General features: G+C 39.6%; 1 protein-coding gene across 1 annotated transcript; it reads right to left on the bottom strand.

The window, feature by feature from the left end:
• Window positions 1–64,572: 64,572 nt before the first annotated feature.
• On the bottom strand, window positions 64,573–247,949 carry pcdh9 (protocadherin 9). Its single transcript, XM_076077613.1, has 3 exons — window positions 243,833–247,949; window positions 118,443–118,644; window positions 64,573–64,943 (listed from the first exon to the last, which is right to left on the bottom strand). The coding sequence occupies exons 1-3, from the start codon at window positions 246,866–246,868 to the stop codon at window positions 64,573–64,575; spliced, it is 3,609 nt and encodes a 1,202-aa protein (XP_075933728.1). The 5' UTR covers window positions 246,869–247,949.
• Window positions 247,950–288,358: the final 40,409 nt, after the last annotated feature.

Here is a 288,358-nt window from a genome sequence, read left to right as displayed (position 1 = left end):
TTACAGTGAGACTGCTATTGAATTGTCACGATTTGGCCTAAAATGTGTTTTACATTTATTGTTGCCATTAGTGTGTGCATTGAGATAAATATGGATCTTGATAGCTGTCTGTCAGTAAATCCACTTGACAAGGAACAGTGATGTCCCGTAACAGTCATCACCTTTCATTTTGTTTGATGTATGATTTTAAACTATGCCCTTTTTGCATGCCTGAGTCCATTTTTACATGAAATAATATGAAACAATAATGTGACAATGACAAATGAAGGTGTAGTGTCTTCCATGCAGTGTCTTCAAAGTTTGCCTTTGTTCATGTGAAAATTAAACAGTAACATGGCATTTATTTATGCTGCGCCTTTATCAAAACACACGGTGCAGGTGCATGTTAACTGACTCTGCCCTGTCTGGCACCTGAGAAGATAAATTACAGTGAAACTGTCCCCATATATTTTGGGATATAATGAGGGGAATGTGATCATTTATTTGTTGTTTCAAACTTTAAAAACAAACACCTATAACTTTTTTTTGCATCCATCTTACATCTAAGATTGATGGAGATTCCACTCACATCTGTTCTCAGTTTTTGGCTGAAAATAGGAATATTAAGCCAAGCAGCATGAGACTATTTCTGAACAGAAATCCTGATTTCAGAGATATACAAACTTTAGCATCCTATTTTTCTTTTTAACTACACTCACTCAACTATTCCAGCACTGTGTGTGTACTGTATTGATTTGGCAGAGGAGCCTGGCTGCCTTTACATCCTTGTAAGCTTGTATCTCTGAATTTTTAAGATGTAACAAAAACTTTTACTCACAGGAAAATTTATATAGCTGACCATTTGCAAAAATCCACCACCTTTACATTTTCTATTAAATATGAAACACAGAATGCAAGAAATAAAGTATTTATTTCCGTCATGATGGACTACCAAACTGTGATGTGCTGTGTGAAAGTATAAATGAGCAGTAAAGTATAAATACTATTTTGCAACCTAGATATAGTACTTGCAGAGTGATAGTATTAGTGGTTGCTCTTCTTTACTGTGTTTACATACTCTTTCCAAACCCCTCCCTCTCCATATGGGACTTCATGTACATGCAAAATTAATGCTGTACCAACAGAAAATGGCTGCTCCAAAAAGGCATGACCTACTTCCCACATTTAGCCCCAAAGGAACTGTCTTTGGAAAAACATTAGAGAGGGATATTTAGCCAACAGGGCTGCTCTTTTAAGCCTCAGCTGAACATGGCTTTTAATCGCATCCTGATTCCGTCTCCTCTTTTTCCAGACAGTCAGTGGACATTTGACAACTGAAGTTCTCTGTAAAGTTAAACAAAACCAGGTGGAGGCTTTATGAATGGAGAAACTAAAATAACATAATTTCCATGATTATTCTATTAGATTTTAATATGATCAAATCAACAAAAATAGAGGGATGGTGTAAAAAAATCGTTAAAAACATATCTTCAGGAACTAACTGCTGAGTCACATGCAAAAAAAAAAAAACATCTTACTGAGAAATATTGTTTGGATAATCTCTTTTAAAGTGTGTGAATACAAACACTGATTTTTTTAGAAATGGGACACAACATATGCTTCGCACTAACAGTTTATTTTGTCAACATTAAACTGTGGCAAGCCCCAACAAAGATAAATACAAAGACAAAATCATTATTTGAGTCACAGCCCTAGAAAAGCTGAAGAGAGTGGGATTCCCTGACTCTGACATAGCATACTCTGCAGTAGGTATAGTGGGTGACTTCTGACATGTACTGCAAACAAGAAGTGGTTTGGTACAGTGTTGTGTGTGCTCTAAAAATATGGAGGGGGAAAATACAGAGGATACACTCCAGATCTATGAAAAACCTCTGTATTCAAGGTTTTATTCTACATCAGCAAAGCGAGACCCACACACTTGGAATTATGGGACTGAAAGGTGACATTTAGAAATATTTGCTGTACAAGCAACAATATACAGGGAAATTGTGAGGAAAAGGGTGACAATGTGCAAATATTTCGGGTTATGTGGACAGTGCAAAGAAAGGGGGGGTAGTTGATTTAATTGACAGATCTATAAAACTGAGTTTCTCCACAAAGAATCGCACAAAAGGCTCACTTTAAATCTGTTTACCAGATATGTGTTCATTAGTTTCTTGAAAAAACGTCATTCAGCATGAAAAAAACATTTAAAAAAATCACTAATCGACCTCAGAAATCTTCGTCGACAAAGAGCAAAATGATTAGTCAACTAATCGACTAACAAGGAGCAGCCCTACATACAACACAGCAGACTTGTAAAGAAAACCAATGGTATAAAAAATGGGATTTACTATTCATATATACGCTGCAAAGCTGTCTGCAGTGGACATTTGGAGTAATCAAGTAGATGAACTTCACAATTCAACCCCTTCCACAAAAAAATGCTCAACCTTAGCCTCTCCAGCTCGCCTCCTCTGCCTTTCCTCTATAAGCTACTGTGTGAACAAGGCTGAAATTCAACCTAAAATTCCTGCAGGCTATGTTTTAGCCCTAAACTCCAGCCTGTGCTCTTGTACTTTTGGGCACTTAGCACTTCCTTCCCTGAGGCAACATAGTCATCACTCCATTTGGCCGAAAGAACCCCATCATCCCCATATACCCCTGCCTAAATGGCATTTGTTTCTCCCCGATCTTGCTCTTCCACATAAAAATCATTTTTAGTGTGCTACACATGAAATAAAATTATTAATTTGTTTTGTCAATATCTGTTGTGCACATTCATCCTGTTTTGTATCTGCTTCAGCCATTGTCTTTGCCTATTCCATTTCATAGTCGCAGGGTCTTGCAGCCTATTCATTGAAAACCCTGATCAGGTCACCCATCACAGAGCTAACGGATAAACAATCATTCACAGTCATACCTTTGGGCAATTTAGAGTCTCCAGCCGACTGTGTGTCTGGAATGTGAGAACAAAACAACTTACAACAAAGTAAAACTCCAAATAACGAAATCTAAAACATACAAACATGGGCGCTGTGAGGCAACAGTGTGAGCACGGCGCCGCTGTGCCACTGCTGGGAAATTCATTACCAATTTATGCCAACATATATAAACTAAACATGTGTAGCACAGCTTCAGTCTAACAGTCACATTTTGTGCTAAATGTGAGAAGACCAATACACGTTTTCATTTGAAAAGCTAAAAGAAAATGAACAGAAAAACATGATACTGAACCGAATGAGGTGAGTGACGACATGAAGCAATATGTTTAACATATATATATAATTTATGAATCCATCTGTGCACTTACAGGCTTGCATGCATAATTCTAAATGAACACACTAATTCACTTTCGTGTGTCTGATGAGTATATTCCTGTGTGGATGAAGGTGCAGTGACTGCTACCAAAGTGAAAGCAAAGGCTGCTAGAGGGAATATTAAGGCACCTATGATGAATGAGCTGACTGCAGTTTACAACATGTAAACATGCACTACCCACTTGCCACATCTCCAATCCATTAGCTATCCTCCGACTCTGAGTTAAAGCTGTTTGTTTGTTTTGTTCCCCTCTCCTCCATTTGTTCCCTTGCTTGCCTGCAACCCTCCAAGAATCACTACCTTTTCCGTTTTCCAATTTCAGCCGCTTCCTCTGGAGCGAAGTTTGATGAATGTCGCTCACATTACGGTGACCTCTTAGATAACCCCTCCTTTCTTTCCCAAGAAAATTCATCAGGCAGAGTCGGCCAGCCCCAGGGATGTGGGATTCGGCACTCAAGGTGAGTGTTTGTCACAGAGGCCTCAGATGGCTAGATATTGGTGAGGAGTGAGAAGGACAGAGATGTGCAGTTTCTAGAGCTCTTATAGCCTTACAGACTGAGACGAGATATAGACGCCCTCTATAAATACATCATCAGAAAGCTGCACTAATCGATATATTATATTCCCAAATGTCAAAAATGACTACATATGTATGTTATATAAAAGGTGTCGCTTGCGGAAACAAAACCACAGACAATTGTCATGCAACCCTTCAGTTCCCCAAAACTCTAATGGGGTTTTTATCCTGTTTCGGCTCATTGTTATGGTTTTACAGACTCCACTGTTCTGGTTCAGTCTTACCGCTCTCATCAACGCTGTTTCCAGCTAACCAGTACCAATTGGCTGACATAGAAAGTCAACAACTAGCTGGTGAACTTAATCAAACATTTAGTAGCTATGTAAATTGCCAGATACTTGCTTATGGAATCGGTAGATACTAAAGCTAAAAGGAATGAATATTGGAATCACATTTGCCCTACAACTCCATAGAATGGTCATGTTGCCTCGATTGCATGTACAGGATCTCATTTTTGCCATGACCTGGTGCTAGCACTTTTGTATAATTACTTTTGAGTTACTGTGTGTGTGGGAGGGTGTGTACGTCTGTGGAAATCTGGAGTCTAAGCAGACATTTTCTAGCACTGTGTGCAGTACCCAGTTGGCAGACAAATGCACAAAAACCCAAGAAAGAGTGAACTGCTGCCTTGAAACAGTACAAATGAATGCCAACAATGTGTATTTACCAGCAGTCAGGCAAGGCCCTACACAACACACACATCAGTGATCTTCATTTGTGACACACGACATGATGAAAACATGTACTTGTTGTTTTCTGCACATCTCTTCCCATCTGATATAATAATAACAATAATAAAATACATTTGGTGCACAGCGCAGTATCTGCTTCAGCCATGCGACTTCATATCTCACCTCTACATGAGGGTTACTTGAAACACCAAAACAACAGGTGGGAGCAGTGACACACCAGCAACAGGATCAGCAACCACCTCATCACCTTAGTGGGTCAATCCCTTCCACAATCCACTGAATCCATTCTTGAACCCAGGGAGAAATTAAAGAACTCCGCCGTGGGGCCTATTTTTGGTGAACTTGAAGTCCAAGTGGTGTGAAAAGGAATAGGGGAGTCGGAAGAAACATCTCCTTTTTATTGCACATTAACAATTCGACATTCATTCATGATGTGGTCAGAATTTAATGATGGTCATTTCATAAAGTTTAGATAATGGTCTAATATCCAAATAACATTAATATTTAAAGCAGGTGTTTAACAAGCTATGGACCATGTGGGGAAAAAAGGATATTGAAAAGTATGCTTCATCCAAGGAAAGTTTTACGTTGGGCAGTTTATGGTCCTCTACATTTCCTTCTCACACCATGCTTTCACAGATTTGCATTTACTCTGGTTTGTATAGTGCAATAAACCAGACTGATTGAAGCAATTGAATATCATTGTGAGGACATAAAATGCACACTTAGTTACAAGACTGATGCTGTTGTTGGACAAGCTGTACTGTAGCTTAACTGTTGGACTGATGACCACAGTCACGGTGCAATAGATGAACACTGTCGGCTTAACAAAAACAAAAGTTGTATATTTCTTTACTTTACTGCAAAATGGATGTGTCACGTGTTTGAGGAAAAAGAAACATTCACCAAGTACAACATATTTTTGATCCGTTCAATCCAATAGACATGCTGTTATTCAACAACATTTTTTTATCGGGATACAAATCCACAACTTGCGTGACTTTGTGTGTCAATTAATCAAGTATTAATTAAAGATGATGCCAATATCTAGATGGCAGTTGGCTATGTTCAAAATGTCTTTAATGTATTGAATGGCCTTTTTGTAATGAACATTGAATATATTCTTTGGTTGAGGGCAAATTTATGTATCTGCTAGTGTGCTGTGGGAGTGCATCCAGCATACATAGGGCACACCAAACTGCAAACTGTGAAAGTCCAGCTGAAGCAGCATTTGTTGATTGAAATTATCCAGATGCAAGATAGTGTAATGTTGCAAAAATACTTTTCTATTGCTGGGTTGAAATGAGAACAATGCATGGGAGTTTGAACGTTGTAATTTATTCCTGCAAGTGGTGAAATTATGAAGTTACTGTATCCATTGTTTGAAGAACATATAACATTTCTTACAGACCCCTTCACATTTACACCTGCTATTTAGAAGCAGATTTCTTTCAAAAAATCAACCCATAGTAACTATGTGAACTTGGGTAGAATATAGCTGAATACATAATCAACCCCACTTCTGATTTATCCACGCATCCTTTGTGCAAACCTCCTTTAAAATACATGTGCTAGAGAGAAAGTGCACATCCTGTTGGCATCAGGGTCTTAGAAAGCGCTCCTTTCAAATCGCATAAAGATAAAGATTCTTCATATAAACCTCATTAATAATTAAACAAGATTAGGAGGGACAGCAATGCTGCTGACACTGAGGTGAGAAGATGAGCTTTGTTGGCATAGCTGGGCCGGCCATGCATGCTTTAAGTGCATATTTGTGGACGTGAGTGGGCCACTGGTAAACTCAGAGGAGCTGCTCTGCACTGCTCTCAGACGGAAGTTACAGCTGATAATGCTGCCCTTGCCGACAGCGTCATCGTGGGAAGCGTAGCACCCGTCCTCCGGTTCCCACTCAGGTAAACACTGGTAGCTCTGTCAGCACTTTCACGGCTGTTAGCACTCAGCCCTGTTAGCATCGTTAGCTGTGAGCCACCGTCTCATCGTCGCCATGTTGTGGGCCGTTGACCGGCAATTGAAATGCTCCCAATCCCGTATCTTCCACCTTTTGTTGGACAAACTGAAATGACCTAATAGTGGGGCTTCATTAAATGTGCAGTGATCACCATCAGTTATCAGAGTTCATCTTCAAGAGGGACATACATTTGTGTACCCAATTTTATCGATCTAACAGTTGTTGAATTTTACTCAAATCTACAAATCGGTGTTCGAAAAAATGAATTCAGTCATTAGGATTCATCATCTGGGAAACATGGCTATCTGAATCAAATTCCATTGCAATCTATTCAAAAGTTGTTGACACCAATCATTAATATTTCTACCATAGAGTGTCAGTGGTGTTAGGTGCATCATGTGAACATCAATCTTTATCTCTTGCCTCTCTAACCTGTAACGTTTTTGAAATGTTGAAGTGCTTTATGTTTTTACTGACCATGCATGACCCCATTCCAATTAAAGGAGCTGTGTAATAGGCTAAAATAAATACCCCAGTGCAAAATTGAATGGATTTATGTAAAAGTAATTTCATTGCATTTCACTCTTCATATTAAATGATAACTCTAACCTGTCCAGTTCTATTTTTACCACCATTCTTTGAAATATCTAATCTCAGTTTTGTGTTTGCCACAAGAAACGCTACTACTCTTTGCTCTCATGCTTTAAAAAAATCCAAATAAATTGTCCTTCTTACCAACACACACATACTGCAAAGCTCATTCTTCACTCTCAGCTGCTCATATCTAGTGGCAGCATTGAGTTTTCCCCAAGTGTTTGGCCAGACGTTACAGCAAATATTTTGTTCTATAATAATCTATCATAACTAATGAGTTGTTAAATATTTCTGTATTCCTGTGTCTCCCACAAATGTAGAGGATGTTACAGTTGATTCAAGTGTGATGACACTCAAGAAATGGGGACAGAAGTAAGTTCACATGAGAATCAAGTTACTAACTTCAATTGATCTAAATCCAAATCCCATAGATGTTTTTTCTTATCTGTACCATAGTAACTTAAAAATAAAGACAGACAATGAATAGTCCAAGAGGTGAATGAAAATTATATATATATGAAAAAACAGTAAACTCTTTCACATTTAGGGCAGTCACAAAACTATAACAACCAATAATAAAGTATGTAGAATTATGCAGCCTCTTGTTGTTGTTTATTGAGTAAGAAAATGTATGAAGCATCCATCTCTAAATTATGCTTTTTGCATGTGATCTCATTTTGCCTTTCATAATTGATGTCTCCTTCCCTTTATTCGTTAGTTTGCTCCCCCCCCCCCATATCTCTGAACTTCAAGTTAAAATATGTTGCTTTTTAACCGAGGCCTTGGCAGAGAGAGCACCATTCTGTTCCGCATGGTGTTATTCTTCACCCCCTCCCTGTCCATCATTTTCATATATCACTCCAGTTATTGCAGCCTGTTACACATGGAAAAAAACAAGTATGAGACATTTGGGAAATCCAGTCGATTTTTAGACATATGGTACCCATCCTTGCTTATCTGTGCTGTCGGTCTGCAGGCGTTTTATTTGTTTATTTAGCTATTTAATTAATTCACTTAATTCCTTAACTAAAAATCCACACTTTGTGCCATCTCTCTCTAGTGGCACAGTACACACATGCATACAAATGTATGCAGGTGTATGTTTGTGTGTATGGGCATATTTATAACATTCAAACACATGCTAGTTTAGTGATGAGCTCATGAAAAGGAACAATTAAGCCCTAGCCCTAGAAAAAAATGCTTAAAATAACAAAAGAAATCAGGAATATGTCCTTAACCATATATGCATATTTCTAGTCTCGCTTGAAAGGTAAGAAGATAAGGAATATGAATACATTGTAGGTAAACATAATTCTACCACTCCAGACTAAATGGAGATGCCATGAAGGAAAAAAAATATCCTTGCTTTGTATTTAATCTCAATTTCAAAGGCAATATCACCATTATATCCAAGATCTATGTATAACTGAATCTCTTTTACTACTCTGCCAAGGTTGATTAGATATGAATATAAATTTGATGGAAATATTTCCAAGATAAACACAGGTGGTCTCCATGGTTTTGCATTGTTTACTGTTTACAACTTGACTTTTTACTGGGATTTACTTCCCAACACTATGTACAGTATTTCCAGATAAAGCCATGTTAAAAATAACATAAATCCCCAAAAACATTGAATTATGAATAACCACGATGAATAATCAATATCCTATATATATATAACCACGATGAATAATCAATATTCATGAATAATTAAAGATCTCCATGTTAAACAGACAGATAAAAGGAGAATGCCATGGTCCACAGTGCTCTATGAGGTGTCCACAGATTCATCTCAGCTAGCTGAATAGAATGACACAAGGCTTTTTGGTGAGAATGATTTGATACAGCTGCCAGGGACTTGAACTACAAAGCAGGATTTGGGGTTAGCAAAGTAACTTTAGGGTTAACCCTGTGATTTCAGTCCAGTGGTTCACTTCTTACTGGGGTAGACCGCCATTGTTACTTATGCTGCACACCGTACCTGCCTCGGAGAAGGTTAACAGATCAACAAAACGTACCAGCAACTGATCAATCAAAGCTCGGTGCACGGATCGTGGAATAATATTGCGGAAATATGAAGACGTTAAAGTCATAATCCAGGCAAATGGCACGACAGCTTAAACTGCCAAAAACAGAAAGGACAGCTGCCAAAAAATACATCTACTGTGTGACTGCGTAAATGAATAGGCTAAATGCTGTAGGGCATTTTAAATTAACAATTTGAGTGATCTTTCTCTACATTTTCATGATGAATGGCAAATGAAAATGCATGACATTCTGTAACTCAACCGTTTTCCTTTTTAGTAGCATGCCCTGCTGGAGTTGTAGGGAAATTAAAGTAAGACTGTGGGTATGTTTAGATACACATTGCCCTAGTTTTAGTACTCTTGGTTGGTTACTTGTTAAAATATTAAAATACCATTAAAAGATTGCCTATTAGAAAAAAAAAAAATGCTCATCAAAGTTCTACACAAACAGGCGAAAATGCCTCTTGCACTCTTGTGTGTTATAAAGCAAATCACTAATGAAGATATGGATTCATCAATGAAAACTGAAATGAAAAGCTTTCAACTCATCATGTTTGGAGCACATACCTCATATGACTTGTTTAACACTAGATGCAACAGAAAAAAAGAGTAAAAAACTGTAAGAAAATATTGACTCCCATAAAGTGATCTCTAATATTTTGTCATATTCTGCTTCGTCTATGCTGAAAGAAACAGTGTCAGAATTGGTATAAGAAGTGCTTGCCTTGCCAATGATTACAAACTATTTACATTGACATGGAAAATGATAATAATTATATGCTGGAAACAATTAGATTAGCATAATAATTGCATGATAGGAAACCTTTTAGTAAAATATAACTTCACCGACCGAGATAGATCACTATTATAAAGAAGCAAACAGTTTTTAGAGACACATTTGAAAGTTTACCCACATAAACCATCTTATGGCTCCTCTTCAAGTGCTGCTATCACACATTTTGGGATATTCGCTCTAACTTAATGTCTGTGCTCTTACATACTCCTGGATTATCCCATGTCAAGGGAGGTTTAAAAAAGTGTTCATCAATTTCCCTAAGCTGTAGAGACAGTATTGTGTGCGTCTGACTTCCTGTCAGCAGTGTTTTTTGTCAGTGCAGTGCAGTCAGGAAAAGCTTGTTTCGTGTGTCATTCACCCGAGCCGTGCCATGCTGTGCTGTGAATGTGTGAAGTTAGCCCTGTTAGAGACTGTTACCACTAACAGCGATGAGAGAAATGTCTTGGTAGCATAAGTCGGTATGCAGCTGCCTTATTATTGAGAATTATTGAAAAACAACAACAAAACAATAAATACACAATATAAAGAAGGTAAGGAAGTTCATAATTCAATGATGCAAGACGCATAAAAAGCTCTTTTGACATAACACTAATGAGGCACGGTTGCATTCATGCAGAGAAAGGTGGTCTCCTTGCATTTCTAGTGGAAAAAGCAAGTGCTGAAAAGGCATTTATTAAAAAACATTTTAAATTGCAAAACAGCCTGGAAGCAAACACATGCTGTTTGACAGTAATACCAAACAGCAAAGTTCTACCAAATTGCACAGATACATACACACCATGCAGCTATGATAAACACTGGAATATTATTTAGTCATTCGGTAAATGGCTGTTTCATAGCTCTGGTTCAAGCACTTTTAATATTTACAAAAGCTACACCAGTGTGTTGTTATCATGAACTGCAGTGGCATCTGTCTGGTTGGAGAACAGCTGAGTTTGTTTAGTGTAGAAAATACAATATTACTTCGACCAAAATGTATGTTGCATAAAATAAGTTTTTCTACCAGTTTGTTGTATTATGTGTTCTTTAAACCACCACTGGTGGGTATTCGGATAAAAAAAGCAAGTTGATGATTTGATTTTGGATGGTTTTTGAACTGTAGGAGGCAGTCACCCCAAAACAAACACAGAAACCCAACCATATTATATCACGGTAGCAGGAATTCTATGGTTTTAGGGTTTAATTACTCACCTTGTTCCAGTGATATAGATGTTTGCTTTAGGGTGTTTCAGTACGCTGTGAAATAACTGTTGGGTGTGGATTAAAGTGCAACAGAACATAGCTCTGACACCTAACCAAACCCATCTGTGATGCTTGGCAATCTAAATGTTCTATTATAGACAGCACAGAAAAGCTGCCTTTCAATGGTGTTAAGTTATTGTTCAGATTTTAGCAAACACACACTTCTAAGACAAAAATAGAAAGTGGGAAAGCAGAGTTTGACACAAAGCAATGTGTGTATTAACTTCACTTATCATGACTTGGCATGCCATATGCTTTTATTCGTCCATATTTTATATTCTATGAATTTATCTATTTTTTTAGCTCAACGCAGCTTAAAAGAGCATGGCTGGGGTCAGTGGTAACATAAAAAGGTTACTTGATGGAGCTATGCATTTTCCTGATGATAACATTTCTGTGCATTAGCATGACAACATTATATACGACCAGGAAGACAGGTTTACTTGCTAGTGCATTTGGCCATAAGAAATGCCCACTGTCACAGCAGCTGTTATAGATGTGTGCAGTGCTCCTTTAGGCCAATTAGTGCCAAGCATACAAATAGTTTAGCCCCTAATGGATAAGATCGTCCAGTCGCATCCATTTCAGAAATCCAATTCTGTATTGCATATGTGGGACAGACCACATCATGGCTGATCCATAGCTCTTTCCTTGAGTTCATGACGGGCAGGAACAGTATGGCTGTCATGACTGACATGGCATCAGCAGATATTATGGATATACAAGTATACTGGCAGTTAAAACCAGTAGTTGGTCATGTGTTTGTCTGTGTGTCAATGTGTGCCAAGATTTGTGAGTGGGCGGGCATATGCAGAGAAGTCAAATTTCCATCTTACGATATGAGTACATACTAGTGTGAATACATACAGTATATTGTCTCCATCTGTGTATTGCTCCTGAAAAAGGCTCATTAGGTCCCCATCTGGTGGATCCAGTAAATGCTACAACCCAAGCTGCTGCAAGGCCAATTGAGCAGTCAAATTATGGAGCCTTTTTGAAAATTCATTATCAACAGATTTATTTTAAATCAGCCCTTCATACTCATTCTCACCCCTATTTCTAGACATAATGCAGTATTTAGAAATACACATACAAGTATATACATATATTCTACAAAACACAGCTTCAATGTCAGCTTGGATTAAATATGGAATATTAGGGCATTTACACTTATCTGTAGTGGTTTTAATTTACCCACAGTGTTGTATAAAGCAGAGAAGAAGACCGATTAGAGGAGACACAACATGGGCCCCCTCTCACAGGTAGCCACTGCACTGTCATCTCTTGTTACAGACTGCCATCCACAAGATAATGATGAAACTTAAAAAGTTACAGCATTTAGTACTATATCATCATACAGTGCGTAAAATAAAGCTTGTGATTCAGGATAGTGTAATATAAATGCATGGGGCACAGGCACCCGGCACTCTCATAACTGTGAATGAGCCTGGACATCCCTCACAATGGAACACACAGTTTCTCATTACACGGCTTTAGTAACAGATGGGAGGGTGAAAGTGTAATCCATGGTTAATACTAAACAAAGGCAGGCTGTCTGGGGGACATTTTCACATCTGAGTGGAAGCTTAGATGCTAATGTAATGCTAATTTAAACAAGGCTTCATTACATTATTATTAGTTGTTAGGTTTGGGATATGAAGGGCAAAGAGACATAAACTGTACATAGATAAACAAAAGTGTATGAGTTGCTCTTGTAACCATTGCAGTCTAGATGCATCGCAGTTCTATCGAGTTAGTTTAAGCCCAATTGCTTTCATTTCCCACCTTCCAAAGCTAACAGCAGCATGTGCTTACTCACACTATAGGGGCACATTTTACGTACGTACCCAATAAATCGATACAAAAATAAATGTAACTACCACAAAAGGAGTAACGTCTCTCAAATTTCCAGGACAAAGAGTAATGGCTGTTGTTTCAGGCCATTGCCAGAATGTTATTGTCAATGTTACATATAGCCTGCAACAGATATGAAGAAACAGGATATATAACAAAATGTCGATAATTGGATGAATGGATTTTGAATTAAGTTGAATATGTGAAAGGTTACCAATCCATTCTTTCCATCCATTTCCCTAAACTAACACAAACATCATCTAGCTCATCCAAGGTGATCCTCGCCACTTCTGAGTGTGCCCCATGGTTTCCTTCCTGTTGGACTTTCCTAACTCGACATGCCTAAACCACCTCGGCTGGCTCCTCTCGATGTGAAGAATCAACAATTCTACACTAAGCTCCCTCTAGATGCCTGATCTCCTCACTGTATCTCTCAGGGTAAGCCTAGCCACGCAGCAAAGCAAACTCATTTTAGACACTTGTACTTGCCATAGATGGTTTGGAGTATAGAGATACTGTCCAGTCAAGAAGAACGACAGCATCAGGAATTTCAGTGAGTGCCCCAAAACGACATGTGTTTATGTTGACTAAGCCACTCTAGCGGCCGTACTTATCATGACCAACGTTCACCAATTTTAGCCTAACCTTAACTGAGTAGGCTCAAAATATTTTAATCCACACCATAATCTTTCCCTAAACCTAACCAAAATGTGCCTGATCCTAACCAAACCTTAAGTATATCATTGCCACATCATAAAACAGATTTTTATTTTTCAACAGTGATTTTTTTTAACAGTTTTGAAAGGCACAAAAAAAACTCAGATTGTTTTCCTGTTCATAAGGATGTCAGAAAACAAAATAAAAGGCTAGTTTGTGTCTGGGACCTACACTGCTGTTGGTGCCACACAAGCCAACAGTGACTGCTGAGTATACATGAACATATTGGAGATGATAAGCACAGAGGAAATAACATCGTTTATTCAAGTTGTTGATATACCTGCAGATTAGCTTCAATGCCTCTCTAGAAACTTCAATTGATAGGAAGAAATTAAAATGTAGCTTAAATACACTTTTTACGTCTCTGTCTTAGTTGTATTTTGTGAAGAATAGCTCCTGCACAGCATGCTAGACCTACAGTAGGAGGGGGCAAACATTATCTGCTGTACTAAACAGATGCTCAGAGGACATGGATTCTTAATTCACTCCCAGCTGTGTATCAGCAGAGCGAAGAAGCAGAACTGCTGGGATCAAAAAACAAAACAGAAATGTTGGCCCTAGGAATGCTAAATTAGTGATCAAAATAATTAGTCTACTCCCTCTGCAAGCAAAATGAAAGTCTCTCTGGCTGTGTCTCAATTCAGGGTCTGCATCCTTCGGAGGACCCAGCCTTCGCGGTCTACGTGGGCCACGTCCTTTGAGGACCGCATAGGCCAGACCGTGCGGTCTACGAAATGAGACGGCCTACGCCACAGAGGACTTCCTGTTTGCGTCAACAGCTGTTCCCGCCCCGCCCCGCCCCCCTCTTGCTGCTCCCGTCCCTAAAATCCCTGCTCAGCAGGATTATAAATATATATACATATAAATACATTAAACTAAAACCTATTCAGTATATATACTGGAAAGGTTTTAGTTTAGTGTTTTAATCAGTTTTTTATCATATATTCAATAATTAATTCATAGATCTTTTTCATAATATTGTTTTTCTATATTAATAATCAGTTAATTAAATCAGTTACTAATAACAAATTTTCAATCAGTTATAGTTCTGGTAATTAAATTAATTTATCAATAACTTTATTACATTTCATTCACACATACATATATATTTACATGTACATATATATATAGCAATCCTAAGGCAGAGGAAATCAATCAAGACAGTTAATATTAACAGCAGCAAAACAAATGTCAGCAAACGTGTTTATTAACTCTCAGTAACACACGTGCATATACTTTATATTTTTAAATAAGTTGATGAAAAGAGAAACATTTATCAATAATGTTCACACAGGGATGCAAACTTCGAAGATTGCCACATTTTACACAGCAGAATATATACATATTCACATATAAATCATTTACATGGATGTCTTATGTAAATTTAAATAAATAAAATAAAAAGGTGACAGTCACAACTGTAATCTCTGTGACAGCAACATGAACACATGAGAATGATCTACTGGTTGTGTTATTAGTGAAGGCTTTGTACAGGATGAGAGCTCATGTAACTGTAACCGTAACTGTACAGGATGGTCAAATGGACTAATGTCTTAATTCAAAGCTACGGCTGCTGAATGTTTGTCCATCGTTCTCCCCTCAGCTCCTGGCTCTCTGTAACAAAACATGAACAGAATCAGCAAAATACTCAAATTCAGTGTATTCGTGTAGTTAATCTCAACGTTTGAAACGTTACCGGACTTAAAGTGATATTTCAGGTTCACAACCTGTCTACCTGAGCTCACGTTGGTCCGTTTATGTACATGATATGAAGTATAAATCATCTGTAAAATCATCACAAACTCAGTAAGATATTATTCAACCTCTGAGGTTTGAAAGTGAAGTTATTAAAAGTTACTTTACAAGGCTTACTACGGTCGGATGCAGGCAGCCGAGCTGCCGGTAATAGCGCACCGGCACGCAATGCATCTTGGGATATGCTGGGCCGCGAAGCATGCATCAGATGTGTCCTCCAAATCTCCGACGAGAAGGCTGCATTCGTCGGCTGCATTGAAGGACTCTTCAACAAAAATGCAAAATGGGACAGCACGAGTCGCAGCGCTGTGACGCAACCGGTCTACGAATGCAGCCTCCGAAGGATGCAGCCCCTGAATTGAGACACAGCCTCTGTGTATTGCAGCCCAGTGTGTGTGACAGGAAATAACACTAGTTCATTGAGAAACGCAAATAAAAGGCCAGTCAAGTTATTTTCATTTCAATGTTTTACACATTACTGTGAGCATATTATTGAAAAAGTTGAACAATACTTATAAGAATAAAAGTAATTTAAGAGGAATATTTAAAAACGAGTGCTGAATCACATTTTTGGATCCTTGGGATCTCTTGACTTCTGCACCTTTTTGAGATAAACAGCACAGTTGGTGAATGTGTTATTTTACAACAAAGGTCAGGGACTTCTCATGGCTGTTAGAGTAAGATGAGTTGCATTCAAATATAATATTTCAATAAAAACTAACCAAAGGCTGATTTTGTACGTGGTCACACTTTTCTGGGACCTTCTAGTGAAACGGGTTCTATTGTTGACACCACAAAAGCTGCAAAGATATGAGGCAGCGTTTGCAGGTTCTCTGTCTATTTGTACAGCTCATGGTTGGCTGGGAAGTTAAGCTAGTTGACAGACTCACATTGCTTTTCAATCATCCCTTGCCTGAGTATTCATATTCAATTGTAAATATTGACGTGTCCATCCCGTAAAGTTCAGTCTATCAAAGGTGCCCATTGATTCAGCTATTTTAAGAACATGAACATGGCAACTACCATGAGGCTACTGATTTAATATTTAATTTGTTATGACCCCCTTCTAAGCCATGCACACCTGTCTGTTTTCATATTTGATCCTCAGTCTTTTCCAAGCCTTCACTGCATGCAGCCTTCACCTTGGCCATTGAAACAATTTGGGCTCAACAGTGAGATTGCAGGCCAAAATAATGGATTTGCATACAGTCAGGGTGTTTTACAAGTTTATTTCAAGCTGATCTTGATGACATCACAGATAAACATCAGCTAGACCAAGAAAACCCCCCAAAATTTGAATTCTTAGGTGCATGGCTATTGCCCTTTACAACACGGAGGACTAAAATAAACAACTTCTTAAAAGCTTGTAGAGAGAAACAAGAGTTTACCAGTAGGCCAAGCCACTTTGACTGTGTTACTAGGGGTCAGAACATCACTTGTTGAGCTTTTAAGAAATACTGTGCCACTCGTAAATGATTCATGTGAAACCACATTGCCTTGAAAAATATGCATACACGTTATCTTTGCTGCCGTATGCTGTTAGATTATTGCGATTCCCAGCATGGTTTTCCACTGCTTTTACCTTTGTGTGGGTGGTGGTGCATACTGAGAAGTTAATAGAGCCTTCTTATCCAACCCCAGGAAATGCAGACCTTGTAATTGCCCTGCCAGTACCATTGTAAACGCATAAAATAGCTTTTCTATTGTGAAAATGTGAGAAAAACATCATGTTTAATAATGTTGAGGGTAACTAGTAGTGCAAAGGAAAAGTGTGTAAATGATTTAGACCCTGTTGACCGAAAGGATTCAAACACTATTGTACACAACCTTCTACTGTAAACAATCTTAATTAAAGAAAAGTATCACAATTAAAGACACTAGTAGACAAACCTTAATATGAGGTAGCACTATTAGACAATATTTTTTACTCAAATCACTTATGGAAGGCAAGCATACTTAGCGTACCTAAGCCTGTTACCACTAACATTACCTGGCTAACACAGCTGTCGCTTTGTCTACCGTTTCAGTCAAGTATCAAGTATAACCTTTCATGTAACTACAAAGGTGTCCTTCTTCATGTGTGATTCCATCTATCACTGTCACAATGGCTCAGTTTGGTGAGTTTATTACTATAACCCCTTGAGTTCCCATTATTCTGCAATGTGTAAGCTTACCATTGTTATTTGCCTTGCGCCTTCTTGTGTCTTTGATTTTGAAACCGCCTCCTGCAGTCTCTTTTGTTCTTCTTCATTTCCCTTTAAATGTATTATTTGAATTCAAGTTACATGTGATGATCATAACTGCACTGTAAAATAAAAAGGCTCACATGTTAATATGGTAATTATGGTAAAAACGTTTTTTTTTTCTACTATCTTTGGTAAAATTGATGACTTGTCACAAATTGTCCCTGTGATGTGCTTCTTTGCTGAATTAGATCTGCCAATCTGTTGCCATCCTACTCCTCCTCCACGCCTTCGTCCCCTCACATGGGTGCCATTGGCAGTCAGCAGTGATGCAGAGGATAGCCATCATAGTGATGAGTGCACAGCACTTTGATGGAAAGAAGTGAAGTCCTTATTAACTGGACTTTTATGTCAGTGTCATCCTGCACTCATCTAATGCTTATTTTCACCGTGCCCTTGAATCAGCAAAACAAGATGTTTTTTTTTTGCCTTTACTTTCTCTAATATCATGCCAATCTAATTTGGCAAAAATGCCATGTTTTTTATTTTTTGTTTTCAGTTTCCATATTTTCTCCTTTTTGTACTACGGTAGTGTAGACATGATCATTTTTCTTCTTTGATGGATAATGTTCAATTGCAACAGAGGTCTTATACTGAAATGTACATTTTTCACAGAGCAGGAAAACCTGCATGAATGGATGCCATTTCTATTCTGGAACATAATATACATATATATAAACCATCACTGCAGGTCTTGAAATAAGTTCTCAATCAGTGCTCTTAGACCCAGTGAAATAAAAAAGGAATTGTGTCCCTGTGTAAAGTGCTCCTTTATCTCTTGTTATATGCCAATTATATTTAAGAAAATCTGAATCAGAGTATTTTTACATCAAAATCCCCCTCAAATCCCTTCCTTTTCTCATCCGTAAAACAATTTCAAATATGTGACGACTCATCCTGCACTCAGCGGCGTTTGTACCGATTATCCAGTCAAATGAGACTTTGGGTGACTAGCTGGTCACACCGGTCATATAAAACCGCACTTCACCATTTGTGAAGATTTTTAATCAGCTCTGTGTCACTGCAGTGCGGGCAGTACATGCAGACGTCCGACCAAAATTACAGCTGGAGTTATGCCAGTGCGTGAGCGGGGAGATGGGCCGACAGTCCTGGGAAGCTCCGTTACGCTCTAAACTCTAGGTCTGTGCACTTTTTTGCAGTTCAACAAACGTGAAGGATTTGATTTCATTCCGTCTTGTAACTGAACATCACTCAAATATTCTGTTTCACTGTGAAATACATCGCAGTTCAGAAGATAAAGACGCTCTTACTTCCATTTCATTGGGACTTTAAGGGCTACCTTGTCCTGCTGCAGGTCTTACTAGCTAAATTCTAATTTAGGCAAGGCAAAGCAAGACAAGTTTATTTGTATAGCACATTTCAACAACAGGGTAATTCAAAGTGCTTCACAAAAAACCATTAAAAGCATCAAAACATAAGGTAAAAGAAAAGGAGATTTAAAAACAATTAAGAACATTCATTGAAACATTAAAAACAGTCATTACAACACTAAAAAGCAGTGTAAGAAATAAAATACAGTAGTAAAATGCAGAAATGCAGGAAATTGATTAATATCATTGAATCTGGTTCAATTAAAGGCAGCAGCAAACAGAAAAGTCTTCAATCTTGATTTAAAGGAGCTGAGGGTCTCAGCAGACCTGCAGCTTTCTGGGACTTTGTTCCAGATATGTGGAGCAGAAAAACTGAACACTGCTTCTCCATGTTTAGTTCTGACTCTGGGAACAGAAAGTAGACCGGTCCCAGACGACCTAAGGGGTCGGGATGGTTCATGAGGTAGCAGCAGATCAGAGATGTATTTTGGCCCTAAACCATTCAGTGCTTTGTAAACCAACAGCAGGATTTTAAAGTCAATTCTTTGTTGGACAGGAAGCCAGTGCAAAGACCTCAGGTAACTTAGGTAACAGACAAGCTCGGCATTGGCTGTCAGACTGATGACAGATACATTCCCTAAAAGTAATAGATATACGTAACTGCAGAGGTTGTTGTGGTCTGTTAAGGAGAAACTCAGGCCAGCAGCTGTGTTCAGAGTACTGTTATCTCAAATTACTTAAAAGATAGGTGCACAATTTTTCATGTTGCAAAAATTGCAACCGGTTTTGTTTGTTATCAATCTTTTTGTACAGGCCCTCGAGAGATCAATTCCTAAACCAATTTCAATGTAACTGCAATTTAATGCCGGTGTTGGATTGGGCTCTAATATGATTAACATTGACATTCACAGGGAATATTTACTGTTTTGTTTTATTGGGCTTAGCAAAAGTTCAATTAGGGACGCTACTTCATTAATTCTGCCTCTGTGCCTCACCTCTTGGTTCTATCCATTAAAATGTATTCCTGCTTTTCTTATTATCATTTTGAAATAAAAAAGGCAACTCTTTCCTGAATTCATCCGATCAATTAAGCTTAAAACGTCCACACCTCACTTACCCATATGGGGACAAATTGTGGATTTAGAGTTATAAGGTTGTATTTGACAATTTAGTAATTAGTAATGCATACAACACTCTTTATTCTTACTTATCATTCAGTCCCTATAATTTAAAATGTTCCATCTCAAAAGCCAACCCTTCCCTTGGTTCTATGAGGTTGCATTTGTGATCCATTTAGTATTTAAAATACACATAAGATGGCAAATCAGGTTCCTTCTACTGTATCATTTTATGAAATAGTTAGAATGCAATATTATTCTTATAAGATACATCACAATACCTTGTAGTATGTCATTAATAAATTCATGCGATAATTAATTATTCATTTATTTATTTTCTATTAACAATGCTTCATACATTTTTACCTTCAGCTCCACAGTAAGTTATTGTAACAGACTGGATAAAATAAAGTACAAGAAAAAGAGTGGAAGATTATGAGTAGGTCACTTTCAGATAAGACATGAAAGACAGGGAATGATTAATTTTTGTTCCATTGCACTGTAATCTAAAGTTGAAAGAGGCGGATGGTCTACCTTCAGAATCTACTCAGTCTTAATTCTCTTTAGAAAATTTCAGTTGACCCCTCTTTGACCTTTGGGTTTGCAATTATTTTTGTGCTTGTATCCTTCATGCACACACCTGGTAATGTACATGAGATGACCTTGGAACCTCAGGGAGAATGACTTTCAATATGGCTCTCTAATGATACTGCTCTCTGTATAACTATAAAATAGTAATCACTGTTAATGTATTCTTGAAGGGTAAATTATTTCACTGCTGATCATTTAAACAATATAATGACACACATGTGTCCTTCCTGCATGTATCTTTATGTTTGCATCTGTATCCTGACCTGACACAGTTTCTTAATGTATAGGCTTTCTTTCACTGTCACTTGGGGAAACATTAATATCAAAGGGCTTGCAGATCGCAGTCACGGGACAAAGCCGGTTGCAGTGGGGAACATTAAATAAGGGTCTTCTCTCCAATAAATGCTTCTAGATCAATGTGTTCCATGTCACCTTATAAATAGTGTTCGCATTTTGCTACTCAAAATTGCACATCTCATCCTCAGGTTGACAGCAGCTGATCTCGAAGTGTTGTTTTTCAGAGAGATCCACTGCTTATTTGAGGCGGGTGTGTATTGAATCTATCAACCTTTAAAAGTTAACAAGTTGTCTGGGGAAATGCCATTTGTACCAGTTCAATAGGAAATGTCAGACTCTGATAAAATGGTGAAGCCTTATACGTATTGAGGATCTGCACAGAAGTAAGAGTGAATCGGAAGGCTCTGTGACATAGATGTTAAGAACTGCTCTTCCGTGTTTGCCGGGCTTTCAGTAACAAAATTGGAGGATGGAAATAACATCAATAGTCATCTTAATGCTAATATGAAGCTTCGCTGTTCCACCTGCTTAGACTGACTGACTCTTTGTTCCAAACATAGTGGCTGCTTTAGTGCTGTCTACAGTGAAACTATCACTGCTAATGAGAAAGGCATTGGTGTGAGCTTAATATTTTCTTCACGACTAGTCTTTTCAATCAATGATTCTAGGGCTCAGATCCGTCTATAGGAGGAGTGAGCAACTCATCTTTCCTGTTAACATGACAGTGAGGCACACGAGGTTTAGTTTATGATACTTACATGTTTCATTCAGTAGGATAATCTTCACAAATTAACGAAATTATTTGGATTTTGAAGTGTGAACTCAATCTTAAAAAGCTAACGGTAGGCTATGAACAAACTACACCACGGTCACTTAAGTGAGAGTATACAAAACCAGGCTGTGAAGGCGGACTAGCCACTTGTTAGCAAAGCTAAATTTCAAAATTCACAAAAGGGATATGACGTTGTTTATATCGCAGAACAAAACGTTACAATATCTTAAGCTTGTTTACCACAGACCTTATTTCAGGCATCTTACCAAAACCCCATTTGACCCATAGAGTTTGAAACGAGGGAGCCGTTGTAAAATGCTAACTAATTTCCGGGGGTTTAGGAATCATTCCTGCACCACATAATACCACTTGTCAACTGAGCGGTTCTGAAATACCCCATGAGGTGTTTAGTTGTCAGAGATAACAGGTTAACAGGTTCTTACATACATGTTTTTCTTGTGTGTCAGTTGAGATATGAGACATGACATGTTATTGATCCGGTAGAGTACAGAATTATTCTTTTTATTTGTAAATACTATTGAATGTTTATTTACAATAAGGATACAAAAGATGTATTGAAGGACATTTTTTTCCCTCCTGTTTCATGCAAACATTGCATGCATGCGCGCAGTCTTAAATTTGAGTTTGGACAAGATGATGTATTGAACATCAGCAAGATAAAACTATAAAGCTCATATTTGTACAGTGAATGAATTGTTCCCAAATTCTCCAAATCTTTCCACACATTTTAGAAAAAGATTGATCCAACTGTTTCATCCCACCGAGTGTGTGAAGATAAATAAATAAATAAATACAACTTGAGAATTACCTTTCAGGCTTTCTGTCCGACACACACACACACACACACACACACACACACACACACACACACACACACACCAAGATACCAACTTCCCTCCTATTTCCTTTCCTCATTTTTTCTCTCGACCTTGATCCATTGACTCTGCAGGTCACCAAGCCCACAGGTCACAATGACAGAATCCCCAATGAGCAGATTTGTTACCATTCTGTGGTCGGATCACTGTTGTCCAGTGGGATCTGGTTTGGAAGTTGATATGCAACTGGGATTATTCAGGATCTCTGGCTCCATGCCATGTCCCTGAGTTTCCTTTTCTCTTCACAGACATAAGACTTTTGTTTTCATCTCTTCTCTTACAGACAGACTTGTTCCTATTCTTCACTGTGTGCAATATATAAACAAGTAAACAAAACCAAAACATTTAATCAACACCAAAGGCAATTTTTTGCTCTCCATTAGAATCTTCTTCACAGAAACCCACAGAATTTATGAACAAAACGTCAGTAGTTTTTTGAAGCTGCTACTCAACATTGCAGATAAGCTCTACAACTTTAAAGAGTATTTGAAAACTGACAATGGTTAATGTGAGTTATAAAGGCAGAATACTTTAGCCTATAATACGTCCATAAACCAAAAACTGCTAACACAAATGAAGAATGTCAGTCTTTATCCTTTGCAGGAAAGACATGTTCATTTACATAAGTTCATAAGAGGCTTATTTTGTGGGCTCTGAAAACTTTATTCAGCACATTAATCATGTCCCTGTTGTTCACTGTTCATTGAGATATGCCTATCTTGATCATTATTTTACCTAAAGTTGTGTCATCGTTTTATAATGGAAGCTTCTTGATCATTTATTCTAAGGGGTAAACATTTTTGAAGAGAAGACAAACGGCTAATATAAATCACCCTTGGTGCGCCATCTGCCTCTGAGAGTCGGTCACTAAAACTATACGATTTTGCTCTGCACATGTCACCGCAAGACACAGCTTTAGAAATAGTATGAGCCTCATTGGCATTTAGCTGTTGTGTGAAAGAATTGCTTTGCCAAGCCTGAGATCCTTTGTTCTAATGCCACTAAGTCAGTTAATCACAGCCATTTTCTTTCCACGCACACTGGCAGGCCTGGTTCATAAAAAAATGCTAAATTGGTGTCTGTCACAAAGAAAGTAGTAGATGGTAGGTCAAAAAGTAATTTAGACCTGGAAATTACACATTTAGTATTGTGTCATGTTGGCTTATTGTTTGAGGCACCACTGTAGAACCTACTGTATCTCCTGCATAAAGAATCGGCTGCTCTGCTGAGTCTCATTAATCACTTGCAGCTTAACTTAATTGTGTAACCATATTCGGTCACTGAGATTAATGTTTAAATGACACTTTTCTTGTCTTTTACATTTTTTATGAGAGCATTATATCTCGTGTTTAACTGCAAAGTACCATTTGATTGAATTTATCATAAAGAACTATATTTGAATCAGAGGGAGACGGCGCTGACTTGGAAAATAAATTATCCTTAATTGACGAATTGCATTGCCTCAATTAGTCTTCTACGAAATTTGTCTTTGTAATGTGTAGCTTTCTAGATATAAATGTTCTTGCCTCGGCTATTTTCAGCCCTATTTCAGCTTTGTCTTGGAATATGAACATTTTAATATTCATGTGTTAATAGGGGGCATTACAACTCAAATTAATCATAACAGGTCAAAATCATTCAGATCAATGTAGATCAGACACTCTGCTGTCAGAGAACTTAGGTCTGAGTGCTTTGCATTTCCCCAGTCCATTTATTATTATCATGCCTACAGAAATTGACCTCCTTAACACTATGATGCTCGTGCCTATTGTTATTATTTATGTTCAAATTACTTAATGAGGTTTTATGCAAAGTACATTTCACAGAGATACATAGACAACATCATGTAATGCACTTTAGGGTCAACAAATGGTGATCTGTGTTGCAAATTTGCTACTCAGCCAAAGTTCTTTGGCCCCAGTCTTAATATTTCACTTACATACTCATTTAGACATGTTTCAGAAATCTACGGTAGACATGACATGACCCTACCATCTAATAATCAATACCCCCCTTGTGAAAACCAGTCATGTTGCTATGTTCCTTGTTCTGCGTCATGAGTGATGCCAAGTCCTACTGTGTGCCTGGTGCTGAATCTAGGGTTTTATAAACTCACTGTACCAGATGAACACCTGATGAAAAATAAAACCAATTTATTTTAATCAGACAGAACCATATGTGTTGATTTGTGTCTCATTTAATAATAATAAGATTATTAGCAACAGTTTCTTTGGAAACATGACACACCAAAGGCAAAATACAGCTTAAACACATTCTTTAAGTTCTGGTTTATCACAGGAGTTGAAGGTTTACCTGTGGATGCTGCACAGCCCATAACCTGAACTGACACTGGCAAGAACAAAATTAGAATCTGCAAAACAGACTTTTGGATGTGCAGTGTATATATTTTGAGAGCATGCCTCAGCAGAGACAATCATGAACACCTGTAATGCAGTCCTAACTATGAAAAGCAATACAACCTTTTTATAGTTCATAATGATCTTGCTAAGACAGTGTCGGAGAGAGATAATTTAAGTCGATGGTTTGTGCACTGTTTAATCTAAGGTAACAGATTTTTTTATAGCAGGTAACAGCAGTTTTCCTGATCTTGCAACAGTATTCCAGTTTACACAACGGCTGCTCATAATGCAAGTTAGAAATTAAGGTCTAACACATGAACTTTTAAATTATAACCACTTCCTGCTCAATGCAATACATTTTGAAACACATATGATTGTAATAAGATAATTCATATCTAAATGTATGAACAATCGAGCAGTTTGTATGTTTTTCTTCCTGGAGTTGGCAAACAGTGCTCAGTGATGTTTATTTCTTGATTACATTAGAATATATTGTAAAGTAAATAGTATTTGTCTCTCACTACTGACAATTATAACCTAAATTGAAATAAAATACACATATATGTGCTAACAGTCAAATACCATCTCCCACGCAGGAAGCATCCACAGGAATTTAAAAAAATGATGTGGATACATGCAAGAGAAGACTGTTTCTATTATCAGCTACCTCGTAAGTAGTTTTTTTGTCTGATGGTTGTGAATTATAACATTATCCACATCAACAACAAAAAAATGCAATGCTAGTTCCTAGCAATTGAACGTCACAAAACTTGGAGCTCATATTAACCTAAAGCTAGCTGATAAGCTAATGCTATTGTGTTAATGTTAACTCATTTGGATGACGAGTGGAGGAAAATTAAAGGCAGCTTTGCTCTACACTGAGAAATATGCTTATTCTTGCCCTCACCATATTCTCTAACCCCCAAACTGGGACCCTTAAGTGTATCGTATGTTCCTGCATGCCCACATGTACGCACTATGCATGCTTCAGAGGCGTTTACATCAGGATGGGGGACAATTATTTCAGCGCCAGCTATTTCCTGAACTAAATGGCACAGACGTCTTTGTGGTCTCTGAATAACTATAGGGTATAACTTAAAAATGACTTCCCATCCTGAGATGCCCATTTCAGATGGCTGTCACCTGCATTTGTCTTGCAGGAGTATATGCAATGGTGGACGGCGGACAAATCAACTTTGAATTCATAATTTGTGGGACAGAACATGATAAACGTCCAATTACATGCTGAAAACAAGAATTATATTACTTTTATTTTGGTGAAAACAGGAACAATTTGGGAGAAGATGTTGAAAATCGGCACGCTTTAGTGTTACACGTATTTCTCGGTACTCTGCACAACCAGCCTTAAAACTTGACAAACGTGGACAAACCGGGAGTTTTGTGCTGTCCAGGCTCCAGCTTCATGTACAGACATTGCAGTGGTATTGATCTTCTCATCTATCTCTCGGCAAAAAGAATATTCTATATTTAAAATGCATTTTGTGATGTTAACTCTTTTTGTTAGCCATTCAAATAAAGCATTATTTGTAATTGATGTGGAAACACCAAAAAACGTGCATCCCCTATTCTAACCATAAACTACACACACTTGTGACACTGCCCTTTATTTAAATATACAAATATAATTTGACTTTCACTCTCGGTAGTGGTTATGCAAGCCAGTTTAAGTCATTTGCATCATTACTCTCCACCCTGATGAAAGACTGTGTTGAATTCAGTGTTACTATCAAATCATTGTTCTTAGTACAGCAAATGTGGGATAATTTTCTCTGTCCCAGAGGTGAACACTGCCAGCATTTGGTCCCTTTTCTCATTTTTCACAGTAATGCAACATTCCCCAGAAACAAAAGTGGAGGGATTTAAAAAGAACATCTACAAATTATTTGTCTGCAGGCATTAGGCTACATGATGTTAAAAATGTATGAATTTATCTGAGGAACAGAAATGGCAGGACACAGCATGCTGTAAATATTACACAAAGGATTGTTGCTTTGGTATTTATTTCTGTAAAAAGAGAGCTGCTTTTCACAGCATGCACCTGCCCAGCATACGTAGACATGCAGAATGAATATGAGTTTGTCCTCTTACCAATTAAAATACAAATGTATGAACTTAATTAAACACTTTCCACGTTCAGATTCAGGGCTAATGTGAACACTGAAAATCCACCAAATTATACCATTTGTTCTGGTCACAATAAATAACTGTCATCATAGCATGTTGAAATAAAGTTCATAAAGATACAGGCACAGAATTTCAAGAGCCATACGTCTTATTTTTGGTGTCTGTTTGAATGTACAATACAAATCAACCCATTAAACCCTTAAGCTCACATTCTACAATGAATCTTCTAGTTGTTTGACAGGCTATTTTTAGTACTTTTGAATAGACATCCTTTCAACATTTTAGCAAGCAGCAGCTAGTACTAATTAAATGTACACATTTCTTGACAGTTGTCACAGCAGAGAATATTTTGACTTGATTATGCAATTGTTAATAACAACGCACAATTAAGGTGTGAACAATTGAAAAATATCTGAAGATTTTGTGTCTATGTTGGATTGTGAGATGTACTGCATTTTCTGTTCAGAATAGACTTATCAAGACTAAAGTTTGCTATTCTGTTGACAGCTGTTATACACTATTCATATTTTCACAATACACTATTCACATGGAAACCTTCAGATGGGACAAGGGTCCTACATGGTTGGAATTACAAACAAAACATACCTAAAATAGGGGCCTTTGTGGAACTGTCTGAAGTCATGCACAGAGAATGTAGCAGGAGATGTGTGACATGGTCCATTTTGTTACATTTTCAGTTGATACAAACACCAAATCAAAATGCCCCTACTTCTCAACAAGGAATTTGCAAAAGTGTATTCAGGATAATAATAATTACGGAGCCAGGGGAATAATATTCTGGGACAACAACTCAGAATTTCCAAGATTTAAATCTTAATTTATGAGAAAAAACTTGCATATTCTGAGATTAAAGTAGCAAATTTACATGAAGAAACTCAAATCTGCGAGATTATAAAGTCAGAAATTTACAAGAAAAAAAATCATGATACAAAATCATGAAAAAATTGTTGTTTTTAAGGAACCACATCTCTTCAATTTGCAAGTAACTATTTCTATTTTATTTTTGAACCTACAATGGCCCTAATTTGCCATTGTAGGATTTAGATCCTTTAAGTGAAAGCATGTGTTCATTTTAAAATGAAGCTCTAGTGTAAATTCAGTCAGGAAGACTATACTTTTTTATGCCTAGACCCGTAGTTTATTTCTCATACATCCAGCCATACACTCCTCATGCATGCTCACTTATAATTTCTTTGCTGTCATTATTTGGGGCTGTCAATCATGATATCAACTGTTCTGATTCTTCTATCCAATTGCACAGCGACACAATTACGCCGTTAGCCTATCATCTTGCTGCAGTCTCTTTTTAAATATATTTTTTCTCTAACTTTTGTAAGTTCATGTTGCTGTTACGCGGCCCTCCACCTCCCCATCTCTGCCCAGTCTTTGCAGATCCATCAGCTTCATCAACTCATCATCCTATCAGCCTCATCAGCCGCCACCACCACCAGTGTCTGGACTCCACGGGGGGATTTATCTTGCTGCTGCTCAGAGCAGACGCTCCTCGATTACAAATCTCCCTGTAGAGCCCAAGTGCCAAAGACTCTATCATCACTTATCATCTGTTTATAATAAACAATTATCATTTCTTCTTCTGACTTCACTCTCCTGATTGAATTCCAGATTGTTGTAAATGAGTTACAGATAAGATCCAAGTCAAAGTGATAATCATTTCTCTCCAACCTACGGCCATTAGGTCACAGTGCTGCCTCTTGACTGTTTGAACTGCATTCTTTTGGCAGACCACAGAGTTCATAAAAAAGTTATACCCCCCTCTGGCTGATGAAATGTCTTTCATCTTTCAAAGTTACACAAGTTGTTATTTTCGAGATACTTTCATCAAGCACCAAAATACCCAATAACAAAGACATTATCATCAAATCAACCGGACTATGTACTATATATTTTGCAGGTCATTCACATGTTTTAGGCTGTGCATAGGCTATTGATGTTATGTTGCTTTTACAAAACTTCCAGTGGACTCACATGGTAAATACTTGGCTTGGTACAAACATGTTAGCAGTTGTTTATCAAGGGGCCTCATATCTAACAGCACCCGGTGGGATCTTGACCCCAAGGGTAGGAAAGCATGAGCTAGGGCTTTAGACGAGAAATAAAACGGCATAGCAGATTTCCAAAGGCAAACTAAGCAGTTCTCGTAGATATGAGTGCACCATGTCCTCCGAATGTGAAAGAGCGAGTGCAGCGCAGCTGAGATTCGAAGATGGTACAATTGCCCTCAGCAAGTATTGCTGCATCAACTCTTCCTTCAAAACTTGAAAGGCCTGCTGGTCCTCTCTCATGTCTTCTGTCATCACTGTAGTCCACACTGGCAGGGGTCCATCTCTACATCCATGTCATTAGCTCAGCCCTCAGCATGGGGCTTCTCTTCTCTTCTGACCAGCAGTACATAGAGAAGGAAAGGTGGGAGGTAAGTGCCTATTCCCATATCTTTGTTTAACTTTGAAAGGTCAATCATTGAATTATGAAATTTACTTATTCCCTAGAAAATTAGATTGTACTTCTTAATACACACACGCGCACACACACACACACACACACACACACACACACACACTGTGTAATGCAATAATATAAATTACACATAATTGGGAGCAAAATATTTATTTAAGTCTGTACTCAACTAGTAGGCTACTGACAAATGCCTCTAAGATCAGACTGATTGACCTAGTTTTGCACTAAATGAAGCTCATTCCTCTAATTTTACCTCTAATCTCTTGGTTCTAAATGGATCATTTGAAAAAAAAAAAAAAGTTACAATTGATGAAAATGATTTCCGAGCATTAATGACCTATACTAAAATTACACTTTTAATTAAACCTGCACTCAGAATAGAGTGCACTCTACATTTAGCATAAGTGTAATGACTAAACTATTTAACCAATTCTGAATAATTATGGACATTATAGCCGAAAAAGACAGGAAATAAACTTTCATTTAAAGTAAGCTTTGGTGCTGGATGTCATATTAGAAAAACGTTGTCTGAGCTAGAGAGCGGTATAGTGTCCACCATACATTTGGGGTTGCGGTATTACAGTAATATCCAAATTAACTTACTGACGTCAATCGTTGAGTACTTCCAAAATGTCATTGATATTACAATCAGTTTATATAGCTGTAATGGTGTTAAACATTTATAGCCATTTGCTCATGTCAACTTTGCATTTTCCCAATAACAGTCCCCTTTGAGGCAATAGATGTAAACATTGTTATGCTTACAAGTCAGCCTTTTTCAGATCCCAATAGTTTGTTCTTACTTCTGTCAGTGCTGTAACGAGACAATCATGGAAAAAGTTAAAGAACAGTTATATAATGTGGCATCGCACAAGGATTTGTCTCAGCTGACTGAGTACAAGACTCATTGTTCCTTTTTCAACATTAGCATAATCTCCCGAGATCCATCTGACCCAATGTATTGCCCTCTTATAGTACAGTTCTGATAAATGACTGTGTGCTTTGATGGTTCAGATTATTGAGTATTTCAATTGGTATTTTTCTCACTCTAATGTAGGGTAAATAGTGCTTAAAATACATTTGTTTCATACCTGAGAATAATGGAGTAATTCAAACCAAGTCCATTGAGCTACCGTCCAACTCCCACCTCTCTCTCCCTCTCTAAGATTGTGAAACAAAAATGTCAAAAATGTGCAAATATTTTACCTCATTTACATATGGTGTACCTTGATGCTAGACACAGACTGTCTTCACAGCATTTCAATTTCATAAGTGTACTGGGTGGCAGCAGACTTCTGCAAGCTGCTTTGTCTTTCCCACCATATGGCATCATGACAGTGTTTTCCTCACTAATTAGTCTTTAACACATATGCCAAGTCCAAATGACTGTAATGCAGGGCTGCACTGAGGATCCTTGTTGCATCAGAAATTAGTTGCCATATATAGTATCAACAAGGGACAACATTTAGCTTTAGTTGTAGGTACTGTACTGCTCAAATATTGAGTCATTTTACATATACATTTGAATCCATATATTACTGGCAGTAACTAATTGAATCAGTGATGGATGTAAGCCAGCACCTTCAAAGATCTGTGCTGCATGTGCCAAAGATCCTTTAAGAAAGATGGTTGGCAGACCACATAAATCAGTCTCTCTGCAGAGAAACACATTGCACACTTGAGTTATAGAACTTATTCCAAGAACACACACAATGGACTTGAACGGCAAATCATTCAACCGACAAAATATGTTTCTGATTTGACACCCTTGGGTCGGTGTCATTGGGCAGCTACCATACAGCCCCCAGAGAGCAGTTGCCTTGCTCAAGGGCACCTCTGCAATGCCCAGGAGGCAATAAGGCACCTCTCCAACTTCCAGTCCACACTCAATACTTGGTCCTTGCTGGAACTTGATCCAGTTCCCAAGCCAATCCCTACGGACTGTGCGACTGCAGCCCCGGCTCCTCCTCTCTACTTGTCCAAATATCCTCGGTGTGAGTCAACACATCGCTCCAAATGATCAGGCCAGAGCCTTCCATGGCAGCATGTGTGTATGGGTGAATGAGAGGAAGAATTGTTATGTGCTTGGTCCGCTAAAGTTGAAAAGTGCAGTCCACTATCCATTTAGAACCTGTTCTCATTCCCAGGATATCTAAAATAGACGCTTTGTCACACCACTTGGCTTCTCATGCCGACGCACAAGGGAACGTTTTTGCTTTTGTATGAGATGCATGTATAAGGCTTTCAATTAACCACAATGTAAACCCATCTGTTTCCTTATTAGATGCTCAGAGAAAATGCTGAGGGATTGAGATGACGTCGTATAAAGATCAAAAAAAACAAAAACATAGAGGGTGGGTCAAACAAATACAGGACTTTCTGGTAGGAGAATGGTGTTGAGGTCCTAAAATATTGTTGAGTTATTTTGAAGTTACATGTGACATGTTTTTATGTTAAATGGTTTACGTTTTGCTTGGTTGAGGGACTTATTTTAAGCCCAACCATGGTGCTTTTCTCAACTTATCTAAGTGGTTTTGTTGCCTAAACCCAAGTTGTTTGAATATACAATTTTAAAAAAACGGCTTGACTAAGGTAAGAAAACAATTGGTAGGAGGTCTTCTTTTGTTTGCAATACTATTTTCAGATAATATTGTGACTTTTAACTTTTAGTATATTCTGGCTTTGAGGTCATTTAAATGCAGATCAGAATATATCAGTCCAATACGAAAGCTCCGTATGACATATAACTAGAGTTATTCAAAGGCAAAAGTCTAAACTTAATCAAGTTAATGATAGTGTAAGGAAACACCCTCTTACATACTGTAGCCTAGTCATTCATGTAATAAAAACTGTTGTGAATTTTTACTTCATTTCTGTCATTCAATGTAAACAGCATGTGAACTGTTCTCTTGGATAATTCATGTTGGCTTCTCCTTTTCAGAGCAGATGTGCAGGACACGCTGACGACATCAGAGGCCTTTAAAAGCGAAAAAAGAAGACCATCTACTCTTGACCAGGGTACTAAATTGAATTAAAAGCAAGGGAACCTACCGACAAAGTCATCTTGTTCCTCAAAAGACATTCACAGAACAGTGCTTAGATTGCTTCTCATTTTGAGTCCCATTTTCTCTGCACCACATTGTGCAGCTTTGTCTTATTGTTCTCCGTGTTACACTTTCCAGTACTTGAAAATAGTCTGAGCACTCACATACTCAGCAACAAATTGCTGAAATGGAGATCTCTTTCCTGTCAAAAGCAGTCTTTCATACCATATCCTTCCGAATAAAATTAACATAATGGTCGTGTTAGGGAAGAGCACAGGCTTACCAGACTCATGTCCCAGTCACAAAACATCCCATGTTAACTGGTTGGTTGTTAAGGGTGTCTTTTTTTCCCAGCATACGATAAGTGGAAATATGTTGCATGCTGACTGACCTGGATGAGGCATCTTTCACTTCAGATATCTCACTCTTGGCACTAGCAAGAGAAAGTAACTAACTGTTAACCCCCCGAAAATGTCAAGCTGAATCCAAGCTTATCGGTTTAGTTTTAAGACTGTTTGCTAACAAATGAGTAATTGGGTATATTGGCCTTGTCATAAAAAATAATAATTGATGAAAAAATGAAAAATAATTAAATTAAATCTTGGTGCCGAATAATCATGGCTGCTAAGAACATGACACCATACGGTACCTGTAGTTTCTCTCTTTCGGTGAACGCAACCAGCACAGGTGTCCAGGACTGTCAGAAAATATTGAGCCAAACAGATTTGTTAAGTGACATGAAAGTACTGAGAGGCCCATGTAAATAAAACCAGGTTGATGTGGCCTTCCTGGATGAACTTTTGCTATAAAGCTTCATTACTTTCAGCCATTGAGCAGATACATTAGAAAAGGCACATGGCGCACATGTCTCTGTGCAAAATATTACTCTGGAACAACAGACCTGCATTTAATGACCTGACTAGATTAATCTTTGTTTTTGACAACGGCACAGTCTCATCTGTGGTTTTTACATTTCAATTTCCCTTGATATCAGGTAGCTTTGAATAAAACTGTACAAGTAAAGGAAAAGAAAGCAGGAATATATAAATCATTGCTGATAATATAGTCAAGACCTATTCAAGAATGCAAACAAATTTCCTGTTTCCTTTGTGTTTGATCAAGCACACTATCACCGAGAACAGAAGAGGAGGTAAGAAAGTGCACAACTCAACCAATGGATCTCCCAGCCGCTGTTGTTTTTGACCATAACATGCAGACTGTGATGCCTGGAAGGGATTTACAGGCTTAAAGAACAGAGAACAGTCAGAGGAAAAAAGTAAAAAAAAAATACATAAAGGAATCACATCTACATCTGCCATCAGTTTGGCTTTACACATGCCCTATCTGTAACAACACTTATGGTTCCCTGACTGTACTGTGAGTAGTTAAAAAAATCTCACTTTGAGGCAGGTGGAAGGGTTGAAAAGGGGGTGTGAGGCAGACATACCGCAAAGGCCAAGGGAATCCAAGGAGGAAATTGTGTATTGACCATTGAAGTGAAAAAAGAACCTGTATGAAATTGTAAGGCTTTTTTCAAAAACAAAAATAGGGTATACATCTATACATAAGAGATCTAATGATATTTTGTAAAACCAATAAATGCCAATAATATAATACCAATAATGATAATAATAACAATACTAATAATATTAACAATGTTAATAATAACAAGCATACTATTCAGAATATGTATTATTATTATTATTATTATTATTATTATGTTAGTACTGCAAGTCAAAGTTAAACCATGAAGTCAAACTGTGAACTCTGATTGACAACAAAGTTTTCAATCCAGTCACCAGGTTTAAAATAAACGTAACACAAAGTGGCCGTGTTGGCATGTGGCACAATACTGTACATATGGTAGAGGCCTTACATACACTTGAGTGTAACCTTTAGGATATGGCCATCCTGAATCTGTAATTTGTCCCCCAACACTTCTGGCAAGGTTGCATCCATGTGGTCAGGTGTGCAGGGGCTTGACCGGTCGATGTTGAGCTTCCTTGCACACTAAGGAGTCTGGCACTCAGGTCAGCGGTAATGGCCGCAGCCAGATGGTACCTATCCACTGGGGACGAAGGACACAGACATGCTGGTCACAGTTTAACTTTGGAGGTTGCATATTCTAGCATTATTTAATGCTTGATTACATGCATCATTTATCACAATTATGTCTTGATAAAAGTTTGATGCAAAACACAACAAAGGCATGCTGAATATTCAAACTTTGCCCTCTCCTGTCTAATCAAGCCCAACGAGCGGAGCAAGGGAGAGACAGAAAGAGAGAATTTAACAGCAGCGTATAACATTTTGATAAACTGATAACATTTTTCAAAGTACAGCAAGATGCAAGTACACACTAAATATGAAAGAATACATAAGGCTTAAAGAAAAAAAAGAGCTATAGAAGATGCATATCCTTTTGAAGCTCAGTAGATAGATTAGTATTGTGTATTTACTGCTGCTGAAATAGGAGCTATTGTTCTACAGTAATAAAAAAGTGACTACCAAATTGTATTGTGGCCCAAACACTATGCTGGACATGACTGTAATAAAACTGACTTCCCTTCGGCAACATTTGCAGTTTCATCGAAATCTCATGTTTGAATTTACAGTAAAATATGATTCTGGAGTTGTTTTTTATTATTTTTGTGGCCTTTTGCCTTTATTGGGCAGTTTTGACAGAGTGACAGGAAACACAAGGACAGAGACAGAGGGAGGAGAAGATAGTGTGACAAAGGTCTCCAGTTGCACTCAAACAGGAAACATTGAGATTTTAATGGTATGCATTTCACGCCATTGGTTCACCAGGAATCGGTTTCAGACTGACAGTGAATTAAAGATCCTGACACAAATGTGACAACTTAGGAGAAGTAATGAAATAAAAGGTTGACACTAAGGGTCATGTTTACTAAGCCTTCTGTGCCTCATTTCAGCATGAGCTATGCATGTTATTTATCAAACAGACACACCAGCCTGGGAGATGACTTTGCTTGCCCTGTGTAGTGCTCCGTGTGCTTTTCTTGTTCCTGTTCTACATTTCATTGTTGGACTTGCGTTGCATCCCTCCACACCGTCATTAATCAGTCACTGAATTTTCAGAATCACAATTTTTACTTTAAGTTGTTTATGGGTCAAAGTTCCAGCGCAAACACCATGAAACATACAGTCCAAGCTAAACAGCACCTTTCATGTGCTGCAAGGCAATTGTGGCCATGCATTTCTGAGAGCAATGACTACTTAATGGCAGGAGTGCTTTAGCCCATACTACACCTTGACCTTCTACCTCTTGTACTGAACCGAAAACAATAAATCCTCCGAAGGTGAGCACCCTTTCTCAAAGGTAAATTAAAATCACGATGATATACTTTAAATACCTGCAAAATGATCTCTCTTGCTTCTTTTTTAATATATATATAATGCAGAGTATAAGATAATAGACCCAATGGATGTCAAACTGTAAGAATACTAGACTCGGCTTTGCAAGCACCAGGGGACTGATCTGTTTGAGGATGCATCCACATTTTTGATTGGATTATGTAAAATAAAAATTGAATTCTAAATCCATTTGACTGAGACTCTGTGAAGGCTGTCCAGGGACGGAGACATCATTATGAATATTAATTGTTAATAATTCTCCTTCTCCTCAGGGTAACTCGTATTTCAGGACAGTGGAAGTTGATTTAGAGAAAAAAAAAAAAGAGAATGATGGATATGGAGAGAAAGACGGAGAGCACAGAAAATAAGTGAGAGGGGAGAAGTGCATCAATATCTTTCCTGACACCAGCAGATTGTCTTTAACTTGTCAGGAAACTCACTGTTGTATAGATTGCTTAGTGTCTTGAGGCATTAACATGAAATCCAGATTAGTGTCACACCATCAGCTTTTGAATATTTGTACTCAGTATTTCATTTAATACCAACACAGTAAGAAGAAGTGTCATACATTTCCTGAACATTTCGTAAGCATGGCTGTCTATATTAAAACTCGAAGGAAACTTCTTCACCACCTTAATTTCAGTTATTGCGGTTTATGATCGGATCAACCATTTCATCTTTAGACTATTGTTTGAATGTATGTGCACAGCTCTGTTTGAGATGTGCAGCTTGCTGCTAGGATTCAGAACTTTCACAATGTTATGTTTTACTTTATTTAGGTTTTAGATTTGAATAGAGTGAATGTCAGGTCCCTTTACAGCCAAAACATAAAAAATCTCATCATATTACCTACGGCCTTAAATGGTAACTAGATAAAGTTAAAATTGATACTTCTATCTCCCATTTAGCATGGAAACTGGCAGATGTGCCAAAGATAACCAATTATTATTGAATAATATTACTGATGAGATTTGAAAAAAATGCCAAATCTAATGTGATATAAAATAAAATTAAAATAAAAAGGGTCATCATATTATGCACAACAACACAGAATAGTTTTGGTTTCCCTCAGTTTGAATTTCCATGCAATCACTTTCAAGAAAGAGTCACAGTGTTGCAATAGTGAGAAAACTTAACAATCCGCCTCATTTCCTGTCAAACATCACTGTAAAATGCTCAATAATGCCAAACAGACGGGCCTAACAAGACCACAGCCTTCTACAAGTGAAATGATCTCCCTTGACTGTTTCCAGGAAATTGTTTCCTGCATCGTCTTCAATCATCCGTGTGCAGAGCAGATGAACATTATGGAGGAATGAACAGAGAGGCATTTATCTACACTGAATAGCAGCTCTTTGAGAACTCACCATTATCTACAAAACACGCTCAAGAAGTCAATCTGAACAGCACTTCGGCCTTATTGGTCAGAGTTTCCAGGAATATCTCAAACTAATTTTTAATTTGTGAATCATTCGACAACTTTTGGAATATAGCATATATAGCATATAGCAGTGGCGGCTGGTGGAACATTTTCTAGGTAGGGCCATCCAATCAATTTCAGCAAACATCCCAGTATGATTTAATGCAAAAAATGAAGGTATCAAACACGCATTACTACTTTGCAGTTAAATGTTTAACATTTATTCCAACACGAAAAAAAGCAGTAAATAACACTTTGATAAACACGTCAGGACGTCATATTTTTGTCACCTCACAGGGAATTCAGTATAATATATATATATATATATATATATATATATATATACAGTATATATATGAAGCTCAATTTAACAACACAAATATCTGGTATAATAGTGCAATAATATAGTATTATTGAGTAAACATATTGTAAAACACACATTTCTATAATCAAATCTAAAACAATGGTAACTCAAACACAGGGATGAGATAAAAGTGGTGTATATAATCTTAGTAAATACAGCATATTGCATGGGTAGATGGTCCCCTCTTCACTGCTGGTGTGTGGAGAGAGGCTTAGATCCCACGCCATGTCCCTTGCCTTACCATACCTTAAATAGTTGTTAGAAAACAATTTGTCCCAATCAGCAGTTCAAGCTTATGCTGCATTTTCATTCTGCCATGAAGGCTACGGATAGAAATTGTTTTTTGCTCAACCCTTTGTGAAGCACCTTTTAAAGGGAGTCAGACATCAATAATCTGTCGTGCATGCTCTATTCTCTCGGTTTTACGTTCATTAATATTTTCTTCCCTTAATTTGTTCTTACTCTTTGAGCAAATTTAGAACTGCCTCAGACCATGCATATGCAAAAAAGATGATTGCCCCGCTGTCTTTTTAAATGTAAACACACCTTTTCACAAAATGACATATTAAATCCACATTCATTAAAAAAAAAGCTTTAATAGACAACAATATCTAAAACCATTAGTTAACCAATGCATTGGCCAAAAATATAAATTAACTATAAAATTCAGGGACTTTCATCCTCATCAATTATTATCATGAATGAAATATATTGTATATTGTGAATCTTTTTTTGAGGTTTTCAAATGAAGCTTCAAATGTCTGTTGCCATATTTTATGATGCCATCACGTTAAAAAGATATGTTTCGATGTTAATGTGGTATATGAATAAAACCTTTGGTGTCGTTAGATTGCTTCTACACTGCCCCATTAATACAATAACAGTTTTTTGACCTTGGTGAAAATGTTGTTTTTGAAAGGTTAAACGCCAACAAATATGGATTAAAGCAGAATATATTGTTAGAAAGAAATATGTCAGGCTTAAATCTATCTTTCCTCTTTAGATTTTGACTTTTGGTTTTTACAATGCTGTTGAGTTATTGGATATGTTGGGATCACACGATTCGGAAACACACAGCCATCACTGAAATATAATTCTATAGTATACTACAAATAATATTAGTGTAGCCTAATCTTTATCTGCAACTGTGAAAAAATACAGAAAAAACAGAATGAATAGACATGCAAAAAAGCAGCAGGGCAGCATTCTAATGTTGATTTAGAATTGGAATGTCAGGCTTCAAACTATTTGGTACACCCGTAAAAAAAATTATGAATTATACAATAAATTCTGGGCAAAAATTGTTGCTGGATGTCATCACTTTCACCTCATTTTTCCAACTTTTGGATGTCTGTCCAATAATTGCGGTGGGTCTCTTATCTCGGGCTCACAGATCAGTGGTCCTTGCCTTCCGTCTCCTGTTTTCTTATTTTTCCTCTGATCTGTTATTCTTTTTTACACATAAACTTTAATATCAAACCTTTTTTTTTTTTTTTTTACCCGGGCCGTATCTCAGGTGACTTAACATTCACCGCCTCACAGCCCAAGCTCCCGTGGAAAACTTTGCCTTTTCTGGCCTCATTTTGGACACTACTCAATTCCTTCAGTCATTTTTTTTTTTTTTCCACAGCTTTCGCCAAGATAAACCTCGAGGCAAAGTGTTTCCTTATATAGAGAAATAGAGGAGTGGCAGTATGCTGTGGTGAAGAGCCGGCCCACTTAATATAAAAAGTTATTATATTATGATAACATTTTTTGTAGTGTGTTAATGAAAAAAAAAGAGAAATCTTCTTGTCCCTTTTAAAGCATTGGAACCATCCAGTTCTACATGACACATGTTGAGTGCTTAATTTAAAGCAAATGGACTTTGTCTGGGTGGCACAGTGGTGTAGTGGTTAGAACTGCCCCTCACAGCAGGCTGACCTTTCTGTCTGGAGTTTGCATATTCTCCCTGTGTCAGCATGGGTTTTGTCTGGGTTCTCAGGCTTCCTCCCACAGTCCAAAGATATGCAGCTTTAACTATTTATGATGGGAAGTTGATTTGAACTAAAAAGAGAAAATATCAGATGTGTGTCGTTCCCAATGTAAGAATATAGGGAAAACTATTTTTGGGCCCAATGGCATCACGTGACGGATCCAGTCCAGCATTCCACCTGGGGTAACTCCAGAATCTACGCCAGCTGAAGAAATGCTTGGGAGCAGAAATATGGTGAACAATGAACTATGATGGCACTTGAGGGGGAGCCCTTGCAGAGCACAAGGGTGCAACAGAAATCTTCACGACTGCTCATGCGCACAGGGATAATAATATATAATATCAACAGCTCTTAGAGGGCTACGCCTATACTAGAATCTGGCATGGAAATACGTAACTGACAAGATTCAGTTTTTTGAAAGGTGCAGTAACATTTAAATACGAATATGTGTATATCATAGTATAAGATGTATAGTGAAAACAAAATGTCATGAAAAATGTCAACGAAGTCATTGTATGCCATAAAGGGTCATAAAAAGTCATAGTAGAGTATGTGATAAAAAGCCTTTAAAAATTCAAAGTATAGTATGTCATAACAAATGACACTAAAAGTCATATTATAGTGGTTCCCGAGTTGGCATTTATGTATGAGGACTTATTGATCTTTATATCACATTTAACTGTTTGTTTGCCATTTTAGATCCATACTCTAAAGCAGGGGTCTTCAACATTTTTCAGGCCAAGGACCCCCAAACTCAGAGAGATGGAGCAGGGACCCCCGATTATATATATTGTATAAAATTGTGTTTTATATTAAATGGGCCTAGTATCGTGTATACCTCTTTATTGTACATTCAATACTAAGCTATTCAAATAATACACAGGTTCATATATTCATGTTTTTATTTTAAACATGTGCAAGGTACAGTGAGTAGGGTGGCCGTGCAACTGCCATTTATAAACATACCTTGTCAGCTGATACCAATGCCAACATCAACATTGTCTGTCAATTGCATGATAATCATGCATACAAGCTATTCAAATTGATGTTTTCATTCTAAACATTAATGTGGAAACGAAAAATGAGTGATGGCCTATTAGTGCCACTTCCATGCATAAAGATACCTGTTATCTTGCATACAATACTGAACTATTAAAATAATGGACACATTCATGTTTAGAGAAAAACTAAAAAAAATTAAAATAATTAAATAAAATTTAAATTGTCTAATCAACCAAACATTTCGCGGACCCCCTGCAGTACCTCCGCAGCCCCTAGGGTCCGCGGACCTCCTGTTGAAGACCTCTGCTCTAAAGCATTTACTCTTTGGGTTTTCAGTATTTCACTTAATTTTCATTAAACATATCCAAATTTTAGAAAAAGCTCAAGTGCGTTTTGCATTCAACGGTTAAACATATTTAGGGGGAAACAGAAAAAAACCTAATAAAATGTAAAGGCAAACTGACAACCTTCTGCATCCAGACTGGCCTTAAGTATGGAAAATATTTATATTATAAATATAAAAATGTCTTGATATGGAACAGCAAGATGAGCCCGCGGCAAGTTATGTGAGGGGGTGTAATTGCTGCATTCCTGTAGAGAACAGTCCCGATACAGTATTAGGAGTCAAAAGCCTAAAAAACTTTAGACCAAATATATTAAATTTGAAAGGAGCACATGTGGATTTCTTACAAATGCAATCACAATTAAAGTAAAGCTGTATCACGATGCTCTGAATATGTCACATATTTAATTTGTCTTTTATCTTTATAAGGACTCAATACAACAAAATGAAGAAGAAAAACACAAGACGACTTCATCAACCTACACAAATAGATTTGTACTTCATTCTCTGAAACTGTGTCAAATGAGTGGGACACACAAAAAAACGCAGGACCTTGAGAGACTATAATAATTAGAACATGGTTTATCAATTGGAGGATCTTCCGCCACCCATGCATCTCATCTCTACAGCACTTCAGTTCTAACCTTGAACTAAAAACTGTTTATAAAAGAAAGTTCTACAGAAAATTTAAACTTTAACATCTTAACCAAGTCACCTTCTTTTTCTGTATCTACTCAAGTTGTGTATCTTGGCTATATGACGTTTAATTAGTGCTCAATAGATTTGTAGTGAATTACCAATGGTATTGTTATTCATGAGTTAATGAACATCAGTTTCTATGAAGGTTTCATATAAGATGTGGATAGTTTATCTAAAATGAACGTTAACAATAATGAAATTATATAATAGATTTTTCACTCAACATGCTTTTTTTTCTCTATTTTAAGGACAAGCAAGGCTACTCAGAAATGTCATTTGTCATGTAGCTGGTACTGGAAGTGTGTTAGGACACATTTATTCCACAGTACACATGCATGTTGCACTGACCTGCTTCCCACAATGTTAAAAATCCTTTCAAAATGTAAAATTGCAAAAATGTAATTGAGAAGTGGTTGGGTGGTCAAAAAAGGAATAATCCAAAAATAGGGATGCACTTCAAAAATATCTTGCTCCATGCTGTAAAATACACATTTTGGGACTTTGTCATGTTGTTTCGGCCTTTTGGCCCTTATTGTGATGTATTTATTTTCGGCTTCTTGTGGTTAATTTCTTCTTATTCTTGGTTGTTTGTTAATAATTTAGGGTTTGGAATGGGTCAAACCAACTAGACCATCTCAAGATAAATCTTTGGATATCTTGGATAAGTAATCTTTAAATGTTACTCATTATCTCTCACCTGTTAATCCAAAATATCCAATTTGGAAACACAGAAATTCGTGTATAAAAGGGTCAGGCCAGGTATTCATTTTCAATTGAAACCCTGATGAAGACCTTTCATGGTCAAAATCACTTTTTGAAATGTCATGACCATTGACGGAATGAAGGCTTTGTATTAAACTTCACATACTACAAAATAAGTCACCCCCATCCTGATGTGAGAACAACAACTTAAATGGTGTTTTAAAATGTTAATTGCAATGATCTATTGAGCAATGAGCTGATATGTTTCTTAATGTTTTACCAGGGAAAATAGCGCCTACGGCTCGACAGTTTGCATATTTTTCGTCAGTATTTGTGGTAAAAGGGTATAAAAGGCCTAATCTTATTTCATTTTCTATGCCTCAAGTAGCCACCCGAAAGTATAATAAATCAATAGCATTTCCATGAATACTAATTGTGGTTGCAGGGAAAGTTCGTGTAGCAGATAGGTGGGAGTTTGATCAGGTCTGAAGAACCAGCCAGCCGAGGCCTCTACTTCTCCTCCCGTGCCCAACAGAGGCTGACTCCTACCCCTTTGAAGTTGAGGTGCAAAATCAATTGAACACGTCTGGGAGTAAATTAACTTGTTTGGAGCTTGATTTCCAACAGCTGAAAACTATAGCTACCAAGTTATTTATGAGAACAGGTGGGACATTCTCTTTCCTCCTTCTAAGGATATGTATTTCATTGCTGGGCACTGGATGAACCCCTTAGCCTCCGTAGCATTATGGAATCTGAAATTGGTGTGTCTGTTTTTATTTTTCTTCAGGCCAGGTAATCTGTCTTTTAACAAAGAATTAAACTTGAAATAGAAATATTGTTCCAAGTAAGCTTGTTTTTGCTAAAAAGCAGCTGAACAAGATTACATGCTGCACTTTAACCCATTTGAAAATTGTGTACTTCTAAAGAAGATTTCATCAGACCTAACTGAGGTCCTTATTTAACATTGTATGCTAAGGTAAACTGACTAGTTGATGCAGTTTTACTTATAACTATACCACCAACAATATGGTATTCATCGTATTAAAAATAGTTTAAACAGTTACCAGTTACCAGTCAATTAGGCAAAACTGCTCTGGGCTATTTCTAAAACTATTTAAAAATTAAAGTACATACTCTTTTCTCTGACAAATCTTAAAATGTATTTGAATGGTCTTACTTTTCAACAAGCCATCATCAATGCTTGTTATGTCTTCTCTGCTTGTTTTAGCCTTGATGTGTTTTTGATCAAAGCAAGACGTCTACTGGACTGCTGCCCTTGGGCCACTCCCAAGTGAATAACTAACCTTTTACATTAATTTAGAGGCAGAAGAAGGATACATGTAGTTCTCTCTGAAAAATAAATTGCTATCATAGAGGTACATTAACATGAAATTAAAATACATATGATATGCATCTATTTCTACAACCATTTATCCATCCACATGACTTCTACAAACCTATAAAATAAAAGTTTGTGATACAAGCAGTGCTTGCGATGAATTTACATTTTAATATACCATCTTTGTCAATTGTGGGCAATATTGTAGCAACTATGTTAAATGTTTAAAAATAATCAGTGATCCATTCAAAGCATTTAGCAATTATTCAAAATGAACATCACACCTTGAATGTTACATTGAAAATTAGTCATTTTAATTATGAGAGGTGTGTGACAAAGTAGGTGAGAACACACCATTTGTCCCCATATTACACTGATCTATCCATCTTGCACTTGTGGTCAAGGGAGACATGTTGTATCGCCGTAGCCAGATTAGTGACCAGTTAGTCATACCCCAGAGTTTAAGGCCCACAATCCTTAACCTGAGGCACTCTATCCCGTGGGCAGGACACTTGGGACAGGCAAAAACATTTGCGAGAATGGTTACCCGTTTCTATTGGCCCCAGCAGTATGCTGACACAGTAAAATGTTGCCAGTCTTGTCCACAGTGTCAGTTAACTGCTCCAGGCAAGAATGGAGATAGGGCTCCCCTCATCAGCATGCCCATCATTGATGCACCCTTTTCACGCATTGCCATGGACATTGTAGGCCCACTAGAAAGGAGTAATGCAGGCCACAAGTACATACTGGTAGTCTGTGATTATGCCACAAGATATCCTGAAGCCTTCCCTTGAAGAATATCAAGGCTTGCCAGATTGTCAACTGCCTCATTCAGCTGTTTTTCAGAGCCGGAATCCCAAAGGAGATCATCACAGAGCAAGGCACCAACTTCACCTCAAGCCTACTAAAAGAGGTGTACAGCATGCTGGGAATTCAGGGTGTAAAGACCAGTCCCTACCATCCACAAACAGATGGCCTCGTGGAGCGCTTTAAAAACCTGTTACCACTCCGACGGCCCGCCCGCAGCCGTCGGAGTGGTAACTGTACAGCTGTGTTATGTACACAACTGCTATTTATAGGTAGGCACTGATGCGACATCTCTTTGGAAAGGTAAGATTCTTGTAATTCGATTTATGCAAACCATTTCAAGATACAATCACAACAGCAGGTACAATAAACGCCTCTGTCAGACCACCAACCCACAAACAAACATTCACAAAATCGAGGCAACTCAACGATGAAGCTTTATAGAAGTCATCACCTCGATAATATTCCAACAAAAACGGTCTTGTTACATTGCCAAAGGTCCAGACGATCCAATTCAGTAAAATATTTTGTCCAAAACACATTATTACATCCATAAATACCCACAGACTGATGTTGCATCATTTCAAATTAGCCGGCAGATATGCCTAACTATGTATTTTCGAACGTAACTTCAGTTTGCATGTAAACACTGACGCTCTCTGGATCTCAAAATGGCGGCTGCAGTCTGACGTTTCAATTGACACCTCATTTGACCTATTAGGAGCTTCCATGTATGACTGTGTGAATGACTCAGGGTCAGACTGGGACTGGTGGCTGCCATCCTTACTGTTTGCATACAGAGAGGTCCCACAAGCATCTACAGGGTTTTCACCTTTCCAGCTGCTATATGGACATTCAGTGAGGGGTCTAATGGATTTCTTGAAGGATGCCTGGGAGGGTCCTATGCCACAACAGCAGTGCAGTGAGCTCTTGTATGTACTGAAGATGAGAGACAAACGACCAATTTCAGGAGATTGCCAATGGTAATCTGGCTCAAGCACCGCAGCGACAGAAGAGTTATAAGGCTTCTAAGAGGAGAGATTTCCAGGAGGGCTAGAAAGTTATCTTACTCCTTGCCAATTGGCAGGGGCCATACAAGATTACAAAAAAGGCTGGCCTTGTTACGTATGAACTCTTTACCAGACCGTCGGAAAAAGCATCAAGTCTTTCATGTAAACCTTCTGAAAGAGTGGGTAGACCAACCAGAGCAGTCTTTAACCATGTGGGCACACACAGTTGTTGATGAGGAAGAACTTCAGGAGCAGTATTTTCCCACTTCAACTGAGACTCCAGTGTTTCCAGATCTGAGTCATCTCACGGCAGAAAAACGCTGGGAACTACAGGCCCACATGCAAAAAGAGCTCTTCAGTCTCAAGCCAGGTTGTACAAACCTAATTGACCATCAAATTTGTCTGCATTCACCAGAACAGCGGCCAATCAGGGACACCACCTGCCGCATTCCAGCCAGACTTGTTCCAGGTCTGAAGCAAGAAGTGGAGGAGATGCTGGCTACAGGAATCATCGAGCCTTCTCGTAGTGAGTGGTGTAGCCCTGTGGTGTTGGTTCCAAAGAAGGATGACCCTAAGCTGAGATTCTGTGTTAACTTTTCAAAGTTCATAAATGCTGTGTCTGATTTTGATTCCTATCCAATGCCAAGGGTTGATGAACTGATTGAGCGCTTGGGAAATGCCAACTTCCTAACAACCTTTGACCTGTGTAAAGGGTACTGGCAAGTGCCCTTAACTGAATCTTCGAAGGACTTAACAACATTCAGGGTTCCCAGCGGTCTGTTCAGATTCAGAATGATGCCCTTTGGTTTACACAGCGCACCAGCAACATTTCAAAGATTGGTTGATACAGTTTTGAGAGGAGCGGAGGACTACGCAGCAGCCTACATTGATGACATTGTTATCTTCAGCCGGACCTGGGAGGAGCATGTGCAACATCTTGCTAATGTCTTTAAACACATCCACAGTGCTGGTCTGGTCATTAATGCCAAGAAGCGTCAGCCAGAGGTCCAGCACCTTGGTTATGTGATTGGAGGTGGAGGCATCTGTCCTCAGGTAGGAAAGGTTGAGGCGATTGCAGCTTCACAACCACCTAACACAAAGAGGAGGCTACGATCATTCTTGGGGTTAGTAGGTTGGTATCGCAGACTTATCCCGAACTTTTCATCAAGATCTGCAGTACTAACTGACATGACAAGAAAATCCAGCCCAATAAAGGTTAAATGGACTCAAAAAAGTGAGAATGCTTTCAAGGACTTGAAAAACTGTGTGTGTCAAGAACCAATTTTGCAGTGTCCAGATTTCACTCTTCCCTTTACTGTCCAGACAGATGCTTCTGGAGTAGATCTCGGAGCAGTGTTTTTGCAAGGGCAGGATGGAAACCAGTTGCCTGTGCAGTACATTAGCCGGAAACTCTTCCCAAGGGAAATGAAGTACTCAACAGTGGAAAGGAAGCTCTAGCTATTAAATGGGCATTGGCCACCTTGAAATACTACCTGATTGGCAAAGAGTTTGTTCTTGAGTCTGACCATCGTGCACTGCAGTGGATTCACAAAATGAAAGACACTAATGCATTTCCAGATGGTACTCGTCTCTCCAGCCTCATCGTTTTCAGATCCAGTATAAACCAGAACAGAAGAATGTCATCGCTGACTTCCTCTCCCGTGACTCTGAGGAGTAACGTCGTAAGGAGGGGTGACAAAGTGGGTGAGAACACACCATTTGTTCCCATATTACACTGATCTATTAATCTAACCATGCTTGTCAATTGTTTGTTTAGCCACAGTTCATATAAACATTGGTTAAAGTAAAACACGGACAGGTATTAAATTAGTTCATCTTGATTAATTCAGTTTTGCGTTTCATTAGTTGCTTTGTTACTTACCATACCCACCATGTGTTCTAGAGGCTAAAAGGGGAGGCACCCAACCATTTCCTCTATTTATATACTGGAAGATGTCAGCAGTGATGTCATAGGGTCAGACCAAGTACGGGGGGAGTAGAGTATGTATAGGTATGTTTGTAGGTTAGTTGTGATCTGTTTTACATTGTTGAGAGTGTATAGCAAATTGTAAACTATATAAAATTGTTGGCTACCTAAAGGGGCGCTGTAAGGTATAGCTTTTGTCTGTTAACTATTGGAGTCAGTAATTGGTGTCACCTGCACTCATGGTAGGAACTAGATCCTGCTGATAGAAGGCTCTATATAAGGAGAAGACTTTGACTGTTACGGGGGAAGAAAGGAACATCACTGTGTAGCTGTGTGCACGTAATTAACTTACTTTATGATGAGTTGAGTTTTATTCAGTTAAGCTAAGTTAACCGTTTATTTGTTTTTGTTTGTATATATGTTTGGTTACACGCATAGCAGGGCACTTTTGTAAATAAAACACCTTTTTGTTATCTGGACGAAGTCTCTCGTGTCTGCCTCCTACCACTTCAGAAGCCACTCTGGTCAGGCTTCACCACAAGGTGTATCACTGTGTTTACCTCTGAGCTTATTTGTGCACTTTCAGGATTCTTTCATAGGAAATATATTAATTGTCAACAACATGCATCCGGACTTCCTTCTGTATCACTAGAACCTTGACACTCTTCTTACACAACCTCAAACGAAGTGATAATTGACTACTGTTATTTAGTCAGAAAAAGGCAAATGAAACAGCAGCCCAAGAAAAGAGAAATAAAAAAAAGTAACGTGATTAGGGGAAAAGGAATCAGTAAGACGGAAGAAAGTCTAAGCTCTTCAACTGGCGCTCCTTTGCATATAAATGAGAGATTAGGCAGAAACTATATCTTACTGCCCGTTAGAATACGTATGCCTAATTACAATATATTCATAAAGTGAGAGTGTAATTTCCACAAAGGAGATTACAAACGAGGCACAAGGTCAGGAAAAGCCCTTTCTGTTCTCTGCATACCATTAAAATGATGATGCTTATGCTGCACAGAAAATGACTCATGCTCATTGGTCCTTCTCAGAGATTATCTTTTTTTCAGACTACGTATAAAGATAGGATAAAAGGACGAGGAGTAAGTATTAATGTGTTATACCTTAATAATGTTAATGAAACCATGCAAAGAAGGGACATAGTTCTTTTGGGCTCCGTAAACCCGTTCCTGGTTGAGCAGCGACTGATGACCATGATTTATCTGAATTATAATAATCTCAAAGCTTAGAAAAATCAACAGTTCTGGAAGTTCTGAATCTCCCAGTCCTTCAATAAGACTTATTCCTATACCTATAATTGAAACGCAATCAGATTTATTCTGTTTATTCTTTTTGCAGTAGTCATTAAAAGAACCTCTCAACTGCACTGTCCTTTGAGCAATTATAAATTGAAGCCAGTGGTTACAGATGCATAATTTTAGGTTGTAATTATAGGTTCTGAACATTTGTGACATCCAAACTAGTTTTTTTCTGTCTTTTGTATGCAACAAAAGCTGGTGTCAGTAGGTAAAATTGAAAAACATCTGAGAAACTCTACTCAGTGAGGAAAATATGCTGGACAATTTTTCCTGCTCGGTACTACTATTTCACAAGTAATGGCAATGAGACATGGATCAATATGTTATAAAAATCACATTGCTTCCTGTCATCTGAAAAGGAAGACACATTTGCTCATTCATTTAGCTCGTGTAGAATTGAATGGATTTTTTTATACCATGCCCTTGAGTTATATTTAGCTATGTAAAACAGTAAGTGCCAATCAAACTGCATGGCAAAACAATTGTCGTATTTAACATACACAAACATTATCTGCATGTAATGCAATGACTTGCACATTCAGACACACTCATATGAATAAGCGTTTTACAGTAATCAATTCCATGATTAAATGCTGTGGCTCCCCCAGTATTGCATCTTAATTCATCAATCTCCTCCAAATAAAATGCCACTGAGGAAGTCACTGAAAAATCCTTGTCCAATTATTAGCATGTGAATGACTAAAAGCTCTTATTTCTGGTAATGCTCAACTGCAGTCTTTTCATTTGAATTTTAATGGAAATCGCTTATCTCAGTCCTGTCTTTCAGGTGTTCAAAAGACCTTGCGTAAAGTAAAATAATCCCCAAAGCCAGCACAATTACAGCTAATTCCATTTTAATTCAGTCAAAAGGTGATAAGACAGGGCACATTTCAAATGTCGGCAGGTGATAAAAAATGACATTTTGTTTTCAATTATGGGGTCTGAGTCTGAAGGGGAGATCTTGATGGGAGCTTCATAGCTTTTAAAGTACTATCTGTGTACCTTCAGAGTACTTACAGTGTCAAAATATCAATTCTCAAATTCAGAAGTGCTGTTTCAACAGGTTGCTTTCTGTATGTGTATATAACATTATGGTTTTACTGTTATTATTATTTCAAGTTTAACAATTGATTTAGATGAGCAAGCTTTCTTCATACACGTTCCCTTAAAGCTATTGTGATTACATTTCCGTCTCTCTTTCTTGGGCCAAATTCAAAAGACATAATTTACCAATGTTATATTGGAGATGCTGGATAAAAGCTAAATAATTTAATTAATATAACAAAGATAAGTACAACCTGCTTTGTAAGATTATGGTACAGCTTTATGCACTTAAAGATTTCAACTCCAAGGTTGATGAAACAATTTCTGCTACAAGGATACAAATGTACTTTCTTATTAATAAAATGATTGACAATGTTCAAGGATTGGTCACCGTGACTTATTGCAATTCAACAGGATCTCTCAAGATCCACGGCACTCTGAAATCATTCCTCTGTGGCTCTCCCATACCCTTTTTAGTAACAATGACATCAAGAAAAATGCTTAATATCTGGCCAGGGATACCAGATGACAATGAGCCTTCTTGGCAAACTATGGCCCATTGTACGTTTATTGTTTTATTTGCTAGTTGTTTTCCAATAAATTAGCATATGACTGAAACATATTAGGAATACATTTATATGAAATATGCCCGACATGAATACACAAGGACTAAGCATAAATCTTTAAAATAAAATGCATCTCCATACGCGCATTTGGCATAACATTGCTGATATAAATTTTGTAACTGGCTAAGCATTTTGAGTAGCAGGTTTATTTCAGATAAGAAAGTTGTGATTGTATCATAATGGTACATTCTAACAGCATGAAGAGGAATATTTGGGGATTAAAACACAGAGGGCCTCATGTTCACATTTCTGCACTGTGTATTGAGGTCTCTCCAATATTTATTTCTTTACTTTCTTATCACCATTTTATTGTAATTTGGAAATGTGGCAAAATGTCCTGACTGCAAGTAACATCCTCCTGTATTCAAATGTTTTGAAGTAAATGGTCTGTCATGCATTATAATCAAAATAAAGACCTATTATCCAGGAGTTGATGCTCATGCCTTCATGATCAGACTTTTGCATCACATATCAAGTTAACTATGAACATCCAAAAACAACTAAAATCCAATTATTCATTCGGCGAGTATAGGGTCTCGGTCATTGCAAGGTACCACAGGGAAGGCAATCCCAGGCGCGAAACAAACTGGTTTGCAACCTGTTCCAACAGACTGTATTTAAAAACAGCTGGTGTTGACAAGAATCGTTTTGAGATTGCCTTGGTGGACAGGTATGGGTCCTGTGCTGGCACATTGGTTTCTCTTTTCGTGTGTACAGATTTACTACAGACTACAGAGGTTAATCAACAATCCCACTCTGCTCTCTCTTTCATCTCTCCAGATGAGACCAGAGCTCTGAACAGAGCTCTGGTCTCATCTGGAGGGAATATTGGCAGAGTGTTTGTTCCTTGATTGGCTTTGGGGGAGCGATCCATACAGATGTGTCTGTTGTGCCAATGTGGATCAGATTTCTTGAAGGGCCAAGACAGACTGAAGCCATCAGATCTTTCTCTAAATGACCTTTGGGTCCAGGGAATGGGTTTCCCAAATAGTAGAGTAGTCAGTCATTGATCCTCACCAAGGTATTAACTCTTAATGAAACAGCCGGGGCATATCAATGGTTTCATGAACTGTCTGGTTTTAATATTTTTCTTTCTCTTGATGTAGCAACAGAGGTATTAATCTTAACAGCAATAGATGCTGGGACAGATAATAAATCACATACTGTGTGCTGTTAACTGTTGGCCAAATAAATAAAAAGATAAATACTTTGCATTTGAACAAGAGCAGTTTCAGTCAGGAACACTCTCGTCATAGATTTTAACCATTTATTGCAACAAATGGAAATACAGTTAAACTTGGCGCTGATGGCTCCGCTCCTTTAATGCTCCCCGGATTAGCCAGCAGCTACCAAGCCAACACGGGGAGCACCAAGCATCAACCCCCAAGGGTTTACAGGAATGAGCCAGAAGTACATTTTTTAAATACATTTCAACCATTTGCCATGAAAGATGAACTCTGAACTAAAAAAGGGTGGAGGCTGGGGATGAGGAGGCAAAGCTTTGCCAGCATTACGGTCTGTAACAGCGTAGGTATAGAATGAATCAGTGAGGAGGGAGTCATATTTAAATAAACCTCCTTAAAGTGAGAGTGGGCTGTGATTGGTGTGTGGCCGATTGGAAGCTATGATTCAATTGGCTGGCTGTCAGCTGGTTACAGCTGGGGGCGTATGACTTCCGTGTCCTGCATGACGCTATTCTCCATGAAGTATAATAAAATAAAAACCAAAGAACAAAAAATATGACACAATCAAAGGCAAGAAAAAATATATTAAGATGACTTCATGAAGGTTTTTCTGAATTCAATGCCAGTAATAATGAACTGAAAGCACAGTTACCCTTTAGCCTCAGTTTGGTCGTAATAACCAACAAAATAAACTTTTTGGTGTTTGTGACTTAAGGTTCTTAAAAGTATTTAATGGAGACAAAAATTCAGACATACATTACAATCAGAATCATAACAAGTACAATTCAATTAACTTCAAAGGTGAATGATTTCACTAATAGTCAGTGTAAAGAGGCCAATGTCACAGTGGTAAAAGATAAATTTGATGTTAAAAGATGTATAAAAACAAAAACAATCATGATTGAACCAGCATTTATCCAGCATTTTCAGCGGGACAGGATAAAAGAAAAAAAGAAAACCAACTACCCCACCTTGGTTTTGGGAGACCCCTCACTCTGCCCTCTTTGGCTGCTCATCTTCCATATCTGGTGCAGTAGTCATCTCACCCAACCACACCATTAGTCTGTCACCACTTCCAGTCTAGAAAAGGATTGGCTTTGAAAAATGTTAAACTTAGTGTATCTGATGTTATAGTTCATGCCCCACTGGCAGAAGGAACAACCAACATACATGCACAAAACAGAAAATATGTGAAAAGAAAATACGACACACAAGATATCTAAAGAATGCAAATACACAAAAGTAACCACAGCAAAGAATACACTATGACATGCATTCGCACAGACCTGGGGAGAACATGCAAACTATACACAGGGAATAGTGCTCACTACTGATACACTGTGCTGCCATTGTGTATATGTATAGGAAGAGAGAGAGAGAGAGAGAGACAGATGATGCATGTGAGCCCAGTCTTCTCATCTTTTGTTTTGTGGGAGAAGATCCTAAGAAACAAGAGGTTCATAACAAGAGGGGATGTATGTTTTGGTTATACTCACCACTTTCACATTTATTCAAATATGGCAGCAGTGAGCGTCAAACGAAATGAAAAACAAAAGTTTCGGTAGTTTGAGCAAATGCTTAAAAACAACATATACTTACGTTCAAGTAAAAAAAGCCCTGTAGTGGCCATATGATCTTTGTCTATTGTCAGTCAGGAGCAAATGAGAAAGCAGTGTGACGCTGTGAAAGAGCCATATAGTCCAAAGACAAAGGATCTTTCTCAATTTCCGATTTTGTGCCTCCTTGATTCCTCGTTCCTCCAGTGGTGGGTATAATTCTCAAGGGTGACATATAAAGGACATGTGACACACAGCTGCAGCAATCAGTGATAAATTCAGATAAAATCTAAGTTGAACACGTAGTGATATTGAGCAGAGCAGCCTGGAGTGAGGGAGTAGAGGGATTGTAGGTAACAATATTGTAACCCTAGTTCCAAATCCACAGGTGGAGCCCTCTACTGGACTATATAGGTAATACTCTCCTCCAATTACAAGAATGAATTTGCCCACTGAAAATTTGAGATTAGCTGGTGAATCAGGATGCGCCGACCCAAATACGTGCAGATCCCACTCTATTTAAGGCAGCACACCCTGCTGCTAAACTATCCTATACCTTCTTAGACAAGCGGTATAGGATCGACATGGCCTGCTTGGTAGAGGGCACCGCCTGTGCTTATAAAACTAACTTCGTTCTAACTCACACAGACTTCATTCTCTACTTGACCTGAAAGTATGCTCCTTTAGGTCGATGGCTGTGAACCAATCACGCCGCTGAACCAGTTCCAGGAACCCCTTGATGGTGAACAAATGGACTATCTTGCGGACAAAGCACCTATTTAGGATGCAAAGATCCAACACAGGTCTGAAATTTACGAACTTCTTGGGACCCAGGAAGTATAAAACCTAATTTCTGTCCGTCGTGAGTGGGGACAACAGATATAGCCTGTTTCTGTAACAGGTCTTGGATTTCTACTGTGAGATACTCCACCTCCTTCTGATAGGATAGATTCACCTTCTTGACGCCCATGAACAGAGGAAGAACGCTGTAGAGCTGGAGAAATAACCCAGTCCCAGGATCCTGTCCATCCACCCCATTAACACGCAGTTGCATCACCACTCCTTGTAAAACGGCACTAGAGAACAAACAAACAGCTGTGGGGCAGCCACAAAAGTTGTGGTTTCCTGTCTCAGACATCTGAGCCGCCAAACCTTCTATAAATGGAAGGCTGGCCCATGGGAGACCGACATGGAAAAATCCGAGCCAGAGATTAGGTCCCTGAATGCTTTACTGCTTGGATGGCTTGAGAAGCTGCAGCAGACATCACAGGACTGCTTCAATTCCCTTAAGTTTCCCTTGCGGAGATCGCTGAGGGAAAACATAGAAAGGGCCGAGGCAAAGATGAGGTTCATGAATGCATCAGCCTGCCTTTAAACATAGCAGCTGACATCTTGGCAATGGGTTTCCCTCCTGGCTCCCTGTGTGGAGATAGATGATGCAGGAACAAACGTGTGTACTCCCCTCCCTCCAAAGTTAACAAACTTGGAAGTTATCACACTGCTGCTGGAGCAGGCCGGACAGTGACTGCTGAACATCGCTCTCTGCGTGATCCATGCCAAGACACTCGAAGCAGCCGTCGTGAAGGTTTGTCCCAGGGGTAAGGCCGTGACGAGGTTCATGAAGCAGCAACTCCATCCGCAGAGGTAGGGAGTCAGTGTGCAAACCGCCTTTCACTGAAGAGAAAAGGGATAGCTTGGCAGTGGGGTGTGCTGCCTTACATACCGTGGGGTCCACATGTATTTGGGTAGGCATGTCCTGATTGGCCGGCTACGCTTATGCAAATTTTCAGTGAGCGAATGTATGCTTGTGATTTGAGGACAGTATTACCCATAGAGTCCAGTAGAGGGCTGAGTCTGTGTGAGTTAGAATGAACCCCATCAGTGAGAGGTGGACATTATCGCTCACATGGCCAGGTCCAATGTGTTCCAGGCCATGTGGATTTTTGATGGTTTCATTGACGTTTTTTCTCCCCCTGAACCTCTGGAAACCCTCATCAGAATCATCATGTGCACACAAACTTGTCGGGTGCTAGGGGGCTATGGCTATCCTAGGAGGAGCTACAGCAGCCCCAAGTCCTTTCCTGGCGACACCGATGCTGCACTTTAGCACAGCGATGCTTTGAGTTGAATCCTACTTCACGCTAATTTCAACATGCTCACAATAATAACATGCTGCAATGTTTAACAGGGTCACCATCTTAGTTATGGCACATGCCATTCATGTATTTCCCATATTAAAATGAAAAACCACTAGTACAGCCTCACAGAGCCACTCTAGCTCTTGTTTACATTATTTGTGACAGTGGTTCTTAAAGCTTTTTCATAAGAAGCCCTCTGTATTCACTCACTGTTTTGACCTACAACATTTCACCGTGACCTCTGGGAATGTAATAACTCAAATGATTCAGATTTGTGGTATAAGTTCATAGTAAGAGCAGCTGGCTTAGGTACAATTTCTCCTGACAGACTCTTAATCTGTCATAGTTATTGCTGTGGGTATTGCATGACAGTTCATGTTCTCTCATCATCTTCTCCGTTGACCTTCATGTTCCATTTGGTCATCCTCCTCTTCCTCAGGGCATGTAATATTATTATATTGTTCTGCTGTTTATTTAAATGGAGACAATTAAGTTCAGAGCTTTGGACAAAGATGCATAGGCCTCAGCTTAATCTCTGACAGTGTCTCGGAGGCTTACTTTTTATTCGCTCAGATATCTGTAAAGGTTGTGCTGTCAGCTCTGTACAAGACAATGTACCTATATCTAAAGAACATTACTGCAACCATTCCTCTTTATCCTGACTTTGTGACACATCTATCATATATGGTTTATCCAGAATAGGCTTAGACTACTGGAATAATTTTAATACATGTATGTGCTCTCCTTTACAGAATAATAAGACAATAAACCTGTCGTCAAAATGTGTCAATATGCATTGAAACTTTGTAGATATCTGCTCGGTCTCTTGATCTATTTTTGTGGGCTTTATGTTTTTATCGATATGGCTTTAGATGTGGGATACACTTTTGTCAAATTAATTTCAAGACAGTTTGGTGCATATGGCTGTTAAATATATCTACAGTGACTTGTGGAGCTAGACTTATTCTCAGGGTTTGACTTAATCAGTGTCTGAATAATTTGCTTATAATTTGCGCAATAATCTATATTTAAATCTCTGTAAATTGCTATTAGTCTTATTCAAGCACTCTGAATTTCTATGCCTAATTTTGCCACATGTGTCACATTGTAACGCAGGACAGCTATCTACTATGTCGCTGAAGGGGATAATTACTTCTGTATTTGGTCGAGAAAGACAACTTGGATAATATAGCTTCAGGTTGCACAACTCTTACCTTCTTTTCACTGCAGTCTACAGAGAAAATGTCTCATTTTAAAACTCCTTTGTAACTGGTTTTAGATCTTGGCCTACCACAGAGCTCCTCTTCCAGTGAGCCAAACAGGAATCCCTCCTGGCTGAAGATATTTAGGCTCACAAGGCCACAGGGTCTGTAAAACTGGTTGAGATCCAGACTGAATTCTCCTACATTCAAGAGATGAAATGAAACTATCTGAAGTCTTGGAGCAGACTAACTACTTCAATATATGTAGATGGTGGTGTTTCTGTCGACTGTATCTTTGTGGAGAGTTGTCTCTTCTTCTGTCTGAAGTGCATGCCTTCTCTGTGACTGATTCCCCACTGAACATTCATTCTGTTCCACTTTGTGCACAGAGGCTTTCCAAAGAAAAATATTCTCAAAGCCATATAAAAAGGAAACGCGATTGGGAACCTTTTTTCTTGGTTGTGGCGTGACACTAATTTACTTCCCCTCACACTTCCAAGGCAATTAGCTTTGAAGCTTCTCAGAAACTTTTCTTGCCTAAGTCGATAGCTAGCATGGCAAATAAGAATTTAAGCAGGTCCATTGGGCGACAGCTGATAAATATATCAAATGAGGTTACAGTTAGAAAGAAAACCTAAAAGAATAAAGAAATATAATTACTTCACCAGTTATGCCGGGTGCCTGGCCCTTCATTACTGGCCAGTAGCGGCATGCAAAGATTTTTCCACTATACAGTGCCATCAAAACTCCCCACAATCGAATGAAAAAAAGTTGTGTCCGAGGGATATACCGCGGCTTTCTGCTAACAATCGTGCAATGCATTACATTTTATACATGTGAAAATCAACAGTCTTGCAATTCTCAAATCTCAATTTACTTCTCACTATAGAGTGAGTATACCATGACGGTAGTAAATGAGTTAAAGATGAAGTGATTTAACACACTTTTAGGCGCTTTAAGACATTGTTGGTGTGACTACCCTTTCAAGTGAAGCTCCTAGCTCTACAAGCATCTCTACTTCTGCCAAAAATGTAACAGTTATATTGAGATTTCCCCCCTGGGTCTCGCAGCCTCCCATCAGTCACCTTGCCTGCTGTGCCTTTACCAGGTACCTACCGAAACATTTATTGTATTATTTCAGCACCTAATCAAAGCTCATAATGAAGGTTACGATAATGTAAACCTTTTTCTACGTGGAAAGACGGAGCCCTCTACGGGACTCTATGGGTACTACTCTCCTGCAATCATGAGGCACCCATTGGCCAACTGAAAGTTTGCATAAGTGTAGCCAGCCAATCAGGACATGGCTTTACAAATCTGTGGGGACCCCGCAGTATATAAAGCAGCACACCCTGCTGCTAAGCTATACCTTTTCTCTTCAGCTAACACCAATGTGCCCACTGAGGGTTACAATATTGTAACTTTTGTTCAAACACAGGCTCTGCTCTCTACTGGACTCTCTACTGGAGGGTATAGTGAGTGGAGCCACATAATATTAACCCAATAACACTGAACCTTAGTTTAGTTACTGCAGCCCACCAACGCAACTGAATTGGGTAGAGCCACAGCCTAACACTGCAGGTGTCAAAAGACAAGCAGCAGACATCCTGCACATCAAACTTCTTGGTACATCAAGGAGTACCGGTATGTAGGTGTATCATGCCCAGAGGGAGGTTCAGGTGCAACACAACGGACCAACACGCCATTATTTTCACCAGTCATTCCTGCGAGCACAGTCCATGAAAATGAGCCTGTCAATGTCCAAGAGATAGAACCTTATGAACTGACAGGGTGTCGACCACGGATACGCCACACGTGTCCTCGACCCTCACCCCACCAAACAAGGCCACTGACACTGCCATGCTGTGTGGAATATGAGTGGACTACAGTGGCAAGACACACCATCTGCAAAGTGCAAAAACAGCTGTAAAGTGTGTCTGATGGGGACAGTTTGTTAAAAAAAAATAGAATGCCAAAGCACGAACTGGACAAAGCACATGTAACTTTGCCTCCCTGTTCCGCATGAGGTGGAAGACAAAAAGCATCCAGCTATATAACCTTGGAACTGAAAGAACGCCTTAAGTTATTGGTAACAAAGGAGGGACTTGGTCTGAGGGTAGCCCCAGTACGCTCACCACGCCGTAGCAAGATATTGGGGTGAATCTACAGGACAGTTAGTTCACACACTAGTCTTAGCTGAGGTCATTGCAAGCAGCAAAGTTGTCTTGAATGACAACTTCTTCAGAGAGGAGTGCTCCAGAGGCTCAATGGGACCCTTCACCAAGGCCTTGAGCATTAATCACAGTTCCGACAATCGGGAGGAGGCACGCATCACAGAGCAATGCCTTTTGACCCCATGCAAGAACTGCTTCGCGAGAGGGTGTCCAAAGACAAGACAGCCCTCTATCCACCAAACACTGCAAAGCAGCATCAAGGCGTAAAGCAGCTTTTTCAGCAATGGCATGTGAGCAAATGCATCCATCCCCAGTGGTGGATCATCCTGCTGTGCCAGGGACAACCATAGCGAGCAGTGGGTGTTGCATCGGTTAGTGAACAGATCCACTTGTGTATCATGGGTCTGAAGTGTTGGAGGACTGGGAACACTGCCTGTAGTTCGAGGAGTCTGATGTTTTGGTCCCCCGCTGGAGGCCTCACACCACCAACAACTTGCCCAAGGCAGGTCCCCCCCTACCCAGGCAGGGAGGTTTCTGTGAGGAGGTCCCTCCCAGCCTTCAATGATTGTTGTGTGGACTCCCAGTAGTGTACATCATTCTCTACTGAGGTAATGGTAACCAGGCACTGGTTTGCGCTTGCTAGCGAAGGCTGGCAAACCATCTTAGCACCATCGTATGGCCAGCCGCCATGAACCCTAGCGCCTGCATGCCGGTCAACGGCGTTACCGTCGCACCACGCTGCAGCCTGCAACAGGTTGTTTGTCTGTGTTCTGACAGAGATGCCCCCAGTCTGCAAACGTGGAGCACAACACCCAGATACTCCACCTGTAGGTGTGGCAGCTCACCGCTCTTCTTCCAAGATCAATTGGACCATGTGGAATATTCGATGGACTTGACGATGAGGTTGTAATAAAAAGAAGACTGTGGTGGCGGGCGTGGGTGGCTCAGCTGTGGAGGGGACGGAGTGTGGGAGTGGTTCAGGGAACGGTGCCGGGAAGAGACTTAATTAGGCGCAGCTGAAACTGATCCTGATTAAGTCTCTTACAGCTGTACTTAATCAACAGTAGCGACGGAGGCGAGAGGGACAGCTCGGGACGAGCACAGAGAGACACGGAACGGACAGAACGGGAGAGGACGGGAAACCTCCCGCGGCGTGTGCTCGGAGGCAAGGCCGGAGAGCACACGGCCAAGCTAGGCCGATTCCGTACAAATAAAGAACATTGCAAACCGTCATTTAACCGTGTGCTGGCGTCATTGTGCTCAACAGACCCACCGTGTAGCAGGGAGCCTGTTACAAAGACCCTTATGCCACAGTTGCAAAATGGCTGCAGTGCCATGTCCACACATCCGCTGAAGGTGTGGGCATCAGGGAATAGGTGAACGGCAGCCTGTTATACTTGTAGGCTTTCTCACGTTTCCCCTGTGTTTAGGGGCCACCTTGACATGAAATGATGCATCCTTTAAGTCAATCGCCTGGCTGAACCAGTTCCATTAACCACTTGATGGTTAGCATATGGAACATTCTTGCAGGCAATACATTGGTTAAAAACCTCTTGAACACTAGCCCTATTTTTAGGTCTCTGCTCGAAAATTGCATACTCATACTAAAGAGAGTGTATTTCTGCAACTACAAGGTCTATTTTAATAATTTTTTGATTGTATAATACAGGTAACACTAGTCAGATGTGCTGATATGTGTAAATATTGTGTATATGTTACTGGTTAATAACAAATACACATATGGCACAGCTCAAATTGAAAAAGTTTCAGTTTCGCCTGAAAAAAAGCACTTGTGTCTAAAATATTACTTGAAATAAGGCCTACAAATGTTAATGGCAGAGCCAAAGTCATAGCACAACAGGTTTTACAGTCTCTAAAACTGATTTGACTTCGATTGAGTGAAGCAAGCCAGCATAAACCAAGCAAAGGCATGCAAAATTCTCATTTTTGGAAGCAGCAGTTGCATTGCTGTATTCTAATTTTATATACTATATAACTAAATATTAACTATATATTCACTTGTCTTATCTTAAGAGTGTTCAATAATCCTAATAAAGCAGTTTGACACCATTTTCAATAATGTTGAGCAGTTATGATGTGTCATATCTGTCATTCATAACAATAAATGGCTCATAATAAGTGTCTATGTGACACTGGTAAGGCCTGTGATCGGCCGATTTACAAGTGTGAGACCATTTTAGATGTGGGATAGTCCAACGGGAGCCATGCGGGGGTGTTTGAGAATCTCAGTGTCTCTTTACTGACTAAAAATCGCAAAATGCAGGGCAAACCCCCCTCTCTACATGGATTGGTCCACCTCACAGAATCGGCTGCCATTTTGCCATTCATTCCGCCAGCGCATTGATACCAGTCACAGTCATGCAGCACAGGATGGAGGACACATGAGCGCCGAAATCCGTTGGAATAAATCCGTTTTACATCGCCAAAACCGTCAAAACGTAAGTTTTTTTACCCAATTTATTTTCTCGTGACCAGTGGCTGATGTTAGCATGTATACCCATAACCTTTGAACGGTTTGAAAGAGAGTAATTTCGACGCCGCTGCTCGTTTCCGGGTCGAATCACGAGCCTGCTAGATGTGCTCATCCGCCATGTGCGATCCGTGCTTCGTGATGAGAGATCATCCAAAGAGCACAGTTCGTCGATTTTTGGCCAAAATTGTTGCAAATCTTCTAGATATCTTCCAGATATGATCTTAGTTCATGTACAATTGTGTTTTGCAGTGTGTAAAATGGCTCCCATGGTTGTTTCGCCCAGAATTTCTTTGTTACACAGGTATTTTTTATTATTTTATTCCTTTCGCAAAAGTGAATTGTACACATGTACACCACCCCCCCGCCCCCCTCTAGCCCCCTTTAAAGGGGGCTCTCGTGTACAAGAGGTTTTAAGGACTTACAGTTCCAAAATGGGTCCGAACTCTCTCCTTTTAGGAACCAGGAGGTACGCAGACTAAAACTTTCAATCGGTCTTGAGTGGGGAGGACAGACATATCCCTTTTCTGCAACAGGGCCTAAATCTCTTCTGAGAGGTAATCTATCTCCTCCTAGCAGACACTGATGAGATATTGTCATCATCGTCATCTGCAGAAGAAGTCAGTGTCTCAGCAGGGATGACTGGAGGCAGCGGCAGAGAGTTAGCAGTCGGGGCGGGACCTCGACGTCAGAGGTCTCAAGCTCAGGTTGCTCGAATAGCAGCCAAGCATCACATTGAAGCGTTGGAAGTAATCCCACCACTGCCGGCGTTTAATCTTAGCCAGTGGAGGTGAGCAGTGAGTGGGCACCCCACCATTCGCTTGAAGAGAAAAAGGATGGCAGACAGTGGTGACAGCTGCCATATATACTGTAGGGTCCACATGTATTCGGGTGACCCTCCTGGTTGGCCAGCTTTGTGTATGCAGATTTTCAGTGGGCGATTGCGTGCTTGTGAATGGAGACTACCCTAGTCTAGTAGAGGGTGGATGCTGTGTGGATGAGTTAGAACCATAGTGATACCATCAGTGAATTGAGAGCTGTCTTTGGATGGCTCCAGACATTTTCCATGGCAACCCCCTCCCAAAATTTCACCATACCCGTATTTCCTCAGACAGGATTTTCTTTTGGTAGGGACACGGTAATGCTGTGTTCATGTGATGGTGAAGGACATGGGTCTAATCTAATGATGACAATCTGGCTGTTGCAAGAACAACAAATAACTCAAAAAATTAGGAACAGCTCAGTTGTACCTCATGAGTGTCCTCTGCACTAGAAATGAATTGACTTATTTTACAACAAGAAATTGTACCAAATTATTGAGAAACATTGGTTGGCAAGCATCTACACAAAACAGACACAGAACTCCGGAGGTGATCATCCTGCACACAAATTAAGCATACACATAATTAAAACATTTATTGCAGTAGCTGTATACCTGTAGAGTATTAACAAGGATTAACTGTTTCAGTATCTGTGATGTCAAACACCCTCACAACTGACAAACATACTGCGATAAGCAAATCACTCCATCCCACTTAACTTCTTTATATTGTGACATAAATATGAAAATGCTTTACAAACTGAATGTCTCCTTAATACACAAATCAACTCTATTCCAATAAAATAAAATGACAGAAAAATTATCAAGTTAATTTTTAAAAGCTATATCTTTTAGCATGCTATTCCATTGTGTAATTTGCCTTCCATGCTGTGGAATAAAACAAACTTTTTCAGACAGTGGAATGACAGATGATCTTTCATGGTTGACCCATTATCTGCACATGCCTTTGCGTTTTTATTCAGTACCAAACACTTGATTATGTACTTTAATATCTGTGTGACGTGTAATTTGGCAAACATCCAATGCATAAGGCATTTCTTTATCACACAGGATAGTCTTTGTAGCCAACATGTTCTCATCTTTTAAATAATGCAATTCAGTGTTTGAAGAAACATCATGAAGGCACAGTGATTACATTGTTTTAATAACCTGTGTTTTCTTAAGTATGGAAAATAATAGTCTGTGTGAAATTATATATGTATATACATATGCCAATAAATTGCAGGTAATACTGAGGGATTGCACTCAGTTAAATCACAATTTGAATAAAATCTATACAATAATAAGATCAACGTTAGATAAAACATTTAGCCATTTACAAATATATTGCTATTTAATTGTACTGAACACTTTCAAAATCAGTTTATAGAGGAGAGCTTTCAAAGCTTTTCATTTTTATAATGCACATATTGAGCACTGACATCCTTCATACAAAATGTTTTAAAAAAAAAAAGGTTTGCCTGTGGTTTTGCAGTACTTGACAAAAATCTTTATGAAACATGGGCAACATTGAGTATATTACGGGATGGAAAAATGTTTCAAAATTAACCATCAGGTTTTAAATAATTAGGTAAATGTTTAGTTGTTGTACATTATGCCAAATTATAGATCTTTGTCCATTTGAAATCCCAAATGGTTGACAAGCCATGATGACGACAGCCACGAACTGTCCTATTCACTGTGGTTATTACATGTACATGATAGTGGTTAATAAGTCTTATTTACAAACTCACAGACAATGACAGAATAAACAAGTGTCCACTAACAGTGTTATTAGAACACTTTCTGAAATGTAATTCCATTTTCTTTGATTGTGTTGATTAATATAGTCCTGAAAGACTCAATAACAACCACACCACAAATATGTGTATATACTGGTCAACCATGGTAGTTTTTTTGTTATTATTTTCTCCATTTTACGCATGTCCTTCCTCCACTTGTCCAAATCACACATGAAGTGGACAGAAAATGTGAAGTTGAAGAAATCCATGGAGGTTCAAAAAAAAATTGGTTTCCTCAAGAGCCATAATAAAGTTGGATTGTAGAGAACAGAGCATAAGCACTATAGTTTTGTTGCCTACATAGTATATGTGGCTATCACACTGCAGAAGCATCAACTTAAGTGGGAAGAGATGAAACAAGAAAGAAAACAATAACAAAACAGGAGAGGAGCTCAGGTGGACATCTCACAGCACAGAAGCAAAGTCCATCTTATAGCTGCTGGTCCTTCGGGCTGTCTGGGCAGGAGGCTGGCTGGCAGGACTTCAGACTCACCAGCGGAATATCAGCCATGCCACTGCTGGTGAAGTGTCCCTCTCCGCTCCCAAACTGCTTCCTGTCACCGAAATGCTCTGACCGCCCACTCTCATTTTTCCAGGTTCTGGTTAGAGTATGTCCATTGAGAAGTTTTTCCTTGGGACCCCACTCCCTCTGAGAGCCAAAGCTAGACACGGGTGACTTGGGCTGCTGGTATGTTCCCAATGTCGGGGGCATCCAGCAGTTGTCTGAATGTCCCAGGACTAGGCATTCCTGTGTGCACATCTCTGTAGCTTCCACTAAGCCACGAGGTCCCAGGGGGCCATCTAAAGGAGAAAAATAAAAGATAAAAAGAACAGGTAAAAATATATTGAGATCAACCATAATACTTGCATCATTACCATTTTGTTACAGTCCTGATCAAAATACGACTTAAACTGATCGTCACCCACAGGGGATAATTCTTCATACAGGATTATATGAAAGAAAAATATCAATCATTATTAATGTTATGTACCTGTAGAGTACATTTAAATCATTCTTAAAAAATAATATACTTTATTACTGCTAGTATTTCATTTGTTCCTTGTTCAATTGATCCTACAATCTATCTATATCTGTTATTGGTGTTGTGTGTCTGCACTGAAAGCACTCAGTTAAGGTTAAGGACAAATTGGTGTCATGGTTAAAACATTTGCTGCAGACGAGTGGGACATGTATACTTTATATTTAACACTTTATAAGACACACCTGTTACCTGCCCGTTAATGAAAATATCTAATCAGGCAAAATTATGGCAGCAACTCAATGCATAAAAGTATGCAGACATGGTCAAGAGGTTCGGAAGTTAAGAATGGGAAAGAAACTTGACTTCGACTGGAATGATTGTTGGGGCCAGACGGGATAGTGTGAGTATCTTAAAACTGCTGAGCTCCTGGTATTTCCGAGCACAGCAGTCTCTACAGTTTTCAGAGGATGGTGTGAAAAACAACATCCTGTGAAAACACCTTGTTAATAAGAGAGGTCAGAGGAGAATGGCCAGACTGGTTGAATCTGACAAGAAGGCAACAGTAACTCAAATAACCATACTTTACAACAGTGCTATGCATGAGAGCATCTCTGAACACACAACACATCGAACCTTGAAGAAGATGGGCTACAGAAGCAGAAGAAAACAACGGGTTCCATTCCTTTCAGCTAAGAACAAGAATCAGTTCAGTAAAGAACTGTAAAACACTGTGCGTTTTCTCTAGATTTGGCAACTTTTCAAAGCCCTTTCGAGACATTTAAATAAAGCTGTAGTTTGAAAAATAAATGAGCATGCTTTCTGGAGCTGGAGAGCATCGGGGGCTATAAATCTTGAGGAGGATGAAAGGATGGATGAGTTCTCTTTGAGCACTGTCAATTGAATCCATAGAAACATTTACAGCGCCTACATAATACATTTTAAATAGACGGATGTGCAGCCTAAGGTGCTACGCTGCAATGATGTCATCTTATATTCTCTCAGTAATTAGGCTACCCCAACAAGCTGACTTTCACCTCTTCTATCATTTAATGTCGAACATTTAAATACATTAAGAGAAAATGTGACACTGTAAGTGAATACAGTTGTGTGTAAAGTGTATAAAACACACAATGAAAGCTTTGTCGGTATCAATATACACTGTATGGGGATCTATGATTTTGACCAACTTAATGTCAATAATCAGTTGTTCCAGAGTCTGCAGGCCACAATAGCACATGCTCCCCATTCCTATCTTCAGTGGAAATGTTCCTAACCCCTTTCCCTTAAACCTGAGAAAGACAAAAAAAAACACTGAAGGTCAATCTGCATCACAATAAATCATCAGCAGGACATGGTTCTCTAACTCTTTGCTACTATCTGGCTACTCGTCTGATGAACATCCATCACCTTTCAGACATGAAAAATCAAAAAAGTCAGTGTTTCAGGTTGTATTTTTTAAAATCTCATTTGATAAAAAGGAATACATAATGCATGAAATATAATGCGCTCTAATATTTGAAGGATTCTTCTCCTTTGAGTTTGGTTTATTCTCCTTTTTAAAAAAAAAACCCCCAATTCTGTCTGTATTTGTAATTCAAGCTTCAAAGGGTAAATAATTCATCTGTTTTTGTCCTAAAAAAGAAAATGATAACTATTTGTCCTAATTTGTCCCTTTGCTTCACAAAAAGCTAATTGGCTGGTGGCTAAGTTGTGTAATATTTCAAAGGGCTTTTTTCAAACTTCTGCCTGGACCTGTTTTTCTCCTTGTTAGTTGAAACTTACTCAGACAATTTGAAATGTAATGTTATTACAGGAGCAGAGAGTATTGGAGACATCTTATGCCTGTTTATATCGAGTCGTTATGTTCAACTTAATACCCTATGGATTTAATACTACCTACATTTAAAAAAATGTTTGCAAATATATTAAAATTGACATTGACATTATGAAATAAATGAAAGAAAATCTGCGTATTAATGTCTTCTTAAGCTCCATTAAATTACATTTTTGCCAAAAAAAGACAAAAAACCTTACTGGAATGTGAAAGGCCTGTTGATGCTGAACCCACCGAGAATTGTTTATCAATTTTGCAGGTTTAACTACAATCAAGCCTAACTGTATATGCTGTGGTTTGGCAATCTTTATGGTTATAAACCCAGTCAAACACTTCTATAATGTGTCTACAACCACAATGTGTTGTTTTTAGTTGTATTTTGTTTTTTTTAACCACACTCCACCATAAGGATCAATAATAAGAAATAAGACAATTTTACCTGACCATAAAAAAATAACGCTAGCTTAAATGTAAGAAAGTGATTTGAATGATATAGTTAACTTTTTTTTCTAATTAAACAAATCCAAAGAATTGTTGACACTTTTGCAAACTATAAATTGGAGTTAATAGAGTTAAGTTGATACTCCTCTCAATGCGTCTCAATGAAAGATTAACAATATAAGCCTAAAAAGGTGATATTGATTGCAGGGCTGCTGTATTGGATACTCTATATGTGTTAGCAATTAAAAGTGTGTTCATGAGGAGAATAATTATTTTTTGTTCCTATGCTTCTTCATATATTCTGACCCAAAACAAGATAATAAAAAATTGTATATTACCTATTGGCTCATTTGCTATATTTTGTTTACATGTTTCAGACAATATGTTTTATTATAATTCTAGTTTAATGAGAATGTGTCCTCGTGTTCCCCTAAGCTGTGCTACTCAAACAATGGGATCTGGATCTGGCTTTGACAGCACATTTAGATTTATGATTTGAAGAAAGCCTGGACCCCGGAGAGAGAGACAATCACTCTTCTTCATGAATGTGGTGTCCATCACAATAACAGGAACTCATAACTGGCACGTGAGGAGTCTAACCAAGACACACATTATCATGGTTGCAAGGAGAACCACAGAGAGCAATAATACATGGTTCCCGGGAGACAGTAAGATGAATTCCTCAAATGAGATTGTAGATGAGTGGCTGTTACGGGCGAGAGACGTAAGAGAGGAAAAGGACTGTGCACATGTAGATGGTATGCAGTGTTGCGCAGAGGAGCAATTTACAGTGCCGCCATTTATGTGACTTTTTGCTGTTTTTGTATTGTTCGGCAAATGATTATAATGAAGTCATGATAATGAGGATGTCACCAATGTAATTTCATCCTCCTTTGTAATCATCGGGTGCTTGAAAATAATTATAGAAATGGAGCAACAAAAACCCTGACTGATTTGTTAATCTCAATATATGCGTTCGTGATATTAACAGTTTGTGTATTGATTACAGCAGAGTTAGGTGACTGAATTGTCCATATTTCTTTTTTTTTTGTAACAAAAGCAGAGACAGACATTTATCAAGGGCACTTTGTGCTTTGCTATTCCCCTTGTGCAACAAACATGACCATTTGCATGTAGATTGGTACAATCAGTGGGCAGCAGAGGATAATTTGAATCAGCCATTTTCTCTTCTAATCTGTGCATGCCTGTTGTTTGAGACACAGCCTGATTGAACAACCAATTGAGGCATAGAGCTAGTAGGTTTAGAAAAAAAACTATACAAATCCAACAGTATGTATACTGTATAATATAGACCAGCGTTTCCCAACCAGGGATACTTGTACCTCAGGGGGTACTTCTGCTTTTGTATCTGAGATACTTATCCACATATTTGTGTTCAAGAGGAAAATAAACAGATACAAATAGCATTACAAATTGGTGTATATAGTGTCATGTTTGATTAAATAAAAATAAGCCACAATTGGCTAACCCCTCGTCTGGACTGCAAGTGTATGAGACGTGTTTATCACTCACACATCTCACTCAACAGATCATTTCATCTCATTTTAAACTATGCAGACGTCTGCACCAGCTCTGTTCAGATGCGCAAAACCTTAAAGACCACGAGTGCGTAAAAACTCTTGAGGATGTAAACGGGCAGTCAACATGGCTAAATATGAAGTATAAATGACTGGAACACCCACCTTCTGCCATTATAAGTGGTAGTAGTTCAAATGCAAACTTGACTATAAGTTATCCAATAAAATATATTTAGGGGATATTCAAAATAAAACATTGTTCCTGTGCAGTCAAAGATCTGGACCTATTTCTTGAAATGTGTCATTGGAGCACAATAAAGCACATTTGTACTTCAGCAATATATCTAGGGGAAGGATATCTCCTCTCCTTTAACAACCCAAAAAAAAAGCAGACAATTATTTTGTTCCCTTCATAAAAAAGTACTGTGGTATATCACTCTCCAGAAACTCCACACCTGCTTATTCAAAACTCACTCAGCAGTCAAAATATTTCAAACAAAGCCAAAACACAACACTGCACATTACTGGTGCCTCGATATCTCTTTACTGGCTCCCTATTGATGCAGGGAGAGCCCTACAGTTTACAGTGAACAGGAATATGTTGGTCCATTTAATTGAAAGGACACTGTAAGAGGTAGAACCTCCTCCCATCAGCCCTCCTCACTTTGGAACAGACTTCCTGGAAGAGTCCAGATTGAGTATTTGTTAACTACTTTAAGCACAGTCTGTAATCTTCCTAGATTCCTGCCTTATTAGTCGTTGTCTTTACTTTGTTTACTTTTTTGTAGTTTGCCATTGACTTATTAATTCTCTTGTGGCATGGCCTCATGTCCAGTACTTTAATATTCACATAGAGACAACTCTTTATTTCCATCTTGTTTTCCTGCATAGCTCTTGGTGATAATCCTTACTGTGAATAGACCTCTGTGATTTCATCTGATTTAACTTGACAGAGATTGACCATCAAGGTTTATTAGCAGCGTATTCTATTGTATTTTGTCCAAGAATATGCTTGTAATCAGTGACATCTCTGTAATCAGTGACATCTCATACACACTGTATACATTCAGGTTTCCATGGAAAGTGACATAGCTATACATGCTAATAGCGTAATCAATAATCAGTCTTTGCTGAAAACCGTGCGACTTGGAAAAGGCCAGAGGGGTCAAGTGACATCCTGCTACTCTTGCTGAAACTTCGAAGAGCTGTGGACAGATGATAAGCACCAGCACACCATGACACTACAACTGCAGATAAGAGGCCGCTGGGTATGTACTCCGTTGTACTGCAGCTCGACAAACACGCAGTACATCTGAAATAGATCCCGTACGGCCCAGTGAAATGTAGAAATGTAACTCTTTCTTTACTTTTGCAAATAGCTTATAAATGTATATGCTCCTTTAAAAAAAAAAAGGCAAATACACTTGAATTTTAGCCAAGTCAGTAGCTCTAATGTACATGAGCTTTCATGTGAATTTTATCTTGTAAGATTTAAGCAACGAAGAGGCACCTGATTCAGCTGCATGCTGTTGGAAGATGTTTTAAACAAGCACCAAAGCATTGCTGTGAACATGTTTTTTTTCTTTTTTTATCCCTATGATCTGTCTGAAAAGACTGTATTTATGCATTTTGCCATTATGTCAGACGGACAGACAGACAGACAGATTTCATTGAAATTATTTTAGTAATGGTGAGACACATAATCTTATTTGCATTGATGTCCACTGACAAATAATCAACATATCTCAAGTCCACAGCATCAGCATGCATAATCAGCTAATTTTCAAAGTCACAGCTTTTCCACATAGATAAAGCTTTAATTGTAGCATCAAGTTCCCTTAATTCACACAAAATGGCTTTCACATTGTTTAGTGCTACTTTGTCTGTGCATAGCTCGTTGCTCATGGTTACTATGCTCAAGAAGTCAAGTTTCTCTCTGCATACACACACACACACACACACACCACACACACAAGCAAATAGCCGGTGGCTGATGTTTGGTGCAGAGCCCCTGAGTGCTTTAAATAACATTGAGGCACAGGTGTTGAGGAATGCAAGGGATTCACAACCGTGTCAGATGGTGCTTACTTTTGCTTACAGCTCTGTGCAAATGCTGCAGATGTCCACAAAGACAGATAACTTACAGACAAAGAAACCATTAGATTGCCTCCTGATAAGGACTCATTAGGATGTGCTGGGGGCTGGTCTGTTTAATTCTGCAGAAGCTGTTGAATAAATGTGAGCCACGAGCAATCGCTGCTTAACGATGGACACTTTGACCAAACAGTATTCACATGTCTCTCATTCAATCCTCCTACTCAGCATCAACAGATCACAGAGGTTACGGAGGAGGAGAGAATCATCCTCATTTTTGGCCAGAGGTTGTTTGCAACTATAAGGGAGTATTCTTGTTTTAGTCTGCCGGCTATTGCTAATGAGATAACGTTTGGCTAATTAATTGGATGCACACTATCAGTGCTGATGTGCCAGTCCACCACCAACAACCTACAGCCTTCAGAATGGCAAGGGGGAACGGGTGGAGAGGGAGTGAGAGTGATTGAGTGTGGGGGAATTAGTGTCCATAGGGCTTGTTTATTTATCCATGCTGTTAAGCATGCCCAGATGTTGTTATTTGGGGATGAATGAGGCTTTGTTTTGGTCCAACATGGAGGCTGAAATTGCCGTACCACTGTCTCCAGCTGCTGCTCGAAAACACACAAGATACGTCTGGCAGATTAACTCTTTAAATCTGCTGTAGGTTTTCTCTGTGACCCGTCTTTCAACACAAAACATACATACAGACATATACCACTGATCCATCACTGTATACGCCAGTGGTTCTCAAACTGTGGGGCGTGGCGGTATTGCAGGTGGGGCGCAGGGGGAAATGCAGAATTTTTTTATTTCAAGAACTGTATTCATACCTGCAAACTTGTCGCTTTTCGGCGAAATTCGCCGTTTTCAATCAAAATATATCATCGTGTAGATCCGTAGAGCTTTTTTTTGGGGGGGGGTCAACTGGCCAGCCAGCGTTTCTCAGATTGGAGCGAGATAAGGAGAAAAGGTGATGTCGTGATCTTCACAATAAAACCTCTTTGATATGACGTGTCGAGTCTTGGCCAATCAGCGTTAAGATGTCTACAGCGTCTTCATTTCCCTCCCTTAAAGTTTAAGTTACGTTATGTTCCGTTACCGTTCAGACTTGCTGGGTTAAGTTAACGTCCACTGCATGCAAAACTTTATCGACTGTTAACGTTCGTCATTATCACGATTTAGGAGGAAAAAACGTAACGTGATGAAACATGCAGCCCCCCCGTGTTCCGGTTCAGTTCACGCGGTCACTCATTAACGTTAAACCTGAACACCGGCACATCTGGTTGCAGGTTGTTTGTTTTAACTCAAAGTAGAATGAGGATGATACTGATGAGATGATGAGGTCAAAGAGCTCCAGGGAGAGGGGGCTGGTTGTGTAGCGCAGCTTGACGCAGGGCTGAGCTGTGAGTGGAGCTGGGCCTGGATAAAGGTGGAGGTCTAAACAGACGTGAGGAGCTTCCTGCTGTCACAGTATTTTAAATACATTGATAAGGCAGGGTATGCTGAATGCAGCCTCTGCTCCAAGGAGATAAAGTACAGCAACAAGGGCTCACATGTCCTCTCATCACACTGCCAGACATTGTTCACTGTGATGACCACAGCCAGTGTACTAACAGTCCCAACAGTCCCACGTGCAGCTATTATTATCACAGCTATTATTTTACTTTTAGAATGCTACATTTTAAAGCTCATCTTTAAAATAAAATGCTCCTGATATGTGTGACGCATATCTGCACTCATTTTGTTTTGTTTTTCACAGGTTGCAGTTTATTGTGAATATCTTAGAAAGATATTCACAATAAGCTATTTTTTGCCAAATATTAGTTATTTTTTGCACAGATATAACTTTATTTGCATTGTTCTAACGAAGTGATTGCACATTGTATTTGTTTTTGTCTGATGGAGCAATCTGGCTTACTTGAAAGTGATTACAATTTTCTTTATTCTATTATTTGAAAAAGCACAGATGGAGGAGTCACAAAATGTTATTTCAATAAAAGTTCAACATGGACCATTTTGTTACAATTTTGTTGGGGCGGTGGGGCATGAACATTTTTCTTCCTCCAAAGTGGGGCATGACAGAAAAAGTTTGAGAACCACTGGTATACGCCAAGGCATAAAATGATATACAGCATTATAAACATAGCCTGTATTCATAAAGATATGCCTCATACTAAGAGCAAATATATTGCAAATGGCTTTGGGAAACATGTGAGTGGTATGGTGGTTGGTGTCCAACAAAGCATAGAATTACAGCTCCATACAGCTTTGCAGCTAATTTGAAAACAGGTCCTGTGATCTACAGTAAAGGCTATCTGGGGTTGGATAAATGTGATAGTGAGCAGAGCAGAACAGAGCAACATGCTGGATGCATCCTCAGGAGAATACTAGTCTGGCTGATGGATCCTTTCTAGTGCTCCCTTTGAGGCCAGGCAGCAGCTTCTCATGAGAGGAGATGAAGGACAGGAGGCAGTCAAAATAGAAAAAGAAGACAAAGCTTGAGAATGGAAGAGAAGGGTGTTTAGATATATAGAACAGAGGAGCAGGAAAGATGGAAGAGAAGAAAAGAAAAGTGAAGGTGAGGAACAGTAAGAAAAACAAAAGCACAAAGCCTGTCAAAGAAATGCCTTCATTTACATAATTTCCATGATCCCTGATAAATATTATTGGTTTAGACCTCACTTAAAACTATTCTCAGATCAATTTGTAATTCAAATATTCAGCTCAAGGTACTCTGTATTGGACCCACACATTTGTCCTGTTTACAGCATAGTGCGTGAGGGAATAAGTGGGCTACTGATGCTGGTGAGCTGGAAATGAAGCTTAAGAAATGTTTTGGCATTTTCAGTGATTTTATTCATCAAAAAGTCAGCCGATTGGTTTCGTTAGAAAAATGTGCACTGGACAATGCACATACCACATACTGTACATACATATATGTACTCTACATGTATGCTATATTTATTTACTGAAGGTCATTAGAATGTAGTAGAAATTGAACATACACGCCTCTCATTATTCAGTTCTTTGTGGAAGCAACCATGTTCACTTCTCTAATACTTGCCAAGCACTAATGGGTTTCAGGGTTGACATCATTATGTATGATTTGAAAAGCGTTCATGGTCTGTTGCCTAAATACCCTACAGCGCTTTAAAATTGCATGTGGTCTGACAGCCCAGGCTACCAATCTACAATCACAATTTTTAATCTTCTGATAGACATCAGATCATTTGGTGAATAGTATTCACATGAGACTCAATTAATTCTTTCCTCATTCTCTTTCCCCTATGTTACAGTCTTGAGTCAGTAGCCACTATGTGATAGTAAGGAGCCAGTCTGATAAGTGATTCCCTTTTGTTTTTTAGGTGGGGAGAAGCTATAAAAACCCAACTAATCCAAAACCATATTTCCCTTTATCCCTGATGCTCTCCTCACTCCGTGTTTCCCTCAAAACTCCACTGCACCACTCTAGGGTTTAACTGCATCCTCTTTAAGTGGAATATTCTATCAAAGTTGTTGAATTTTAGCAAAGTAACATTCAAAATTAAACAGTTGTTTTAGGAGTCAATATATTTCTTTCTGACCTCATTTTAAAGCTAACTTGATGTTTCGTCTATATGGAATAGTGATGATTATTCCTTTAAAGTGTTGTTGCTATTTTGTAGCTCCAAGATATATAACTCAACGACAACGAGACTGTATTCTCAAAAGCATTGCCTAATGCATATTCAATGTTAGACTAAACTTTCAATAAAGATGTTAAGATAATATGGTATGAATCATATACTATGAGTTCTCCACTGCATTCAAAACCATCCGGCCTCTCATACTTAGGGAAGAAGCTTAAGTTTGCCATGAATCAGATATTGTGGACAGACCATAGAATCTGAAAAGCACAGCGTCAGACATGCTGCAGAGTAACAGCCCAGTGGCGCATCAAAAGACTCTGACCTTTCCTGCTCATCTTCTACTGTACGCCGCAAATTTAATTTGCAGTTCTGGGTCATGCCACCTCCAGAATTTCAGGTGACTCCTGCTTTTTAGATTGCAGCAGTGAGGAGGAGTGGATGAGACTGGAGAGTTTTGTCAGTTGGAGCAAGGACAACCATCAACTTAACAGCCTGACGAGAAAAAAGTTTATAATTCGAGAGGTACCAATCACGTTTTTTGTATTAGTATTTTACATGATACGTCTGCATTGTACACATTTAGTGAAATTAAATTGAAATGTCTGAGTTAATTTACAAATATATCTGCCATCATAGCTTTCCTTTGAGGGTCTTCAAACATATGTTGTTTTATGTCCTATGGTACTTTGTAAAATATCTCTGGATAGATCAGTGTCATTTTCTAGCAAAAAGGTTAGGAAACATTTGGACAGACTTACATGAACTAGGTAAACACTAAAGTTCAAATGCAATTTAACCAACAGCGGCACTTTAGAAGTGCGGCGCTCCTAACAAAGGTTGCTGAAAGGCTGACACACGCTGACATACACGCTGACTCAAAAACGTTGTGCATTAAGAAATTGTCAAGTGTTTTAATTGGGCTCAATGGGGAGATTTTGACAGCTGCAGTACTTAAAACAAACAAACAAAGGAACCAAAATGGATCGGACTTCACTTAGCCCAGACCTATCCATCACAAATGCCTGGATCAATCCCAATCCCAGGTATCGGATACCGACATACCACCTTATGATGGATTTTTTAAATTTCTTAGAGAGCAACGAGAAACTTACACAGTGTCAGTTAGCACAATGAAAAAATGGTATTGCTGCAGTTGCAAAACAAACTGAACTGCAATGATAACATGGAGGAATTCGACCAAATCTCCGATGCAACAGACCAGATATCCTCAATCAATTTGGGGAGACCAGAACAAGTTCTTTGTTATGGCCTGCTAGACTAAAAGTTGCAGAACTTAAGCTCGGTTAACAATAAGAAAAAGTGCTTTCTGGCCTGGAGGCACCAGCAAAAGAGATGATGAGGACTAAACTAAACTCCATTGTAGAACACACCTTCCACCCCTTGGGGTGAGATGATGCTACAGTACAAACATATTCACTCTTTGTCTCAGCATCCAAACTTAAGCCTACAGCTATTAGACTGTACAATGCTCTGTGACCAAGCAACTCAAACCTAAGCCAACTACGGGGGAAGTGGGGCAGGACATCTGAACTGCACTGCAGAAACTGAACAAGTCACCAGTGACTGCTCGCTACATTTGTATTCACCAGCAAGCATTTTAACTTTTGCTGTAATCTTTTCTTCCAGACATGTTTCTGCATATTCCTGCAGATTATCTGCATCAGTTGGTACAAAACGCAATTTCACTGAAGCTATGCTACCTTTGATATCTTACCATTTGGATAATACAGTGGGATTGTGAAAATAAGGCACATGCCTACATATGGTAACTCTGTACTTCAGTATTTGTAAAGAGGACAGCTAGAAATACAAATCACCAAAGTCTATACATTTGATATGGTATATTGTTGCTTACAAATTCATATAGAACATACCTTTATCAGGCATAAACTGGATATGGCTTTTTGTAGACTTAACCACCATACAATTAAACATTGGTATATAAAATAATGTTCATTTGATGTTACAAAAAGAATAATCTAAGTCTGTTAGTAGACAGTGCTGCCATCTGAAACAAGTAACATATCTGACATTCAGACCTTCAGTTTGATAGTCACCTGTGCTGCCATGGCCATGTTTCTATCATCCATCCATTGTCACTGTCCATCCATTTAACCATTTTTGGTTGACACAAATTAGTCATTCAATAAAGCTATGTATATAACTCATATAACTGCTAAAGTGTGGGATACCAAAGAAAAATGTGTACAGTTTGTATGTTCATTGTGCATTGGGTGATAAAGGAAGGCAGATACCAAAAGTGTGCATGCATTGGAGCAGTGTCTGTAATTATAGTTTCAAATAAAGTCATTATTGAACATTTCTGAAATGTATGATTGAAAGGCCAAATACATTATTGAAGCAGAGAGATTAAGCCAGCAGTGTTACAGTTCCCATGTCGAAGAAGGACTAGAGATAAGCATATCACGAGTACTATTATTCCATTATTCTGATTCCTTGATCAATGGCAGAGTCAGTGGGACAACTTTATTTACTAAAACACAATGTCAACACAATATCAATATAATAATCACACAATGTACTATACATGTCCTTTATGGCAAAATAGGGATGACAATACAGGTTTTCAAAACACATTTTGAATTGCTGTTTTACACAGCTCAGTGCAAGTGCTCAGTCCCCATGACAACAATAGCCATGTAAAAATGATTTCTTCTCCCTCTCTAATCTTCCACTGCATTAGACTCAGCCACTGACCTTGTAATCTAATTTCTGCCCTAAATTAGTGAGTATGCCTGCTCATCTCGAATATATTTCTGGTCAAAGACCTTAAGTGATACTATATGTGGTGACTAATTCAGTTTTCATAATTGGCCCATATACAATTTTCTGGTTGAAATAATGAATTGTATATTATTTATATTATTGTTTTGCTCGACCTCCATGTTAAGACCTGGTCAAAGGGCTGCACTGACAGGCAATGCCAGAAATGTGGTTGAAAAATGAATGAATGAAAAGTCCACAAGCGCTTGCGTAGAACACACACGCATGCACCCAGACGACATTCACTAACAGTCTCTATGTTGACATTTGAGATATGAGGAATAGATTTCAAATTCAATACAAGGGTACAATCTGTTAATCATTGTGAGCTTGCTGTGGCTGTTAAGGTGAAAGTAATTTAACAGATACAGATAATGATCATGTTGACTTCATAATACAGTAACACTACACCATGACCACAATTCACTTTGCCCTATATACACAAGACACCAGGTAATTCAACCATCAAATGCAAGAAAAAAATGAATTCAAGCATCAATGCTGCTTAGTGGTCCAGTCCAATTGCTTGACGCTGTGCCATATTACACTGTGTTCATGTTTTTATTTGTGATTATGTTCTTTGTTGTATGCAGCGAGTATTGATTTTAATCTGGAAGGAATGACAAGATAAGAAATAGCTGCTTGTACTGAAGTGCATTGATGAGTACGTATTACTCAATGTTAGATGTGTACTGGAAATGATAACATATCAATAAAAGATATAACAGACATGGACTTATTTTGTTTGGCAGCTGGTAAACATGGACTGATTCAAAATAATCAATATTTAGGAATGTATGTATGTATAACTTTTTTTTAAAACCACTTATTGTTGCAGTCAGAAGTTAAGCCGAGTGAGTGGATTGTAAACTTTAAAACTGAAATGAAGACCTTCCCTTTTAAACGTCAAACTAACATATTTGTTAAATATTCTGTTTTATAATGTTAAATTTAGATGCAGAGCATTAAGTGTCTTGCATAGTGAGGGTATACTGGAAGTGTATGCCACCTCTTAATTTAGAGTAGTGATTGAGTTACTCACTTAAAATTGTTGAGTGCAACTTCTTTTCTGCATGAGCAAAGTACATCTGCGATAAATGCAATGACAGCTAAATTAAGAATGTTATAATTAAAGCAGGCAAAATATTAATATTGAACATATTTGCAAAATCTCTGTATTGAATATTTTGTAAATGTTGAAATATTGTATTATTGTGGTTACGGTTTTGGTTACGGTCAGAACATTGAGAAAAAGCCAACTAAAGCCACCAAAGATAAGGTCATGGGGTCATGGACATCGTGTGATAATAAATATTACAAATATCAACACTGACCTCCAGTAGAAGATGCGCCATGAATCTGAGACTGAGATGTCCCAGTAATCAGTAATACACCTTCACAACCTTACTTTGCCCTGTGCTATATATGATTACTTTGCTTTTTTATTGGTACTAAATGTAAAATTGGCACCAAAGAAATTGCTGTTGCGAAATAGCTACATATGAATACAATTTGTAAGAGACAAGGTTGACTCTTTATGGCTTGCCACAATGCATGTAGTTGGGCCTACTATAGACTATGGTGTATTTTCATTGCACATAGATATTGTACCACAATAACACGTACGTATGCCCTCTCATATCACATCTCTGATGAAGCTTACTAATCAATGATTGCTATATGAACTGTTTTGTATTCCAGTTAAAATGGTTATATTTTACAAGACACACACTCTTTTGTGTTATCATACATTTATTTTTAAGCAATTAACCAGTAATATTAATTAATAATTAATAAGCATTATTAGGCAGCCTATGCTAAAAATATGTATGACTCGAACATCATCTTATCATTTTTTGGGAATAGCTGGATGTAGTTTCTTGTAAATTTTGAATGAATGTGCCCTGTTGTCTACACAGCCTTCTTCTGGAGTCACTCGACACAGCTCAACAAAGACTCAGAGTGCAGAGTCTGAATTAGCATCAAGGAGGGGTAAATGGCCTGTAGCAGAAAGCAACACCAGTGTAACAGATACAGTGCTAGATATTCATAACATTATTTGGAGTACTTTCCAGGTATGTGCTCTTCCAGTAAAACTCACACACGCAGTCAAGCACATTTCATTAACATAAAGAGGAAGGGGACGCAGCAGGTGTTACTTGCAGAGGTACAAGAAAAGGGGTAAAAGGAATAAAAAAAATAAAAAAGAGTGAGATAGTGAAAAAGAGCAAAAAAACTGAGAGGCTGATAAGTTCTACAGTGAATTAGTGACAGAGAGACATGTGTGTTGATCATTACCTTGGGCCTGAAGGAATTCGATAATAAAACAGAACCTTGTTAATCCCCCGAGAGCTCTGTAATTGCAATGTTGAGGTACATCTCCTCTCTGTTAATAATTGTAATTTCAGAGCATGCTCTGCCCACATATACATTTATTCATAATTACCTGAGGGAATGGATAGTGCTGCACTGTCTATTAAAATTGCCCTGATTTAAAGGTATGCATAAAAAATTAAAGCCAGCAACTATTGATTTGGTAAAAAAAGAAATTCAGCTTTTTTTTTTTCTTTCTGTTTTAAGGTCATGGATATGTTGTATGGATTATCCATACATTCCTATTCCATACTCTTTACATAATGTCCAGTGAAAGTGTAAATTCTCACACTACACAGCACAGCTTCACTGTGTGTAGTTCGCAACCATGTCTACATGTTAAGTGACCGAAAGTGTCAAAATTGGGATGTGACAGAAAAATTAGCACCTCCTCATTGACACTAAGAACCGTCTGCGGCAGTGTTAAGCTGTTGACAGAAAATGTTAATTACAAATATAGGGTCACTGGATCACATGGATTGGTGAGAAAGCAGTGTACTCAGTAAATCACAGAATATGTGCAGGGTATAATAGAGAAATCCATGTTAAATTGATGCCACTTTCAATGCACAATCCACTTATATCCCCACATATCCACCTTCTTCAAAGCGTCATTCACACTCACACACATCACAATATGGGGATATGCTAAATCTACACTAATTAGATTGTTATGTAATGAGGGAAATGTGAGTGATTGTATAGTTTACAGATTCACCAGATCATTAAAAGAAAATGTGTCAGTCACATATTTTGTTCTGAACATATACATGTTCTGGCTATAAATAAAAAATAAATAAAAAAATAAAAACACCAACATGAAGGAAATGAAAACCTGACAATGACAATGTAAAATGTGAGCCATATGCATAAATCTGCTTTGTGAGATGGTGGGTGCACTGGGAGGAAGTGGAGGTCAGGCCCTGGCAGAGACCCCTGTTGGGTGCAGGTGGCGAATAACTTCTGTCTGCCAAGTAATTAAGTGTCCATCACATCCTTGCAGGAGGGCTGTGCAACCCAAAAGCCTATTCCAATGTCCATCTGTGAGAAGGACTGGAGCTACAATATGGCCCTACACATGATCAGTGTATCTATAACAACACATGGAAATTATCAAACAATCTGCAGAGCTGTAAATAAAAATGTGTGCCTTGATGTAACATTTAGAATTATCAAGTGAATGATTAAAGGAATTAAGAATAATAACTATACATACATATATTATGTCGTAGTCATATTAGAAATCAAATCAAGGAGGTGGGCAAACAGCTGATTTTACTTTATGCAATATAAAAAAAACAACCTTGCTTTCCCTAGGCTTCTGACTGTAATTAGTGAGTAATTATACAGTAGTGAGCAACAGTATGTGCTTGTGCTTGATCAATGTCACAACAACACTGTTTTCTTGGTTATATTTCAGACTAAATGGCTGTGTATTGTTTTTTTACTTTGACGAGACTGCATGACTCTGACAAAACCCTTTTAGGATGCTCCATGAGTTTTGGCAATTGCCATAAACAACCTTCACATTTTCACCTTTAGTAATAGAAGAACTAATCAAAAGCGATCATTAAGTGTGTTAGACATTAGCATGGATTGAATTGATATGGTTTCTGACCTTTGATGAGGTTACTCGAGGCAAAATGTTGAAAGGAAAAGAAAATAATTTGATATGTAATGCCGATCTATTACAATTCACACACCGGCTGTAAACCTAGATATAGGCTTTGAAATGTGGCTTCTGTTGCATGGAAAGCATGTCTCAGTCTTGGCTTAAACCACGTTTATCATGATGGCTTTGTTACAGGCGAAGCAGTGACATACTCATGTGACATCCGGCTGTAGTACAACCTTTTTTTTGACTGGCTAGGTGTTGATATGTGCAGTTACTCAGTCTTAATGTCGGAACATGTGTGAAACTAATTTGTTGTTTTTGAAGATGGCAGCAATTAATCTCTCAAATGACCTGGCTAGATTAAATGAGAAGAAAGAGTGGATGCTAGGAAAATAAATGCCAGCATTAGGGAAGAAATTACAAGATGACCTTACTGAACAATGATTTATGGATTCCCTCGTCAAGCAATTACAGCAGGTGATACCTTTGAAATTTCAAACCACGGAAATTAAATTTGCTCCTTTGCAAACTGTGCACTTGTCAAGGACATTTGAACTGTTACCTACATGGGAAGGCTCCTCTGCAGTCATCCCTCTTCCCTTGGCAAATCACTCAGCTTTAAGAGTGATAGGGTCTATACGGGGGTGGACAAAATAATGAAAACATCTGGCAACACATGAATATCAAATGCCTAAAAAGCAGTAGAGCAGAAGGACTTAGATTTCAGAGACGCTAGAAAAGTGATTATCCCTTAAACGATTGCAAGTTTTTAATATACCAACCTTCAATACATGTTTTGGACAAATAGGAAAGATTAACCTGAGAAAGCAAAGCCAGCAAAATAAACTGATATTCACCAAAAAAGATATAGATATGGTAGATTGTGAAATAAGATCAGTAAAAAAAGATGAAATATTTATTAGAACGCCCACTTATCACAATGTTTTGTTTCTTATTTCTCAGAAGTCTGTTTCATTCTTTTTACCCCAAATTAGGCATCTGTGTGTAAACGTCAGCCAACGAGAACCATGTCACAAATACCAAACAAACGGTTTAATGTAATTATTTCATATCTAAGGCTTTGATGCTAAACTGTGCTAATTTACAGTACTTATTTTTCATTTTCAAATTTCACTATAATGACCTCATATTTGTGTGCCTGCTTTTGTAAACCAGAAAAGTTTAAGCCCATTTGGAAGTGTAAGGCTTTTTTCAATTCTGTCATTTCTGTTATTAAGGCACTTGCACAATAACAGTATAATTCATTGTGCTTTCAGTGTATGCTCGCTTTCCCATTTCACTTGTTTTGATAAAGAAGAAAGATCATAACAACCTTGCTATTTTGAATCCTGTTTGAAAGAAACAAATCAATCAAACTAATCTCAATGTTCCCTCATTGGCTCTCTGAGGGAGTGATGATAAGAGAATATTTTTATTATGCTGCCTTGTGTAAATGCAGAGCATCGAGGTGCTCGTAAATCCTTACACTTGTGCCTGTACCACCATGACTCTCCCCTGCCACTCCTGTTGTAAAGGCTCTTTCAAGCATGCAACTGCAGAACATGGAACACGAAGATGAAAGCAGAGTTGCACACCACTCAGGAGCACATGTCTCAGCCCCTCCATATGTCACCAAAAACATGAAAGTGCAAGGCAGACGAACATGGGCTTTCATTAACCTAATACTGAGCGGAGAAGGGTTAAAATGATCTGTATACTGATAATATGATCGGGATCATCAGCATTGCACATTTTTTGTTCTATTATACTGACATTTGAAAAGCTGGTCCTTTGCTATTATCCAAAACCAGCTGGTGGCAAGAACAGCAGATCTAGAAAATTGCATTTGTATGCAGTTTCATCTTCCTGGCTTTCTACCTAACAAACAGTATAATGAAGGCAGCTGTTTTGAACCTGGTCAGCCCCATCAGGTTGGCAATTATACCAATTGCGCTACTGTATAAAATCCCCACACCATCCTGTAGGCTAACTCCTCGCACTGGAAGGAAGTGGTGTTTACACTGGTGTTAGCTTTCGGTTTGAAATCATATGAAGGGGCTTGGAGTTGCTCTATCCACCCCAAGACTAGCCACAGCACCCACCCAGCACCCGCCAAAAAATGATGTGGTTTATTTAGAGGATAAAAGTCACAGAATGCATCAGAAATCCACAGTGCCTGGAGCATATTGGATCTGACCATATGAGCAGTGGAGCAGTGAGAATTTGCTCCCCTCGCTGACGGGGCTGTCTGTTACCTCCATTCCCCGCTCAAAGCTGCTCCAGGTCGCTCCTCTCAATATATTCTCTTCTTTACCCCACCGCTAAAATCACTCAGCACTCACTTCCAAAAGAATGAACAAGCTGCATAGTATTTTAATGAGGGCTGTACCGAATATATATTTTTTGTTTCATTTAACCGAAGCTTCAAATGTCTGTCGTTATATTTTATTATGAAATCAACCTAACAAAATAAACAGAACAAAGGTCTAAATTTGAATAAAGTGATTCATCGGATTAAATGAGCTAGTCTTTTTTATTAAATCAAGTTTATTAATGAATATAGCCCGTTAGTTTCATTTGATTGCTGCTAGACCGCCCTGTTAATAGGCTTACAGGTGCGTCGTTTATGAGCTGTGAGTAGAAGAGCAAACAGTTTTTTGGCCACACAGAAAATGTTGGGTTAGAAAGGCTGAACGCCAACCAACATGGATTGAAGCTGAATATTCTGCTCGATAAAAACATATTACACATCTATCCTTTTCCAATTATCGTTGACTTTTGGACTTTACAACGCTCTGGAGGTTTTGGAAATAGTCTCTCGTTGAACACCGCAGTCGGTGCAATGCAATGTCTATCAAGGATATGGAACGTAAAACTGTTGATTAGTTGAGGTGTTGATACCAGGAAGCAGTTTCCTGAGTTTGATCTCAGAATGTGAGAATGAAATGCTAAAACCAGCATCTTTTGCTTTCTGCTGGTGTGCAAGCCCTGTCTGTGGCATAATTGTGTGAAATGTTATGTTACGGTGTGTTTAAGTAGGCAGGCTTGTGAACCTTAGATCTATATCCCTCGAGTTGAATATCTCACCTTGTGTTAAAAGAAAATTACATTGTAACTATCGCGGAGATGGCGATGTGCATATACGTGTGTCTGTGTGTGTGTGTGTGTGTGTGCGCGCATGTGTACGTGTGATATGGGTGTTGAAGACATTTAGTCAATGGAAAAAGTCGACTGTTGCTGGACACTGGCTCTTGTAGCTAAGCAGTATCCAGTTTCTAAATACCTAAAAGATGTTGAATTATAATGGTATGCAATATTACATTTCTGCAATGACATACTAATACATTGTTGGGAGCAAGGTAGCAAATATATTTATAATATTTATTTACTTCCCTGCACTATTCCTTATATTCTGTATTTTCTCAGCAATCATCTTGATTCAGAGGAAAAATAGATTGTTTAAGGTGTACTTCCTAAAACTATACAGACGAAATATATACTGGCAACACTGTTATTTTATCAAAACAAATAACAGCGAGAAAGCAGTTAACAATTGAAGTACCGAGGAATAGCTAGTAAATTGTAAAAGGCACTCTGTCAAAACCTATTCCTCCTGCAGTCCTCTCAGTCATTGGACATTTGATGAGAAGCTTTGTCTGTTCCCCTCTCAATGTCAAAAAATCAGCCGGCACTCTTGACTCTCTGATGGGGTCAAAGACCCCTGCCGCTGTGAGAGGGTGACCGTGTTGAGTCGAGGACACGCCCTGTCATCACACGTAGAAACACAAACACACATTTCCTGAGACTCAATTGAAACAGTATGAGCCAGTGTTAAGCGCATTCAAAAATGAAATGAAATGAAATTATTAAATTATTAAATTAAATCTACACAAGCAAGTGATAGAAGCCAGACATGTGTTGTCATTGCTGTGTTTGTCTGCAGTTCCTATTTTTATTCTACATGTGGATCCTGTGACTCATTAAATAATGCAAATCGGAATTCACTGACAAAGGAGCGATATGAAAGGAAAGACATGTATGGGGCACGAGCAAAAACGTTGCCAGCGGCCTCATCATTTCATTTCCTTTAGCCCATCTATAAATGGCATGCATTTTAATCCTTTTAATTATGGATCCTCGCTACAATTACCTCAAATTAAATTACTTTGCAAACCTCTGAAGGATACATAGCTAACTGAGAAGAAGAGGATCATTCTGCCAGGGATTTAACCTCAGTTTCTCTGTGACACATTGAGCTATCACCCCCACTTCCTAAATCCAACTCCATATGGAACAGAAATATTGAAAATGCCTAAAAGCCCATACTGTACCCATTCTAGAACCCAATCAGCCCTCAAACTCCTCCAAATCCCCTCTTTCCCAGTCCTACTCTATTCATGGGGCTATAGAGATTACAGAGAAGAACCCTGCCTGGCAGGCATGCCACACTTAAATAATCTCTGGGTGAAATCCCAGTGTTAATGTGGGGTTTCTGGATCATGGCACTGCAGTGCGTTGCGGCGCTCTGTGGCAGGCTGGTCGCAGATGACGGGCATGCACCAGGAGACAGCGGATGTACGGAGAGAGGGGTAGACAACTAGGATGAAAGCAGGGAGAGTAAGAAGAGTGATGAGAAGAGAGGGAGGGGAATGGAGAATAGGAGGAGCGTGAAGAAAGAGAATACAACAATATGGCGTGCAGATGAAAAGGAGAGGCAGAGGAGACATAGAGGGAATAGAGAGGATGAGAGAGATACCACTGTGGAGGCGAGATAGTCCCCTGAGTGGGCCACAAGAAGCCTGCCAAGGTCTAAATGACATTACTCTGCACGTTATATACTTCATGGCCTTGGGTGGGTCTCCCATGTGCCAAGAGATGCAGAAAGCCCTGACTGCTTTTCTTACCCTTCACTACAGCTGACCCATAAACACACTCATCTCACACTTGAAGCATGGCATCAAACCAAGTACACGGAAAATGAATTAATTACTTGATGTTTCAATTGCAGCGCAATAATTGCTTTAGTCCACAGGATAACCAAGAAAGTGAGAAGATAACATATGCCAGTGAAGACGACAGCGTAATTACAGGATTAGTGTAGGTTGTAAAGACTTCATCTTTCACAGATACACATGGATTGGTGGTGGGGGGGAGGGCAATCTTTCTCAAGGAAGACGATGCTCTTTTTTAACAACAGCACACTGGCAAATGATCGTTGCTGCAGGAGAGCTCTGATTGCATGTACGCCTTGCAAAATATCTGTGCATGCTCATGAATCCTACACAATATAATAATCAAAAGAATAACAGAAAAAAAGCCCTTAAGCTCAGCGCTCGACCTCTACCAACCACTCTCCATCCTTGGTGGTGCCCCTTGACATTACTTCATCACCTGGCCTTGATTCTTCCTCTTCTGCCTCTCGAGTGGAATGAACTTCCCACTCAAGTCAGGACAGAAAGAGTTACTCATCAAGAGCAAAAACTTGTCTGTTCAAAAGATACTTCACACCCAGCTTTTGCCCCCTGAATGACACATGACTGTGATATCCTCATCCTCAACCTGCCTACAGGTGCTCTCAAAACCTTAAAGCAAGAACTAAAAAGCCATTTTCTTCTAACACATAAGCACTGTACTGGAAAGTGAATATTTCAATTCAAATGTATTCAGCATTCAGTTATTGTCGGGGCATTATTGCGGTGACCTGTGAATGGCTTGATGGTGCTTGAGATGATTTTGATTCATGCAGCCTTCTGCTTAAAAAAGTACAAAAATGTAAAAAAAAGACATATTTTTCTCCTGCCAAATGATTGAGAGGTCAAGTATTAAAATTCAGTCTTAAATGCTTTTTAACTACTGTGGACGATGAGTTTGATGAAGGGTAAAGAATGTCACTGGTAGAATGTCCTGACCAGCTAAATGCAGGAGTAATTAATTGAAAATAGAAGAACATGAGGTTGTGTCAAGGCCTTTGACATGTCTAATTGCCTTTATTTAAAAACTTGACCTCTCGGCCCAAAGAAAATACATTAGAAGGTGAAGCATGCTGAATATCCAACAATGAATGTCAAGAGTTTGTAAAGAAAACAAGGTTCTGTGTGTTTTCAAGATGTGGAGGGGCTAGCGTGGACTGCTGTGTGTGTGGAAGCAGTGGGGAGGGGGGAACAATTGGTACCAGTTAATTAGCGCACACAAGGGGGCATCAGGAGAGCCCCGTCTAAATCCTCCTCTTCATCTCATGCCACCACAACAAGGCCTGCTAGATTAACCTGCCCGTATCATCATTTCAGCCAATGGGGCCATCAATGCACAACAGTGCAGGACAAATTCTATTAAAGCAGGAGAATACACATTTAAGGCAGGATTATTAGCCTCGAACAACATGAGGGGGGCTTGATATCCAATGTTCCTGTATTTCTAGTGATATTACAAGTAGTTATTTTTCTCGTCTTTTAATCTTCAAATAAACCGCATCCTTTTCCTCACATTGATCAACGGCCTTTTGGGATGTAAAGAGGACACACAGTATAAGATATAAGCATAAGCTGTATTTGTTTTTTTACACACTCCATCTTTTTCCTTCATACTATTTTGACCCAAGGGTCTTTCTACTGTCTAAGGGTTATGCATCCAAACACTGCTGCCATTTCAGGCCCTTTACCTCAGCTCCAAAACATCGGATGTGGTTTGTTGCCACAATGCAATACCCTGCATTCATATTTCAATGCTTTTTCTTTTTTTTTCATTTTCAAAATCATGCCAGTGTTGTAAAAGTATTGTGTTGTCTTAAACTGTTTTCTATCTGAATGGGGACGGGGACAGTTAAATAAAAAGAAAATGAAAAATACATTTTTTTTTTTTTTTTTACAGTACTCACAGTAAAAGTTACTCAAGGTTGCTTTCAGACAAAACGTTGCATGTATTCTGTTTGTTGTAAGTTAATGAGGATGGGTAAGTTGATTGAAATACAGATTTAGTCAGTAACCAAATGTGATTAGACTCAACTCAACGTAATGCAACTCATATTTTCTAAAACATATTGTACAAACATTACACAAAGCCAATGTTTAAATAATAATAATAAGTTAGTTAGTTAATATGTTTAACTCTCCTGGACATGCTGATACAATTTCATTGGATCTCATGACATGTCCAAGGTGTGAGATACATTTAATTAACTCCTCCATGTCAGCATGACAAATTATCTTAAAGTGATAATTATCATAATTCCTTAAAATTAAAATGGGCTATTTTACCATATTAGCTCTGGGGGATAAATTGCATCTTAGCTGTTTGCACTTTTCATTATAATGTGATTAAACTGACTAACCTAAAATTAAGCAGGAGTTGCCCACTTCTCCTCTTAAACTGCAGAGCCCCCCAACTACTTTTGTGTTACCTTGCAATCAGTTTTGTGTTTTGTATTGAGGGGTGACTGTAGCTCAGTAGAGCAGGTCTTCCTTTAACTACAATGTTGGCACTCCGACCCCCAGCTCTTTTTGTCTACACGTGTCCTTGAGAAAGAGACTGAACCCCAAGTTTCTCCCCGGGGCACATTGCTTCTAAAAATGCTTCGGATGGGTTAAATTGCATTTCTCAGTGTGTTGGTCCAGCCCATTTAAACAGTAATACACTGCCAGTTGAGGGACGCGCTTTGCAGTTAGAACAAAAAGAAGAGATGATGTCACTTTACATTATTCGTTTATCGCTCATTACTTCTTTCAAAAGGCCGAGCTCCGAAGCCACTGGCTGTGAGAACAGCTGCTGCTCTACTTGGCTGTGGTGGTTGAGCCTGTGGTTGTGAATATCCAAGATTCTATGGATATGACTACAGTAGCGGCACTGTGACTGCTCTTTACTGCTCCTGTTAACATTAGCCAAGAGAGCATCATTAAGCCTTATCAGATTTGATAGAAGAGGTTATTCTATCAGCTATGACAGATTTGTTACCAATACACCACAGGAGCTCAGGAATACAGTCGCTTCAATGCAATGCTCAGCACAGCCATCTCAACTCACTGCACACACACAACAACTACATGTAGTCAGAGTTACATCCATTACAAACTAATGTGTCGCAGCCATAATCATAACAACCAAAGCACAGCAATGGCTACAGCAACAAAACACAATGACAGCGTCTGCAAAAGCTATGTTTTTCCACGGCTATAGTCATGGTCACAGCTACAGCCTATCTCAATAAGCCTCAGAAGCAGCCGGTGAGAGAGCTAGCTTCACTAGCACACTCTATGGCCACAACCAGCAGTGGTCTACTACATAATACATAAAGTGAGCAACCCGTGCTCACTACCAATGCGTCAAATACTGCTTGGTCATTGCTCCTCAGCGTCTCATATAGACGCACCGGGCATGCAACTGTTTGAGTCCCATGCAAAACTAAGGGTGCTTTAACACCTAACCCGTACACGTAGAACATACATATACACATCAGAAGCACTAAAGTGCTGAATACATTTAAATCAGTAACTGTAATCACCGTAATTTGATTCCTGATGATGGAGAATAACAATCGTCTTACCTGTCAGTCTGTATAGCTTCATGTTTACTCCTCTGGTTCATTTGTAAAAAAGTCAGTGCGAACAGGAAGAGGAACAGAACTAAAATGCAACAATGTGTCCCTTTTTCCCCGGACCAAATGAACTGAACTACGAGAGTGAAAGCACCCTAAAAGTAAATGTTGACTTGTTGTCACGTCACTAGTCATGTGACTCAGTCATGACAGTCACGTGAGTAGTAAGTCAAGTTAACATAATTGTAGCTCTTTGCCTAAGTGTTTATTGTAAGTGTCAAACTCCCACAATGACCTTTCGGGGCAGAAATGTTTGTGGGACGAGAATTAATTTGACTTGTACTATCAACCCCATTCCTAGCTTTTGGGCTGAACCTGCATTAAAGAATACTTGGTATCGTCTCCATATTGCCTCTAATAATAACCCTGGAGGTAACCACTGCTTGTCCTACACTAAATGCATGATCAAAAGTCACTTCCTTTCATGATATCGTATAGCTCTCATCTCTACCTTCTTTGCTCAAAGTACTTCTCCTTAAGAGCATACATCATGCTGGGAAACGGCTCCACTTTTTTTCAATAAATGATAAAGATCATCTTATTACCTTCCCATTAAGAACATAACATTTTGTTAAATGGACTCCTATTTAAAACACTCCTTCGAGCTCTGAGCCAGATTCAATGAATCTCAGCTGCACTTTAATCAACCCTGGCTCTGCTGTTTCCACAAAGCCTTTTCATGATTAAGAAGAATAAAAATTCATAGTATTTGATTATTCCGAGTCCTAATTGAAAGGAGAGCAAGAGTCCCCAAAGGGCAATCTTACATATATCTACATCCACAGCGTGAAATATCAATATAATTTCCATTCTAGGGCAAGTAGAAGTGACACAGGTATCAGATTTAGCTCCGTCTTTTTCTCTCTCTCTCTCTCTCTTTCTGTCTCTCTCTCACACACACACACAAACACACTCACACAGTAGTGGCCAGGATTCAGAAAACCAATTCTATGCACAAAGTACACATCACACTGAGTGATGGGGAAATAATTCACTACACGTACGCACACATAGGTTACGCGGTGGGGCTTTGAAGAGCGTGAATAATTTACAAGGCACTGTAAGATGCTGCATCAGTTTAACACCACCTAGACCCCATTTGTGTAAACTAATAAAGCGATTTGTGATTTCTTTTGTATCCAAGACAAAAACACAATTTCCTCATGTACACAGTGTGATTGGGGCCAAATTCTCTAAGTGGAAACGTTGACACTAGAGGTTATTTGGACTGGAATGCCAACTACGCTTAGCCTATCAGCCCTTATCATGAAGACTGTGAATAACAAAGCTTTTGGCAGAAAAGGTTATGAATGTTGAAGACATGTGCAAATGGCAAAAGTGATACAAACAGCTGCATCAGCTGTTCTCTCCCAGACAGCTCTTGTACCCAAGGGAAAGGTCACAGCGGCCCATTTTTAAGGGCCTCAGCTCGAAGTGAGTCATATCAGGGCCGATCATCACTGATCATGTGACACCCCAGGCACTAACTGGCAGTTGTCAACATTAGTGAGTGCCTGGCATTTAGTCTGTCAATTTCAAGCCTGTCCTATCTCTGTCCTCTTAGCCTGGATCAACAAAATGTCCTCATGTGATAGCTGGGGCTCTTGTGCTCAAACGGCTTCAAATAGACACTGTGATCTCCGGACAGTAAAACGTGCAGTCACATTTAATATTTAAATATGTTAAGAATACATCCTAAGTGCTAATTCAAGTCTTTACCCTAAAAACTACTCAAAAAAACTGTAGGCTCTCTCAAAGTGAATTGCAGATGTAGTGTGAGGTGAGGAGGACATCCTTTTCGTTCCGATCGTTTGGCAATATGCTCAACATTTCCATTTTTTTAACAGTCGAAAAACTATTTTTTGTTTTCTGCTTTGCAACATACTGTATTAATTCTTCCACTTTGTTGCTGTTTCTTAAGTGTGGCAATCTTAAGCAAACATCTGCCACATTCACGCACCAAGAGTTGGGATGCTATCCAAGGCACATATGGCCCCCCTGATAGCGTAGGTTTACTCTTTGTCTCTTCTGTAAACCCATCTGCTGCTGTTGTTGTTACATCATGTCTTTCTGTACACTTAGACTTCATGTCCTCTCCCAGCAGCCATTTTGTTAGAGCAAAGATTCAGCATTATAGACGATAAAGAGAGGAATGTTTTAGCAATAAATGGTCACGGCTCAAATTGGGCCAAATAGCTGGACAGTTGTTGGAATTCACAAGATGTATTCATTAAAGACAGCTCTTACAGTTGTTGATTAACACGAGATGATACAATGATGCAGTTTAGTATGAAGAGACAATGCTGTGTGAACCCAATTTCTTCTTCAGTTGATGGAAAATACATACACAGCAAGGGACTTTCTACCTAAACAGAATTAAAATAAAATGTTAATAGTTCTGTCCATTTGTTGTGCTTGTGTATGACAACCTCCAAATCTGTTCAAGATCAACATCAGATGCAAGTGTAAGCAGCAAGAGATTTTAATTGGATTAGAGAAAAATACACTGAGAAGAATCACTCTTTGAATTACTTTTTATGCCAAATTACCAAGCTGTTTTTGAAGAGTCCAAATCTGACCCACCTATTGTTCAGCATGCTGTACATACACCATCCACTGTGACAAGTAATGGCGTCAAACTGGGTGGGATCATGTGCTTCTATTCATTATACCATATTTGCATACCGTGCGACACTGCATTACTTCGCAAATTAGTAACCGCATCATGTCTGATGCCACCAGAACTCGCAATGGTTGTTAGTGCTAGTGACTCTTTCAGCTTTATGGCTTTCCGCGATGTGTTTCACTTTCATATTAGTACTGCAAGGCAACATTTATTGCAGCCTAAATTGCCCATTAAAATTGCAAAACAATATAAATATGTCTGACAGATGATTAGTCAAAATAAAAAAATATAATGACCCCGAGTCATGGGCAGTGTCCTATATTGTTTCGTGCATATTGTATAATTGAAAGAGAGTAGTGTCAGTGTGGATCTGTTGTGGCAAGGTTTAGACAGCCTTTCTTCACCATCAGCATACACATAATAGAAAAGTTAAAAATCAATTGTCAAGTTTAGACTTTAGAGGCATGAAATAGAGGCAAGCTAACCAGTTTTAGTTCTTCTCTTGCAACGCTCGCAGACATATCATTAACTGAAGCTGCTGGATGCTGTATGCTCTGCAGTTGACTTGTGCTCAATGCTGTGTGTTAGGAGACGCTCCAGTGTTTTAACTGAGCTCAGTCGAAGGTTGAACAGCTGCAGGACCCCAGAGCAAACAAACAAGGGATTGGAAATGGATCAAGATTTATATAGCCGATGTGATCCATAAAAAAAAATGAAATGCCAGTTGGAGGTAAATATTTCCAGTCTGTTTGCTTACACATCTGTAACTGACACCTTCATTGAATGGCCATGCAAAGTGTGAGGGATGTTTACCAGTCGTATCATCTCCTGGTAATGCTAAAATAGCCCATGTGATTTTGGTCTGCATGACCCTGTACTTGGTTAAGGTTGTTTGTTAGCTTGCATGCTGTTTTGACTGCTGTGCAATTCATTACAGTAACAACACCACTAAAATTCAGCCTTTATTAAGAATGGCAGATGTGAACACCCTTGTGCATGCATTTGTAATGTGACGATGATGATGGTAATGACGAAGTTGGCCTTGATGCCCTGAGCCTGGTCTCAGTGTTCTCCCCAAGTGCTCCCATTCTGTTTATTTTCAATTGTGTTATTAACATTTCATTTTTAATGTTGTGCTGCATTGATTTTTTTATAATGGAAGCACTGTGAGGCCCTTTGAGCCCAGCATGTTTGTGTAGCCCTCAGCTGTGATTAAGGACTATCCAAATAAACCCTTTACTGTCCAAGGGTGTGTGGGTGTACGCCAGTGAGTGAGTGACATAGGAAGTTGTTCCGAGTAAACACTGAGTGCTTGGCTGTTGTTCTGTGGCTTTACTGTTGTATAGTCTCTGCAGACTGCATGTGCTTGATTTGTGCACTATTAGGTTGAAGTTGGAGGATGGAGTTGGGTCATGCCGAGTTTTTTTTTTGCTTCACTACGAAAGGTGTGGTCAAACCGAAATTCGCTCCCCATTTGTTTCAGTGAGCAAGTAGAAGAGACTTTCTGTATTCTCCTCCTGGTCACATATTGATCGAAACCGAATTCAATGTGATTGAACTTCGACCTGCGAGATCCAAAGGCTCTCCAATGTCCAGCTAATTTAAGAGAGGTATAGGATTGACTCTTGCCAGACCAATTCTGATCGCACCATCAAACCAGTTGCAGTCGGTCGTTCTCCCTCTCTACAATGGCTTCCAGTGTTTATTTCGTTCAATTACATAAGGTTTCTTTTAAGATTCCCGCAGCACATCCTCCAACTCACTCATGCCTCAGAGGGACCACTGATGATGCACAGAGAAGTCTTTGATTGGTTTGTGATATATTTTGCGTAGTCCTGCCACACTATGTACAGTTTTTGGTCTTAAGAGTATTTCAAGAAGTCATACCAATGTTAAATAGTTTACTGGAATTTGCAGATATTTGATTATGCAATCAATGTGATATACAGTGCTGTTTTACATGCTTCATGCTAACTTTTTTTTAAAACTTAGTTATGTATTCAGTATGTACAATGATTGGGTGGAGAAAGAGAGAGATGGATAAATATTTTGACCAATAATTCCAGTGAAGTCTTCAAAAATCAATATCATAAATACTGCTATTTGGCCAGACTCGGCTCACCAAAACGATTGTTCATAAATACTGGTCTCGGGATCTCGGACATATTGTAAATATGCATAAACTGCATAAAGTTGTTTTGAATACAAACAAAATAAAGGTGTATACTTCCTGTCACAAAGATGAGTCCAGGCCCTCTGATTGTGTGATGATTTTACTGATAATACCGTATAAGGTAATACAACATAATTGTCAACAAGCATGTCTTACTGCAACACTTTTAAATACTACACAGTTATTCAATGTCATAAATCATGAAGGAAAAAAAATCTAATTTGTAAATATCTTTGTGAAACCATTTTGAGGTGATTTTACATGCATGAGTCAAGCTGCTTGAGGTGTCATCCCTCCTTATAGTAAAACACAGCTGCTTACGATATGGAAATTAATATAAGGGTCACGCCCTTAACTGGAGCAGCGTAACATCATGTATAATCCTCTTCAGCACAGACTAGCCTGTAGCTATGTGTGCTTCGATACATGGCATATACTCATTTGCAATAGTCTGTGTGTTTAATACATACATTGACACATTTCTACACAAGTCTGCACTGTTGGCTTTACTTCAACAAGAAAACCATTATGTCTCTATTCATTAAATGGAGACATATTATTAACACAATAAAATAGACTTAAAGCGTGCCCTACAAAGAAAGTAATGAGTTAAGTATTTTAGGACAAGTTCAGTGTTTCCATAGCTGTAAAGCCTGTTAATTTATTATGGTGAGTGTACAAAAGGTCAGTTCTATGTGCCTTTCTTTATTAAGCTGAGCGCTTTGACTGTTTATTCACTTGAGACAAAACCTTTAGCACAAGCCCCCTTCATTTGAAGAACCATTACAATTGCATCTAATCACTTTTGAGCTTTGTGTCTAAGTGAGAACAAACACAGTGCAAACAAATATCAGTATGCAGCTGAGCACACGTTTTAGTGCAACCACTATTGTGATCTCAAGTCAGGCTCGATGCCTGCGCAATATTATCCCCTTACTTTTCCCGACATACTTTGATTTAGAAAATCCATACAAGTAAGTGCAAACAAAGAAAAATGACATCCTGCTCACATTACACGACAAAAAAGAAGAAAGGAAATCCACATACACAGCTAAAAGTGTAGCTATAAAACAAAATATATTTCTGGATGATTCTACAGCACATTTGAGTGTGTGAGGACTATGCAACATACCAACCAGCCACACTGTCACTTCATCGTTTTTGGATTTGTTCCCTCCCTACCAGCAGGTTAACTGTCCCCAGACAATGAGCCTCAGCTCTGCTTCAGGGTCTACAGAGTAGGGACACCAGACAGACAGACAGGCCTTGTATTCAGGCAGAGCCGATAGGCCTGGCAAGTGTGTCCTGTTTGGCATTTAAAACACCTCCGCTCACTCCTATGTCGTGGGAGAAGTGACGGACCTGACAGGCTCAGTCTCTTGGGAGCCACTGGGCCTCTCTCCAATCTCCCTGGGTCAGTGCGGGGGTGAGACGCCAGTGAGGAGCTCCTGGCTAGAAACACTAATTATCATGGCTGCCTTGCATTTGGTAGTGCCGTGTTCAGCACTAGGTAGCGTGCACCTCCTGGTCACGCTGTCAGATACCTCACAGGACTGGCTCTAATTGTGGAGATTGTAAAGTTATGGGTGTTTAGGTCCAGGCTGCCAAAGGCAACTCTCTGCATCACTGACTTATGTAAATATATGTGTAAACAAACAAGTGTTTTACGTACACACACACACACACACACACACACACACTTTACTGCTGCTGTTGATATTGTTTGTCATTAATGTTCCTCTTTTTAATTCGTGTGGTTTTTATTTTTTTGATTGGTGAATCAGGGAGCGGCCGTGTCACAGATCGTGCACGTACCAGCACAGCATTGTAGCGCTCTCCGTAACACACACAGTAATGCCTCTGCCCAAACTCATGATAATTTAATAAATGCCTGAAGGCAGAGTTTGAGGCAGTGGACAAATATAAATATTAATTAACACACTAGGGACCCAAGTAATGTGTGAAAACTTCTCTGCCTATTGGCTGCTGCCGTATTGAAGGAAACTCTGGTCAGATTTTTAATGTGGTTCAGAATATGCATTAGAACTTCAAACATTAACTTCTAAAGTTAACATGTTCTCACTGATATTAAGGGTTTAAGTTGGAAATTAATGTAACTTGCTGCAAGTGCACCAAACTAGGAATCTGATGGTTCCATTTGAGAAAGCAAGAAGCTTTCTGACGTACCATACGGTAAGAGTCATTGGCAATTTCATAAAGAAAGTACTTCCCAGAATGATTTAATTCTATTACAGCTGAATAGGTTTACTTGTCAAAGTCTGAGATCTCTAACTAAAGCTTTTGATCGATGCAAACAGAATCATGTGGTCATTTCGAGAGTATCAATTGAAATGTTGAGAACAATGCGTTAACTAATCACCAGATCTACCATTCTTTCCTCGGCCACACAACACACACTTGTTCTTGTTAAAGACTCTGAGTGATGGGATACTGAGCATCAATAGTGTGACTATGTGACAGGTTTGAGGACCCTTTGGAGTTCTGCACTCCCACACTCCCGAGAGAGTGGGCAGTGGGAGACAGAGGTGGGCTGCGTCTTGACATTGCCCGTAGCCAACTAAAAACAGTGTCACTCCCTCATTGTTATTGCTTACAAAGGTGTGTAGTATCACTGCATGCTGCTTAGTATGTAGTATTACATTCAGTTGGATCCGTCAATATTTAAACAGGCATTTTGATATTGTGGAGACCATCTCTTGAGTGGGGTTTCTACACACTAACTGGACACAGTTTAGTTGACGTGGCACAGAGATTATCAACTCTATATTCCAAAATAAAAGTCTTGCTGTCAATCTCTTCCTCACACACACATACTAAAGCACACACATTAGTGTCCCACACACTCCGTATGCAGCAACAACATACTCTAAGCCTCAACTTAACTACTCAGGGGGATCAAAGTTCCGATCCCGTATTACAACACGATATAGTGTTGTCAGTGGAAAGGCTTAGACATACCTTACATTAAATTCCTGCATTGATTGAGCCGGCACTGAACAGGTGTGCCAGCGTACATGTTCAGCTTAGCTCTTCCACGTGAGAATTAAAAAGTCAGACAAGACGCTCTCTGATCTCTGGTAAGAAGAGGGCTGAAGTGCGAGGTAGAGGGAAGACAGATGGGTATGAGTTTTCCTGCCAGCTGTCTATACTGACCTGCTCTGTACCATCACAGTTTGGCACAGAAGGAGAGGAAGGTTCATGTTTTTTAAGGAACGTCTCATACAATGAAAGTTATGGGTACAGGTTGGCACAGAGCACTCTTGGTATAAATTGTCCGGTCAGCACCTTAACCCTAGCGAATCAACCGTGTAGTAGTGACTGAATGATGGGTCTATGATTACAAATTGTTTTCATCGTAGTCAATATATTATGGAGTGGGGGATAAATTCTAGGGAGGGAAGGCCACAGCTGTGAGCAAGTAGTCATTGAGAAGGACAAAACGGCTTTAAATCATAAAAAAAAAGAAAATGTTGTAATTGATTCATAATTGTGCCGCTCTCACTTTATGAGTTTGACCTGCACACAACAGTAAAGCATGGAACAGAATATAATCTTTTGATCCGGCAATATTATGAAATGAAATATTGATGATTTTATTTCCAAATAATATAAACAATACAAAGAGAAAGAGAAGAGATGTGCTGAATGTCCATTATCCAGCATAGCCCGGATAAAGATAAAGAAAACACAATATATATATATATATATATATGTAATTGTGTGAAAACTGTACTTCAATAGCATTTCAAATTAGCTTTATTAGCTAATTAGACACCATGAATACATTATTGTTACATTACCGCACCACTTTTCCCTTAGAAATGTTTATCTATATTGCGTCTGTTAAATAAATCAATAACTCAAAAGATACACATTCTCTTACAGCCCTATGTATTCAAGCTAACATCAGTTATTTAGGGATGGTTTTGGAATCTAGTTACTATTGTTGAAATGATCCATTGATGATGATTTAATTGATTTAATTTAATTACTACATGGATAATGGACAAGTCATTTTTGTCCATATTAGAGAGACATTATGGCAGCCAGAAAAGGGAAAATACACATTTCTTTTAGAACTCAGCTAAAAACAAATCTTCCAAATAACTGTTCCAAAAACTAATTTCACTTCAAACTTTTCCTTAAAGATACAGTGTGTAGAATTTAGGGGATATATTTGCAGAGATGAAATATAATATTAAGAAGTTTTCTTAAGTGTATATTCACCTGAAAAAAAGAATCGTTGTTTTTTCGTCATGTTAGAGCGAGTCGTTTATACATACGGAGCGGGTCCTCTTCACGGAGCCGGCTGCCGTGTTTCTACAGTAGCCCAGAACGTACAGAAAAATAACTGCCTGTAGAGAGAGACATTCACGTTTTCGTGTGGGTTAATAGTTCTCCTGCATGTTTTGTACACCGGAGTAGTTTCAGTTGGTTAGGATCTGCAACCTTACAGCTAGATGCTGCCGAATCCTACACACTGCACCTTTAAGGTGTTATAAGAAGAACCCAATCGTGCTTACAAATGACCAAACATGTATTCACTGTACAATATCTCTACCACTGTTTTCTAGCATTTCTATGTGAAATGCTGACTTTTTTAAAGTAAAAAGTTTGAGTTCAGCCCCTAAAGGATTGCCCTTCGTAAATCACAGTGTAACTCTAATAAACACTTTATCTGGGTAATACTGTCTACCATGCAAAATTGCAGCTTGTAATGGGGGACAGATTAAATGGAATCACTCTCACCTAGTGGCAAATTCCACACCAGTAAGCAACAAATGGCTTGCCAAGCTCTGGGTGACATTTCTAGGGATTAGCTCATGATGTTAGGGTTCAGGCAGGTCCCAGTAGGAGGGACGGTTGCTGAGCATCATAACACCCTCTACTATCCCAGACCCCCCCCCCCCCCACACACATATACACACAAACATAATGCATTTTATTTATTTATATAGCAGCCATAAACTACTTACTTTGCACAAAGCAAAATAAACAGAGAAATCTAATAAAAACTCAGGAAAAAAACATATATAATTATACAATTGAATCAAAAAAGAAAAGAAAAGAAAAGCACTGCTCTTGTAAAAAGCAGGTTTTAAGTGAGAGCAACCTCTTACCACATGCACACATGTCTTTTGAATCTGGTATAGTCAGCTTGGCTGTAAAGCCCCTGCCACATGCAAAAATGAACAGATGGGAGAGTCAAAACCTTGCTTTTCTAGATGAGCACGCAACCTACAATTACTTAGTGAGGTTGTCTGTATGCTGACTACATTTTTTAGTCAGTAACCCATTGCCATTTGTGTGTGTATATGTGAGTGTGCCTACATTATATATCACCTGACCTGCCTCTTTTTTCTGCCCTCTGTTTCGTAAGGGAATTAAATGCAGATATGACTTTGCATTTCTTTGTTTTAGCTTTCTACTTTCATTTCTTCATCCTGCAGTCAAGACCTGACTTGCACTTGCTTGGAATCTAACTCATCTTCTTTTTGATTGTGATGTCTTGCAGCAAGTTCAGCAAGGTGAAGTGAGAGAGGAAAAAAAAATGAAAATGATGCAAGGCCACAAGTTCGAATATAGCATCAAATTTAGTGGGGAAAGAAAGTCAACAGCTGCTGATGGAGATGTGGTCTGGGGGGTGATGCAAGGTTATATGAAGCATAGAGCAGGGCAGGTAAGTGAGAAAGAGTGGAGGGAGGTGGCAGGAGAAAATGAAAGGAATCAGTGGATGTGTGGATGGAACAGAGAAGAAGACGCATTGGGAGGATGTTGCCGCTCATCTGCAGAAAGCTTCAGATGGAGCGTTGGCGTAACGGTCTTGACACCAGCTGAGTCAGAATACTGTCAATCAACTTTCCTTCCGCTGGAACTGATTGACGATGAATGACATTTAAATGTTCAGCTTGTGACCTGTAAGTTCCTTTTCTACACTTCCAATGTGTAAGAGCCCAACTCATCTGTCTGCGTTTAGCTCTCGGACAAGAAAACCTTGATCCTCACAGATATTGAGCTCTACTGGGTTTATAGCCAAAGCGATATTATTCTACCTGAGAGTATTTGCATTATGTCTGCGTGCACTTCCATCCAGTTGCAAAACATGATCTTGTGGTCTTCAAAGCGCAATGCGTTTAAACTGTTATATAAACATCTATGAAGTCACTCAGAGCACAGTTGAGCTGAGCTTTCTTTTAAAGGTTTCATGAAATGAAAAATGCTTTTTCTCTGTTGTTACCTTGAGTGTATTGTTCCTCTATGTCTACATGATAAAAAATGATAAATTTTTTAATAACAATTCTATCCTTTTTTCATTGAAATGTCATTTTTATGATACTCCCTGCAGTCAAGTGCATAGATTGAAATTTCACACAATACACCACGGTCATAGAAAATACGCAGGTTTGTCAAAGCTCTCTGTTCACTACTGGATTTGCCTTCAGTGCGTAGGTAGGGAAAGGACAAGCAATTAATCCAAAAGTCTCAACAGGCCATGATATATTAAAATCGCCGTACCTCACCCTCACGCCACCACCAAACTGTCAGCCTGTGGGAAACTCTGTCCTTCTAATTCTACTGTATACTGACCTCCCAGAGGAGCTATGAGGGTTTGGCACCTTTTTTCTTCTAAAACTTGCTTTATTTTGTCTATGACCTTTTCCCTTCTATCACTTGCAGGTTCAGTTTGCATTCTACTCTCGGAGTGATTACTTCTCACCCTGTCAGCTTACCTTGACTTCACCTGTCATCCCTCCATCTATTTTCAATGTGATATTTTCTTTCTCACCTCTTATTAGTTGTGCCCATCTGTCTCCCCCTTGAGTACCCGTCTTTCTGTCTCCCTCTCTGTCACACACACGCACACACACACACACACACACACACACACACACACACACACACACACACACACAGTGGAGGATCACAGAACCTTATACTTATACTTTAATTTTAAGTAAATTAATGTAAGTTAATGAAATGATCTTCAATATTTCCATCAAATTAAATACAATTTTTGATACTATCCAGAGTCTACGGTCTGTTTCTGCTAAATCCAATGTATTTGCATTCACTAATTCTGTGTCTATAGTAGTTTTAGAGTAGAGTCGCTTACCTGAGCATGACACATTCAGAGGAAAAGATTGTATTCATGTAATGCAGTTTGATTGTTACTGTTCAATCCCTACACCATATCAGCACTGCATTAAGTTACCGCCAACGCAGATATAATAACACATTGGCATTCAACTGGCGAAAGAGACAGATACATTTTGAAGGAGCTATCGGAAACACAAAGTATTTCTCACTGCAGTTAGTGCTGTAAAAAATTGTGTGTTATCACGAATGCGGCTTCAAAACAAATTCACACCCAGTTTCTGTTACGACAGTACCATCCACTAAACAACAACAGTAAACATGTTGTCCTCTACCATTGCTGACGTCCCCGTCAGCCTGTCACGAACAACTATGTCACCTTTGTTGACCCTTAATTGTTGATCCCCCTTCAGCTATTCACTGTCATTTTAAATACTTGAATGCAGCAGTGAGATGCATCATTCCACCAAGCTGTGTCAAAAGCAAATCAACAGTCTCTGAGATATTGTGCATGACACATTGATGTGCAAACAAATAATGTAGTGCCTGTGCTTTGTCTTGTGTTAGCAAGTCTTTAGCTCTCTGTGTGGAACTGCATTGGCTTATCAATAGTGAGGCAAGATCGTATTTGGGGAGTCATCATATATTATATGTCACTGTGGTTCTTATTTCCATTAGCATGTGTGCAGTAACCTACTTGTGACTGACGTTTACTGTTACAGGTTTCAAATGCTCAATGACAATTCCATATCCACACTGTTGTCCCATTACGTTCCTGATTGTGCTTCATATTTGGTTAAAGTTTGACCATAATGTGTGTGTGTGTGAATATATATATATATATATATATATATATATATATATATATATATATATGTTTTTACAGAAGGAATCAGTTTTTGTATCACTCCATAAATCAGAAAATATAGTTGACAATTGACAGTTCTATAAATCAGGCTGTGGATGGTATATGAACAAACTCTTCATCAACACGTGTCAAAATATAGACAGGAATGAAGCTGAACAGTTTGGTGTATATTGAAAATATTTTGAGAAATTAGCCTTTTTTAAAGCTATGTATTGTAAAATTCCATATATTGTGCAAGACACTACAGTGAATAGGGTAAATAATTCAAATCATAGGTATCACCATGAAACTTACCCAATGTATGTATCTACATCAAGACATTTTGTAAATAACACATTTCCTGAAATTTCATGTTTAAATATGCAAACTAATATTAACTTTTGGTGAATTTAGGGAAAATAAATGGTCTGTGCAGTAGTATGATCTGAGCCAATTCAGAAATGTTCATAAAAACAAAATTTATATTAAAATATAACACAGATCAACTAACCAGAATAGATCAGTCTGTCTCGATGTTGGCAATCAAACCACTGTTTGATTCCCATGTCGACACTCTGTAGTCTAATGTGCAACCAGCACTCATTTTTTATTTAACTGGGTCCTTCCAAACATCTGCTGGAGTTCTCAGTGTCACACTCTCAGTTCTAAATTGCTAAATTTTTGCAATTAACCAGAAGGCATCAGCTTGGTTCCTGGTGGATTTTTCCATGAGCTAAACGCCATATGCTTCTCTCAGTGTACTTCACTGTACACACATAGGCACACACACACACACACACTCACACAAACACAATCTCCCCTTACACTCATGTACACATGCGCATTAAGATTCCATCCCATTTTGGGGACGGCTCATGAAAGGATTCATCACGGTGACGGCACCGCTTCAACATATTGTTTAGTTTGTCAGAAGTCTCTTTCTTAGCGCTTGTTCCTCGCTTCTCCTGGGTTTCCTCTGCTGTATTGCTCTGAGTCCCGCTCAAAGCACACAGCAGGGGATTAGTCCCTATCACAGCGCTCACTACCCCCAGATCAGTTCACCAGGGTTAAGGTGCAGCTTTCTCTGAAGATACCGTTTTCTTTGTGAGAATTCTCACAGTGACATGTTGAAGGAGCCCAGTCAGAGTGGAACTTTAATGCTATGATAACCCATTTAAGTTGCTGTCTCAGTATAAATACTCCCTCTCTTGCACACTCTTTGTCTCTCTCTCTCTCTCTTTCCGTTCCTTTGAGCGTCAGAGCCTGCAGGTTTGGCTGCTTGACATTGCAACAGAGGATGACGATGTTTGTCATTTGCCAAAACACTCTGGGAGATGGAGTATTAAAGCTAATAACTAATGAGAAGGTTGAAGAGACAGAGATAACCCGCATGTGCAACAGTTTATATATGTACAACGCATTTTTGATAAGGGATCATTTTGGCAGATACAAATATACAGTAGATTTCCATTTTCATGTCTGTGAGAGAGAGAGACAGAGCTGGAATTTTGCTCATGTGAGCGAATGATACAATGAGCTGTGAAGGTCCACATCGATGTCTGCAGGATAGAACTTTATGTCTACATTTTTTTACATTTGGGTAAAATTCTGGGTTTTCTGTATTAGGAATGAAGGATCGTCAAGGATTTCTTTTACTGGATGATTGAAAATAAAATCGCAGATGTGCCATCTCTCTAGCTCTTGCTCGTGAGGCTTGTCACACACATCAGCAACATTTTCTTCTGTTTAAAATGCGTCTTTCCCATCTTCGATAGAAATATATTTTCTTTTCGGCAGTGGGCAATAAAAGAGAACAAAATGCAATAGATTATGTGCCTGGTTTGCAGACAATTGATATTGTTTCAAATGGTCATCAGATGTGATAGATCATTGTTCCCATATTAGATGGGATTAAGGATGACAACTTGGTCTGGCATCATACTGGGAGGTGCACAAGGCTTAATATAAGGTAATGTATTTCTAACATAATGCCAGATAACAGTCTTCAATCTAAATTGTTCCAATCAATTTCCCCTGAATGACATTTCTTCCGTCAATGAAGATGTTGACTATCCACCCATGCCCACTTTAGAAAAATTAATAACTGCAGTTGCAGTCCGTAGTTTGGAGTCTTCATAATAGTCATACATTGGAAATTAGTTTCCAGTGTTGTGCTGTCACCCAGCAAATCTGTTGAATAATCTTTATCAGGTCTATATGTGGTGAAAGAATAAACTTCACCTGCTTCTTGTACTCTAGCTAAATATGCTGTAGGCTACATCTAACAGAGTTATCGTTGTGTTCAAAGAACAGACACTTTTCATCCATCTCTCTGTGAGACAACAAATATTATTTCTCAACATCTTGAAGTATTTCTTTAATACTCAAAACCACATCCATAATTGCCCAAATTGGATGTAACATCAAAAAATGTTTCAACATTTTGATCATACCCTGTAGCTGTGCGCTTGTCTTTCCCAACATAAAATATTAAAACTAAAGTTAATGTAGCCAATACTTCTGACAGGAACTAAGACAAGTTACCATGTTGCCCCAAACTAAAAACAGCCCTTCATTGGCTTCCAGGGTTATTTATGAAGCTTTGAATTCCCTATGAATGTTTAACAGGTTTTTTAAAGATTGAATAAAGAAATAAAGGGTAGTAAAGGTTTCTCCATCGGGGTGGAAAGCTATACTGTATTGCATTCTCATGTTCTATTATCACAACAGTATCATAGCAAATCATAGCATAGTAATAATATCCTGCCCCTTCTTCATATGGAATTGCTTCTCAGCACCTTTTCATCTACCTTATGTGTACATAAAGCATATAATTAAAGGTTTCTTGAACAATAACAACAGAGAAAAACAGTATCGGTATAAGAAACGTCTATGAGGACAAAATATGAAGAATAATTCCTATTGTGCATTCACACTTTTCATATAATAACTCAACAATCCTTTTGACTCTAAACTTACAAATGTAAACAACATGTAGGAATATATGACACATGATATCAGTCCTTAGATCAGAGAAGAATCTCCATTTTGTATAATGATGAGAGCTGAACATATACAAAGACAAAAATAAGAAACATAAAAGCTGCAATTGCCTAGATTGATAATGACATGCCCTTTGCGAATCTGCAAGCATCTTCCACAAGGGAATGTACCAGAGAAAGCTCAGCAGGCATATATATATTATATATATATTATATATTTTTTCATTGTTGAATTCAAAATTAAGAAAAAATAAAATGTCAAATGTATGGGGTTTTACGTCTAATTAAATTTTAGCTCCCATAGCCTACACACATTCAGGTTAAGTGAATCGTAAGCTTAAAATTGTGTCATTACTGTGAATGTTTTTATATGTTGTATTACATTACTTGTGAATATCTCCCTGCGATAGCCTAATAGCCATGAACTTCATTTATAATTATTTAGTTGCCGTAGTTACAGTAGCAGATAATGTAACGAAAAATGAATATCTCCGTAGCTAATGTTCTGCAGATAATGTATCCGTGTATAAAACAATATGTTCATTTTTTAATACGTTACAGTTGACTTATTTCACCCAATTTATGTCATATTGTTGTGCCTAAGTCAAGGTCTGAAAATGAGCAATTATGAATACCTACAAAATGCTGCCAAATAAACGTGTTCATATTTCACATTCATATTGACGTTGACTCAGAGGGTGTACAGGGGGTCTCTAAAAGTCTGATTGTGATTCCTACAATATGCTAAAATTTGTAATTATGCGTGCCATTCCAATTGCTACACTCTTCACGTGTAGCAATTGTGAGCCTATGCGACAAAAAAGGTGCCAGAATTTAGTTCATTTGTTCGTATTTTTTCCCCCCAAAAGTCCCATAGCACAAAGTGGGTGGGATGTAAGTGTGAGTCACTGTAATTAGCCAATTAACTTATTGCACAAATAAGTCTCATTCCCAACAGTGTAATTCAATAGTCCTCGGATTTTTCTCCTCCCTATTGTGACTAATCATCAGCATAGAAGATGCTCTTCATCAGCCCACCCGTCTGCTCACACTGGCTGTTGGCACCGACTGCCACGATAATGACTGAGGCTACTCTGAGACGATGTTTACTAGCTGACAGCAGCACCCTGCTCTCTCTGTATGCTCCAGCAAGCATTTCCATTTAGCTCACTTCTGAAGCTCCTGCCTAATTTCTCTTTGGAGACAGAAATCCTTTAAACCCCATTCTATCCTGGGGCAACATATTTACTGAGGGCTGGCTTTCCAATACCTGAGAGAGATTAACACTGCTCCCTGATTTATGAATCCATGCCACCCACCCACAGGCTTGGTCAGGGGCCCTCGCTACTCTACCCCGCTACTTCCTCTTCACACAATGGGATTTAGGTATCAGAAGGAACACACAAACACACACTTACTCATATACAGCTCCCTGGGTTTAAGGGGAGTCTAAATTGCAAATATGCATAGATCATCCCTCAGAATTCCTCTTAAGAACAGAGTAAGGGGTAAAACAGGCTGTCTAATGCTACTGCTGGCAAGTAGAAATTACTCAAAACTAAACTTTAAGACAGAAGATATCTCCTGGACAGAAACAAACTTGACAATTTATAGTTAGAAACTCCATACTGATGCATCACTTTGATATACAGTTAAAGCATATGCAAACAGGTACTCTAGGTCTGTCACCGCAGCATGCAGCTCTAGTCAAAAGACCTGTGACATCCATCTACAGTTTTGGCATCCCACCATCTCACTGGCATCGCTGGCTGCCTGTGACTGAGGTGGTCGGATGGCTGCCAGACTGAGTGACAGCCTGGTATTTGTTTATCCTGAATAGTCAATTGCTGGGCATCTGTACTACAAAAACAACAAAGCTGCTGGCACAGAGTTCAGTTTTTCACCGGGTGTGTCTGTTACTCTTATTCAATTGAGAGAATGCTTTTAAATCGTCCTAATTTCGGCAATAACGCATTCATAAAAGCCATCATGTCATGTATTGCTGTGGATAAATACACAACAATAAAATCAGACAGTTATAGTGCAGGCAACATCTTTGCAACATATGCTTTATGGTTGCAATCAAAGCACATGCAGGGTGGCCTAAGGATATGTAAAGATGTGTCTGTGTGGACGAGACTCAGCAGCAGCACAACCTGTGGCATGGTACTGAGATGATTTTTCCTTGTGACCTTATGACAGTGGATTAAACATCTTCTGTTCATTAATGTGACTGCTATTGTCTTACCGTGGCCCATTATTATTAGTGTAACTCAGACAAAATATAATTTCACTTGGTTTAAAATACACAGCATAGAAAATGTGTTCGCCATGTTGTAACTGATGGGCTGGATTAGAATCTCGCTCATATGCCTTTTGTTTCTCATCATTCTTTTTTAACTATTTGTACTACAGTGAACATGGAATTGAAACATATAAATATACAGATGTCAGTACGGCGCAGCAAACATTAAGTATGAATAATGTGTTGATGTTTATACATGGTTGATGGCTATACATATCTCCTGCATCTTACTACTTACTTAAACTAGCCGCTGTTTGCTCTATGGCCACAACCTCATGTCTGGATTACTGCAACATGCTCTTGGCTATGACACTAAAGTGCCTTCTTCTACCCCCACAGCTCATCCAGAGTTCTGCAGTCTGTTTCTTGTCCAACTAAAGGCAAAAGTGTCACTGCCTATATTACAACAGCTGGTCATATGCTGTATAAGAGCTTGTACCGAATTGAGAACTCAAATGGTTGCGCCCAAGAGTGAATGTACGTTCAGCACATCATCCGAGCCCGCTCCCCAGCCTGTGCTCTGCACTTTTTATTCTCTCTTCTCTATGGCAAAATAATTACATTCAGTGTTGCTTACCAAAATGCATTGTGTGTATCCTTGAGGTCTTACAAACACATTAAATGCATCTCCTTCCCCAAACATTTGCAAAGCCGATGTTGATTCTAATAAGTGTTAGCAAACTAGCTTGCAGCTTGCCGGCACATAGCAGCATATCTTGTCATGGTATTGCCGCATAGAACCTTGAAGTAAAGAATCTGCATACATATTCCATCCCTGATAAAAGAGAACATTTGTTCAGAATAAGCCAAAACACAACAATTGTCATCTCGGTCATGACAACAACTTTCTGTGCTGAGCCCTATAAGAAATGAAGGATTAGGTCATTACGTCTGCAGTGTGAACTTACGATGAGACAATGAGATAAGATATAAAGACAAGGGAATTTGAACGCGTTAATTGCAAGACCACTACAATCAGAATAAGTATAATTCAAATATAACTGCAATCTGTCCAACATTGTCCGGGGCATTTTCTTTCTTTGGCTTTGATGGAACCTCACGGGAATCTGAAAACACACCTCTCCTGCTCTCCTGCCATTCATTGCAGAGCTCAATGATTGAATTGAAAATAACATAATAAAATGCATGGGGGACTGCACGGTGGTGTAGTGGCTAGCACTGTCACCTCACAGCACGAGGTACCCGGGTTCGATCCCCGATCCCGGGTGGTCCTTCTGTGTGGAGTTTGCACGTTCTCCCCGTGGCAGCGTGGGTTCTCTCCGGCTTCCTCCCACACTCCAAAGACATGCAGCTTAGGTTATTTGGAGACTCGAAATTGCCCGTAGGTGTGAATGTGAGCGTGAATGTTTGTCTGTCTCTATATGTGCCCTGCAATAAACTGGCGACCTGTCCAGGGTGTACCCTGCCATCACCCAATGTCAGCTGGGATCAGCCCCGCGACCCTGAATAGGATAAGCGGTTTGGATAATGGAATGGAATAATAAAATGCATAGTAGCTCGGAGGTAGAGTCAAGGTATGTCCTATGTAGGAGGTATGTCCTATTCATTCTGTAGAAGTATGTTTTCCTACCTGTGAGTGCTACAAAGGCTCTTAGAAGCCAGTTGCCTGACCGTGACCATTCATGGTTTGTGTACATTAAGCAATATTTCCACTGCCACCAATACAATGGAAGCTTTGCTACTTTCTTTTTATTGTCAATATATTCAGCAGAAGTTATAAAACCATATAGAACAAGTTGTGTTCATCAGCCATAACAGCCAGTGACAACTTGAGTCAGCATGGTGGTGCTAATGAATGCTAAAAGTACCTCTGATGGGATCAATGCTTTTCTCGTCACGGTCTGCAGTAAACTACTCAGTACATACATTTTCTTCACTAAATAGTGGAACTGCTAAGTAAAGTTGCAAAGTAAATCAGTTCCAGTTTTGTGTGGCACAGTAATCCAGCATTTCCCATGACAACAAGCCTGGTGGCACAAAGGTAAAATGCAGTGAAGAAGCTGCCAATCTCCTCTGCCACAGAGAGACAATTGGGACGACAGGAAAATATAGCACCAGCAATTTGGCGCTAACAATCATTAAAACATCTTGCCTGCAAGCATATTTTCACAATATTGCGATGAGGTAAATAGCCCGCATTCTGATAAAATATGGAGACATCATATTTCATCAACGTCAACATCATGACTATACCAGTGTAACAGTGATATTTCACAGTATTTCCACATTTAGTGAAGAAAGTCTTGGTTGTCACATTTAAATGTGTTTTATATGAATACATATTGAATATATTGAAAAGATGTATCGGACAAAGCAGTGCAGAGTAGAATGCAGCAGAATATCTCAACAACGGAGTTATCCTTGATCTCTTGTCCATCAATGATTAATGGCTTAAGTGGTTCCATTTTCATGGTAGAGGACATCTTGCATTTGAGCATTTCGGCCCTCTCTGCCAAGACCCTTAACAGCTACCCTCTCCCAGTCACATTGTGCTATTTCAACAAGCACCTCGTCCACTCACCCCTACTCCCTCTGTGCTTCCACCTCTGTTCCTGTCAGTTGGTCATGTTCCCAAGCATAAATAGTGCAACCGACCATTTTGGTGAACCGTGTTCCTGTTAACAGCACTCATCTTCAAACAGATACAGTTCAACTAGTGCTTGACTACCTGCCCAGACCCCTGCAACAGAGAAAGGGATGGAACCACTCAAGAGGAGCCTTGGAATTAATCGACTACAATTTTGCACAGAATTTTCAATACCTAACCAGCGTTAACATATGCCATTTCAGCATGTGACCAATGCAGTTTTCCGGAGAGAACGGCAGTCATATGGATGACAAGATGAGGTCGCCCGAAATACACAGGTATTTTCAAGACATTTGAAGAAAAAAATGACCAGAGCTGTTGTTTTGTCTGGAGAGGACAGTTCTTCTGATATGTCAAGATGATGAAAAATGTAGCAAGAAAAAAAGCGGTATATACTGGGGGATGAAGAAAGGTACATACAAATTTGCCAACTCGTGGGATGAATGCAGAATGATGCAGGCATGCAAAGAGGGGCTGCAGATGCATTTACAGTAACCACAGTAACACATTATATATCTATTATATATAATGCAGATGATACATGCAAATGCATTATAGTAAGCCATAATACCCTTCTGTATTGGGATGAAAAACAATAGATAACAGACAAACATAAACAGAAAAAAAACATAACAATTTCCCTTGTGTATGTGCAAACTAAATGAGGTGCAGAGGTGCAGTGTGATGAATCACCTCTGGTTCACCTTAAATGTGATTAAATCATGAATTTATAGGAGGATAATTTGCCCCAGTAGGTAAAACACCTAGTATTATTTGTTTGCTGTAATCCCCAGCAAAGTAACATACTATACAATAATTGCTGACATTGCTTTCTCCGCTTCCTACAGTTTATCATGTAAGGCATTTAATATTCTACAATATGTGCTTTTAATGGATTGTGAATATGTTGGTTAACCACGCCACTTCACTAGATACGTAATAACATATATTAAATTGCTGCTATTCATGACCCAAGGGTCTTTGATATTTTGTCTGACTGCAAAATGTGTTCTTTACTTACATTTGATATAAATATTTAAATTTCAGGTACGGTAATTGTAAGAAAGTTTTTTTAAAGTGATAGGATAGGATAGGAGTGAGGGAGTGAGATAGTGTGCCGATCTAAGAGGTTTATCACTAGCTAGAAGTCAGAACATTAATTTATGTTTAAATGTTTTATTTAGCGGTTTTATTTCTTATATTGGGTAGTAAATTATGTATCTAACATTTTGGGGAAAATATTCAAAAAAAAAACTTACATAGTGGGCCTTTTAATTCAACAATTCCCTGCAATGCAACATATTTGCATGATGGGATCTTGCCGGTTGGTTTTGTAGCTACAGATGCCAATTGCATTACTCTGTCATAAATTGAAAAAAGTAATTTAATAAACCTAACACTAAAAGGCAGTCTGACTGACCTGAGGGGGGAAAAGTAGGAAAGCAACCTTATACAAGGCTGTGTAAATGTAGTGTGTTGTAGTGTGGATCAATATGATAGTGAAGAACTACACAAACAAAAGTAGTGACTCCAGAATTGAATATACTTTAACATATAGTGCTTTTGAGAAGTAATTAGTTTTGTCTCTTGAGAAGATGGATGAATGGATAAGATACATTACATCATTATAACGTGTTTTTTTGCTAACCCCTGCAGGCTGCCGTTGCCATGCTTTTTATATGCTGTTACTTTTGATATGCTCGTACCTGCTCTTTCTCCACGGTCTAGACTTTGTTACTCCTGTCTCTTTTCAAATATCAGTTCTATCAAAATGTCTACAAACAAGTGCTACAGACTAAGCCAGGACCACCAGCTCTACAAGTCAAGATATTGCCAGCCACTTCAGTCACAACTTACTGTATTTCTTCCAGTTCCACCCTGCCCTCATTGCCCACCTCCACTGAGATCATTCCTGGGATTATAGCCACAAACGGCACACAACTCAGAAAGTTGTATTTGTAAACATGCATACAAGTTCAATATATTACATAGCTTCATTGCTTAATAATCAGTGTCAAAAACTACAACATCTGTATAGCTTTTTAAAGAGAACGCCTGCCATTTTCTTCTTTCTTTTGACAGATAGTTTAAAACGGTTTAAACAGAGAGTCCTCCTCCCCTTGATTTATATTGTCAGTGATGGTGATAATGGCCCTATCACAGCCCATGGCATGTGACACTGACTTTTTAGATGGTAGGCAGCAGATGCTGTGTTTGGAGTATATGAATGATAGCAAAGGCTGTACTTACAATGCCACCACACTGCTCAAGAGCCCATTTAATTATAGGACATTAGTCAAACTTTTAGTGTGATTAGTATAGAAAAGCAGGGGGATGATTAAACAACAATCTAACAAATGTGTTATTCACCAAAGTTTTATGAACTGCGCACACAACATTAGAAGACATACTCTAAAGCTAAAAAGTATGCAACTGCAACTGACCTACTTGGACTTATTGACCCGTTCATATACATGAAGACCATTTTCGTTCTGCCAAGCCTACTGTATATGTGTTGCCCATGAAAATAATGAAAATAATGAATTTCTGTGAGGAAGGAGTGCACAATTCTAAGGTATCATCTGTAAATATAATGCTTTGGAAAAGGGATGTGAAAATGAACACACAACTTTCCTAAAATAATTTAAAAGAAATCCGTACAAAATGTGACTTTCAAATGCACCGACTGGAAAATATTCAGGTAATTATGATTTGCTTTTATTATTATTTATTTTTCAGGGTTTTTCTCTAGAAAGTATTAATTTGTGCGTGCAAGTTTTTGCTGTACACAGTGGGAGTAAGATCAGGCTCACTTAGGAATGTAAAAATGCATAATGTTTTTATTTTTTTGAGAAAAATACTCATGCAGCCCAATTGACATCACAGCGTGACCTCTTCACTTGTTTTGTTGGCTCTCCTCACTCATCTCCTGGGACAAGTCAGAAATAATTTTAAGATGCTGTTGTTCATGAGGCTGATCTGTTATAGTTTCTGTTTGGTTTGATCACATTTGACCTGAAGAACTCTCAGGTCATCAGACATGGGGCTCTTGGTTGTTTCATCATCTAGATTTGAAGCTTAAGGGTTCTTGCTAGACAAGAAGAACAACCTTTCTCATTATATCAGATCCGCACACTCCAACGACTCATTCAAATTTCATCTCACAGTCCATTTGCCTTTGCCTGTCTGTATATATGTGTGTGTGTGTGTATTTGCGTGATTGTGCATGTGATCTTTTTATCTCACTGCCCTGTGTTTCTTGTCCGCCATGCTTTTTAATCATTCATAAAGCACGTTAGTCAATAATGGTGGTTTTAAATGTTTTATAAATAAACATGACTTGCCTGTCTCACCCCACTCTCCTCCCTGTTTATTCTGGGCACTCTCCTGTCGTGTATTATTTCAGCTTGTTTGTAGTCTAGGGACTCCCATCCATGCACAACCAATCTGACAGACCTCGACAGCCCAGTCATCAGTTGTAATACTTTCTTTTTTCAGAAATGTTACTGATGACAGAATTATGTTTCATCCAAAATATGCATTCACTTGGTGAATATGTGACTCGGTTGTTTATTTGATTCAGTTCTTTCTGTGAAAAGCTGTCGAGAAAAACTTTGCTCCATAATTGCAGAGGGACATGCAGCGTTCCTAAAAGATAATCAGCATATGACTATTACTTTGCTCCTTGCTGGTTATTTAATGTAACTTTTAATGCAATGCAACTTAATAGGGATAGAAGCTTCAATTTCAAGTCAATATGTTTGTGTATGTACTCAGTAAGACAGAAGCGGAAGTGCGGAAGTACAAGCAAACTAATTAATGAAGCATCAATTTTAGAAATGCTCCGGGGGTCTGTTACCTTACAACTGAATTGATCCTAAACCTGTCTTGCAGATCTATACTTTCCCAAAAAACACTGGAAGTAAAGATGCAACTGAAGAAAAGTCCGAACAGTGGAGATCGATATGCTTGGTTAAAATTCTCCTGGTGTAGACTTTGTCACACCAGTCTCTTTTCAAATACTATTAAAAGTATTATTCCCTGTCAATGGTCTTGGGCTTAGGCAACAAAAGCACTTAGTTAAGTTTCGTAAATCATCATTGTTTGGTTTAAAATCACCTAAAATGACTAACAGTGTCAACTCCAGAAATTGCCGCAACTTGAATATGTTATGTTGCTATGGCGTGCTGACAACGGCAAAAGTGCAAAAGTACAAATCAGGTGGGCGTTACACTTCCGACATCGTGGGTTGGGCCGGCTTTATCAGTGTTAACCACCATATCAGAGTGGTCTAGATTAGCTAGCCAGTTTAGCACACAAACTGGGACTCGCATGCACTAAAACGCATGTGCTACCGAACCAGCTCCGTAAAAAGAAGCTTGGATTACAATTCTCTGCTCAGGACGCCAACCCTCAAAAATACTGCTGTAATAATGCTCTGAATTTGAAACGTTGGACCTTTAAGGGCAAGAGCAGCAGCTAAATCTATCAAAGTAGGCTTAATCAAATTTACTCTGTCACTGCTGACTGTAAATCTGGCTGATTTTTCATGATGCTGTTGCAAATCCATGGTGTCTACTCTATTTGTTTCATGTATGCTTTGTATTTTATGTCATTTTTAATTAATCTAACATGGTTCATTGAGAATTTATTACAGCAAGTTACTTTAAATCAACCCATCCTTCTTGTCAGCACCATGGACAGCGGATGTTAAGAAGCTTTTAACAGTCTTGCTTGTAAGTGCTTTTTGGGGAATTTTGTGGAAAATTTTAAGAGCTTTTTTATGTAAAACTACTTTGAAATCAATCATTATTGGAAGACAGGGCCCTGTGAGTTATTTCCCCTCTCTCACCACAGTTGCTGACATACTACTCACTCATATATTACTGTCAACTTTGTTTCTCTCTTCACAAAGAAATATAATATTGACTGAAACTGCTGTGTCCCTCATTACCATCCATCTGTTATTGTTATTTTCTCCACACTCATGTTTAATTGATTTTTTTCTTATTTTGTGTTTTTTTACAAACTTTTTTTTGTGCAGCACAGCTTCAACGCTATCTTCAAGTCACAAAGAAATATAAAACATCATGAACTACTGTTCTATATATATAAAATACTTTAGACATCAGACTTTCACAACTCCCACATTATGTGTTTTTTTTGTTCAGATGAAAGCTACAACCTACGCATAGGTCTAACCACTTTCCTGTATTACATAAAAGATACTTATTAAGTTCACCTTTTACAAAGTAAAACAGATAGGGAGGCCAAAATCCAAAGTTTATTTGCTCAGTTTTACGTCCAATCACTAAATCAGTTTAAAATGTGACACATGCAGACTGTTATGAAAACCCCAGGGGACTGTTTGGCTGGTCAGTGTTTTACTTTGTAATCTAATCAGTTATGGTGTGCAGATGCTGTCCAGAAAACTATGAGTTCAAATTAATTTCACTCAATTATTAATATATTCAATATTACAAGGCACACATTGTTAAAGGTTAATGCAGTTGTCATATGTATCACGTATTTTACATCACCAAACAACATATTTCTATTTTTTACAAAAGAGTGTTTATGTATTAAACTCAAAAAATAAATAAATAAATATATATATATATATATATATTTATTTATTTATTTGACCTGTTTGGATGTCCCTAAATGCCAATTGTGTATTATATAAATTTAAACACCATTCGCCTAAACTATCAGGAGGACTACATACCGATCATCCCCATCTGAAGTCGACTTTAATCTGGCTCCCTATTTTTTCAATATTCTGCACAAAAATTGAGGACTGCAGACGTATAATAATTTAACAAATCATTTAAATTTTGATTTCTTTAAGAGGGTCTTTTGAACAGTTTTAATATGTCAGAAAAAAGGCAATACTGATAATATTGTCAAACCTAGAACACGACCACCCCTCTGTCAAGGTCCTCAACTGAAATGCTGTTGTTTTTAATAGTGTTGGAAGATACTTTACACGTCAACTTGGAACATAACAGTGTCAAATATCTTCCAGATACTGTTTGCCTCTGTCAACAGACTCAGAGTCATATCGTGCAGTCAGGGGGGCTTTTCAAGTCTGACAGAGACTTACTCAGAACTAGTTAACCTGGAACCACCGAGTACACATATTTGAGAGCACCACCAGCAGGAAACACATCCCTCATACACGAGACATGAAATCATTATAATGCCAAGCAGCAGGTCAATGATCAAAGACCATTGTTGTCACCGTTAATAGTTTGCTGACAGGAAAACACCAACAAAACAGATCGCCATTGCTTAAGGAAACACAAATGATGTGTTATGCAGGAAACAGTTACAGTAATGTGAACCAGTCCTGTTACCTGCATCAGGGCTTGTGTAGAATGACGTGTTTTTTCTTTTTTTTTACAGTTTAAATGCTCAACACTTGAATTTGCTGTACACTGGATGCAGCTTCAGAGAACCAACCATGACTCTCTCTACCCTTCTATGTCTATCTGTACAATTTATATACTTGCATATACACGTAGGTTTAGCATCTGTATGAGACGCAACGGGCCTTCAAGAAACAAAAAACTCATCCAACGAAATAGTACTCACGGACATCCACCATGACCTTGTTCCTGTAACTTTTTTATTGGGATTTAAGAATGTGCCACTACTTACTGAATTATAAAAAAACAAAAACATGGCATTGTTACATTTCTTTTTTTAACATATTACCTATTGTAATTTTGTGTGTGAAACATTTAAAAATATAAGAACATGCAGATGAGGCAGACTACACATTGTTTGTCAGTTAGCTGTACTACAATTGCACGTGGTTGGGCCATGTGCAGCTCCATTCATTTGTGAAGACAGTGAGTCAGTGGGCCTTCACAGAGTACATCTGGCAACTGTGAGTACATCTGCTAACTTAGAGTCTGTATGAAATCATACGAAGGCAGAGTTTACTCACAGCCCTTGTATGTATGTGGTGCTGGCTGCTCCACCCTCTGCAGGCAAGCTGGCATTGACCTTGGGGCAAAGCGCTTCATCTTCGCGCACGCTTCACCTCTTAATGATAAAATGAGAAAACTGGGTCGGAGATGTACATTCCCACCAGAAATAGTGGGAAGTTAACATCTTCAGCTGAGCACCAAGACTTCCAACTGGGAAATCATCTCTAAATAAATCAAATGAGTTTCACAAATAGGTGAGGAGCCTATGGGAGGCCCAGGTTTGCTCCTGGGAGGAATGAACAAGTCTGGATGATTAACTGAGAAATGAATGACCTGCTCGTGTATCCACTAGAAACCTACTTGGGCAATCAAATGACTCCAAATTAAATGATATTTGGTACATTGAGTTCTTTATAGAGACCGATGTTGTTTTTCATGACTATTTATCATCTCAGCTCAAGGAGTTTTAGTTAGTCCCTGAAGAAAAATCGGAAACACAATTAATTTGCTTCAACCCGCACTTCAAGAAAAATCATGTTCAGATTTCGCCGTCTTCCATACAATAAGCAGTAAATTAAGCCAAAGTCATATTGTATTTGAAAGAAAAGACACTATCACAATGTCCACTAACGGAACATTTTTGCAGCTTTTGAAAACAATGGCGCTTTAAAGTCACACATGTTGCAAACGCGAGAAAGAGAGACAGGGAGAGAAACGCAAAGAAACCGACCATGCGTTCATATTAAAAAGCAATGGAATCTGCCATGAGATAGCATTACAACTCACCAGAGTTGGGATCAGAGTTGCCGTCAGCTTCAGTCCTCTTATCGGGGGAGGCCTGCTCGTAGAAGTCGTCCTGCGCCTGCACCAGAGGGAGAGGTTGTGTGAGGAGGGAGCCACTGCCTACAGGCTCGTGGTCCCCCAGACCGCTGTCACTGCAGCTCTCCTGAGAGCCATCCGGCAGGTGAAACGTGACGCGCCGCTGCGACTAGAACCAAGAGCACAAAACAGAGCCTCTGATGTTAGTGCTCTGCTCTGCCCCCTCAAAGTTTTATCCCTATAACACTATGATTTGACACTGAGCCGAGCAAGCTCATGCTTGACACACTGATCAGTACTGCAGTGTGAAATAAGCAGCCTTAAGAGATTGTCTGAACGATGTAAAATGTATTAAACATTTACAAGTCAGGAAGGCATTGACGAATAGAAGGGTTCATTTCCCGTTTCAGAAGACTGATTGCCGAATCAAATGTCTATTTTGACCTGGGCCGCGTTATTGATGGGAAGGGGAGGCAACACATGGTAAATACAGTCACGTTTCACTGCACAATGACAACCAATAACAGCATGCAAATTAAACATCATGCACTGCTACAAAAATTGAGCAAGGTGAAAAGTGCAAATTGGCGAGCCTTTTATAAATGCATGGATAATGCATAGTGTAATTAATGTCAGGGATAACTAATCAAGGCCGGGGAAATGTCCAGATAGTGGTGGCAGCATATTATCATGTTTGTGAGGACTGCTTCAGGGGCATTTACAGCCCAATTGTTCAGTTTGTGTTGTCAGTTTGTCTGCGCGTCGGCAAAGTCAAAGTGGCCTGCAGAGTTAACAGAAGTCGCCCCCAGGGTGTCCTTCTTCCCACATTCCGCACTATCACTGACGAGAGGTATTTCTTAACCCAAACGTGTTCCTGATACAAGTCGTATAGCTCTCCTGCTGGAGATATGCATGCTAACACAGACGCGCACGGACACACGTACACGCACACACCGTCACACCGTAAAGCCATCGTGATTGAATTTCCCATTGTTAATTCCGAGTGTCTTTTCCCCTTGCTCTAATGACATTTTCCTCAGGCTTTTTCATAAGTCCAGACACAAGCCTCCAGCTAACCTTTCGTGAGCACAGAGAGGTCCCTGCCACATCCTTGGTATGACAGGCAGAGACGGGGTTTACAGTAATTATTGGCAAAAGCAAAGGTCACCCAATCTGCAGTCTAATGCAAATGACCTCATTATATATTTTAGAACTGCTCCAAATAAAATGCAACATTCAATGAACCAAAAAGATGGAATAAAGAAAGAAAGAAAAATGGGGAGGTGAGGGAGGCGGGGGTTGGGGACTTGCAGGCAGACCTAGGAGACTAGGGGTAGAAAGAAAAAAAAAAAGATAGATTCAGATGTAAATGCATGGTGTTCAATTTTCATGAGGGACAGATGATGTAGACAGACAGACAGACAGATAGATAGATAGATAGATAGATAGATAGATAGATAGATAGATAGATAAAGCTCTTAATCTGCAACTCAAACTTTACCAAAACCTGTCTGCCATAACAACGCTGGAGGAAGATGTCAATCCTTACATGCCCAGCGGTGTTGCAATGACACTGATAATACTCGGATGACAAAAGAGACAACGGATTGAAATGACAAGAAAGAATGTTTTATGAAAGTCGGGGCTATGACAGCTATGTGTATTGCATGGGTGTCGTTTATGACAAGCCACGGTGGATTTAATTATATACTTAGCTTTTTTGATGCCCTTTTAAACAGAATTAGTTGCAATCAACAGTTAAAATAAGATTTATAGATAAACACTTATCTTATTTGACAGTTGAATAGGCCATCTATGAAAGGCCTATCAGAAATAACACCATCCAAAATCCAGTATATATTCCCAAAACTCTAAATCAGGATTTGAACAATGCTTCACATTTGCAGTCTCCAAGGAGAACTGAAAGTGCAGAATCAAGTACAATTAAATGTAAAGGTCTTGTAAAACAGTAGGAATCTGGATAAATGTCACCGGTAGTAATTATAAAGAGGCAGATGATCAGATGTGGCATTTCGAAATGAAGATGACATAATGGGGAGAAAAAGAATCTAGCTCTAACGGGGCTCCCTCTTTTGTTTGTGTGACAGCTAGACTATACTGATTAGGAGATATAGTTATCATTTTTACATAAGGTGAGGCATGCTATGGGTGTGTAGTTTAAAAACAAAATAAACCCTGGAAAGCCGGAGGGTGAGGCAAGCCGTAAAGGTTTGACAGGTTTGGTGTATTTGCAGTTAATTAACAGTGGCTTCATATGTTTTTCTTCCTGCTGATGCCAAAGACGTTGGCCTTGGGCAAGGTAGCCATCTATTTGTTGGCTGCCCTGGAAGTGTCAAGCTAGCTATACTGATACTGGCAGCTTTTATACCAACTCCTTCCAGAGTTAAGGAGGCAACTATATATTTTTACATGAAAGTACTATTCATTGTGTATATCTAAATAGCAAACCTGGATTAATGGATTGACTAATTAAAGAAATGTGCTAAAACTGTAGCTGATCAAAGTGTATTATAAACATGGTGTTTATCCATTAAACTGGATAAAGTGTAGGATTGGGATTGATGTACAATGTACAGGAGCTTTTCCAAAGCTTTTCTAAAAAGGCTCAAGATAAGTACATGACAGTATCTAGAGTACATGCCCATCAGTATGAAGACATTCATGAAAATACTCTGATTAAGTGAACACAAAAGGAAATGCAGTAGACAGTGTGACGGTGGAAAAATGAATGCTGTTGATTGAAGACCAGGGAAAAGAACAGCAATGTTAATTCTCAATTAATCACAGTGACAAATCTGATATTCCAAAATGGTCTTCTCATGTACATGACAAGTGCAGGCAATAATAGAAGCGGTAATAACTTTGTATGTAATTTCCTTTGATTTTGATTTTTAGCGGAGGGAAGAAAATGGCTTATTATTGATTGGGTTAATGGTTTCGGTGTGTGCTGTCAAATACTGCTGGACTGGTGGGACTTTTAAATGAAATCTTGTTCAGTGCCCTGTCAAATTTTATTCTGGGGTTTGTCTGAGCGAAGCAGAAGAGGTTTAGCGTAATGCTATACTTTACTGCACATGCCAAAAGTATGAAATGATTGAGATTTCTTTGGTAAATATTCCACATTTACCCACATTCCATATTCCCTTCATTGTTCCAAGCTAAATTATTCATAATTAATCATTTAGAAAAAAAGGTCCAGTTTTAAGTAGGCGGTCTTCGTCGCTGTGTCTGTTTGTGTTTGCACATGAGTTTATTTATGTTTTTAAGGATGTTTGAAGATATTTGTACTTCTCTCTTGCTGACAGTCACAAGTAACATTAGCATAACACCGGCTTAAACTATCCCTGCTGCCAGTTTACAACATATTATGGCTTATCACGCCTGCTAACCCTTATTATCCGCTTGTTTTTATAATTTGCCTGACCAAACACACTTAAACAAACACGGAGCAAAATCGCAGCACTTTGCTGCTGGAGGGTTTAAATTCCAGCAAGCCTGCAAATTATGAAGAATGGCGGTCGCCCTTGGGTCTATATAGAAAGGATACGATATGGAGCAAACTGAAAATAAAATCTGACTGGAGAGAATGGCAATTTTGTTGCAAATGGGGCAAAACACTCCATGAGTATTATTATCATTATCATCACTATTAGCTGGTGGAAAAGTAAATAGTAGTAATGTGATATATTAATTCAACGTGCATTAGTTATTTTGATCTAAAGCTTGCATTTCCATTTTTAAGGAGTAACAAATTGCTTTTTTGATCAAGGTTTGAATAGAGAACAATCTGTAACCAAATGGCAAACATAACATACATAAAGCAGTTCGTCACCCACAATATATACCAGCTACTGTAGCTCTTCATGTCAACACTTCTGTTGAAAATCTAAATCAGTGGGTGAAATATACCGAATCACTGCGCAGTAAAGACTCAATCCCACAGATAACAAAACTGATACAACTTTGGTTTTGTGTGACAGAAAACAAATAAGAATAGGGCTCATGAGCGCTCTCTTGCACTCTCTCCGCTTCTCCATCTCCTCCTGAGTGTGGCCATATGGAGCACAGTGTGCAAGTCAAAAACAACTTCTGTGGTGTGTTGTTTCCCACATGAAGTCAATATAACACTACATTTCTATAAGGCAGACATTTAATGAGCAGAAGCACATCCTGAGCAGACACACACACACACACACACACCCACACACACACACGAAAGAATGCAACCCCGTCACCCCCACAAATAATCTTATCTAACAGCAGTCTGACACCTGCGGTGAGAGAACACTTCCCACGAGTCCGTTCTCACAATCAGACCACTGAGGGAGATCAGTCAAGCAGGAAAACAAAACTCACAGAAATATCTCTTTCCCTTTCTCTCTCTGCCCTCCTCTCTCTCACTCGTTCTCTTCCCCTTGGAGACCAAAGGTGCTGTGCCATCTGCTGGCCACGTTGGAAAATACATTTTTCTTTTCTTTTTAAAAAAAAAATCAATACAAGGCCTCAAAACGTGAATGTCTTCTTTGTTCCACATGGTCATGCTGATTGATTTTTTCTTTCTTTCTCTGTCATCTCCTCTCTTTCTTACACCTTTGCACTACTATTACTGTACTTCAACACTTGCTGAAACAACAAAATGACAAAGCTGAATCTTATTTGATACTTTTAACCCTTAAAAAAAAAAAAAAAAATCTATACCCTGTTCTTGATCTTTCATCATGTTTTTGGTGTCATACTCTATTCCCCGCAGTGTTCCTCCACAACCCTGACAAGCTGTAACATTCCATAAAACATCAAATCAAGTGAAACATTAGCAGATGATAGACATTGCCTCCTGTCAACATAACATCCGGATTTCCTTTGGGATAAAGTGCATCACAATCTCAGTCAGGCAAGGCTCTATTTTCATGACATAAACACAGTCAAAAACAAGCTTTTCAGACTGCTTAGAAAAGATGAAAGACGCAGAGATAAAAAGAGTTCCCAAACTTGTTTCTGTAAGCAACACTCAAATAAAAAGTGACAAATAAATCACAATCTCCCCCGTCTTTGATTCTGCGTCTAATATTGACGTAGTCTGCTCCTGCTGCCTCTCCAGAGTCTAAGTCAGCTGCCTTCTGCTTTTCATCATTAAATCATAGCGAAGCAGTTCAGAGAAACATCTGCATTCTGCCACATCCACAATGAAGCTCGATCAGTCACTCCCTCGCTCTTTGGTTCACCACAAATATACACATACGCAAACACAAAGACAAACACAAACATACATAAATCTAAGTCACATCTGACCCATTTCTAAAATTGCAAGCTTGGAAGAGTGGACATGTACTGTAGTGTGTGTGTAATGTCTAACGGCAGTGTGCTTTGCGTTTGTCATTTCCATAACACTTGCTTAGCATGTGATTATCAACACAGTCCATCATTTTGACTCATTCTGGGCTAAATGATCTTGTGCAGATTTATGGATGCAGCGTAGAGAATGCATGTTTATTTATTTATCCTTCAACCATTTATTGTCCAACCCACATGGAAGTCGTTTATTCTCATGAAAAAGCATGTATGTAGTCGTGCGGTGTGCTCGTCACCAGACTCACCACTCTCACCTCTCATCTTTCACAGATGACGGGAGCGGGAGCGGCAACTGCTGCGACAATTTCCCTCTCGCTAATGTCCTCGAAGTCCAATTTGTTTTCTTTTTATCCGTCTACACCCCCTTAATTAAGTCCATCTCCTCCTACAGTCACACGCGAGCATGAGCACCCGTCCCTGCTTTTTTTTTCTTGGTTACTTTAATGGATATTTGGGCTTTTGCATGAAATGTAAGGATGATCAGAACAGTGAGACAGAATCAAAACATTAAAGTTGCAGGAGTAAAACCAAAGCAATATGCGGATACATGCTAAAATTCTCTGTAGAGTCAATTTAGGGTGCTACGAATTGCCTTGAGCAGCTACCGTAAACAGCACACCCAACCAAACAGTGGGTGTCTCAGATGTCTCATCTTGTCAAGTGGTTTAACAATGAAGAATAAAGAAGACAGTCAACAACATGTGATTAGATGCCCTTAAATTGTGTCGTCCTTCATATAATCGCCATCAATAGTATCAAAAATGGAGTTGGTGAAAATCTTGCAGATTATAACTTTAAAGCGCAATAATATTGTTAAACATCGTGTACTAGACATATGATTGCTGAAATCCAAGATACGTGTTAAGAGGCAAAATAGATGCTGGGATGAGACGTGGTAATCAAAAAGCCTACACTCCATGGCTTTGAACTAAGCACAGGCAAGTGCAGAAAAAATGTACTCTTTACAAAAAGCTTAAGGAACAAGCCTTCTAGAATCATCTCTTCAGTATAGCTCTCTCAGTGTTCTCACTCAGCCAAGTCAGTCAAAGTTAGGTTTAAGATGCAACTAACAGGCACGGTCGAGGTTGAGCTTACCTAGCCTGACAACACAGGCCAACATTAAATTAATGTATTGCCTTAGATGACAATTTAATTTATAATTGATGTCATCTAACACCACCTGAGCTACATCTGGACAGCATGGGCTCATCTTTTCCCCTCACCACCCTGCAGTGATCTCTCTCTCTCTCTCTCTCTCTCTCTCTCTCTCTGCCCCCCTACTTTGGCGTGCTGTTAAATAACCTGACGTGGCTGAGTGAGAACTGCGAGACAGGAGTAGTTCAACCAGCTTCCCTCTGTGCCTTAAGCACAGCTGAAGAAACCTGTGCATCTGCCACAGAGCATTAGCTACAAAGTTAACCACTACTGACTCACTCATCGGTTCTTCCCTCAGCAGACATCCACTGCCATAAAACGAGACACTGGAATTCTTCTCTACGTGTGTCTCCTGCATCAGGATGAAGGATTTGACACTCAGAGACAGTTAACTACAGAGCAGAGCAGGCAAGGCCCTGAGCACTGAATGGGGAAGCTTGATGTGTTTATGAGTTACAGTCCATGTGATCTTGGTGCTGCGCTCACAATGAAGTCACTGCTCTGTGGCACTTCGGAGGGTGTCTCCTCTTTTATTTACTCACCACAAATGCGTGTGAGACATACCTTTGTGTCAATGCACCGTACAAAAGAGTTAGAAATATTAAAAGGTAATCAAAAGTAAATACAAGGCATTCATGCTGCATTAAAACCTACATATTTATTTGTACTCACACAAAAACCAAAGCATAATCACAGTGTACTCTATGATTCATAATAATCTACCACCCAATTAGCTGTCATTAAATCCTATTTGCGATTCCATTACACCAAACTGGTACAGAGGCACACATTTGTTTAGTTGGATCCCTGTTTATCCTGTGGAAACGATAGCTATTTACATAGACCATGATTATTCAGCTTTGAGAGATCAAATGCAAATCGATGCAGCTGGGAGGTCTTGTTGACTTTGGCCACTGGTGATTTTTTTTGTTTGTTTCTAGAACAGCAAACAGAATATCATAACCTTTTAACGGACTGTCTACTAACTATATATATTGTTCATTAAAACCAAGCAATCGTAGAGTTGGTATGTATAATTTGCACAAGATGTGACAGCTCCCTCTACTTAAATCATTTAAATCAGGGGCTTGTATTAACAATGAGCAACAATGATTCTTAATGCTGTAAATAATTTGCACGCTACCTACATAATATATACATTACTTGACTGATTGGGCTTGTATTGTCACACCAGCGTAGACGCAAAGCAATGTGAACGGTGAGTCAGCTCTACCAAAATCTGACCAATTCTTAGCTGTAAAAAAAGTTGTTTCTTCTTATTATGTCTCAAAGCACTTTCTTTTCTCTTTGCATAACCCTATTAACAATAAATTTGATTTAATTTATCCGTCCTGTTAATGGAAAAAAGGTGTCATGAGGGTATTAATCTAATACATTTAGTTTGGAAATACACAACTAATCCACACGTTAAACTCACAAGCTTCTACATTATCACAATCTCTTGTTAAAAGCTGAATCCAACTGACTGGATAATTAGCAAAGTGCTATAAAGTGCTAAAACTTAATGACATGGGCAACAACTGATTAGTGTGATACTGCAGCTTAAAGAGAAGCTGTATGCACAGTAGCTGCTGTTTAAAGACAATGAAACAATAAAAGGCAACGTACAGCAATATCTCTCACTACTCTAACCAGCATTCCAAAGTTATGGCCTGAAATTAATTGAAAAGGCTTTGTTAAATTGTAGACCATGTTAACCACGTTCCACTATAACAAAATGTAAATGTCACTTAAATAGTATGAGAAGGACATTTTGCAATCTGTACTTGTAGGGGCAACTTGTAACCTCTTCCAAAAGCAGCAGATGTTCATGTCACTTGATAATGGGAAGAAAGTGATAACGGAAGTGATGTTTGATGCACCATGGCAAGGTGTTGACAGTGCCACCAAACATCACTATCGACACCCTGCACTTACTGTACGTGCCAGCCGTCATGGTGTTACATGGGCATGCACACCCGACATACTTAGGCCTGTGTATACAAAGATGCGAAATGTCGACTGAAGAGCTTCGCAAAGTCCCCAAATATCTTTTTTTTTTTTTGCCAATTTCACAAGGATTTAAATAGTTGGGTGCATAATTAACATTTTCATGTACATACATGGATTCACATAATTGCATTTAGAGTTAGCGTATAATTTATTACACGTATATTTATTGTGTACATATCAATTCGTAGCTTATACTGTACGGTACAGAAGCACTGTCTCCTCATGTATGTGGACAATCAAAGCTGCTTCATACTAATCCTCATTATAGCACACTACATTGGATTTGTAAAACATCCAGCATACACACACCTGCTGTTTTGCCATTTCACCCATCAGGAAATTAGAAACTAACTTTTTTCCTGAGAGGACAGTCACAATGAGGGAAAGCCTTTGTAATTAATTGTATGGTCAATGATCTTACCAACAATTATTTCTGATGCAACTAATCATCTGGAAAATAAGAATCACCCAGACCTTTTTCCATTAGTTTTGTTGCCAAGCAGCCAGCAATTCCCCTCCAACAGTTTCTAGTGAAAGCAAAGCACCAGCGTAATGCATAGTGGTGGATTGTGTGTCGCAGTGCATAATTTGTTTTTGTTTGTATGTGATCGCCTGCCTGTTTGCATTTCGGGAGACTGTGACAGAAAAGGAACACTTCTCTGTGTGTGTTATTTTGTTTCTTTCACTGATGGAAAACCATTCAGCCAAAATGTAGACCAAAGTAGCATTATATGTTTATGTACAGTAGCAAAGCGACAGTTTTCAGCATTGTTGAATTTCTAGAAATGTCTTTTATTTGTACCTTTATTGTGCAGCAGGATGGAAACTAGATTTGCACATGATGAACAGAGGAAGAAGAAACATATGAAAAAGAAAGGAATGAATATTAATGGTCCAGAAGACATTTTCAACCATTTAGGTATCTGTTTTGTGAGGTGGATGGCACCCATCAGGATCTTCCGTTATCCTTTCTTTGGATTTACAACACTGAACGGATATCCTAACCAATTAGAAACAATACACATGAAAATAATTCAAATTGTTTTCTCAATAACTGGTCTTTAAATGGTGCTGACAGAACAACATTTGAATCTATATAAGGGTAAGGCTGTATTTTAAACAGTTCATCTGAGGTTTGCCTCATCTTGAAAAATGTCCTCAAAAGGATGACAAAATAAACTAAAAGAGCATAGGGAGATCCATTTTAAACAGCTTATTCAACCCCACTACATCTTTGGCCTAGCATTGCATGCAGAATAAACCCATAAAAGACTTGATAAGTTGGTCTACCATTTCCCTGGGTACACCTTTGACTTGTTCCTTGTAGACACAGAGCTACGAAAATAGACTGAAATATTCAACAAATATCTGCTTTACTTAGATCTGACCAGAATCATTAACAAAACCAGGAACACTCAATTGCAAATATCCACTGCAAGGTCGCATTATGCCTCTGATCTGCTTTTAGTGTAAATTTGAAAACAGTGATAAGCATGCCGGTGTGAAGATCTGCATTTTTGCCTTTGTAAAATGTGTTTGAAATAATATGACGTGTAAGTTATACAATTCAAACAGTATCTCATGTATCTGGGTGATGATGAATGCAGGATAGGAGCAATGATCATGGACAGCGTAATATAGTTGTATCACCACTTATCCCACGGATGTTTAAAAAAATAGAATATCCACATATGGTGGCCCATTCGTAGCATGACAATTGATAAAAATGTCTATTGTCCCCTATGACCATAACTCATTCACGTCAAGGTCTGCTGTTTCTGTTGTGCAGCTATTTTGGAACAACACTCTGAGCCCATGAGCATCACCTGACCCACAGTTACAACTTTGTCCATTATGCTAAAATTGCTGCACACACAGAGGCTTATCCGTATCGGGCTCAGAAACAAAGCTAGCAAAAGCCAATCTAGTACAGCAGCGTTTCCATTTTTTTCATTTTACTGCAGGATTTCAAAGTGATCCTAGTTCAGATGATAACAGACCTCGCAGTCAACTCCCACTTCTTGATCACTTCCAAGACTCCTTTACTTTGACACCCAATTCTCCTGGTGTTCCATTATTTTTATCTGGACAGGCCTCTTGACAGTTGGCTTTAAATATACAAAATGTTCCCTGATGCAGGCTTTCTCAAAATCTCCTGACCACCATGTCTATTGTTAGCCCAAATGGAGCCTCCCCACTATATCCACCATAGCTGCACAGGAGGGTCCCCTTAAAAAAATGCACAATGACAGCAGTGTCGACTTCTTCTCATGTTCCAGTAAATTATGGACAACTCTTAATCAAAAGCCTCACAAAACAGATGTGTAACTTCAGTGTCTCAATAACATCACTAAATAAAATTCAGTTATATCTTCTTTCCGCGCAACATTGCCCTCGACACTGGTGTTTTTGAATAATCTGTTATAACTGTGTGAAATGGATAAGGAATGCACTGCATCAGACTCCCTTTGATCTTTCAGCCCATTATCCATCTTTCCATTTTGTCTCGGTCTTTGGTCACTTTTCTCTTTCCCTATGCACTTCTTTTGTGACCTACTCAGCCACAGCTTCTGTAGTCTAAGTACTTACACCAATAGCCCGAGGCAGGATGCGCTGATTTCCCTCAGCGGGAGAAAGGCTTACTTGTGACGGCCATGCCTTTTATACTGGTGGTCAGGTTGTGCGGATAGATTGATGTACTCAACTGCTAATCTTCTCTTGCCATCAACCCCATTGGCAGACTAATCTCTATAGGCTTTTCGAGTTTTAGGTTATCTTCAGTTATAAATCACCTTTCATTGATTTAATTTAAATCTTTTAAATCGAGTTAAGGGAGGAAGCTCGCTTGATCATGGCTTTGATGGGTGAAGTCATATCTGATAGTTACAGTAAGGGTGAGACAAGCCAGCAGGGACGAACGCAGAATTGCATTAATACGTAGTGTCAGTGAAGCTTTGTGAAGATGACAGATCATCGGTGTGCAGCCTTGCTCCATCTCCGAAGCCGTCAACTAAACAGCCTACCCAGTGGTCAACATGTCAGCAGAACTGGCAAAGATTGCTTGTCTGTCTCCTTGGAAAGTTATAAATTACAAATGATAACTAAATAATTCAATAAATGCCAAAACAACCCCCGTTAGAAGAGAATTCTAAATACCTTTGATCTCTGCCCATATTTCTAAAAAAAAAATCTGGAACTAGATGTTTTACAGTTTACACTTTCTATCTAACAACATGCTAGTCTTAACTACTATTTAACATTTTATAATACCATGTTTTGTTCAGGTTTATTATCATTGTGCAACACGATGTAGTCCGTGTCTGGACATGTTTCCCTGTTTGGACAGGGTTGAAAAAAAAAATGCATGCTCACATACTGGATTGTCAAATACCCTATTGGCACTCCAAATTGTATCATTCAAAATCAAAATATCTGCAAAATAAATACATTTTAAAGGGATTTAAACAATGTGAATAGCATTGCATGCTGCATTTCTATTTCAGAGTGTCACACACTGTATACAGATACTGCATTGTTCACAGTCATGCATAAAGCATTCAAAAACAGTGCATACTGGTAGAGTATCCAAACTGTGGACAACCCCAGGGCCAAAATCTTAAAAAAGCATGCAACTGAAATAGCTGACCGAGTCATTTTATACTTCACGATTTTGGAAGGCGTAATGGAAAAGGAATAATAGCCCATCTAAGGGAAGGCAGCTACGAGCACTTATCCTCCAGTTAAAGTCAGAAATCCGATTGCTGTCAAAAAAGGCATTTTTAGTGTGACAGTTTGAACAGATATTAGATATCAGATATTCATACATTTCACTGTATTGCAAAGTTACGGGACCCATTTAATAACCTGTCACTTAATGCTAAGAAACCCCACAATCAGAGTAAGTCAGATGCAGCATTCCTGGTTAAGGCTGCAGACTTGTCATGCTCCGCCATAGGTGTCATTCCTTCACAGTAATATTTTCAGTTTGGCACAAAGATGTGCTTACCAAGTCATGGATATACACTCAAAATAATGTTTACAGTTGAAGAATATCCTAGAGCAATAACTTATTATGCATCTAGTAATAAAATCCCTTGAGAGAGAGAGAAACAAGAATGTCTGCCAGTTACATAAGCTGTAACACAAGCTCAGCTGTATTTGTAAAGATGGGTACCTCCATTCCCCAGCCGTATAAAAGACAAACTAAATGGCACAGACTCAGAACAAATGGTATATAAGTGTTTGTAAATTTGCATGCTCTCACTTGGGACTCTCTTACAACCTGCCAAATAATATTCCAACTGGGATACAGCACTGCAATCATAAAAAAGTGATGTATATTGTTTTTTTCCTCTCACCATCCCTTGTTACCAATGTATGACAGAGCAGCAAAAATACGATATTAGTGTGAGGAAAGTAGGAATGACAGACAGGACTGGACAGGAGAGAGAGAGAGAGAAGAGACAGAAAACAAACGGAAGATGAAAGTCACAATATTGGTTTAAAGAGACAGCTGCAATATTCAAACAATCATTCACAAGAGCTGACTCCAATGGCTCACTGGCAGCGTGTAAACAAACTTAATGTCTGCCGCCTGTATCACCATGAATCTCATAACCCGTCTTGGTCCTGAAGCATTTTCTCAGCCTCCCCCACAAGTCCAGCGACTTATCACATAAACGATTATCGACTGCTTTGCAAACCGTCAATACCATCAGTAGAGTTTTACATATGGTAAGCCGAGCAACTTCATCATAGTAAGCCAGTGGAGGCCGGAAGCCGAGAGGCTGGGAAGCTACACCAGGATCTACAATGAGATTAAAAGAGTCTGAAGTGGCATTCTCTGCAGAACTGTGGAGTCCTTAAATCTGAATGTGGGTTACTGGGGATTAGCGTAAATGTTAATTATTTGACTGAGAATATTCTGTGGAAAGGGTATGTATTGAACTCACCGTGGACTCCCGGATATGTCTTTTAAGACACTTTGAAGGTAAAAGAAAGGGCAGAGCACTCCAGTATCAGCGGTGAATTGCTACAAAACAAAAACTCACGTAACATGGCTGTGTGATGGTGCAATGTATTGGTATATAAAACGGAGCCTTAGGTCTTGCAGCTGAGCCAAAACAACTTAATGGATTAATTGGGAACCAACAGAGATAATTAGGCCTTTGGGGTTGTATGATCCCACCCAACGTCGACTGTTGCCTCAGAACTGTGATGTAGTGCCTTCCTGCTGTGTAATCGAGATAATTAGCAAGAATGTTGTGTCACTGTCCAAAGATTAGCAAAGGGAAAGGCCAAAGAAGGCTCATTAAAGTGGCTCCATCTGAGAGAGGCTTGATAGAATACATTTACTGACAGGGATTGTGTCTTATTTTCTTTACTTTGTTTGTGTCCTTGAAGTGAGGGATACAAAGACAAGATATTTCATTTTTTCATCTCATGACATGCATTGTTCTCGTCAATCGTACCACAAACAAACGCTACAGTTCGAGGAATTGGTTCAGCTTTTAACTTGGCAGCCATTAACCAGTGTCCACGCAGACACACTGCAGTGCAACAATTTCTTCAGCTCATATGAGAACAATGCCCACTACTGTCAAATATTTGTTTACCCTGAGGAGGAATTACTACGGATAGCTAGCTGTTAGCTGAGACTAACTGAGCCAGGGCTTCAGTTGTTTACTGTGCTCTTATTATTGGATGCCAAGGTGTCCTTCTGTGAGGCTGACAGGCACTGAGTAGTAGGCCAAATTGATTGGTCTGCTCTTGCCCACCAAAAGGACCTGAACTCAATTTGCTTGTGATGGCTTCAATTTCCTGGCTGGACAAAATCCCCCCACTCGTCTCCCTTGCTCTAGCTCTCTCAGCATCCCTTCCTCGCTCAAGAGCTGTCGTTTAATTTCATTACTCAACAGGGGAGGTTCATGCCCTGTCACATTTGTCTGTCTTCCGTCCCTCGTTCTGTTCATGTGAACCCGACTGAGTGCTCCAGGAAAGAAAGGCTTGTTTTTTAAGACACTGCTTGTTTTATCATTTGCAGTTTCTGCCCGGCGACATCCAAACCAAAGCTAACTACTGCGTAGCTTGAACCTCTTTTACCATTCAGATGAGGGATGCAAGTGGGTCAAATTATTGATTTTTTTTAGATAAAAACAAAGGCATAACCTGCAGACTATGTCCACACAAACATGCTCCCTGTCTTCAATTGGGTGTGGTGTGCAGAATAACTGGGAGTCTGTGGTGGACAGATATGTTACAGCCATCTCCGTGTCATTACTCCTGCCAGTATTCAGCTGGCTGTTCAAGGGAAGGTCATAAAAGGTTGGACTAATTTAGGGCTCGCTTTACAAAGTTTATTTCCATCCACAACATTTCTCAGGAGCAAAGACCCAATTTTCTTCTCCCACCATACTGTTGCAACATCTTGTAAACTAATTTCAGATGCACATAATGCCTACACGGTCAACGGCTGATTAGAAAGAAAACAGGATCTAACGCTGGAGTCAAGCATAAAGGTCTTTGAAGTGATTACCTTACATGTTTTGGCCTTGCTTTTGTTGCCTTAAGATAAACATGCGGCACTCAGCATATGCCAGCTTTTGTCAAGATGAAAGATTTTACAAGCCATTATCAGAAACCCGCAGATTGTACTGAGGGTATTAGCTGGTCTGAGAAATGTGCTACAACTGCAAAGATCTTTCGCTGATTTCAGACAGCAGACAGTGTGTGTGTGTGGGGGGGGGGGGGGGGGGGGGGCCTCTCAGCACTTTCAGATGATCTAGATGACAGGCAGGAGATTAAGGGGGGGGCTGGCAAAATGTGAGGTCCTAGAGAGGAATTGTCACATACTGTCCGAGCAAATATCCTAAAATGTTACCTTGCTTTAATATTTCCTTCTTTTCACCCTCTAATAAAAGCACTTTACAATCCTTATAATCCTAAAATCACACACACAAACACACAGAATATACTTTCAGGAATAAAAAAAAAAAGCTGAGAGGAGCGTGCAACATGCTCCCACCCCAACCTCTATAATTTCCTCTTGCTTTTACTCCCATTTGTCTCAGAGGATATGCTCTCTTCAGGGTGTATTTACCAGCGGTCTTACAAGCTTTTACCTCCAGGAAACAAACGCCTGATCTGGCTCATATTTTACAATGATTCATCTCGCTCAGTATCAACCACAAGGCATAAATGCGATACAACGAAATTAAGGCCGCTCAGCCAGACAAATAAGCTGGGGAATTTCAAACCTATGCCTCTTTTTCTTTTTTTGCCTTGTGAGCCAGTGCAATTTATTTCTATATTAAGACAGATTTCTTAAAGCTGTTTTTTATGTTGTAGCTGTTGTTTTCCCTTCTTTATCTTTTATTTTCCTTTTATTTCAAAGGCAGTATAATAAAGAGAAATACTACTGCACTCGTATACATTGACTTGGTACTTGCTGTTGATCATGGTAGCTCTTAACACTTGTGCCATCAAGATGCTCTAACAGATCATATGGGTTTCTATAATCCAAATGACTCTGTTCCAATAAAAATAAAAAAGGCTTTCAGACCATGACTTTTCCTAAATGTGTCTTATTGATGTTGTCTAAAGCCTAGATGGTACGATAATAAAAAACACGTTTTCTGAGTATTTATACATCAACCACAGTTGCCATAACATACATTATTACCATACAAGGTAATTTTTTTTAATCTCATGGTAAGCTATCAGGCAACGTGTTTGAGATCAGAGCTGCCACGCAGACACAGCCTCTGATTGTTCCACAAGTCAGGTATATAGCCTCTGATTGGCCGACTCAACCCATGGCAACAGAGTTGCAACAACAAAATAACTGTTTTCAACACGGAAAGGCAGATAATATACGACTTTGACCTGAAGCCAACAATATAGTAGGCTAAAAGTCATATTTTAGTAAATTCAGAAACCAAATTGGTCCATTTGGATGGGAGACATGCAGCAGCAGTAAATAAATCAAGGCGCATTATGAAGGAATATATAAACATTTTCAATTGGCACGGGACATCAAAGAGGTTGCCAATCCTGCTCTATGATCTGTAATGTTTTCTTTATTTCCCATCATTTATAGAATCCTCATCAAACAAATGCATTATTGTTGTGCTTGTGGACACAAACAATGGAATTACATATGGCAGTCTGGCAGACCTTTGCAGCGGATGTAGGGTGCCGTCCTAGTGTTAAACCAAACTGTAGCTCTCGTGTTTTTGTATAATCAAATCAGAATAAAATGTAATAATATCAGAATAAATATCTTAAGTACACTATTCTTATCATTAAAAGCACTGCCTCTAAAACATCAACACCTATCATTGTATTCCTCATCCGCACACGACTGATCCATATATTGAAATTATATTCTATTCATAAGCAGCCTTACATCCTTTGAGCTGTTTGATCAGCTAAAGCAAAGATGACTCCTGCAGAGTGTGTTGAGTCTGCACAGACATGGTATGCCCCTGCCATCATTTGCGGTGTCTGTTCTGACTCTCTTCAAGTGAATCAAAAAGCCCCAGAGGGACAAAGCCAGAAGCTTATCCATTGTGTATGGGGAACAAGGGAGAAAGCACCCTGTGAGTGCAATGAAGGGAGAGAGCAAGCTGGACACTGACGGGTCCACTTAGCTCCAAGGAAACTACACAGATACATGCTAAGAAATTGCACTAAAGTGTAGAAGAATATTTTGTCCTTTGCTTCCCCATATCTGTCTTTTAGAAAAATGGCTAAATTATAATTTCCATTATCTAATCGATCCCATCATCAGTCAGGGAGGAAGATACTGATGGAGATTTTTTCTTAGACCCTGAGATTATATAGGGGATAAGGGTGATTTCCTGTTCACTAATAATGCTCCATTATTACCTTTTTATGAAACTATTCAGACAATCCAAATATTAAAGTCTGACTCTTAATTATGCTGCAGTTCAATAAGTTTACAAAGGTTGGAGTAGAGTGCTGACTTATAATAGCCTGGACAAATGATTCTATGAATATATCTGACTTAAAATCTGTTGCATTTCATCAATCATATCAACCTAATAATAGCCATGAGATTTTCAGAGAAAAAAACTGTGTCTGTGTTAAATTACGCCAAGGATATATTTTGTAAAAAAATAAACCTCATAAGTGAATGATGATTGCTTGCAGTGAGGCTTATCTTTTCTTTTTTCAAATGATTAAAGTATAATGGAGAGGAAAGATGGGCTGCATGAAAATATTTCATCAATCCAGCATTATCAAATACATAATACATAATTAAACCATATTCATATTTTATTCCGGTAATCTATTTACTAAGGTAGATTTATTAATAAATTGCATTGTTGTCTGTCGCCCTGGTGCCTTTGCAATTGTACTCAAACCACAGTAAATACTATTTTATAGTAGGTCCACTGTTTCACTTTCCATAGATTTTTGGTTATAAGCTTCAATAGACAACATTTTTGAAACACTCAAAAATCCAAATTGCAAAAGCGTTTTAAAACATTCAGCGTACATTCACAAATCTTGATTGAGAATAAGCACCATCTATGACTGATCTGATGACAATAAACGAAAGGATGCATCAGTGTTCAGGAATGAATGTCATATTTTGCTTTTAGTGAGTAGAGCTACACCGACATATGGGCAGATATTAGCTTGTTGCAGATACAGTACATCAGTGTCCGTGTATAAATCAGCCAATAAGTACAAGAGATTGCAATACAGCAATGCCCAACTATGTTTGAGGTTATTTAGAAACATTGTGTTACCATTGTCATATGAATATGATAATCAATAATCAAGTTTTTTTATTTTTACTGAAAACAGTTTCACTTAGCATGTATCTTGAACAAAATTTAAAAAAGAATATCAAGATTGTTTGTTTTTGTAACATGTTTATATATATATTTTTGATTGCGTTTGGGTCATACATCATTACCATATTTTAAAAACTCCCAAATATCAGTATCTCCAGTAACTGCCATGCTATATTAGTCAGGCATCAGTAAATGATCATCAAGCATGCCAGCTGTAGTTTCAGTGTATGAATCATTTATCCCAAGAAATAGTCATAGTTTATACAAAATGATTGGCAGATCTCTTTAGCACCCTAGGTATTCCGGCAGGCATTTTTGAACCAGGTAATTTTGATACTTTGAAGTTACTGACAGTGATTCTCAACCTTATCGAGTGGCGACCCCCCAGAATAATCAGTCTCATCAAATCAACTCATGCGCATTCACACTTTGACTCTCACAAACCCTTAATTAAATATATTCTAAGGCAAACAACATCACTGGTACAGGTGATGCAATGTAAAAAAAAACATTCCCTAGTGTAAAATAGGCTTTTTCGATTTTTTACATGTTATTTTACTTTTTATCTCCACAACCATCTGGCGTCTCTCGAAAATTATCTAGCGACCCCAACCTTAAGGTTGAGAACCGCTGCCAGAAGAAAAGAAGCAAAAAAGAGAGAAATCCATGTTCAGATGAATTTAGATGACTTTTCCCGAGATATAATAGTGGAGCTCTGTCTCTCTACAGCACCAAGCCAGTTTCCTGCTCCTGTCTCTATTTGAAGGGTAGTGATGTGTATAATGCCTCTCACCCTGGCAGTTTCAGTGGTAGATGGAAATGACTGAGGTAAAGGAAAATAAAAAGTAAAAGTGCATGGTAGCAGAAAGGGGGCTAGAACACTTCAGAAAGATGGTTTGACCTTGACAAGCAATAGGCAAAGAGGCTCAGTATGTGCAGGTCAACAGCCCGCCCAAAAGACTGGTTACACCATCCCAGAATGACATTTTATGATCATCAGATGAGTCAAGGTAAAGACACCTATCTATCCATCCCTCTATCTACCTACCTATCTGTCCCTATATATATGCATGGATATACAGTATATGCTGTGTATTGATTTTCTGTCATGGGGCTGTTGTAACGCAGCCAGTCAAATTGTATTCTAAAACAAGATAGATTGTAGTGCGCACCCAGCTGTGCCAAGCAGATAAATCAATTAAAGTGACCTGATCTGACATGTAGCCACATCCTCCAACAGGCTTAATATGAGAACACACATCTATGAGACTCATACCCAACTCCTATCTCGGCATTGGAACCTTTTTTCCCCCCACAGACTCTAATTAAGAGACAGGTTGACAATGGTTCAAGAGGCCAAGCCTAGCTTTAATTTCACTCGAGCAAACAGATGATAGAATCTCTTCTTCGTCTTCAGCGGACGAAGATTTTTAATCAGAATTTGCATAAAAAGGTAGTCAGATCCATAACCTGCAAGTCATTCTAATACGGTTTAAACATATCATTATAAGAGGGATTATTCTATTGAGCATTTCTTTCCAATTGGAGTATCAAATCTGACGACAGTCACACACAATACGATAATCAAATGACTCTGTTCATTCATCTGTCTCTCTGCCTGTCTATCTGCCTGCCTGCATGTCTGCCTGTCAATCTATACGCATGTTTGCACATCAGCCTTGGTTCTACTAAAACCTTCTTTCTTGTCGTGCCTATTCATTCCTTTTCAGCTGAGCATCTTCAGTGTCACCGCCACACCGCTGGCCATCTTCGTGGTAAGGCTGTGTAGATCTGGAATAATAGACTAAGAGCTCTGCTTCGGCTCAGAGTGAATCATTGCAATATATGGCTCTTAAAATAGAGAGTTAGCAACCTACGAAGATCAGAACCTGTCATCCTACAGATATGCATTATACTTTATCTACTCTTTGACACGAGTATGTGGAACGTCACAGTCAGTGTAGCCTACTCATTACTGAGTCTTGATCAGAGAAATAACTGATGTTACCCACTTATCAACAGCTACCCTTCACAATTTACATTGTGGTTTGTTTATTGTGAAATGTCAGCCACGTACAGCACAGTGAAAGCCCACTTCTTCTGCAGTATGATTGCACTCACAAAAAGGCAATCCACCTTACCCACCATACTATATATTGCAAAAATGGGCTTCACTGCCTTTTGTTTATGTGAAAAAAGAAGATGCTGCCATTTTCAAAACAGCAGAATACTGTAGATGGACAATGTGATGACACCTCTGTAATGGTTACATCGAGGTGCCATTTTCCTCTCCACTGTTATTTCTATTTGTATATGTACAATGTCAGCCCCAGTGGGTAAACATCAAATGTGCTATGAAATAGAAATGTAGAAATGAATGAATTACCACCATGAGTCCGCACTTTTGAAAGGTTTTGAAAAATCTTCTGACTGACAAGACATTTTAGATATTAAAACTAACAATCAAACATTCAGGATTGACCTCCAAAAAAAGCTGAGGACGAAGGCATTCCTTTACGGTGTGTAGGACAGATCGGGTGGGTTTTCATTCTTCACTAATCAGTGGCTTTCATCTTAAGGGTCACTTTCTAAGTACGAATCATCTTGACGCTCCAGCCTCCAAAAATTCTTCCTAATCATAAGATCTAGTGCAAACACATCAAAGAGATTTTTAGAAAAGCTGTCTTCCAGGCACGGCTGTTTCAAACTGTATTACCACTGAAGATACAAATGGATTTATATTCCACCTTATTATGACATGAGCACATTGAACACTTACCCAAGGTGATCACAATCCGAGGCAAAATTGATACGGCTAATTAATGCGCATCCAGAGAGGTCTCGGTCTTTAATCATCTCAAGTATGCTCTCTCTTTTATCAAAGCACGGAAGGAGTAAAATAGTGAGGCTCCTAAAATGCTATTTGTCTCAAGCACATCAAAAAAAACAATTTAATTTGTAATCATTGGTCTTAGGAAATAATGTTGTACTTAAATCAAAGGGTACAGCTGCGAACAGCGATCTCTCAAACATTAGTTTGATGGGCTCTGTTTCTGTATTTGATATCCAATGGTATAACCACTGCAAACAAAGACAGGTTTTCAACAAAAGAAAAGGAAAAGAAGGGATAAAATACGGGAGGGAGGGAGAGGGAGAGAGATAGAACCAAGGGGGCGACAAACCGAGAATAAAGGAGAACTGAGATTCCATATGTGTTTTGAGAGCATGTACTGAGACACGTAAGTTGTATAAGAGCAAAATCCTTTGTTTTCCAAGGTGCGGATTGCTTGACTATCATGATAACCCTTCACTGCAGCTGTCAGCTTATAAAGTTCAACATACAGAGAGAGAGAGGGAGAGAGAGACACACTCTATCAGTCTATCAATATCTCCCTGTCTCTCTGTCTCTGTCTCTTTCTATCTCTGTCTCTCTCAATTCAGTTCAGTCTGAATCTGCCTCTTTGGCATGACAGGGAAGGGATCCACTGTATACTGCCAAGGAGCATACAAAGGATCAAGACAAATAATGGAACAAGACATTCGTAAATGATGGATCTAAATAAATAATTAAACGTATTCTGTCAATATAAATCATATCATGCGAATGCATAGTGGTATATAAATCAATTATATTTATTTAGTAGAATTCAAGTCAGTGTATAACGACACAGAACAACAGTAGGAATGCAAGAGAAGATTTATCATTTTTAAAACGACCTCTTGTGCTATTCAGGAACAAACTTTACATTTCCATTGTTTTTTCACCCATTAACAACTTAAGCTAAAATAAAACGTTAGCTGTCTGTCAGGTGAAATGTTGAGAAGTTAGCCATAATGACACACATGTACACACCTCTGATGTGCAGTACATGGCTTCTGTTTTTTTTTCACACGGTAGCGAGATGTAAGTGTGTCTTTTCTCTGTGGCAAAAGAAGGAGCATCTATTTTTCTTGGTCAGTAATGTATTTCTGTGCCTTCACCTTGCAATGGCAAGTCCATCTCTCTTTGTCTCTCCTACTAAATCTGTCGACTTGACTCACACCTCAACAATTCTTGTGGTCTTTTACAACAAATTAGCATCCTTGTTAGTAGTGTTTGGGAGGAGCGAGAACTTGACAGTTTCTGTTCATTCAGAGAACTGAGGTTTGTAATGTTTATAAAGGCCAGGCTCCACTGGACTGGCAAGTGGTAAAGGTTCTGTGGTTTCCTTTGCATCAAAACCCACCCCAAACATTTCACCCTTCTGTATCTCCTACAAAATATGTTTATATACAGTTTTTTTGAGGAAATGTAATTGCTGCCTGGATTATGTTCACTGGCAGCCTATATTTACTTTCCCATTATTTTGGGAATGACAGTTTTATACTGCACACATGCTGTCAGGTTTACACTGCTTAAAGGATACAATGGATTCATATTTTTAGAGCTAGATTATTCGCAATTCCTGAATATATTGCGTGTGATTGCTGTATCTGCTGCTGTTGCTTCTGGTGATTTATATGTACGATAATCATAGTTCTGTAAATTGTCAAAACACATTTTGCATTTTCACAGAAAGTACAAGAGACATAGGTACAACTTTGCTCAAAATGGTTACCATGGAATGTTATGTTAAAAAGACATTTGGCAGTTTATGAGCACTAATGGCCACAAGGTGGGGCTATTGGTGCCATTCTTAAATATGCCATGCACATGCTTGTTCGTCAAATTGTATGAGATGTTACATACTTATACAATGTGGCTATATGTACAACATTCCCTAATTTTGTTGCAACCCAAATTTAGCTTTGAAAAGAAACGGTCCATTAAGTGCATTAGGCCACACCTTCAACGAGCTCATATGTTTTGTTTGATTCATGTAAATTGAATATATACTAAGTTTGATGAAGATTAAATTAAATACATACACACATATATATACATATATATATATATATACATCAGTGGCGGGTCGTGCATTTTATACCTAGGCCTTCACTGCTGTCCTGCAGCTGAACACACTTATTCGTATTAAACCATTCGGTACGAGGCTTACGAACCGAACAATAGTAAAGCTTAAATTGTGGGAAATATAATGTTTTCTGCGCTCACATAGGAGACAACGGGCTGTGACCTCTGAACCCGGAACAAAAAAAAACAAAACAAAAAGCAACTGAGGCACCGCAAGTGTTCTGGGAGGCTACGCTAAACTAGCTTAACGGGAAAACAACAGCAGCAACACACATTCTGCTAAACACTCGATGGCACGGGCCATTCAGATATTAGATGTAAAAAAACAAACGCAGTTGATTTACCAAATGCTGATCACTTAAAGACAAACTCCATCCTCCTTTCTTTGTTGACAAAGAGTTTAATCCCACGGTTAAATCCCAACTCACAAATCCGTTTCTCCTCCTTCAGCCATTGAGTGTTAAAAAAACAAAGCTAGGTAAAAAAAATTATAATCTACACCAAGCAAAATGCAAAAAATGTCATAATTTCTTCCATATCTTTCAATTTGAACTCTTACTACTCCGACTAAGCCTCTGCTTAGGTTTCGTTTTCCAATAGTCACGTGCTCGCCCACTGACCAATCACAGCACACAATGCACCTCACTGCAGCGCTGCACCTGAAAACTGAGCTGCGTGTTAATGCTGACGTACTTGTAGGCCAGCTAGCAGGCTCTGGCACATCAAAGAATACGCCCAACATGTCAAACTAAAGATCTGATTGGTTGAAGACTATGACAATGGCTGAAGGAGGAGGAGAAACAGATTTGGGAGTTGGGATTTAACTGTGGGATTAAACTCTTTGTCAACAAAGAAAGGAGGATGGAGTTTGTCTTTAAGTGAACAGCATTTGGTAAGTCAACTGCGTTTGTTTTTACATCTGCAGTAACTTTAATAAAATTATTATTTGTACAACTTGTTTTTATGAAGATGGATTTTTGTTTGGTTTTATATGTGATAGGAACTATTGTTGCGTCCAATGTTGTGCTGGGGACACATTTAGCCAGTGCCAGTGTTGCCAACTTGGCAACTTTCTCGCTAAATCTGGTGACTTTCCGAACCCTCTTGGCGACTTTCTTTGTCAAAAGCTACTAGCGACAAATCTAGCGACTTTTTCTGGTGTTGTTGGAGACTTTACTGGTGTTTTGACTCTGACGTGAAAGCACGTACGTTCTGCACTGTCGTGAACGAGCAGCAGGTGCTGCCGTGAGCCGCCTCAAAGCACTCACAGGCGGCTACTCGCGCAGCTGTCAGAGCAGAGAGGAGACGCAGTCTCGGCGTATTCATATATCTGCACTCTGCAGTTAGTGTATTTATAGGTGTTGAGCTTCATTTTTACATGAAACAAATAATAACCGTAGCTGTGTTTCAGCTGCAGGACAGCAGTGAAGGCCCAGGTATAAAATGCACAGCCCGCCACTGACATATATATATATATATGTATACATATATAGATAATAATGTGACATAATGTTGGAGGTGTTAAGTTTCCTAAAATAATTTGCATACAATATGAACATATTTGTTATGAAGCAGTTTTGCACATACAGAACAACATCTTGAAAACAAGCTCACAAAATATTATTTTTGTCCTATGCCATCCAATCTCCTGACTTGCTTAAAATTGAATCATATTGGCAATCCTCAGTCCACAAACAAAAGTAATAATATTTCCTTGAATAAGTTACTGTTATAGAAACACCCAGTCAAATAATGTCTTTTCTTGGTATTCTCTAAAAGCAAATAAATAATATAAGCATTGATGTTTATCTACAGAGGATTCCTGTCATGTCTTGTAACTCTGTTAATTCCATTTTTTACTTTCTCTTTTAGATAATATATCTTTTTGTAAACAAAATAAACATAGCATGCGAACCAGACTTTTCCCCTTCTTTTTATAGTTGCTCTGTTTCCCGCTCTCGTGTTTTCCTTTGCTCTTTAATCAACAACCAAAACTCTCAATGTCACCGGAGAATAAATGTCATGTTCCCTACTTGGGAATTCAAAAACTCCTTTGACTACATCAGAGCTGAATGAGAATGAAAATAACTTGCATTTGCACTACTTTGACTCATATTGGCTTCTTGGGTTTAAAAAATAGATAAAATAAATAGTACTTGTCACCTCTCAGAGAAGAATCAATCTGTTTTTTTAGAGAAAGCTATGTGTGTCTGCACTTACCAACGCAATGAGTGGCACAGGAAAAACATTTCCATTCATCTCTGGGACGTATGAGAGGGTAAATGGTGTCAATGACACTCAGACTGGGCATTTAGCTGGTTGTTAACCCCAGACACATCTCATGAGGTTCCATCTCTCTCCCTCGCTCTCATTCAAAAGCTGTGAAACATTGTTTCAGGTCAAGTCACTGCCTTTTTATTTGACCTCCCATGGTACCCACCAACATTTTGGGCAATCTATCTGTGTGTTTGTGTCTCCATCTTTATCTGTCTGTCTCTCTATGTCTCTATTCGTGCCTTCCTCTCTCTGTCCACACACACACACACACACACACACACAAACTCCCAAGCACTTACCCTCATGATCCGGTAATGCGAGTCTAGCACTTGTACTCCAATTATTTCCCTGTACTTGTTCTTGAAAGGGTTCTTGCCTCTCTCTTAGCTAAAGAATGTCATACCCCTTGTGATTTTTGCTGGACTCTCACGGGCCTCCCAGTGTTCATCTCTTCAAACTCATCCATTTTAAAATGCACATTTCAAGGCAATTTGACCTGAAATTGATTCAACACAAATAGTTTAGCATGGAGTAGATGTTCCAGATGTGTGAGTCCTAATCCATTACAGAGACACTATTGAATACCTGCGCACACATTAGAGAGCCATAAAGCAAAAATGATGGGAGAATGGGTTTTATGAATGAGTAAAGCTGTGAGTTTGATCTTTGCCAGACACAGCCTTTCAGTTTATAATCTATAATGCTCAGACAAATGTCATGGCCTATACCTACACTATAAACACATAGCCACATTTCCCAGCCCTAGTTCTCTGTCAGTGGTGTTAGGAGTCAGCCTCCAATTCATGTTACTGTAGTTTTCCCAGGAAGAATAACTTTTATGCCATCTATTATAAACAGATTTTTTATCCCAAAATAGAGTTAATCCTCATATGAGGTCACCAAAAAAAGCATATATTCATAATACTATAGACTCTATCTTTGATGTCTGACTGAATGCCATTTGTGTTGACGTTAGAGGCATTAGCACTGCAGTTGTTATGTTATGTAACTCCTTTTAGAAAGCTTGCAAAAAAGTGCCACGTTCTGATATCATGAATAAACTAAAGCTTTCAGCTGCATGCAGCCGAACATTAGGCTGCCGGGGAAACCGAGAGCATCGGTACTAAATTGCAGCAGTGTAGCGATATCTGCGCGGAGATAATCTGCCCCATCTCTGTTGCACATTTGAGGAATAATCTTCATCTTTCATGGTAGAGTGTCATCAAGAGCTTAAAACCAGCAGCATAATGGTGGAGACAGGCAGTGCCATCAAGGCATCGCAGAGTGAAAGACGCACACGGTATAAGCTCTCAGGGCCGTGCAGCATTAATGGCATATCTGCAGTCACAGGGTGACCATATGCTTGAGCATTTGGTGAGGACACATGCGTGCACACACGCACTCACGCACACACACATTGCACCAGCAAGCATTAACAGCCAAGTGACACAAGGTTCAGCTCAGACGTGTCTCCCTTCCATCTGTTGGTCAGTTCGGATACATTCCCAATGTAATTCATGAAGCCAGAAACAGGAGCTGCCCCTTGTGATATTATTATAGATGCAACTTGGCATTTAACTTACACAATAGTTTGTTTTTTTTCCTTGCATTTTTGTCTCAACATATAGAAAAGGCACAGTATGTATGGTTTTAATGGCATAGTGCTGCAACAAGTGCAGAGATGCAACGGTTCAATACGCAGTGCTCTACCATCTCCTGCAGTTGCTTCTCTCTCTGTCTCTGTCTTTCTCCTGTGCCCTCTGAAAAGCCGTGGTCAGCATTAGTGGGCTGACCTCCATTGTCTTGCAGAAGCAAGGAGATCCAGAGGATGTAAAAAGGAAATCTGTCCGGATATGACTGAGATGTGGGCTTTTCAATGGTCACTTAAGCTAAAGAATAATCTCATTACTCAGTGAGGAGACAACATACTGCACCAGTAAAAAGCATGGAATGGCATAGATAGTCACTCAAGTGAATTTTAAAAAGCCATTTTCCCTTTTGCTATACAGCATCTGCCAGAGATGACTGATAAGATTTCCCAATTTGCTACACTGACAGACGAGGAAAAAATTAAATATCTGGCAGATTCAGTTCGTTTCTTTCTTGCTCGTGAGAGCAGATGAAAAGGTCAAATACTTTAAAGTTTGAACTTTGTGTAAAAAGTACCACTTATCGAACATATTTGAATTATTTTTATTTTTTTAAACCTAACATGCACACAGTACTTGCCTTCCAGAACCGTTGAAATGGTTCAGTCAGGAGGTGTGAGATAGAGGGCTGTGGGTGCAGGGATGAGGCTTACACCAACAGTGTGAATCACAACACTGATGTTTCTTTCCGTGATAGTTATAGACGTTTGGATTTTTTGCATGAGGAGGAAGTAAGAGAGAGAGAGAGAGAGAGAGAGAGAGTGGGAGAAAGAGAGAGTAGGTTAGTCTGGGAGACAGACAGAGAGAGATATCAGAGTTCAAAATGGAGCTTAATTTCATGCCCTTTTTATTCCCCAGGGGGAACACAATCACCGCACACAGAGAACTCCAACTCCCATTTCCTCAAATGCTCCGCTTTGGTTTTAAAGACACACTACAAATGCATCCTACCTGCTTGCCAGCACCACAAGGGGGAAACATAGTCCGTCAACTCTGCACGCTCTATGGAAGCATTTATTTTTCCCTCTCTTTTTTTCTACCCTGTAATTTGTGTGATTTTATGTTTGCCTATCACCCCACTCCTCTTTCTCCTTCTCCCTCAGTAATATAATCAATATGTTCCATCCCTGTCAATCTAAAACTTAAAACTCACTTACATCAGAGACCCGCATCCATCATATATCTCAAGGTCACGGATGGGCCGAGATAAATGTGCCCGACTGTTTTTCCTGTAAGTGTGTGCATGGAGAAAGAGACGGGGAGTGATGATTGAACGAGTGTGCCTGTGTGTTGGAGAGAAACACAGTCAGTCGCAGAATCTGCAACAGAGACAAAGGCAATGGCAGCGGTGGGGGGCGACTAATGGAGAAGTAGCACAGAGCTCAGCACCACCCTAAGAGCCTCTGTAAGTCAGACTGAGTCGTGGTCTGAAATTAGCTGATTTTTCACTGCGAGAACTGCACATTATCTGGGTGTGGAATGGGGAGAGGAGTAGAGCAGGGGAGCACTGAGAGGGGGGGGGGGGGTCGGCGTTTAACTTAACAAGATTAATATGTTTGCCTCATCTCTCTGGGTTTTATTTCCTTCTCCTTGCAGGGCCCTTGTCAAATCTCTTTGGACAGGCTCTCACACATGACGCTGGAAGGAGACCTGAAGGACACTGCGCGGAGTGTCAAGAAAAAGGAAGAGGCTCCATTCTGCGACTTTGTGATTAACATGGGTGTAAATGTACGTCAAAGCATGACGGACCTTCTCTCGTTGGATTTCAATGGCTTTCTGCACTTGTGACTCGGCTTAGAAACCATAATTTCTCAAATTTAAATTCACCTTTCATGTGGAATGGACAGTCAGCTGCATATCCCGTGCCTTTTGAGATATCAGTTGGACATTTGAGTGCGTGTCTGTGTGTGTGTGTGTTGGTGGTGGGGGGGGGGGGGTTAGCCAGATTAGGGAATAATGAAACCAAATGTCGGGCCAAAAAGAAAAATGAAACGTGTGCATTTAGACCATATATCCACAATGATTACGTTGAGAATAACTGTATGCAGACAGAGTATTCCTATGAGGAGATTAAAGAATACGTATGATGAGATTAAGGAGAGGGATGAAGCGATTAAGACTGACTACTTTAAAATGATTATGAAAGGCTTAGGAGGGTAGGTCGCACACAGCATATTAGAGAGACACCAAGAGAGGCAGGACACAGAGCAATCTGGAGTTTTTGATCCATGGAAACAACAAAGAAGAGCGAGCTGTGCTTGTTATAGTCTTATGTCAATAGCATTTTCAGCAGCGTTGCTTGATATTACCGGGGAGAAAGGAAGAACAGAAGACGGAAAACAAAAAAGAATAAAAACAAGGCGTATGCACTCCCACGTGACCTAGGAGAAACAATGACAATCAAATGGCCTGCAGCAGACTTCCCCCCTCCCTCTCTCTCCCTCACTGTCTCTCTCTCCTTTTCTGTGTACTTTGATGTACAAAATAGCCCCAATCCATAAACAGCACCATTACTTTCACTGCCTACCTACAGTGCTCTCTCTCTCTTTCTTCTCCTTCTTTTCCCATCCCCCCCTCTCTCTCTCTCAACACACACACACACGCACACTTTCCATCCTATCCAAAGCTACTTTCAAGGTATATTTTGCCAGAGGCTTTCTTGTGGTCATGGGTAATATGGAAGAGAGTGGAAAATTGTGGGTCGTCTGTGGCGTCAATACATCTCGATGCTAGTCATGCTAACGTATTACTGACAGTGACATATAGCAATCCACACCTCCTCCATTGTATCAGCATACCTCTCTTTATCGTCATTCTGTCAAACCTTTCACGCCTCAGTAGAAAGCAGCGGAGGTATAAAGTTCTGACCAAACTGCCAAACATGGCAGATGAATAGTACATTCCCGTCCATACATCTCTCTGTAAATTAAATTGGTTACGCAAAGGGACAATGTTTAGTTTTTGCCCTTTTCTGTTAAATTTATTGTGCAACATTTTCCTAGTCACTCTAAATACTATTTTAGAGAACTTATTGGTTCCCCAAAATCACAGTAGTGTTTCTATACACACTGACTCAGGACAGAAACTGCTTTTACATCATTTTAGCTGGAGCCGTATTGCATATGAATGCTTGACGACAGCTCAACGATTGCATGTTTGAGGGGAGGAAAAGGAAGGGACAGTTAGGCATGCAGTACGTTTACGTTCTTCATCAACACTGTTTAATCCCCAGCAGTAGAAATAGATGTTAAAGATAGGAAAATGGACTTGTCTGCCACAAGGTCAAATAAATTGAAATAGACTGAATCAAGACAAAAAGAGAAGTCTTGCTCATAAGACCATGTATTCTACATAGCCAAAACAAAATACATAGTGCTGAATTGTGGTCCTATTAAGATGAAGCCTTGGTAGAAACATACTGAACTATGTGTACAAACACCACAATGTGAAAGTCCACTCTTTGCGGCTGCATGCGAGTGAGGGTATGCTTTCAGGAGGCTAAAATGTGTCTCCTTTGTAGGAAGAATCTTCCCCAGCAACCAGCTATTTTTCTCTCACCGCACAAAGGCGCATTAAACGGCAAATTCAGGTCAGGCAGTCAGGTGGGTAGGCAGCCATCTGACATTTCATTAAAGGTGATTGTCAATGAATGGCGCTTTTGTGTTGAGTGGCAAGATCTGTGTTATATCTGCTGGTAGCTGGCAGTTGTTAAATGAAAGCTCTTTCAGCATTATGCCAAATATGGTAAAGGATATTGCAGAGGATATTGCATAATATGCATATGTCATAGGGCAAGAGCCATCATTTCCTAACACTCCGATTTTTTACATGTTCTGTTATTTGGTTAGAATTTCTTAATCTTGCTATATTAACAAACAAAACCAAAGGCAGACAAATCAGTGCCTTCCTAAATAAAATATAACTAACAGATCAACTATAATTGTCTTTCAAATTATCTGTAATTCAATGATTATCATTTATAGACATTTCATTTTCTATCAGGTGATCTTGAAAGTGATTAGTGGATCTTTATGCCATGGCCACAGAGAAAATGAAGTATGTTTAGGTAATAGTGTGTATTTAGAAGACAACTCTAAATTTGCTCACCCTTCCATATCAATTATCCCTCAAGTCATACAGACTGCATACAGGATACTGCTTTTAACCTGCACTATTCATGGCAACATGCTGACAGTGAATCTTCCACTTATTGTAGAAGTGAAATGTTCAGTCCTTTTCTCATGCTGACATTGGTGAGGACTGACAGAAGGAATGTCGAAGAGCAGATTTAATGAAATACACATGACGATGACAAGGATATTCCTGAACAATCTGAGAGGTAAGATGAAGGACAACTTCCTCCCTGGCTAACTAAACCTGTTGCATGGCAGCATCAGGCAAAGCGTAACATCCAAACAGTTCAACGTGGCTTGAAAAATCCAACCAATATACCACTGGTTTTACTTGAGCATCTTGGTGATTGTCTCTGGCCTATAACCGAACAACATGAGTCACCTGCAGGTTTCATTTAGCTGAATGGCCTTCATGTCACATATCTAAGGACATTGGTGCTGGCTTGGCAAAATGATATGGATGAGTAATGGGATGCCGCCCACATCCGGACACTCTGGGAAGGTGAGGGGCTGCTGCCAAGCCCCAGTCCCTGTTGACCTCTCCTTCCTGTGCACTCAGCAAATTTGCCGATGACACCCCATGGGCCACTCTCCCCGGCAGTGACATTTGTCAGCCATTTTTGCTCTTTTGTAGTTATGTGATTGCAAGCTGTGAATATGAGTCTACAATCCAAGAAAGAGACATCTTCAACAGTTTGCCAGCCATTACATTTCACCGAGGAGTAGATGAATAAACAGAAACCCTTCAAGAAAATGCATGTCGCAAGGCCCACATGACAACTTATGTTCTTTTTCTTTTTTCCTTTTTTGATGAGCAGAATTTGGGGAGCAGACAGACACAAAAAGGGCCTCCCAGCATACTGCTGATTCAAGTTTTTAGCTGAGAAAATCTTAGGCAGGGAGCTGAGAGCAAAGAGCTGGCCATTTTGCAGTTTGCTCTCATCTGCCAATTTCTTCCTGGGGCTTTCAGAGTCAATCAAAGAGCTACCAGAATGCTCACACCAGTCTTTTAATTATTCATGGTAATTCTATGCCACTACACACTCTCTCTGCAGCCCCTGTCGCCTCCCCCAAGCGAGGTGTGCTCTGATGTGTTTATGTGTACTGAATATATAAAGAAAAAATCCTCCATCCATTACAAAACAGACTCTCTGCTCTGCCCTGTGCTACGCTGGCAGCTTTTTTCAGGGTCGTCTGGCTTCCACTTCTGTGGGAAGCTGAGCTGATAAATGTTTGGTCCCATGAAACCCAATTTTTTTGCCCTTTTAATCTTTCCACTGGACATGTTGCACACTTACATCCAGCTTTTCCAAGCTTGAGCATTTGTAATATTATTTAGTTTTTTTTTTGCAGAATATCTAGCATTCTATTACCATCTCATACATCTTTTAGCTCAAGTAGCCTGACCTCCTGATACCATCTGTGTTCACTGTGCCCATTCAAACGGCTACAATTCCTGATAATAGTCCTTTCTAGAAGGCTATGGTGTAAAAAGCCTATTATTGTTTTTGCGGGGGATTGGAATTTTTTGATAAGTACTAGCCCTGTTGGAATTGCATTAATTTCCTCCTATGCGCTAATTAGCCAGAGAGGGGGCACCCTGCCATTCTTGGCTGTCCATCAACCTGCCAACAACCATGGACATCAAAAGGTATGTCAAGTTCAGCCTTTTGTGTCTGAGACAAGCCTATTACCGGGAAGTTTGAGCAGGAGGTTTTAAGTGGGTAGAAGGCAGTAGCTTGATATTATCAAAATCTCTATGTGGATAATTACAATATAATTTCACTCACCCTTCCGTAAGAGCTTAACATATAATAACTACAAGAGAGAAAAAGAAAATGGGGGGAAATTTGTACATTAGACACGAAAAATAAGGTGCTGCCTGCAAGCTGCTGCAGCATGAGTATGCAGTACAGGATATGCTCTTGATGTCCCTTCACAACATTCATTTTACGAGTGCCAAAGAAGGTGCTGCTGGTGTTTGGGCCTTTGAGGGAAAGGTGATCTCTCCAGTGCAGGGAAGCTGTTACATTTTGTTGGTTGGCTGTTGGAGAAAAATGGCACACCTCCTCTTTCCAACTGGTCTTCACAAACCTTGTCAAAGATAAGAAAAAAATGGGGAAATGTTTCATGTCTGCTGTCTTTTCTTGCCAAAAGCAAAAAAAAAAAAGAAAAAGAAAAGGAGGGCAAAAGAAGGATGGGATAGATACAGTGACATACCAAGGGAGGATGTGGCAAGGATGAAAGCATGTCATTTTGTAAGGGATGATCATGAAACTGCCCCCCTTTTTTTTCTTTTTTTCTTTTTTTTGAAACAGAATTTGAAGGATATATTGTTTCTGCTTTGCCCTACCACTCCAAACAGGAATGGGCCTTTGAAATTGGATGTTTACAAGCCAGTCAAATGTGTCCTTTTGATATAAGTGACAAGAAGCTGAAGAAAGAGAGCAAAAGGTCTGCAATCAGCTGAAACCGACAGTGTTTATTGTTGTTTTAGTTCAAAGAGGAATCACTAATTGATCCTTTCAGAAGTGCAGACCACTCATCTTGATGAAGACGCAACAGCCAGCAACTATAAATTGATATATTAATGCTTCTATATACATAAACTAAATCTGCTGTGAGCCTATTTTGTGTATATTTTAGTCTTTAAAATGAGTCATGGTCGTCAGAGCTCTTTGGAGAGTTGTGTGGCACTAACAGACAACAGAATGTGGAATCTATTCACTGAAGAGGACACATTTGCCATAACAGCTCTCATTCAGTGCAGCACCCTCTCCATCTTCAGAGCGTGGCAACAGATGCTCTTTTAAACTCGTTGCAATCTGCAATGGTACACATGTGAACAGTTTGTCCCTCTTTGTTTTGGCCTTTTTGTAATAATTCCCTGTTCTAATGCCTCCATTTTTGAATGTGCTCAAACAATGCGACTCCAACAGAAACTGTGTGATACGGTTTTAAAACTAAACCATGGTTCGAAAAGATTTACAATGAATAGGCTATTCTTTAAAAGTAGCGTGAACTGAGAGTTGTGGAAAAGACATTCAGTTCAGTGGTTCTTCATCACATTTCGAAGTAGAATGGATAAAGATAAAAATCTACTTGGACAAATATTGTATTAATCACATAGATTACAGGATGCCATGCAAGGATGCATTTCATAAATACAGTATTGTGCAAAAAACCCTTGTTTTACACTTAAATTGACTTAAATTGAATATAGCATGACAGAACACAATTTTTTTTCATATTTCGTATTTTTAGAATCAACCAATAACCTGTACCAGTACAAATTGTTTATTGAAGGATAAAGGAAACAATATTCATCATACCCTTTATCTGTCCCATAAAAACATGACTGTGTGTTTGTAAACATCCCATCTACTAAGTAATCCTGGTCTGCCTGCAGGAAAGGAATTCCAATTCAGAGTCCTCTAAATAATGGCGGAAGACACACTTGGCCTCAAGCATAATGTTTATCACTGGCAACATCAAGAGACCAGGATCCCATAATACCACTCTGCATTCACAGCGTGCCTCCTCCATCCCCACTGCAGTGGTGATAAATGGCCAACACTGGAACAGTGCTCACCTCTGAGAACCCTGGCCCTACCCTTGTGAGTGTCCTGTAAAGCATTCTGTCTGATTAGAAACAGCAGTGCTGGTTCACACTGGTGCCACGAAAGCACACAACAGAAGACAACATATCATGTTTTTTTTAGACAGCTATGCCTTGTGTCAAATGATTTTACACGTCCATTGCTTTCAAGTGATATGACAGCATAAAAACATGAATGCTGTGTGGAAATTATACACGTGATTTCCTGTGTGTGTGTGTGTGTGTGTGTGTGTGTGTGTGTGTGTGTGTGTGTGTGTGTGTGTGTGTGTGTGAGTGTGTGAGAGAGAGAGAGTGGAATGGGTAGTTTGGGGTGGGGTTTTACTGGATTGGTTTCCAGGAAGCACATGGGACTAAAGCCATAGGGAGAGCTGGTGAGAAATGTGGGAAGATGGTGGCCATGACCACAGCTTAGTGGGTGAGTCTGCAGGAGGAGATCAGTGATGCATAACACAACACAGAAGCATGTAGCTCCATCTCATCGGCTAACTGGGCAGCCAAGTCCATCACTCTTACACTTCCTCCATTTCAAGTCTCTCCTCTCTGTCTTCCGTCTGTCCCCCTCTAACACTTTTTGTCTTCACCCTTTTCTCTCTGACTACTGAATTCTGTGCGGTTAACAACCATAAGGACAGCAAGTGTTAATGCGCTTCCTAAAATACGCCCCAAACTAATCACAATGGTCATGCACACTTGCTGTATTAACTTTGAAACGCTTCAATATGGGGCATGACACTGACAAACACTTCGACTGAAGTGCCAGTTCCAAAAATGCTCAATTTGTCTTGCATTTAGTGAGAACCGTGTAGGCGGAGTAGAGAATAAACACTGAGACGCATCAAGTAATCCCTGAATGGATATTTTATATTGAAAATAACAACAAAGTGTGCCTGGTGTGTTTGGGGGTCATACTGAGCCTTCAGAGGATAACAACAGAGGAAGCACAGGCAGCAAGGGAAATAAAGTGAATTCTGTGATGTCTGTAGGATCCCTGATTTCCGCTGCTGAGTGAAAGAAAGAAAAAAAATACCGCTGGGCTGCCAAGTATTGGCTTCAAATTTTTGACTCGCTGTGATGTAGCTGTCATCCTTTCAAAGGAAGTGGGTAGCAAGGGGGAATGGGTGCATGTACCATGTCTTTCACTGAGCCTTTCTAAAGTCCAGAGGAAGATGCAGGACTTCTCTTTCGATCTGCATGGAGAGAATGCTGAGCTTGTCGTTAATTCAACATGTCATTCCTGAAGCTTTTCTTCTGAGTGTATTTTGAGCGGTGATATTGTGTTGATATTCAGTTGTGGATAGCATCTTCGAGGGAGACAAAAAAAGAAAATCGCACATAATGGAAAAAAAATTGTGATGTATATGAAGATGTCAAAACATTGATTTAGCAGTTGTCATGGCAGTCACACAGGCCGAAACAAATCGGATATTGCTGCTGTGTCCCTGGTTGATTGTCTTAAACCTATAGGCAACAGTTGTGATTGAAATGTGGTGAGATAAAACGTCACTATAAAGTTATGGTTCAAAGCTATTTTCAATTCCTTGTCAGTTCATACATATTTTGATTTATGCCTCCTTTATGCCTTGATTTATGCCTCCTATTTAAGCAAGTCATGTCCTCCAGACAAATTGCTAACAGCAGTTTGAGCTTACAGCTTTCTGAATACGTCTGGTAGAATGAAACGACGGAATGTAGATAACTGCTGGCATGTGTTATTAAAAAAAAAAAAAAAAAAGTAGAATTGGGTTCCCTCCTGAACACAAACCCCTTGGTACTTTCCGGTTTGGTACCGATAGGAAACATGGTCACTGCAAACCTTTTGAGTGAGATCTTTTCTGGATGTTGTAGACATGTTGTAGATGCACCCGTCACTGTCAAAGAGTCTTCAAGGATCCAGTACGAGAAGCCATCGCACCATCAGTGACTGAACCGCGTGCTGACAACCTGTCCGCCTGAAAGGCTCTTTATTGCCACAGTTTGCCTCGGAGCGGAACATACCCTTATTCAGCACGCTCTGCACAGGCTGAGGGAGGCGTACTTCCGGGGCTCTCGACTGCTACATTATCTATTTAGTATTGAAAACACACATTGTGGAGAAAAGACACTACAAAGAAGTACAATACTTCCCAAAGCTCAGTCACTCCACTGGGATTGTCGATGTTGCACATCGGTGTGCCTTTGGCAGATGAATCACAGCGCTTTGCTCTGAAATGCTTTTATTTCAGTTTGTGAGGCGCTTTCAGAATTGACCGAGAGAGATTTTTGTCTCTTTTTTTTGTTTCAGTTTTAAAGAATCTGCTCATACGTCAGGGTAGTTTTTTCATTTTATTTTGTTCCCCTCTTTAATCGTCAGCTGTGATTTCTGTTTAGTTCTGTTCATCTCTCTTCTTTACTATATTCAGTAACTCGTGAGTCTCCTTGAGGAATGTATTGTGGTAAATTCCTGCAAATTAAAGAACTCCTTGGAGTATATGGTTTTAATCGCCTGTTATTAATCTCAGTAAATTAGAAAATAGAGCAATGAACCATTTTAATGACTTTGAATCCAAGTTTTCTTTGTGTCTGACAAGATTGGAGCAATAGCCCACTTCACATCATTTACAGAGACTCCGAGGGTTTAACCCTCATGAAAACGTCGTTTTAAACAATGACAGTGTATTGTATTTTTACATTATGTCTGTAGCTTGTCTTTTTTGGAATGTGGAGTTACAGTTTTGTTTGTATAATATATTTGTTTTCCCAGTTTTATGTTGATTTATCTTATTTGATTTCTCATCCTGTTTAAAACTTCACCGCCACGGAAGAAGAAAAAAAGTTGTCTAACATACTGTAGGTGCAAATTTGCACATTGTAGAATCCAACTATGAAAGCCGAGTCTTCAATATTGAACATCTTTAACTGAAAAGAAGGCCCGCCTGTCTCCGCTTTAAAAAGAAAATGATCGAATTCGCTGCATTCCTTCTTCTTCTTCTCCTCCTCCATCTCCCACTCTAATGTGTGTCTCGGGTGTAATGCAATAACAGATTTTGAACTCAGACACCATAAAAGGTACATGAGAAGGTTATGTAGAAGCCATTACAATTGAATGTGCTTCTTTTAATACACACGCAGCCTTCTCATATTTAATTTACTTACAGTGCCAACCTGAAAACTTGATTTGTGAAAATCAATAGGATGTTTTTAAATGTACTATGTGATCGCTCACACACACACACACACACACACACTTCCCCTACCTCGTGTTCTATCTGTCTGTCTTTCCAAGCCAATATACTGTCTCTACAGTCTCATCTTTATCTAGAGATCAGAAGTAGATCTCCTCTATATGACTGAAAGCCTTTGAACTGCTCTCCATACAACTACATTTTTCTCCCCCTTCCTTTCTCAAGTCCTTGGTTATTTATTTCTTTATTTCTCCGGCGGTGAGCAGGATTAGTCAGGAGTGGCAGCCCCACTATCAGCCCAAGATGTGCTCTTCCATCCTGCTGCTTTGCTCTGATAAAGGAACTGCGCGACGAGTGACTCAGGTGCACACGGAGCCTTGTAGAAAACAACATTTCTCTGGCTGAGGCACAGTCCTGCATGTCAATGACTGCCAATGGGAGAGTCTCACTCATGGTACATGCAACAATCCACCCGGCATGCATGAAGATAGAAAACCTTGTTTTCTGGAAAGGTGCATATATTTTGCCCCGGGAGCTCCGCCATTGTCAATTATTTGCATAAGATTAAACAGAAGTTTATACCGTAAATTACACAAACGGGTCATGTTAACATGCAAATCACGTTAGTGAACAGTTACACTTTGCTGCAAATATGATCCAAATTTACCATATAGTGAAAGTCATTTGAAACAAAGCTATGAATACATTGTAACAATTCTGTGTTCATTTGTTGCCTTTCTTTGACGTCGAAGACCAGCTCCCATCTACTTCAGTTGCTCTGGAGAGGCTGACATAGCTTTATCGCTGTGCGTTACAGTATGTGGCCATAGAAACACCAGCATTTCAACTGACTGAACACAAGGTGACAGAACAGACTGCTGACCTGAATTTGGCTCCTGATGAATACGTATTGTGATGTGAAAAAAAAAAACATAACTCCATTTCTTGCAGAACGTCTTTTTTTTTTTTTCAGGTCTGTATCAATCAGAATTTGTATTATTTCAGTCCCTCATCCTGCTCCTCTGAACAGACATTTGTCTTCTTTTTGGCCAGTCATCTTTCTGACAGTGATAAAAAAAAATGTGCCACGATAGGACTGAAGAGGTCAGAGACATCATCAAGTTTCAAATTTCACTTGTAAAATCGTTAGACTACTTTAAATGATCCTCTTCAGCTGGTCAATACCAAGACCTTTGATTAAATAATGTCTTTATGATGTGCCACTTGAGTTCAGCACTGCTTTAACTTAAGTTTACACATTTGATGGGAAGATAAACTTAAAAAAAGACATGACATTTAGCTGATACGCAACATAAGTTATTATTTGATACATTTAAGGGCACACCGCAGTCCAAATTGACTCCACCATCAGACAGACATGTTTACTCAGCAGATCGGTATGTGTGCACGCTAAGAAGCTTGGCCAAATGGTGCAGAAATAATATGTGTAATGTACTCTTACTTTCAAGGAGGCAGAGTTCCCCTTCTTGCTGTCTTACAGAGTCTAATTTCTGTTCAGGCATTGGCTGCACAGTCCGGGGCCTCTGAAGTGCTTTGAATTACAAATGATTTCAAATTACTTTTACAGTGATCTACCCTGACTTCTGGAAGGGTGGGAGCACCAACTTACAAGAACGGCAAAAGAAAAAAACTGAAGCGTGTATCTTTAACAGGAAATAGGTGAAAAGACGAGTCACAGTATATATGCCAGATTATACACTCTATGCCTTCCTCATACTTTCCCTTCCACGGGCCTTTTGTTCTCTGCCTGTTTAAATCTGCTCAAGATGCAGCGAGGACCCACCTCCCCTCCCCTCCCCATCCTCCTCTCTCTCTCTCTCTCTCTCTCTCTCTCTCTCTCTCTCTCTCTCTCTCTCTCTCTCCTTCTTTTTGCCTCCCTCAGTTTCTCTCAAACTGCTTAACTCCCAAAAAGTGGTAGCAATGCAAAAATGGATAAGCATACTGTAAGCACACAAAAGACTTGCCGTGCCCTGAGAGACACAAAGCCAAAGACACAACACGGGTTTGTCCATGGGCACAGATACACAGAACTATAAATATTTCAGTACAAGGCACAAACACACATACACGCATGCATTGGTATTACTACACTGAACTTGTATCAGCCTACCTGAGTTAATAGTGAACCTTATGCATAACTGCTATTCTAACCGTATCCAAGTCTTATTCTAGTCTCAAGCCTTAAGACCATAACCCAACATAAACAGCTAAATTTGGTGCAACCAGCTTTTTACCTTCTCACACTGTGATGAACGTCAAGTCAACCCACAAACTCTCACACCAGTTAAACATTGTGATATGCTTTCATACAGTACTGAATACCGGCTGACTTATAGTAGTCATTTAGTAGGCTTTCTTGGATAAATGCTGTATGATGCCAATAAGTCATTGTTGTTTGCATTTCAAACTAATACCGAACAAACATGAAATAATTAAGTCACATGAGGAAACAAAATGTCTTATGTTATCAGCACCATAAAGAGTTTTGAGGATTTATTTGATCATCAGAACTAAAAATACCACAAGTTGCCCACACGCAACGTCACTTTTTCCAGCTGAATAAAAGCTTTTAAAGAACTGTCAACATTTCATGCGAGGCCTGGATGTGTCTCTTAGTCACTGCCCTAAAATGTCACATGCAGTATGTCTGAGGTGAATCATTTTTAAATAATGAAAAAAAGGAACACGGGAAGAGATGTCCAACTGAGAGGATTCAAAACTAAACATGTGAAATGAGGAAAATATGAAATGACACTGGGATGGTAAACAGTCCATCTGTGTTTTCCCAAAGGACGCCTGCCATACTTTGAGAGCACTTAAAGAGGAAGTAAAGCAATTCAATATCAATCTAAGAGCATTCTAATGGCATTGCAGCTTTGCTTTTTTTGACTTTTTGTTGAGCCTCACGATAAAAGTCAGGCTATATAGGGTTGAAAATGAGAAAAGTACTAATGAATAATTGCTACATTCAGAATCTCGAAGCACAGGGTGTCATATGATGACATGTGCAATGGTTTGACTTATAGTAGATCTGGAAGTTTGAGAAATGACTATTTCCTTCATGTTACTTTATCAATGTATTGTATTACTACACATTCTGAATGAATAACATTATAATGTTATTAGAGCTGTAAAACATTTAACAATTTACTTAAAACATTTGAAATCATATGTCATAGTCAATTTTAATGTGGACTAAACTGTGATTTCATACGAATCGTAGCCAATTACCTGCCTGGAATCCGCACACTTGATCTAACATTAGTGAGAAAACAAGCCACCTCGTTCTGTGTCTCTCTGTCTTTAATTCGGTTTCCATCCACATTCATCAACATGCTTTCGGACATTTTTAGATGCTAATTTTGTTTCAGTAAGGTGGCCATGAATTTGTAATTGGGTGGCAGCATGGAATTTAAGGGTAAGCAATTAGGCCCTATAGTAATGTGTGCATGTGTGATAATTATTTTTTCACAAAATAGCCCAGACTGCCTGCCAAAGGAGTTATATCTAAATATTCATGAAGTAGGTAAAATATAACATACCAAAGATGAAAGTCTACAAGGTTCATCAATTCTAGTTCATCCAATAGTTTTGGGTTAGCCTCATGCTTGGATCTATAGCAGCAGACCGTAAATGAGGTAGAAAATACACTGAGCCCCAAAACAGTGCAATTCAGCCTTTAAACAAGTTTGTGTTTAGTGTGTTTAGTGTCTTTACAAGCTGTACATATTTTAAACATCAAACTATTAAAATAGCCTCATCAACAGCCGCCTTGCTAACATTAACAAAATAATATGTTATCCGCAAGAGATAAGTCAGCAAGCCTATAGTATATGTTGTTTCTATAAAATATTAAATTTTTTTTTCCAAGTATGTGAAGAATTCTGCCCAGATTGTGATCACTAGAAACATTTTCTTGAGTGAATTAATTTTCTCTGGACATAATCAATATTTAATTTGTCTCCGACAGAGTGATGATAAACTGTAGATGCAGCATATGTGTCATTTTGCCTTTAACATTACTTATTTAACATTAAATAAAAACTTGCTTTAAAAAGGGGCTAAATTCAATATTCAATGCATTATTGTGGCAGCAAACAACTATTCGCTATGAAAAGATAGTGGAGTAAAGTCCACCGGAGCAGAGAATGAAGTTGCTTCCGTTGTGTGTGTTGTCCGAGTTTCTCATTGGTTTGTTAGCATGCATCGGGCCAGCCACATATGCTTTTAGTGCATGTTTGTCCACGTTTGTGCATGTGAGCGTGCCCTATTGGCTCAAGGCCGCTCTGCACTGCTCTCATACAGCGGTTTCAGCTGATAACACCTTTATCGCGCAAGTGTAGCACCAGCCCTCGAGGTCCCACTCAGGTGAACACTGTTCGCTTCGTCATTTCCTTTTTGCCGTCGTTTGCACTGCTAGCGCTGTTAGCACTGCTAGTTGCAAGCTGCTGGCTCAGCCGCCGCCATGTTGAGAGCCGTTAAGAAGGCCATCAAAATGCTCAGAATCTATTATTTAGCACCTTTAAGATGATATAATCAAAAGGAACTTATGTGACACAAAGTTAAATCTGACTTGATACAAAGAAAAAAAGAAGAGCCGAAGCCAAAAAAACGGCCTGCTGTGAGAAAACATTTTGCTGAAGTGTGTTACATGTCAAACTGTGAGAGTGATTTTGATGCGGTGGGTTTTCATCGTATCAAATTCATTTACTGCCTCAATATAATGGGAAATGCTTCAACACTTGACGTACAACAACGCGCCTGTATGTGACAAGGAATCAGCAGCGGGGGGTATATCAGGGGGGGAACCAATCATTACTTATCGAGAGACACTTAAAGTAATTAATGACTTGTGCAAACTGTTGCAAGTGGAAAACATTAATGAATAATTTTCGATACATAATCAAGTAATTAGGAAATGAACTCAAGAGTAAATCCAGGAACCACGATAATGAACACTGGTGATTATCAATTTAAAGCCATCTCCCTTCTGGCCCCGAGGGACCTGTGCTAGTTTTAGAGGGAGAGAAAGGAGGACGGGTTTTTTTCTGTTCTGACGCCACAGTAATGTGCGAGTGCCACTCAAAGATCCAGAGTGACACACAGCTGTGGAGAGACTGAATTTCTTCTATATTCCACAGCTTTCTCTCTGAAGCACTGTCATGTCTGCTCCAGTTCAGTCCATTATTTCAAGTGTAATCATCTTTATGTCTACTAATCTGTAGCCTTGTATGCCAGGCTTTCTCCACTTCTAATGACAAACAAGTTGAAAACTGTGCTAATTATTTATACCGGGTCCTCATTCTGTCAGCGAATCAAGGATGGTTTCGAGTGTCTCATGAAGATGTCTGATTTTTATGACATGCCAGGAATGGGTTGAGCCATGCCTGCCTAAACCACCAATTTATTTCCATGAATAGCCTCTTTTCTAGCGTGTTAGTGACTTAATGGATCCTTTGTGACATCAAAAGCAGTCTGTATCATTACAGCACGTGTGACTCTTTACTTTAAATAGGTGCCATAATTCAAACGAGTGCTTCATCTTCAATAAGGTGCAGCCTAGACGTGAGTCTCAGACTGAAATGATCTTGAAACTACTGTGCTTTTTTACACAAAAAGGTATGGTGGGAGTAAATCTCTGAGAGAGAATTGTGTTCTCACATTTGGAAAGTCCTTTTTTGCTATCTTTTCTACCGAGATAACCGGAAGAAAAAGGGAAAATGGGTTCCAAAGCATGTGGCCCAGGAGTGTCCTGTATCTGCAGTTCCCTCAAGATTGAGTAGATGTAAATCTTACCAACATCAGCATGTTAATTAAAAGTCTGATCTCATGGTAAATCAGGGAGTTTCCTTTAAAAACCTGGAGTCCCTGGTTTTCCAATGGCATTTATGAATTTCTGAACAAGGAATTAGAGTTTGATAGATTGATTGCAATTTTAAATGTAAGCATTTTTAAACTGTCCAGTGCTTTCGTATTAATGTGCTCTATGGGTGTGCATGCGTGCAACTGTCAATTGACATATGATAGATAGAAGGGCAAAACTGACTGGTACGAACACCTGGCATTTTAGTAGCAACTAATGACTTGCTTATTTTCATTAATCATCCAAGCACAAATCAAAAAACATGAATATGACTTATTTCTAAAATGCTCATATGGGTCATTTAAAAACAGAAACAAATGACCTATTGTGCAGCTTGGGTATTGTGCAGCTTGGGTATGAGGACTATTTGTATAAAGGGGACCTTGAGGAACAATTCTTATCTACTGTGGCTACAGCCAACTACAAATAATCCTAGGTGGTAGAATAAGCTATTGTACTATTGGGTCTATTGGCTCGTAATGGTAGGAACAATAAACCCTCTTCATCTGGTAAAGGCTTTTCTGCTCTGGGAGTGACATACATTGAGTAAGTAATTATTGCTCCTGTTGGTCTTGGCCACATTGTTACTCTGGCCTACTAACTAACACCTTTGAGAAATAACAAATGTGTTGGACAGAAAACAGAGACAGTTGCAGTGTTAACATGCCCCGCTTGAATACACTCTAGCCTTTGGTCAGGAACAGAGACTGGACAAAGAGACAGAATCGAATGCTTTTTTCCTCCCGTCTGGTACATCAAATAAAATGACATGAAAACCAAAACCGCTTCACAGCTAGAAAACTGAACTGAAAATGCTGCGTAAAATCCTCATGGTTGTTGTAGTACACTTTAGGTTTGTAACCTGCAGTTGCTTTGATTCTCTGTAACTTCACTGCCTCACTACTCAACACAATGGTCACAAATCATAATTATGTCTGTCTATAATCAGTGGGGTGACCTCAGAGTGATTGAACTTGTTCATATATCGACGGCCATAATGATGTTTGTGCCATCATATGTTCAGCCGTATATACTCTGGGATCAATTCATTCATTTGGTTGTTTTTGTTTTCCTCTGTTTTACATCTGTATGGATTTTCTATTTAATTTGGGTCAGCATTGTGAAGGAAGACAGAGTATTGATTTCTGTCTAAGGGGGCTTACGGGAACCAGGATAAACTTGTCTCCTTGAGGCTTCACAGCAGGTTGTGACAACGCACAGAATACTGCCTTAAACCTCAGTGCAAATATAGTGTCAAACCCGGGCTAACCTCAAAATCATTTGATACCTCCCACCTTATTGCAAGTGGGCATGTACACACTTCTCTATAGGAAGGGTGGTGATGGAAAATATCTCATTGTTAAGCAAAAGTATGATACTGAGTACTGACTGAGCGTGGAAGCTGTAGGAGGATCTTTTCTAGTAATGCTGGGGCGCAGCACCCCAGACACACACACACACACACACGCACAGGTCAGTATGCTGACAAGCTGAAGTTGTTTGTTGTTTCAAAAGTGGTGATAATTGTCCACTGCCTCGCATCTCGAAAGTGGCCTCCGTGGTCGACCTAGCTCTTCAATTCCTAACTCAGGAACACATACTGTATTCACTTGGACGAGAGAAGAACAAGTGGGACGGAACACAAGTGGAAGCCAAATGTACGATAAAGCCGAGAACTTGAGCACATTATGCAGAGCGGCGAAAACTTTTTAACGAGGGCTTTTTCGAGTGGAGATGCAAAATAGTGCAGAGTGGTCGTGATCAGGGGCATGTGAATTTACCTGAGCCACACAGTGATGTAAACAGATGAATGCACTCCTAACTAATACTACTGTCCTGACAAATTGATTTTAGGTATGTCTTGCAATCCAGTGATAACTGACCCGACTAGTTCGGAAAAACTAACTAGGAGTTGTTACACCAACTGGACTCAAAACTCGATGCTTGCTCACACTCAATGGCAATGGCAGTATAACAGAAAAGCATATGGGCCATCTGCGAACCATATTTTAACATCCTCAGCTACTAGATTCAGATTTTTGTATTCAGGTGGCAATGTGATATATTGGTGCTTTCAATATTCCCACTTTAGCATGAATCAAAAAAGAGTGAGAGTTTTAGATTACAGAGCAAAAGTGAACTGTTTCATACTGTACCTATAATGAAAATGTTTTAGTGAGAGGGAAAACACAGTGTGCAGTTACAGCAACGCTAGATACACATCAGCATGGTGGAAAATATCTGTATTTGTTAAGAAAAATGCGAAAGAGGCAAACAGAATCACATGGGGAATGGTAGATCAAAGTATTACCAGAAGTGGTTTGCTGGTGTTTGAAAAACAGCAGAAGCAAATTTGATGATATTCTTCCTTGGATGATTGGGTCAACTCTCCCTGCATGGCTGAAAGGATTGAGCAGGGCAATAGTCTATGGAAGAGAGGTGGAAGGGGCAGGAGGTCGTTGGGAGAGTTGTAAGGAGGATAAAACAAAAACAAATTGAGAATCAAGCTAGCATACAGACCCATGCTGCCTAATCCAGGAGCTGTGCAGATACAACGGAAAATACTGGGAACATCTCTTAGAGAACGGAGGCGTTTTCATTTTTTAGAAGCTATAACTGATCAAGGAAGGGATTATCGAAAATGGGCACTGCCTGGGCGATCCTGAATCCATTCCCATTGATGAAACTACCATCCAAACACACATGCAGAAACGGCCACACATTACATGCATACCAAAAAGAAATGCACAAGGATAACAGAAAAGCAAAGACAGACTATGTATCATAATAATGTCTACAGGGTCGTCCTGTTTTTTTGTCCACTTGTGACTCACATACACCGTCCCAATACATCACTGTTCGGCTACAAGCGCCCATAATAGCTGTATTATTTATTTCAGCATAACCAATAAACCTTGGCATCTTCTGCAGACATATTTTTCTTCTGGAAGAGTGACTGCCAGGATTTATTTTCTGAAGATATTGTGAAGCAAATATTCCCCTGTCCAGTGATAAACACTACTGACACATCGCTTTGTGAGCTTGGCAATCTAAAATTATTTGTTTGTGAGCATCCCAAGAATTACTGCCCAGAATCAAGTCAACCCGCTCTAATTTTGCCAGAAAAAAAAGGCAATGAGTCTCATTGTGGCTCCTTTTGTCCCAGTATTTCACTTTGGTGACATCCTTTATCTGAGGTTTCTCCATCAACTATCAAAGTTCCCTTTTTTTTGTCTTGAGTAATTCCGCAAAAAAAAAATTACATTTATAACCCTCAGGGTGTCATAGTCGAGCCCCTTTTTTCATGTTCTAAGACTACAAGTCCAGTTTTTTCAAGCAAGGTCAACCTTTGTCTCTGTTGTTTGCACACTTTGGATTAGCAACAGCTTTGATACAAATGGCAGCACGTTGCAGGACAGCTATGCAAGAGCGGTTGTTTTTTTAAAAGTTCGTCTGCAGTCCAATCTCATTCCTGGGGGGTCAAATACCGACGTTTTGTCACAGCCCGAGTCGCCCTTTAGTGTCTGTATGAGATGCACAGGCTTTCAAGTGACTAAACTGTAAATACATCCGCGGAAATATTAGACGCTGAGAGCAACAGCTCAGGAAGCCAGTTGACGTATAAAGAGTGACAAAGTCCGCAAAAGGAGTAAGGTTGCTGTGGATGAATGGGTCAAATAAACACAGGACTTTCTACCCAGGAGGCCGCTGTCTGTGTCCCGAGTGAAACCAAAAGTCAACGTTACGGACGACCCAATCACCTTCTGCAATCATTCATCCTACAGCTGTTTTTTTTTTACTTCGTGCCCTCTGTTGCTCTTTATGTATGGCTCTCTGTTTGTGTCTCTCACCCAACACTTTGTGCTATTGATCCAGCCTGTGGCACCCCTCTTAGTGTCAGCACTGACCTCGGGATCATCAGCCTCTCAGGTTTCTCTCTTGTGTTTACAAACACACCTCCGCTGCCATTGGACACATGCGCAGGCACAATGTACACACGTGCGCACACAAACACACACAATGTCCATCTCCGGCTTAGTCCCACAAGAGGTTTAACTTGTATTGGCTTCTTTGCCATTTCTACTCCCTGGGACAAGGTCGAGCCTCATCAAATTTAACCTTAACACCAGCCTCAGATTAAAGGTCACAACTTCACCCTTCACATCTGTCTTGACCTCTGATATTACCGTGTCATAATACATTAGGATTAATGCCCTACCCCTGGACCTTCTTATCTTTTACCACACTGGCCCTATTTCATTTATAGGAGCCCCACTCCCTGTTCTGCTCCTCACTGTGTATGTGGATTGTCCTGCATTCCTCAAATCACCTTGCACTTGGCGGGCAGCTCAATCTCAATATCATGTTATCGGACTCAAGGGCCAAGGATATAAATACCACGCACCATAACTCTCTCCTGTTCAATAACCATTATATGCTCTACTTTATACATTAGAAGCACCTGATGGGGCAGTAAATTCACAGCTGCAGCTCGACCATCTCGGAGTGCATCCAGAGGAAAAATGGATGTTGAAGCCAAGGAAAGAGGAAAATGGAAAGTGAAAATGGAAAAAAAAAGCGAAATAAAGGGAAAAAAAATAACACAAAAAGTGAAAAGAATTACAGAAGAAAACGTGAGAAGGTGAGCTAGTGACCAGTGGCAACATACGAGATATTGAGAAAAAGACAGTAAAGAGCTGAGGGGGAGAGGAGGGAATGAAGGGAAACAGCCAGAATGAACAGCTCTTTATTGGTTTGGCTTTCTCAATGTTACAATAATCTATTGTATTTCTGTAATAAGCTTTATACATCCGGCCTCGCCCTGCAGTATGAGATCTATCTGCTCACACAAAAGGTTCATGTTCCTCATGCTGAGACTATTTCAACACCACCGCCAGCATCTGTTCACTTTCCAAGTACGGCAATCAATGGAAACGTATTTCCATCCAACTCTGCAAATAACGTACAGCCTACACTGAACAGACCACGGAAATGGCAATAAATGTCCATCTTCAAAACTGAAAACACACTTCATACAAGTACACACGCACACACGCGCCATTGTTTACCACATAAGCATGACTGGATGCAGCATAGAGTTTACGCTTCAATGCACTTTTTCATTTGGAATGCTAGGGTGGCTACGCACCGAGCGAGAGCTGATTAAGAAAACAGTCCCATTTAATTCCTTTCTCCTCAACGGCCAGCAAGAGAAATGTAATTAAAGCCACTAAATCTCCCATGGGCCCTGCTACCTGCTACACGACCAACATGACACGTTGTGTAATTCCCCCGACCTACAAAGGCGACGGCAGTTATTCGCCACGGTTGCAGGGTGAGCACAGGCCTGCGAATGAGACAACCACAGAGAGAAGGTGAAGGAGGGAAGCAGAGGAAGAGAGAGATCTGTGATAGCTGACCTCTGCTGCAGGTCCAAGGACACTGGACAGCCTTCACATGAATAGAAGCATAATATAGAACATAGCACAGCCACAAATACTCAAACATGATGCATTGCACAGCCAAGCTTCCTGGGTTTCTAGCTATTCATCATTATATATTATTTGCAGACCAACACCACAATTTGCATATTGCTACTGCGCAAATTGTAGCGTATCACTCTAAACAAGCATATCAATAAGAATCCTGAGTGAACACAAAAGGAAATGTGATCAAACAACCGCACACGTCTAACATTTGATTATCAGCAGACTATTTCCCTTCACTTGTACTGCAATCGCCGACGTCACTGAAACAATGACAACTGTGAAGCAGATGCTGACGGCCAACTTGGGACTGATTAGACAAAACTTTTTATTATAGTAAACAACCGACAAAGAAGTTTTACAATGAGTGCAATGACTTCTTACATTATAATTAGATTGGAAGAGCATTGTATAGGACATTGCGTGTCAGCATTTTCTCGCCCTCACATTTGTGCGTCTCAAAGGGCATATTAATTGTCTTATCGACTTTGGGGAGACTATGCGAGTGTATGTGCATATACAGTATGTGTGTTTGTGTGTGACTACATGTCTGACATTCCCAGCCTCTTACCAATTACTTTCATGCAACTATTTCTGGAGGAGCAATTACTATGGGACGGAATGCAATGCAGGTCAGAGAAATTTATTTAAAGCAAAATTGCAAACAGCAATACATTTAACCAGCATTTTTTTAGTGCCAATGCAGCAAGTAGTGTCATTTTTTGATTCTGCCAAAAATGTGGAGGTCATGATGGTGTGTTAGGATAGCGAATGGGCATAGAGAAGTGATGGCCTCCAACACTGGGGTACTGGTTTCTCATTATAGCAGTCAGCACTGAAATATCTATTTTCTGACCATGACCACAATCCTTCCCAACTTTAACCAGGGGGTTTCAGCAGCCAAACCCCTACTTTAGTTGCAGAGCAAAATCTTTGAAGGAAAATCAACATTTTCCATATGTTTTTCTCAAAAACAGAATCCGGTGAAATATATAATAAAAATACAAAGTAACTGCTGAAAATACTATAATATTACAAAAAGTCCCCACACTCACACTTTCAAATTCAAAAGCATTAAAACATATTAATTGCTTACCTGTTTACAGCAACTAAGTTGTTTTGTAACTCATTTTGTTTTCTTATTTCAATTGTTAATGAATGATGTGAAGATTTTAATAATTAATCTCCTTCAGGCATATAAACACACAAATGCTTTTAATGGTGATGTTTTACGGAGCCGAACAACAGGAGGCATCATGTAATATGCAAAAACAAAATAAGGGGAAAATGCAATGCAGAATAAAACCTCGAAAAATGCAATAAGGATGTCAACCCGCCAAACAGAGGATACTTTCTGGCAGCTGGTACCACGAACACTTGCCCAAAACCCAATTTCTTCTCTAAAGTTTTGTCACAGTGTGTCTTAGAAGAAGCTGCTGTGCTCCGTGGGAGGCTATATTCTAGGAAAACAAGAAAACTGACATGCTCACTAGCAAGTCAAAGAAGCCATGCTTTATTTCTGTAAAGAACAGGCCATGTTTCCTTTATAAATATAAAATGAACAAGACCTCGCTGAACTCTCATGCTGTTTAAATCCTCGGTACATTTCTGAGGGGTCCCAACTAAATTGTGTCTGGCCAAAGCTGTTCACATTGTGAAGCTCAGAAAATAAAATGATAGGGACTAATCTGCATTCAATATAACTCCCTTTCAAAAAATGAAAAAAACAACACCAAACGCATTCTGTCTGGACTTATTGCTGGAGTTAAATGAAAAAGCATTTTGGCTGCTCTGAAAGAAAAGGATGCTTTGATTTGCTGACTTGTGCTTCTGCAATCTCAACTGTAGTTACTGGCCTTTGCCCTGTGAATCCCAGTACAATTATCATGTCTGTTGATGACATACAGTATGAAGTAATTCACTTAGCACTATCACATAACAAAACAGTTACAAAGGCAATGTATTTATGCTCCCTCAGCCATTTAGAAAAACAGCAGCACACAGGCGTGTGACAATCTTTTGCTGCACAGTGGCAAATTTGTGAAGGCAGCATGAAATATCTGTGGCAAGCGCTGCTTTGTTTGCTGGTTTCATTAATTCTTCAGGAGGGCATATCTCAAAAGTGCCAACAAATACAGTGGAGAAACATGTGCTCTGGCACCAATCCATGCTTCTAATTGGGAACCTTGGGCTTCAGGAGTGCAGGATGCACCTTCGCTCTGAAAGTCGCCTCCATTATTCATTGAAATGCAATAATTATAGAACAAGAACTACCCTTCTGACTAAGCTGGTAGAAAAGGATGAGGGCTGCACACAGATAAAATGTGTAATAATCTAGTTTACTTCAATAGCATAAGGGTTAAATTCAATTACTCATTCTAAAAAAATCAACATAATTAAGAAACAAGGAAAGCCAATGAAATGATGTTATCCTCAGATTTTTAAACAGGGTAAATAAAAGCTTTGGGAAGAGGAAAAAAGCTGAGACTTTCACCAATACTTATACTTTTTAGTACTTAGAGTGACCAAAACTGAACTAGCCTTTCCTGTGGATGCAAAGGATGTGAATATATAAGATGCGGCACGCGGACTGTATTTAGTCATCAATAATGGTTATTGCATAGGAGACAAGAGAAAATTACATCAGAGTAGTTGGCCATGTGTTAAACCAGTGTTTCCCATTAATTACCTAGACTGCGGCACGTTTAATTTGTCCTGCCATAGTTTGATAGTGAACAGAAAATATTTTTACATTTCTCTTAAAAACATAAAAGAACCAAAACAATGTGTTCTGCGCCGTTGCTTCAGCAAAGCAAAGCAAACAGATGTATCTCTATGAGAGATTTTTGAGGTCCACATACAAGGAGTAACTTTCTGAGCTTTGATATGCCATTAACAGAACTTCAACACAAATTGTAGCAGCTCACTGTGTACAATTGAAACCGTATGTGTGTCATATGCTTGGCATCCGCCCACTCACCACTACTTTTATGGTTGACCTACAGATCAGCACACAAGGAAAGCCAGATTTGCTATAAATGTTACAGGAAAACACACCAGCCGATTGGTGTTAGGCTTGTATAGCCACAAGCAGTGTTGCGGCTGTTGATACTGTTAAATAAAAGCAAAAAACTTTACAACCCTTCCTCATGACTGAACATCACACAGACTTGCAAGTGATCACATGAAACTGCACATCAGAAGACGGGAACATCTACAGTATATATTCTCAAATGGCCAGTGTTCAAACAATAATACACTGTATAGCAATGCCTCTCAAATATCATTTAAATGTTTTTTTTTGCTTTGTATATTTTTTAATCAATGCACGTGACTGTTTGATGGGAAACTACAGAAATACAAACTCTGAAATCCTAAAGTCTCCTGACATCAATTCTAAGAGACTTTTCTTCCCTACATACCTGCTCCTTTCCTGAGAGAATGTGGGGAAATAAAAAAATCTGAGAATACTTTATTGCATTTGATCCTCCATTCATCTCTCATGTGGTGGGCCTAACCAGCTCCCAGAGGTAGATACGAGTCAAGAAGAAAAGAGAAAACTGTGACCATCCTTCAATAGTTATTAGAGATGCAGCCGTCAGTGTGAATGAGGCAAGTAGACAGCACAAGGCAGGGATAATAAGGGAGAGGAACAAAGGAAAGAGACGGGGTAGTAGGTTGGGGGTAGAAAGGGAACATGAGAGAGATGAAGACAATAAACAAAGTATAAAAAAGGACTAGAACGTGAATGGGATACTGAGAGAAAGAAGGAGAGATGTTTTGAGACAAAGTAAGTGCTGGAGCTGGGATTGTGATGTACAGGTGTGTCTGTGGAGATGAATTAATGATCAGAATCACAGAGAAATGCAGGTACATTTCAAGCATCTGAGAGAAACTGTATAGGGTTAGCTGTAATTTAATTTTGAAAAATAAATATCCAGTTTTTAATGATAAATGCAAACATACACTAACAGAGTATGGAGAACAAACACAAGCATTGTGCATTCATTGTTTTGATAGATGATATTGCACAACTCAAGTCATGGTATTCATTAAACAAACCCAACCGAGCTCAGGGATCAAGCTCCTTGTTAAAAGCTACAGCACACAGTCTCAACAGCAGCAGCATAATCTACAGAGCCATCACTAACGCTCAGTAGAAAAATCTGTGTACTATGCTAGAACAGCACATCACCAGCAGTAGAAAAACATACCTTGTAAGTACCAATCACCAGGATAACAGACCCCTTTACAGCCAACGTCATCATTGCATCAAGGTGTTTGCTGCAGGCAAAGTAAAGACTGGAGGCTGAGACGAACCACCTCAGAGTAGTGAGCTAAAGTTACACATCTTGCTGTGTTGCAGGGTACCAGAATCGATACACATACATTTGAGATGATAACCTGCGACTCTAGCGAGCTACGATATCAGCAAAGTATTGCTAATTGTGAATTAAAGGTGTTTTGGACATAAGGTCAAATGGGACAGTATTGCTGCACAGGGTTTATTTTCTCACCTGATGAGTGGAAATTAAAACAAAAATGATTGAGCTCTTGCTGTGAAACCACATCACCAAATTGCTTGCCTTCATTGGTGTGAGATCATGTAGGTGGGAGGGGAAAGTTGACCCTCCAATGCATTAGATGAGGAGAAAGGTGAGGATACGTTTTCGCTACTTTTCATCATAAGATCATAACATTTTCATAGCTAATATACTGCACAAAGCTTTGATGGAAACATGAATATGATGCACTACTGCAACATAATCAGGTAGAAATGTGTTAATGTCATGTTAGTATTTTTGGAATTGGTTTGTTTATATTTTGTCCCATTTAGCCGAAAAAGTTTGTCTCAATCACCCTTAATTTATCCTATATCTAAGATCAAATCAAAATTCTCCCTGAGACATGATTATCAAACTAGTTACCAGGGAATTCTTCCGTGACATGACGTGATCATTACGACGCACTAATGCACACAGAAAACAGTGCCTGTGGAAACACAGCTTTTAGAACATAATCCTTTTCAAGTCATGAATGACGAGCTACATTATTTCAAAACATGTCCAAAAGCACATCACAAGTTAACTGATTCTTGAAAAAAATGTGATGCATCAGATTTGATACAATGTTTCATAACTTAATCAGGGCTGTGTTCAGTTATTCGTACAACGCCTTATCATTTTCAGCTTGAGTATTTGAGGCATTACAAATAAAATGTATATAAGTAAAGCTGTATAATACAATAGATTTAGGTCTACGACATAAACATATAGACCCATCATTTACTATCATCAGTTAGAGCAAGAGCAGTCGGTTGGATTTCAGAGATAAGGGGACAAAAACAATTTAGTAAGAGCCTGAGAAATAAAACCAAATTGAACACCAAAAATCGAAATGCCACTTGTTCACAGAGCATGTATACCAAATACTGATGAGCTTGTGGTGTGCTGTGCAGCTTTGCTGACATTTGGTTGAGAAATCTGATTGTTTGAATTTGTGAAATCCAGTGGACATTTCCTCTGCAAAGTAGGTTTATTAAGGGACCTCTTTTTTTTTAAATTGTACAAAATAACATTTTATGAAAAGGAATGCCAAGATTGAGATTGTGAAGAAGCAATGTTGACTAACCTGCCACATTTAAAGAATGCTTTTTGGGCAACATGCCACAACACTGTATTATCAATTGCTTCTTCTCTGATGCATATATGTTTGCATCAACCCATACTAATTACCTTTTTCACCTCGTCTAGTCATTTGCTATAGTTCACATACTCTACAATGATAGAGATGTGTTGGTATTGGTTACCAGTGTTCCTCATGCTGCTGCATTTTCCTTAGATGTGCGTGTAGGTAGCACAGAGACGCAGTCGGTAAGTAAGCGCATTTGCTATGGATAGAATCTATACCACAGATGGTGAGTATACCATTTCAAACTTGTGTGTGTAAACAATACTTTTGATAAGTGACTACCATGACCCACCCATCTATTGCAGTTAGGATATTTATTGTAAAACTGGGAAGCTAAAAGACTACAAACAGCACTGTTAAAATGAATAGTGAGAGAAATGTGTGAGAAGAAAGGTTTAAGGGTATTATTAAGTAGTCATTGAAAACAAAGAATAACAGATTGATTTACTGTCCACATGACGCACAGAGTGATTTAGATGATTTATATTTATTTATTCAATAGTGACCGCAAAAAAAACCTGCATTTGTGTTTAAGCTTCACAAATTGATTTCTCACCCCCTGAGTGGTATGTAATGAGAGTTACTAGGCATGAAAGAAAAGCAATCTGTCAGTACTTAAAAAAAGTTACGTGAGGTAAGTAATCTTTGCTTTTCTTTTTTTACTTTTTCTTTTGCCGAATCCATTTTCCTCAAGTTTCAAAAGATGGATGAGTCAATATGTGTTTCCGTTTACCTAAAAGCAAAGGTTTGTCAAATAGCACGACTAAACTCTCCTCTCAATCCCTTTTTGTTTCATGAATTCATGATGACTACCCAATATGTAACATCTCAACAGGCTATTGTAGTCTTTCCTGAAAAATAATTGTTAGCTTGAGGCAATAAGTACTCTGAACTTCAAGCCTCTAATGATTTGAGAAGTTGCCAAGAGTTGGCAAATTACACTAAATGCTTATTAGAAGTGGTGAGGGCTGGTAGATCTAATATCATTTCGAAAACAATCATGTTTGCAGTAGAAGAATGTAATGATATGAAAAGAAATATCGAATGAACCAAATTTAAAAGGCAGAGCGTACAGTAGTAGGACTGAAACTATACCCATAAGCCACAACAAACACCAGGGACAAGTTGCAAAAGTACTGCAGGTGGTAACATATTCCAAACAAATGCATACATTCTCTGACAGCAATACATCAGGACTCAGGGACATTAAACATGTCTTTGCCACCATGCTATCATTAACTCATTACTGCCCATATGCAACAATAATCACAGTGAGATCTCTGTAAGCCGGGAGTGAATACCAGGCGACATTTTCCTAATTTTTTGGTGATCATCCATGTGTTATCAACTACTTTCCTTTAAGATTAACTTCCTTGTTTTGAAGGACCCCAGGTGGTTTGACTTCTCACCTTGAAGAGGTGTACACCAGGATGTTTCAGTACACTGTGAGATCACTGTTGGGTGTAGTTACAGGTTCAGTTCGACCACGTTCTGTGGTCACTGGTGAGACAGACAAACAACCACAGAGGGCAGAGATACACTGCTGTGTTACGCTGGTGGAGGGTGATAGCAAGTTAGTGGTTCCAGACAAGCTCTCCTGAAGCTCTGTTACAGCTATACTACACAAAACAACTTAAGCGCTATTTGTAGTTATTTACCTGCTGGAACAGATGAATGTGAGCAGAAAGCCCATTCTGTTGCTATAATGGGAAATGAGACAACTATGGCTGTTGCAATGAACATTCTGATTCTGACTGCATACACCATGCTGCCAATGGAGGGAGAAGTAGGGGCCTGGGGGCTCATCATTGGTGTGTCGGGGGGGGTGGATGGATTATCATTGCCTTTAGGTCTTCAGCCTCATCTTTGGAGTAGCAAAGACCCTGCCTGGGGGTATTTTAGCCGTACACTGTGTGTCTGGGGGCTAAGTATTTAATATGTTGTAGCTTGAGGCCACATCCAATCATGTTTCAAATGTGATCAATTTATAATCCAACCAGGTGTCCAAAACGGAGGTGATCTGGATGTGCATGTCGAAGTTGTAGCATTTGAAGAGTATTGTGATGTAAGGTGGGAGGCTAAACATTTTTAAAAGACTTCAATCTCATTGAGTTTTCATTGTAAGTAACCAGTTTAGTTCAGTATTTGTTCAGTATTTGTGTTCTTCAACTAAAAAACAAGCCTCCTGAATACTTGTTTACCTCATAAAAAGACACCTGTATTGTTTACAACAGTTTGTGGCCTTCTACTTTTCCTTTTTCACTTGTGCACTGGAGCCTTTTACAGCACATTACTGCCACTGAACTACTGCCAAATGGAAATGTGTATCACATCAACCCTGAGGCTTGGATGTGTATCCTTGTTCATGCAGTGGTAAAACATGCAATGCAATAGAGACATCAAAACATAGCTCTACCATGCTACTTGTGGTTCAAAAAAATCTGTGCAGGTCCTTTATAGCTAAGCTATTCAATATTATATAATTTATTGATCACATACAGTATGTGTAATGTGAAAGGGGCTGCTTGTAATGAAAAGAAGCAACATAGAAATATTACCCAACTCTGCAAGTCGACCTCAGCTTTACAGAGCGTTTTAGTATCTTTAAACTACAGAATCATTTTATAATAGATTATTTTAAAGCATGCAAGACTTTGAGAACAGAATTAAGGACAACTTGATCACAGAATCCAGATGTCCTGTTACTGAACAACGCTGCTATTCATTAGTTCATGCACGCTGCTGTTAGTGAAATGTCTTATGTTGTTATTAACTTTTTGCTGTTTGGTTCTAAGTCCATTAAATATTATTTTATGGGTGAAATTGTTATGCTGTCTTGGCCAGGACTCCCCCAGAAAACATATTTTAAATCTAAATGGGCCTATCCTGTAAAAAATAAAGGGTAAATATATTATTAATGTAAAAATGTACTCAGTTTGCTGGGCTAGCAATATGTGCCGTCCTCGCTAATTGCGTTATTTCAATCACTTGTAGAGTCAGTGTAAGGACATTATTCAGTTGACTGCTAACATAATTTGATTTATGTGTGTATGAAGATAGCTTTTTACAGCTTGTGATTTTCCAACACAAACAATGACACAAAAAAGAGGAGGTAGAGTAGGTCTGTGTTTCTCAAAATGTAAATTGGAGGGAGTACATTATGTTAAATCACAAAGTATTTTGTATTTGGCCTCTACGTTTAATCCAAATTGTGCAACATTTAACTGAAATAATTGAAACACTGACAATTATTAATGCCTGCAATCCCACTGAAACAATAAAATATATATCTTAACTAACAATATGCCTGATTGAATGAAATATAGCTCAAGTGCTCTAAATGAGACAAATGTTGGAATGTCACTGCCAGAGCTAGTAAGACATTAAATGGTATAGAGAGTTAGGCCATTAGTCTGAGATGAATGGGAGTTCTCTGATTGTTTAAACATCTTATTACGGAAAAGTGTGGGCTATTTTGGCTGCATTAGTATATGTGTGTCATCAATGCAGATCAGTAAGTTTTTTTTTTTTAACAAGTATGGTTGTCCTCCAAGTATGGTTGTCATCATAATTGATGACTTCTATTCAGAAATGTGTAGCTCAATCTCCAGATAAAATGATGCGGGTCTTGACATTACGGCCGTAAGTGGCTGTAAGTGGCCACAAGTGTGACACCTACCTTCAGAGATATTGACAACTGAAACTTAGGGAACAGAGAAAGTGGACCAATATCCTTGCCACGCAAAAGCAACGCACCTCCACCTGACAAATAAGGGCAAGCCTAGTACAAGAAGTTATCAAAGTCATCCTGCTAACACTGAGCACTTTCTCAGTGGTTGCCCAATAAAAGGTAAAATACATCTTCAATTTTTTTTGTTCTATGGCAAGTGACCATGGTCCAAGCGGGATAATGTCCTTTGGGGTGTCCATAATAAGTAATTAATGGACTTCGTGGAGGCAACCTTCCTCCGTGTCCATTAATTCCTGATAATGGACACTTCGTCGGGCTTTATCCCTTACCTAATTATCAGATCATCTTATAAACACTTCACTTATAAACCGAACGTAACATGGGAAAAAATGTTCATACTCGAGGTGGTTGTACCCGAGTTGCTACTAGCACGACACTCAAACACAATGTTGTAAAGCAGAAGAACAGAATAACTTGCACACTCCCTTGTCTCATAGTGCAGATGGGTTGAAATGTAGCGACAGCCACCATGAATCAAAAAACTCCCTCACTGCTCTTGGAGTATACTCAAGTTCTTTTTTACTATGTTGTGTCTTCCACAAGGGCTTCCCATAGACTGTGGAAAGATGTTTTGGGGACCAGAAAACCACTGAATGAAAGACTTGATAAAATGCTGAACTCTATAGAGTTCCCCGAAACTTTTCAGAAAGCTGCCATGGTACCTACTGTAAATACATTGTTTATCAAGGCAAAACTTCCTCTTTTTTCTTCATCACTCCTTTTTTTTTTTTTTCTCAACCACACTGCCACAGCTTAAGCTGTCACACAGAAAGATGCTGTGTTGGCTGTGTTGCACGGTGTTGCACTACCTCATGCACATGCTCGCAACAGTTAGCAACAGGTTGACTAAACTTCAGCTCCCTGCTGACAACTCAGTCTCCATTCGATAAAATAGCTCTAGACCTCACTCTGGACTTGGCATTCATTTAACAAAAGATAACATTTGGATTAAGCTATGGGGAGAAGAAAAGGGGAAGTAGCAAGACTCTGTGAGTCCCCTTACTGCTGCTCAAAATATGCACGACATTCCTGATTAGGTAAAATCACACAAAACAACAACATAATTAAAGTAGATTTGTTATGATATACATTATGTTATGAACAGAAAATTGTGTCCATCGTGTTTCCCTCATCATACACAAAGGAATGCTTTTGTCTGTAGGGAGACTAAAGATGTGTGGGCCCATAGTGCACTTGTCAGAATTTCTTAATTAAACATGGTTAAACTAAACAAGGGGCAGAGTGGTTCAAGTTGATTAATATTACGCTCATCATGTTCACACACACACACACACTTTGGAGCTCTCTGCACCTCTCCCTGTAGGTCACATTAAAAGGCATTAGGCTCTTCATGTAACAAGCCAAAAATATATTGATTATGTTTCCTATTCCGCCTTCTCTTTATTAACACATTTCAAATCTCACAACACGAGATCATATAAGAAAACATTGTGCCAGATGTCCCTAATTCTATACTGACAACATTCTACATTTCCTTTCTCCCCACTGATGAACACTTAACATCAGTCATACACTGCCAATAACCCTCTAACACTGAAATATTCACCGCTGTCGTTATAGATTATAATTTTATAGGTTTTAACGCACAATTTGTTTCTTACATATCATCTGTAACTGTCAATATAAATCATACATGCTGTACATAATGTATTTCACCCAGTCCATGTATATCTCTTCATTTCTTTAACATCTCTGTATAGTTTACAACTTAAGAACCACTTGACTTGCAAATAGACGTTTTATCTCTGTGTGCTTTTTATGTTCATTTATATGATATTTTTGTAATATTCTTTACCTTTATTCGTACAGCTTTTTTGTCCCTAGCGGTTATTTAAATGTTTGTGTGAGTCAAATTTGTTGTATGTGCAATTATACTCTGCCAATAAAGGTGATTATGATTCTGTTAGGTAACATATACTGTATATATATAATTATTTTCTCATTATACTCATCGTTAATCATCTCACACCTAGTGGGCCGCAGAACTCTATTCTGTGTATCTGTAGCTACGGTGTTTAGCAGAGAGGTAAACATATTCTTTGATTAAAATAAGAAGCAGACCTCTACACAACTGCTCACAATACTCTGCCACATCTCTCCATTTCTATGTCAGTTTGATCATCTATCTTTTTATTCTGTATAAACACTGTATGCAGTATAAACTACTTAATAACTAATCATTTTTCTCTTTGAATATATTTTCTATTCTGGTTGGTTATAAGGTTAAGAGGTATTAACCCAATTAATAACTCAGTATTCTGTTTTAACAAAGAACGTGACTTTTTATGTGAACATTTTATAATAATCATTCAGCATCAAGGACTTGTGGGTTGCTTGGATTTACAGTCCCTACATTAAAGGTAATACTTTTATGACTGTATGATCAAAAGAAATTGATCTCCTAAAATGACTTCAACATGGCAAGCTTTGCATCATCCCGTTTGTGGAAATGAATAAATTCAATGTGGTTATTTAATTCATTAATGTAAGTTTTTATTTTTTATGTTCGGTTGCCTCCACGCAGGTCATTGGTAATTCCTTTAATCTTGCAACATAAATAGATGAATAGCATGCAGAAACAATAAGAGTAACCTTCTGTGACGGACTAGCCGAGCTGTTAGACAACAAATAGAGAAAAGGCAAATATTAAAACAATACCACTTAAACGTATCTTTCTAACCAGGATGAGCCTTCAGAATTGTGTCTTGGGTCTCATGATAATGCTGGGAAATCTGTGACCGATACGTGAACAGATGTCAATTGAGTCACTGTCAAAAATGGAGTAGAACCATTTAGCTGTATTCAGCTAAGAATTGCACAATTGTAGCTTCTGTTTGCTTTTTTTAATGGTGTAAAGTGTTTTGACCATCACTATGACGCTTGATTGACTTCACTTAGCAGAACAGCTTCAGACAAAGTCATTGGAAGTGGCATCCTGGGAATGCATTGTGTCATTAACTGCATTCAACACAAAGGCACTCATCTAATCAATAAAGGAAAATCTCTGTGAAGTTGTACGGCACAACCTTGCCTTGGATGAACGATTGAATGAGCTACAGTTGGACACTTTACAACATGCACAAGCCCTGCGATCCCAATAAGTCTACCAATAAATATGAGTTCAAGGGCTTTGTTCAAACAATGAAAATCAGAATTTATAGACTTAAAGTGGACTCACATTCCTAAGATGTTCCACTTTCTACCATCAAAGTTAGTGGTGACAAAAAAAACTATTTGCATCCCTCTCATAGTTATTCAAAGAGTGCAATGAATACATGCGTTTGTTGTGTCCTTTCCGCTTGGGCTGCCTAGAGTGGACGATAAAATGAAATGGTATTGTAATTGCATTTCAGTGTTTTGAACAACATGGACAGGACAATCTTTACAAGATTTTGAAGTTGTGTTGGTCTTACAATTGGTTGTTCCTAAATCCACTCAAAGCGGATTATAGTCAGTTTGCTATCTTTCAAATCCACCCCATCAATCCATCAAGCATATGTATCCGACCCCATTCAATGTTCTTGCTATACTACAGGGATGCTACTACTACCAAAATATGGTAAACAGGAATGTTGCATTAAAATGAGGAGAAGAAACCATAGGATACATTATTTTGCATTCAAAAGGACAGTTAGGAAATATCTAAATAAAACAAATCAAACTTATTTCATTACTTCTATTCAAATCCATCAAAGGCAAAGCTATGGATTACTGCCAGAGACAAGGATTTAAAGCCCAAATAGCGGCCATATCTCGGATGAAAACACTTATTTTAGTGAACTTTTCAGAGTTGACTGGTGCAGAACAGCGGCAGGTGTCAAAATGATACTGCAGAGAACCTTATTAATCAAAGGTAAAAAAGCAGAGATTGTCTGTCGGCGCCTGCATAGCGGTTACAGAAGCACATCTATCAGTCATTGACAACACACACTCAAACTTACAACTGACTGCCAAGATGCAAAAACGCAGACACACTGCACACAAGAAGTACGTGCACAATGCACACTACGCTCATACTCACCCAAACATTCATTTATGGGAACATAGGTTTAGTCCTGTGGACGTGTCTATACGTCTGTCTATATGTATAAATGCTATTAGTAAATGTTTGCACTCTAAAGCCCAAGCCAGCAATCGTTGATCCTGTCCAACTCCAGTTTAAGGTGTAAACTGATGAGACAACACAGAAAAATCATGTTGTTTTTTTCATTAATTACTGCGCAACTGTAATGTATAAAAATGAGAGGATTTTGGCAAGATTGCAAACAATAAAATACTGATTGTTACATTTATAATGTAAAATGTCAACATAATGAAAATGAAAATCAGCAAATCAAGTTAAGTTTTCTCCATTACTCTGTCCCACTTCCTTGTGTTTCCTTTTATATAGATAAGTTGGCTTTAAACTGTAATGTAAACCTCATCAACATTACATGCAATTCCTACCCCATGTCCTAATGTTTATATTAGTGACTCCTAGTGTTGCTTGCAGTTCAATGAGCGCTGTACATGTAGTCTTTGAGCAATCACAGACGTAGACGTTCAGGACTATGTCCCCACCAAAACTGGAGGAATAAAAGTTCCTGAGTTCTTGGAAAGATTGCCATGGAGAAAAGGGCCATTGGAGACCTCATGCAGGAAGGTCATCTTTTGTCTGTAATAAATTGGGTTATTTGTTGTATCACTGCTCCATTAATATTGTTTGCCCCGGTATCATCCCTATCTGCCAGCAAGTATTAGCACACAGCTATTATTGCATTTGCCGTGCCTTGCAAGTGGCATTTCTACTGCTTGCAGTTCCATGCATGTGTTACAGATTAAGCATATAATCTAATCAGAATACAATCTGCGAGGATTTATCGCTTTTGACGGCTCAAGGTTAGAACTGACATACTAAGACAATTCAAGGGTGGTAAAAAGAAAATTACATTTTCGGAGTTCAACCCCCTCCCCTGAGAATAGTACTTGAACCAAACACACTCAAAGAGATTACTTCAAAGACAGTATTCCTGCAGGAAAAAACAGCATTAACATATTGGAAACAATAACCTCTCCATTATTTGGGTAAACCAAAACAATGCGCAACCATACAAAGACCCATTGTCATGGAAATTATTCAGGGAAATTAAGGTGTAGCTGTGTGAGAAAGTCTTTCTCCCCTCAAGCACGGTGGGCTATTTACACAGTCTGTCAATATATCTGATCCAGTATACATTTTCTTTGTCGTGATATTGGGGGGTGTTCACGCCGGGCTTCTGCACACTGCAATTTCTATTTTATAATGAAACCTGACAATTGCAGTGGATTCTCTTTAACATACGCCCTAGTCCTGATGGCATGGCTTAGAGGATTGTTTCAAAACAAAACGTTGTATTTCTTGAAATAGGACATTGAAGCTGAAAGGGTGCCTAGGATTACCAAGTAAAGGGTATTCAGTCAAATTCAATACTAAACTAGGTCATTGCAACATACACTAGGATTTGTAAAATCCATATCAAATGATTATGTTATGAGATTTTCATCTGTACGGAAATAATCATCTTTATTGTAAGGTATTTATACTTCCAATTTACGGTACAATCAAAACAAAGATAAAAAAACAACTTACTGGAAGTAAGAGACAATTGGTTTGGTTTATAGGCTTTGGATACTGTTATAAAACAACATTTCTCAGCGCTTCAGGCATTCTTGTCTTGTGACCCAATCTTTGGTATATTTGTGTTAAAGATTAAAGAAGTTGATATGATGAATATGAGTATAGAGCAGTAGTTACATTGTATTGTTTTTTCACTCCAAGAAACAGTTGTCATTAAAGTAGAAAACCAATTTCAAATGCAACAACTGCCAAGCTGATCACTTATTAACTAAATATCATTGTTTTAGCTGAAGAAATAAATACATTAATAATTTTGTGAATGACAACTCTTTCCACCCACACAAGCACATAGCCTCGAGGACAAAAAAAAATGGGCATGAATCAAAACCCCTGATGTATAATCCTTCAAGTAGAAAATCTACTTCAAAGTCTTATTTCATCCATCCAAGACTCATATGCTCACGCCTGCACTACTACAGTCAGGCCCCTCAGGTACTAGTTTTAGGGTCAATGTGCTGATAAAACCAGCTAATGATGCCTTCAAAGACCACTAGGTATATGGAGACTGACCACAGGAGATTCAAGTTATTTTTTCTATATTTATAAATATATATGAACCCATTTATTTATTAATTTAACCTCCAACACCTCAGCTTTATTTGTTACCTTTTTCATTTCAAATACATCACAGAAAGCTGTTGAAATTGTGAGTTGATTATGTTTGGCAGGCCCTAGGGAACTCTGATCAGACAAGGATTACTGACAGTTGAGAGCTTATTGATATATATGGAGTATTGTATTAATGTGTATATGTATAGGGCCCTGATTTAATAAATGTGATTAGGGTTGTTGAGATGGCATTCTGTACAAAAAAAAAATCAAATTTCTAGTATGGTGTCTTTTAACCAAAATATCTTGCTCTAAATAACAAGTACAAAAAACCTATTAGTTGTTGTTGATTAGTCAAATGTTGACATCACCCACTCAGTTGTGCAAATGGTGCATTACGATATGGTATTTGGCAACTCTACATGACAAAAATAAGAGCTCTAAACCAAATGTGTTCTGCTACACTTTGGGCCCCGCCCTTAATTTGTGATGGGCGCAGAAATGATCTAAATCCTTCAGTTTATTAGCACGCCAAGATCATGGTTTGCCAAAATTCTGTAACAATTCTTCTGTTAAATTCACGTGCTTCCATGCGCAACATTTAGATGAGATTAGATTGGCTTTGAATGAGAAACTTAAAATTCTAAATGGTGTGAAATCCCACTGAATCAAATACACTCATTACCTTTAAATACACTTGGAAGCAGCATATTTAAAGATTTAAAAAGACCACAATGTGTTTCACTATTATTATGTTTTTCAATTTCCTTGCACAGACCTATTCAGACAGACCATCTCAGAGGACCTCTCTTGGACCCTCAACACCTCAACCCTGGTCAAGAAGGCACACCAGCGTCTCTTCTTCCTGAGGAGACATGTCCACATGTCTCCTCTGATCCTGGTGAACTTCTCCCGCTGCACCATCGACAGCATCAAGCTGCATCACAGTTTGGTGTGGCAACTGCTGTGTCTCAGACCGGAAAGCACTGCAGAGGGTGGCAAAAACTGCCCAACGCATCACCGGTACTCCGCTCGCTGCCACCGAGACCGTCCACCTCAAGCGCTGTCTGCGGAGGGAGCGCAGCATCGTCAGGGACACCTCACACCCCGGGCATAGACTGTTTGCCCTCCTCCCCTCTGGGAGGCGCTATAGGAATCTCCATTCCAGAACCAGCAGGCTCAGGAACAGCTTCTTCCCCTCAGCTGTCACCTTACTAAACTCTGCACCACGGTGATAGCCCCCATCCCCGGTTACTCATACCGTTATTTTTCTTTTTTATTATTTATCTGTTATTTATACTGTTATTTATCTAGCACATTGAACTGCAACTTTACTGCTTCTTTTTGCACTTCTGGTTAGATGCTTAAACTGCCTGTCGTTGTCCTAGTACTAGTACTCTGTGCAATGACAATAAAGTTGAATCTGAATCTGAATAAATGTTTGACTGCACTTCTATTTTTCAAGAGGCAGTACATTTGGCTCAAAGGTGCACTTAGCAAAGAGTGACTAAGAGGAACTACACCAGGTCCTAATGTAAACCACCGCTTCTTCCTTTATTATAAAAGCCAACAACTGAAGAGTGCAGTATTGTGTTTGACTAAGAAATGATCCAACATTTCTATGGTCCGCAATTCAAATGAATAAAATAAATACTCAGCAGCTTGGAGCATACATGTGGTCAAGGACAAGTCTGATTGTGCTGCCTAATAACTGATAGCTACAATACATGGCCAAATTTCATTCCCAATTATTTTACTCATTTGGTGCAGCTCTCCGCTTAACTTTAAAAAAATATCTCTAGCTGAGAAATGCGCTCAAAAAATGGGGTTTAGCAATGACTGGTACACCTCTTGCAGAAACAGTTTGATAACTCATCGCTTTAAAGTGCTGTTCTAAGCTAATGTGTAGGCATGCAATACTTTGTCAACTTGTAGCAAGACTTTCCTCATAACAAATGATCAAAACATTCAAACAGCCGTTGCACCCTCATAAAACTCTTCCAACGGTTATGTGATGTACTGATATGTAAGGTAGAACAGAGTAGTTGCTGATTGCACCTGATACTATGTAATGGCTCTTAATCATGTGTGCTGTATAAATAAGCCATGAACGCTAGCGATGTGTGCTGTCATTGCTCGCTGGGCAAAAGGAAACAGGAGCACTAAAGTAAATCTATGAAGATGAAAGACTAACTAGTAAATAAACCTATATGCTACTAAGGTTGAATTGTGAACTCAATCCACCCTCATCAACGTCATAAAGTACTTCAAGATTGATTCTTAAAGCACAACAATTGATGTTGCAGTGTCAGATACAGGTTTCGGATGCAGCACATTATGGTCCTATAGTCCACCTAAACATGTCAAACATCTGAAAACACTCCGACGCACTCTGGACTAATTCCAACATGTCGCCTGCACTGCCGGCTCCATGTGGGTATGATATACATATCAAGACACGTCGTTAGCACCCTCACTTGAACTGCATGGGATCTCAGTACTTGGCAACACATTAAAAGCTGCCGCAGCATCTGCTGCCTGTGAGGCAGAATTGTGTCACTGGCAAGTTTCTGATGATGACACTTGGTCACATGAACCCGATTAATAAATATACGATGACTTGTTGCTGCTAAAATAAAAATGGCAGACGATCCAGGAAAATAGAAAAAGCTGAAAAGCAATCATTGAATCAAAGTGTTTACTTACATTCAATACATGATTGTGGTATGTTTCATTGCTGAATATGCTTATCCCCATCAAGGTGTCATTAATAAAATATTATTATTATATATTCTATAATATATTATCTAGGCTATTGTATTTCAACTTTTTTTTAACACATTGCTACAGCCTCTGAGTAAATATCAAAGTGGTGTAACTTTTTAAACTATTCAGGGAAACTGGGGGATTACATGCTCCTCTGTGGTTTTAGAAAATGATCCCACTCCTAAGGCTCAGGAAGCCCTTTCAAAATCAAGTGGAACATTTCAAAAGTACATTGTGACCAAGATAAAAACAAGTTTTAGTTCCTGAAAAGATACGTTTTCCACCAAGCAGTGATAAGTGCAAGTTGACAATATGTCTCTCTGAAACCACATCACGAAATAAATAGATACATAAATAAAAATGCTGTTTGGTCGTCAGTCTCGCAACATATCGGGTTAGAGCGGGCAACTCCAACACCAAACAAAAACAAGAACTGTTGCAGCAGTGAGAAAGAGATGTTCCTCCAATTGTGTTATTTCACAGTTGATGCATTTTTTTTACTTACTCTGCCTATTCTGTTTGCTTTTGATGATGATTTCCTATGATACATTGTACGTACTGTATTTCCCAAGGTGCACAGCATGAGGCCGTGGCAGGGTGACAGGGAGTTAAAAGCTGCTAATGTGGCTGTCAATTGAAAATGACTTGAGCATTTGAGGGGATGACCCCTAAGAGGAGATAACATGGCTGGAAGAGATTAACTGATCACAGTTGGAGAAAACGTTCCCTAGATGTTTGTTTTTTTCCTGTTTTATAAGCACGTTAGATCAGATGAAGTACCAATAGCAGGAGAGCTAACTAGATAGCACAACCATCAATAAATAGTGCAACAAAACATCTGAGGAAAGAGCCATCACAGCACTGGACACACTGATTACTTAATATTTGTCATTGTAAGTGGCATCAGAATCACAATCAATATTAATATAGTTTGCTGCTGATACTTCGCCACTGGCATGTGCTTCACAATGACTGCATTTTAACATAAATTCATTGGTAGGGCTTGACTGAGGAAGTGTTGGGAATGACTTTAATCTGTAAAGTTTGTTGCGGTAGATGTAGACATTTCCTTCCTTTTTGTCGGGAGGTAATTACCTCACAAAAGCTTACACATTTCTTTATCAGTTCCTCATAGACAGGTTACTAGTTAAGTAGAATTGTTTCATCTGCATTGCAAACTGTTTAAAAACATAGTGATAATCATGATAATCCTTGTGTCACAATTATGGGACAACACAGCTATGGCCTTTACATCTTACTTAGTGCTGAGTGTAATTTGTTTGTCTTTCATATTATATAAATCTCTACTGGGCATTTTGTTGTTACAACAAATTGATGTCCTCTCTGCAGTTAGATAGCTAGAAAAACAATGATTAAAGGTGGAAAATGAGGTTGAACACACATATTTCCCAAGAGAGAACCCTCCGATTCTCCATTTTGTGTTTCCACAGCTCCAATTAACAGCTTTGGCACCAATTAGCAAAATCAAGCCTTCCCTGACACAAACCTCATGGGGTTATATGTGTCAAGAGCTTGAGCTGAAAAAAAACAAGTTAGCAAACTAAGCGTGGATCTCAATTGGGAATAATTGGGGCGATGAGGTTATATTGTTGTTGTATGTGTTTTTTTATTCCCTTTTGACTGTAATTTTACACATCCCATTCTAAATACCCAATGGCAAAACAACATCATTTGCAAATACATTTCAGTCAATGCTTTCTTGATATGTCTCCTATGAGCATGCATGGTTTGAAATGCATTCCTGACTCTTTCCTGTGAAAGAAAGAATATGTGGAGCAGTTTTCATCTCTCCTGCTTTGCCTTCCACACTCTCTCCCAGATGCATCTCCTCTTAAGCATCCTCTTAGTATAATGAGGTGTATAGCTCTAGATATGGCAGGAGTATCAATCTGAACTGCACAGACAACCTGCAGGCCTTGCCCAAAGCAAACATGTTTATTAGAATGCCAGGGATAACAAATGACTGAACATGCTTCCTTCTTTAATAACCCTGTACACCTACAAGATAACAATAACAGAGATGCCACAGTGAGTGCTCCTTAATTCAATTAAAAAAGCATGGACGATGAGCATGCCGTGTAAAAAGAAGTCCTTGAGGCGGTGATAAACTTCTAGCTGAACATCACTGTGAGACATACCAAATGTACATTCTATGTGAATCTTGTGCTTAAAAGTGAAGCCGATTCAGAACCAGTGAAGTCTCATTTCAGTAAATTTGTAGTTTTCTTTCACAGGAATAATTGTTGTAAAAGCATTTTCGCACATTTTATAATTGTGCATTTTAACACTTCATGTGCAAAGTGTGTAGAAAATGTGTAGCTAAGAGTCTTTAGTGGCTTGGTCGATTATGTCCCTGGTATGTATAGTTGAATGCCTACTTCATGTCAAGGGAGTTGTACACATTCAAAGGTTTGTTTTACATGTTTCTTTGAATTGCTAGTGTACTTGTATATATTTGACAACATATTACTTTTCTAAATGGACAAATGGCACTGTTCATCCTTGATTATTATTCAGAGTGTGCTCGGAACCTCAAACATATTTAAAACGTGGTTATATAATGGTGTTCTTACACGGACTGTTACCAAGTTTTGAGCTGTTTCTATTCATAAATGGACTATGTGAAGTGAATTTGTTAAGTTCATCGAATCCCCTGGCTTTATTATTACACGACACATGTGTAGTGAAAGACCGGACTATGGAATATAACTGTTCCAAAAACATCTGCTGCACTATACAATCATTTAACTAATATGAATGTTACGACTAGCGACTGGGCAGGCGGGCTTGAATAGCTCAGGAAAACTGGAGAGGTGTTCCATGTTAGGGTGTTTGCACCTCAGCTGCACCCAGCCAAAGACCTGGTAAACACACACACACACACATACACACACACACACACACACACACACACACACACACACACACACACACACACACACGCAGTAGCAGGGCAACAGGAGTGTGGGACCATCACAATGTGCAGCATCATAGCTGAAATAAAAGACTTCATAGTGCTGTGTCACATTCAGATGCTTTGTGTGCCCTCTCCATCCATCCATCCATCCATCCGCCCTGGTCTACTCCATTCCTTCTGTGTAAGATCATCAAGCTACTCTACTTTGCAAATGACCATAAACAAAGAAGCTTTTTTGAAGCTGTTTGAACAATTGACCAATGCTGCTATATTCCAAGTAAACAGCCCACAAACATAGATTTGCCCCCAAGATTGATACTGGCTCCAAACATGACATGAAATGTCTTTTAGAAATCACTTTTGATTTAAAAAATAATAAAAAAAAAACATTCTCCTCAAATTGTTGTCTGCACTAAAGCGGGATTGCACGCTGCAATGCAAATGAGGAGATTTTTCTGGTAAAGAGCTGTGGTGAGCGGGTGACAAGGAGCACGACTTCCCATTTTCAATGAAGTGTCGCTGATGTAACTACAGGAAATAATGGATTAAATATAGTAATTTTACATTCAGCAGAATTGTCAGCTACAAAGCACATGTCTTATGCTGCGCAAGTTGTTTAGAAAAATGGAATGGTTTGGTTCCCGACTCTGCATCTACTTTGTTCATGTGTCTCTGGCTGTACTGACTGGATTTTGGCCAAATCTGAAAGAAAGTATGTGTCTCACTCATAGACGTAGTACGAAGAGGACGTAGTCACCGTCGCGTCACCCATTGTTTTGTGGACTTGAGCTCAACTTTTTGGCGATTGTGATCTTGTTTTTTGAAACACCAGAAGTGACACGAGAGGGTGGAGCTAAATACAACTGAATGCTGAATAAGACATGTTTAGCAACAAAATGTTGCATTTAACTTTTATGAACTGAAACGCACTGTGAAAGAGTTAAAGTTCAAAGATCAAGACCCAAACAACTCCCAGACCGGACAACGCCGTGGCAGCGATCTGTCATTCACAAGGTAGCCGCATCCTAAAGCATACCCTGATGTATGGTCTATTTTACTCTAAATGACACCATCATTTAGTAAATGAACATCATGCTGTATCAAAGAAGACTTGAAACTATAGCGATTGAGACCATAAACTTTTGTTTACAAAGTTTACTGTGGTAATAAATCAATTGAGAAGTAGAGTCATTTTCTCATCGACAATCAGGCTTCTTTTTGCAACCAGACAAGTCGTCCCTGATGGCTATTAGAAAGAATGCAGGTTTAAGGCACTTACGCATTGGCTTCACTTTACAGACCCAGGGGTTGCAGCCTGGGTCTTACCACTGTCTTTTTAAAACCTCACATAATGATCCAAAGGGAGGGTAAGATCTATAAGGCAAGCAAGGTAACATTTATGCTATCTCTCTTTATTTCTACAAAGACTAACAGCCGTGCTGCCAAAGCATGAAGATGTATAGAAGCACAGATATCCTAAAACACAACAGCTGTTTCTCAGAGCTTATTTTAAAATGCGAGAACTACTGACACTTGCTAGTTGCAAATAGGCTACATTTTCCTAAATGTATTGGCAGAGAAACAGAGGGTGAAACAAGTCTGCAACTGTTGTGTGGTAAAGGTCGCCCATAATTAGGACATAATTGTGACTCTGCTGTCTGGCTGACCGGCTGTCTACCTGCAACATATTAATCATTTTAATCGATACAAAGTATTCTCTCTTTCTCTCTCTCTTTGTCATGCAGGTGCACAATTGGGAGGACATAGAGAGTTATACAATACTGTAGCTACTCATCGAAATGGAAGTTCTTTTGTACATTTTTCTTAGATATAAAGCAAACACAAACATCATGCGATATCTGGATTCCGTTTCACACATATGCACTCCTGTGTCCGCTTTTGCTCTCTCCACGTTGTATTCAGAGAAGCATATCCCCATCCAAGATCCTGGCCCTCTCACTAATGTCCCTCCTTGTCAGAGACAAAGAGGTTTTAAGACTGGAGGATTTGGCAGGCTCTACCAGTTGCAGGCAATATTTCAACCCATCCATCTAGCTAGGATAATAGAGTGTCCTTGCCTTTCAACGCCTGGAGGAGTGACCAGTTATCACAAGCCACCAGCTCCGCTGTTAATAAAACAGGGGATGGGAGGATCGAGTTGAGGAGGAGGATAAAAAGAAAGAAGGATGGAGGGAAGGGTAGAGGAGAAATGGCCGAAATGTTATTTTGACAGACACCTCGCGAAGGTGAAGCCGATCGCGGTCAGCGGTCGGTTACCGAGCTGTCGGGGGTTCTCTTTTAACATCTTAGCTTTGGTTTGTGTGAAGATAAATTTAGTCCCCTCACATCCCTCTTCAGACCATGAAGAGGGGAGGAGAAGTCAGGAAAGGGGAGATGAGGAGAATTGGAGTGGAGAGGTGGGGCACGCAGTGTTAGGCTAATGGCCAAACTGACCTTCAGAGAAAGTCAGACAGTGAGAAGAGTAAGTAGTGTGTCATACAAAGCCACTGCGGCTTAATCCAGGTCGTTGCCATTACTCCTGACTTCACTACTATGATTCGAGGCAGTTAACCATTTTCCACTCTGTGAAGGAAATATATACTTAAGTATGAGTATGTTTAATTGTAGTTTTTAAATTACCATGCATTTAAAACAAACCTTATTGATGTTATATTAATGCTTTGACTAGTTAATCTAACCAGGTTCACCAGCCGCAGCAGTGTGTTACTGCGCTAGCTTCGCAAACATGCAAGATGAAGACAAAAAACACAAAAGATGTGTAGTTGAGATCAGAATGAAGCTTCAACACGAAGATGGGTGCGGTACAAGCAAGGGCGCTGGATGTAGGGGTAGGAAGTGGGGAAGGGCCCATTTCATTCCCCACATGATATGCTGTCTTATTGGCCCCAAGTGAAATATTCTTTCATGAAGGGTAAAAAGCCCCTAAAGAGTCCAAACACATGGAGGTATACAATCAAGCAGTAGTTTATGAAAAGTTGTCACATGTTTTTTCCAAGTGACACAGCGGATGATGACGCACAGTGCAAGCATTCATGGGTCGAACACTGTGCATCTGTCTCCAGTAACCACCACAAAACCTAAATCTGTCACAAGTAAGAGTGTGTATGATTCCGCTCTCATGGATTTCATTGAAAGTGTGTGTGTGTGTGTGTGTGTGTGTGTGTGTGTGTGTGTGTGTGTGTGTGTGTGTGTGTGTGCGTACGTGTGTGTGTGTGTGGTTTGCAGTGCTGGAAAAAAAGGAAAAGTTAACAAAAATACTACTTACTGTTGAGACATCTTATACGATCTAGTAATTGCTAAACATAAACAAATTTAGCTTTCCCAAAACGTCTTGGCATGATTTTAATAAGTTTAGCTAGCTTGTGCCTTACCATAATAGATAAATAAAAGTTTCATATAAAGTAATATCACCCCTGGCCTTTCCTCTTCTCTCTGGGTTTATCACATTTTTCCACTCTGCGACATAGTTGCAGGAAAACATGCACGATGACAATTGTACCTTTCTTCGGATCACTGTTGAATCTCACCTTCAAGTTTCCTTGTCAACAGAGCCTGTAAAACATGCAGCAGTTTCCAAAATCTGAACAGAAAAGCTTTGCTGCAGAAAATAACATCCTGTACAAAGGCTACGGTGGTCTGGAATGGTGATTTATTTTACTCAGTTCACAGAAGGCTACTTCAAAATGGTAACATAAGCGTGTTGCGTACTGTGCTGTAATATTCAATATAAGGGCTCAGACAGAGTCCTTGGTAATAATAAAGAATTCAAAAGAAGCATCTTCTGAAATATCTACATTATAAAATACAGAAATCGCAAATATGTAATCTATTTTCTTTATTTTCTTTTAAAGACATTCTGTCTTTGAGTTTCGAAAATATTTCATGCTTATTTATTGCTTATTTATGCTTCTATTTATTTTTCTAAATAGAAGTAATTACTGTGAAAGATCGGAAAGATGACCTCTAAAAAAAATAAAATTCTACAATTTCTTCTGGTTGAGAATGAATCATATCCAAATCCCAACAGACATCGAATACATAAAAAAGCACCAATAGCAAGGGGACATGTCAAACCAAATTGGGACTACTACAGGCACCCCACGGGCCAATCAGCAGCAAGATGCATTATACATTTGCTGCCCAAATTATGTGTATGATGTAGCAAATATGGCCTTTTGGAGTTTGAAACGTTGACCTTTAATTATGTTAAAACACAAGAAAACAGTTCCATAATGCATTAGCTGTTCTTGTGTCAAACTGACACCGTATCACCTTCAGTTACAGTTTATTACATGATAATGTCCATGTTGGTCAAACTTTTGAAACACAGAATCATGGTTTTGATGTTGCAATTTCAAAATTAGAACAGCAGTGGAAAAGTAATGAACTAAATCTAAATCTGAAAATGAATCCTAATAAGAATATAAAGAGTTGAAGCTCCCACACAGCTGTGTAGTTTACAAATTGTATCTTAGGAAGTAGTTGAACTGGCTCTTGCTTTTACCAACTCCCTAACTCCTTTGTCATCTCAGCTCAGACCCAAATATGATTTAGATGGAGCACAGAGTGCCTCTCTCTAACCGTGTGTAACAAATGTGTCAAGAGGTGGTGAGCATATTTTCCTTCCCCTGTTTTGCAGTGACTTCACATAACATTCAATTCAAATTGCCATTTAAAGGTTTGTAATCAAAGCTGATTTAACTTACAAGCACTGTGAACAACTTGCATCTCAGAAAATTGTTCTGCCATTTCTCTGTTAGTTTCTTTAAACTCAAATACCTGCTTGTAAAGCTAGAATATAATTCAATTAAGCTAAATGAATACCACTCTAAATTGTTATGTAATCCTATTTTATGTTGTGAATTTAAAGAAAGGGAAGTCCATGTATCACAGTCAATTTCTTTGTGCCATAAAAACTTCTCATGGGCATACAGCTTTGATTGTTTTGGATTCCACGCACGCCAATATTGTAATACATTTGGAAACTCCAGTGTTCCAGACACTGGTAATAAATATACATGGCAGTACATATATTGATCTCTTTGAGTCTGGGGACCACGGGAAAACTCACAATAAATCAGCTGGTCATATGCAGTCTACAAGGTGACTTTTCTTAGTTTCTTATAGGCTATTTATCCTGCCCGAAAAAAAACACTGATGTAGAGAATGCAATTTGTTGTGTGTTGTGACTAGATTACATGATAAACTCAAGCATCGATTCCAATCCACATTTTTGCACGAGATTTAACAGTTAATGACAGGAAGGTGTCAGTGTGGACTGCTCAACAGTGAGCTTAGAGATTCACCAACCATGGGAGGGCATTATTTCAGCCAGCTGTGCCGTTTCACGTTAGCTCTTGCCACTTTCGCAACTCCTCCCTCACCATGCAACTCCCTGATGCACTCCGAATGACAGAGGAAAGGAAATTATCGAACACCAATACAATGAAGCTGTCTGGCTGCTGATTAGGGGCACTGTGGCCATCTTGCTTTGAGGCGATAATGAGAGTCATCATTCCCTCTTGGGCTGGAAGAAAGGGGCCTCCTCTGTGGTGATGGTGTGTGCAAGTGTTTGCATTTTTTTGTGTGTGTGTGTATATGTGTGTGCGCGCATGCATGTGTTTGTCTTTGAGGTTTTTTTAGTCTAGTGAGGCTCACTAAGCAAACAGCGCAGTGCTTTAACGAAGCCATAGAGATCTCCCGTAGAATACAGCTTGGGAGATATCTCTGAGAAATTCTGTTCATTAAATCAGGCTAAAGTCCAAATATTGACTGTAGGGAGACACAACACATAGACTGTGCCATATATCTTATTACAGCTCCCTCAACCATTTATATGATTGGGGAGTATGAAAGAAAGATGTCTCAAAGCGAAGATGAAAGTCACATTTGTTAATGGAACTTAACATGAATTGTGATCTAATAAGAGAAGCCTGCAATGACGTAGTGGCACAAGTGACAAGGGGCTGTGCTACCAGCGGACTGGTAACAAAGGGATTTTTTTTTCTTTCTGTTTATTCAAATCACCAATGGGGTTTCCATTTGATGAAATCCCATAAATTCAGGAACAACGTCTCCAAGCCGCTTCTTAAAGGGGGTCCTGAGGGATACCCTCTGAGATATGTACATGTTCAACTACTGCATCTGTAGTTCTAAACATTCTGATGTATTGTATGGATGGAGAGAGAGAGAGAGAAAATATAAAAAAGAGGAGAGAAAGAGAGTCAGTTCCTCAGCACTCACTATTTAGATCAGGCTGGCAGTGGAACATTGCAGTATGATTGTTCAATGCTTGCTTTCACTTTGTGACCAGTATACTGTAAGTTCAACATAGTCAAACATGGCCTGAGGAGAATATGTGTGACTGTGTAGAGGGGCAGGAGAATATGGCAGGCCGAGGAGATCTTGTGCTCACAGCCAAAAACGTAGGGATGAAGTATTCAGACTTTGCTAGGGTTGGGCCATGTCTACTGAATTGGCATATGACGATGTCCAGAGTGAAATATTGCAATGGTCAATAATATCAATGTTGGGGAAGGAGAGGGGCGGCTACTCCTACTAAATCGGTCTGACAACGGATAAGCCTCTGAGGTTGAGAGGCTATATTTCTGTGGTTCCATAGCCAGCCAATATCCAGGCCAAGAATTCCTTTTCTATGCATTGCTCATTGTTTACAGTCTGATTAGCAACTTGAGAGACGACGTGCACAATCGGATTGTGTCATTCAATTTGAAATTAATAAAAAGCGAAATCATCATCAGACAATAGCCGATGCGTTTAGAGATTGCATTTAGGCCAATGCTCTTTGGCTCTCCACACGAACTGTTACCCTGCAAATAACCAAAGTCTGCTCCAACGCGATTAGTCAATACTACTCAGACTACAGACATAAACCATAATTGCTTCTGATACCAAAATCTTGTCCCATTGCCTACAGATTCTGCATAAAAGAATGAATGCAGAATCTGTTTATAGAGATTATAAACATAGCAGTCCATTGATATCAAAGCAAGCTGCTCACCAAGCACCTACACGGAAAGACATTGTGGCCCTCTATTCCCATAATGCATGCACATTGGAGTATTTCTCTCAGTCTGTTGATCCCAGCCCAGGGGAATTTGGGTAGGAGGGACTTCACTCCCCTGTGTTTACATTGCGTCTATACCTACGCCTTGTTAGCTTTTCTCTTTTGCTGATGTTGGACCCAAGGGAGCACAACAGGTTATGAATATTTAATGTGAGACTACAACTCATGAGAATATAACTGCAAGACAATGATTTGTTAAACTAAATATTATGAAACACAAGTATATACAGTCCACAATGTCAAATTCACTGATCGATAATTTGCAAGCTATGTTTGAATATTTGTATATGTATTTGTATAGTTTTCATATTTGTGAACTAGAATTGATTTGAGCGGGTCAGAACATTTGCCCTTATTTGTTATGTATATTACAATCACTCAGCTATAGTTTCCACATCAATAACATCAGAGCAGCAGCGATGTAAAATATGCCTGAAAATGAGAATAATAAATATAGTGAGACTGGTAGTTTACAAGAAACCCTCCCCGTGTTGATATACTGTAGTTGATAACAGAGAGTAAGAAGAACTGACATCATTAAGATTCACCACTGTGCAAGCAAACGTCCTCCTACCCCCAGATGACTATCAAGCACTGTGTTTTCTAAGCATGGAGGTAATGAGACAAATACATATTACTCAAGTAAAAATGGCATGAATATTAACATCGCATTAGGCCCTGAATTTAATGATGTTGTGAGTACAATGTGTCACAGTAACTAAGAGGCATAATATACTTAAACATTGTAAAGGAAAGAAGGAGAAGATATGAAGAGAGCAGAGTCCGTTTCAGTGCTTAATGCAGAAGTGTGCCTAAACATAGATGGAGTCATGAATGAGAAAATGATACTGAATCTAACAAGTCATAACTGAGCTTAACATGCCAGTGCGTGGGATGGTGAAGTAAATTGCTGTACAACATCATTTGAGTTTATTAAAAGTAATGACTTGTGTTAAGTGAAGCTATGGTGATCGTTTGGTGAGAAATGGAAGCATCAGTACTCACTAAAGGGGTGCAAGGGGTCCAGTATTCAGGGTTCAGCTCGGCTCGCGGACGGAGGTCCAGATATTCAGGGTTCAGTTCAGTTCGGGCACGTGTTAATGTTCCCTTCAAGATTGGAAGAAAAAGTCTGTTAGTGCTTGCTTAGCTTTGGTTTGTTTGTCATTGGTGGAGGAAGACATGTCAGTTTTAACAGCTCATAAAACACAATATATTTGTGTGTATTATCACTCTGGTGCCAAAAATAGTAAACATTACATTTGTTATGAAACCTGTTTAACTGCCCTCAAATGAGCATGACTCTGTACTGTCTTTACTGTCTTTTCATTGAATAAAGGAATAGCATTAGCAAAAAAATCATTATCCATAATGACTATTCACAGTAGAGCGATTAAAACATGCCAATTCAACATTCCACAGCAAATTTCCTGAAAGAATTCCTGTAAAATGAAGAGCAACTTATATTCCAAATGAGGTTAGAACTAAGTTTTCCATGCCCTGTGGCCCAAATGACAGGCCAGTGGAATAGACTGAATCTGCTGGGCCCCATGAGGTCTATGATGTATACTGTAATTATCTGCTGATTTTCAAAATGGCTGTGTGTAATGAGGCAATGCTGCATGAAGCCCCAGGCATAAATCACTGTCTTTAACTGACTTCCAGATGACCAACAACAACACGGAGCCGAAGCAGAGAGAAAGGAGGCAACGGGTTATCTGGGCCGCAGCACTATACACTGTAGCATCCGACTTGTGCTTCTTATCAGCAAAGGCCATATTGTAAGTCGAATTTGCTTACTTAAGACAGTTTTCGGTCTCCTAAAAATAGTCAGCTCACTTGCATTTATTCTCAGTCATTTATCCGTTTACAGCGTGTCTACCAATATATTAACTGCTTGCAGCTTTATTTAACTATGCAACACAGGTGGAGACTTTTTAACTGATGCTGTGTTCGGCTCAGCAATGTTGAATGGCAACATGCCAGTCAATCTGTCTGACTGTCTGCTGTCACTGGCATGAAATTGTTTCCATCGTCTGACACACAAACACAAACATAAAAAAATAAACATATATATATATATATATATATACTACCAACCCCAACACAAGACACACAGGCTCAGTTAACAGTTACTTAAAGGAGTATTACTTGACCATATACAGAATTGGGTGGATGGCAACATATCCTTCAATTCAACCGGATACAACAGTGTGATCTCTTGTCTCCACAAAAAAGAATGTAATAAATAATGACGAAAATGTTTCCATTCTTGGTTGGAACATTGCCATCGGCAAAAATCAAAAGGGAGGAGGATTGTGGTTTTCTTACCGTGGCCAGTGCAAAGGCCAAAGGGCATTTGGATTTTAAAGGTACAACTGGACACCAACACCATGCCAAATTTGATAAATGTTTTTCTAAGCCTTGCGTTATATTCAGTTGGCTGTTAATCTTACTGGGAAAAAATTAAGTTGTGATGACTCATTTCTGGTATTACTTTAACTGTAAGGGTTAAAAAAATCTAACTTTCTATGCCTAATTTGTGCTAAAACGTCATTTTTCACAACAGTTCCCCTCACAAATTCTTCCAATTATTGGCGGAATTATTGGCAGTGAAAGAGGGGTAAAGCAATACTTAGAACCTTTATCTCATTATGCATCGTCTTAATATATTCCACTTGTCTGTCACTCGAATTAACGGCGGCCTATCTCCATAAACCGCTCAGAATGTGAGATTAGTTATTAGTACCTAGCCGTTCATCACCAGTGGCATAAGTGACAGAGAGAGGAGACGTGAGAGTTGGCAAGATTATAATTGATCATTTTTCCATCCACAATGTCAGAGTGATCCTTGGTTGCGGCGTGTAATACTGTCAAAGCTGACAACAAAAATAAGGTGTGTGAATAAAAAAGGTTATTGAGATTGATTGACTGCTGGCAGTTACATGAGGTTTCAGTAACTTTCCATTAGCTGAAATGGCAAAAGTAGAACGTTGTGGATCGAAATGTTACAATGAAAGAAAAAGGGATGAGTAAAGTTATGATCCATGGTTTTGACATGTTCTACAGTGTGCCCATCTTTCCTCTTCATCTACCTGAAATTCCCATTAAAATTGATATTTAGACTTAATATGAACTGTCAGGCAACTAAATGTATTTAAACATATATAAGTTCTGCCCAAATCAAACTGCTGAATGGTAAATAGTGGTGTAGGTAATTTGGTCTCTTGGGGGTGAAATTGATTTGGTTTCCAATTTAATTGAAGCGCTACAGAAGCTGAAGGGACTGCTGAGGGTGGCATGACTGATGGAGAGTCCCACATTGAAAGTACTCCAGAAATGTACAGTGCCGTTGAGGGGACAGTTGCATTACAAATGGAGAACAAAATGACAATGAAATTGAACCAGCAGCGCATCATAATGCAGCTTGAACAGCCTGTGGCTACTGACTTTTGGTAATTTTAGGTGCTAGAGGCATGTTACATCTATGTGAGAGTGGGGTAGGGGTTGAGGAATTAATTTTCAGATGGTGAGTGGGACTGGCTTTCCTCATGACCAGTTACAAGACAACAGTCTGGACAAAAAACACCCCTGCCCAAAAAGAAACAGATGGTTTTCCTCTGTGGGAGAGGATGCAGCTTTGTGACAAGTGAATATGTGGTTAATTATATTTGTGTGGGAGGATATACAGTAACACATTTGCTTACTGTGTTGTTCATGTCCCGGAGAAATCATTGCCCAATGCAAGAACAGGTGAAGTTATATTAGAAAAAGAGCCTGTACCAGGACCGGTGGTGGACAGCAGGGATAGGAGGGGGGCATCCACCAGCCATTTCCTGACATTTTCAGAGGGTGCTGACACTTCCACAGTTCTCATTTCACACATCCCTGTGCACAATTTGGTGGATGACGGTCATTCGCGCCACAAACACATTTATACATGAATACATACTGTAGAAAAATAAATTTCATATTTTTGGATAAGATGTGTTGCAAGTATAGGTGTTAGCTGAGCTATACAAGCGCAAAAATCCACAAGAAAACCTTCACACCTTCATATTTATACCTGCTCCACCTGTGCTGGGTTACTGGAGCACATTCCAGCATGCACTGGGCAAGAGACAGGGTTTACACTGGGAATGGTGCCATTCTGTTACAGGGCTAGCACACATCGATAGACAATGTTATCCATGTCTATGGGCAATTTAGAGTTTGCAGTTCCTCTAAATTGCTAGTCGTTGAACTGTGGAAGGAAAGTGGAGCACATGAAACACAAATTGATTCAAACCCAGAAACCCATTGCTATGAAATGCCAGTTTAAACCACCGAGCCACCGCCCTACGTGCTGCACCTCCCTTTCAGACTGAACACAGTCAAGTTCATAGTGAGTCACCAAATTACCAAATGGGCATTAGTCGGAAAACACTCTACGACCATGTGGCTTTGTCAGCACAAAGCTCAGCCATGTGCCCTCATGAAATTAGAGCTCTGGGTGTTCATGCCAAATTGAGTCTAGTTCTATTACCTCTCTGTCCCAAAATGGTTTCCCATAGATAAGTGTCTTCTCAAAACTCAAAGCATTTGTACTGTGGCAGATGTAGGACATGTTGTTAGCTGTTTGTTCGGGCGCTCACTGTAATTAGCTTCGGACGAAAAGATTATTGCAAATGAAAGTATACGTCTTACAATACAGTAGGTGTAAAAGTTCATCAGTATCACAAGCAATTAGTGTTTCCTCGGATCGCATTGGTGACCCTTAAGAAGATGAACTTTTATAACCAACTTGTAAAGGTGAGAATAACAACATCCTGCTAAAAGTCGCAGTGGGCCCGTGAAGCTTCTCTGTTGAACGAGTTTGTACACTGTGAGCTGAGAAGATGAGTTTCATTAGGGGGATAAAACACACTTTAATCAGCTTTACCATTAGTCTACCCCTGCCAAGCCCCCCCAGTCACAGCAGTCCTTTAGTTCTATTTAATTACCTTAGAGATACCACTGTATGCACTCTTCCTTGACATCACAGGACAACATTCATTTCTCAACAAGTGCTGTGCATGTGTGTGTATGTGTGTGTGTGTGTGTGTGTGTGGGCTGCTAAGAATAGAACATGATGTTTATCTTGTGACTAGTGGTAAGGCTCCAGAGGGGAAAGAAACGATACGCGGCATGTTATGTGGATGACTTATCTCAGCTCTTCGATCATTCCTCATTTACTCAGCCATGTATTTATGAACTATTGGTTATTAATCATGTCAGTACGGTAAGACAATAAGTATGTTAGACATTAAAATGTTAAATTTTACATTTTAATGAGAAAAAAAACATCTTCAATGAAATGGATGTGAAGTTGGCGAATTTATAACGTGAGGACAAAGAGAAAACTGAGTAGAGTCGTTTGAACAGATAATATACAACAAAGACCATATTCCACTTATAGTAGTGTTAATAGTTAACACTTAAAGCACAGTAAAATCAATCACAGCATCATCTGACTTGTCTCTGGAAATTGCCCAATATGGGTTAATATATTAAGACTTAATCGCCCTGTGCTGGCACGGCTGTCTCCTAAAGCTAAAATGAGCCCATAAAGTGTTCCTGTGTGGGGAATATTCCTCTGGTCACCAGACGGAGATCAGCTGAGCAGCAACCCCTAAACCAAAGAATGTTGCTGTTGGGTTTTGATTCTGTCTTCCTTTTTACATTTTGCCCTAAAAAAAATGTAACGAATGTACAACTGAGGTGGGTGTTGACGATTGTGTAGTTTGGATGCAGGCAAAGTTCTCAATGCAAAAGAAAACGGAATGGAGGGAAGGAAGGAAATTGGGGACGATTAGAAAATGAGAGTGCACAAGAGAGTATTAATATTAAGCTGTTGAGATGGCTGGGCGAGAAAATCTGTGATTATTATTCTTTTATTTGCAAAGCTATGCTGCGATTGGCCCTTCCTTTGGTGGCGGCATTAAATTTGATGTTTATGGGTCCCAGTGTTAAGCCCATTTCCACGCTTCCCATTCCACACGCTAAGTATTGACATTCCATTTAAGTTGACGACATCGAGGAGGGTATTTTATGACAGGAATGTAATGGAAACGCATGCAGCGGGTATTGCTGTTAAAAAATATCACCCAATTACAAGAACATCTTTGCATAGTTGCAGAGTTAAGAGAGTGTGCATGATGCACCTCTGCTCTGTTCACAAAGAACAAAGGGAGAGGAATTTATCTCAGCCCTCCGCCCCTCCACTCCCTCTGCTGCATTAAAACACATACAATGAGAATATTCTCTAATGAAAAGCCTACTCTGTGTTTGTGTGTGCAGCCGGCAAAAATGTATATAGAGCTTATGTTTGATATGATAATTAATTACACAAGTTTAAAAGTGCCCCTGCCACAAGGAAATTAACGCAGACACAGCGTCTTAAGTGTGTTCAGCGAGGGGGAAAAATAAATGTGATACTGTGGATTGTTAACATGGTTATTCAATGAAGGTGCTTTGTGAGGGAATGGAAAACAAATTAGGTTAAAGTCTTCTGACAAGATAAATAAAGCCTTGATCAATTAAGTGGTTGAAAAAGATGGCCGTGCGGCACTCGATGGGGGCAGCCTTGCTGTTACACTTTCATTCTTGAGCCACAGAGGAGCATTGATTCTCTCTGGCACCCTGTCCTTGTCATTACTGTCGATGCTGAGGCCAACCCAAACCATTCTCAACAACCGCTAATGGCTTAAAGGAATTGAGCTGGGCTTGTAGCAGAATTCTAATAAGCACATTTTATGAATTTGGTGTGCAGGGCCGAGAAGGCAGAACGCTGCAGGTTGTCTGGAGAACACAGCGAATGCATTAACAAAAGTAGAGACCATCTTGCGATGAGATCACACCAGCTGTAGGGCAAATAGGGCCAGGGGTGTTGAGTCCCCACTTCCTAACCACCTACTTCCAGGACGACGCCCACCTTCAAACTCGGCCTTCATTTTGATCTCAACCAAACACCTGTAAAGTTTCATGACTGCATCTTGCCCAGTTGTGACGCTATCGCTGTGACAAAGTGTCTCCAGGACCACATTCTGCCATGCAGACACACAAGGTGGAAACAATACACCGCACGCTGTCGTGGCTGGCACCAATTCTCTGCCATTACTGCACAGTTGGAACTAAGAGGCTGAAATGAGATTGAGGTAATAGAGATGCCAGTTTTTTTTCTGATGAAACAGGTTGCAATAGTAATAATTGTAACCTGAATTAACAAACATTTCATCTGGTTTAAAAGCTGTTTCCTATCAACAACCCAAACTAATATATGTTATTCAAGTTCAGTGAGAAAAGCTTATTTTTTTTCTTTCTTTCTTTTTTTTTTTCTCCTTCACCCTTCAAATATTCTGTAAGAGCGCCTTTCAACCTCCAAGTGAAGAACTTCATCTCATTGGGGGTCTTGTCTGAACTTCTGGCCTCAGAATAGAGTTACCCTGGGAGTTCTCCCCGAAGGAGCCATGTACAAAAGGAGAAGAAAGTTTTCCCTGTCATCAGTTGGGTTTCTATTGGTCAGTCTGTTGAGCACTTTTTTGACCTTCATTTTCTTCTGCAGACAGTGATTCTCGCTCCCTCTTCTTGAGAAAACTATCTTTTTGGATAGTTAAAATCATTTAAACTGACCTATGGCCTTTTATGGCCCATGCTTTTCCAACTTATCGCTCTTTTGACTGGTATTTTATTCCACATGCTGAGACACATTTTGAGTGCAAAATAGCATTGAATCCACCGTGTCCTTTATATTTAAATAAACATTTTGAAAACTATCTGCTCTCGTTTGGGGCAATAACAGTCATTGTGAGTGTTGAAAAACAAGCAAAAATGAGTTAATTAATCTACTGTGAAACTAAAACTACATCCTCTAAAAATGTAAGTAGTTAAAGTTCAAAATATACAAGAAGGGAAGACCGGTGATCTGATAGAATCCAGTGAGAGAGGGATTGGTAGAAATATAACACTCTGTTTCATAGTCAGAGAAGCAAGTGACAGCTGTTTTACACAGCTCCACAACCATACCTACACAACACAGACATTTCCTGTCTGTCTCCTGTACGTCGCTATCCGTCTGCTTCTGTCTTTGTTTCTCCATCGAGTCGAAAGCTCTTTGTTCATTCTGGAACTGCTGCTCTGCTACAAAGGAGCTCAGCGAATTGAAGAAGCCGTTGCAGTAAGAGGGCTGCGTTTGAGTCAACTGAGCATTCACCCTTGAGGCAATGCTTTTAACCATATAGGTCCAATTTACAAGGCCTGCAGACCCACTCCACGCTGCCCTATTAAATTCAGCACTGCACAATGAAGGGTAGGATAGTTGTAAGAATTAAAAGTAGCCTAAATCCATAGTATTCACTTTGTGAGTATAGGTTACAATGCAAACGGCTGTTGTCTGCCATAATGTATGAGCTACATAGAATGTGAGACGTTATTCTGTCACCTCCTGCACTGAGCGCATTTCAATTGCTTCCTTCCTTGAAAACCACTGACTAACAAGATCATGTGCTGTACAGCCTTCAGGTAGGAAACAATGTAACAATGTACATGTAAACTAAATGGCAACTTCTCTTTTTCTGCGCCAACCTTTTTGGATTTTTAGCAACAGTAGCAAGAGTGCAAGTCTCCAAGGACGGCTGTGACGTTTCAAACCGCTTTAATCCGGTTGGATGTAAGCTGACAGGCTTTTAAAACCTCAATTTAGAGCTAAACAGATAAGCTAACTAAACTGATAAAACATTTTTAAAAAAAGACTTCATTGTTAATTGCATGCAACATCTTAACGTAGTATCGCCGGTGCTACTCACTCATTAGCCATGTCATAATGAGTGGCACAGGAGAACATAATACTCGGAAACAATCAGCAAACTGTGACCTGCCGAGAGGCCAAAATGTTCCACAACGTTCTGCAGGTTGTTCTGTCGAGTTAACAGCTGAAGTCTGTGAACTTATCAGTGGCCAGCTCCTGGTGAGATAATGCAATATGACTGGATGTATGAAATGTTACACATGTTCTGAACAGTCCTCTAGCCTTAATGAACAGACGTTTTTGCAGCCGCTGAACTCTGTTGAATGTCCACTTATTGTGTTGTACCTTTTCTGAAAAAAGGTGAGCCCTCTCCGCCATGTGTGCTTCCATCTGACTTTCTGCCGAAACTCGTCCCTGTTAACATTCTCCTCTGTCTCCCTCTCAAAGAATAACTGTATCAAATCATGAAATGGTAATAATATCGCTATGAAATTTGAGAGCGGAAGCAGTTGTTTTGTTCTGTGTTTTTTCTTCTTATCAGACACTAGTAGTCACAGTTGGGTGATGAATGTAAGGCGGGTACCCACATGGCTCAAACAAAAGCCTCACGATAAGACACTGATAGTCAATTAAATATTTATAAACTGGTTGAAGCGATTCATAGATGTGTGTCTGTCAGCGTGTCAGCAATGCTGCCTGAGAATGTTTAAGTGTAAGAGAGCGTTACAGCTGACGGAGTGAGGAAATACTCATATTTGTCAGCACTTTAAGAATTGTGGGACTAGTATAATAGGAGTAGGATATCCTTCTTTGCCTTTATTTGCGTGGCCCGTTTTTCAGTAGATTTAACACTAGAGCAACCTAGAAGTCATGATGGTTATGTGTGAGGTTATTTATGGCTCAAGAATTAGAAACCCTACGGTAGTAATGTAAACACTGAACATTTCCCATTGCATAGTACCAGAATATACATTTTTATTAGTCGAGTTGGGTGCGTGAGTTGGAGTGGGTCTGGTGGGGAGCAGAGTAAAGCGGTTTCATTTCACACTCACTGATCAAAACATGACATTTCTGTAGACTTATACCAACAGACTAAACATTTTCTTTAGAAGCTGAGTGCACAAACTAAAATGATGAAGTATGTGAAATGAACAGGAGCTGTCAAGAGTTGTCGTTGGCCTAGAGATGTGTACCTGGCGTACAGAGTCTGTCAGCCATATTTTCTGTCATCAAGCTGTCCAAACCCTTTTCAAAAAGTACAATTATAACACAAATCCCATCCATGCAATTCCTTTTTCTTGCCTAGGGTGAGGTAAAATGATGTTCATCTGTGCAGTGGATTGTATTAATTATTTCTTCATATCTTGAATTGAAACAGAGCCACACAGCTTTGGGGAAAATAAACGGATAGTTTATTTGTATATACTTTATTTCTATGTTTGTTGGTCGTAACAGACGGACGGTGTCTGCATTGTTCTGATTAATACACACTTAAGTTGTAAGTCGTATTACTTATAATGTTTACTGGTGAGAAGCAAAATCATATGGCTGAACAAAGTTTTGCAAAAGTTAAGTATTCCAGATTGGAAACATGACTGTCATTTTGAATGTTTTCTGCGATGACATCAAGGTGAAGTTAGATGATGTGGAGGTACTGTATCATTTTTCCAAGCTGCGATTTTGAATTGCAGCCTGAACTGATTTACGTTGCTGTCAATGGTCTCCCCAAGATGTTTTGGATAGAGCGAGTTTCTAAACAGTCAACACGCACAGAAAAAAAGAAAACACTCTTACAATTTGAGATGGACTGTGTGCTTGCTGTTGTGCTTCCAAATGAGACACTGAGGGGTTCATTATCCTTGCTGATGTAAACAACTCTCTCAAGACTGCACCTGTATCTGAACATAAGGTATTATAGTTACAGTAAATCATTTGGAAGGAAAGCCTTCCCTTTTATTGAGCTAGCCACGGCATCTCAAGTTGGTGGGTATGAACTTTATTTATTTAATTTTTTTATATGAGTTGCACCATTAATGTGGAATGTGGAATTTCTAAAGATGGTTTGCAGTCATTATCATACATCTTTATCATCCGTTGCATTCCCTTCCACGCAGTGTTTCTGTCTCTGAATGTGATGCAAGTCAAGCGAAGTCAAGTGAATCCGGTGCTTGCAGGGGAAACAGGGGACAGCTAGCTAGACGGCGGAGACATTTGCATGCAAACAATCCTGATTAGTCACGCTGAAGTGACGTTATTTCACCCAGTAACCCAGTTTGCATGCATCATTTGATAGCCATGTTACTTTATTCAGCGTGCTGAGATTCAATTAGATCCAATCTGCATCATCCTAAAAATCTGATTAAAAAAAATCTGTGGTTGTCTGACAATCAGCAATGTTTAGGTATATTAAGTGCATTGTTCCATGAATCACAAGCTTTCAGTCAGATTATTTTGAGCATGTTAATGTACTGAATGTGAACTAGAGATGTAGTGTTGCACTGTAAACATGGTATTTCTTGATGTATACTTAAAATAAATGGTTATAGTTTAGCTTTTTTAGTCATATTATCTCAGGTCCATAATCCTCACACGATGCCATTTGAAAGCCCTAAGTATATGCACGTAATTCTGTCTCTGCTATTTCTCATTTTGCTGCAGAATAGAGTACAGTAGCATTAGCAAATGTCACCATAACAGCCATAATGCTGTAGCTAAAATTAAACAATGACTAAGCAGAAGATGAGATAAGGAGAAACTAGCGTACGATGTAAAGTCCTGTTCTAACCTTTGAAGCTACTTTAAGATATTGAAGGATTTTATACATCACAGATAAGTATCTTGTTAACCATCCTCCAGGGTTTAAATGTCAAATATACCAAATTTACTGTAATTAAACACTTTCTTATATCAAAGGAGCATCTGCCAGCTTCATCTGTGGGTTGCAGTGAACCTTCTCCTCATGAATATGTAAATCAAAAGTGAACCTGAAAAAAAAAACCATCTACCTAAAGCCGAGGGCCAAAACCAGCCGGTAATAAATCACAAAGCGATAAGAAATAATATTAGATTCAAATGAGTCAACAGTAGCGCCACATAAGGTCATCCACAATTAATAACACGAAGACATCAGATGTTATCTGCTCTGGTCAATCTCTAACATCGGGGAATTAGATGAAGTCAAGTGTGAGCGCAAAGCTAATGTTCCAGATAGATTATCTGCAGGCTTGCTTCGGCTAACTCAATGGTTCCTGTCAGTGGCACCACGGTTTACAGCTAGTGTAAACTTGCAGGATTTTGAGAATCCATGGGGTTCACAGTGAGATTTAGTAGGCCAGCAGTGCTGCAGATGACTGGCTTTAGCACAGCATTATCCCTGTTAGGGTACCAGGTCTGATTCGTGGTGAAAAGAGAGATGCAAATATGTTTTTGATTAAGTTAGAACTCCAAATGTGATTTGCTATTTCTGAAGCAGGTTTTGGAAGGAGCGATACTTTCAGAAACAGACTTAGTTACGAGTTCTAACTTTTTTTAATGTGCTTATCATTTTGGACAACTTTTACATTTTGAGTGAGGTTCACTTCATCTTTCAAAGGCTTGATCTCCTTTCAGCTCCACACAGTGAACATTCAGAATCGCTGGTCAGGGAAAATGCAGTTGGATGTTTAACAGAGGTTCACTTGATATTGCAGTATTGATTCGGCTTCATACTTTAGACAAATTTCTTGTGCCCTAAAGGTAACAAGAGAAAATAAAAAGTGAAAGAAACCACAGATCCAAGTTCTCAAGGCCTTTGGGAAGAAATTAAATTCAGTTAGACTTTAAAAGAGCTGTTAGATGGAAGGCTGGATGCGATTTTGCCATCAACCTTTCACTTGTTCCACAATTTGCTTTTGCAATAAATTCTAAAAGCTGCAGGTCTCTGGCTCTCCCTCTGTTCTGTGCCATGAAGCAGTTTTCATTGCAATGAATGCGATCCGGCATATTATCCATGAAATCCAACCCTGGAGCGCAGGGATGTGAAGAGGAAGTGTAGAGAGCTGTAGAGGCTGCCAATCTTCTAATTGTACTACTATCTCATACTTCTTTGTAAAATGTAAGAAAAGTGAAGAAGAACATGAGGCACCTTTGAACATTTTCAATAATAATTCAGAGGAAGATAACAGGCAAGATATAACTAATTTCAAGACCCATAAAGTCTTAAAAATTGTACCCAACCTAAGATTAAAAGAAAGAACCGATTCAAACCTGATTGACACCACTACAACTGGATAATCTCTTACAATAAATGATGTCATCATAGGTACACTTCCAAAAATCCATTGTAGCTTTCACTCCAGGAAAGACAAACGTTGTCTTGTTAGTTTGTTACAGTGCATGGAAGTGTGCAGAAAAGACAGCACAATTATTCATAAGAGACCCTGTAGTGAAATTCACTGGGGCTTTTTTATTTATTTTTTTAAATCAGCTTTGCAAATGTTTTATAAGGAGGGGAATGCACTGGAAATGTTTGATAGATCAAGGTTGTACACAATAGATTTTGAATGTAGAAAGAAAAGAAAACTCCACAGTGTCCCTGTGAATTTGGAGACAAACAAGAGAAAGATTTTAAAAAGAATGGCCATAATCTACACTCGAGAGTCTGAAATGTGCCGACTCCTATCCCTGGTTTGGGGCGTTTTGGCGTTTGACGCAAATTCGCGCAACTTCGCCCGAATTCGCGCCGCGCCATCACAAATCACACTCAAGTCTCATCGCATCTGTGCATAGACTTTGTATGTAATCTCGTCTAATGGTGTGAACACAGCATTAGACTCTCCCGGCCTGCTGGACGAACACACCCTCCAAATTCCACATTCAAAGTATTTTAACAGTGTTTTTGTTATATCCAACTGGAGATAACCCCGATGACATCACTATAACACCATCAGGGTTTATTTCTAAGACTGTTGCATGTGTCCCTCAGAGCCATAGAGGACATCATACCACTCTTTTCACAGTTAGTGAAGAGTAGTTCTCGTCATGAAAAGTAAGCTGATTGTATCTGTGAAAACAGTGTCGTCCCCCCCTTTAAACTGTCTCTCACATTATCAAACTGTTTCAGCCGGGCCCAACCAGAAAGTCCTGATTGTATTTGCTCCTTGTTTTCTCCCGGGGTTTTGGTCTGCCCGCAGGCCTCTCATTTAGTCCTTTGCCTGTCCTATCATATTGAAGAATCAAACACGGCAAATAGAAAGCATTTTCCATGGGGATGTTACTTTAGCAGCGATACAAACAGAAACCACTTGCTGCTGCCTCAAACTACATTTAAAAGTGTAAGATAACTTGTCAGGTGTGATTACCGTTTGTATCACAACTATATCCTTCAGAGTTAACATCTTAAACATATCTCCACTTATGTATTAGCTCTCTGCGAACTTCCCGCTCACATTTGTTTAAGAATGGGGCCTTTTATGCTGTCGATAATTTGATTCGCTATACTTACTTTAAATGTTTTAGTGATTTCTCGGACAGTGTTTGTTTTCAGGTTTCATCACTCTGGTTGTGCAAGCCACAGAGAGTGGACCTTCATCATACTCTACATATCACACTGACACACACTAACACTAACACACTAACACACATACACACATTCTTCCAAACCCTATAATAATGTGCGGATCTGCTGTAGTGATCGCTGTCTCCCTCCTCAGAGCTACTTAATGACTAAATCTCTCTCTAACTGGCAGGGAATCACATAATTGGCTGTGGTCCATTTGCTCACCCGCGTGTGTGTCCTCTCACTAACAGCAGATTTTAATGAATCGGTTTTACAGTGATTAGAGATCCTGGCTATAGGGAGGTCAGGGAGGGAGCGAGCGACTCTGACCACCGACAGACCTCCAAGCATAGACATCTGTAGTCTGCGTGGTCTGAGCCCAGTGCGACGGGCTTAATCAAAACGCTGCAGTTTTCTCTCTCCCTGAAAGAAACTCTCTGTCTGCTGTGTCACTGCACCGTGCTATCTCTTTCTAAGACTGTGCGTCACTATCTTTCTCCCTGTCTGCTCTTGCAAACACATAAACACAGACCCTCCGGTACAGTATATCTCTATTTCCACCTTGCCATAATGTTATTAGCCTCCACACACAGTATCCATGGTACCCAAAACGTAACCCGAGGGGACTGAACTACAGGTGACTGAAGCAATTTCAAATTACGCTCTCACTCATGTCTGCCTTCTTTCACAGCTTATCTTTTTACAACAGTTGATAGAAATGTCAAAAAAGACAGAAATATCTTCTTTTAATTCAACCATACATGTGTCATTTTAACCGTTTGAAATTCTGCAGTAAACACACATTCTGAGATGTCAATACCTCCAGCAAATTTTACTGAGGTGGAATTTTCACCAATTTCCTTTCATCTTTTTCATGATGTGCATATCATAATGTGGTCTATGTCAGTCATTCCCTTGGGGAAATGGATCTACGCCAGCTAAATGGGACCTCAAATTTTATAATAATTGTAGCCAGAAGAATTCCTTAACATCCTTTTACAGCCAGAAGTGTACATTTACTCAAATACTTTGTTTAAGTACAATCTTGAGGTAATTCAACAGACTTGACTATTTCCATGTTATGCTAATTTATACTCGCTTGTAACTTATTTCAGAAGAAAATTTATTTTTTTCACCCAATTAGCCATAAATGATTATGCTCTGTTATAAATTAAACAATCAACTACCACCATCCGTGATAATTATGTATATAATATCACACTGACAAGCGTCATTCTGCTGCCTAATGACTATGTTTACTTCTGATACTTGATAATTCTGTACCTTAGTGCTTTAGAGATTTTAAAAAGCCAGACTTATTCTTGCAGTGAAGTAATTTTAATAGGCAAATTGCCAGTTTCTTAGTAAGTAAAAGATCTGATTACTTCTTCATACCATTCTACAATGCAGCAATGATTATGATTGGAAATGTATTTTGTTAATATGCATCAGATACGAGATTCTAAAAATGTGAATTTTGAAAAAATGACAATGTAAAATGACAAAACTTGTACTAAGAGGTAAACCAACTTGTAAAGTAACTCTGCATCTCTACGTTTTTTTCCTGCATAATACCATTACATTCAGTGTACACACTACTATAAATGCTTTGTTTTGGTGGTTGATTACTTGATTTTTAATCCTTAAGAAACACTGAGAACCGTAAACTTATGATACTAAAAAAAATACACAAAAAAACCCCACTAAAATGCACACATATAAATACCTTCACTGGTGTCTGCTGGTCGATAAGTATGACTCATAGCCTGAAAGCCAGCCTCTGTGGTGATAAAAAGCATGGCTCACTGAAGTGCACTGTTGTGCCAACTCCACTGATTTACCATGTCAACTTCTCTAATTCACCATGTTCTCCATGTTGGCCAGACAATCCATGTAGACAGCTTCAAACCAACCACACTGACAGGAGAGGCAACGGCAGTTGGAGGTCTGCCCAGTGCGTCTCTGGCTATGACACACCTGTCAATCAAATAGAAACACCACAATATGCGAGCCAAAGAGCTGCTGTGCTAGTGCTCCTGCCAAAAGAAGCCACAGATGTAATTTATTTGTCAGCATCGCAACCTACATCTCAAATTACTGATACTACCAGTTTTCTAGTTTAGAATAGTGTCTAATATGCATTTATCATTCACTGGAATCACATGATTGAAAGATTATTCTAATTGGCCTGGGTCATCCTTTTTCATATGCTGCCATGTACAGGTACAAAGCACCATGGAGTCAACCTCTCACTTGACGATATAAATAATACCTAGTATTCATTTAGAAGTAGCTTTTTGTGTACAAAAATATACTCAGTATCACATGGGAATAGAGTGGTGTGCAGAATTATAAGAAATATGGTAGAACAATAAGTAATCAACTGTTTCCATTTCAAACTTATTCCTGTACAGTAGGTTATCTTTTTTTTCTGCTGCTAATAAGTACATTGTATCACTCTCTTTCATGTTCACAAAAGGGGGGGCAATGGCCCCTTCCCAACTCCCTACCCCCTTGCTTCCGGCGCCCTTGCTCAAACCACGGCCATCTTTAAACTCGACCTTCATTTTGATCGACACACCAGTAAAGTTTCATGACTGCATCTTGTACAACTGTGACGCTATAGCGGTGGCAAAGTCTGTTCAACGGACAGACAGAATAATAACCACCTGGCAAAGTACTCGTGTTCGCTTCTGTTGTAGTTCCCGCTGCAGTAGGTGTCTCCAGGACCACATTCCGCTATGACGACACACACACACACACACACAGAGACTCACAAGCTGAAAACAATACCAGCCACATGCTGTCACGAGTGATAACCATTGCTATGATTATTATTCATTATGCACTCCACCGAATTGTGTCTCTGCTTATTTTCCTTCATTGTATACATGTCTCTTATGAAACCAGCCAAATAACAACAAACCGGTCTGTGTACTATCTGTGTATGTATGTTTGTGTTTTTCTATTTGTTGAGCCTTGCCAGGCACGGATAAAGAGGCTTTGCTTAATGGACTACGCTGAGTTTTGGGGAGATTACCTTGTGGGTCAACCTACCGTTACATGATGACAAGACAAAAATTACCCATGTGTCCCTTGCATTGTTTGCTCCGGCGCTCATGTTTACACTCAGCATGCGCTTGCTAGCGTTGACTGACTATATACTTGACTGAGAGGCTGAATGGACTATGACTATTATTTACGCCCACCATAAAAGTGTAATGTGCATCTGGATATGCTATATGGACAATGAACAATGTGATCATGCCCTTGCTTTTACACATAGTACTTGATGTCTGCATCTGTCGGCTTAGTAATTGGATCCTGTTTTTTTATGAGCCCTTTAAAAAAAATGAGGACAGTGCAGAAGAGTTGAAAAGGTGCCAATTTTGTGTATTGTAATGTCACATGCATTGGCAGGTGTAGAGTCACAAGGTCTGTTAATAATGCAGGACAGACTTTGTTTTGGGGAGGAGGGGGGGGTTTGCAATTTTTTGCAGAAGGAGTTGTCCTCTGATAATGTGACCTAAACCATCTCAGAAGGTCCCCGGCCCTCATCTTGGCCCTAATTTCGTTAATAATAAGCATAAGGGATGTGATGCATAGTCATTTATCATAAAACCCAGAGCATGATCCCGCAAAGATGTACTATCTCTGTTAGAAACAAAACTAAAACATTTGACGACTGCGCCATGAAGTATATGAGTATTTCTCAATTGTTAGGGTCAGGGGGGGTCATCATCCATCATCCACAAAGCAGCTCTTTCAAGAAGATTTAAACTTTGAGGACTGCTGTGCTTCCGACTGCGTTATCTTCTTCTACCACAATGCATTGTAAGTGGAGACAGTGAGTGGCTCATATCGATCTTAAAGGTTGACAGTTTACCGAGATAAAAGATGCTTCTTAAGTCATAGATGGCAAGTTTCCCAGTATGCTACATTCAAAAGGCTCTACGATTCTCCCAATGAGAACACATTAGCTGTAAAACCTTATTATAGAACAGGCATAAATCCATCCAATTTTTCCATATATTTAGATATATAAAAAGAGATTTTTCTTTAGCAAATGTATATGAAAAGACCACATATATTTTAGTTCCTGTTTTAGGATCATTACAAAATTGTTTAAATAAGAAGTCATCAATAAATGACAGTGATGCCATGAATCCCGTCGTTGGCACGCTCCTCAGAATGGGGGTTTGACATTAAAACCAATGACATTAAAGATAATGCAAAAACGTTACTCTGACATGAAAATAACTGACTGTTTAGCAGGAAAAGGTCAGAATGGAAATGAGTGTTCACTCATTATTGAGCTCCCGAGGCCTCCTTTTTACGACCACTTGTTAATAACTGTCACGGCAGTTACTACTAATGGCTGTTACTTGTGATTGGTTAGGAAGTATACTTCTCTCATCAGCTTTTATCCATGGTGGGAAACAATTAACAACAGTAAAGAAGGACCTTTTTATGTTCTTATACATGTTTGAGATATATCTGGATAAATGTAGGTATTAATGATATTAATGACAGAGTGTAAATAGTACAGGCCCTGCATGAGCCCTGCAATGGAAAGTGGTGACCTTCCAACCATGGTCATACTTGTGGGTATCATATAGTGGAATCATGGCAGTTGTAATAGTCCTTTGTAAAAGTTTGCTGTAAAAATACACTTTGACAGCACTTTACATAGTATGTCATGAGGACAGCCACGCCTAAACATCTGACTGGTTTAAATAAAAACCCAAGTGCAATTTTTTTAGTGGTCTTCGATCATGATATTATGAAGACATTCGCCAATTGACTTGATGCATCTGACTCAGATAATGTTAGACAAGCTAATGTTCCCATAAGGATTCACTATCTGGAATGCTAAGGCTGAGGCCAAAATATTACGGTTCTCAAGTCCCTAAAATGCATGTCGCTGCTGCCCCTGCCCTAGAGCAGATTAGCCACAGGAAAGTCCCATGCATGCAGGAGCCAAGATTGCCCAGATAAAAAAAATAAAAATGAAAATCTAGTGGATGGATTGTGTGTAAATTGTAAGCCAAGAAATAATATGTCTGCTCTGAAAATGATCTTCTCCATCAACAGCAGCACTCACAGAGAGCAGACTGGACTGGACTGATCACCTTGGCCTAGTTATCATTCAGACTTACATACATCACATAAAACTATTCCACCTTTTCTAATGCAATACCAAATTTGACAGAATCTCAAAAAGAGCTGATTTCAAATAGTTGGAGATTTTCAAAATGACACAGGCCGGCGTATCTGCAATGTGTCTTTCTCTTAATTCAAAATTAGAGATGTGCTGTATCACAGAAATATAATAGGGAATTGGTTTGTAAGTTTTTAAGATGATGAATCAGTAATAGATAGTTAATGAGTAGAAAGGGTAAATATTTAATAAAAAGTGATCCTATCAGCTGCTATACCAAATATCAACTAAGATCCATCTCCGTTTGTACAGAACAACAGACTAAGCTGTAATTAGCTGGTGTGATGAACATATGTTAGCATCTTACACTTGATCCAAACACAAACGCTGACAACTTAAAAGCATTTAAGTGTTCTACTACATTTCATTCCATTCTCTCTTTCTCAACTCAAACTTTAATGTTTAGAGATACCGCGGCGGAATCCTCAAGCTCTGCTACAAATCTGTAGCTTCTGCTGTATCACAAGCAAGATAAATCTTTTTTTTTTATGACCTGTTACCCCTCCCTCTCCCACCTCTCTTTTTTCCCCTGGACACACACTCGATCCTCAGTGTTGACTGGCCAAGATAAGACATCAGCTGCGAGTCATCAGGCACAAAAAGGGCTGGCGGCACGCAGCTTTGCCTCGTCTTGACTCGCCTCACAGCGAGAGACACATCCCCTCAGCCCTCGAGCAATCGATGACACTCTGGTCACCTCTTGTCCTAGCTCCCTCTCCTTCACACTGATCTCTTCCTTTAACATGTGTTCCCTTCGCATGTGTTCCGACTTGTGACTCACTCGTGTCTGTACTTGGCGGTACATGTACAGAGACGGAATGAATCAACAATAGTGCAAACATGGAGTCACACAGATGGACGCGCACACACACATGCCATAGAGTGTCAATTAAACGTTTGCTCGGGAATCGAATGAATTTGAAAGCCTCCTGGGTTTTAGTGTTTACATTTGCGCTTGTAATGTTGCCAGATCAACTGAAATCACTCAGGAAACATTTGAATGTTTACAGAGCACTCGCATTTGTGTGGACGTTCAATTATTTGATTCTCACAGGTTCTACGCCAACATTTCCACAGAGACGCTTTGGCAAGACTTCTGTGTTGTTGAGAAATACAGGGAGAATTGGGTTGATGCTCAATATCAATCTACAATAACTAGCAGTAAAAAATATATATTGGTGATATTATTTTAATTTATAATGATGAATTAAGTCCAAGAACAAAGTTATATTGAAGCATTAATGTTAAAATACATTGTTCTTTACAGTATGGAAAATCATTTCATCCACACAAAAAAGTCTATGTATAGTAAAGCCAAAACTAATCAATGAATAAAAAGAAATGTAATAAAGAAATGTGAAAATGACGTCATTAAATGGAAATACATATGGGCAGTGAGATATAAGTGCTTTATACTTACATTAAATACATACAAAGGAAAGGTTTGACACTTTGGTCTTATGAGGTGAGGCACAGTCACTTGTTCAACTATTAATGAAAACTGTAACGTAGAAGCAAAACAGAACTTCGAAAAAGAAAAATGAGCTGAACAATTTAAACAAAAACACTAACTTTCTTATTGCTTTTCACTTTTCCAATTTTCAAATTGCCATTTGATGATAACTATCTGTAGTTTGAATATCACATGTTTTTTTAATTTGCTCTATTTTGTATTTAATTACTGTCCAATACTTGTAGATCAAATAAAGTGAAACAAATATTCACAATGTTCTGCCCTTAATTACGCATCTTCCTTCTTTATTTGCTTCTGGGTGAGATCATCCTCCATAAAACCGCAGCAGACAGACTCGCTTGTAAAATCAACAACAACTAGATTCCTTTATATGCAACCTTTAAAATGTGTGTGATAAGTAGCAGGAAAGGTTGCTTTGAAAAGTACAGGCTCAGAGGATGAGCTGCTGTGTGAATAATAGGACTTGTCAAACTCTTACAACGACAAAGAAGGATCACAAGCGTTCTGAGCTAAAAATAACCACAACAGTGGTAATGAAATTAAAACGACTCCGCTTCTACCCCCTGATTAGAACCAAACAGACCGGTACAAATAGCAATTTAAAACTTCCCACGTCAGAAAATATAGCAGTTCAAGTAGTGTTGGGTAGGTGGGGGTGTGAATGCCTGTGAGTGTGTGTTTTGTACTGCACTTTCTTTTCTGCCAATTAGACATCTCTGTTCCCACGTGTGAGCACTCTGGCTAAGCTTCGGGAAAGATCATGGTCTGGTTAATATGTGTACAATGTACGCTCTTACTGTCACCTATTCAAGTCAGTGTTGACTTTTTCAATATCTAACCAAGACCATGAATTCCTTAACCATAATCATAGCCTGTGAGTGCCTTAAAGGAAAATTCTGTTTTAGGATATCGTGACAAATGATGCACTAGACTCCTACAGCATCCCAAACCAACATGATTTTTATATGAATCATGTCAAACACTTGAGAGTGCAAAGTAAGTATTACCCGGAGGTGTCCTTTAACATGCCCATTAATTAAAGCGTTATATGAGCTACAAGTGGATATTGCAAGATCTGATAAAAACAGATGAAAAATGTTGTCAGTGAAAGTTTTCCGAGTATATTCTGTTTAAAATTGTAGTTCTCTTAATACCTATTGAGTATTCTAGCAGGTCTAAGCTTCTGTAAGAAGTACACTGTCTTATTGATTAATAGTTTAATTGTTTTTGCCTAAAATGTCAAATAAAGAAGAGAAATCTCTATCTTGTTGTTTGCTATACTTGTCGTTTCTAGGGACATAAAAACGTATATGTATAAAAATGTTTATACCATGATCCAGTAAATGTCATTTAAGATGGTCTTAGATGTTAGATTCTAAACCCATGAACGTATCTTCCCACAGTTAGTTCATTTTACTGTATCACTCAAGCTTAGTCACACATGTGCTAGTTCCAGTATGCCACATTGTAAACACTGCACACTTTTATTGACTTGTGCATAATCTGCATAGATTAGACAGAGTAGGTCAACTTTGCTTTGGGTGAAATAGTAACTAAAATGGAAAAGCAAATTCCTTTCTGAATCCCCACCTCTAACAACTTTTGGAACTGTGTTTTTCCAATTCAAAACTGGTTCCCAAAACCTGACTGCACCTTATGGCGCAGACATACTGTACATAACCGACACTGAGCCTGAGACAGGGTGCACGCAGATCAGTCTGATCCAACAGACAGGATATGAGTGAATGTTGGAGCTTGAATAAAGGAGAATAACAAATTCAGGATGTCAGCTTGACTGCCAGTGCTGTGATTGGACTAATACTCTGTGGTTATCCAAAGCAGCCTCTGTCTGTGCAAATCGGCTACAGCGCATCAGAAATACCACTCTATACGGCTCAGCACCGCTCAGCACAACACAGCACAAACAACAAAGATCAAGAGCCACACCGTCTCAGTATGACACTCCTAAAGACTGTCGAAGACGCCCATTATCTTACTCTCTCTCCCTCTATCTTAACCACGCACACACGCAAAATCAGAACAAAAATGCATGAACACCCACTCACATAGAGTACACGTGTATGCACATGTATTCAGGTCTTGTTATAATCACCAACTCTGTGAGGATGTGAGTTGCAGATGAACAAAGTCTTCGTTTTCTCCTGCGTCAAGTCAAAACCAAGGCGCCAGTCATATTTCTGAAGGTGTTCAATAATAAACAATGCTGCCTGAAACACAATAAGAGGTTACTCCCTGTTGTTAACACAGCTGTGCACACCTGCTCCTGTTTGGAGCAACTGGAAAGTCAGATCATTGCCTTTGTTTTTATCATCTAATGGCACAACTGTGTGCCACAGTGCAGCGCTCCCCAGAGCCTAGGTAATGGTGGGGAGATGCTACCCTCTTTCCAAAGCAAGCCATGTTTACCCTTATGCAGAATGACAAGCACATGCAGGGAAACTGACAATGTGCAAGTGTAAATTAGGTCCCCAGTCTGCTCCGCATTAATTATGAATTAAATATAATTGCGGTGGGATTTTCTGAAGTCAACTCATTTGGACTGACTGTAATATGAATATATATTCCTAGCAAGCTGTACGTTTCAAATGGCTAAAAAATAAGAGCTCAGACTGAGCAGTGTTTCTGTCGCAGCCGGTTTTAAAGACACAAAAAAAACAAGGTAGACAACGATTTAGAAAAAAAGTCGACAAAGTGCTTTTTGATTTACTGCAATTTAGACAGTAGGATGGTGACGGAAGGAAATTGTGTGGTGTTTCTTGAGAAGATGAATTTGTTTCTTGATGGATGCATTTTTATCTCATGGTCTATTTATTTGCTTATTTGTCTGTTTATTACAACAATAAAGCCAAGTGTCCTAGCCCAAACGTAGCACGAGTCTGAGTCAGTGTAGAGCAACATACAAGCAAACTAAAAACATTCCCCTGATCCTATAGATCAGCTGCGGCATAACGATGCAAACAGACGTCCCCTAATTTCCTCTGTTCAGCCGCTTTCGTGACCATGCCCCTGACCGAACCGATGGAGCTCCTCTGGATTTGTGTAACAGGGAAAGAGGAATCCTAATTGTAACTATCTGTCAACAACTATCTAATAAGCACACTTTGTTCTGCACGTACATGGCTGCAGCAAAAGCTACGTAGCAAGACAGATACGGTAATACAGTAAGTGCAGGTTATTTACGGATATAGAAACGGCACACAACAAAGCACGGAAACAAAGTCAGCCAAGTAAGAGTTGCCTCGTTCCTGACCTTGAAACACACACTGTCTGACTATTTGGTATTTTGGTGCCCATTGCATATGTTGGCATTTTGGTGAAATGTGTCTCTTAGATGTAGCACAAACTGCACTCTCCCACCTCTACAAACATAACAGCCCCTCTCCCAGTCATCTAAGTGGGTGAGGACAAAATGATTAATCACCACACCCTCCCGACATACGCTCCATAACCCCACCATGTTGAGCGCCGGGCCTCTGTGAGCGAAAATAGCCAGCCTCATTGACCTTGCGCACATGACCTCGCACTTTGCACCGGTGTTAGTGACTGCCCCATTAAAATGTGTGAACAGTAAAACAGTGTTAGACCCGATGAGACGTAAGATCGTGTTGAGATTGGATGTGCGAGCAAGCGTGTACGATCAAGTAACTCAAGGAGCCATAGCATATTTTGTTTATTAAATTAAATGGCCACAGCAATGTGATTTGTGTTGCTTTATTGTTTATTTGTGGTTCTTTTCACCAAACGGCAATTAAGAATGAATACAATTAAGACTTTTTTGAAAAGCTCGAAAGCCCCAGAGTAAAATAGTAATATTTTATTGAAACTCTAAATTGATGAGAATTGAAATGGGTTTGTGATCACCTAGATAGTCCGCAGTGTCTGGGTGCAGTGTTTTGAAAAACCTATTTCTTAAAATGATGGATGTATACAAGTGTGTATTCCCTAAACTCTGTGTTCATAGATCATTGACTAGAATTACTGTGTTTCTGCTATTTTGGAACTTTTGGGCATTTTCTACAGAGAGAATGATAATCCAAAAATGACTGCAGGGTCAGCCCATTTTATCACGTGAGCTACTTTTTCACAGCACTGGTCAACCAAATTCGATGAAAAGGTACAATTAACAGGAAGGAATCCACTTCACAATGCTGTATCTATCTTGCTCTATGCAGTAAGGGGCTAATTCACAGCAGTTGTCGGAGGTCGGTTATATAGAGCAAATGATATAGGTGCTGTTGCTGGGTACACTTTTGTACAAGGAGGGCAAAAAAAAAGCAGTAAACAATAATACAAGATTTTTAAAGATGAATGTTTCCTGCAAGAAAACATTCAGCAAAAAACTAAAAGACATTTGATATTTTAATCTTAACGCCAAATATAGCAAAATACAATAACGATCCAGAATGTGCAGTGGACAGGATTGTACAAAGTACATACAAAAGTAATAATAATATCATTTTTTCCAGGCCATGGCCAATGAATGACTCCTTCATGAGCAGGCCTGAATCCTTTTCACAATGTGTCAAAGCATTTATATATGAAAACCATAAATTATTAGTCGGAGGTATTATTTAGCAGGAGCTTAATTTGTGGGATTTGCATAGCATTATTTTACAGGATTTTAGCATTCTGATAATGAAAATAATTAAACACTGAGCAATAGTCTGTTCTTAAGTGGGATTTCTGGACAAAAATGTATTCAGTGTTCACATAATAATTAGTCACAGTAATGAGAGTGATTAAGGGTGAGTGTGACTGGGTGGCTATTGAGCATTATGAGTATATATTTTTGCCCCTGTCCACAAAAAACAACAACTATTATTAAGTTAGTTAATTATGTTTTATTTGGAACATGTTACAAATATGAATAAATGCTCAACATGTTGTGTTTGATTAGGATGTTCCAACCTGAACTCAGCTGGACACGCTGCTTCCGACGTGTTTGTCACAGAACATATAATGTACAGAACACACACTACATATATGCACACAATATATCCATCATCTTACACAACCGAACCACCACAAAAGATGTTCTGTTTGAGAATGTCAAGGTCAGCACATCACTGTCTAGCGCACCAACGGCGGAGGGATCATCCCTTAATTCCCCCAGTCACACTTAGCTTTGCATTTTAATCATACAAGTCCATGTTGCAAAGTGGTTCATGCTTTATCATTAAAGAAGCAGTTACTCACAGAGACGCATAAACATGCAATGAAATGAACACAAACACACTCGTGCATGCAGGCTGTGAACACTCTTAAACCCCCCACTCGCAGAGAAGAAGTCTATTATCATGACAACAGATATGTAGGACTGTCCAGTGAAGAAGAGGCTAGTGCACGAGAGAGAGAGAGAGAGAGAGAGAGAGAGACGCTAATTTTCATTCAGTGGGGTTATAATGAGCCTTTCATTCTCTTATCCTGCCCGGTTACCATTGGAAACCATACATGCTCTGACATGAGCAGCAAAGCACAGCAGAACTTTTGTAGCATTTATAATAAGGCAGTAAATAAGTACAGTTATTAGATCCGGACTTTTTTCCGTATCCTCACCGGAAGGGCAATAATGAGTCTCATCTATATTTGTAGATCATCATGAGAAATCATTTCTGGACCTTCAAACATGTTTTTGTTTTTTTCACGGCATGAAAAAGCAAAATATTACCTACAAATTAGTCATCTCGCAATCAGACCTAAAATGAGAAAAATGTGTTTTCCTGACTTCATGCTGTGCATGTTTGTCATAATGAAATTGTACTGGGGCTGTATGCAAACCAATATGTTCTTTGTGATTTGCTGTACATATATAATGTACATTAGCTTAATATTTGCTCAGTGCCAGCGTCGTATGTATCCAGCAACTCTTTTTTTTTAACACTGAAACCTTTTAGGTTCATATAATTTACTTTAACATACCTGCTGATATTCAAGCACCAAAATAGTGCGGTAAGCTTATAGAGATAAATTCACATTGCATATGCTAATTAGTGTTGATAAGAAGGAGCAGATTCTAGAGTATGGCTGTGTGTACAATACAGAAGTTTCCGGCTGGGTCACATGCAATCGAAATAGCAGATATAAATCATTTTTAATCAGTACAAAGGTACCGTTGGGATCACCTCACTAAATCTTTCTATAACGCAAGAGTACAGGTTATCTGCTTCTATAACACTTTTATAAAGGCACCCTTCTACTGAGGCAAAGCAAAGAAAGCAATCGTGCAATTGTAAGAGAAGGTTTTATTGTTCCAGTCTTACACATCAAGCCGCTGTGAAAGCCTTGAGCTTGTAAAGAAGTCCTGCCGCATTTCTGATTGAGGAGTGAATCACCAAGGCGATGCGGATTATACAAAAGATAGCACGAAATACACCCAGTGACACACGGACATGAAGTTTGTTCGGCTGAGATGATCGGAATATGAGGAGGTTGGCCAAACAAACAGATTGCACATGAATGACAATGAGGCGGAAAATTGGTGAGAGCGGCAGCAGACAACGGGAGAAGACTGAGAGGTAATATTGCAGGAGGGTTTTTGAAATATGCAGGTATAGGTTGTGAAGTAGGTTCTGCCCGCACGGACCGCTGCTGCCACCATGCAAACAAACCCAAATATACTCCATTGTCTCCTCTTTTTCTATCCCTCTGTAGTTCTCTTTGCCTCTTGCTCTCATTTTCTCAGTCACAGAAATACAAAGAGAGGACGGACAGAATGACAGAGTGGGCGGTAGAGGTTAAGGGATGAATTTCCCAGCATATTTTGCCTTCGCCTCTGACCATCTGCCTCTCTGGCACAAGCCCCCCTCTCCTGAGGTTAAACTCTAAATTGGCAGTCAGCTAAGCAGCCACTTAGAGAGGGGGGTTCAGGTGGGTAAAATCAAATAGTTATATACTGTGGTATTCACTTTGGGTGAGTGCATATTGAAAACAAGAAGAGAAGAAAATGTGGGATAGTGCAAAATAGGAACGCTCAGGCGTCACCTTCCAACAAAGGGATGGAGAGAGGGGTGAGGTGAGGATCAAATAGACAGGCAGTTGGCAAATGATGAAAATTGAGAAATAAATTAGAGAACAAAATGAGAAATCCATAGGAAGGAATGAAATGCAAGCGTAAAAGACAGAAGACTGAGGAACGCAGACAGAAAATGGAACGAGTAGAGTAGCAGGAAAGAAATGGAGAAGAAAATGCAGCCATGCAAATTGGAAATCAAGAAAGACGAAGATGAAGAGACGAAGAGAAGGACAGGATACAGGGGCAAGGAGAAAAATCATATAATGGAGAAACTTGTTGACTGGTGCACCCACCCTGAATGTAATCACCTGACTGAATGGGCATTATCACTGGTTATCACTGCTTCAAAAGGGTCTAACTGCACCTGCCTCGTTGTGAAATTTAAAGTTGTGAACTTAAACAAAAACACAACTTTTTTTAAGTTTAGGCAACAAAACTTAGGTTTAGGGAACGATCGTGGTTTGGGTTAAATTAAGAAGCTTACGTTTGTTATGTAACTGTGCTCTGTGGGGTTAGTTACGTACGTAAGTTACGTAACAAAAGTACAGTAAAATAAGTCAATGTTGACTTTTGGCATCATGGGATCAAACAGCAGTCTGCAGGGTGAAAGTCTTGCGTTTTTTCGACCCACACATCTACTTCCTCCATATAGACTTTGTTGCTTGTTTAACTTCATCACTTGCCTACCTTCTTTGCTCCCGTCATGATTTTTGTGGCCACTAGGGGTGAGCGTCATCCTCTTGTAAGTGTATTGGTGATCAACAATGGCGATAGCTTTCTGAACCTTATAGTAGGTGTAGTAGAGCCCATTCTAGACCACATGTGGCTAATAACCGATGATGAGGCCCATTCAATCGGCTGATAACGTTTGAAGCGGGTGGCATATTCTTCTTCAGCGAATGGCAAAGAAGTACATGTAGAGAAGAGCTAGTCTCTGAGGTAGCCTGTGGTCTGGTCCCTGCACTCAAGCTGAGAAGGGAAATGAATACTGACGGAGAGAGAAGAACAGCGAAATAAGGATAAAAACAAAAAACAAAATGTCAGGCTATTAAGTCAGGATCTTAAGCCAACCCTCTCATCTCACACCACACAGACAGGCGCTCTCCAGAAAACCTAATAACTAGGATAGGGGGTCCACAATAGCCCATTTTAATTAGATTTCTTGTTGCTGATTTTTCTTATGCTAACCAGCGAGGTAAGGCTAACACGCGGTGACACTTCTGGGTTGGTGTTTAGTTTCATTAGCAATGTGTGGCGACAACAGGCGGATTTACAACTGGACCGCCACACAGAGGGATTGGGCACTGGTCCCACATTCTCATGGTAACCCCACATTCAGTCTGGCATCCTAAAATGCCACCCTCTCATTTTCTCTCTCTCTCTGTCTCACTTGCACAAACACATGCAACCTCATACAGAATATAATAAGCATTGTGGACAAGCCCGCGTTTGTCACAGATGCCCAACATTAATACCGAAAGACAAAAGAACTAAATCCTCGGTGTCAACAGTCAAAATTGTATTGTTGGAATTGACTGAAAACTGCAGAATGAAGCCTGTTTAGTCTTTCTCTGTCTATGTGGGAGCACATATTTGCATGTGCGTGTGTGCTTGTTGGCCTGGCAGCAGCTCCTCAGAAAGTAGGACTGAGAGCCTGTTACAGCAGTCCCAGTGTGTGGCCTCCCTTGGCACACAAACACAAATTAGCTGAGGGACGACTGCTGTGGCAGAAAGCTTCTCTGCAGACAAAACCTCTTAATATTCTTTCCAAGTCCATTAAGGCCTCAAGAGATTGGCCGAGATTGATTGTTTGTGCTTGATATTACCGGGGCCTTCAAGGCCAGATCCTCGTCAAAAATTAGAGATGGCATTTGGTAAAGCCTAAGGAATAGAAAAACTAAACACAAACCTGTGCGTTATTATCCGCACAATGAGGAATGATGGAGGAAGCCTTCATCTAATTAGCAAATACTTGCCATTTCTTTTTAGCTTTAGGGTTCATTGACAATTTGACTGTTTTTCCAAGTCAGTGACTTCCAATTTTTTTCTTTATGTCTATGTTTTCTGGCAAGATAGCGTTCTTCCAGTCAATTATTCAATTAAGGCAGTGACCTCTCCACACCCCCTGCACATACACACACACACACACACACACACACACACAAGAAGAAGAAAGGATTCCTTCTTGTGAAGCCCTGATGTAGGCCGCCAGGTGCAGAGTAGGAAGCTGTGACATTAAATTATGGTTTATATATATTTTTTCATTTTAAGCTGACAAAGTCTGAAATATTCAAATATCAATTATTAAGGAAACAAACAGACATTTCATACTAGATGGATAATTTGGCTGTTATTTAATTTTTTAGAAATATATTCTGTTATGATCATTATATTTTAATGCTAAGCGTGAAATTGGTAAAGAAGTCCTCTGTGACAGTCAGTAACCACTTGGTTACTCAGACTTACATTGCAATTGGATGATGATTTTTGAACATGATGATTAAATCACACATCAATATATTTTTTTCTAATTGTTATTTTTGTTATGAATACTTTATCTTTTTTTTCAGAATGATGCTGATTTTTCTGAGCTCTTGCATTGCAAATGAAGGTATCAACCAATCACCTTGTGCGGAACAGGTAGAGTTGCACTATATATTTATAAAACAACGATAAGATGGCCCCATAGTATGAACCTGGACAGCAAGTTTCATTAGTCCCTTCAATCTTTACAAAAGCAGCGCATACCAGATACTTTTCTTCCGTCTTTACCTTTCACAATAAAAGCCTGAGACATAAAATGTTCACAGCCGAGTAATATACATTTTGTATCGTTAATTCGTCAAGCCCCCGTTATGTTAGGAATCCACAGTCATGCTAGCATGTGTGTGTGGCAGAGTGTTGCTTAGATCTAAATGCTAACATCAGCATGCTAATAGATGCACTATGACAATGGAACAAAGTGGTGGACGGACTGGCATTTAAGTCATACAAGTGAAGCACTTGTGAATTGTCATATATTTAATAATATTCCCAAATTTCACACATAAAGAGCAACTTTTTACTGGTTACATGTGTTATAAGTCAAATGTGCTGATACTTTGTCGGGACAGCCTTGTGCTTAAAGTCGGCGTACATTGAACTGATCATAATGTGTCGGCACAAAGCCATACTGAGTTTTAGACACAATAGTGTACATGGCGGCCTATAGATATTCTGGTTTTAAGGTTAGAAATCAGGTCAGTTCAGGCTTTAGAAATACAGCTAATAGGCAACTGGCACATTATGTATATAATAGGTTAACCGGAGTACAAGAGCCTGTTTAATAAAAGAAGGGGGCCAAGTTAAGACTCTAGAGAAGACACATTAATAACAGAATTGTGTGTGTGTGTGTGTGTGTGTGTGTGTGTGTGTGTGTGTGTGTGTGTGTGTGTGTGTGTGTTTGTGTGTGTGCTTGCTAATGCATAACAAGTTACAACAAGTGACAAACTGGCCCTGGGCTTACACTGCAAATGTGTTTGGTCCCACTCTGAGTCGACAAAAATCTATATGCATTTGTGATATTTCTTAAAATAAATAAACAGTTTTTGCCAATAAGGTGAGTTAATTACTGGTAAACCTCTCTTTTCTTTCAAGAAAAGATTATTTTTTTCATTTTTATTCAGAAAACTAAAGCACATTTATACATGTAAACTTTAAAAGTATTGATGTGGCTTATTTTAAGAAAATACAGTGCATAGAGTATGGTCCTAATAAAATTCCGCTAGCATCATGACATAATAATAAATGAATTACAAACCCCATGACCAATACTAAATCAATGATGTATTTATCTCTCTACAGGACAGACATGGCTCCAAACTGTGTTCCTAATCACAAAGTAAAGAAAAGATCAAAGAACATGCTCCTCTAAGATATTAATCAGTCCAATCTGCCCAGTGTGTTGCTTTGAAATCCACTCTGCCCTGCTCTGCTTATGAATATCATCCCAGAGGCTGGGCTATTAATAAGTGGACACACACACACACTTCCTACTGTGAAGATATGGACCAGAACAAGGCAGCCACTGATCTCCATGGGTTAACAGCTTAGAGCACTGTTGAATAAGTGTTGAGGGAGTAAAGTCCCATCATCACCACACTAACACACACACACACACATACACACAAACACACTCTCAGGCCATGTCCACACTACTCCGTTTTTACTCCGTATTTGCTACGTTTACACTGAGCAGCCACACTACGCCGGAGTTTTGGAGCACCCAAAACGGAGGGATCTGAAAACTCCGGCGAGGTTGGAGGTGTTTGAGAACTCCGGGGTTGCGTTTGCGTGTGGACGGTCGGATACGGATGTGCTTAGAAAAAATTACGCCCACACCCGTGTTCGCTACTGGATTGGTTCTTGGCAACCATGACGTCTCCGTCCCTGATTCGTCACACTCACTATCACATGACCCGTACCCGGAAGAAAACAAACTGGGCTACCAGCGATTCATTTCAACATGGATAACTAATTGCAAGCGTTGCTGCTAGCACAACAGCTAGCAGCAGCTATGCAGTAAAAGTCTGCATTTCTGTGGAGGAAGCAGCTGTTATTGGAGTGATTAGCGAGTGGCGTGACCGGCATCAGCCCTATGGAGCAGCTCGTTGTTTTTAGATTCTAATGAGAAGACATGCTGCTCTAACGTTTTACTTCTTCCGTTTGGTAGCCTTGAGAGACCTTAGTCTGTAAGTATGTATTTATGGAGCATGAAAATATGTACGTAGATATATTCTATTCGCGTGTTTAGTATAACATTTGTGTTGTATTAAATGCTAATCGCGGTTAGCATTTCTCCATTGGCGGTAATGTTAAAATTAGCTTAGAAGCTAGCTAGGCGGACATGTTACATGCTGGCTATATCATGGATTGTTGTTTTGTATTCGTGTAATGTGTATAGGGACAGTTCGTAAAGCCATATTTCATATTGTGCTTCCACAGTTTTACAAATAAAGATTCACACTGAAGTCTTGAAACTCTTCTATGGATTCCATGGTCTTTATTTCACGGATCTACTGTTAGCGATCTGCTAAGCTTTCCTGCACGAAGGAAGAGCAGAATAGAGTGAGAGACGTGTGTTGACCACATGTATGGACCTATATTCTAGTAAACGTTTACGTGTAAGTGTTGATTTTAAAGTAAATTTGATGTGAGAGAGATAGACCCGCACCGCTGTAATGCTAATCGCGGTTAGCATTTCTCCATTAGAAGCTAGCTAGGCGGACATGACGTTCAGAGCTACTAGTGAGAACAGACATCAACAACACGGAGGAAACGAGTGAGAGACCACATTGATGGACCCATAATCTAGTAAACGTTTATGTGTAAGTGTTGATGTTAAAGTAAATTTGGAGAGAGAGACAGAGTGAGTATTTGTTTTTTTTTAACTAAGCAAGCAATTCACTTCCTGTTTACACCGTCACTCGCATGCCCAGTGTAGTTAATGGTCACGTGCTGTCCGCCTTCGACGGCTGCCGTGTGGACGCAGATCAACTCGAGAATGATGCTGAAACTCCCGTGTGGACGGAGATCGTTTCTATTTGACAAATCTGCATCCAAGGAGAAACGGAGTAGTGTGGACAGGGCATCAGACACACGTGCACCATTCATGAGGGATTCCATGTGATGTACGGCCTGGGGCAACTACAGTCCTAAGTCTGGCGGTGAAGGGACCTCATTGTTCCCCGGACAGAGGCTGGGCTGGGCTGGTTTCTGGAACACTGAGACACCCTACCAAGCATGTAGCGGGGTCACATGTCACATGACAGAGGGAGCCACAGCTTTCTAAAGATCAGAGGGGAAGTTTCCTGCAATATTTACTGAAGGGGATACACACTCACAAAGCGGGCAGACAAATTAACAGAGTGGACAACGTTTCCCTGCCTTCGTTTATGAGTTTGCATTATAGCCTTCTTGTATATGTTACAGTAAAAGTTGCAGCCCTCAAAAGAGCATCCTCATCTATTTTTTATTTTTTGCATGGCAAATGTTCCCCTTCTTACTCTGGCACTGGAGCTCTGCATTGTGAATGTCACAGCTGAAAGCAGCCATAAAGCTTATACATGAACAAAGAGAAGTTTCCTGGAAAAGTAGTTGTGGCAGGAAATAGAAAAATAAATCTGGGTGTATATATCCATTATCGGGCCACGTTATCGTCAGAGGGGAGTCTGTAGAGAGAGAGGGAACCATGCTGGGTCTCTATGTGTGCCGTAAGATAGGGGAAACCAATTTTCACCTCTCCACTCCTCTTCCCTAACGCACGACTTGATTCAGCCCTCGCTAACTCTGCACAACCAGGACTAAATCATTTCATCTAAATAAGCCAGCCAATATGCAGAGGTTTTACACCTCTGCATATTACTGAGTAGCGATAAGGTGCTGGTTCACCATTCCCTGCAAAGCATCGCTTCTTTTCCTTTTTTTTTTTTTTTGTCCGCTCCATGGCCTTAACAAAGATGAGCAGGACTGTGTAAGCTTCTGTGCATGCCAGGGCTGCAGAGATAGAAAAGTGCAAAAATAAGGAGGTGAGAGTATTTTAAAACCCTGCCATTTCTTATACCCTCGACGATAAAACAACAGACAAGCCATATTTTATGTTTGTGTTAAATATTCCCATGTGCGGCACCTCTATGACAGCTTATTCTCGGGCAGATTTATCACAACCCTTATCTGCTCAACTCACCAGACAAAGGCAAGGCTCACAGCTTACACTGTAGCGTGCTGATGCCTGAGGCACAATACAAAGCATACAATCAATACAAATCTGCAGTCCATACATTGAACAGGAGTGGGTTGACACACATCCTTCCGGCACCCATACATCACGACTTCCTATCTAATTACCTCCCTGAAGAGCATTACTATATCTCTCATTGCACTCTCCGCCAGAGAAAATCATATGCCATCCACGCTAAGTGTCGTTGCTCTTTGTTGTTGCGCTTTGTTGTCGTGATGAAGGGAATCTATTAATGATGTAGTACAGATTTAAGGAAATATATAATTAGTCTTAACACCAATTAATCAAGGTTCTTCATCCAGTTCACCATGGGAAATCTTTTATACTTAATTCTATGATCTGCTACAGTTCAATCAGACAGATCAAACCTCTCCCTATGTTAATACCCAGAGAGCTAAAGCTGCCGATCTAGAGCAAGATACCTCCAGTCCTGGAGTTGCTTTGTTAACAGTAAATGTTAAACAGTTTCTGTGCAGAATTGGTTTCATGTTACGGTTTATGAGTCTGCAATTAACTGGCAATGGAACCAATCTGGAAAAGCCAACGTTTAGCTTAAAGCGACACAAACCGTAGTTTAGAATTTAAGAATGTATTTTTGGAAACAAGCTGCTCATAAAGACTACGATGTTGTTGAAATGTCCCTTTTTATTTCCATGTTATTCATTACTCTGTGCTTAAATGGATCCCCATAAAATCTCATTTATGCTTTTATTCTTAGTGTGTTGTTCCTTAAGAACCCATGTGGAACCAACTGCCAAGTCCTAAGACGACTGTATCTAAATATCATATGTATCTGCTTGATAGGCTGGTAAGTTAAATTTCAATCATCCGCCAAAAGAGAACATAAAGAAGAGAAGCATCCATTTCTCTTTCTGTTGGTAGGACATTTTATCATACGCTGAGTATAAATGCTGGTTTCCAGGAATACCCTGCTCCACACTGACACATGTTCACGCATCAACACCTGGAAGTTGCCCAGTACAACTTAGTCTTATCCACTGAGCGACCCCACCGGAGCAAGAGGGGGTTAAGTGCCTTGCTTAAGGGCACCCCACTGGTGGTTTCTCTTCCCAAGTCTAATTTATCATGCCCGTCCACGGATCGACCCCGCAACCCCCCCCCCCCCCCCCCCCCGGTCAAAAGTTCACTTCTGCAACCTTTAGGCCACTTCTTCTTGTATGTGTGCTTGTATGCATATGTCAGCCTGTCTCTGGAAACAAAATGGAAACAGAAAAATAGCATTTGCCTCAGGCACCCAGAAGGGGTGACCACTGCACCCACCTTCAATAAAGATCTTACATGAGAGTGGATGGGCTTTCCCCTCCCTGCAACACCGCTGCATAACTCAGCGCTGTCCTGAAGGATTCTGGACTGTGAAGGGTGAAAATGAAAATAGTTTCTCTCTTTGTCTAGTGAAATACATGTGGGAATTAAATCTGAGGAATATGCTCACCTTTCTTTGTTTTTTCCCCCAAAAGAGATACAAATATGACTAGATAGTGGTTAAGGAAAGATTACACAAGAGGAAAATGTCAGTGGGACTAGACCACGCTGTCACTAGAGGGAAATGTGACAGCGTGTGCATCAGCAGCAGAAATGAAAAAAAAATAAAAATAAAAAATGACGTGGCTGAAGCTCTCAGGCCCTCTTCTTACTGATCCTGATTTTAATCCAGTGCAATGGCGTCGGAAGAATGACTAATTTAATGAAGTTCCCAACCAACGCTTTATGTTCAAAAAGCATCTGTCAATTCATGGGGAGATATGAGAACATAGCATATGTAATATATTCAGTGAAGTCAAAATATGTTTGCTAAAAAAAAAGCAACCTGAAGTCGGCTATTCAGCCTGCTTTAACAGAAATGTCACATTAGAGACTCCTTATCTCCTGTTGTTCTGCATTTATCTCTCAGCTGTTTGTCAACCTGGCCTCAGAGTTATCAAATCACTACAACTGTTGCTCTATTTCATATTCTCGAAGTAAAGGCTTGATGTGTGCTTTCTCCTGATTTTCTTTTGAACATACATTCTGTTTCCCGTCTCTTAGCAATACTCTGATATGGTACCGACTGTAAATTCCACATTTGTAAAAACATTTATTGAAAAATGTACCTTTACAGTCTTAAGTGTTGCTTCAAACATCAGATTTTTAATAAAAATAATTCAGTCAGTGTGCACAGAACAAACACATATTTCTAACATCGCTATACACAGATATTTATGAGTGGAAAATATGTGATGCTACAATGTGGAAAAGAGAAGAGAAACCTCTCTGAGGGACTTTTTTATTTGGAGCCTTAATCTTTTCAGCACATTAGAGGTCTCGGTGGTGTCTCAGCAGAGTTCAATAATATTTATAAATGGGTGCAGTAACAGATTTTATTCTGTTGCAAATAAATAGATGTAGCCTATATTGTCCCCCAAACTGTACAGTAACGTAGGTCGACTTCCAAGTGAACAGAAGTGAATGCAAACAGGTGCATGTACTCAACTACTGTACTGGAGTACAATTTTGAGGTACTTGTACTTCAATTTTATGCTACATTTTACTTCACTGCATTTGAAAGGCTAATATTTTAGTTTTTTTCAATCTCTTTGACAACTAGCTACTTCTACAAATTACAATTTCCCAACAGAACATATCATTCATTTCTAAAATATGATGCATTGATGAAGATTAAACAGTTTATAAAACAGTTCAAATTAGCTTCACCTCCAAAGTCAAATGTTACTCACACATTAATACAGCTGTAATAGCCACATAATATGAAATGTAATCATACAATGATCTCAGGAGTCCCTTTCTGCAGAATGATTATTACTTTTGATACTTAAGTAGAAAATACTGTGCCTTTATTTTATCAACATTTTGAATGAAGGACTTATACTTGCAATGGAGTATTTTTACCTCGTTTTATTTCTGCTTTTACTCGAGTGAAGGACCTAAATACTTGCTCAACCACTGCAGCCGAGTCATATGTTTGACCACCTGTGGCTCATCAATCAGTCCCCTTTATTGGTTTACTATACATACCGACGCGCAATGGCTGTGCATAATGACACAAGGGCTCGCTCTGAGGACGTTGCTGGTGGAAGAGCAAGGACAGAATTAATCTGGTTTCTGTCCAAACAAGGTTAAAAAGGCATGTGACATCATCCCTGTGTGGATAATTGTCGGAGTGGATGTTATGCTCCGTCATGTGCACTCAATTTCAGGATGACAGACTTGTGCGGCAGAACAATGTGAACACGGGGGGGGGGTATATCAATCTGCTGAAAAGACTGTGTGTGCATATTGGCGAACACACACAGGCTTTCTGCGTAATACATACACAGAAGTGAATGCATGCTGGAGCAGTTCATTTTAAATCTTCTGTGAGACTTTTGTCTTGTGTGCTATATCTTCTATTTGCCTCCTCATTGGCAAAACTTATGCTACATTTTGCCACCGGCATGTTGATCGAACAAATGCTCTGCACAGAGAGAAAGGACTGACTATTCATATTCTTTCACTTAGCAGACAATGCATATAGAGGTCACATCTGACTCCATCTCTAACTTTGTAAATATAGTCTGTGCCAGAGAAAAAATAAAAAAATAACTGCCACAGCAAATTCAATGATAGCGCAGCATTTTCAAATATCCGCATTATCTACATTCTTATACCGTCCTACATTGAGTCCACACAATTTGGAAATCTGGCCACATGAGATTGGAAGACACTGACAACACATTCTGATAAAAAAATATCAGAGATGCAATTCTAGCAATGCCTCAATTCTCCCCCTTTCTTTGGAAAGGACAGGCAAACTGATTACACTTTAGGTCAGACATCAGGTATAAAATTCCAGTCAGTAAGTGCACACGGCTTTCTGAAAGTGACCGTATGGATGAGGTCAAACTTTAAAGCCCATATTTATTTATTTATCCTCTTTTTGTTACTTGTCCTCACTCAAATGAAGACTTAGCTCTGCTTCTGGCTTTCAAATGGAGTGGACAGATTAAGCTGAGTTGGGCCTTCTTTCCAACGATGTGTTGGCGTGGCACTTCCATCCACAGCCCCCTCCCCCTTCCCTCTCTCTCTCTTTCTGCAAAAAAACAGTTAAGAGGTGACACATCTTTATTTCTGAAACTGGAAGGCAGCCGGAGATTAACAAATTTAAAAAAGGCAGCTTTTGCAAGAAAGAAAATAAGCAACATTGTTTCATTTCTTTCCCTTAATATCTCTCAGGATACGCAACACATTTTGAGTGTGTTAGTGTTTGTTGTGGGGTTGCTGGTGGTGATGATGATGATGATGATGATGATGATGTGTGGGTTAGGATATTTCAGTTGCTACTGTAGACACAAAATTGACATTTATTATTTATCTTTTTGGACAACAGATGTCATTAAGAGCTGTTCAGTTACCTCTGCTGCTCAACCAATGACAATTTAATCTTAATTGAATTAAGTGTGCAAGAGTGAAGACACGGCAAAAATGTGCAGGAAAGGAGTACTTTAGGACTGACATTCTACCATAAGGAGATTTTTTGGAGGTAATTTTTCTGTTTATCCTTCTTACTCAGACAAACTCACAACAGACTTTTCTATGTTATGAAGTTATGTTTCGCAATTATCCTCATTTAGAGTAAACAAAAGCACACGGTATATGTTTTAGAAGTAGTTCTCAACTAATGCAGTAGAAGGATCTTGAGGGTAATTGTAAAAGACATCACGGCGTAGGAGATGGAAGACAAAGAGGGACTTAAACACTGAAAGGACTGTAACTTTGGAAGATACCGATATGAATGTCTAACTTGGACTTCTGAAGCCTCACATAAGCTTCCGCTGAACTTGCATCTCTTCATGAAGCAAGGGCTTTTGGATTTTGGCCCGAGTTCTGCTATGGAGTGATCTCTTCACAACCAACAACTGGAATAATTAGTGACCAATAAATCTGTAAAAGAACATATCAGAATTTGAGTTTTGTTTCAAGACAGACCAAATATAAAGCAATGCTTTAATGCAAGTATAGACTAACCAGTGCAAAGCCTTAAAGCCTGAGCATCAGATGTTTGAGAGCAGCTGCTAACTTGATCCCATTGACATGCAGTATTTAGGTCAGCAAGGCCATACTCAACATTCAGAGACATGAAGACACCGATGTGCTCTTGTGACTCGTTAAGAGTCTAAAATTCCCCCAAACCAAGCTACCTCTTTCGATTAACTTTGAATTAAAATTCCACCGTGAGTGAATTATTACATTAGCGGTGTGTCAGTGACGTTGTGTGCCTCATTTCAAATATTGGATTCAGTCAAACTGAAAGAATCTGTTTGCTGCTTAAAATACACAACTTGGCATTATAATCAGCTGAAGCACTTGTTTACGGGCAAATGCTGATTGGAGCTGGTTCACACGTACTGGCTTGACTGAAACATGTCCCAGTTTTATACATAAAGTCTCATCACAACATCACAACAGGGAGAACAAACGGACGAATTAAAAACAAGAAAGAAATGATCTCTTTGAAACATTTATTATGAAATTATAAAGGTAGAATAGCACTGTTCAAATAAAGCTTCTTTTTTTTTTTAACAGAATAGAGGTTGCAGTGTTCTGAATAACTGGCAGAGTTTATTTCAGATGTAATTAATGGATACCCAGCAATGAAAAAAAAGGAAAAGGAGAAAGCACGGCAAATTAATAAATAAAACAAAATTAAAATAAAACAAGTCCATTATTGTTCAACACAGCACATTAGGCAAGATTACCAGGAGTTCAATTTACATGAAACATCTCATATATACAAGAAAGATTTACATCGATGAGGGTTACAGAGTCTTTGTGAGCTATGAGGCCCAGTGGCAAAGCAGTCAATGGCAGTCACATTTCAAGTCAAGTGTGGCTCTTTTCTTGAGGGGGAAGGGGAAGGGGAAGGGGGTGGGGGGGGGGGGGGGGGGGGGGAGATTTGGCTGGCGATGCCATTATCACAACTATTAGTCTAGAGACAATGGCACACGCTAGTGACTGAGCGGCGGCCTGTGTGTCACTTGACACAACAAAACCCAACGACAAGGACACCTCTCCCTCTGAGTTTTGTCAAGTCAAGACATACAGCACCACTTTGCCCATCTTTTCCACACACACACACCCGTCTCTCTAATGATAAGGGGAGAGGGGAGGGTAACGGGGAGAAAGTGGGGCTTACGTGCTCAACACAAAGCACCCTCATCTGTCACAAAGGATCAGGACACAAAAGGTGAACACACCCCTTGGTGATTTAGCATCGCATGTAACTGCATTGACCCCGATAAAGCATGGGTGAGAGGTGTGGGCTGGAGACGGGGGAAGATAAGGAGTGGGTGGAGGGACTTAAGTGAGGGGTGGAGAGGAGAGATGGGTTGTTGGGGTGGGGGTCGGGGGGCATTCAAACAATTAAGTAGCATCATAACGTCATCTTTTTTTTTAATCATCTTTTTTTTTTTTTTTTTGGAGACAACAAGTAGTCAAGAAACATTTTCTTCCACCCTCTACTCTTGTACAGTATTTAAGGTAAATCGGAGAGAAGTCAGATGAGGTGTTGATACTGTAAGTGTTTGGAGCTGCAGTTTGTCTTTTTTTCTCATCATGCAGTGTTGGGAAAAATACGAAGCTAGTATGTCAACTTGATTGATTGCCTCAGAAAAATGGGAAATATGTTTTGTGGATTAGCGAAAACATGGAGATGAATTAAGTAATGAAAGCCGCGATGACTTTGGTTTTTGTGCATGCAAAACATCCATTTCACAAAGCAAACCCCCTGAAGATTGATCATCAATCAATTTGCTTTGAGAAATTGCGGACATGGATGATGAATTTAAAATAAATGGGTTGCCAGCCGAACAAACAACAAACCAAGAAAAAAAAGAATCACATACAGTAGCCTATGCACACACACGCAAGGCCTTTTGATAAATGACAGTATTTGTCATTATCAAAATTGTATTGCTTGAGTTTCAACAGTGCAATGATGATGAGAGATATCTCAACACATGTATGACAATGGTTATGACAGAAATGATAATCAATAAAATGCTCACAATTTTTTTTTTAAATAAATAAATGTAATTCCTGGTAACTTGCCATCATCTGTGTTTTGGCAATACTGTCCCCAGCAGTTATAGACAACACCGAATAACAAAAGGCTATAAATAAATAAATAAATATATTAAAATCAGTGGCACTTCATTTTTCTCAACAGAGGGAAATAAAAACACATAAATGAACTCCATAGTTCAGCCAGTGCACCAACAGGGAGCTTTGATTTATTTTGTTGTTTTGTGCAGACAAAACTAGATCCCCTTGGGGCAATAATCTACTCTGGTAGCACTCACACCCACTACCTTAGTATAGCCCGCAATCCATTTCATTTCCTTTTACCCACCTAGACATAGAAGACATGACAAGTTTTCTTAAAGAAACACAATGTTCTCTGCAGTAAAGAGCCCTGCAAATCCTCCACTGATGATTTGAAGCTTTGATAGAAACTTCACTCACGGACTTATTGGCTTACAATCTGCTGATAGCTACATTTGTTTTGAGGATGGGCAACATTTTACTCAATAACAGATTGCAGTATGGGTTACTCGTCTCGCATCTACCGGTAGCTTGCTTAATCATGAAGCGCGTGTTGGCGACAGACCCAATTGTAGACAACACTGACATATTTGGTTGATTAAAGTCTTTCTTGTCATGTATCCAGTTGAAGCATTTACTCATATGCAGAGAAAGTGTGAGACTTTACATGTTGGCGATGTTTCAAATCCAGCGAAATATCTTCCGTCAAAAGTGTCATGGACGTGTACAGTATATGATATCACAAACACAGCATCCTGGAGAAGTGACAGGATAGCTGAGGAGAAGGATGTATCATCACAGTCGGCAACAATCACTAGCCTCTCTCCATCTTCCCCTTTGATACCGCCAAGCTCTTGTGTCAGCACAACCCAGAAGATATTGCAACAGACTTTTCCCCTCAGGTGCAACATTGTCATAGTTCATTAATCTTCTCAAACTTCTCCTGCTGCCATCAGCCCCCGTACGTACTACTAATCCCCTTATTAATGTGGCAAATGAACCTGCACAAGAAGGACGACTCCCCCAAGGCTCCATAATTACAATGGTCTGTACAAACTCCTGTTTGCAAAGAATGTCCATTCATTAAATGTACTGACAAGACTACTTCAGGAATACCGTGCTAAAGATTCCCTGTTCTTCCTCGCCCTGCTCTTTAAACTGAATACTACAACTACTATAATATCCAACTCCCTGCTGGTATTTAGTTGTTTAGATACTATAATACAAGTCTATTTTGATTGTACTGGTAACTCAATGATATGCTAGTTGGATACAGACAGAAAAAATGAACACATTTCCAAACAAAAGTCTTCAGAACGTCAACCTAAAATGCTGGCTACTGTTTTAAATGTGCTGCAACTATAGCAAAGCTACCCAAAAGGGAGCTGTTACACTGCGCCCTCGGAGCTAAGGCATGGCTTCTGCTGCAGAAGAGCACATCAGAGCAGTGTGGGCTAACTGAACTGTAGGTACAGACTTCCTATTAGTGCTCGCATTTTCTCTGCTGTGCAAGAAAAACACGCTAATAACCCACTGCAATTAAGCCTTTTTGCACAGAAGGTGTTCAGGCCACACGGTCGCACAACTGAAAGCCCTATGTAATGGCCATGATTGTGCATTCAAGCGTATGATGTATATTACCATAACAAAGAGAATGGAAAGAGGATGCATCTTGCGTATCTGCAGGAATGTACACGAGTCTACTGCATTTATGCTCTCTCACTCTACAGACAATAAACAGCCTTAAATTCACATTTTATCGAAGGTTAGTGGTGACGAGTGAGAACTTAAATTATGGATTGTAATCGACTCAGCACTTGTCACACACCACCATCTCCGTGACTGCTTTCAAATCCCGCACCCTCAGTGAAACCATGTTAATGTGTCCATAACATGGGCCTTGGGATCTGATCCACAGTAGACGGTTAATGCGTAGCCACTGGGCTCGTGTTCTGTTAGTGAACCACATTTACCCATAAGACTACTGAAAGGGAGAGAGTACGACTGATGGTGAAACGTCTATGACTATACTTGCTTTCTTAGATGCTCGTGAAACTAGGACAGTGTTTTCATGCTTTTTTTCCCCCCTCAGTGTTGTTTACACTAATGTAGGTCCCTGGAGGGTAAATAATAAGTGGGGGTGAAAAAAAAAAAAAAAAAGAGAGGCAAGGATTGCTTCTACCGCTATCAGCAAAGTTTGGGGTCTGTATGAAGCTGATTCTACTAGGCATTCGTCTGTGATGACACTGTTGTAGATGTCTGCTATTTACATACACTGTTCTGTGTTCCCTCAGAGGAAGACCCCACCGAAACCTGCATGTTTCGACATTGCTGTCGTTCTCCACCTCTTCATCACCCCCACCCCTGCCTTCTTGTTCATCAATTTACTTTCAGTTTCCTTTTTTATTGATTGGTGCTGATGTTGCATAGACGTGACTCTCGAGAACTGGAGCAAAATGGCTTTTAAAAATCTTAGAGAGAAGGTCAGTTTTAAAAGCCATTCCCATCCACTTCTCGTTCTCTTGAATGTCCGCTTTCACTTAATTGCTTATTTTGTGTCAACTTCCGGGTGATTGATGCTGGTTTGTCACTCGTAAGGCAACAACGAATGCTAAACTTCATCATCCTATCATATATACCTTCGTGATGCTGTATATAAAGTAGCATCTCGCTGGACTCATTTTGAAATGCAGGGCATCAAATCACATTTTAAGTAAATGGTTATAAATTTAGATGATACTGACATTTTTTTTATGATCCATGTATGTATAAGAAAGACTTTAATAATGCAGTTCTTATCTTTTTCCAAAGCGCTCCTCCTGATATGATAATCCTATGATATTACCTTTTGGATGTATTGTCTGTTTAAAAATTCACTCAAAAGTAATTGGTATTTTTGGGCTTTTACTTTTCTTTTTCTTTTTTTAAATTACAGCTCATCTCCTCTGTTTGCATTCAATACACAGGCAGAATTCAAAAATGAATTGGACAGACTGGATGAACGTCTACTTATCAATACTCGTGAAATAGAGATGACATGCGCATGTCAATACAAATGGTTGCATTGTGCAAAACAATCAAAATATGGATGTAGCGATGACATTGATAACATACCATGCTTTATCCAGTAAGACGTGTCAGTGCAATCATTTTACCACAATCAATAACTGCCATTTAACCTCAAATCTGAAGTGGGCTCCTTATAAGTGTGATGCTTTGGATTAATTATGCCTGAGAACCAAGCAGATATTCTTCATTACAAATCCCCAAAGAACGATATTAACAAATAGCGGAAAGGTAGAAAATGACTTTTTCCTTCTAGTAATAAGAAAATGAAGATAAGGAAGTGTACCCTTGTGTGCAGTCAAATATATTAGTGCATATTCATTTGAGTAAGCCATGGGTATTGCTAAAGGGAGGGTTATCTCACTTCCTGAGGACTTTTATTGGGAGTGGATTTTGTCTGGATCTAAATAATATAGTTGAATCAATAAATACCGACTTGATTCGGGAATGACATGATTATAAGATGTGATGCTTATGCTTCATGTTCCAGATAAAAATAATAGGTGACAATGGGGATTGGCAAGACTCAACGGAACCGGTTTGTGTCATTAAGGAAGATTAAGACTGAGGCACAACTTGAGGTCAATTTCAATCCTCGGCTTCTAGAACGACTACATCTGTGCTCTGCAAAAGTACACAGAAAAGTGTGAATCAAAGTGTGCATTTCAGAGGAACGCGCGTGAGCCAACCTAGCTGAAATGGTCTATCATGTATATCATCAGCGGAGCTATATAGAGCGCGCCGGCTCAGTTTGTGTGCTTCTTTGAAGCATTTGTCAGAATTATTGATTCCGATAAATCTTGTGTGGTATTGTGGGATGACTGAGCAAATCAATGAAGTTATGCTTACAGTATAGTGTCATATCTCATGTGTGCCCTTCTAGGCTTGAACACCCCCACCGTCGCCCGTTTCATCGCCTTGTCTCGTCTCCGTCTCTCTCACACATCACCAACCACACACACACACACACACACACACACACACACACACCAGCGTCGCCTGGCAAATGACGCCAAACTGAATGCCTCTTTTGACTGCTACCTCTCGCAGAGAAACACATTAAATGCAACCCCAGATGCAGTGACCCGGAGGTATGCAGCAATGGCAGCCGCACAGTGTCGCCCCTGTAATTCCACTCTCTCTCTCTCTCTCTCTCTCTCTCTCTCTCTCTCTCTCTCTCTCTCTCTCTCTCTCTCTCCGGATAGATCTTATCACTCACATCTCTAACTGCCATTATCAATCTTCCCTGTGCAGCCTCTACATCATTAGGCGAGAGCATTTCACTAAGAACACCAACATAGGTTTCACTCCTTTCTTCTCCTGCCTTGCATTTATATGTCCACTGCAGGTTGGCGTGTTGCCAGGCTGTGCCGTGCAGCTCAACACTGCCACCTAAAGGTTCAGTACCACCACCCGTCAAGCATGACCCACTGACAACACTCTCACTCCCATTTCCCTTTTTCTCTTTCTCTCTCTCCCCCTCTGTATTTGTCCACGTGTGTTCCAACTGTGTTGTGAAGTAGTGCTTTATTAGCAGAAAAATTAATAAGGCTTTGATAAAAAGCAGCATGGATTACGTTGAAATTTGAGGCTCATTATTGGCTAATCCTTTTTGAATTGGATGCGTATCAAGTTCCAGACAAGCTTCAGTCAGTCCGCTAGTGTGCTTTGAGAGGAGGCATTTAATTCGAGTTTAGATGATGTGGCAAAGCCTACAGTGACATTCACAAAAGCACCGCAGCAGGCTAATTATTGACTGTTGTTATTGCTGCAGGTGTTGAAAAGGTTACAAAGTCTCTTGTGACATAATAATACACATCAAAACAAATAATAAGAAATTAAAAAAAACATGAATACACTCAGAGTTGTATGAGGAGGTGAAAAGTCAGCTAATTTTTTGAAAGAATGTGTGCAGCGGTTTTCTCTGATGAAAACAGTAATCGGGGTAGATATAGGCAAGAAAAAAATGTTTCTTTCACAAAGAACATTGAGTCACAATTAATGTTATGTTGGTACATTTTTACCAGTGATCTAACCTGGGTGCTGAATAGACGAAATAAGGCAAGGCAATCCCTCACCCACTTGCATTTTTGTTAAATATGAATTAAATATATATTAATGACAAAACATCAGTCTATAATTATTCCCCCAAAATGATGCATGTGATTGTTGAGTCCATAATCAACTCCATTAATTAGCAGTTACTTTTTCTCTTTTTTTAAGTTTGAGAAATAGTGGAACTTGCTGAAACCATATGTCTCCTGCACTCTTTTCTGTTGCTTCACAGTAACTTAGAGTGAGTCTCTAATCTAGACTGGCACTTTAGCACTGTGGAACAGGGCAGTTATAGGCAGTACTTATTGACCAGTAAAAGTGCTCTTTTACCTGCTGTCTGGTGTGCATGGGCCCCTTCGTCTTGAACCCTCCTTGGGAGCTGCACTCTGAGGCACTGAAGTGGTCGGAGCTCGTGGAGGACCTCTTGGAAAGGGTGTCACAGCCTCCGACAAATGTGTTATCCAACGGGAGCTCCTGAATCACGTGATGCTTCTTCACGGAGACCGGCGTGTCGGCCTTGAGGTGGAAGGCCGACTGCGGCGAGGCGGACTTGTAGTGCCGGGCCAGGTCAGGGCTGCTGGGTTTGAAGGTCGTGGTAGGCGTGGCATTCCAATCGAAGCGTCCAATCCCCTGCTCCTCCAGCTCGGTGGGCAGGCTGATGGTTCCGTTGATCGGCTCGTGGGCAGGGTCGTCGGGTTTGTTCCCCTCGATGGTGACAAAGTTGAGCAGGGAGCTTTTTGGGGACTTCCTTTTCTTGCGCTTCTTCTTCTTGTTCTGCTTGCTCTCTGTGTTGGGGGACATCCACTCAGCCCCCTGCTTTTTCCTCTGTGCAGCCTTGAACCTGGAGGCGTGGCGGCAGCGCAGAAGCACAGTGACAAATATGACAATAATCACCACCAAGGCGCCGGTAACAAAGGCTATCATTATGGTTAAATAGTCGCCACTTTGATAGGTTTCGCCGCTTTCACCAATGTTTCGGTCTATCGGGGTCTCCATGGTGCGTCGGATGAGATCGTAGATGAGCGTTGAGTTGCCCACGGTGTCATTGACATAAAGGAATACCAGTACCAGCGTATGGAGGGATCTGGGATATCCCAGGTCACTGATATTGACCACTAATCTGTGTAAGCCTATGTCAGTCACAGCTGGTTTTTCCTCCAGAGTAATATTCCCTGTGACAGGGTCAATTCTGAACAGACCTTTGTTGTTCCCACTCACAATGGCGTATTTGAGTTCCGCATTCATCCCTGTGTCACCATCTACAGCGAACACCTCCGCTACCACGGATCCCGGGATAGAGGAGAGAGGGACAAGCTTGAACGACGTGTTGGAGGGGGGGTAGATGACGATGGGGGTGTTGTCGTTCACATCGATGACATTGATGGTCACCTTGGCGGCCGAGGAGCAAGGGGGCCTGCCACTGTCCACGGCCCTGACATCGAAAGTGTAGGAGCTCTGCTGCTCCCTGTCAAATGACACATTGGATTTAATCACGCCAGAGTAGGGATCCAGTATAAAGTTCTCGTTGTCATTCAGTATGGACAGAGAAACAGCAGCATTTTCTCCGGCATCAGAGTCGGTCACAGTTATCACCCCCACAGTGCTGTATTTAGGAAGATTCTCAGACACAAAGAACTGAAAGTGGTTGTGTGTGAACTTAGGGTTGTTATCATTTTCATCCAGCACGGTTACAATAACGGCCGCCTGCGTTTGCAGAGGGGGCGTCCCATTGTCTCTCGCTGTGACAGTGAAGAGAAACCTGTCCTGATCCTCCCGGTCAAAAACCCTGGATGCAGTCAGGACCCCCGTTTTGCGGTCGAGATCGAAGAATGACGCATTCGGGCCCAGCTGATAAACTATGTCTGCGTTTTTCCCGCTGTCCTCATCTGTGGCGCTCAGAGTAGTGAGGAACAGGTCACGTTTGTTGTTTTCCATGACGGCCAGCTCAATGACTGGCTGAGTGAAAATTGGCGGGTTGTCATTCTCATCCTCCAGCCTCACTCTTACCAAGGCAGTCTGATTCAAGCTCGGTTTCCCAGAGTCAGACGCCACGATTTTAAAGTTGTATTCCTTTGTCCCTTCGTAGTCGAGCAGCGCAGAGGTCTCTAGCAGATACTGGTTGTCGTACACGGCCTTGAGATGGAAGGGCACATCCTTCTCTATGAAGCATATGACCTTGCCGTTGATGTCTGTGTCTTTGTCCGACACCGTGATGAGAGCAATCTTGGTATTGATGGGATCCTTCTCCGAGAGGAAAACAGTTCCATTAATGGGGCTGATTATGTATCGCAGGTCTATATTAGGCGGATTGTCATTAACATCAGTCACATTTATGGTAACAGTAGCTCTGGCAGGACTGGAGCTGCCATCACTGGCTAAAACAGAGAGCTTATGAATAGCAGTCTCCTCTCTATCCAGGAGCCTCTGCACTGTAATTAGGCCAGATGTTGTGTTTAATGCAAAGAGTCTTTTAGTAGCAGGAGACACCTGAGTCCCAAACACATAACGTATCTCTGCATTTGCCCCTATGTCTGCATCTGTGGCCAGGAGCTGCACAACAGACGTGCCAATAGGGGAGTTCTCTGGTATATGCACATCTATCTGACCCTCTTTAAACACTGGCCTGTTATCATTGACATCCGTCACCGTAACTTGCAGAATGGCAGTGCTGGATTTCTGTGGACTGCCCCCGTCCTCCACTTTGATCTTCATCACATATGTATCCTTCTGCTCTCTGTCCAGATTCTGCTGCACAATGAGCTGGGGCCACTTCTCCCCCTCTGGCGTTTCGACTATGTCTAGGCCGAAGGCACTTTGCCCGTTGATCAGCTCGTATTTGTGGACACTGTTGGGGCCAGTGTCTGGGTCAGTGGCAGAAGGAATAGCAAATCGGCTGTTAATGAGCGTGTTCTCTGGGATGGAGATGTTGATCACAGGGGACGGGAACATGGGGGCATTATCGTTTGTGTCTTTGACAATTATTTTGATCTTAATCAGCCTGAAATAGTCATTAGGGAGGATGACCACTTCAATTTCAAAGGAGCACTCACTGTCCTCAAACGAGGGGCCGGGGCACAACTTCTCCCTGTCGATTCGGTTTGATGTTGTGAATATCTCGCCCGTGCTGCTCAGAACGCGCAGCAGTGGGTTGTCTCCCGCTTTGGAGACGAGCCGGTACACAAGATTAGCACTTGCTCCGGTGGCGGCATTTGTGTGGGAAATGTTTAGGTCCTTTGGTATGTTTCCAATCAGGACATTTTCCTGCAACTCCTCTCTGATGGGGTAGATTAGCTCTTGGGCTATTGAAGGATCTAGCCATATGCAGGCAAGTAGGGCACCCAACAGGTAATAGTCTTTTAGATCCATGACAGCGTAAATGTGTTTCCAGACTTCACAACTCAAAGGTGTCTTTCTATGCGTCGTCGTTACAGGCAGCAACTCCTCGCATGCGATGGCAGGAATCTTCCACAGACAAACCTACGAATACATGACAGAGTTTCCCTTTAGTGAAATAACTTTGCCTTGCACAGTCATTAAATTGTATTAACCAACAGCCCACCCATCTCACAGTCAGCTGTTTTTGTCCACTTTATCTATCATTTTTGTTACATGGTTCACTATTATATCTGCAGATAGTTCTTTATCAACAATGCATAGGAGAGAGAAAAAAACAACAATAACACTGCAGCAACCATTTAGGCAGCCATTCATGTAATTTGCTCCCTGAAGAAATCCTCCGCATTTCATAGTCACTAAGAATGTTCAGCGTCTCAAACCCCCATGGCCAAATAAATAATAATTAAAAAAAAAAAAAAACTTCACAACACATTACACACTGGTATTAATTTTACACTTATAGTCGAAAGTAAAGAGCTTTAGCTGTGTGTGTGGGCTCCTAAGCGAATGAATGCGCATGAATGAAGCCTACAAAATGAGCTCAGACAGAATTTGAATGCTTAGTGGGCAACTGAGACCTTATTCTCATCGTACATACCCAAATCCGTTACAGCGCGGGATAAAAACTGGAGTGTGTCAGCTCATAGTCTTCTCCTCCAGTGTGGCTGTGAGCTTATTCAGGTAAAGATATCCTTCTCAGTCAGATCAAGCTGTGGGTCCAGGAAAGAGAAAAAAATAGATATCGCCCCGCACGAGTAATCAGACTCAAAAACAGGTTTGGGGTAAAAGCAGCTGGTCGCACAAACTGGGATAAATAAGAAGCTGCAAATGTCGCAGTTCCGTTTCCCCCATTTAACTTCAGGAATGGACAGGATCTAATTGTGCGACCTGCAGTGATTGCGTCGCTCTCCAGCAGACACAGCCAGGTGATCAGTGGCTTATGGTGTCTTCCATTAGAACCGGTCCCAAAAAATCTGCTCTCATCTCCCGAACACGTCCCGAGGAAACCGGCGTGTGTCTTCTTTTTTTTTTTTTTTTTTTATAGCCTATCCCCCCGGCTACCTGTTAAGGTGAAGGCGCTGACGAGGTGAACGCAAGAGGAGACACCGGTGTCCCGTCATGTTTCAAGTTCATCTGCCGGCAAAGACGCAAGGTTAAAAAAGAGATCGTGAAAGGCTCGTAAGCTGGAAAAAAGAGGAAAAAAGAGGGGGGAAAAAGAGAGAGAGAAATCTCAGAGTCGATCCCGCTTAGAAGTGCCAACCTAAATATAAAGGCTGTTCAGCGTGACACCGATGCGCAGCGCGTATGTGCCGTTTATCCTTGCACTCTCACTCCCGGAGCAGAATATCTTGCACTAACTCTGTGTAAACCCATAGGAGGGGTGGTAAAGTACACCACACCGACGCCTCCACCCCGCCGACCCTCGTCATTGGACACCGCCCCTCTCCGTCAGTGGCGTCGACAACCCGAGCGGCAACGCGATTGGCCCGGAGTCACGTCACTCAATGCGGGACCGGAGGGTTGTCCGCGGTGAGATGCTCCGTGGAGATGCTGCAGGCTGCAGAGACGCTTAAACCAAAAAATAAAAAATAAAAAAAGCCCGAGGCTGGAGGGGGACGATGATGACGCCAATGAGGATGATGAAGCTGCTATAGCTGCTGATGATAATGTAAAAAAAAAAAGAGTGATTGTCGTCTAGCTTTTACGCTGTTGATGATTATATAAAAAGGCAGATAGCAGACATTGGCTCTAAAGGGACGCAGCAGTGGAAGACTTAAGCCAACCTGTTAGGCTGTTGTCAGGTAGGCTGCACTAATTGGGGTGGACACACACACAAGAAAGCCACAAGACTGAAGCACATAAAACAGATGAACTGCAACGGCTTCACAAAGAACAAACACAGGCACATAGGCTAAGACTCGAGCCTTGTGTGAGACTCTCTAATAATTGCACTCCAGACAGAGAAGCCGTTGTCCACGCGTGTTTGCACGGGGTGCGTATATTCACGCTCTGTCCGCCACGCTCGGCGCCCCGCGGCCAGTTATCATTTGTCCGTAAGAAATAACCTTGGCAGTTATCCCAGTCATCAAAGCCACACGGCGGCGTGTGTGATGCGAGCTCTTTGCGTAATGAAGTGAATTGTGTGTCTTTTTTTTTTTTTTTTCAAAGTTTGCTGCCCCGTGTCAGGAGCCGTGGCGATCTGAGGAGGCTCCGATGTGACTTTGGAATTGCCCGTGACCGCAGATGATCTTACTCTGCAAGTTCCAGAGCAACAAGAAGTGGCTGAACTGTGTAACTGAGCCGACTGACTACTACCCCCCCTGACTGGAAAACAGCAGATTTTATAACGTTGAAATCAGAGTCAGCCTACCACATCCAGCCATCCTTTAATACACTACTGCCATCCAATCATTACTTGATTTCAATGCAGTAGATAACCCTCAATTTCATCCAGGGCTCTGTGCCTGTGCTGCTGCTTCTGCTGAGAAAGACAAGCTGTTGAGCTCAAAAGGCTGAGTAGCCTGCCATGGTGAACACTGCCATCTTGAGGTGCTCCGACACAAATGCCCGAACTGCCCTGTGAGCTTTGCAGCTTCTCAAATCAACTGACTAAACACTAAACATGAACCAACACTTTTAGCGCACACGCTCTCCGACAACCGTGGCAACAGAATAAAGGGGCGCAGTAAGGTGACTCGGTGAGAAGCAGAAGTGTGAACACAGAGACAGCAGAAGTGAGATTTTCGCCCCGGCGTTGGCAAACGGTCACGGGAGTGATGCAGAGGACACGGGACCCACGCTGTTGAGGTGAGAACTAGGCTGCCGATGTCTCCCGAGAGGCTGTCTTACTGCCTGGTCAGCAGTCCATTAGCACAACCTACCTGATGGCCTGACCTTTTTGCCTCTGTATGCAGCCGTCAGTGTCCTTTGCTGGGAGAGAGCAGCTAAAGGAGTGATCTCTCGCTTCAGTTTAAAGTCTGACATCCTGACGCGGAGGGAAAAGTGACAACATAGCCGTCTACAGTGGTGGACCGCCGTCTTGCTCGGCAGGCCAGCTGGAGTCATTAGGAACTCGTAGCTCGCTTTAACTTTCTGGCCGGGAGTGTGCCGCTGCCAAACAAGAATTTCGTTTTAAAGGCCTTTCACACATAGCCAGGTCTCTGAGGTGTATGTGTGTGTTAGCACTGGGCCTATCACACAGTGATTGGGATTATTGTTGGACCGATAGTGCACTTTGAAAGCCATGAACCCCCAATTGTTAAGACACTGGTATTGATCATTAAATCTACCAACCCCCCCCCCCACAGACGTATTATGGTCATTTTGTGTCCAAATCTAATTTATGGGACCTTAAAGATAAGTGGACCTTCAAAAACTTTTATTATTATTGGTTTCTACTGTGATTATGTGTCACGTGACCTTGACTCGAGAGACTAGAAGGGGCTACAATCAGCAAACGCAGCAACTGCACAGCTCCTAATTCTAAATTTACCCCGTCTCTCAGGTTTGTTATCTCCTTATTTAGTCTGTTTTGAACTGGCTGCAGCTAATGTTTCTGCCAGTCAAGTTCCTGACAGGTGATGAATAATGCAGTATGCTAAAATATGCTCTAGGTCTTCCGGTGTTCCTCCTACATTCTCATATTGAAGAGAGAGCCTAAGGGAAGGGTCCAAACCTACGGCCTTATGATTCCCTATATACAGGTGCAGTCAATCACACTATTCACCTTGATTCTCACACCGACTTATTGACTTGTTCGTGCCGTTGGATTGGCCTCATGAATAATACAAGGAACAAATGTGTTTATTTTCCGTGTCTGATAAAGTATGAGGTCAAACAGGTAATTCATGCATTTTCTAACTTAAATAAGGTCTGAGGAGCCGATGCTGGAAAAGTGAAACCGTTCGTGTCGCGACTTCAGTGTTGATACGCAGCCAAGAAGCAGCGAACACGCAAGCTGAAGCCAGTGTGGTTTAGTACCGTAGTGCCATAGTACCCTTAATACAACACCTAACACCTAACATTGATTTGAAGGTTTTTCAATGCATAATTTCTGTGCTTATGCCACATTCTATCACCTTCCCGGAACATGATGTGACAACGTGATGTTTTAATATCAACTTTCCCTCGTGAGAAAAATTGTCCTCACTGAGAATATTGTCCACAGCTGTAATGGCATTCTTCAATATGACACATTTTATCAGGAGAAGAACAAGTTTCCCAAACTCTGTTTTTAAACAAAGAGTTTGTGTGTCCTTTAACATAATTGGGGTAATTTTCCGTGATGGCCCCCGCAAGTTCTGTGTGAGAAACAGTCATGAGGCAGAGAGCCGTTTTGAATTTCAGTTTCCCTGGAGTATGTTCAAAATATTGCAAAGTAATTCAGCCAGAAGATCTCAAATCATCCAAATCCATTGAAATGTCAAAAAAATAATTGAACAACACACTGTACGTCCTCGTAATGTAATGAACACTTATTTTTACTCTCTGCTTCCCACCTCAGTTCCTGTAATCAGCTGACTCACAGAGAAAAACATCAGTGCGGCTATTATCACCTGAGCTGAATCCTGCTGCTTTCGATACTGTTCCACTGCCACCTGCCAGCTAAGCAAGTGTCAGCACTTAACATTGGACATTAATAAACTATCTTGAGTTGTTTTGCTCGTGACCAAAGCTCTCCTATTGAAACTGCTGCTTACTATAGCTATATTTCCAGTTGTGTAAAATGCAAACAAAGAGACTCTCTTTCTTCAATCACCTTCCTTTACCGTTTTGGCAATGTGTAAATAGAAAGTTACCAGGTTCTATTCCTATGGCTTAGCTCACTCCTTATTTAATCCCTCGAGTGCATTGCTTTCATTTCTTCCCCGTCAATACCACCACAGAGCAACCGCTGATGAAAATGTAGGCCCTTTCCCTTAAAACCTTTTTTGCCAGCGCTACTCCTCTCAAGAGTGGTAATGACCCGGTGGATAATTGGCATCACCCATGCTGTGGACCGTGAATACTAATCAGAGCTTCTAATCAGATATCTCCCAACTTAAAAAAGTTGAGATACATGGGAGTGAAAATGCCGAAAGGAAATGTTTTCCATTTCTCTGCAAGGGATTTGAGTGCAATCAAAACTTTGAATTCCTTTGAGGAAGTGGTGTTACGTAACAAGGTAGTAACACGATACTGTGATACTTTACAGCTGTGGGCTTAGGAGTTAAAAAGGAAATGTTTGCTCGAGGTAATGTTTTGATTCACCATATGGCAACCGCATAGACATCCAGCAGCATGGTTGCTGCTGAGCCTTCTTAATTATTGTAGAACCTTTTTAAAGATATTTTCTGTGCACTCAGCACATCCTTTTCTGCCTGATGGTTGGCATTTGAGAGGTATAATGCCATTCATAATAATCCCTTGAACATTGATTGACACACTGTTTGATCAAAGGAGATATGAGGGATATCTAAACGCTAATCCTCCCAGGATAAGATATGCATCTTCTGTCTTCATACCTTCCCACCAAGTCCGACTATAATTTGCTCACTCGCTTTGCATTGCGTCTCTCCTCATTTTTTTCTGCTCCCTCACACATTCACATATCACATATCCCTGTCACATAGTCACATAGTCACATATCCCTTTCCAGAGTGTGCATCGAAAAAGGTCAAACATTCCCTCCCATTTTCTTTTCTTACTGATGTGAAAGCCAGAAGCCCGCCTGTATCTGAAATGGATCCTGGTCAAAGACCGCTGCCAACCAGGGAAAGAAAGTTGAGCAAGATCCTTTTCTGCTCAGTGCACAGGCTGATTTGACCTTGTGTAGTACGAATGAAGAGATGGCAAGTTATGAGATACTTGACATGCACTCTAACACCAATACTCTTTTTTTCAGATCCTGTCAAACTGTGCTGTATATTTTTTGACAGGGAATACATGTATTTAAAGGTCGTCTTTATAACAACTCAACACAAACGTTTTGCCAATTAGATGCCATTACCTCAGAGGTGTCCTACAACACTTACTTCATCAGGCTCTGAAATTTCTAAAACAAGCTCCAGTCGAGTGTGAGATGTTTAACGAATCCATACAGTGCTAGATGTGCTACTACAGAGTCATAGTGACAAGATCTGCGTCTAAATGTCTGCACGGACCTGTGAACGCAATGCATATTTAACTCGTTTATTTCTAGTAGTAATTATGACTCTAGCAGCGAAGACAGGTCACGACAAGAGGGGAGATGGCAGGGAAACGGCTGCATATACACTGAGACTCTAATGTGCCATCCTAAAAGGTCAGACTGTTACATTGCAAGCATGCATTAGCCAAGCCGAGTCACATTTACTTAGAGGATGTGGCTAATTTGTCATTCAGATACTATATAAGGCGGATCGGAACACAAGTCTTCCTAGTTTTTACAGATCATATACTTGTTTGCACAAGAGTTGATTAAATCGGTGGGACGGGGTCGCGCCGTGCAAAATTTAGAAAACGAAAGAATCCTGTGGAAAATGTGTTCAAATACTACTTAAACTGAGTGGCTGACTATGTGAATAATTCCTGAGATCCTTGCGCAATGCTTTCACCATCCACCGAGCCACGTAATCAAAATGAGAAATGCCTTATTTCAGTGTTTTGTGCATAGTAGAGCATGTGAGCGTGCCCCACTGGTTAGCTCACGGCCGCCACTCTGAACTGCACTAATTCAACAGGTACAGTTGTTAACTACGTCCCGACTTACAGCATTGTTGCAGAACCACAACACCATCTCTCCGGTAAACTCTGTTAGCTCTGTCTGCACTATTGTACTGTTGCCGCTGTTAGCATCGTTAGCTGCGAGCGTCATGTTGAGGCAATACAAAACTAGCATTTCTCGCTCTATATACCTTCAACAATGGCTTAGTAACAATGGAAAATTTACTTTACCATATTTAATCATAACCTTTTTTTTATATTACACTTTGATTAAATTGCTTGAGGAATAAAAAGATTTCAATAGTGGCCTGGCCATCCTTCATCTCAGTTGTGGCTTTATATTTGGCTATAAAGTATTGAGGCAAATTGTATACCACAAGTAACATATTGTCAGTTACAGTTACATCAAAACAGATCATTGTTGGGGATTGACAATGTTAGAGAACCTGTGCTAATGAAGCTGTTATTAGACAGGCTACAGCAAAGAGCTCAAGCCTTTTGTGCAGTCTGGGTAACATCAAAATAGTGGAATGAACCGAGTCTCCTACCAAATGTCTTTCATTGCATCCAACACAGATACAAAGAGAAAGAAAACAAAGACCAGCTCTGCTGAATTACATTGATCTTCACTGTCAATTACGAAGATCCCCCTGTAGGTGTGCAATCTTTGTTGCAGCCATACTTTTATGTAAAATACACCCACTTATCAGTTTTAATCATTTGGTCTACAGCAGTGACTCACTCCCTCGGAGTGAGGTGCCATAGATGTGTCCTGTAATTACAAAAAGTAATTCTGATGTTGGGTACGTGCGCTGGGTGGGTGGGGGGACAATAATGAGTCTTTTAAACTAAAGTGCATTAATCTCCTCGTTTTCTTAATACTGCACTCACATCTTGTGAAAGTTATTTACCAGTTTCTGACTGGTAAATACTCTTAAAATGGTAATTACAGCAGGGTATTTTGAAATATCTGAGTTGGTGCTAAATAACATGTGCGGAAGTAACTATAACTTAATGTAATGCTACTAAGCTTGTCTATGCTATACTTTTACTTATGTAGTACTAAAAACATTATATAGCCTTGACCTTGATGAGAAATGTGATGTTTTTGGAAATTATTTATATAGGCGTATATAGCCTATATATATATATAGCACGAAAAAAAATATATATATTGAATGAATTCACCTTATTTTATAATTCAGGAAATTGTTGTTTTCTCTGTGTCTTTCTGTATGCTAATGCTTGTAATTTACTTATTTTTGTTGTGAGAAAATGCCAAGGTGAATGCACACATCATTTTACAGGCAACACAAGCTTTTAGCATTCAAATCACTGTCCGGAGTGATAAAAGTATTATCAGATTACAACATACAATTTATGTTTGGCAAATGAGCCGCAGAATGGAAAATGTCACTCTCCCCATGGCCACGTTTCCAAAGGCACAGATTCAGCTGAGAAAATAGTGTCACATGTTGTTGTCATTCATTTTGTGTGGTGTGATGTCTGATGCAGGGATTGCCAATTACCATGTTTGCACGGTGAACACAGCAAACAATGCCACATGATCAACCCCTTCAAGGGCACTCAAAGAATAATTCATGATCTTTATATATACACTGTATATATATATACACACACATAAATACACACACACTCACATATTTTTATATACATTCACATTAATATTAGTCAGGTGTAAGGACCCACAATTTGCACGAAAAGATGAGAGACAGGTATGTCTTTGTAAGTAACGCTAAAATGAAGTTGTTTGATTTATATTGAGAGTAGGTTGTTGCCATACCTTAGTTGGCAGTCTTTTAGGTTGATCTTTATGTGCATTTAATTTAATCATCCAACTTTGACATCGACTGTGCATCGTCCTCTGTTCTACAACAGCTGAAATAGAAAAACACGTTTGGAGGTTAGCTGCAACATGAATACTATTTTCAGTCCTGGTGGCCCCATTAGGTCTGAGCATGGCTCTTCTGTGTCCAGAAAAGAGCACTGAAAATCCCATCCATCCATCCGTCCACCCATCCATCCATCCATTTTCCACCTCTCATCCACGTCGGGGTTGCGGTGGCAACAGGCTAAACTGGGTACCTTTCACTGAAAACCATTTTCTATTTTATCCGTAATACTTAAATTTAACTGCTACCTCCGGCCTTTAAGGGGCTGCAGCTGGTGGAGACGTCTGGAAGAGGAATCGCAGGTGCAGAGAGGATGCATTTCACTTTCTTTGCTTCCAGGTTTTCATTCTGCAGCCTGGGACAGCCAGTGAGACTGCTCTGTGGGGACTCACAGGAATGTGTGACTGTAATTGTTTCCTAATGAGTTTCCTCTCCCAGCTAATTGAGGATCACATTGCTTATTACGATCTATGGTACACACATACCAGTCTCAGCAAAATGTAACCACAACTGTCGACTAATGAATTGTGTTCTTCCCATAAAACATCCATAATAAACTCATAAGCAGTGAATTACATGACCCGTTCCTTCAGTTGGATATCAGTCTGTTGGTTTTCTGCCAGTCTGCAGCAGTTTTTCTTTAACCTGCAGTTCTTTATGAGGTATCTCTATTTCTAGGCATCCAAGTGTAAGCAACCCCAATAAAAATAAAATAGCTCACTCAATTCATGAAAAAAAAGAAAGAAAAGAAAACCAAGAACGGAGGATTTTCTGGCTGTCCAATATTTCCATAAACCTCATAGTTAACAATAGATTGCGACTTGCCTGGGAAGTGGACACGATCAGGCGGCAGCAGCAGGGGGAGGCGACAATAAGCTGCAGCCGAGTTGCATTTCACTTTATATTGTCTGTAATTATATATATGTGAACATGTGTGGTTCTGGCATTGTATTCAATCTTTTATTCTTTTTATGTCTGCCCTTTAAAGCACTTTGTGATTGCTGCTCGTTTTCATAAGTGCAATATAAGAATACCACAGCCAACACCGTAAGTAACCATGGCACTGGTTCCCTCGAGAAAAAGCTTTTCAAATACTGCAGAAAATAAGATCTGTGGCAAACACAATTTGGTGATACTTACAAGTTTTGTTCAGCAAGATAATCTTCACAAATGAACATCACTTTCATGAATTTTCACACATGAATGCAGTCGGCAGAAGTAAAACGCTAAAAAGGCGATGAAAGAACTTCACCACGGTCACACAAGTGCAGGTACACGCAACAAGGCCGTGAAGGCGGACTATAGTCGGCGTGATGACGTTTTGTCGTCTTATTTAGTCGCTTGTTAGCAACCACCTTTTTTTAAGACACGTAAAAGCTTTAAAATTCACATTCGTAGAACAAAACGTCATATTCTCTTAACTGGCACAAATAAACACTTTTGACTAGGACTATGCATGAGCACTTGTCATGTTCTACTATGTTGTACGCCCATAATGACTTTAGAAAGCTCTCCCCTGTTGTGTCAAAATCAGGAACACAGCTATACAATTTTCGAGGCCAGTAAAGATGTACAGTATGTGCCTGATACACAAGCATGCTACCACTTTGCAGCAGAGGGAATCAATACATTCCCATTTCAGTTGGCGCGAAGAGATAAAGGGGAGTATTCCTTGCTAAGTACAAATGAGTGTTGCATTCGATGTAATAATGCTCTAATAGTAACACCATAATGAAATAGTGGACCAGAAACATACACACATGTCAATTAAAAGTGATGAAGCGAAGCAGAGATGGAGGAAAGGGGCTGTTGGATGTGCACTTTTTCCTTTTCCCTGCTGTAGTGTGTAGCACTCAGTGTGAATAAATGTGTCTCAGAGGGCGTTGGTTTCCATCCCACTCCTTTAAAGATGCTTTGCATAATTGTATTGGTAATTACTGTGTTCTGTAGGTTTAGTCAGTAGCTATTCCAGTTTGCACTGATTTGTACAGAGCATAAGGACTTAACCACACTAAGTTAGGACAAGTGGTTATTTCAGCCACGCTGTGCACTATCCAACACGTGTTCCTTATATATAATGCCGTCACATCAGGCAAGGAACGGTTTTCTATCTAGTCTGGAACATATTCCAGCTGGTCCTCAAAAACAAGTTCCACTACAGCCTTGAAACACTTGACTCTGTTCCCTTTGTTTTACAGAGTAGCCTGATGAACAGGAGATAGTGACGCAAGCAGCAATAGCGGGGGCCAGGCAGAAGCCAATCAAGCAGAGTGCATTGCAAACAGGTACAATGAGGACCTGTCTACTTGTCTACTGAGCAATCGTGATCGGAGCATTGCAGCATCGATATGGCTCACTTCCTGTTTGTGTCTCCGCTGCCAACTTTGTCACGGCTAAATGATCAGCAAAACAAAAGAAAATTTAACACAAGTGTTTCTGACAGAACTGTGGCCTGTTCAGCTGTCGGATAGTCAATTATTGTCGATAATGCATGCATCCTCAATTCAGGTGTAGCTCTGGGTAGGTACTTTTTTTATTTTGAAGAAAAGTTTCTGATTATCTCCTATAACACACTGTGATGCCCTGAGCCCTATGTATCACATTTCAAGCTAGAGTACATGTGGGATATGAATACAGCAGTGTCCTTGGCTGAAATAATGGGTAATTGGTGGATATAATTTCCATTTTTTGTCAGTCCTGTTCACCCAAAGTATATTCAGCCATTCCCTACTTGAGATCAGAAGGCAGATATGACAGCTGAAGATATTCTCAAGGAGTGTCTCATGATGCATGTTGTTCCAGAGACCCTTTATTTTCGCAGCATGAGCTTTAAAACCGATATTAGTGTGTGACAGTGTAAAGACAGTGCAGAGCCTCTTCCTCTGAATAGAGCAGGATGAGAGTTCAGTAGATCCCTTTAATTATGTCGAAATGCTGGTGCTCAGCGTGTGTGCGTAAACGTGACACACGACACTGCCTTCCACCTCAGTGTGCTCTCCTCAAAGTTCAGCAGTAGTTTACTAAGGCCTCATCCCACATTGAACAGAAACAACAGTTGTTGAATATTCAATGAATGTGATGCCCGTAGTGCATGCAGGACACGCGTTACAGGAAGGAGAAGCAGTCAAAGTACAGTAGAAGGTGCCAATTTAGTACTGCTGCAAGTACCAATTATTTTCATTTTCAATTAATGTGACGCTTATTTTCTCAATTGTTTTTGTCTATATAATGAAATAAAAATGTGAAATATTTCCCAAATAGTATCCCAAACATAAGGAGGCTTCTTTAAATCCCTTGTTTTGTCAATCCAAAACCCAAAGATATTCAGACTACGATGACGTACGACAAAGAAAAGCAGCAAATTCTACATATTTTTTGTTTCCTAAACTCAGACCATTACAAAAAAATCCCTGATAAATAATACCTGTGTGAAGCTGACAATGTTCATTTTTGTGCACGTGGTTCAAGTGTTGATTAAATTCTCTTGTCATTTTTTTATGCTGTTTCCTGTAAAAGATTGTATCATAATGAACCACCAGAATTTGCCGAGGTAATCAGGTTTTAACGCCTCCTGGAAGCGTTTCCTTCTGGCTTTTATGCGTTTTGCACTTTCCAATCACAATGTAATCACTGAGGACATGTTAATGACAGTTGCTATACAACATAAAGAGGTCAGAGCGATAACCCTGATCGCAAACAACATTGAGGAGCCAAGCATCCCCAAGGTTCTCTCATCTCCCAACAGACTGCAGAGATAAATGAACTGTGCTAGATTTGGATTTATTTGTGGCGGTCAGAGGAAGATGAAAGGTGTGATTGTAAGAATACGTTTTTTTTGTACACTCTTGGTTTATTTTATTGTGCACCAAAATAGTGAAATACAGGGTCTCACCACTGTAACCCAGCATGATGGATCATACCACCGAGCCTGGTATTAGCAGAAATAAAGTGAGAAGCCCAAGGGTCATTGCATTGTTTCTTGGTTCATGGTCCACGCAGCTTTAAATCTCGGACATCACTCACTCCGTTTATGAAACTTCTGGGAAAACACTGGTCAATGCTTCCCACCGCTTTGTTTGAACTGTTAATGCTGTAACTTAAATCTAGAGTTAAGGCCTCATTGTGGAATATGCAAGCGTGGGAAATGATCAAATAAGATATGTTCCACTGCTGTAAAAGCCAAATTGTTCTTTTACGAATTCCCATTAAATAGTGTTTACAACTGGGGGACCAAATACTGTAATTAAAAACATATTATTGTACTCCGGTTTGTGATAGGATAATAGCCTCTCCATTGTTTGAGTTTACGGCAGATCAGCACAAATCCCCTTATAAATAAACTACGTTTCCGACAAATCACGCCCCTGTGCCCCCACAGCAATTTCCCATGTATGGAAGGCTTAACTCTGTGACTCTGTGTCTGCGGTCTTTTGTTCCATAAGGGGTCAAACATCTTGAGAGAATAAACACGACACACCATGAAATTAGACTGTTGTTGGAAAAGGCAGAGGTATACTTAGAAACAGATTTCTTATTACTGAAGTGTTTGCGCACACCGTGTCGTGGCTGACTGGACTGCTGCAAAACTGAGCAGACAAACATCCCTCCCCTACCCCCTACCCCCTCTCATCTCCTTGGTACACAGCAGGTTTAATACTGCAGTGATATCCAGCCTTACAGTGGTAGATTTGGGTTTATTTGTGATGAGAAGGAAATACTGCTGTATAGCGTGTTGGATTAAATGCTCATCACAAACATACAAATAACCACGATGTTGGTTTGACTTAAAAGCATAATAGAATACATTTTTTCCTCATTTGAAAATGGAAATCTCACTCTCTTAAAAGTGCTTACCAATCCCATCCCCTAAAGAAATTACATTAATTTTACTACTAAATGGTTTGGTCTAATACGTTTCACAGTAAACATAATTTCTGCATGGATTGTGTTCACCTGTAACAGGTTTTTGTTCTTGTATGGCATGTAAGTTGTAGGGAGGCAGCCTTGGTGGAAGACCTTGATGGTTATGAAATCATAACCAAGTGGTTTGAGTTGTTTTAACATAACCATGAAAACATGAATCATGCTTAAGTTGTTGAGAGCACAAAATACACTGTTAGTGGATGCTTTGCAGATATGTTTATTCCCCAGGACACCATGTTTTATTCACCAAATGTTTTCGGCTATCTTACCTTCATCAGGGTGGTGTCTGATCTATAGACACCAAGCATACAAAACAATATCATCATCCTTTAAATCTAAATGACCATATATAGAAAATGTTGATACATTCATCCTAACCCTTTAATTACACTAGAAACAACCGCATCAACCCCTGACCAACCCCAAAATATGCATTTTGATGGACTTGCATTGTAGCTTACACTCAATGCTGTGTGCTCTCAAAGAAGGAAAAATAAATGTACAGTATGAGCATTTTGCAACTTTGCACGCTATTGCAAATTTGTAGTCTGTAAAAACTATTTTTTGAGAAATGGTTGATTACATATAGAACACTCTTTTTGGGAATTTGAATGCTGCATTGTTGTTGTTAATGTGACATTAATAAGGGTAGAGCAATACAACTTCAGAAGTGGCTCTATAGGTTTAGCAGTTTTGTGGAAAGACCAACAAAGGCCTAATCAGTCGTTCTACACGACCAACATCACAGCCCCAACTCTCTCTTGTTGTGTTTGGAGAACATTTTGGATGAGGCTTTCACAGCAGCAGAGGGAAGGCGTGAAGAGCGAGTTTGCGAGGTGCCTTGGAAACTTCCCAAACAGCTTGTGTATGCCAGATCAGTGTTTCCAATACATAGGCCTTACCTGGGCAACCAGCCCAGGCAAACTTGTCCCTACCCCGGAAGAGTCTTTTTAATTAAAATTCTAATTTACATCACATAATACCAGTGGTGGAAAGTAATTAAGTATGTTTACTTAAGGCACTGCTAGTACAATTTTGAGGTATTTGTACTCTTACTTGAGTATTTCTATTTTCTACTTTATATTTCCGCTCAAGAACAATTCAGAGGCAAATATTGTACGTTTTACTTAATGAATCAAATATTGTAATACACCTTACTCTAAAATGAAAAGCACTTTTACTTTTGGTACTTTAAGTGTTGATTTTGCGGTTTATATTTTTACTGAGTTCAACATTTTGAATGCATGTGACTTTTTACACTGTCGTATTGTTACTTATCTATCCATCCATCTGTAAGGTTTTGAAATTGTTGTTATCTAAGGGGTTCTGCAGACATTCGTACAAGACCGTTTGACCATTGATACAGCTGTTCAGCACCTCATGAGTAACTGACGTCGCTTCAGATCGACACTAGCTAAGGATTTCTCATTTGGCAGCTTGGGTTCCTCCGTCCCCGCGTGGCTCTCACATCCTCACTGTGAGGAGCTAAGGCGCGAGGAACCGACCCGAGTGAGGGAAGCGAGGGGAGCCTTAAGCGTAATGAAAAGCACCCATAGAGTGCATATTGTCTCAGTTCACCACTGGACTCCAATCACTTAGCCAAGGGCAAGTAATTACTTCATAATTCATGAGAGGCCATGATATATTAAAGTCTCATCTATTAAATCATTACTACATATTTGTGGCCTTTATCTATACTGTATATCAGAGTCATTTAACGCCCAGCTCCTTTCAAGTCATAACTGGGAAACATGCCATCATTACTTGGACTAGTGCAGTGGACGCTCAGGGCATGGCCGCCTGGAGCACCTGCCCTTTGGGAACAGGCCGATTGCTTCGCTCCCGGTATTGCTGCCTGCGATGTTGTCGGTGTGGCGTGCCCATTTGGAGCATGTGGACGTTCGGAACGGGTCACCAGGAGTCCAGCAGCATCCAGCAGCAAAAGTGAACTGCAGTCAATTAGCCCCTGCGGACAACATGCTCCACTCAGTTCATCAGAGCCCTGAAGCTCCGCCCCGCTGCTGCACAGAGTGCTATCGCTTGTTTATTTGAAGCGTATTAAGAATGAATGTGCCGGGTGTTCAAACTGCACCAACTTACACACTGCACTTCCTTGGGTAACACGCCCGCCGGTTCTCGAGATATGCAAAGGACGGACGGACGGACGGACGGACGGACACACACACACACACACACACACACACACACACACACACACACAAATGAATAGAGATATTCCTTGCATTATAGTTAGATACTGTATGTAATAGCAGACATGTAGACAGAAATCACTGCACATGTAGGTGGCATCCTATAAACAATAATCAAGGTGCAGAATTTACCAATGACACCATGAGATTTGTTAGACGTTTACATTAAAAAGGGAATTTCTCAAACGGGCATCTGCATAAACAAACATTATTTTTTTTCCTTGATTTAGATTGTGTGATTTAGATTGAGGATACTAAGCCATACATTCACTTAAAATTGCCTGTGATGGTTTCCACCTATTTTTGTTCTCTCAGTCGTACATTTGATCACTCCAAATCACCGGGGAAGGACTTTCACACACACAATGACTATTGGACAGGGCAACTGATAATTCACCATTATAAACCTCTAATGTGCAGCTCGTGCTGTGGTTTACTATCATCTCTGTGTCCACTTTCATTCTCTGCAGTCAGTCATGCCTGCAGAGTTGGAGCAAAGACAATTACCATTCTGTTTATTGGATCACAGGATTCACCGTGAAAAAAACCAGCCAGCAACTATTAAAGTAGTTATATTGAAGCTTCAGAGAAATGAGCAAAAAAAAAACACGTGTGCACATCACTTGTGGCTGGCTACGTGACGAGTGGGCAGGCCCAGTTTTGGCGGCCCTCCAGTCGTCGCTCAGACAACAAAGGTCCCTTTTACTTAGAACACACACACATTCAGATTTCCAACCTTATTCTGTGGGAGGATGCTGCCAAAATGACAGCAGTGTTTTCAGTAATGTAGCGAAAGAATTAACAACTGTTCCTCCTCCCTTTAAATGCGTTCGTTCGCAAACATTTTCACGGGTTGGCAAAATGGGTTTCACACATTTAGAAAGTACTTGTTCTCAACAGCAGAGCAATATTTAAAAGTTTGCAGACTATGGTACAAACTGTGTGTACAGTAGATGCTCACAGCATCGAATCGGAACGTTTCTGTTGCAACTTTGCACTTGCAGTCTCTTTGTTCTCATTTTGGTTTTCTGTCCGTTTGTACCCAGCTCAGTGTGTAATTATGGCACTGTTAACAAGCCCCTCCCCTCCAGCTGCTGCCCCTCCCACCTGCAATCACCAATTAGACTCATCAAGGGAGCAGGTGCACGACACGTGTCACAGCACTGAACTGGAAAAAGTAAATATAATGTGGTCTGAGTCTTAATATTCGACTATTCTCATAAGACAGTGCTGGTCTTAAATCTAATCTAGATCAAATCTAATAGACAAAAATATGAAGATCTTTCTGTTACTTCTGAGAGGTTTATCAATGTACTAGGTGTGTTGTTATGTGTTCACTGCATGTATCTTATCTGAAACATCTTACAGGACGCTTCTCGAGGCTTTTTAAATAAGTGTGAATCCAACGGCTCACAAAAAAAGAAACAGTGATTGTTTCTTCTTTGAAACATAACAAAATAGGAATTGTCTCAGTCCCTGTTGGATTAACGGACATTTACAACTGTGCGATTCATTGTCACTGCTAGTAATGGGAAAATATATTTAAAGAAACACCTCCAGAGTTTCCTGGAAATCAAGGTGAAACTTGACTGTGACAAAGCATCGCTTGTTGCCTTGGAATTGATAGGTTCTTACCATGACCTCATTGTATGGTTATTGCTTTCAGTTGTTTTTATGTAAAGGACAAATAAACAAAACTACAATGGTACATATACAGTATGTTACATACATATTTGTGTATTTATATTGCCAGTGTTAAGTAATTTCCTGCCAAACGTCTCTAGACCAAGTTGAAATTGGATAGCGAAAGGAAGTGTTGTTTGTCTAGTAATCGTATTCGCCTAAGATTTTTACAACCTTCCTTGTGCCATTTGTGAGTGTTCACATAGAGAACTTGCACAACGTATCACAGTCTGACCAGTTTCAACATGTTTTTGGCTGGGCAGCGGTAAAGCTCACCACAGGCAGAGTGTGTAGACTGATTTTATGTAAAAGTGATGATCCACTTACAGCCTCTGATAGTTTTCCTGTGCAAATGAGAGAATAAATATTAACACTTGACCTTTTTCACAGCAGACAATTTGACTTGGTGTCACTAATAACATTAACGACGCCTCTGTTCCATTCAAATGTCCAAGTAAAAAAGGCTGAAATTAAATTTGCAAGTACTTTGCATCTTACAAAAAGATAAGGTTCACAAATATTTCATTTCTTCTTGGTTTGTGGTTTCTCAGTGTACTTACATTGTCTCAGTTTGCAGTAAATCAGTCTCTGTATTAAAGAGACAAAACAGCATTTGTTTTGACACCGCGTGTTATAAGTTTTTCCCTGTGGAATAATTAAGGATTCTTTAGCTCCAAAGGGAAAATAAATAATCACTGTGTCTTCATATACAATGTAAATGATAGGATGGCAATGATAGACATGATGAAAGTCAGTTGAGATAAATAGCACAACATATGTGAAACATATACAGTATAACATGCTGAAATAAACATGGTTTCTTTGTTCTTTTGATTACAATATTGTGGGATACGAGTCGCTGTTCACTAAAAATAAATTCATTTGCATTTTTTGAAAAAGATTTCCAGGGACATCATTTGCATGTTATTCCTTCGTGTTTTTCTATTATAGCATTTTGTAATGTAATTAATCCTCTGTTAGCTTTAAAATAACTATATATTTTTTTATCAGAGATGTTCTCAACATGTCTGCTAGAGACCTGAGCTTGCATTCACAGTGCCTTCCTCCGGTGTTTATGCTATTGTGAATGTAATGGAAGGATGCAAGAGGGAGAGATGGAATTGGAGATCGTGACTCTCTAAATGCCCACGCGTGTTTGTGAAACCAAGACATGACCTCTACATCTGTAGGCCTGTTAAGCTCTCGAAGCTGATATCACCTGTCGCTCCGCTGTTTGCCTGTTTGCGCTGTGTACATAAACACACCGGGCTCAAGATCCCACTGAATTCCAAATGCAGCCCTCTATCATTTCTCGGGGACTTATTTACCACATCTCATGACGTTGTGTTAACAGGCCGCAGTGAAATAAAACGTTCTCCCTCCTACTTTTTTTAATAGCCCACAATCTCCTCCGTCTCCTGGCTGTTGTCACTTTTGTGTTGACCAATTTAGATAGCCTTCCTCTCTTTTTGATTTCTTGCGCTCATTCTCTTTTGTCTCTCTCAAAGCTGGCAGACGGATGCCATCGATCTTCATGAGGTTTTGATACACATCGTTTCACCTCCTGCAGTACCTGCTTTATCAGGAGATTGGAGGAGAACGGTTGACTGATCAGACTGATATAGCTTCTCTCGCATTTCAGTGACAACCCCCCACCCCCCTTCTATTTTCTCATTCCTCTTCATCCTCCCTTCCTCTCCTCCTCTTACCTCCTACAGGGTAATTGAAATTTGAACAGCTTCAACCCTACGTTTGACTCATTTTTGACAAGAAGGTACCTACATTTTTTGTGCATTTCTACCTCGCTTGGTAAAGCCACTCACAACACACAAATGCATTTAATAAAACTGTGGTATTACTTTTCTTAGGTTTACATCCCCTCTATTTTAAGGCATGTTTAAGCTGTTCAGAAGATCCGCCATCTCCAGCGAAATCAAATGCAGCGCATCATGTGAATGCTGAACAAACTAACCAACCAAATAAGCAAATTTGTTCAACCTTCAAAAAAAAAAGGGAGAGAGCTAAGCCCTTGAGCAGGGAATCAAAAGTCCCATCACTTCACTATAATATTTCATCTGGAAACGGGTCAACTTGATAAAGGAATTTATGTGAGGAAGATTGATTTTCTCAAATGACTAATTTCCTTTGTGCAGCTGGTATCAGTGAGTAGATATTACATCGGAGAGAATTGGGTACTTGAGGAGAATAAGATGCAGGGTAAGGTCACATGGCAGGTTAACTTGTCAGGAATCCGAAGCAGGGGGTAACCTTGACTGAATGATCATAAAAAATAGGGATGTACGTATGTTGACAAGCAGGCGGTCTGTGATACAAAAGCCTGCCTGACCAACGAGGGAAAAAAATGCACCGTGCCATGCATGTGATTGATCTAATCAGCTGAATAACCGTTATACTGCTGATGGCACAGAGATGAAATGATTAATTTTTACGGCTGATAAACCTTCACCAAGGCCAGGCAACAAGAGCTTAAATTATTACAGTACAAGTGTCTCTCTGACTTTTCTCTCTTGGAGGAAAAGCCGTTTACTGTCTGTCTCTGCACATTAAATGCATTATTGCTCCCACATTTCATGATGAAGGATTTCAGGGAATTTAGAAATAATGTGGGCACGGTCACACCATGATGAAGGCAGCAAAATCGAATGAGTAAACTTTTATTTTTAAGTATATTTTTTTGCCAATACTGTCACTTTTACGGGTAACATTTTGAATGCATGACTTTTACTTGTAACAGAGTATTTTTTTTGCACTGTGCTGTTGTAAATAATTTAACCATAAACACATTGCTTGTATAAATATGAATGGTGATGACATGGCAAAAAAAAATAATCACACTCACAAAGTAAAAGAAATGTTAAACAAGACAGGTTCCGTGTTCACTGCAGACCGCACACTGAGGACAGTCCGCCACAGATTAAAGTCGCCAACAGGGGGGCTCAGTCACTCCCCTCAAGGAGAGAGGGCACAGCAAGCAATAAGTTCATAGCCCAGGGATGCGGCACATTCCAGGCGAGGGGTGCTAAAAAGCTCACAAAACCAGAGCCTTTCACTTTCCAAGCTACACAAGCGCCAGTTGCTGCACACCGCTAGAGGGGAAATGTGCATCAAGAAAGCCAGCCAGCCCACCAGTTGTGAAGTGTAAAAATATTTTTAGTTCATTTTGGAACTGTGGCGGGACAAATTAGACTTTGGCGGGCCGCCCCAGTCAAGGTAATTAATGGGAAACACTGTCATGTCCAAGCATTTACAAGCCATTTTTCAGATCAGGAGTTTTTCCCTGAAAAAAATTGAATGAAACTGTTTTGTGTGTGAATCTCTAATGAAACACGTACTTCTTCTACAATTACATTTTCATTGACAAAAAACAATTCAAAACTACCCAAGATGACTTCAGAAAGGCCTTAAAAAGCTTTTTTGAACATGCCATTGAATCCTGTAAGGTTATTGCAGCAAGTTGTTGAAGCACGGCAGCCTTCATCAGGATGCACTGACTGTGCCACACACTTTTTTAAGACAAAGCTGCCTTCGTTTCTTTACCATTTTCTTTTTTGCACTAGATGCCATATTTGGCAGCTTGGCAGTTCAGTATTTTCCATCTAGCTCACAGACACTTCACAACACAGGTTCAGATTCCAGCCGTTGTTCTTACAGTGCAGCGTTTGCATATTCGCCCCATGTTTGTGCGGGGTTCCTCCAAGTGCTCTGGTTTTCCCGCTGCACAAACTTGCCGCTCTAGTTAAGTTAAAAAAAAAAGATCTCGCAAGTGTGACTGGGAGAGTGAATGTGAACATCTGTGTTGACTAATACAACCCTTTTTGGATGATGAACATTCAGACTGTGTGCTCTTTAGAACTTCATTCTTGAAATAAGAAGATTTGCTATCTCATAAATCACAAGAACAGCCATTTTTGACACTGACCTCAAACGTATAGCTCCAAACCCATCCAATCTTAACCCAGATAGGAAATGAAAATAACATCTTATCTCAGAATTAGATTCACTCCCCCATCACCACCAACACCATCAACCTCCTTCCCACAACTGTGGAGTGCCTGAAGATGTTTTAATATTACATGCCATCCTTTTGGTTTTAATAATTAAAGACTGAACCATTGATGTTGATTAGAAGCTTTCAGTTGGCTTATAAGGGAAAACAGCTGCATATGAAAAGCACCACTTTTTCATGACTTTAAATGTGATTTAATCCAAGACATATTCTTAATGCACTTCAGCACTGAGCACCCTTTTGAGTTACCAGCGTGTACTGAAGCAAGCTATTCATGTACGCTTTCAAAGAGGGTGGACAGAACTTGTCCTGGTCTTAAGGGCTGCAGACAGACAGCTCAAAACTCTGTGCCTTGCAATAATGTTCCTTGTGGTAGCCGTGGCAACTCTGTAAAGCATGTGGTCTTTGTACAATAGGAGCCTAAATTACAACAATTTACTATAGAAATATCCAGGGTGTAAATAGGTAATGGTAATTACTTAGCTGGACTGAGTGTATAAGTTTCAGCTACAAATATAACAGAAATGCATTTTATAAATTGACATTTCAGTGTTAAACTATGGGATGGATTGTCGTAATTGTTAGGTTCATGGAACCTCTAGACTGTGGGGAAACCTCATGTAATCCAGCCGCTTACACAAAGAGAACCGGTTTCAATTATAAACAAAGCATTTAATACATCTCATGCTTTACAGTTACACCGAATATGACCTGCTCACCCCAAATAACGTTACCACCCACCCAGTGGTACAGGAGCAAGAGGCCGGAATTTCTTTATCCCCCGCCTTACATAGTTCAAAAAACCTCCCATAATGTCCGTAGTTCCTATTGGCTAAATCCAGTTGGCTCCTCCTCCTCGCAGGACCCTCGCACGGGTATGACCTGTAATTGCCTGTCTAGAAATCTATCTGTCCCTTACTCCCAACATACTATTCTTTACAGTTTAAAACATTCAATGACTGTCTTTTATGGCTTAACACTTCTATGGTAAACATTCTATATAAAGATAAGGATTTGCAACTTTTGGCAAAAACCTTCACAAGTTTCACAAGCAAATATAAAGGTGCTACTAAGATACACTTCTAACTACAAATTACTAAAACACTAAAACCTAAAACACTTCTACAATTATGAATCTTCTAATTATGTATTCCAAGACACTTCTAATTATGATTTCTTATTTATGAATCATTAAACACTTCTATTATAATTTCTTAAAACATAGTTCTAAACCCAAATTTCCTACATAATCAGGAACAGCGACTACCCAGATGGACTGCGCATTAACACAACATGAACCTTTTTCCCCAGCTTGAATTCAGTAAAAGATGTGCAAAGGTGACAAATAATTGCCGACAAAAATATTTGGGGAAAAAGTGATTTTCTCTGGTTAAATTACCTGACATTAATTTCAGGCAGTTGGAGCAGCGGGGTCTGGTAAATCTGTGTAAGCACAACAGGAAGGGAGGCTGTGTTAAATTAGGAGGATGCTAAATGAAGGATAAGGTCAGAAATGGGAAACAAAAGTGTTGGGAACAGATAAAGGGCTTGGGGAGGAAAGAGAGCAAGGGAAGGTGGGGAAGCCATGCCTTTGCAGGTGGCCCCATCACCACCAAAACGTGCTGGTAATAGCTGCCATTCATTATCGAATGTGCAACTGCCTGGTGCAGGACCAAGTACCCCATCCATCCCTGTCAGCTGGTGGCATGTCAATGACAAAACCTTAATTACACCATTAATTAATAGAACGATTTTTTTCCAGCATGCGTTCTGTGCCTGATGTTCGGAAAGCCTCCTTGTGAGCGATTGCTCATGCCACAAAACCTTTTAGCTGACAGAAGTACACAGAGAAAAAACAAGTCAATGAAATGGCGTCCTGAGGAAGGGAGGCCCTGAAAAGCACCGCGGAGTTCCATTGATTGACAAGATAAGGAGGGAAAGTGGTTGATCTTGTTAGATACATCATCAATTGAAGTAATTCACATCCTTTCAAAATCCCCCATTGTTTATTTGAGATGCAAAGAGATTGTCAAACATTGCTGGAGGAAAAATGGCCATAATAGACATCACCAAAGAAACGCGGGGGGGGGGGGGGGGGGGGGTGAACAACAGGCTAAAAGACAACAGTATGGGAAGGAGAGAATCAAGGACCACAACAGCAGCCCGTCAGGCTTCATCTTATACCAAGTCCTGCCCAGGAAGTAACCAGGTTTTAAAACCATCTCTTACAAGAGCTGCAAAGTGTTCAGCCTCTGCTTCCATCTAAACAGTAAAGAGTCCCATTATAACCATGTCCATCTACAGTATCTATTCATGGCCACTGAAGGCTCTTCAGTACCTGCAGTTGAAAAAAAAGCGAATAGTTGTGAGGGTTACAAAAGGTCTGTCAAACACCCTGATGTCACAAAAAAGTGTTCCCAACTTAAACTTGAGCAGTTTTTCTCTGAATTTTGAATAGAACGTGTTTAAATATCTAGAATGAGTCAACCCCTATCTCAACAAATCTCTTCAGCACCGTGACAAAAACCGACTGAACAGATAATCACACACTATTAATCACCACGCGTATTACACACCACACAATCAAAAGAGATATTATTAAGGTCACAATAACAATGATGATAAATGAAAGGCAACCCAGTGTGACTGCACAGCACTTAGTCTGTCTCACACTATTACTGCTAAAAACAATGAAAAACATTGTTAATGCTTAATCAAATGAAATGCTCACGCCGACATCTCACCAGTAGCAGATATTATACAGGAAAAAGAAATAAATAAATAAAAGAAACACCATCAAATTAGCCCTGCCAAAGAAACTGAAAGAGGGAGGCAAACAAAAGATCGAAATACTTGAATTTGACAGTGTAGAGCAGAGAGGCTGTGTACAGAGCTGTGACCGGTGTCAAGGCCTCATCAGTCGCAAAAGGAATGGCAGGCCAAAAAGCTGAATAAAGCATCAAACCACTTGATTGTGGCAGAGAGGAACAGAAAATGGCCATGGCTGTGAACGAGTACGGTGAAACAAAGACAGGTTGAACAAAAACTGTTTCACCGCCAGAGTGATATTTATCATATTATTAATATTAGATGAAAGAATTTAGTAAAAATAATGGTTTTGGTTAACTGAAGACTTTGTGGTTGGTGTTAGGGAGAATATGTGGTCAGGGTTAAAAGAAAGCACCTGACTGTTGGTAGGAGATGGGACCACCTATAATATGCCTATTATCTATCCTGACCTCCTGCCTGAGAAGCTTTGTGGTACAATAAAGTACACTTATTGTACATTGCGTACATTGTGAAGAACCGCAAGCCATTGCTTGTCTTAAGCATTCGAAAAGAAATTCCTGATTCTGTCATTTTATCATTTTTTAATGAGCCATTAACAAACAAATGTTCAACCAACCAACAGTCATACCAGACTGTTGGTTGTGGGTAACACGATAGATTGTATAAAATATAGACGTAGTCTCTGTGATGTCATCCATAGGTTTCTGAGGAGCTGTTGTGAAGCTCAAAGAGGGCGGCTCCACCTGTTGTCATCTTGGCGGTGACCACACAGCCTAACTCCTGGCGCATACAAAAATGGGCAAACAGACGGATCGTCAGGGGTGCTGAGGCGGACCTGGCTGACGCAGCAGAGGAAACAGCTAGCAGTATAGCGACCTGAGACGGCACCCACATGTCACTCAAAGTGGTCTCGCCCTCAATTATGCATAACTTTAAGGCTTCACATAATTCAAACAAGGGAGTTGTATAAACTACACCCCACATACAGCTGTCATGAATGGAGAAAGTTGCTTTAGAGACCAAAGTCGTGTTTTGGGCTGTAAACATGTTAATTTCTGCTGTTAAGTTTGGCATTTTAACATAGGGGTCTATGGGGGTTGACTCACTTTTGGAGCCAACCCTTAAGTGGCCATTGGAGGAACTGCAGTTTTCAGCTTGACTTTTCCGCATTGGGAGGTTGGTGCTTGGTAAATACTCTTTTTCCCATTTTCACACACGACCTAGGTTCACAGACGTAGAACCATCACTGCTAAAAAAGTTAAAAGTTAATGCAACGGCTCAAGTTTTTGAACAAATATGAGGTACTTGTACTTAAAATCCGTATTTATATTATCTGCTACTCCACTACATTTCAGAGGGAAACATTGTACTTTTTTCCTCCACTACATTTATCAGACCATAATTAATAGCTACTTTTCAGATTCAAATTTTACATTTTGTGATTAGTTTCTAAAATGACATACATTTTTAGGTTTTCAAGCCAGAGGTTCCCAACCTTGTTGGCCAAAAAACGAGTTTCAGATGTCTTTGAATTATTATCAGTTCCACCAAAGGTTGATTTCCTCTCTAAACTTCTCAGATAGTTTCATTTGAGAAACAAATAAGTTAAATTACCCAATAAGTCTCCCCCAAACAATCTAAGATTACAGGAATGTAAAAAAAAATAAAAAATCAATCATACAAATTTGTTTTGGCAGAACTTTGTTTTTTCTTTTTTCTTTTCCCATTAATCACCAAACTGTATGTATATACAAGACAAATCTTTTCAACTTTTTGTTTACAATTTACATTTTGAATTAGAATGCAGGACTTTTACTTGCAACGGTGTATTTCTACATTTATGCGTTGGGACAATTACTTCAATAAAACATCTGAGCATGTCTTCCACCACTCTGGCCGGGTTCTCTCGGGTTTCTCTTTGGTGACCCTATAATTATCTGGCTAAGTCAGGTCAGAAAACCCAAGATAACCCATTCAAACTAAATGTGGGCCCTGGCTATGACAGGAAGAAAATAATATTAATCTACCTGCAAATGTATAGTGACGCAGTCAGAGATAGAGATAGAGAAACAGACAGAAAAGAGAAAATACACACTTGATATACACTTGCATATGGAGAGGTGTCGTCTAAATGCTCAGACATTAATTACACTAACATGCAGCCATTTGTACTGCATGATCCTTATGACTGATAATAGAGCATTGTGTCATGTTTATGTTGGGCAGATAGATAAGCCTCATCATTAACATAAAGCATTGCAAAGTCTGTGCTGCGCTTTTTTGTTGTTAGATTTTCCTCTGCGCTACAGTTGATTTACTGCTTCATGGTAGTAACAAATGCTCACAGGTATTGAAATAGAATCAAGCTCGAATGCCACTGTAGCCGAGCAGCAAGCCAAGCCCTCCTCGCTCAGAGAGCTGGCTCCCTATTATTGTGTGATTCGCATCATTATCACAATAAGCACACAATCACACCTCATTAGTTATGTTTGATATTAATGGAGGCAATATAAATACATTCCCCCTGTGTTTAAATGGCTCAGCAAGGAAACACAGCCCTTTATCTGGCTTCTAATGCAGTCTGGGTAAATGATGGGGCTTTGTGCGGCTAGAGTCTAGGAGAGTCAATACGCAAACATCCCTTATTGATCCTCAGAGTGGTTCTGAGGCGAGCGTCAGCATACGTGACCGTATGATGACAGAAACGGTCCCAGTCCAACCCTGAAAGACACGATGTATGTTCAGGCTTTCTCAGGAGCCGTTTCTCAAATACTACAGACATGTTCCGGGACAGAGGATGTAGTATGTGTACAGATTGTAAAGCCCTCTGAGGCTAATTTGTCATTTGTGATTTTGGGCTATACAAAAATAAATTTAATTGAATTTAATGTTCTATCGATAAAAAACAGCTGTGACGTGTGTGTGTCTGTCTTTCCACATACGCAGACGTTTTAGAAATGTGTGTGAGGAGAACAGGAGAGCATAGCGAGGAAAAGAAGGTCATGGTATTACACATCCACATTCAGTAATATAATATGGCAGACTGTGTGTGATGCAGGAATCCGTCAGATCTCCCTGCCCGGCCTGACTCTCTGTGTGTCCTGCTTGAAATTTCTGTTTGATTCTTCGCTGGGGAGAAGAGGCAGTCATTAATACACCGCAGTATCTTCCATGTCCTTTGGTGCTGAGGGAATCCTTTACCGCATCCCTCCTCCGAAGTTATGTAAATCAAAATGTGCATCAAAAGCCATTTGCCACATTAAGCGCAGCCTGCAAATATATGTGTACATGCAAGCAACCTTGACAAGCCTAAGACTCCCTGTTGTATTTCAAATTCCCTCACCTCATTTAAAAATCAACCATGCTTAAAAAGTGAAGACATAATCAAGCTGCTTGCTTTGAAAATCAATGGATTCGACTTGTTTACTTATGAATAAGAGAAATATGCTATTTGCGTCCATCAGAAATTCTCCATTTGATTTTTTTTTTTTCATCCGAGAAACACAGGAGAAAAGAGTCATACATTATTTAAACTACAACATTTCATACCATGTTGCGATACTGTATATCCTTAATATCAATCCTCAGATTGTGTCAAATAAGTTCTGAAAGAACAAGATGCTCTATCATCTTTGTGAGATCAGTTGTGAAAAAAAAAAAAAAACATGACACTGACCTGCACTAAAACCAGACTCTTAATTGTGCGTCAGTGCTGCTCAGGCTCAAGCTGACGTGCACCTTCTCAAAAAAGTAACTACCCATGAGGCGCTGCGGAGGCTGTGATTGGTCAACTTGGGCTGCTTGTGTTTTCCCCAACACATTTGCAATGCTGGTCGAGACTGTTGATGATTAAAACACCATGGAGCAAATTCACAAGAGACTGAGTAATAGTTTCCTTTCAAGTAATGGTACGCGCGTTTCTGTTAGTACGTAACACAGCAAACCGTTTTGCTGTCAACGCTACTACTGGTGCAACAAAGTGGTTGTTTTGCAAGTCACATTTAAACTAAGTCTTAGTTTCTATATGCAGAGGCGTACTGTAGTTACGATGGGCCCCAGTGCATACTACATGACGGGCCCTAGTGCATGCTACTTATCAGTTATGAAGTAGTCTAAAGTCTATGAGAAAATGACTTCTCACTTGATTTATTACCTCAGTAAACATTGTAAACATGAGTTTATGGTCTCAATCACTAGTTTCAAGTCTTTTTTAATACAGCATGATGTTTATTTAGTAAATGATGGTGTCATTTAGAGTAAAATAGACCATCAAGCAGAGTATCCATTAGGGCGGGCTTACTGTGATTGACAGGCTGCTGCCGCTGCCATAACCGTATACGGCGTCTCGACGTCACTCCTCCGCATTATGGTAACTTCCGTTTATGGATTGCAAAAAAAGAAAGGAAGAAGATGGCAACATAGAAATCGACAAACTCGAGGCTTCAAAATGCCAGTCCACAAACCAATGGGTGACGTCCACTTCTTATAGTCTATGAGCACACACCTTCAATCATATAGCCCCATCATATGATTTAATAGAGATTTGACATTGGACAATAACAACATATATTTTACCCAGTAATCATCATAGCATATATGACAAAATGAAAAAGAAAATAAGAAATGCGTCCCTTAATTGAATAGCATTTTACAGTCTATTTATGGTTCATGTGGAATATGTATATACTTTTGTTAAAGCTACGGACTATTTTACCAAAAACTAATTTAGAAACCATGACTAAGATGGGTTTTTCTTTTCAACGGAATATATAACAAATGGCACCTATTTAGTTTTTTAGTTTTTCTTTGAACACAGAAATATTTCTGAGGTGGCAATCTTAAATCACTCTCAAGAGCACGTTCTTCACTCAACACATTGTTGGAGGGCATTCTCTCCCGATTTGTTGACCCATCCATCCACCCAACAGTTGCAGCTTTTATTCAACTAAAGCTTTTAACTGAGTTGTTTTGGAAGGTAATGACAAACAAGGTGTATAGGCATTTTGTTTGGAGAATATGTTGGACAGTGTACATTGTATTCTGCAGAGCACTCTGCGATGACGGCCTGTGTGTCTGTTCTATGTAAAGTTAAGTCATAAACAGAGGGTATTCAAAAGGCATTTCAGTAAAAGGATATCTGCCAGAGGCCATTTTAATGCTCAAATGGAGTCCTGTGGTGGAGCAGATTGAAGTGGAGGTGGTTTGACCGCAACAATTAATATATACAAAGGGGGCTAAACAGGAGAATAGATTGCTGTCACAGTTGGTAATTTCATGGCTTGATTGATTGCTGGCGTATTGTATTGCTCATACTGAGGTGATTAATCCGTCTTTGCATAGTTCAAAACCTCGGCGGCTCTGACTTGTTTGCTTTGTGAACGCCATTTTGTGTCACTTTCCTTTTGATTCCATTATTCTTTTCTTAATTCCTCTTTAAATACCCTTGTCTTTCCTGATGTGTGTGAACGTGTGCGGGCACATCTGTGAGCGAGCCAATGAGGAAGATGTCTGAGTGAGTGTTATTAACCTTGCATTATTTACTGAGCCTTACGTATATGCATGAGTTGGCAGTCCTTAATTCCACAGTGATAAAAAAACATTTAAAAATTCAGACAGAAAGTGAAACCTGTCAAAAATGTACACAATTGAAATTTGTTAAATTAATGAGATGAAAAGAATATGAAAGGGCGGCAGCAGGTAGACCAGATGACGGGGTCAATGGGAGACACTATAAAACTCATTATGATTGATGATGACAGATCGGAACATTTGTGCATGCAGCGGGAGAATTAATTGGAAAATTAGTAACCGTGGTAAAATATTTTGTAGCCAACAAACATCATGCATATATCTATTGGAGAAGAAGTTTACTATTTTGAGGGGAAAACTGATCCTTTTGTTTGAATATGAAATGCAGATGATATTTCCCCTCTCATATATACATGGAAAAGCAGTCCAGTCAAACGGGAAAGCGTGCACTATAAACACTGTAATCACATGCCGTCATATCCTGGGAGGCATGTTTAAAGATGCAGATTGAGTGTTCAACAGATGACTTCGGTTGCAGCAATTTTATTTTCTCACAGGATGCCATGCAATAATCTGCAGGTCAGAGCACATATTCATAAATAACTCACTTGAAGATATTGTACCAGCTAGGCATGATATTGCAAATTTCTCCCCGAGATTGTGGAGTTAAAAAAAAATAATTGGACATCCAGGCAGTCATTAAGCTTAATCGGTTTCCCGTGAAAATTCTGACACGCTGCATGTAGCCGTTTCTCTACTCGGCCGGCTCTACGGGGAGCAGGGGAGAAAAAAAAAATGGAGAAATGGGTTTTTGAATCCCACCCTTAAAAGTGTGCTTCTCTAAATAATAATTATAATGGTGATGATTATTCATACTGTACAGATTATAAAAATCTTAAAATAAATTATTAACTAGAATTACCGTCTTGCGGTTGTACGCCTCCGCCAGCCTGTCATGTTGCAGTTTACATCCATGTCTATCCAAAAAAAAAAAATGTCATCACTTTATAATTATATCCAATCAGACATTTGTGAGAAATTGTCATAATTAGCATTTAAATTCTTGAGTTATGGCCAAAAACGTGTTTTGTGAGGTCACATTTTTGCCAAATTTAAAGAAACTCCCTATAGGCGCTCACGAGAATGCACCGGATGGCCGAACATACAGAGGGACGGAGAGACACCGTGAATACATAATGCTACTGGCCACGACTGTTGCCCCCGTGGATGCATAAAAAATGAACATTTAAAAACGTAACCCTTAACTAATAAATAAATAAAATATTTTGGAAATATAAAAAAATATATATATACTAATCAGAACAATCTTAACAGAATAACATTTCTCAAATTCAAGGATCAAACCCTGATCATTTTAACTATAAAAAAATGTCTTATGGACAAAAGACCTGAAGACGGGAGTCTAAAAATAGACTGAATTAATTTCTCTCTTCAGTCATGCAGCCACAGGGTCATTAACATAGACATGGCTTGATTTCTAGAAAATCTGTTATTCCCAAATTGCAACACATGGTTTAGTGTCTTGGTGGGACCTTGATGCCCAGAGCATGTCCTCCCTGTGTCTGGCAAAACATCATGATCAGAGCCGTTGACAGCAACAGGAGGCAGTATGCAAAGAACTCATAAGGGCTTTAAAACACAGAAAAGTACTGGCCAGCCTGAAACAGTTTGCAGAAGATATCACAACTGCAATGGTGTGAGACCTCGTAAATCTCTTTTCTAGTTGTTGAAGCCAACATGTAACATGTTTTGACAAAGGACTGGCATCATATGCTATAATCAAAGTCTAAACTTTGAGCCTAAGATTGGAGTCAAACTTGAATTATCCTGCAAGTCTACTGACCAGTCTCACTCACTGTGATTGTGTGTTATTCACGAAAGAAAAGAGGGGAAAATATAGTCAAAATGAAAGATCTGGATGTAGCCATGGTTACAAAAGGAGTCGAGTGTGGTTTGTACATTATGCAGAACAAAAACTCGAAGCAGCTTGCAGTTTACAATGCTGTGAGGTTGTATGAAATATGAAGACATACATGTTGCATTAATCCTTTATATGGGATTTGATCAGCAGGCACTGTGCATCATATGAAAAAAAACATTGAGTAATTAATTCATTCAAATTAACAACTCATTGAATTAAGTGAACACAGCAGATCAAATAAAGTATGTAGTAGATCTGAGCTCTCATTGGCTATTGGGGGTGTTTGTTTCAATTTGTGACTTTAACACACTACAGGACTGTTACAAGAATGACAGGCAGTTGGCTCTTTATTAGTGTCTAGTGTGGTTTTGTCCAAAAGAAAACAATCTGGACTTGAGGTTGTCTGCTCAGCAGTTCTTAACAAAAGACCAGTAGGAAAGGCTCTCTCTCAGTCCAACAGCAGCTCAACAAACAGCGTCTTACCTAGCTGCTTTGCTTAGTACTCATGGGTTTCGGGGTTAATTGATAGGCCTTGCCAACAGCCACCCACCCAAAAGAGAGAAATTTATAATGTGAACCTGATGATGAGCCTGCTACACAACCTAACAACAAGGACACAAACAGATCATATCGAAAAATGTTTGACACAAAATCATGTAGTGGTTCGAGAGGCCCCAAGTGGACCAGGAATGTCAAAAACTGAAATATTCCAAGTCTTCCAATTCAATAAAAACAAGGAAAGTTTTATCCATCTATGCCGTTTTCAAAAGGTACCAGACTCCGTTGACCAAAACAGTAATTTTACTATGCAGAACACAGGAGTTTCTGGCCTGCCTCTGCCTTGATCGGTTAGTTTGTTGGTGTTGTTGCGTGACTTTGAATTTTGAACAAACCCTTTAAAACACCAAATTAACACAATAACAAAAACAAACTATACCGATCAAGGCAGCAGTAGACCAGCAAGTCCCAAGTTCTACGGTGTAAAATTACATTGTTGGAGTCTTGTAGCTTTGAAGAGAGCATAGAAGATTGATTCAGTTCCCCACCTGTCTCACAGCAAAGAGCAATGAAAATATTCTAGCGAATACTTAAAAATTATTGTTTTTTTTAGGTGGCTGAAATACGTTTTACTGTAGCACCCGTCAGTGTCACAGGAATTACTATAAATCCTGTTACACTGAGAATGGATTAATACGTCATACAAGCCTACTTAAAATCCAAACTATCCCTTCAAGGTCAGTCAAGTAAACCATTTGGTTAAAGGAATAGTTTTACATTTTGAAAAATGCATTTATTTACCAAGAATTAGATGAGAAGATCGATACCATCCTTTTGTTTACAGACAATATATAAATCTGCTGCCAATGCATTTTACCAACCGGGAAGGATTCTATTTAAGTCATTAAAAAAGGCCACACGGAGTGGTATCGCTCTCCTTATCTCACTCTCGGCAAGAAAGCAAAATAAGAAATTTCCAAAAATGTTGAACTATTCCTTTAAGGCTATATAATGAACACTGAGACAAGACACACACTCTGATATGACCTTTAAAGGAGTCATACCTTCTGAATTGGAACAACAATTTAAAAAATAACATACATTTTACATCAGACCTACATATGGGTCCCCTCCAGCTCTGGGCCCCTAGGAATGTCAGTATGCCTTTCATACTGTACCATTAGCAAGGGCACTCCTACTAATTGGGGGTAAGGACAGGCAGTGACCCCCATGTACAGCCAGCCAATCAGAGCAGTGGCTCACACTGCTTTTCTAATGAGCCCCCAAAAAAACACACTGCATTTCTAAGTTGAAGCCAATGTACTGCAATGTCAATTATTGAAAATTAAAATAAGTGTTTTAGTAAAAAAACAAAAAACACACACACAATACTGCAGTTATCTTTAATGCGTTATAGCAGATGCTACATATATTAGTAACTGTGATGTTTTAGGAAACTTTCTCTCGTCTATAAACCTTCTCTCCTCTGAAGTGATGATACTGCTTTGAAGGCATTTTTCTGTAAAAAAAAATGCAGCAGTGTCAAAGTGGGCGTGATGTGATGCTGCAAGACTTGACCACATGCATGGGAAGAAATCTGCCACTCCTGCACTTTTCTCCTTGTTACTTACCCCTGACCTGCTCTTAAAAAAATACAGTCAGCAGCATTGCACAGCCTCTAATGATGTGTAATCACAGTGGTTTCCTGCATAATGCCTTCAATGTTGGGAGAGACCATCAAGCCCCACTGATATCCAGGGACACTTTAGGCAGATGGTGATACTCCAGTTCACAGAGAAAGCCAGAGAAGACTTATTTTCACGCCTCAACAAATAGACCATTGAATACATTCAGATTTGGAATAGAAGGTCATGAATTTGCCTAATTTCTTGATGATTTCATACTGTATGTTGAAAATCATGAATGGCTTTGATTGATGTTTCTCCTCATGCATTCCATAATTTTCCTGAGGGTAGCGAGAGAAAACCATCAAAGTTATTCATGTCAATCTTTAAGCTCTTTATGGGGGAAGAAAATGGTGAGCAAAGCTGTTTGAAAACTCAAATCAATGTTTGCTTATGCTGATTTCATTCCGCCGTGTACCCCATTCTATTTCAAAGCAAATAAAAGCAAAGTAATGCCACAGTTGCATTCAGATGGAGATGCAATTAAATGCAAAAAGACTTAAGGAGAATATGACCATTGGGGATGTTTATGCATTACAGACTTCCCTGTGTCATTGCAAAGACTTTTGACTACATTCTCAGTGACTGTTCTATCAAATGTGATCTGGAAGTTGCTACAGAAAAATATTAACCTTTTGGAAGCATGGCCCAATCTGCGAAGGGATAGGTTTCAACAAGTTACACTGCAAGATGATCTGTGTTTCTAGACCAGCAACCCCCATGTGCCATGGAAAATTAATTTTCGATCAAATTAACTACTCAGCCCTACCAAACAGTTTAACATTAGAGTCGTTTATTAATGTTCCCACATATTCTAAAAAGGATATCTGTATCTGCTGCTATGAAATTAAATTTAAATTAATTCAGTACTTTATAACTCTCATTCATCGCATGGCTTAAGTGCCCACTTAAAATATTAGGTTGTTAGGTTTTAAATTTGTAAAATGTAAAATCAAACACAGGCAAAAATGTCCAAATATTGGTTTCAGTTCATGGCCTAAAGACCCACTTCAAAGATTGCAACGCAAATGTAAGATATAAATCTAAGTCTAATGTAACACATTGTGCACGCTCAAGCCATATTCTAGTTCATTTTTAAAAATTCACCACGGGCCATTTAATAACAGGCTGCAGGCCGCAGTCGGCCTGCGGGCCGTAGTTTGGCCACCCCAGCTGAAGGCTATTAGTCTTAATAGAAGAGCAAATATAAAAGTTTTGCCACACAAATTAACTATCATGTGACCAAAATAATCAAATATTTCCATGAAAATAAAGTGGATTATTATATTAAAGAGTCCTTAATGCACGTGTTACTTCACACCGTCTACGAACTAAATCCAATTTTGGGGTTGGGTGCAGGAATGACCAGTGTAAATTGTGGATGCCGTCTCAGGTTAGCAGTGGGTTAATATGAATCAAGCAGCCAGTGTGAGCTGGCTAGCAGCTGTTTGGGGCCCCAAGTGCAATCCCAAGAAGCACTTCGGTCCCCAACAAGTGCTAGCTGCAATGAGGTGCATCATGGTGACTTTTAATTTCCCTCTTAACCGTATCATATGTGCAGCAGGCCAGGGAGGGGAGGAGAGGAAATAGATCCCCAGATTATTTCCATCTATAATTTCTTATCTGGGTCCTTCTGCCTCCCCCTCAACCCAATCTAGAAATTGAATTTGAGGAGAGGAAATTAGAAATGAGGGCATTTCCATCTCAATTCATCTTTCCAATGAGACAATTTTGATGTAGAGCCTTTCAAGGCTACAATACTGAACTCCCACTCACTTGATACCCTTCACCTTACAACCTTGTCACCTATACCCCACTGCCACCCTTTAAACCCCCACCAGCCGCTCCCTGTCTGCTGTCGCACCCCTTTAAAGAGCTCTACATCTTAAAAACAGCCAATTTCCAAGCCAAAGTGTGCCACCTGCTTTTGGCAGCTGGAAGCCCTGGCAAATGCAGATAAATGAACAGAGCCACCTGAGGGATTTTATGAATCTGCTGCCGCTTGGCAGATTTATTTGCTCCCCGCCACAGAGAGCTGCACTGGTAAGCACAGATTACGGTCTACAGCACAACGGCCCCTGCCCATTCTCCTGTCCCACCCTCCCTGTGTCCACCCATACAAGCATTGAGAGGTTGTTGACCTGTAATTCATCAGTATTTTAAATCGTGCGTTATTCTGTGTCTTCTCCCACCTCATCATTACTGTACAGCTCTGCAGCGGATCATGTAGTGCCCTTGGGAAGCTGTGAATATGTTTGTTTAGTGCCTGATCTAATCTCACATCATTATGCAGAAGGATATTTGAGTAAGTCTTAGATAATTGTAATTAGATTTTTATCAAATGCACTGCTGTTCTGTACAAGACTATATGTTCATGTGTAGCTATATAATGTATTGCCTCAGTCAAAGGCATTTTTGCAGCTCCATTCTGTATTTCATTTGCATTAGCTTTAAAAATAACTTAATTAAAATGTGTAATAAAGATCTGGTCACGCGTCTTTAATTCTGTTGTCTGATCACTAAAAATTCCAAATATTACTTTTTCAGCTCCCTATGTGGTTCAAATCACACGATGTACATATATAGGAGACAGGGTTGGAACCCTTTATTCTTGAGACATTGCTTTAGAGGGGCAAAATGCAACATTATGTTATAGCTTAATGCAAAGCTATTGCTGAAAGCTTAACTAAAAGAGACATTACAAAGAAACAGGAAAGAAAACCCTTGGACTGTGTACTGGTTTTCTTACTTACCAAGAAAATGATATCTGTAATGAATGAAATGTATCATTACAAATATATATACATACTGTACATACATACGTACATACATTTATAAAGACTGTTTGGTTAAAATAAACCATTAACAAACCTCAGTATCATTTTTTAAAAATCCATCGATGAAATTCTTATTAAAATTCTTAAAAAGCAACCAAAACACAAAATGACACACCAAGGGGAACGAGGCGTCTGCACTCTCGGTAAGGGCGAAGGACTGCTGCACCGGAAACAGTTTACTGACAGGCTTTTCGATTTCTTTCAATACAATTCAGAAGAATAACAAATAAATATATCGTAATCTGCAGAATATGCAAAATCCAAAAGGGTACACAATAACACTACACCCTGGCAAGCTAGGCGATCGAGAATCCGACGAACCGCAGCCAAAGCAGGCAAGAATTACCTCTTTTTTTCCTTCCTCCTCTTTATCACAAGGCTTACCAGCTGCCTGCCAAAAAGGCGATTACAGACAAATAGACACGGCTTATGATAGATATGAGACCGATTAACATCTCACAGGGGTCTGGGTTAAAATATTTCGTCCACGAGCTTGAGCCAAGGTAGACAGTTCCTTGTCGTGTGACCATCACCGACAGAGTTGTGAAACTCTACAATAATATTTGGTGCCTAAGCTTAATTATTACTAAGCCAGAAAGCTTTTACTTGTGGGTAATTGCAAATGTGTCTTGGTAATGTTAAATTGCCCTCTAGTGGACAGGACGTATAACAAATATATTCGTATAGTGGCGTCGGCAATATATAAGCCTGTGTATAGGCTACAGTGTATCGGTGCATAGTACTTTTTTTATTGAAAATTATACTAAAAACAATAGGGACATTTGAAAGGAAAGTAAAGAAGGATTGAAATCATTGACATGCATTTACATTTTTATTTCATTTGTTTTGTATGTAATTAGCACAAATACAGTACCATACTGTCAGTCTCCCAACACAACTTCATTATTGCGCAAAGGCATCAGTGCACCGCAGTTGTATTCATGTAGTGTGTTACTACCACTTAACATAATTTAACTCTAGGGTGTGAATTTTTAGGTTGGCTTCAGATAAACAGACATCCTTTCTTCCTCCTAAATCCAAAGAAGAAAAGCAAGTTGAGCAAATTACCATATTGACTGAGCGCACCCATGGGTGCATTTAATACTCTTATTAACTAATTGTATGTGGGGAGCAGTTGAACTAATATTGCAGCAGACACTGGCTGAAGAATAGAGAGTGTGTGCAGCAAAGTTCCGATTTTACATTCACCCACCGCTATTGTTCCCCAAGTCCTGTTTGGTGGGAGATTGTACAGATTCATTATGTTAGAAAACATAATCGTGCTTGTGTACCTTCAGACTGTATTAACATTTTACTGGGGATTTACTTTTTATATTCCCTTTTGCAAAAGAGGGAAATTGAAAGCCGCTCTAATCCATGCAACTGAATAAAAGGTAATTATAGTATGGCATCTTTGTCCTTAAAAAATGTACCTCAGATTCTTTCTGATAATTGATTGAGAGACGTCTTCTCGCAACATTGGTAAAATATTTCAAAATGTGTATATTCAGAATAGTTTGAGATTTCTTCTGGGCATTTTAACAAGTTAAGAAGAAATTTGAATTATTCAACTTTTTTGCTTTTGTTACAGCAAAAATGTATTTTCAACGACATGAAAATATTGTTTGGCACAACGGAAGTTTATTGAATGTAGCTGAACTCAGGGCATCTACGTGTAAAGTTGGCTCCGTCTGAGAAGGTAATAAATAGCACATGGTATTTTCTGATGCGGGAGTCCTGCTGGCTGTGGAGCACCACGAACATTAGTGGAGCTATTGACTCTGTGGCAGGCAGGGAGGTGCAGAGAGGGTGACGGCATTCTTTGTGCCATGCTATAAATTTGTATGTACGTTTATTGTTCGTGTTTTGGAAATGGCAATTACTAGATAATCGTCATATATTTAGAAAACAGCACAGTCATATCTATTACAAAGTAACACCTGTGCATATTGACGCGGCAACTCGCTCTTCTAGCTCCCTGCTACTCGTCTAAAACTGCAACACATTAAAAGGTTTCCTATTATACTATATTCATTGGGAGGATAATTTCTGACAAGTCTTTGTTGCGATTATCTACTTTTAACTGCCTTCTGCTGCCCACGACGTTGATGGACCCGAACAGCAACTTCGGGGACTATTGACAGAATTGTGCCCTGCAGCACGCTTCTCTGCTCATCAGAATCGATGAAGTGCACAGACTGTCATAAATTGTTATAGAAGATTTGATACCTGCGCTGGAGAAGTCTTCTGAACTCCTCGACACTCTGTCAGTGTCTTCTGCCGGTGAGCTAGTTCATCGGAATTCAACGCGACAAGATTTAAATGGACAGCTATCTATAAATGACACCATAACTTTTCCAAGACCCACTGAAACGAAACCAGTGAGATCATGTGATGAATGGGATTTCTGTTGGGATTACCTGGGTGCTAAACCTGACTGTACTCTCACAGAGGGATAAATGTATAGCTTCAACTCAGCCTATTTCAACCCCAGACATCTGGCCGATAGCCAAAGGTAGGAATAAACATGGACACAACACAACTTGAAAACAGGTTCGAACCATTAATGAATCTAAATATCAAGAGTGCCAGCTGACTAAAAAACAACTTGTGAAAGAAAGGGGATAAAAACATCTAAAACAGAAAATTCAACCTGTTGGTGTGGGAGACACAGCTACCAGAAACATAAGCCGTAAGACACTTAAAAACATACTGCTTCCCAGATGCTATGGTCTGTGATATAAGAGGAAATGAAGTGACGGGTAAACACCTCAAATTGAATCCAAGTGCTAAAGCACGATTCCATTGAACTGTGTAATTGTCTGGATAAACTGGAAGCCCAGTTTTGTTTATAGTGGATCAGTGGCAGCGGTCAACAGAGGGATCAACATGTTCTGAAGACTGTTAGGACTCAACACTTGGCTCAACAAAACCTATGGTTAGAAAAAGGTTCAGCTCCATTGAAAATGTAAATCTCTTCGGGAAACAAACGCCTCTTTCAAGGCGGATGGGTGCATCCCTACTTTACTTTCATAGAACTACTCAAGTATTGCTATTACAAAAAACCTAGCCTGAAAGTCAGAAACCATTGCATGTGTCTATTGAAAACAGCCGGTTAGTTGAAGGACTCTGATCACAGCTGGACGATTCTACGCTATGATTGGCCAATTTGCGTACGAGGGGCGGGACTTAGCAAAGGGTCAATTCCTCCTTCCTTAACTCTTTTGAAGGCTATTTCAAGTGAGGGGAGCAGAGCACATAAAAAGCGTTCTGTCCCAGTTCAGCCTGTACACAAGAGAGACAACAAGACCATATATTGTGATCTCAGACTACAACTATAGTCAGATTTCTGTGCAATCAAAGTGCAAATGTATGATGGGAGTTTTTGCTATTGCTTCCCGTAAACACCTCAAAATGTATTTAATGCTCTTTGAAGACTCTTCTTCTGGACTTCACGTTTCTATGCCCGTTCAAATTAGTGGTAGCATTAACGAGATGCGCTCAAAGAATTCTGCAAATTTGATCCTCGTTACCCACAATCCTTCTACAGCTCTGTCACAAAAAAAAACAATTTTAAATTGGCTAACAAACTTAAATCTGTCTTATAAGACATCAGGTGTTTGGCAAGCAAATTATTTTTAATTAATAATCTGGATAACTATGAACTGCCTGTGACGGAGCCCACACACAATAAAGTGCACACTTCTCAGGTTGTGGTGACTGATGTTGCTCTTTCTTATCATTACATTATTTTTTTTAGATGACTTATCACTCATTCAGTGATCCTTTAGATGACTTCAGTTAAAAAAAATATGAATTATGTTATTGATATCATTGCCCCCACTGCAATAGAGGTAGGCCCTGGTAAAAAAAAGCCACACTGATAAAAAAAAAGGCAAGTGTCATGTGACACCCCTAGCACCAATAGGAAGAGCTGCAGCGCATCAATGTCATGTCCATTTGGGGTTTTTTTCCTCAACAATCAACAGACAAAGGAATGCCACGGGCAAATTGCCTATTGTAGCTTATTTTTGATTAATAACTTAAAAGACTTCTGAGCAGTGAGTGATCAACCATCATAATTGCTAGGCTACCATATACCAGATGTTTTCTGACTACATACAGCCTAAACTTAAGCCTTAAGCTGCGAAATCAAGCGATTTTCCACAGAAGAACAATAGTAGCCTACCCACCTATGTTTTAAGCGGCAATGGAAATTGTTAACTACTGCAAGGACCTTCTCGTGGAAGAGAAGAAGTGCTGCTATGGGAGACAGGATGTACAAGGAGGGAGTGATTGGGGTAAAAAAAATTATTTTCAAGGGCGGTGAGGCTGGAAATAGGACAGTGGTATGAAGTACGAGCCTAGGCGTTGCCGGTGTGGGGGGTTTACATAGGATAAAATAGGAGCGGCTGTTTTGATGCGCACCAAAATGCACATCCACACTGGCCTTCACACCGTCTTAAGAGGGCTCTCAAGATGGATCCAACGGCTGCAGCTGATTGAGCACACTGCTGCCAGAGTCCTCACTAAGACCACAAGAGTGAGAGAGATGACGTCACTTACATTTTCAGATATTTCCTCAGGCTTTCTGATTGTCAAACAATTGATTTGAGAATATCACTGTTGGTTTGTTAAGCACACAATTTAGGGCCAAAATACATTTCCTATCTGCTGCTCTGATATGTACCACCGAGACCCCTCAGATCATCTAAAACTTAACACAGAGAGGGGGGCTT

The sequence above is a fragment of the Anarhichas minor genome, unplaced genomic scaffold, assembly GCF_050575085.1.
Source record: "Anarhichas minor isolate MPS153535 unplaced genomic scaffold, ASM5057508v1 ptg000062l, whole genome shotgun sequence".
In the NCBI taxonomy this organism is placed as follows: domain Eukaryota; kingdom Metazoa; phylum Chordata; class Actinopteri; order Perciformes; family Anarhichadidae; genus Anarhichas; species Anarhichas minor.
This window is presented reverse-complemented; position numbering and strand designations above follow the sequence as displayed.

Coding starts and splice junctions, on each gene's coding strand:
- pcdh9 (XM_076077613.1), bottom strand. CDS start 246,868: ATGGATCTAAAAGACTATTACCTGTTGGGTGCCCTACTTGCCTGCATA. Junction 118,645..243,832: donor CCATGCACACCAGACAGCAG/GTAAAAGAGCAC, acceptor TCTTGGTTCTAG/TCGCAGCGGCGCGTCACGTT. Junction 64,944..118,442: donor CAACTCTGATCCCAACTCTG/GTGAGTTGTAAT, acceptor TTTCTCCTTTAG/ATGGCCCCCTGGGACCTCGT.